The 288,358-nt window shown below is 44.0% G+C and overlaps 3 protein-coding genes across 6 annotated transcripts; 1 reads left to right on the forward strand and 2 right to left on the reverse strand.

The window, feature by feature from the left end:
- Positions 1-242: 242 nt before the first annotated feature.
- Positions 243-156,041, reverse strand: LOC141095885 (macrophage mannose receptor 1-like). Its single transcript, XM_073582260.1, has 36 exons — positions 155,934-156,041; positions 148,640-148,681; positions 146,671-146,706; positions 146,441-146,482; positions 142,426-142,458; positions 108,496-108,574; positions 100,975-101,367; positions 93,699-93,872; positions 90,650-90,811; positions 88,399-88,512; positions 86,890-87,033; positions 85,678-85,860; positions 80,827-80,984; positions 79,455-79,568; positions 77,518-77,633; positions 76,192-76,344; positions 74,683-74,872; positions 73,275-73,402; positions 73,192-73,209; positions 70,397-70,472; positions 68,493-68,634; positions 67,389-67,421; positions 62,178-62,341; positions 53,946-54,013; positions 49,154-49,254; positions 48,070-48,212; positions 41,785-41,899; positions 40,173-40,321; positions 36,683-36,782; positions 35,108-35,346; positions 32,794-32,962; positions 20,828-20,971; positions 16,680-16,796; positions 8,502-8,669; positions 2,980-3,015; positions 243-717 (listed from the first exon to the last, which is right to left on the reverse strand). Exons 1-36 carry the CDS (start codon positions 156,039-156,041, stop codon positions 488-490), a joined length of 4,581 nt encoding a protein of 1,526 aa, XP_073438361.1. The 3' UTR covers positions 243-487.
- A 10,201-nt stretch (positions 156,042-166,242) lies between these two features.
- Positions 166,243-219,364, reverse strand: STAM (signal transducing adaptor molecule). 3 transcript variants are annotated; one of them, XM_073581870.1, is made up of 14 exons: positions 219,203-219,364; positions 189,747-189,831; positions 189,080-189,155; positions 188,001-188,096; positions 186,148-186,294; positions 185,711-185,801; positions 184,351-184,537; positions 181,748-181,842; positions 180,727-180,815; positions 178,345-178,432; positions 177,055-177,109; positions 176,287-176,440; positions 176,035-176,195; positions 166,243-172,518 (listed from the first exon to the last, which is right to left on the reverse strand). In XM_073581870.1, exons 3-14 carry the CDS (start codon positions 189,128-189,130, stop codon positions 172,305-172,307), a joined length of 1,428 nt encoding a protein of 475 aa, XP_073437971.1. In that variant the 5' UTR covers positions 189,131-189,155; positions 189,747-189,831; positions 219,203-219,364; the 3' UTR covers positions 166,243-172,304. The 3 variants fall into 3 exon arrangements, with proteins under 3 accessions (XP_073437971.1, XP_073437970.1, XP_073437972.1); XM_073581869.1 differs by lacking the exon at positions 219,203-219,364 and adding an exon at positions 199,715-199,915; XM_073581871.1 differs by lacking the exon at positions 219,203-219,364 and adding an exon at positions 199,715-199,917 and having other exon boundaries at positions 172,379-172,518; positions 176,030-176,195.
- On the forward strand, positions 218,193-285,862 carry HACD1 (3-hydroxyacyl-CoA dehydratase 1). 2 transcript variants are annotated; one of them, XM_073581873.1, is made up of 7 exons: positions 218,193-218,332; positions 257,590-257,707; positions 261,394-261,412; positions 262,000-262,088; positions 272,596-272,717; positions 282,894-282,987; positions 285,434-285,862. In XM_073581873.1, exons 1-7 carry the CDS (start codon positions 218,316-218,318, stop codon positions 285,698-285,700), a joined length of 726 nt encoding a protein of 241 aa, XP_073437974.1. In that variant the 5' UTR covers positions 218,193-218,315; the 3' UTR covers positions 285,701-285,862. The 2 variants fall into 2 exon arrangements, with proteins under 2 accessions (XP_073437974.1, XP_073437973.1); XM_073581872.1 differs by lacking the exon at positions 218,193-218,332 and adding an exon at positions 230,726-230,852 and having other exon boundaries at positions 282,809-282,987; positions 285,434-285,648.
- Positions 285,863-288,358: the final 2,496 nt, after the last annotated feature.

Here is a 288,358-nt window from a genome sequence, read left to right on the forward strand (position 1 = left end):
ACTGGGGTTAGGGATATGGTTAAGGAGACGTAGAGGGTAATAAAATTGTTACATAAAATGTTTTGAAAAACATAAAAGGCAAACAAAAATATAACAATGAAATGCCTTTTTATTTTTATAATTTTAAGGTTGATGTCATCAAAGACCACAAAATGAAAAAAAAAAAAAAATTATATATATATATATATATATATATATATATATATATATATATATATATATATATATATATATATATATATATATTTAGTCCAAAATACATTTAATTTCCAAAAAAATGTCATGATGACCCAAAAGTTGGTCAACTCCTTTAAATACATTTTCAGGGGTATCTGGTGCTCATGAGTCCTGAGACTGTCGACTTCGAGTCCAAGTAAGTCTGATAGACATAAGGCTGTGGTTATCCCTGTAGATGATTGCTGCCCGTTAGATTAGAGTCTGTAGAGTATAGACATTGTTTCACAGTTACTGATGGGTTTTATCGCAGTCAAGGATTTGCATGTTCATTTTGCCCAATATTTTCCACTAAGACGTTGGCATCTTGTGTCGCAGCTGAACCGCTGCTGTCAAAGTATATTCTGTTGGTGAAACCATTTTCTGGTTGTGGCTTGATCCCTTTCCTCCTACATAGAAAGAAGACTGCGGTGCCGATGGCAGCAAGAACAAGAATCATAGGAAGAACTATGCCAATGACCTCCCCACGTGAGGACTGCACTTCTGTAAAGGAAAACAAATTACACATGGGAGAGAAACTGATAATAAATATATGTTGGAGTAGAATCAATTAACTTTAGTTTATGAACTCAGAGATAAAGGTGCAGATTCATAATTTCTTTTGAACTTTTTTTTTTACCTAGATTTGTGTATTTTTCGCCCATTTTTACTTGTACCATATTCATTTTTTCATTTGCGCCTTTTTTAAAATCACTTTTTTATGTGTTCATATTTTTGTTTTTTTTATTTTGACACTAGAAATAGGCCCGATGCTATTGCATCAGGAGTGCGGTGAAATGAACATCCGCCGGCGGGTGGCTCAGCCAATGAGCGGTGCCGCGCGGCTTTGGAGGGGGATTTGAATCATCCGCCCCGCCGGCTAAGCCAATGAGCGGTGCCACGCGGGATTTGAATCCCCTGCCAAAGCCGCGTGGTACCGCTCATTGGCTGAGCACTCCTGGCGCTCAGCCAATGAGCGTCGCGGGATTCAAATCCCCCGCTCTGCCGGCTGAGCCAATGAGCGGTACCGCGCGGGATTTGAATCCCCCGCCAAAGCCGCGCAGCCAGGGGTGACTCAGCCAATGAGCGGTGCCACGCGGGATTTGAATCCCCTGCCAAAGCCGCGTGGTACCGCTCATTGGCTGAGCACTCCTGGCGCTCAGCCAATGAGCGTCGCGGGATTCAAATCCCCCGCTCTGCCGGCTGAGCCAATGAGCGGTACCGCGCGGGATTTGAATCCCCCGCCAAATCCGCGCAGCCAGGGGTGACTCAGCCAATGAGCGGTGCCGCGCGCCTTGGCGGGGGATTTGAATCCCGCGCTCGGCGGCTATGGCGGGGGATTTGAATCCCGCATGGCACAGCTCAGCCAATGAGCAGTGCACGCGCGGCTTGGCGGGGGATATGAATACCGGCCGCCATATCGGAATACCCATAACTTGGGTGTTCCAATATGGCGGTCGGCGTACTTCCAGTCACAGTGCATTGGGGAAGCGACACAAGCGCTGGAAGTGTGTGACAGAGTTTATTGGTGATTATATATTAGATTGTGGACAGGGTTTAAGCATTCTAGATGTTGTCATCTGATTCATAATTTGGAACTTTTTGAAAAGTCATAAGAAATAATTTGCACAAATGTATTCCAGGCCTGCCTTGATTGATTTTATGTATGGCAGAAAATTTAGCCCAATTTTTGCCACATTTTCTATTGAAAAATTGCAAAAAAAAAAAAAATTCATGTTCCGTGTGCAAAAGCAACTAATGAATCATGGCTGAAGACTTTAGAAGAGGTGACAATTACCTTCCTATCTGAAAATTGGTAGTATCATTTAGTATCACTGCTGGTACTTTTACAATTAAATAACCCTTCCTCTTCCCATCAAAGTTTTTATCATCTTAATATATTGCAGTCATCGTATTATACAGCATTGCACACTTACAATTGCTCATTTTGCCTTTCTACCCAACTATTTATTCTCTTTTCCATTAAGTCTATGACATCACGTGATTAAAAACTGACTAGCTGAATCTTTCTAAGCTTTATGTAGAAACAGGAGGTAAATTTTCCCTGCACGAGTCATCAGTCACTGCAAAAGTCTCTGGCAGGAGGGGAAGAGGGAGCAGCTGGGTCAGGAGTTAAAGAGGGGAATGATAAATGAAGGGATAAGGGATTTCCTGTTTCTTCATAGCGCAAAGAAGAGAGAAGAATTTGTTGGGTAGAAAGGCAAAATGAGCAATTGTTAAGAACACAGTGCTGTATAATATGATGATAGCAATATTCTAAAAGGATGAAAATTTTGATGGGAGTTCTTTAAATATATATAACAAAGACTTAAGAAATTCTGAAGTGCACAGATATTTGATGATGTAGAAACTAAGCATTCAATTGAATTTTTAGATAAAACTAGGCATGGAAAGGAAAAATAAAATTAAAGGGCATTAAAAGAGGATTCGCTGGTTTCTGAGCCGGAAACGATGGTGATGTATGTGATATGCATACTCCCGGGCAGAAGCCGGCTAGTGGGCACTGCGCAAGTCCATACAAATGTATGGAGTGAGGGCGCGGCCGTTCCCGGCACAGACACCGGTGAATCCTGCCAGCGCAGAGTGAGTGCGGACATTTCATTTTAGACCTGATAAGCTGCTTGAAAGTTCTTCCAATGATACCAATGTCCACATTCATAGACCATCCTGGGGCGTACAGGGCATTAAGATCATAGTAGTGTATCGTGAATGTAACAAATGAGATCAATACAATGTCTACGGTACCTGGAATCTCTGAGGGCTTTTCAGTAGGCGGTGGAGCTGTAAACACAATACACAACAGGTTACACATTTTTATTTTATCTTTTCTTTACTTTTACAAATAAAAATTGTGACATTCACCAGCTTAGATTATCTCCGGTGGCTTATTTTGTGTGGATTTTCATGAGTTACCAGAGGGTACATCACTTTGTTCTGTTTTGGGGCTTAAAGTTTTATTATTATTACTTAAAGTTCATATTTCTGCACATGTAAAAATCTCAGCAGTGGGATTTTCTTTTCCATGTGACAATCCAATATGGTTTTGCTAGACTAAAGAGTCTCCTTAAAGTTGATGTGTCATCAAAAAATGATCTATTATTTAAATTAGGTTGTGCAAAAGTCCATTGTGAAAAGAGGCTAAGCAGGATCAGCTGTGCCATCGCCTATTGTGATTGGTGGATCTCGTGATATCAGATGCGTATAGAGGTGTCACTTGTAATCCTTCCTCTGATGATTATGAAGCTTCTGAAAACCCTTACTGAAAAGAAAAGTTATTATACATTCCATTTAACAGGTACATGTCATCACAAATGACTGATTGTTTAAATCAGGTTTTTATGTTAAATACACATTTTAAAAATAATGCTGATAATGTTATTTTTTCTTTGTTATTTTGTGTTTTTTTCACGTCACAATCTATATTAAAAATTAAAGGGAACCTGTCACCAGGTTTGGCCGCTATAAGATGTGGCCACTGCCTTTCAGAGCTTATCTATAGCATTCTGTAATGCTGTAGATAAGCCCCCGAAACGACCTGAAAGAAAAATAAGTTTTATTATACTCACCCGGGGGGCGGTCCAGTCCAATGGGTGTCACAGGTCTGAGTTCTCCGCCTCACTTCATCTTATGATCGTTGCCCTCCTGCTTGCTTCATCACTCCCCGACATCGCGCTCCTGCGCAGGCGTACTGATCTGCCCTGTTGAGTCCAGAGTAAAGTACTGCAGTGCGCATGCGCTGGGCCTCTCTGACCTTTCCTGGCGCCTGCGCACTGTGGTACTTTGCTCTGGACTCAATAGGGCATATTAGTACGCCTGCGCAGGAGCGCGATGTCGGGGAGCCATGAAGCATGCAGGAGGAAGGCGATCATAAGAAGATGGGAGGCACCGGACCTGGACCTGTGACACCCATCCGATCGGACTGCCCCCCAGGTGAGGATAATAAAACTTATTTTTCTTATCTTGCAGGTCAGATCAGGGGCTTGTCTACAGCATTATAGAATGCTGTAGATAAGCCCTAAAAGGCGACAGCCATATCTTATATCGGCCAAACCTGGTGACAAGTTCGCTTTAAATAGGTGAGTAAATTAATTCAAAATCTTACAGTTTATGCTCAAACTCTCCTGGTGTACCAATCCTCACAGTAATAAACGAGCCTATATGTTCCCATCTGCTGTGGCAATTCCTTGACCCTTATGGGACCTAATCAAGCCCCAGTTCACGGATGTACTCTTCACTCACAGGAAAAAGTTTCTTAGCTCCTTGCCGTCTCACATTAATGGCAATACTCTTATAGAATATGAGAAAAATTACGCCAAGAGGCAATGTGGGAAAGCAGGTACACAGGATGCAGTGACAAGTGGCGAGACTGAGTATACTTTTATAAATGAATGCCGCTAGGGCTATACTAAGCAACCAGAAAAAGTAACAGAAATTGTCCATGCAGGGACTCAATACAACCAAACACTATTAAAGGAAGTACGACTACCCCGGCAAAGGCCGGCTACCATAGGGCCGCGATATGGCCGACTACGGGTCCTTAGTGTCTATATTGTCACTTATCCATCCTGATGTCCCTCGGCGTCTCTGATGAAGATGCTTTGGCGTCGCAGTTGCTGGGCCCAGTTGCTGAGGATCTGGTGTAGTCTTCGGGTGCTCCGGCACCCAGGGGAGTAGGGGCACAACAGGCCCTGAAGGGGTCCTTTGAGGTGGCGACCCCCTGTGAAGACAGCGGGGTCACCCTTGGTAATGGGTTTTAAAGAGACTCCAGTCCCCCCAAGCAGGGGTGTGTCGCAGTTTCCAGGAGTGGTGGTTTACAGACCACGTGCACGGCCTGGGGCTATGCACAGAGTCTCACTGCCAGCGAGGAGCAGGCCCCAACTGATGACTGCAGTGGGGGAGTGGCAACTGCGGGCGGTGATGAACAGGCTGCAGCCACGGGCTGAACCGAGGCGGCAGCGTCCATGGGAGGCTGCGGTAGGCCGCAACTGCGGGCTGAAGTGGAGCGGTAGTCACTGCGAGAGGCAGCGGACAGTCCGTGACAGGCTGGAGCACAGCGGCAACGGCCGCTGATGTCCGTGGGTAGGCCGCGACTCCGGACTGGAGTGAAGCGGTAGTCTCTGGTCGGTAAGGCTAGTTTCACACTAGCGTATTTTCCATGCAGCGCACGGCGCCGCTAAGCCCCGCCACCTGCCGGCTCCCTGCCCGCCCCATCCGGTCATCGCTGCCTACTATCGCACACGGCCGCATGCGATCTGCGCACTCTATCTTTAGCATAGGGTTGCGCAGACCGTGCGCTGGCCGTGCGCTAGTAGGATTTTAGTGTGCGCTGCGCACTTTTGAAGGTGCGCCCGTGGGCGCCGAACGCACCATGTTGCATTTTGAAAAAAACAAACGAGAAAACCGAAAAAGTGTCCAATGATAAAATACTTTATTTTATTAGAATATAGTTAAAATTAATGATAGGGGAGGCCAATGCCAAAATAAAGGCACACCCTGGGGACAACAGTAATTACTTAATATCATATACACTCACTGGCCACTTTATTAGGTACACCATGCTAGTAAGGGGTTGGACCCCCTTTTGCCTTCAGAACTGCCTCAATTCTTCGTGGCAGAGATTCAACAAGGTGCTGGAAGCATTCCTCAGAGATTTTGGACCATATTGACATGATGGCATCACACAGTTGGCGCAGATTTGTCGGCTGCACATCCCTGATGCGAATCTCCCGTTCCACCACATCCCAAAGATGCTCTATTGGATTGAGATCTGGTGACTGAGGAGGCCATTTGAGTACAGTAAACTCATTGTCATGTTCAAGAAACCAATCTGAGATGATTCGAGCTTTATGACATGGCGCATTATCCTGCTGAAAGTAGCCATCAGATGTTGGGTACATTGTGGTCATAAAGGGATGGACATGGTCAGCAACAATACTCAGGTAGGCTGTGGCGTTGCAACGATGCTCAATTGGTACCAAGGGGCCCAAAGAGTGCCCAGAAAAAATTCCCCACACCATGACACCACCACCACCAGCCTGAACCGTTGATACAAGGCAGGATGGATCCATGCTTTCATGTTGTTTACGCCAAATTCTGACCCTACCATCCGAATGTCGCAGCAGAAATCGAGACTCATCAGACCAGGCAACGTTTTTCCAATCTTCTACTGTCCAATTTCGATGAGCTTGTGCAAATTGTAGCCTCAGTTTCCTGTTCTTAGCTGAGAGGAGTGGTACCCAGTGTGGTCTTCTGCTGCTGTAGCCCATCTGCCTCAAAGTTCGACGCACTGTGCGTTCAGAGATGCTCTTCTGCCTACCTTGGTTGTAACGGGTGGCAATTTGAGTCACTGTTGCCTTTCTATCAGCTCGAACCAGTCTGCCCATTCTCCTCTGACCTCTGGCATCAACATGGCATTTCCGGCCACAGAACTGCCGCTCACTGGATTTTTTTTCTTTTTCGGACCATTCTCTGTAAACCCTAGAGATGGTTGTGCGTGAAAATCCCAGTAGATCAGCAGTTTCTGAAATTCTCAGACCAGCCCTTCTGGCACCAACAATCATGCCACGTTCAAAGGCACTCAAATCACCTTTCTTCCCCATACTGATGCTCGGTTTGAACTGCAGGAGATTGTCTTGACCATGTCTACATGCCTAAATGCACTGAGTTGCCGCCATGTGATTGGCTGATTAGAAATTAAGTCTTAACACACAGTTGGACAGGTGTACCTAATAAAGTGGCCAGTGAGTGTATATCACAAAGAATATCTCACAATGTTAAATAAAATAAAAAATACTAGTGTCAATACAATATCTTTGTGTAAAACAGCCAAAATAAAACATATAAAGTGCAGTCAGAAGACTGTGCAAAAGACTAAATAAATATTATATATATATATATATATATATATATATATATATATATATATCTCCACAATAAAGTGCATAGCAGATTAAGCAATAAATAAATTGCCACACATAAAAAAAGTGCAATGTGCAACGATAATGAAGTGGATCAACACATGAAATATAAATAAAGTGATGAAATAATGAATGAAATTGCGAGCACAATGTGGATACCTTTCAGCTGCTTTAGTCCCCGGGATGTGCCAGCCCCGACACGCGTTTCGGCGTACCTTCGTCGGGTATTTTTTATTTTCTTTTATTTTAAGGTTAGTTTATTATATATTGCACTTTCCTTGAGTCATCTATTTTACATGTTGCATTTTGGCGTGCTCGGCGCACCTTCAAAAGTGTGCAGCGCACGCTAAAATCCTACTAGCGCATGGCCAGCGCACGGTCTGCACATCCTATGCTAAAGATAGGGTGCGCAGATCGCATGCGGCCGTGTGCGATAGTAGGCGGCGATGACTGGATGGGGCGGGCAGGGAGACAGCAGGGGGCGGGGCTTAGCGGCGCCGTGCGCTGCATGGAAAATACGCTAGTGTGAAACTAGCCTAAGCCTGGCGCCTCCTATTGACAGGCCATTGTAGATCTCCCCTAAGCTGCTGGCCTCCTCTCCGGTCAATGTCCATTGCTCCGGCTCTCTCAAGCTCCCACAGTCTCTTGTTCTGTCTCTGCCGTGTTGCCAACTGACTCCCCTGTGCGTTCCCTGTCCCTTTTATACTCGCCCCTCCCCTTGCTGTTCTGTCACTCTCAGCCGTCCACCTCCCTCTTTCGCTCCCCGGGTACAGTTCCCTTAGGAAGGAGAAGCTGTGCAGCCCAACAGAAAGACTTGTGCCTTAGCTAGCTGCGGGGCCCTCCTCCCCACAGCGACATAAGCCAAAATTCTATACATCTTATTCTGTGGCACTCTCTAAAGCCCTGGGGTAGCACAGCTTAAAAGCAAGTGCTACTCACCCCCACTTAAGGCACAAGTCTTTCTGTTGGGCTGCACAGCTTCTCCCCCCGCAGACTGCCTACATGTTTCTGACCTCGACTGGTTTAAAAACATAATCTTTAATTTTCTGTGTAATCTCCTAGTGGGTTAAGCACAAATTCAAATACTCCTTATTCAACCAGGTCACCATGCATTTATTCTGACATCCACATCACCTCTTGTGAATAGTGAATTCTGGACTATTGATACATAGATGTTATCTTTTATTGTAATCCTGCCTATGATGATAATGAGAATACTAGCAACTCTGCAATCAGTGTATAGTATACAACAGAAGCTGAAAAGGGGCAGGCAACGTCCGTCTATTGTGAGGATGGTTGTTCCGCTTTCGATTAAACAGTCACGTTGAATAAAAAAAGTGAATAACTTACTTTTTAACCTTTTACATATGTATCCTCTGTTGGAATAGCACCATGACTCCTCCCATGTTCCCTTAGTAGCAGACATTGTTATACAAGTTGAATGCAAAGCTTTAAGTTCTATTCCCTGATCCCAGTTCACAAAATCCAGGGGCGCATTGTCAGTCCAAAGCCATTTGTCTAAAAGCAAAAACATTTCATTATTTATTATGGCTGGCCATGATATGCAATAATATAATATACTAGCTGAAGAGCCCGGCGCTGCCCGGGCATAGTAACTAACTGTGGTTAGTTATAGCAAATTATAATTATCCTCCATCCCATAGTCCAATGCCCATATACCCATCATACATATTCTCCATCCCATAGTCCCGTGCCCATATACCCATCATACATATCCTCCATCCCATAGTCCCATGCCCATATACCCATCATACATATTCTCCATCCCATAGTACCGTGCCCATATACCCATCATACATATTCTCCATCCCATAGTCCCATGCCCATATACCCATCATACATATCCGCCATCCCATAGTCCCGTGCCCATATACCCATCATACACATCCTCCATCCCATAGTCCCGTGCCCATATACCCATCATACATATCCTCCATCCCATAGTCCCATGCCCATATACCATCACACATCCTCCATCCCATAGTCCCATGCCCATATACCCGTCATACATATCCTCCATCCCATAGTAGAGTGCCCATATACCATCACACATCCTCCATCCCATAGTCCCATGCCCATATACCCGTCATACATATCCTCCATCCCACAGTCCCGTGACCATATATATAATATATTACAATGGTAATAAAAGTCACTATAAACGTGCTAACTAGAGATGAGCCAACCTTTCAAGGTTTGGTTCGGCGAATGTCCCAATGTTCATGGTCTGAGCCAGCATTTACAGTAGAGCTATGAGAAGATCAGTGTTAAAGGGAATTTGTCACTTCATTTTTGCCTTATAAGCTTCGGCCACCGCCTTCAGGGGCTTATCTACAGCATTACATAATGCTGTAGATAAGCCTCCGATGTAACGTAAAAGAGAAGAAAAACAAGTTATATTATACTCACCCAGGGGCGGTCCGGGTCCGATGGGTGTCGAGGTCTGGTCCGGTGCCTCCCATCTTCTAGCGATGACGTCCTCTTCTTTGCTTCCCGTCGCGGCTCTGGCACAGGCGTACTTTATCTGCCCTCTTGAGGTCAGAGCAGAGTACTGCAATGCGCAGGCGCCGGACTTCCCTGACCTCTACAGCATCGTGTACATGTATTAAGCACTCAGCACTTGGTTTCTTGCATATTAACCTTTACCGTCTTGGATGCTCATTATGGCGTTTATTGCATTGTTAGTGTGATTACAACTGCAGCATTTATTTCCACGATCAATATTAGATACTTATTACTTTACAGGCTCTATATGTATTAACCTCTATAAATGGAGTGATTCTTAACCCCTTCACCCCCAAGGGTGGTTTGCACGTTCATGACCGGGCCAATTTTTACAATTCTGACCACTGTCCCTTTATGAGGTCATAACTCTGGAACGCTTCCATGGATCCCGGTGATTCTGACAGTGTTTTCTCGTGACATATTGTACTTCATGTTAGTGGTAAAATTTCATTCAAATAACTTGCGTTTATTTGTGAAAAAAACGGAAATTTGGCAAAAATGTTGAAAATTTTGCAATTTTCCAACTTTGAATTTTTATGCCCTTAAATCACAGAGATACGGCACACAAAAAACTTGATAACTAACATTTCCCACATGTTTACTTTACATCAGCACAATTTTGGAACCAAAATTGTTTTTTGTTAGGAAGTTATAAGGGTTAAAAGTTGACCAGCGATTTCTCATTTTTACAACACCATTTTATTTTTAGGACCACATCACATTTGAAGCCACTTTGAGGGGTCTATATGATAGAAAATACCCAAAAGTGACACCATTCTAAAAACTGCACCCCTTAAGGTGCTCAAAACCACATTCAAGAAGTTTATTAACCCATTAGGTGCGTCACAGGAATTTTTTTGAATATTTAAAAAGAAATGAACATCTAACTTTTTTTCACAAAAAAAATACTTCAGGTTCAATTTTTTTTATTTTACCAAGGGTAACAGGAGAAATTGGACTGCAAAAGTTATTGTGCAATTTGTCCTGAGTATGCTGACACCTGATTTGTGGGGGGAACGACTGTTTCGGCGCATGGCAGAGCTCAGAATGGAAGGAGCGCCGTTTGACTTTTTCAATGCAAAATTGGCTGGAATTCAGATCGGACGCCATGTCACGTTTGGAGAGTCCCTGATGTACCTAAACAGTGGAAACCCCCTACAAGTGACCCCATTTTGGAAACTAGACCCCACAAGGAACTTATCTAGATATGTGGTGAGAACTTTGAACCCACAAGGGCTTTACAGAAGTTTATAACGTACAGCGGTACAATTAAAAAATCATATTTTTACCACAAAAATTATCTTTTCACCCCAATTTTTATTTTCCCAAGGGTAACAGGACCCTAAAAGTTATTGTGCAATTTGTCCTGAGTATGCTGATACCCCACATGTGGGGGTAAACCACTATTTGGGCGCATGGCAGAGCTTGGAAGGGAAGCAGCGCCATTTGACGTTTTTGGCTGGAATTGAGATCGGACACCATGTCGCGATTGGAAAACCCCTGATGTACCTAAACAGTGGAAACCCCCCACAAATGACACCATTTTGGAAACTAGACCCCCTAAGGAACTTATCTAGATGTGTGGTGAGAACTTTGAACCCCCAAGGGCTTCACAGAAGTTTATAACATAAAGCCGTACAATTAAAAAATCATATTTTTTCCACAAAAATGATCTTTTCACCCTCAATTCTTATTTTTCCAAGGGTAACAGCACCCTAAAAGTTATTGTGCAATTTGTCCTGAGTACGCTGATACCCCACATGTGGGGGTAAACCACTATTTGGGCGCATGGCAGAGCTCGGAAGGGAAGCAGCGCCATTTGACGTTTTTGGCTGGAATTGAGATCGGACACCATGTCGCGATTGGAAAACCCCTGATGTACCTAAACAGTGGAAAACCCCCACAAATGACACCATTTTGTAAACTAGACCCCCCATGGAACTTATCTAGATGTGTGGTGAGCACTTTGAACCCCCCAGTGCTTCACAGAAGTTTATAACGCCCGGGCGTGAAAATAAAAAATTCGTATTTTTTCCACAAACATGATCTTTTAGTCACCATTTTTTTTATTTTCCCAAGGGTAACAGGAGAAATTGGACCCCAAAAGTTGTTGTCCAATTTGTCCTGAGTATGCTGATACCCCATATGTGGGAGAAAACTACTGTATGGGCACACGTCGGGGCTCGGAAGGGAAGTAGTGACGTTTTGGAATGCAGACTTTGATGGAATGGTCTGCGGGTATCATGTGCGTTTGGAGAGCCCCTAATGTACCTAAACAGTGGAAACACCCACAAATGACCCCATTTTGGAAACGAGAACCCCTAAGGAACTTATCTAGATGTGTGGTGAGCACTTTGAACCACCAAGGGCTTCACAGAAGTTTATAATGCCCGGGCATGAAAATAAAAAAATCGTATTTTTTCCACAAACATGATCAATTAGTCCCCAATTTTTTCATTTTCCCAAGGGTAACAGGAGAAATTGGACCCCAAAAGTTGTTGTCCAATTTGTCATGAGTACGCTGACACCCCATATGTGGGAGAAAACTACTGTATGGACACACGTCAGGGCTCGGAAGGGAAGCAGTGACGTTTTGGAATGCAGACTTTGATGGAATGGTCTGCGGGTGTCATGTGCGTTTGGAGAGCCCCTGATGTACCTAAACTATTGAAACTCCCCACAAGTGACCCCATTTTGGACACTAGACCCCCCCACGGAACTTATCTAGATGTGTGGTGAGCACTTTGAACCCCCAAGTGCTTCACAGAAGTTTATAACGCTCAGACGTGAAAATAAAAAAATCATTTTTTTCCACAAACATGATATTTTTGCCCCCAATTTTTATTTTCCTAAAGGTAACAGGAGAAATTGGACCCCAAAAATTGTTTTGCAATTTGTCCTGAGTAGGCTGATACCCTACATGTGGGGGTAAAACACTGTTTGGGCGCATGGCAGAGCTTGGAAGGGAAGGAGCACCATATGACTTTTTCAACTCAGAATTGGCTGGAATTGAGATCAGACGCAATGTTGCATTTGGAGAGCCCCTGATGTGCCCAAACAGTGGAAACCCCCAATTCTAACTCCAACCCGAACCCCAACACACCCCTAACCCTAATCTCAACCCTAACCCTAACCCAAGCCCTAACCCTAACCCTAACACTAATGGAAAAATGGAAATAAATACATTTTTTTTTATTTTATTATTTTTCCCTAACTAAGGGGGTGATAACGGGGGGTTTGATTTACTATTTATGGCGGTTTTTATGTTTGGCGGCTGTCACGCTAAAAGACGCTTTTTATTGTAAAAATAGTTTTTGCATCACCACATATTGAGAGCTATAATTTTTCCGTATTTTGACCCACCGAGTCATGTGAGGTCTTATTTTTTTGCGGGACGAGTTGACGTTTTTATCGGTACCATTTTCGGGCACGTGACATTTTTTGATCGCTTTTTATTCCGATTTTTGGGACGCAGAATGAACAAAAACCAGCGTTTCATGAATTTCTTTTGGGTGAGTGCGTTTACACCGTTCCGTGTGCAGTAAAATTGATAAAAGCGGTTTTATTCTTCGGGTCAGTACGGTTACAGCGATACCTCATTTAGGTCGTTTTTTTATGTTTTGTCGGTTTTATGCAATGAAAACTATTTTATATAAAAAATAATTATTTTTGCTTCGCTTTATTCTGCGAGCTATAACTTTTTTATTTTTTCACTGATGATGCTGTGTGGTGGCTCGTTTTTTGCGGGACAAGATGACGTTTTCAGTGGTACCATGGATATTTATATGCGTCTTTTTGATCGCGCGTTATTACACTTTTTGTTTGGCGGTATGATAATAAATCATTATTTTTTGCTTCGTTTTTTATTTTTATTTTTTAAGGGGTTCGCTAAAGGGGTTAACTAATGGGACAGTTTTATAGGGCGGGTCGTTACGGATGCGGCGATACCTAATATGTGTACTTTTATTGTTTTTTTTTTGTTTTGTTTTCAAAAAATGAATTTATTGGGGAATATTTTTTTTTTTTTTTACTAATTTATTTGGCGATTTTTTTTAAATTATTTTTACACTTTTTTTTTATTTTATTTTTACTTTATTACATAGTCCCAGGTGGGACATCACTGTCCTGTGACAGATCGCTGATCTGTCACATCACAGATCACTGTGACAGATCAGCAATCTGTCACAGGCATTGAAGAAGACTTCCTCTTGCCTGCGCTTTGCAGGCACTGAGGAAGCCAGCTTCCTGTAGGGAAAGAGCTCCCCGCAGCAGCGCTGCACATTGCGCTGCCGTGGGGAGCTCAGGGAAGCACGGAGGGAGCCCCCTCCCTGCCGATGCTTCCCTTTAACTCCCGGTACACCGCGATCATGTTTGATCGCGGTGTGCAAGGGGTTAACGTGTCGGGGACGGTCCATGACCGCCCCTGACACATTGTGCCGGGTGTCAGCTGTGATAATCAGCTGACACCCGGCCGCGATCAGCGGCGCTCACCATGTGGGCGCCGCTGATCGCGGTAGACGTACTTTCCCGTCCACGGTCATACGGGCCCGGGTACCGTGGACGGGATAGTACGTCGGATGTCAGGAAGGGGTTAATATAACCTCTGTATTTTTCATTTTCTGTTTGTATGCATTTCCATCTCCTTTTTTAATTATGTCCTTTATTAAAATAATTGTTAAATAAAAATCAATACTTTTTAGACACTATTTTGTTTTTGCAGGATCCTTTTTTTTTTCTCGGATCTTAAATATCAAAGTTGGCCCACAACTGTGCAAGCTTTTAACTTTGGCCCTCTGTGTATTTGAGTTTCACATCCCTGGCTTAAAGGGTTATTTTCATCTTGATAATGAAATTTTACTTTTTGATTAAAAATCCTCTCCTTTCTCAAGAACACACCTTCACTACAATTGGTGGCTAGTATCTTAGTCTTGGAGTGCAGCGCTTACAAGCTCTTTGTTATAGACTCTATAATGCGCTAATGTATGAGTTGTCTTTCTAGTCTAAAACCTCAATGTTCAGGTCAAATTGCCGTGTTGGCACTTTATGATAAATAAGTGGGTTTGGATTGCAGTTTGGGCACTTTGGTGTCTAAAAAGGTTCACCATCACTGATTTAGGATTTCCCTTTCGTCAGCTTTTTTTTCCCTCCTGCCAATGGCATGAACCCTAAAACTTATCAAAAACGCATGGGAACCCCTCTATTCTTGATAATCAGCCATGCTAAAGCTGACAGCTGAGGGTTGCATACCGCAGCTGTCAGTTTTGCCTGTCTGGTTATCAAAAATATAGGGGAACCCATGCGATTTATTTATTTAAGATGCAGGTGCTGGATGATACTCCCATTAGTGGCACCTGCTATCGCTGTCATCATTGACAGCAGGCGTAGGCTGATGGGAGTAGTAGTCCCATTAACCAACGCCTCTGTGGCCGGCGGTAAACTTTTTACCTCCAATCACAGCTACGGGCTCACACTCATCTGACAGCATGGGAACTTCAGATCTCTCACCGGCGGTAAAGATCATTACTGCCGATCAGAGGCAGTGTTTGCTGCGCTGTCACACTTTTTTTTTATATGAGCAAAGCTTTTTTGTCTAGTATTGAATGATGTGTCTACAAATCTATGCTTCATGGACAATAAGTATTTATGTCCTGTTACTACTATAGTGACAACATATTCTGCAGCGCTACAAAGAGATTTTCACTATACATACCAGTCCATATCTCCAGTGCTGCTCAAACACATTCACAAGGACCAACACTCACAGGTGATGGGGAAGATTTAGGAGGAAGAAATGTCATGAACTGACTTGTTAGACCGGTAGCTCCAATTACAGGACCGTCCTGGTGTCAGTGAGCTCTGCACCACCAGCCATTCTGTCACAAATCAGTAAAGGCAGATCCCATGGTGGGTATCCAGGAGTCAGATGTTATACGAGTTAGAGGGGCAAGATGTTACACACCGGGGCGAGCAGCTGAATGTTATACACCGGGGGCGAGGGGCCGGATGTTATACACCGGGGGCGAGGGGCCAGATGTTATACACCGGGGGCGAGGGGCCGCATGTTATACAGCGGGGGCGAGGGGCCGGATGTTATACAGCGGGGGCGAGGGGCCGGATGTTATACAGCGGGGGCAAGGGGCCGGATGTTATACAGCGGGGGCAAGGGGCCGGATGTTATACAGCGGGGGCAAGGGGCCGGATGTTATACAGCGGGGGCAAGGGGCCGGATGTTATACAGCGGGGGCAAGGGGCCGGATGTTATACAGCGGGGGGAAGGGGCCGGATGTTATACAGCGGGGGGCAAGGGGCCGGATGTTATACAGCGGGGGGCAAGGGGCCGGATGTTATACAGCGGGGGCAAGGGGCCGGATGTTATACAGCGGGGGCAAGGGGCCGGATGTTATACAGCGGGGGCAAGGGGCCGGATGTTATACAGCGGGGGCAAGGGGCCGGATGTTATACAGCGGGGGCAAGGGGCCGGATGTTATACAGCGGGGGCAAGGGGCCGGATGTTATACAGCGGGGGCAAGGGGCCGGATGTTATACAGCGGGGGCAAGGGGCCGGATGTTATACACCGGGGGCGAGGGGCCGGATGTTATACACCGGGGGCGAGGGTCTGGTTGTAATACACCAGGGGCAAAAGAAAAACCTGAATTCAATTAATCATTTTTTTGTGCTTAGAGTGTATTTGTATTCTTTAAAGTTGAGCGGATTCGGCAGCCTATCACAGTCTTTCTGATAGGAGCCGTTTCACTCACTTATTTAATGTGCATTAATACTTTTTTTTTTATTTTTTTAATTCAAATGTTTTACACCCTTGTCAATGGTGTCCTAGGCAGTAACCTAACTTCACCTATCCCTCATTTCCGGCCAACCTCCTGATAATTCCTTTAAAAGACTCAGATAAGACTGAAGAATAATATCATTAAGAAGAAACAACATAAGAAATAGAATGAGAGGTAAAAAATGGTTAAAGAAAACATAACGTCCTGATACCATACCTTCCACATTTCTGAAAAGCCCAATCCAAAAACCTCTGACCTGGTCATTCAGTAACTCAGTATGATGGAGGAGGAAATTTGATTCAATCTGATCTTCAATTGAAACTAAATTGGCACCTATAAAATTCAGAGGTCAAACAATTATTTAATGGCATTCTACTGGACGAATATGACATTACAAGACATAGTCCCAAATCTAATGCTTCTGTATATAGCGCCAATGTATTCTGCAGCACTTTACAGACATCATCACAACAATGTGGAGAAAACATGAACTCCCTGCAGATGTTGTCCTTGGTGGGATTTGAATCTAAGACCCCAGCGCCGCAAAGCCACATTCCTGGTTTTGTAAATAAGGCTTAACAAATTCATGACTGGCCCATTTTCCACATTTCCTGGCCAAGCGCATTTTCAGGTACAAAGTGTTTTTTATGGCTCTGCAAAAAATTTTTTCATTTGATTATTCAAATAATTTACATTCTTTTTCACAATACCTGGGGCTTAATTTTGATATCATTTTATATTCTTTATTTAGGATGTCAGGAGAAAATGTAAAGAAAAAAACGGAAATACGTGTCTATTGTACACTCTTTTGTTTGTTTTTTAATACCACATTTTAAACTATGTTACCCTTTCCGTAGAAATTTTTTATATATTGGACATTATTTTCTCAATGGGGGTGAGCACAGCACTTCAGATTGGTAGTGTCTTTTTTCTTTGTTTTAGGTTTTGTTTTATATATATACAGTATATTCATTTTCTACAAAGCGTTCCAAATTATTTTGCAAATTGGATTTAACCTCTTAACGTCCAATGACGGACGTAGTAGTCCGCCATTGCACGCCCCCCACTGTTTGGTGTGAGCTCCAACGATGAGCCCGCACCTTTTCCGGGACATGACAGCTGATCTGATCAGCTGACTAGTGCCCGGAACAGCCGCGGGTGAAATCGTGTTAAATGCGTGAAAAACATGTTAAATGCCACTGTCAAACTCTGCATGCATGCGCAGGAAGTGTGTCATTACCTCCTCCCATCGGCGCACGTGTCACATGACCGCGGGACGCCGACGGGTTGGCATGACAACCCGGGGTCAGAAGACCGCTGTTGTTGTCACTGCTGGATCGCTATGAGCGCCTCCTGGTGGTCGGCACTCATAGCAAGAGAGCATTTCTGCTACATACAGCAGGGCTGCAGCCCTGCTGTATGTAGCAGAGGCAATTGGACATCTTCAGCTTCAAGTCTCCCATGGAGACTATTGAAGCAAGTAAAAAGTAAAAAAAATGTTTTTAATATTAAAGAAATAAAAAAATATAAAAGTTCAAATCACCCCCCTTCGCCTTATTCAAACTAAAACAATACTAAAATCAAATATACACATATTTGACATTGCCGCGTTCAGAATCACCCGATCTATCAATATACGAAAATAATCTAATCAGTAAACGGCGTAGAGAAAATAATCAAAACGCCAGAATTATGTTTTTTTGGTCGCTGTAACATTGCAATAAAATAAAGACCGTATCTGCACCAAAATGCCCCACCCAGACCCAGATCCTTAAAAATAGAGACGCTACTGGTCTCGGAAAATGGCAACTTTTTTTTTTTTTTTAACAAATTTTGGAATTTTTTTTCACCACTTAGATTAAAAAACACCTACACGTTTGGTGTGTATGAACTCGTAATGACCTGGTGAATCATAATGGCAGGTCAGTTTTAGCATTTAGTGAGCCTAGTAAAAAAGCCAAACAAAAAACAAGTGTGGGATTGCAATTTTTTTGTAATTTCACTGTGTAGAAGGAGGAGTCACCGCTGTGTGCCCGGGCCGGAACCAAGGGGACTGTCACCAAGGTTCCTAGGGGGACTGTTTCCGGGGGACATAATTAAGGGATGGACCGCAGAGGGTTCTAGAAAGGTTGGGGGAGGAGCTAGTATAAAAGGGACTGAGGACGCCAGGAGAGGGCAGTTGACGGAGCAGGAGAGAAGGAGCGAGGAAGCTAGAGGGCACCAGAGAGCCAGAGCCAGAACCAAGAGAGGAGAGCAGTGACTGGCGAGACTGAAGGGAGACTCACCGCGGCCAGAAGGGAGATGGCACCGAGCCGTCCAGCAGAGAAACACCGACCGACCATCCATCCGCGCTCCTAGCGGCCGCCACCACCCGACTCCAGCCTGCGGCTGCGGCCTATCCGCTGCCGCCTGCGGCCGCCGCTCCGCTCCAGTCCGCAGCTGCGGCCTGTCCGCTGCCACCCACAGCTCGGCTCCCGACTGCGGCTGCAGCCCGTACGCCGCCACCCGTGGCCACCGCTGCCTGTCCCCATCTTGTGGCTGCGGCCTCCATTGTCCGATCCCCGGGCAACACCGTACCGCCTCCGCCGGGAGGCGCAACGCAGAGGAACTCTCCAGGGGCCTGCTGTGCCCCCACTTCGCCTGGGCGTAGGAACGCCTGAAGTCTCCGCCAGATCCTCGTCGGCTGGGCCCAGCGGCTGAAACGCCGAAGCATCGCCGAGCAGGACTCTGCCGGACGTCAGAGAGGATAAGTGACACGTTGTAGTTAACATTCTGGACCCGTAGTCGGCCATACAGTGATCGGTCTTTGCCGGGTTAGTCGTGTTTGTGTTACTAGTGTAATCTTGTTTTGATCCCTGCGAGGACAACTGCTGTTAGCTTGTTGGGTTGCTCTTATAGGCATCTATATATATATAAAAAGTTACATATTAAAGTTCATCTCGTCTCCCGTCTCGTCACTGCATCCCGCGTACCCGCGATTACTACACACTGCAATTTGAATTTTTTTTCCCATTTTCAGCTACATGACATGGTAAAACTAAAGGTGTCGTTCAAAAGTACAACTCGTCCCGCAAAAACAAGCCCTCACATGGCAATATTGACGGAAAAATAAAAAAAAGTCATGGCTCTGGTAAGAAGGGGAGCAAAAAATGAAAATGAAACCTACTGACTGAGCATTTTCTGCCCTGGTACAAAAAGAAGAACCGTGCCATCCACTCCAAATCATCTTCATGTTGACAATACACATCTCATGCTGCAAAGAAAACCTCTGATTCATTGGCTGCTATGGGCACAAAAGGAAAGAAACTCATGGTGTGGCCACCATCTTCCCTTGACCTCAACTCTATGGAGAACCTTTGGAGTATCCTCAAGCAAAAGATCTATGAGGGCGGGAGGCAGTTCACATCAAAACAGCAGCTCTGTGAGGCTATTCTGACTTCATGCAAAGAAATACAAGCAGAAACTCTCCAAAAACTCACAAGTTCAATGGATGCAAGAATTGTGAAGGTGATATAAAAAGGTTACGTGTAACTTGGCCTGTTAAGATATTTTTGATTGAAAAAAACATTTGATTTAAGTAAATTTGACCTTTACCGCTGCAAATTTAACAAATGGACCATTTTCAGCACTTTACAAGCTATAAAATGTTTGGAAACTCTGTTGTGCATAATAATTTGGAACAGTGCACTGTGAGTTTCTTTACTTTTGAAGAATATTCTGTTATTATTGGGAGGTTTGTCCAACAAAGTTCGATTTTTCCTCTAATGAATCAGAGAAAAATAGCATTGGCTTAATAATTTGGGACGAGGTGTAGTTATGAACTGAATTGGTCGGTGGCTGGAGAACTGAGGCTCCACACAACCGGCATAATCTAGTGACGCTGATGCCCCTGTTGTTTCCATCCGTTAGTTCCCTTCTCCACCACTGTATTCTCTGGTTTCTGCTGTCTCAGGATGCAAATATCGGTAAAATCGAGGCACTGGCCATAGGGACGAGTGTGAGAGGGCAGCCATGTGGTGCCGCTCGCAGGCCACTGTACCTCATGCTTTGGTTGCCTCAATCCATGGGCCAGTCAGGAGCTGCCAAAGGGATGGATGTTGCCAGAGTCAAGTCTCTCTGCTACAATGAATCAGTCTGGAGTCCAGGCTGTTTAACTCACAGAGCTTTGTCTAACTTCCCTAAAATTGTACCAACTTCCCAGATAAAAGTTGTGGCCCTTTGATTCTTCATGTTAAAGTTATGGAATATGTTGGTGACACAATAAAACTTTATGAGATAAGATGGTCTATCTGTTTTCTGGATCTCTACCATAATCATTATCTTAGTGAAATTAAATCATTCCATCCAATATTTCTATCACTTACCTTTAAAAAGACAGCGATGGGAGGCTTCAGACCAGCCATCAGTGTTAGATGACTCAAAATGATAGCAATGGTTACGGAAGGGTATCCAGCCTTGTGTGTCTGGGCATGTTCCAGGGTTTTGTGGTGGGTCGGTGGGAGCAGGAACTTCAATTTAAAAAGGTAGAAGAGAATGAAATGGACTTAAAGTGTAAGTTATATTGTCATGCCCTCAACATTAAGTGTCATGAATTCATTACTGAGTTTTTGTTCACATCATATAGGCTCCGTCGAGGGCAGGAATGTCAAACTCAAATACACAGAGGGCAAAATTAAAAACTTATTTATTAATGAAAGTCTAAAATTGAGGAAGTTTTTCCTTATCATCAAATATAATGATGAAACTTTTCATACGGAAACAAACTTAAAGTACTTGTCCCACCAACAAAGTATATTTTAATAAAAAGATCTTAGAATAAAAGTAGCACATAATCACAAATGGGGCATTCTGGAATAATATGTCATGTAAGAGCAGCAAAAAGCATATGGGCCAATAGCCTAATTTAAATATGTAAAAAAAACCTTGAATTGATAAATAATGTGGATAATAACGTATGATGCCAGCAAAAGTGCACCCCAAACACAATAGGATACCCCCACAGTGAATTTCTCCACAGTACCCTCCACAGTCACAGAATGATGACCTTGCATGACTCCCTAGCAAAGTACGGGGACCCAACATAATATGACGTGCCAACTGTGATCCCCTAACAGATCTACACACCGTATAATGGGCCCCCTCATAGTCCTCCATACAGAATAATAGGCCCCACATAGTCCTCCATACAGTATAATGAGCCCCACATAGTCCTTCATACAGAATAATCGGCCCCACATAGTCCTCCATGCAGTAGAATCGGCCCCGCATAGTCCTCCATACAGTAGAATCGGCCCTGCATAGTCCTCCACACAGTATAATGGGCCTCACATAGTCCTCTATTCAGAATAATGGGCCCCACATAGTCCTCCATCTATATATATATATAACTAACTGAAGAGCCCGGCGCTGCCCGGGCATAGTAACTAACTGTGGTTAGTTATAACAAATTATAATTATCCTCCATCCCATAGTCCCATGCCCATATACCCATCATACATATCCACGATCCCATAGTCCCATGCCCATATACCCATCATACATATTCGCCATACCATAGTCGAGTGCCCATATACCCATAAAACATCCATCATCTCATAGTCCCATGCCCATATACCCATCATACATCCACCATCCCATAGTCCCGTGCCCATATACCCATCATACATATCCGCCACCCCATAGTCCCGTATCCATATACCCGTCATACATATCCTCCATCCCATAGTCCAGTGCCCATATACCCATCACACATCCTCCATCCCAAAGTCAACCATTATGACATCATAATGAGCGGCAGGGCTTGCAACCTATGATGACATCAGCGTCGCCATGGCAACCATTATGACATCATAATGAGGGGCGGGGCTTGATACACACACTTTTTCCCCATTATGTAGATAGGGGCAAAATTGTTTGGTGAATTGGAACGCGTGGGGTTAAAATTTTGCCTAACAACATAGCCTAGGACACTCTCGGGGTCCAGACGTGTGACTGTGCCAAATTTTGTGGCTGTAGCTGCGACGGTGCGGTTGACAATCCCAGACATACACACATACATGAATACATGCATACATGCATACACACACTTGAGCTTTATATATTAGATTACCTTGTAAAGTCTTCACATCCTGGCCTATCCAGATGTGTCTGGATCCCAGAATTCCAAGCGGCGGAAGTTCACCGACCGCCATATTGGGACACCCAAGTGATGGGTGTCTCAATATGGAAACTGCTGGTGGTACCATCCTCTTGCGCGGTACCACCAGCAGAACACAGTCGCACCACACACACACACTGTATATGCCATATGCACCACACGCAGCCACACACTATATATGCCATATGCACCACACACACTGTATAAACCATACGCAGTCTCTTGCGAGGAACCACCAGCTGAAGACCGTCGAGAACACGCCGCTGCCAGGATTAGCCGAATGATTCGACCACTGCTATCGTTGTAAAGGAGGAGCGCATGCGCAGTTTTTATGTGACCGCCGCTGTCTGTCTGCACAAAGATGGCGGCGGTCTGATTTACTGCGCTTGCGCGAATTCTGTGAATCATTTGGCTGATCCCTGCGGCAGATGCACGACGTGTCTACAGGCAGAGGAAGCTGGTCACATTAAAGGGGTTTTCCCACGAACGAAAGTCCATTTTAAAATATTGTCTGTGTCTGACCATGTACGGAGCATACCACATCTCCTGGACAGGGGAGGAAGCAAAAGACAATACTGACATTACAGCAGGGGATTACAGAGGATTCATTTTGTGAGGTAAAATATTTCACTGACTGTTTTTAAACAATATTTTACCTCACAAAATGTATCCTCTGCGATCTCCTGCTGTAATGTCAGTATTATCTTTTGCTTCCTCCCCTGCCCAGGAGCTGTGGTATGTTCTGTCAGCACATGAGGTACATAGGTCAAAGAAGAGATGACATGAGAGGGGAAGACAGCAGATGGGAGAGAGAGAACACGCACAGGGTGAGAGAGACAGAGCACAGGGGGGAGACAGCTCAAATGGGACAGCACATGAGGGAGAACACAGACAGGTCAAAGAAGAGAGTACAGATGGGAGAAGCCAGCACATGGGGAAAGAGAGAATGGATAGGTGGGTGAACACATGGGGGGGAGAGATTCTCAACACTGCAAAGCCTGCCCCCATCATGACATTACCGCCCTCCCGATGCAATAACATCGGGCCTCCATCTAGTACAAAATAATGGGCTTCACATACTGTAGTCCTCCACACAGTATAATGGGCCCCACATCATCCTCCATACAGAATAATGGGCTTCACATAGTCCTCCACACAGTATAATGGGCCCCACACAGACTTCCATACAGTATAATGGACCTCAAATAGTCCTCCATGTATTCCCTGGTGTCGCAGGCCTAAAATAATCACCCTAAGGGCCAGAGTTTGACATGTGTTCTCTAAGAGTTGGATTTTCTTATTGGCACTAGCTTTTTGTCCCTCTGATCTTCCCATCTCATTGCGTTGTAATGGTGCCTTGTGGGAAGAAGGAGCTCATTACCTCACAGACTGAAATACAGAGAACATCCACCATTTTATCTCCCTTCCTGATAGCATCACTGGTAAGAAAGATTATGTGGCATTTGTTTGCAGCCATCAGATGCATAAGACGCCCCTGCAATTATAAAACTAGGTAGCAGGCTGGTTGAACACATGTTGTTTATACACTGTTCAGCCATTTTGGCTCATGTATTTCTGTTGCCTTTGTACATGTGCTAATTCCTTGTTATTTTGCTGTTTATAGATTCAACGAATACATGTACTAAAAGGGAACCTGTCACCAGAAAACATTGCTATTAACCTGCAGATACGGGCTACCTGCACGGCACCTGAACTTTGCTTAACGCTGCAGGGATAAAATGAACTTTATTTCCCCTGGCAGCGTTCCGGTTTCAGTTACGGGGACAAGGCCAGCGCTGGTTCAGTCATTGCCCTGAGTATAGAGAGCGGTGACTGTAATTGGGTCGCCCTCCCAGGACTGTGGGGTACTCGGTACCGGGCTCGATGAGCTTCAATAGGAGATGTCACGGCAGCTGTGACCCGGCCCGTGGCCCTGGGCGCCCATTGTAAAAGGGGGTTGTTTCAGTGTGCTTGTGGTGATGAAAGTTTATACGTGATTCGTGACGCCACCTGTGGTGTTCGGCAATGAAGATGTAAGCCGACGCTGCAGACAGATCCTCTGGGACAGATGGTGTGGTGCAGCAGTAATGGTATAGCCCTCCACAGGCAGGGCTGTAGTCCCAGGGCAGAGTCGGTGAGGTGATGCGTAGATGGTGTAGTGTCAGGTACAAGGGATGTAGTAGTGCTGGCAGGGTGGCGTAGGAATAAGTGGAGGACACCAGGGCATGTAGTTCCAAAGCTTTACTCACAGTCTGTTGTACAAACAGGTGCCTTCCTCCGTGCCGTGTCCTCTGGGTCAGGGTCTCAGTCAACCTCCAGGCCAGATGGAATACTCCTTTCCAACACTCCGCCAACATGTACCTTTCTGAACGTCTCCTCGCGCCTTTAGGTGAAGTACTCCTAGTACTGAGTTACACTGGAGTTCCTCCTGTCCGATGTTCTTATGAACTCTACTCGTATGGCAGACAGCTGTAGCCTGCTTCGGGGACTCCTTGCTACTAAGTCTCGGCTCACTATTATGTTGCTGTTGTGCCCCCAAGTCTTGTGTGGGAATAAAGTGGTCACTACTTCTATTCCTCCGGTGTCTGCTGCAGGACCATTATTATCCGTACAACCTCGGGGATCGGGCCCCGGCCTTGCGCTTAGAACTTCTAGGAAGGGTTTTCTTCTAACCCACGTCCTCTGTTCTCTTTTACTCCTCACGTTCTGCACTGATCTTCCTCTCTATGGAGAGTCAGGCTTCCAGTCTACGTTGCTCTCTCTCTCTTCCTTTCCCGTGCCAGCAGACCCAGGTCACTGGGATCTGCTGCAGCACTTCCATCCATCTATCCCTCTCTCCAGGGATCTTCTTCTCTCTCCAACTCTCTAACCAACCAACTGACTGACTACACTCAACTCTTCCTGCTCTTTGTAATGTCATTTAACTCCACCCAACTGCCAGCACGTTTCGTGTTCCAAGCAGGGAGCCACCAATGGGTGCTTTGCTATACTCCAAGCAGGGAGCCGCCGAAGGTGCTTTGCTACACTACTTTGTGGTGTGGGGTGCAGGTGTTGGAGTGTCGTCAGGAATCTCCACCTTACCTGGATGGTGGGATACCACACCTCAGGAGGAGGTGCAGTACCTCTGTGGCGACTGAGCCTCAGGGGCGCCACATAATCGCGTCCCCGGCCTTGCTCTGTATTGGGCCCGGCTGTCAGCTATTGCGGGGATCGGCACGGTTACAGACGTCGCTCTGTATAGCAGGGACTGAACCCGCACTGGCACTATCCCCGTGACTCAAATCGGAATGCTGCCAGGGGAATAAAATTAATTTTCTCACCACAGCGTTCAGCAAAGTGAGGGCACCGGGCAGGTTGATCACGCTATTAACCTGCAGATTAACCCCATATCAAGTCATGCCATGGGGTGAACTTCCACTGTGGACCAGTAGAGCCAAGAAATGGAATCACAAAAGTGACAGTTAAGGAAAATAAAATCTTTAGAAAACGGTTGAGGTACACGGGCAAAAAAAATGGCCTGGAAAATGGTCATAAACTTTAGTAAATTATGAGTCATTTAAAATGTGGACAATAAAGCAAAAAAACAATTTGTCAAAATTGACATATACAAGATTCACCAAAGAAAAATGGAATATACAGCTATCAGTGAAATTTAAAACATAACTTTTACTTGTTCAATAAAAGATTTGAAAAATGTGTGTCACCAAAAATCATTTAAAATTGTCGATCTGATAAAGGTACCTAATAATACAACAAAAATCAGGCCCTAAATCGACCCATTTGAGGATAATTGTCACCTAAATACAATTAGACAACAAAATAAGTAATTGGATACGGCGACTTGTGTTCATTATATTTACATGCCATAACCCAAAATGCACATACATAGTAGATATTGAAAGCCCATAATGCTGACTATACATATGTATACAAGAATGAGGTCATAATGTGGAGCCCCTGAGGCTCAGTCGCCACAGAGGTACTGCACCTTCTCCTAAGGTGTAGTGCCCCACCAACTAGGTAAGTTGGGAACTCCTTTCCACGCTCCAACACCTGCACCCACACACAGGATAGTTCAGCAATGGACCACATTGCAGCTCCATGCTTAGAGGATAGCAGAGCACCTTTCGTGGGTCCTTGCTTCGTAACACAAGATGTGCTGGGAGGTGGGTGGTGTTAGTGGGAAAGTTTAGAATTACAGTGCAGTCTGACAGGAGTTCAGATCAGTCTGGAGGCTGAGAGCAGGCTGACAGGAGGTCAGCCTGAGGGGAGTTCAAGGCGGAAGAAGACAGTCAGTCAGGCGAGGCTGAGGACTGGTCTTAGTGGAACGAGCTCCCTAGAAGAGGAATAGAAGAGGGAGTGCTGCAGCTGCCTCAGTGATCTGAGCCAGCTGGCACGGGAAAGGAACAGAAGGAGAAAGCCGTAGAACTGCAACCTAAACTTCCATAAGAGAGAGAAGGAACAGCGTGGAACAAAGGAGTAGGAGAACAGAGAGGAGTTGTGGGTTGGAAGAGGAACCCTGCCTATAGGTTCTCAGCGCAAGGCCGGGGCCCGGTCCCCGAGGTTGTATGGACACTTATGGTTCTGCAGCAGACACTGGTGGAGTAGTTGGCTGTAAATGCACTACTCCCATCCAAGACTTGGGGCACAACAGCATCTGTATAGCAAGCCGGGACTCAGGATAAAGGGAGTCCCCGAAGTAGGCTACAGCTGTCTGCCATACAAGGAGAGTTGTTAGGAACATCTGACAGGAGGAACTTCAGAGTACCACGGTACTGGAGCTCTTCACACTACAAGGTGCAATAGAGGAGTTGTTCAGGAAAGGTACATGCTGGTGGAGTGTTGGAGAGGAGAATCCTGACTTGCCCGGGAGGTTGATGGAGTCTCTGCCCCAGGGGACACGGCACGGAGGCAGTCACCAGTGTGTACCACGAACTGTGAGTAAAGCTTTGGAACTACAAGCCCTGGTGTCTTCCAGTCATTGTGCGCCAACACCGTCAGCACCGCTACATCTGGGTATCCTCCTTTACACTACCTGCGCCTATACACTGCCCTGGGGTTACAGCTTCACCTGTGGGGAGCTATACCATCTATGCTGCAACACACCATCAGCCCCAGAGGATCTGCACGCAGCATTGGCTTAACATCTTGCTTGCCATACACCACAGGTGGCATCACAAACTATTTCAGCACATAAACTATATCACAAACCACCATAGATTTGGGCGCCCAGGGCCACGGACCGGGTCACTGCTGCTGTGACACATCCCACTGACACCGGCCCGGTACCAAGTACCCCACAGCCCTGGGACGGGGGCGACCCAATAATAATGACAAGAAAAATTGGAACAATCTCACCAAAGAGTTGAAAGAAGGACGGGAATCTTCAGGGATCATATAATAACGAAGTTCCCTGGAACAGGAGGTTGGGAAGACAATACCCTGTCAATCCCTATGGGGCTAGCAATCATCTATTCCCCAAAACTCCCACCCTAACAAGGGCAGTCCACATCTAACCCTATATTGCACATGCCCTGCACTTTCCCTAAACGTGTGTCCCAACGCGTTTCGTCCAAGCGAACTCCTCAGGGGACTAGCTTGTCATAAAGTGCCATAGTGCTAAAGCTGGAGAGACAATTATAACCTTCTACTCTCAATGCTGTCCGCAGAGAGTGAAGGAAAAGAGGACATATTTATAAGATACACTTGCTGTATAATCATCAAGATGGTTGACAGATGTCACCATAATCATCTCAGATGTGGTTCCTGATTCTGATAGGAAAGCGCGCTCCCAATATCTTACCTATTCGCTGCTACTTTCAAAGTTGCGCGCCATTAACATGACGGTCTGTGAGGCGTACCATAGTGGGTGTGCGCTGCTCACCATGGTACACGTCATTTCCGGTGGCGCGCGCCCACAGCAACCTGACTTCAAGCCATGGGATGCTGAGCTGCGCGTCCATGCCGCCGATACTTCCGGGCCATGAGGCGCATGCCAGCAGGTGTGTCCCGCTCCCTGGAACGCATGTGTCATTTCCTGCGCAACCACATATCTATTCGTGGAGCGCGTCAGTAAAAGTGTCCCACTTCCGGTATGGCAAACAATCAACAGCCAAACATGTTCCGTACTCAGACTTCGCTAGCGTCATCTCTGCATATACTTTGAAATATACCCATAATTTGAGATATCGAAAATAGGCAACCAATGTCACAATCATCATCTCATATGGGATTCAAAATAATATAGTAGAAAAGAAAAAAAGGAAAATGACTTCAGAGTAATCACCATGACAGGTCAAATAAGACAACAAGCAGATATATTAAGCAAAAATGGGAGAAAATAAAGGAACCACCAAATAGTGACAGTATTCATATATGTATGCAAATCCTGTTAACAGGTGACAAAGGGATTAGGCAATATGATAATAGTTGGTGGGCAATACAAATAGCAAACACAGTCAAAAGAAGGAATTCAAATGAAACAGCTATAATTGATCTGATCATTAAGGCCTTTAGACACAACCGCATCCAGATAGAAAATACATTTGGCTTCTCGTTGTAATAGCAACTGATCCCAGTTGCCTCCCCTTTTTTGTTTGAATACCTAATCAATCGCAGTAAATTTTATTTGTTCAATTTGACCCTTATGCAGACTATGAATATGTCTAGAGATTGGGGTATCCCTTTTGTGTAGGATATCTGTTGTGAGTTCATTTTCCCCTTCACCGTCGATGTCTGATGAACTCCCTCTTCTGGTGAAGGAAGGTAGTGAGGCTGATTACCAAACACCTGATCTGGTAGATGATGACTGGGTAACAGGAAATTCTGACTGGATATAAGGCAGCCGACGCCCTTCTGAGTCGCTGGTGATTTCTCTGCTGGATTCCTGGAGACCAGTCTGATTCCTGCTTCCCAAAGATAAGTTTTTGCTCTGCTATTGAACTTATTAGTTTTGTTTTCCTTGTTTTTTGGAGTTCAGCCATCCCCGGTCGGGGGTGTGCTGAGTTCAATTTTTGTCTCTGATCAGTTTGTCTTTTTGCTCTGTCTTCAGAATTTACCTGAGTGCTGATATAGTCTTTTTGAAGTCCTAGCGACTTCAGGGCCTGTTTTTCCTATCAGACGGTTGGGACATTTTTTGGTAGGGTTTTTTATGGATTGCAGACAGCAGCTTTTCTATCCTGTCCTTTTTAGTTAGCTTGGGCCCCATCGTTTGCTCAACCTATCTTTCTATCTGTGTTAGTGTTTTCCTCTTGCTTCACCGTCATTATATGTTGGGGGCTGCCTATTGCTTTGGGGTCTGCTCTGGGGCAGTTTAGATTTCCCCTTTCTTTCTTTAGGACTATTTAGTTCTCCGGCTGTGATCGAGGGGTCTAGGGCATCGTAGGAACCCCCCACGGCTACTGTTAGTTGTTGTTGATGGGATCAGGGGTCTGCAATCCGATAGCTACCAACCTCTCCGGTTTTCTGGACTTAGCTTGTATTTTTGTTTTTTCCTCCTTCGGTGACTCATTCATAACAGATATCACCAACGTGTTCCCCAATCCTTCTCCTAAATTCTCGGATTGTTTTCCCCACATATTCAAGTCCACACGTGCAGGTGGCCTTATAAATGACACCCTTGGTACTACAGTTCATGAATTGTCCAATAGAATAACTTTTACCTGTCACATTACTCGAAAAGCTTTTGCCCGTACAGATATGTTGACAGGCCACACAATGTCCACATTTGTGACAACTGACCACATCGCTGTGTAGCCACGTTTTAATACCTGGGCTCGAGAAGTGACTACGCACGAGTCGATCATTTAAGGATCGTGCTTTTTTATAGGTTATTGTAGGAATATTACCCAAATAGGCTGAAATATCATTGTCCATTTGTAAAATGGACCAGTGTTTCTTAATGATATTTCTCACTGGAACTGCCCCATTGTCAAAAGTGGTAATAAACCTAAGAGTGTCATTTTCTGATTTTTTTGGAGTGGGGTTCAACAACTCATAACGTGCACAACCACTAGCACTTTGATAAGCCTCCTTCAAAACATTATGGGGATAACCCCTATCCAGGAATCTATCCCTCAAGTCCCTAGCTTGGGACTATACTGTCCTTTCGGAATAGCTCTTTTCAGATGTTGGGGGTGATGACTACTCCAATGCAACAGGGAGTTAGTCGACGTAGGTTTCCTGTATGTAGATGTCAACAACTCCCCTTTATCATTCTTTTTAATGAGGATATCCAGGAAGGGCAAACTCGATGCATCAATCACAGATGTAAAAAACAACCCGATGTCATTGTGATTCAATTCCGCCACAAAGTCACTGAAATCCTCAATTGGACCTTTCCATACAATAAAAATATCGTCTATATACCGTGTCCATAAATCAGGGACACGGCACATAGACAACTCATTAACAAGATCACCCTGGAAAACCACCGTCTCCTCCCACCAGCCAAGGAGGAGATTAGCATAAGCCGACACACAGGGGCTCCCCATGGCGGTCCCCCTTAGCTGGTGGTAGACTTTCTTGTTAAAGGTAAACAAATAACGTGTTAAACAGAATCGAAGAAGCTTCAATACAAAGTGGTTGTGTTCCTGATATTGACACCCTCTCATGTTCAAATAATATTTTACTGCCTCCAAACCACAAGCATGAGGGATGGAGGAGTAAAGAGCCTCAACATCTATGCTTGCCAAAAATGATTTAGGGTCAATAGTGAGACCTTCTAAACGGCGAAGGAGATCGGGTGCATCCTTAACAAAAGACTGCAAAGAGGATACAAAAGGAGACAGAATTCGACCAAGATAAATCCCAGCATTTTGACAAAGACTGCCCACACCTGAGACAATATGTCTACCTTTGAGGGGATCAAGTCCCTTGTGGATTTTCGGTAGGCAGTAAAAGGTAGCAGTCACAGGGTGGTTGGGAAGTATGAAATCGAACTCTGTCTTCGAGATAACCTTTTTTTCAAAGGCCTCTAGCAGCAATTGTCGTAGTTCTTCCCGATAGATATTCATCGTATTATTCACCAGGATCTCATAAGTGTCGCCATCTGCCAAAATAGTATCACACATTTGTTGATAATGATCCACTCCCAGGATAACAACATTGCCACCCTCATCAGAGGGTTTAATCACAATGCTGCTGTCTCGTTCCAATCTACCAATAGCCGCCATTTCTTCTTTAGAACAGTTATAATGACACTGGATCTGATTATGTGAAAGTTCAATCAGATCCTGGGTTACCAAATTTGAAAATACATCAATTGCTGACAGGTCACCAGTTGGTGGTGGCATTCTGGTGCTTCTGCCCTTCAGCTCAGTGAAAGGGCGGAGCCCCAGTGTATTGGGATTTACCTCAGAAATAGAATTCAACAATCTTACATCAGAGGTGACAATTATCCTCAAATGGGTCGATTTAGGGCCTCATTTAAAATGTGCCATCTAGTGATGGGTGAACGTGCTCGGATATCGTCTTATCCAAGCATGCTCGAGTGAACACATGTGGGTATTCCCTAACAAACAGGTAATCCCCACATGTATTCAGGCGGTCTAAAAGCTGCAAATCATGCAGCCGCAGGGACTCGAACATAATATACGACCACATCCAAATGCTTGGATCACACCCAAGCATGCTTAGATAATGCGTTATCCGAGCACGTTCAGCCATCACTAGTGCCATCTTATCAGAGTACGTGGATCCAGGGTGACATGACAGGTGACAACAGACCCTCTTAGTTCATGGAAAATATGGTTTGTTTGTCCAAATTCTGGGACATAAACCTCATCCCTTCCCTACACCACCAGGTATGCAGAAATTATTCTTGTCTAGTCTAGAAAACCAAAAATCATGATATTAACTCCTTGCTGCCCTGGACCACCAGTAAAATAGACAACGCCTGGAGGTCTATGGAAGATTAGATTAATGACAGCAATCCCTAGTATTAATGGAGCTGTTTTACAGACCACAAGGGATGGTAGAATATACTCATTCATAGTCCTAGACCACCGGAATTCTATATCTATAAACCCCTTCAAAACCCTAGTGTACCTTTGATGTGCTCTTTGTCCCCTTCATTACTCTAGAGTAGGGCATAGGCACAATAGAACTACTTATGGTTCCTATGGCATATCTAATATGAGTTCTGTATGGCTATCTGGAAAATGATCGGCTTACCGCTGGTTTGTTTGCAGATGAAAGAATAATAACTATCATCACAAGACGATGTCTTCCATTGTCCATCCGTATCCACATATACACATCCATTGTCATTACTTGGCTCCGCTGCAGCCCATTTTGTGTAGCGTACTTTCCAGTTATCAACCCATTTATATGTGTTCTGAGTCTGAAATAATTTATATTAGTTACATGGTGCAAATGTCAGTTTTTCATAATCCATCAGTTACAGGAATAAAAACAAAAACAAACGGTGACAGTAATGAAATGACTTTTCTCCAACATGGCATGCCCTGTAAGGAGAAGATTAAAGAGGAGGTGATCAAAGAACCAGGGGAGACTCAGAAGTGGTGAAGGTGGGATAGATAAGAGGAGTGCTGAGAAGAGTGTTCTGTAATCCCTTCTTGGCTCTTAAAACCCAACAAAATGTCAGCCAGTTGCATACACCAAAAGCGTAAATAATGGGAAGAGCAGCTTTGCTGCCAGCAGCAAGTGTCTACTCCAAACCTAGCTAGTAAGTGAGGGTGAGTAATAATCTCATGGTCATAGTCATATGGTGTGCTAACCTGTGGCTATAAAAATGGCCAAAGAGGAGTAAGTAAGAAGCGTCAGTCTGTACTACTGTCAGAGTAGTTTGTCCCAGAAGAAGGAGACAAGCTCACCTGCATGAGAGTACTACCATTGTTGAGACCAACGTAATTACCAAATGTCTACTTCTTTTGTTATCAAGGCATTGCCTCTTGTAAGATTCTGTGTCTACATTCCTTCCATAATTAAAATGGTGGCGAACATCTCCTGCAATGGCCATTGTATCTTATTTATTTAGAGGGGCACATCACCATTCAAACCCTCCATACAAGCTATTTCATTTTGTAAGTTTGTTGACATCAGCTTCTTCCCTCAAGTGAGACTGCAACCATCAAGCACATTGTCTTTTTGCAAGTAAAATTGTTATTGAAATATCTTCAAGTTCACACGCAATCATTCTCCCTCTTTGACTGTGAGCCACTGTATCCTACTAAATGGTTGTGTCACCATAAAGGATACATTTAGCTAATCAGAAAACGTGGAAATAAATATTTTTGTAATTTCCATTTCATGTTCCGAAATAGAACCCCTGGCGTTATGTCACTGAACTTTATCTGCCCATCTCTGTGGCCAATCAACTGGCCGCGAATGCGCAGTTACTGACATCATAAAAGAGAGTTCCCCCACCTGCCCACCCCCAGTGTACGCAACATATGCTGATGATGAAGGAAAAAAGACATTTTCAAACATGGCTTATCACGGTAATAATAGCTGACCCCCCCCCATGGATTACACAAATTGGATCTATGACAATCAGCTGATCATCTGGTTGATTTATTTATTTTTTTAAAGAGTTGTGTAAATCATGAGACAGGTGTAATGTTTCATCATCTTGCATCTCATATACTGATTATATAAGAATGAATTCTGACTTTTTTTTTTACTTTATTGCATGTAGTAATACATCAGTTCTGTACATTGTATATGGTGTAAGAGTGTATCTACAGTGGGGAAAATTAGTATTTGATAAAATGCTGATTTTGCAAGTTTGCCCACCTACAAAGAATGGAGAGGTCTGTAATTTTTATCGTAGGTACACTTCAACTTTAAGAGACAGAATCTAAAAGTAAAAACCAGAAAATCGCATTGTATGATTTTTTAAAATAATGAAATTGGATTTTATTGCATGAACTAAGTATTTGATCACCGACCAACCAGCAAGAATTCTGTCTCTCACAGACCTGTTAGTTTTTCTTTAAGAAGCCTCCTACTCTGCACTCATTACCTGTATTAATTGCACCTCCTTGAACTCGTTACCTGTGTTAAAGTTACCTTGAACTGAGCTGAAACTAAGTGTTGCCCAGCGACTGCCCTGAAACCTGAAAGATCTGGAGAAGATCTGTATGGAAGAGTGGGCCAAAATCCCTGCTGCAGTGTGTGCAAACCTGATCAAGAACTATAGGAACCGTCTGACCTCTGTAATTGCAAATAAAGGTTTTGTACCAAATATTAAGTTCTGTTTTTCTATTGTATCAAATACTTATTTCATGCAATAAAATGCAATGTAATTATTTTCATTATTTGGATTTTTTTTTAGATTCTGTCTCTCACAGTTGAAGAGCATTTTCGATAAAAATTACAGACCTCTCCATTCTTTGTAGGTGAGAAAACCTGCAAAATCAGCAGTGTATCACATACTTATTTTACCCCACTGTATACATCATTTTGTATCACTATTAAAACTTCCACATATTAGAATTTAGTAGATTCAAAACTTTATTCACACCTCATTTCCACTGTGAAGGCCGATCCAAAAAGGCTGCTTATGGTTCCGCAAGTGAAGTTTTAGAAAAGATGAGGTGAACTCGTCTGTGATGCTGACTAGTTTTGACCCTTCCTTCACGCACATCTCCTGGGCTTCATCCCAATTCCTTTTGGCTTTAGCAAACTTATAGCTGGCCTCTCCATATTTAATGTAATTACTATAATCTGGAGGAGTGTTGGGACTCACCGGAAGACTCGGGTCTGAAGAACAAACAAAAATGAATGGGTTTAAACAACAACTAGACATAAACCAACATATCCAACAAGAAAAAAGAATGCTCTAAAGTTTCTGGGAGTAAAACTAACTATAACATGCTAATAAAAATCTCTCCCTTTTATCACAAGATGCACCAATGAGTTTTACAGACAGGGTCACGGAGGCATCATGGCACATTTTGATGGGTCCAGAAGTGGACACAGACAAAAGAGAGCCCCTTGTGCAAGAATATTATATGGGCCTAATAGCGAACCATAATCACACAATAGCGAACCATAATCACACCTGATTTGGAGAAGGACCACCTTACTGCTTGGGCCATGGTGCAGTTGAATCTGTTGCACAAATTATGTCCCCCACTGGCTGGGTCCATGTGATACTTCATCAGGCCAAACCACATCTGACTCCTTATTGCCCCCATCTAAAAAGGAGGTGCTTGTGCATGCGTGTGGATCTCACCACTAAAATATCTATAGGACTCCCAAAAATATCATGTTATAGTTAACTATCCCAGTTCTAAAATTTTTATACGGTGGTGTTGGACTTCATCTTGGGGAAAGGGAGCCAAAGGTTCATAGATTCAGTATGGGTAGACCCAGTGAGTCTATCATCTTCATTAATGGAGGAGATATGCATCAATACACAGTGGTCTACATAGATGGCACACCTTCAAGGACTAAATCTGACATGAATAATACAGGATGGATATAGGCAAGAAAAACTTCCATTTTGTCATAAAAGAGAAAATAATGAGACATCGAAAAAAAGTTGCTGATGTTTTTACATCAGCTTTTTACAAAACTTTTTGGGAAAGTTACTTCATGTAGGCAAACAAGGTCAATGCATATGTAGTGGTCTCTCCTTGGGTCCCCTTATCTAACAGAGGAGAATCCCTCTGGTGGGCCCTGTCACATGTGTATTGCAACTTTTTCAATAGTCATCATGTAAGTTGCAATATTTCTCGTGTTTCGAGACTGTTTGGCCCAAAATTTCAGACAATCTCCAAAATTATACAAGACGATGACTCATGCCAATCAACCGATCATTTTAGGTGAAAATGGCAACATATGTGCTGCTTCAATAAGGAAAAGTCAAAATGGCAGTAGAAGGAAGCTAATGGCACATTGGTCTGCGGAGGAGCCGTACACATTAAAAACTTACCTTTTTTTTTTTTTTTTTTTTAATATATTAAATTTTTTAAATATATTAATTATAATAAAATGATTGCAAAGATTTACTTTAACCCTTTAAGTAATCAAAACACATTTATAAATATAAGTGGTTCTTTTCTACATATTTTGGCTTAAATGATATACATACCATCAAATTTCTGGCAGATGTATCCTTTGTTAAGATCACATTCCACATTAACCCAGGAACCAGCGAAAACTCTAGATCCCAATTGCAAAACTGCACATTGCTGAATTTTGAATATAAAAACATTAGTTTCTGATCATTTATGCACATGACAAGCAGCTGCACATAGTAGACCGTTTTTGGATATTTGCCTCTCAAGACATTTTCAGCCTTAGGTATAAATTGGAATCTATTGTGAAAACATATGGTTCATTTTATACTGATCCAATGGATTCAGAAAAGACTTGGATGGGCAATGTACTAACTACATGGTTAATAACGTCTGTGGGTGGTGAGGCTTATGTGAGCAGCAAGAGCTCTGAGCTCCTGCATGGACCCTACAAATGCGGCCTTAAGCTTACTTGAGGCGAACTTTTTTATCAATATTTCTACTGGATTACATTCCCTGAGCTGGACAGAGCATTTTATTACCAAGATCGCTTATTTTGGATGAAGAAAACTGTCGCTTTTTAATACTTCCAACACTGAGATTGAAGCTGCACTGGAGGAGGCGGAGGGATCTCCTGCATTCTTCTCCTATACTTGTGTAGGGGGGATGGACGGATATGTGAACCTGTCTGATGGAAGAAAGGCAAACGAAAACTGTGCTGTGTACAATGCTTTATTATGAATTGTAGACATATGTGGGGAAAGCAGGTAGGATTACATAGAGACAGTGTAGTACTGAGTTTTGGCCACTAGACGGAGACACAGGACAGTGAGCAAAGGACTTAACAGCAGCTGAAGCTAGGAAACGCAAAGTCATGGTGGGCGAAGTTACGGGGACTGGGAAGGGGAATTCCAAGGAAAGGGAATAAAAGGAGGGAGAATCCCAGGGTTAAAGAGAGACGGTGGCCCTGACAGGACAGCTGAAGGACAGAGGACACCTGGGGTACCGGACGGCTGGACACCAAAGAGGTAGTAAGTGTCGCAGCGGATGGACGGGCTCGACCAGGGAAAGCACTGTGGACGGTGACTTAGACAGGCGCAGCGAAAGAACCTGTAGGGCCGTCGCATCAGGAAGGAGAAGGAAGAGGTGACATGTACCCAGGCCAGTATGCAGAAACTGTCGTACTGCTGTGGATGTCGGAAAAAAAGACAACCAAAAAAAAGGACCTGATTGAACTTCCATCTGCTTCTGACTCCAGTATATTTCGCAGCCGGATGGGACCACCCCCCAGTCGGCACACGATCCTACACTTGTGCACTTGATCCGGACACTAAAGCAGAGGCTTTTGCCCGAAGAATTACCTAGAAGTGCCCCCTGAGGATTGTGGAGCCTGCAAGGGGACCTGGAGGTGAGGCACATTGAAGTTATAATCTGTCAGAGCCTGCGGTCTGAAGCGCATAGGAGTGGTGCTTCCATCAGCTGCTTGGAGGAAGTAGTTCCAGCCGTTCGCTGTGCCCGGTCGGCAGTTTGACTACAACAGCTGTTCCGGCTTGGAGATACACAGGGGGACTCACGGTGCTGTGCGGCTCCTGCATTGCCGACACTGCGGCTTCTTGCGGAGATGAGTGGCCGGGTGTTAGCATGCGGTCAGCCAGCGTGCACAGCGGAGTGAGGGGCCGAGAGACGGCAGGATATCGGTGGTGAAAGAGTGAACAGAACACGGTGACGGTGGAGACTTGGGGATCTGACACAAGGAGCCAGAGGAATCCCTAAGGAGCTGGGAAGGCGCCCTTGTTGCCGGCGCTTCAGGTACCTTGCAAAGGTGGGGGCCTGGAGTGCTGACATACGCGCGGCATAAGCAGGCAGCTCGGACATATTGCATAACAGGTCTAGGATACAGGAGGACGCTACTTCCGCAGTGTGTCATTGAGGGAAAGCAGCGCAGTTCTGGATAACCATGCAGGTCCTGTGGCTTCTATGGGCATATAACCCGGTGGTCTGCTAATCAAGAGGTTACCCTGGATTGTATACAATTTTCTTTTGGATCAGGAATCAAGCATCACATATTAAGGAGGACTAGTCAAGTCACTTCAGTTTGGGAATGAAACACAATATATTTAGGAGAAACAGATGTCATTTCAGCTTGTGAATACCAGAAGTGTCCCCTGAACAATTGGGAACGTCCACCACTATCTGAAACTACATGAGCTTGGGGCCTTCATAATAAGTGCTGCGGACTTGCTAGGCTTTGCTGGTCACCCTGTCTAGATCTATTTGGTCACTGTGTTTATTAATTCTGGAAGAGCCCTGTCGGACTGATACACAGAGTACTGGGTTAAATAAGTTTGTTTACTGGCCCTCTTTTTCCAGCAGGCTCTGTGCAGACTGGTATTCATAATAGACATTATAGATCTGTTGCATTATATGCTGATTGGGCAGGATTTACTGGTCTTTTCTTCTACTGAATTTATTCTGATTTTTCTTTCTTCTTACATAATAACAGCTTCTTCATTTTTCAGCGGCCTCTGAGTGATGGCATCAGGGGGGAAACCAACACTCAAATCCCAAAGGGATAGACAATTTATGTCACAATATCGATCTAAATCTTGAGGGGAATGTCACCAATTTGGTAAGCCCTATTATGTCTAGGTCTCCTTTAAAAAAGGATCAACCTAACGTTGATCCAGTTAAAACATCTCTTACTACACCTTATAGTAACGTGGTTAAAGGGGGGGCCATACAAAAAAAATCGCTCCGTCCATATCGCAAACAGCCCAAAATACCCAGAAGGCGTCCCATAACGAGACCCCTGGAGAAACTTCTATTACCACTGAGGATATGGACACTTCAAAATCAGTGAAAAGGTGGGGGGGCAGAAACCCAGGATAACAAAACCCTTCTTACTGCAGATGATTCTGATTGCCTATCCAGACTAGCGTTTGGGGAGTAGTCATGGGAGGGGCAAAGAATCAAGAGAGTTCACACGGATTTTCCCTCTTCATTCATGCCTCCCCCTCCTGTTGTCAACTTTGAGGAGTTTATGGGCTCTTCTAAACAAATTACGGAGGGCTTTATGGCCAATCTCTTTAAGTAATTTAACGACTCCATGAGACTAGGATTTGAGGCACAGAATAAGATTCTACAGGATACGTGCAATGCCCTGAGTAAGAGAGTTGATAAAATAGAGGAAAGGATAGCGGTAGTGGAGAAAGACTCAACTTTTCTTCCTAAACAAATCTCAGTTACAAGCGGAAATTATAACTCTAAAATCAAAATTAACAGATTTGGAGGACCGTAGCAGGCAGAATAATCTGAAAATAAGGGGGATCCTAGAGAATGTACCTCAAAGCAAGCTTTCGGGAAATGCAAGCTTCAGACATAAGCCCCAATGAAGTCACTAACAGTAGGCTAAAGTGAACCCAGCCGTATCAATTTGTCGAGATCTCAGCACCTGCACCCCTCCTCCAATCAAAATTTCTGAAATATCTTAAAGACATGTGAAAAGTTTTGTGAAAGTGCATTTATTCTTTAACACACATATTAAATATGCATTCGGTAACTTACATTCCGGTACCACCGGTGTGGGTGTCCTTTGGCCCAGTTTGTATAATACACTCCACTTTGATCTGTCCAAACGAATCTCAGGTCATTTTTATTGTGGAATCCAATCCATAAATCACCTCGAACGTCTCTTAAATTAGATATCAGAAAAGCTGTAAAATACATGTCACACGTGTGTCAACAACTTGGAAATATTACAGTTAGTCACAAAATTTATTTTTCAGTGATGCAACATCTGCGTCTCAATAATTTCTCAAAATATGTGTAAGATTCATGGAAAAAATAGTCTGTTTTTTTTCTAACGAACAGCAAAATTCATGTCTGCTCATCCCTATTTATTTCAGGTACAGATCACAGACAAGAGGCACAGTCAGCGCCACTCCAAAAAATAATACATTTATGCCCAAGTGCACCTTGAATTTAGATTAAACCAGTTGGAAAGAAATATTGTGCCCCCTTCCACATTACACCTATAGGAGCTGTTATGACCTCCCATTCTACATCCATAGACCTTAATGTGGAATTGTTCTGATCTTTGCAGCTACAGCATCTTCCACTATTCTGGGAAGGCTTTCTTCATGGTTTTGGACATTTTTTAGGCCACAAATCCACGATTGCATTTGTGAGGTCAGACACGGATGTTGTAGTAGATGACCGTTCTCACAATTTACAATCTAGTTCATCCCAAAGATGGTTGATGAGTTGAACTCAGAGTTCTGTGCAGCCGATCATGTTCTTCCACACCAAACTCCTCCAACCATGACTTTATGGATGTTGTGCACTGGGCACAATCATCGGGAACAGAAAAGGGTCTTCACCAAACTGTACTCACAATGTCCAAAATGTCTTGTATGCTGAAGCATTAAGATTTCCTTTCTCTGGAATTATGGAGCCAAGGCTGACTCCAGAAAAACATTCCAGTAGTGTTATCCCGTCCTCTACAAAACTTTACAGTCAGACAGGTAACGTTTTCCTGCCATTCACCAAAGCCAGACTCATCCATCAGACTTCAGAAAGAGAAGTGTGACCCGTCACTGCACGGAACACATTTCCACTGTTCCAGAGTCCACCACTCTATCCAACACTCGGCATTGTGCTTGGTGATGTACGGCCGCATGCAACTACTCGGCCATGAAGCTCCCGGCGGGGGCGCAGTGCTTCCGTAGAGGAGGTTTGGACTCAGCAGCTATGGAGTCAACAGAGTATCGGCAACTTTTATGCCTTCTGCTCCTCAACACTCTGCGACCCCACTGTGTAACTTTATGTGGTCTTGTAGTTCAAAAGTACTTCCACTTTTAAATAATATCAATCACAGCTAATGGTGATATATTTAGGAGGGAAAAAAAATATTATGAACTGATTTATTACATCGGTGGCTCCTATTACAATCTGCAAACTGCACAGGTAAGGGTTGTATATTATACATCTGCGTCAATGGGATGGAATAAAAAATTGAAATTCACTATTTTAGATGCGTGTCCAATGCCATTGTACATATGGTATTTGTAGTTATACAGGTGCAGTTTTGAAAAATCTCCAATAAGGTTATTTGTTTCTGTAATTATAAGACACATCCCCACTCTATCTTTAGATAAAGAAAAAAAACATGACTTACATTGTTCCAAATCATCATTTATGGAGACCAAATTTGCCCCCATGGACTGACAATCGAGCCTGGCATTATTCCAGTCAACGGCTTTACCTTCCTCGGTGCCAAGTATTCTGTAACACTGAAAACATGAAATCATTGGTGAGTTATAGTCTAAGAATTGTGTTTTTTTAGCGAATAAATCTATTCAGGCTGTCCAGCCCCTCTCCTTATTACTATTGGGGCATATGGACATCATGTATTGGAGGGGCCGCTGTATTAACCAGGTCAGGAGTGGGTCTCCCCGGATAGGACCTGACTTCTCCATGGGGTCAGTTTTATGTGGTGTCAAATTAGGCATATTTTTCAGGGACTCCATTTCCCAGCGGTTCCTGTGCACCCTGAGATTGGAGTAGAAAATTTTAACGCAAAGTTCCAATTTACACTGTGATTTGTGTTTAATAACTATGTTACTGTTAAAGGGACCATCACATTGTAATTGCAGTCCTATCGGTGGGCAGCAAATTGTAGAGCAGGAGGAGCTGAGCAAACTGAAATATAGTAATTCAGTAAAAGATTCAGTAAACCTTGTATTTTACTAATTAAATAATTGTTATTCCTAAGCTTAGGAGTCCAGGGGGCGGTACTCTTTGGAGATTGACGGCTATCTCCCTATGCATAGTGATACAAGGAAAGCTGTTTATGTCTAAGCTAAACCGCTTGCTGGATTTCCAAGCAAAGAAAATGCAGGGATTTTAATCCCTTGATGACCAGAGGTAGTTATTGCGTTTTTGTTTTTTACTCCCCTTAGTCCCAGAGCCATAACTTTTTTATTTTTTCTGTCAATATGGCCATGTGAGGGCTTGTTTTTGGCAGGACGAGTTGTACTTTTGAACGACTTCATTGTTTTTAACAACTTAAGCACATGCTAAAAAGGAAGAAAAAAATGTTTATAAAATGGAAAGAGGGAGGCATATCTAAAGAAGAATATAATGCTGTCTGCAGAACCTGCAGGGCACAAATCAGATTATCTAAAGTTGACAATGAATTGAGGCTTGCAAGAGATGTCAAAAGCAATAATAAAGGATTTTGGGGATATGTCAAAAGTAAAAGAAAAGTCAAAGATGCTATAGGATTTTTACAGGATGAAAATGATGAAATGGTAAGACAGGATGTTGAGAAGGCCGAACTTTTAAATTCCTATTTTGCATCTGTTTTCTCTCAGAAAGGAAATGTAACATCAACTGTTCTTCACTGTCCTATTAAGGGAATAGAAGAATCCAGGATATCTATAAACAGAAAGATAGTGAGGAAACACTTAGCTAACCTAAATGAATTCAAGTCTCCAGGTCCAGATGAATTACACCCCAGAGTACTGAAGGAGATAGCAGAAGAAATTTTTGAACCCCTCTCCATGATCTTTGAAAATTCTTGGAGAACAGGAGAAGTCCCAGAAGACTGGAGAAGAGCAAATGTTGTTCCTATCTTCAAAAAGGGGAAGAAGGTTGACCCAGGCAACTATAGGCTGGTGAGTCTGACGTCTATACCAGGAAAGATCTTTGAACAAATTATAAAACAACATGTATGTCAGTACCTGGATACGAATGAAGTGATTAAACAGAGTCAGCATGGGTTTGTAACTAATAAGTCATGTCAGACTAACTTAATTTCCTTCTATGACGGAATCACTGATTGGGTGGATCAAGGAAATGCTGTAGATATAGTATATCTTGACTTCAGCAAAGCATTTGACAAAGTATCTCATACAATCCTTATTGAAAAAATGACTAAGTATGGAATGGACAAGGCAACTGTTAGGTGGATTCATAACTGGCTTAGTGATCAGACCCAAAGAGTGGTCGTAAATGGCTGCACATCCAGTTGGAAGAATGTCTCAAGTGGGGTACCACAGGGCTCTGTCCTGGGCCCTGTATTGTTCAACATCTTTGTCAACGATTTAGATGAAGGAATTGAGGGTAAACTGATTAAATTTGCTGATGACACAAAGCTAGGAGGGATAGCTAATACTAGAGAAGAGAGAGAGAGGATTCAAAAAGATATAAATAAACTGGAGAAGTGGGCAGCAACTAACAGAATGGTTTTTAACAGGGAAAAATGATAAGTACTACATCTGGGCAATAAAAATGAAAAAAGCATATACAGAATGGGAGGAATAGGGCTAAGCAACAGCACATGTGAAAAAGACTTGGGTATACTAATAGATCACAGACTGAATATGAGTCAACAGTGTGATGCAGCAGCAAAAAAGGCAAATGCAATTCTAGGATGTATTAACAGAAGCATACAGTCTAGATCACGTGAAGTCATTATTTCCCTCTACTCCTCTTTGGTCAGACCTCATCTGGAATATTGTGTCCAGTTTTGGGCACCACATTTTAAAAAAGACATCAACAAACTGGAGCAAGTTCAGAAAAGGGCAACCAGAATGGTGACCGGTCTGCAAACCCTGTCTTATGAGGAAAGGTTGCAGGATTTGGGATTGTTTAGTTTGCAAAAGAGAAGACTGAGAGGAGACTTAATAGCTGTCTACAAATATCTAAAGGGCTGTCACATTGTAGAAGGATCAACTTTATTCTCATTTGCACAAGGAAAGACTAGAAGCAATGGGATGAAACTGAATGGGAGGAGACACAGATTAGATATTAGAAAAAACTTTTTGACAGTTAGAGTGATCAATGAGTGGAACAAGCTGCCACGAGAAGTGGTGAGTTCTCCTTCAATGGAAGTCTTCAAACAGAGGCTGGACAGACATCTGACTGGGATGATTTAGCGAATCCTGCTTTGAGCAGGGGGTTGGACCAGATGGCCCAGGAGGTCCCTTCCAACTCTACAATTCTATGATTCTATGATTCTGTGATTCTATATCTTGCACTGGAAAGCAGGGAAAAAAATTCCAAGTGCGGTGAAATTGCAAAAAAAAGTGCAATTCCAAAGTTGTGTGTTTTTTTTTTACCATGTTCACTAAATGCTAAAAGTGACCTGCCATTATGATTCTCCAGGTCATTACGAATTCACAGACACCAAACATGTCTAGGTTCTTTTTTATTTAAGTGGTGAAAAAAACCTCCAAAGTTGGTTAAAAAAAAAAAAAATAAAAACTTGCGCCATTTACCGAGACCCGTAGCATCTCCATTTTTTGTGATCTGGGGTCGGGTGAGGGCTTATTTTTTACACGCCGAGCTGATGTTTTTATTGATACCATTTTGGTGCAGATACGATCTTTTCATCACTCGTTTTCACTTTTTTTCTCGCTACACCGTTTAGTGATCGGGTTAATCTTTTTTTTTTCTTGATAGATCGGATGATTTTAAACGCGGTGATACCAAATGTGTATTTTTTTTAATGTTTTATTTTGAATGGGGCCAAAGGGGGGTGATTTGAACTTTCGTATTTTTGTTTTTTTTATATATATATTTTTAAAAACTTTTTTTTGTACTTTTTGCATGCTTCAATAGTATCCATGGTAGACTAGAAGCTGCAGTTGTCCAATCGGCTCTGCTACACACAGATCGCCTGTATGCAGCAGAAATGCTCACTTGCTATGAGCGCCGACCACTGGGCGACGCTCATAGCAATCTGGCTATGACAACCATAGAAGTCTGCTGGAGACCTCTGGTTGTCAAGCAAGTCCATCAGTGATCCGTGATCATGTGAAGGGGGTCACCGATGGGCGGGATTTCCGGCACGATTCCGGTAAGCGTGAGTTAAATGCCGCTGTCACAGATTGACAGTGGCATTTAGCTAGATAACAGCTGCAGGTGGATCATGATTCCACCCACAGCTGTTGCGAGCACATGTCAGCTGTATATATCAGCTGACATGTGCCTGGAAAGGTGCGAGCTCAGCGCCGGAGCCCCCACCAAACAGTGGGAGTCTGACATTGGCGTAGTATTACACCCGATGTCGGAAAGGGGCTTAAAAATAAAATGCAATTGATGTAAATTTCTTTTTTGAAATCATATCTTATTGTGCTCTATACCATGCCCCCTGAAGTACAGTCTCAACATTAAGGGCTCGCTCACACGAGCGTATACATAAGACTAGTGCTATCCAATGTATTATGGGACAGCACTCAGAGCAATGTTATTCTATATGGCAGTGCTGATCAGCATTAATTTCTCATGCCGACTGACAAAAAAAACCCAGCATGCTGCGGTTTGCAGTGCAAATCCAATGGCACACACCCATTGAAGTCTAAGGGTGTGTGGAAAACATTGGAGTGCACTCAGAAGACATTTGAGTGCAGTCTGACTTCTGAAGACGAACACAATGGAGAAGATGCAGAAATTTTGTTTTACATAATCTCCTCACCTGTGATTCTCTCATCTTAGAGAATCGGATCACAATAAGCTGACGCTTGGCTCAAATACGTATGATCAGTTTGATCAGAGTGTCATTAACATAATCAGCCCTATTCTCTTGCGTGAGATAACCTACAATCGTGTGACCCCGTTCTAAATGTTACAGGTTTTCATATTATTAAAGCATTGCATGGTGGTATTGTTTGTGCACTAAATAGCAGTATTTTCACACTGATTGGCAATATTACATGGGCTTCATTTCATATTACTACTTGGAAACTAGAGGTATTTGCTAAAGATGGGATTATTAGAGCATTGAATTGACTACACTGTATGGGAGTAATATTTGTGTGGTGTTGTATTGCCGTATTTATGATTAAAGGGAACCTGTCCGCAGGATTGTGCACAGTAACCTACAGACAGTGTCAGGTCGGTGCCGTTATACTCATTACAATGATACCTGGTGATGGAATCCGTCTTGTGGTTGTTGTTTAAGCTTTATTTTCAGTTTTTAGTTAATGATATGCTCTTGCTCTGGAACGGCGTATGGGGGGTCTTCATGTGGTGCTCTGATTAGGTATTTATAATGCAGACTGCTGACAGTCACTGATCCCTCACTGACTGCCCCCTATTTTACGTAATGAATATTGTATACGGTATATCTTGGGGGAAAAAACATGAAGACCTCAACAGCCCGCCCCGGAGCACGAGCATATAATTAACTCAAAAATTAAAATAAAGATTAGACAACAACCACAAGACAAAGTCATCACCAGGTATCATTTTAATCAGTATAAAGGCACCGACCTGACACTGTCTGTAGGTTACTGTGCACAATCCTGATGACAGGTTCCTTCAACATTTGCAATGTTATTAATGTATGGCAATATTTAGGTGAAAAAACTTGACAATGGGTATTGGCGAATCATACGTTAAATTACATCATCCCTATAACGCCTATAATAAATAGGCTAAATAGCAGTGTGGATTAAATTGGCCACAGCAGCCTTTTATTATAACAAAACAAATGTAATGCATTAAACCTATTAACATTGGAAGATGGCCCTCAAAGCCCCTGACCTGCAATGGGCAGTACTTATATGTGTGTATGTATATATATATATATATATATATATATATATATATATATATATATATATATGTGTATGTATATGGTTAACAATTGACTTTACTTTTACCTCTAGCCGTTTTATCACCAGCTCAGAGGCATCTAGTGAACAACTTCGCTTTCCCAACCATAGCCCTTCCACCATTAACATGGGAGTTCCACTACCCGCCACCACTTAATTTAGTCCACTTGTGGGGTCCAGAACTTTGTGTCCCCCCACAATTCCACCACCAACCAAAACTTTGAGGACCTTCCCCCTTCAGCCATCTGCAAAAATGTTTTGAATCCCTCAAACATTTATGTCACTCCACAATTTCAAACCAAACTCAATGTCCCACTGAATGACTAGACATCCCATATCCAGTCCTAGTGCTTTAAGATGCAGCTCGTCCATGTTACTTGCTCAAAAAAAGCAAGCTAAATATCGTGTAAAGATTCCTGAGCTCTCTTGATTCTGCAGCTGTTGCTGGTTTTGTGCTGCGTCGTTCCATTGCAGAGCTATTCACATTTGTTTCTTTTGGAGCACAATATGTGAAATCTCTGCTTGTAGCTTAACTGGTAAATTAATCACGGTCTTCTTTGTGGGCATGCGCCTTCACCCTGACACTGCCAGTAACAGTTCTCCAGCCTCTAAAATGGAGAGGTAAAGATGAACACCCTCTGAGTGTAGAAACGACCAGTTGCACTGCAAGCAGAGATTTCACATAGTACATTCCTTACTAATAAAAAAAATATCTCCAACAGGAAGGGGGTTAAATCTCTTTATTCCTATGTATAGCACGGTAAATTAATGATGTTATGTACATTAATACATGATCATATATATCATTACTTTACAGTAATACTTATCTTGAAAATTACCTTTTTTCCAAATGAAAGCCAATCTTTTGGACATCCGCCATCTGGTGTGGGAACAGTTGGTGCAAATGTTGTATTGATGGAACTATTAGATCGTTCACAGATAAATTTGTGACTATAACCACAATTTATGTCGTTCCAAAACCCTGTTGGATAATTAAATAAATAATACTGTACGTTACCCAAGGTCATTACAGGTGTTCACACGTGCATTAAATATAGTACTGTATTCTAACACACATGACACATGATGCACGCTGTCTATTGATACAACTGCGTGTGACTTCCACAGGTAATCTCTACCTATTCACTCAAATTTATAATCACCATCCACTCAGACTGGAAAATCACATCTCAACACAATTCACAAACCCTAAATACACAATAGACAGCAACAACTTATCACTACTGAGTAGTCAGAGGGTCAATTCATCAAGACTCCCGTTTTGCATGCCAGTCATAATTGAGTGTGTGCTGAGTAAGATGCGCCAAATTCATTAAAAAGGGTGACCCACTTAATGATGCATCTTTTAGCTACCGTTGCACTTTGCTGTAGGCATTGCAGAGCTATCATCATGCTTCACAGTAGGCATGATCATGGCCGGTTTTAGACAAAGTGGTGCCCCAAATGCTACCATATTGAAACATCATACATAGACATTTAGGTTGCATTTACACAAGCGGATTTCAGTCCGTTAAAAGGGCGTGATAAACTATATTCAAGTTATTAGACATTCGTTTACCGGCCTCTTTACACAGGCTGATGAAAAAAGATGGAGGTGGAGCTACCAATAATAGAAATATTGATCAAATATTGAAACAAAGTATGGTACAAGTTATACTAAATCTTTTGTAATAAATCTATATATTATTCTGCTCAGCTTCTCCTTCTGTATACCATCCCCAAGCCCGTTTCTTGCATCTACAATCACTTAGATTTAAAGACTGCATGTACATTTAAGATGTATGAACAATACTAAGTTAATGTATTTATTTTCCCATTATTACGAGTCAGAATTTGAGCTGTAGGAAAATTCAAACCACAATTTTATATTTGGAATATATATGTCACAGACTTAGGACTTACCTGGAGGTTTATCCATCACGGCACAGAACTCATCATCATTTGCAAAGTCAGGTTGATGTCTACCCCAGGCAACAAAGTCAATTGGAGAACCATCCACCCACCTAGTGATAAACGAGAGCGGCTGTAGTTAACTGCCAAGTAAGCAATCTAGTTTGCTTCTTGAAGAGCCTTATTCTGCTATCATAGGGCCAAAATGCAGGTCTATCTTAGGTACCTATAGGCTTAATTATATAAACTGGCATAGAGCCCGTGTGTATTAAGAAAGTCTACTTTACAAGCAATGTGCCAAAACTAACTTAAAGTTACAAGAAGGGAAGGGCGGGGAGAAAATGGAAAGGTAAGGTGGGGTAAGGGAAGGGAAAAGGGAAGTGGAAATGTAAGGGCAAAGAGAAGTAAGATTAAATGAAGTCCTAAATACTTTTTAGCAAGTCTAAGGGATAGCGTTTTTCCTTATGGAGCGTAAGGAGACTTTTTGGCCATGCAATGCTCCTCTGCGAAATTAAATATGCAAATTGCATCCTCATAGAGAAAGAGGACTGGAACTCTAGGCCATCCTTTAGGGATCCTAAAAGTCAATACTTACCCTTTAAAGTGGCGCTCAAAGAAACGTAATTAAATAAATAAAATAAAATACATTTAAATATTAAATAAAATGTCTAAATACTTTTAATTAGCAAAAAGGGGATATCAGTGTGCAACCCGTACTAGATGTTAGAGGACAGGCAGTTGGATGGGTTAAGTGAAGAACATCAACTTGAGACATGTCAGAGCAGCATCCTGTCAGGCATCCTGAAAGCACATTCCTCTGTTCAGTCAACCTGATAGGACCTGGAGGAGCAAAAGCAACTAAATGAGAAGAAAAACACATTTCTTTAGCTGACAGATTGAACATTTATCTCAACCAGCTGGAATATTCCAGCAGATGATGGCTGAATTATTCAGCCATCATCTGCATTTTAACGACCGCGGGTGGATTGGAGCTCCACCTGCAGCTGTTAACTGATTAAATGTCGCTGTAAATCTCTGACCTCGGCATTTAACATGCATCGTCAGGGGACTCTTCATTCCATGTACCATCGGCGCACTCGTGATATGTGTGCTGAAGAGCCCTGTGCCTGTCATTACGATCCTCTTGTGCAAGCCGGAGTTTAGCTGGCGTTCATAGGAGACTGTGATTTTCACTATACATAGCAGTGTATAATAATAATAATCTTTATTTTTATAAAATAAAGTGTATAGTCCAAATGGACTAATAAATACAATAAAGTGAAAAAAATAAAAAAAATGCAAAAAATAAAAAAATGCAAAAGTTCAAATCACTCCTTTTTGCCCAATGAAAAATAAAATGATTAAAAAAAAAAAAAAAAATTGGGGGGTTTCAGAAAAGTTTGATTTATCAGAATATAAAGTAAATTTATCCAATCAGTAAACGTCTAAAAAAATCAAAATACCAGAATTACATTTTTTTTTGGCTGCCGCAACATTGCAGTGCAATATGAGGTAATTGAAATGGTATTGGTAAAAACGTCATCTCAGGGGGCACAGAGAAATAATCCCTCACACAGCCCCATATCCCAAAAATGCAAAATGTTATAGGTCTCGGAAAATGGCGACAAAAGCAAATTTTTTTTAATTTTTTTTAAATTTGCAAATTTTTTTACCACTTAAATAAAAAATATACATGCTTGTACTGTGTGTGTGTATTTGTACTGACGCATAAAATCATACTGCCAGGTCAGTCTTACAGTATAGTGAACATGGTATATAAAAAGCACTTTTTTTTTCCTGCTTTCCAGTGCATCACATGATAAAATGAATGATGTCATTCAAAACTACAATTCATCCCGCTAAAAACAAACCCTGATATGGATATGTGGGTGGAAAAATAAAAAGTTACAGCTCTTGGAAGAAGGGGAGGAAAAAATGAAAATGAAAACACGGAAAATAGCCGCACGGTCCAAAGTCAAAATAGGGAGAAGAAATTGTCATTGGGGATCCTCTCTCTCTCGCTCATATATGTATGTGTGTAATATATATATATATATATACACCGGGTGAGTCATAAAGGACGGACATTTTTAAACTAATCATAAAATCGTTAAATATTTATTAAATATAAATGTATTCACAGATTTGGTTACGTATACTAATAGCATTTGACAAATTCAAGTGTGGAAAACAACATCTGCCATGTGGTGGCCATTATCAGTGATGCATTTCCAAAGGCGTTCTTGGAAGTTGGCATCAACACGTTCCAACACAACTCTGTCGATTTGGGCAACTTCCACTCGAATAGCTTCCTTCAGTTCTTGTAATGATCGAGGCTTAAGCTTGTATACACGTGATTTGAGGTGACCCCATAAGTAATAATCGCACATGGACAGGTCTGGGGACCTAGGAGGCCAATTAATATCGCCAAACCTGGAAATGATGCGACCAGGGAAGAGAGGGCGAAGAACGTTCATTGTTGCTCCGGCTGTGTGGGCCATTGCCCCATCTTGTTGAAACCACACACTAGAGATGGGGATATGTTGCCGTCGTAACTCAGGAACAAAGAAGTTATTTATCATGGCGATATAACGTTGTGAGTTCACGGTAACAGTATTGCCATCATCGCCTTCGAAAAAGTACGGACCGATCACGCCATATTTGCCCATAGCGCACCACACCGTTACCTTAGGGCTGTGCAGCGGTCGTTCATGTAATTCTTTCGGATTTTCATAGGCCCAATAACGGCAGTTCTGCTGATTAACCATGCCATTGACATGGAAATGAGCTTCATCACTCATGAATAAAATAAGGTTGTCGTTTTGCTCAATAATTGCTTCCATCTCATGTGCGAACTTCAGTCGCGCTGCGTAATCCCCGCGCTCCAACTGTTGCACAATGGCCAATTTATAGGGGTGGAAATGCAGGTCTAAATGCAAAATACGCCTTACTGTACGATTACTGAGGGCAAGTTCTAAAGAATGTTTCCGAGCAGATCGACTCGGACTGCGCAGCATGGCTTGCCTGACGCGTTCCACATTTTCAGGGGTACGTGCCGTTCGTGGAGCCCCCGGTGGTCGTTTGTTCATTAGTGTACCTCGTGTACGGAGTGCTTCAACCCAACGTAGGATAGTGTTACGAGCGGGAACAGCTTGATTTCTGTGAATATTGAAATGACGCCGAAACTCACGCTGAATGGCTGTGATACACTCATTATTCTTGACAAAACTGTCGTACGCAAAAACGCGATGTTCTATCGTCCACGGCACCATAGCTTAAAGTGAAACTAAAATAAAAACAATGCTTTCACCTCACAAACATAACCCCGCCTCCCGCACATCTCTACCTCCACCTGGTGGTGAGTTATAGCCACTTCAAATACATCCGTCCTTTATATTTAACGATCTTATGATTAGTTTAAAAACGTCCGTCCTTTATGACTCACCCGGTATATATAACTATATATATTATATATATATATATATATATATATATATATATATATATATACACACATACACACATACTGTGTGTATTATATATGTATATATATATATATATATATATATATATATATATATATATATATATATATATATATATACACACACATATATACATACACATATATACACACACACACATACACACACATATTCAACAGCATATGTGCAATTACAACTCAGATAAAAATCCGAGAACAAGTAGTGTATAGAACAATAAACAAAATGTCATTAATACATTTATAAAATTAAAAACAGATGCCTCGTGTCAGACAAAGAGACACACCAAAAATTAGGTTGTATATTCAATTTCATTTGACAGAATGGTCAATTTAGTCACATGCATGGTAACTGCATGCCCCAAGAAGAAGAATAGGTGAAACGCGCGTTGGGGTGGGAGACGCAGCTGCCATTTGGACTTACGTGGCCTGCAAACCAGGTAAAACAAATGCACTTGCATTTAATACAATGAGTTTCTTATGCATACTATATGTCAATTTTGAGCATGTAATGTTTTATGGCACGGTTGTGGAGCATGCTTTAACTATTCACCTTATATTTTTATTGTGCAAAATTTCAGCAATATCTTAATGTATATGCACAGACACTTTATGGCAACCTTGTTATTTTGATTCTCATCTATATGAATATATAGATATATTTATATCAGTACTTGAACATAATACTATAGCCTCCTTCAACACCGTATACAACCTTGTGATTAAATGCATCGTTAATTGTATATAGCAAAAGGCACTTTGCCCAGCACCTTTATTACTGCTTTTGACACAAAACCATGAAACTAATTCCTTCTGATAGTTTCCACTGAGACCATACAGTTACCGTGCATGTGACTAACTTGACCATTCTGTCAAATAAAATTGAGTATACAACTTACATTGTGTTCCTAATTTTTGCTGCATCTTTGTCTGACACGAGGCATCTGTTTTAATTAATTTTATAAATGTATTAATAAAATTTTGTTTATTGTTCTATTCAGTCCTTGTTCTCAGAAATTTATTTGAGTTCTGATTGCACATTATGATACGGTGTGTAACCTTCTGTTGAAAGGTTTTCTTATGGACTAACATGTATACGTGTGTGTGTGTGTGTGTGTGTGTGTGTGTGTGTGCGTGTGTGTGTGTGTGAGAAAGGAATGTGAATAATACAGTGAGGTCCCTAGTTTATGTTCCCCTCATATTAGACAGATATTACAGTCATACATCAATGAACGTTCGAAATTCCAAACTAAAATCATTATTGCATTGTAATTGAATACATATTTATTATAAAGCACCTACTTAAATACTTTATCCAGTCCTAATCGTAGCCCAATATAATAACTTCCAAGGCCATTATCCTTCGATGTCTGAAATGCAAATAGATAGCATCAAAGTAAGACATTTTTACTGAATTTGCGTGGAGTAAATTACAAAAAAATCGGCACTCTGTAGAATACAGAATTTTGTAAAGCTCAAGTAGAATTCAGTTCCACTCGAATAAATTCACCCAATACAAGTTTCAAACATATTCTGTATTCTAACTGGATGTTTTTCGCTGCGGGGAGAAAATTAAGCACTATTCTCCTTGTAGCCAATTGGGCACCTGCAGTGGCTGTAAGCAGTCAGCGCATATTACACAGTGAGCGTTGTGTAATCACCTGCTGATCTATGAGTGGCACCTGCTTGGCAATGAGCAGTTGCAGTCAAGGAAGGCGCTAAGTCACTGGGGCATTTAGGCAGGCATTTTCCCGAATCACAGCCAGCATGGGGGCGTGGTCAGGCTGTGTGTTGTGGCAGTCCTAGGTGTTTTCCTGGCAGTGGAATTTTGCCACCTCTTTGCGGAGTGTGACTGTATGGGGAGTGGGGAAATGTGTGAGTCGACAGTGTGTGGAGAGCGGTAATGTGTGAAGAGACAGTATGGAGAGGTGAGAATTGTGTGAAGAGACAATATAGGGAGAGGGGAAATGTGTGAGTAAATAGTATGAGGAGGTATGAAAAGTGTGAGGGTACAGTATCTGGAGGGGCTGGAACTGTATGAGGAGATAGTATGGGGAGAGAGGGGGAATGGTGTGAAGAGACACTATGGGAAAGGGAGAGGTAAATATGTAAGGAGACTGTATGGGGAGAGGCAAATGTGTGTGGAGACAGCATGTGGAAAGAAGAGGAAAATATGTGAGGAGACAGTATGGGGACCGGGTGGAGAAATGTATGAAGATACAGTATGATGAGGGGGTGGAGAAATGTGTGAAGGGTCAGTAGGGGGGAACGTGAGAAGACTATGAGAGAAAATGTTTGGTGCAGAAATATGTAAGAGGATAGCACAGGTGGGGGAAGTGTGACTGGGCACAGTATATACGTTATAAAGACTGGGTAGTTTGGGGGATTAGTACAAAGAGTGGACAGCTTGTGGTAGAAATTTATAAGGGGACATTATTGGATGAAATAGTGTGAGGAGATAGTATAGAGGAGAAAAGTATGAGGATCACAGTATAGAGACAAGGTAGTATGAGGGAGAATTATAGAGAAGGGGCACCATGGAGGGACAGTGTGATAGCACAGTATTTAGGGGACAGTATGCAGAGTTAGAGAGCAGTGTGAAAAGGGAGCAAAGTACAGAGAGACTGAGCAGTTTAGGGGGGACACTGTGTGGGGAAGAGCATGAAGAGGGGGCCCAAAATGGAGAGGAGAGGACAGTGTGGAGGGAGCAGTTATTCAGGGGCACAGCATACGGCAGATATTTGTATTCAGGATCATTATAATGTCACTGTGGGCCCTGTGGCATTCAAACAGGAGAAGATGGAGGTCTGTGGAGATGAGCTGTGGATATGAAAAGTCATCATGGCACCTCAACAAGATGTAGAAGAAAAGAAAGTGAATGACTCCTATTAAAGAAGAAGTCATCTATTATAAGGTACATGGGTGTATATGTTTATTCTTGATACTGACTATGCGTCATCATTACTGTGGTTCCTGTATGGTCCACACAGTCTAATCATAGCTGGTAACAACATCTCCCAGCATCTCCTTACCATTGTTAAGGAGATACTGGGAATTCAAGGTTCATGCAATACAATCTATCACTGTTCTTAGTTCTTAGTCAATGCCTGATGAAGAGACCTGAGTAGTCTGAAAGCTTACAATGTGTTACCATCTTTTCAGTTAGCCATTAAAAGGTATCAACCACTGAGGACTCTCAATTTTGAATATTCTTCTATCTACTGGCTAACACGGTACAAAGATATACTGTACACAGGGGCGTAACTACCAGGGTAGCAGCCAAAGCGGTTGCTTTGGGGCCCGGCCCATATAGGGGCCCGGATATCCAGCTCCCAACCACGCTGGCAGCCCGGTCCGCGCTATGGCCCCCCTACATTTTATTCAGGCATCTGCTCTGCAGCTTTATTTTCAATGAATACCCAGCGCCTGCCGGGCCCCCCTCCCCGCCCCATGGTCCAGCCAGCTTTGCAATCCCCCCCTGCACAATGGTCCAGCCACAGCACAGCCCTCACCTGACGTCACACACTGCTCTGTTCCACTTCCTCATTCGGTCAGTGTGTGCCACGTGGGACTGGGAGAGGGATGGCCAGGTAACAAGAAATTTTTTTTTTTTTTTTTTTTTTTTTTTTTTTTTGAGAGCGGCGATCCAGGGGGCCTGGGGCAGACTCTGAGATGGGGCCAGAATGCTGGACATGGGGCAGAATGCTGGGCATGATGGGGCAGATTGCTGATCATGATGGGGCAGAATGCTGGGTACGATGGGGCAGATTGCTGGGCACGATGGGGCAGATTGCTGGGCACAATGGGGCAGATTGCTGGGCACAATGCTGGACACGAAAGGGGCAGAATGTGACGGTGAGACACAGGAGGGGACTGAATGGACATGGGGCAGAATGTGACGGTGAGACACAGGAGGGGGCAGAATGTGAGGCACGGGGCAGAATGTGACAGTGAGACACAGGAAGGGGCACAATGAGATACAGGGCATGATTGGAGACACAGGGGGCAGGATCAAAGACATGGGGGCATGACTGGGGGCAGGATTGGAGACAGATGGGGCAGGGTTGGAGACAGATCGTGCAGGATCATGGGGCAGGATGGATACGGTGGAGACAGATGGGGCAGGATGGGGAGATCATGTGGGGCAGAATGGATACTTATGAGGGCAGGATGGGAGAACGGGCTGAAGCCAGGAATGAGACACACGGGGGTCAGGATGGGGGATATTATTACCACAGGGTCTAATTAAGGGATATTATTACTGCAGTGATATATTTATTTTATTTTTTGAGTATACTGTTTTAAATGGGGGGGGTGGTCCTGTTACTGTGTAGAGTGACACTATGTCACCTTTTTTTCTTCATGTGATGTAATGTAGAAGTTGGGAAAAATAAGTAATGTGTTATTTCCTGCAGAGATGAGCCCTGGCTGGAAGACGTGATGGTGATCTGTGCTGGATGAAAGATGGAAAACAAAGATTAAGGACTTCACCTAGAGACGTCACTGGTGAGTTAGTGTGTTACCTGTACACTGACACTATACACTGTATAGAGGCCCTGTGTATAATGTCACTGGTGATCACTGTATTACCTGTGCACTGACACTATATACAGAGCTCCTGTGTATAATGGCATTGATCACTGTATTACCTGTACACAGACACTACATACTAAGTACAGATCTCCTGTGTATACAGTAATGGCACTTATGGCGATAGTATCGTGTTTTTTTTATTACTGATCAGTATTGTAGTATTCAGTCACTGTGGTGGTAATATGTGGTCTGGTCATGGTGCGGTGGTATTTGTTCCTTGTATGTGATATTATTCGGTCACTGTGGTGGTAATATGTGGTCTGGCGGTATTTGTTCCTTGTGTGTGGTATTATAGGTCACTATGTGGTCTGGACATGGTGTGGCGGTATTTTTCCCTTGTATGTGATATTATTGGTCATTTTAAAAATTGAAAAATAAAAAAAACCTAAATTGCATCACATATTTTAACAAATATTTAATAGGTTACAGTAGAGTAGGGCTCGGCCAAAAGAGTCTACCGTGTTATGGTGGCGGCTTAAAAAATCTTTTGGCCAAAACAAAAGCTGCCGGCTATATGTGTGATCTGGTGATGGGAACTGTTAATGTGTGATTGGTGAGAAGTGGAGTTTTTTCAAGAGAGAGCGGTGGGGCTTTGGACAGTTCGAGGGGTGGAGGCGAGGCTGGGGTGGAGCCTGGGCGGAGTCTCAAGGGAGACCTGAAAATTTTACCAGTATGGGGCCCCGAAATTCCTAGTGGCAGCCCTGAGTTCAATTAAGTACATTACTGCAGCACTCCAGCGGGTGCTGTGGCCAACGCTGTCTTGGAGGACCGCCGGCCCGGTGCGTGTAGGGAATCCGGGGCCCCGGCGGAAAAAATGTACACTATGATTTCGCAGCCTACGCTGCATTTCTGTGCCTGCTGTGCGGAGCGAAGCACATATTGGGCCCGCCTCCCTGCCTGCAGCCATTGTATTGCTTCAGTTCAGTCCCGCCCCTTCCCTGAGCCCTCGCGTCTTGAAGGGGGGGTGTCTTGAAGGGGGGGTGTCTTGAAGGGGGCCCCGTTTAAAAGTTTGCTATGGGGCCCAATCAGTTCTAGTTACGCCCCTGACAGTACATCTTCCATGTTCTTAGTTTGGTGTTTTACTCCTCTACTGATAGTGGTTCTAATGATGCATTCTTGTACTGACGATGGTTCTGGTGATATATTTCTGTACTCTTGATAGTTCTGGTGATGTATTCAAATATTTACATTATGTATACCACTTTTCACATGTAAAGCACCATGGAATAAATGGCACTTTAATAATAATAACTTATTGTCTCTGATCTTGTGCACACATAACAATCCACAACTTGTCAGGTAATGTGATACATGGCTACGTTAATAAAGTAATGTGCATCTGACAAGATAAAGGCTAAGGTTTCTCATTGTGAAGAATAACATGCCAATCCTGACACGCCAGTATGAGGATAATCTCACCTAGCCAAATCAGATCTCATACTTTGTACTGATGAGGGGTAATACCCTGAAACACCGTGTCTACAAACTGAGATTCTGATTTGCCTTTTTATCCTAAGCCATTTTTCAAAGCTTGTTAAAGGGTCGATAAAGACTTGTAGGATGATTGCTACTTCCAATAGGTGGCACTAGAGTTCAAGTCCTCTTCCTCTATGAAAGGACAATTTGCATATCTGACAAGTTAAGACTTACTATACAGTCATATGTTAAAGTTTGGGCACCCCTATTAATGTTAACCTTTTTTCTTTATAACAATTTTGGTTTTTGCAACAGCTATTTCAGTTTCATATATCTAATAACTGATGGACTCAGTTATATTTCTGGATTCAAATGAGGTTTATTGTACTAACAGAAAATGTGCAATCTGCATTTAAACAAAATTTGACCGGTGCAAAAGTATGGGCACCTCAACATAAAAGTGACATTAATATTTCGTAGATCCTCCTTTTGCAAAAATAACAGCCTCTAGTCGCTTCCTGTAGCTATTAATGAGTTCCTGGATGAAGGTATTTGTGACCATTCCTGTTTACAAAACAATTCCAGTTCAGTTAAGTTTGATGGTCGCCGAGCATGGACAGCCCGCTTCAAATCATCCCACAGATTTTCAATGATATTCAGGTCTGGGGACTGGGATGGCCATTCCAGAACATTGTAAATGTTCCTCTGCATGAATGCCTGAGTAGATTTGGAGCGGTGTTTTGGATCATTGTCTTGCTGAAATATCCATCCCCTGCGTAACTTCAACTTCGTCACTGATTCTTGCACATCAATGTCAAGAATCTGCTGATACTGAGTTGAATCCATGCGACCCTCAACTTTAACAAGTTTCCCGGTGCCGGCATTGGCCATACAGCCCCAAAGCATGATGGAGCCTCCACCAAATTTTACTGTGGGTAGCAAGTGTTTTTCTTGGAATGCTGTGTTTATTAGGCTCCATGCATAACGCCTTTTTGTATGACCAAACAACTCAATCTTTGTTTCATCAGTCCACAGGACCTTCTTCCAAAATGTAACTGGCTTGTCCAAATGTGCTTTTGCATACCTCAGGCGACTCTGTTTGTGGCGTGCTTGCAGAAACGGCTTCTTTCGCATCACTCTCCCATACAGCTTCTCCTTGTGCAAAGTGTGCTGTATTGTTGCCCGATGCACAGTGACACCATCTGCAGCAAGATGATGCTGCCGGTCTTTGGAGGTGGTCTGTGGATTGTCCTTGACTTTTCTCACCATTCTTCTTCTCTGCCTTTCTGATATTTTTCTTGGCCTGCCACTTCTGGGCTTAACAAGAACTGTGGACCCGTTGAAGCGCTCGAGCAGCGCGAAACGGCCGTTGTCAGCCTTCCTTGCACTCCTTATGTCACTCCCCCGACTTGACATGTTCATGATATGTCAATAAATCAGTGAAACTTTAATCTCGATGAGTGCGACCATTTCTCTTTGCATGGATTCCCAGGATTGACTGTTTCCAGGTCTGGCACCCGAGATTCCCAGCTGCTGGGCTTCTGCATGCCGCACATCATTTGAAGTTACACGGTAACAGCGGTGCCGTCCGCTTTTTATCTTGAGTTTTGTGATTTAACAAGAACTGTACCTGTGTTCTTCCATTTCCTTACTATGCTCCTCACAGTGGAAACTGACAGGTTAAATCTCTGAGACAACTTTTTGTATCCTTCCCCTGAAAAGCTATGTTGAATAATCTTTGTTTTCAGATCATTTGAGAGTTGTTTTGAGGAGCCCATGATGCCACTCTTCATAGGAGAATCAAATAGGAGAACTACTTGCCAGTGGCCACCTTAAATACCTTTTCTCATGATTTGATACACCTGGCTAAGAAGTTCAAAGCTCAATGAGGTTACAAAACCAATTTAGCGCTTCAGGAAGTCAGTAAAAAGTAGTTAGGAGTGTTCAAATCAAGAAAATGATAAGGGTGCCCATACTTTTGCACCGGTCAAATTTTGTTTAAATGCAGATTGCACATTTTCTGTTAGCACAATAAACCTCATTTGAATCCAGAATCCAGTTATTAGATATATGAAACTGAAATAGCTGTTGCAAAAACCAAAATTGTTATAAAGAAAAAAGGTTAACATTAATAGGGGTGCCCAAACTTTAACATATGACTGTATTTGTATTTATGTTAACAGCATTAAAGGAGTTATCCAAGTTTGTGTTGAAAGTCTGCAGTCACCCTATATCACTGGAGACTTCTGAATTCTCATAGTGTGTGCACTCCATGCAGGAGGTCACATGATGGCAAGTTTGTGATTTGCATAGACGCAGTCACGTGCAGACTAGACGTGTGCTGCGTCGCTCAGCTAACTTGTATTGAGCGAGGCCACAATGTCTACTAAGAATGTGGACAGAAGTATGCAAATAACATATTTGCAGTCACCTACTCTCTCTGTCAGGACTAGAGAATCTTGCTAGCGCGCAGTGCACACGCTGTGAGGATTCAGAAGACTGCAGACTTTGATCACAAACTTAGACAACCCCTTTAATGTAATTATGAACTTAGGCACTGTAGTCTGGTTAATCCTAACAGCTTGTTACATACTCACTGTCAGGATGTGGCTCTGCTTGCTGGTTTTAGCAGTCATCACATGACTACTCACATGTTATCCTCATACTTATGGTAAGCTTCTCTTCCTGCTTCTCCCAACAAAGCAGGGGCTGTAGTTTCTCACTGAGCATTGAGAGAATCCGGTAAAGCTGCTAGTCTGCATGTGACTGGACGTATACAAATCGCATCTGAGTGGTCACATGATAACTACTTAAACCGATTAAACTGTGTATACGAGGAGGCACCAAACTTAATTTTTCCTAGAAAGCAGGAAAACTGGATTCGCCTTTGCGCTGACTGCTCACTGCCTCAGCATTACCTAGTTGACTTTATCTAGATTTGACTTGATTTGAAACATCCAGTTAGAGTGCCAGATATATTTAAAATGGTATTTTCATTCAGATTAGCTCTATGGGAGCAGGTAAGTACAATATTTTTTCAATTGACAGTTTATTCTCAAACTCTGTTTCCAGTGTGCCTGTAGTCACCACTAGGGGGAAATCTTTCTACAAAAATGTACAGCTCAATAATAAATCAGTATGCAGTGAAGGTAAGCGCCCCCTTAAAGTGGCAGAATTATACTCTCTTTTAGCTCAGAACCTTTGTAGGGCAACAAGGGGGTCGGTGTTTCATCGCCTGAGGTTAAGCAGACTTTTCCTGGGGTGATCTGTTCAATGTACTATGGCACCATGAGAGTCAGAAAAACAAAAACTGCAGCAAAATCTCCCATTCCCCATTTTGTTTTTTTGCTGTTCCTCTATTATAAGCATTCCCAGAGGGAATTTCTGTCTATAGGCAGCTGGGTGTTGAGGAAGGTGTTATTTTACCTAATATCATACAATGCAAAAAAAATTATTATTCTACAAAAAAAATATGTTAAGGAGTGTTTTCAGCTTTATTATAAAATTTTAGTATTCAGAACTTACGTATTTTAAAATGAATTTCCACTCAGAGTCACTGTTAATAGTGACAAGGTGGGAAAAATTGCTTTTACAAAATTCCTGTGCTTTCTCCATCGGCATTTCATTCTTGCTAACATAGTATTGGTGGTCATTATAGATCAGCCAACCGTCGCTGGTAAAATTATATTCTGAAATATAGAAGATATAATAAATCAGGTAGTAGTAATTAGAGATTGATGACATTTTTGAAAATTGAATTCACCAGCTATATTCATTTTTTCCCCAAAAATTTGATTTGCCGCAAATTGCAAGTACTAAACTGGAAGCAAGTGTGTAACACTCTGAGAACTGTATACAATCCCTTTTAAGCTCTTTAATGCAAACACAGCAATAGTGATGTCAAAGTGATCCCAACATCTATGGTGATAGGTAAACAGGTGGTAACTGTTTTTCATGTCTGTGCTGTCACACACTATGTATAATGTATATTCAGTTTTTTTAAGTTTTCTCTCCTTATCTCTCTGACTAAGCTCTGAGCTGTAATGTCCTGTCACTATCCAAATTCACAATTAAATGGCTGCTGCATTTCCTGCTTAAACTTTTATAAAGGCTATAATAATGTCTTCCCTGATGAGCTGCTCTATATCATGTAATGTAATAGTTGCAAAGCATTATAAATGGAAATCTGCAAGCCAGCCTCTGAAATCATGTCAGCCTTCATTGGCTCATGTAATCTTCTACTTTTGTGTAAAATGCCGGTGGTCTTTGTTTTGGTGATTCACATAAAATCTATTCACATTCACAGAGTACAACAAATTTCCTAAACTGCAGCACAAATTAGATTCATATCAAATCAATTTGCTCATCTCTAATAGTGAGTAGTGATGAGCGGAAGCTTGGGTTCTGCAGGTTTGGCCGAACTTGAGTTAAAAGTTTGGTTCAAACTTGACCCCAGACTTCACCCTCAACTCGAACCCAATAAAAGTGAATGGGGACCTGAACGTTAGTACTGTAAAATGGTTGTAGTAATGGCTAGAGGGCTGCAAATGGAGGTAAAATAGGGGTAAGAGCAGGACAATTGCCTGCAAACAAATATGTATAGGAATATGACTTAAATCCCTTAAGTTAGTCAGTAAATATTGAGTTAAATTAGTTTACTCAACAGGCTGGATAGAATCAATAGAGCCTGTGAGCCCAGATAATATACAGTCCAATATCAATGTACATCAATGTAGACAATTCTTATCAATATCATGTGTAAATATCCGTCCATTCATTGAAACCCACCCAGAGTTAAATCACATCAGGAAGAAAAGCAGACATAAGTCAGCTGGTGTTATTATTCTGGCAAGAGGCCTATATCCATAAAGGTTCTCAGCCTATTAATAAATATAGGCTGGTTGTTAAAAAGGGGAGACCCTCAAAAAATGTGGGGTCCCCCTTATTTTTAAAAACCAGCGAATACGAAGCAGACAGCTGGGGGCTGGTGCCATTATTCTGGGAAGGGAAAAATATCAATAAAGGTTCCCGGCCTATTAAAATCTGATCACAGCTGTCTGTTAAGCTTTTACTGGTTAGTAAAAAAGGGGACCCAAAAATTTTTAAATGGGGTTCCCCCTATTTTTAATACCAAGCAAAGGCTTAAGAGACAGCTGCGGGCTGATATTAATAGACTGGGAAGTTGCCATGGATATTGGACCCCTCCCAGACTAATTACAACAGCCCTCAGATTAGATGCGCCAATTCTGGCACTTAGCCTTGGCCCTTACTGCTTGCCCTCGTGCACTGGTAAGCAGGATAATAGTTTATGGGTTTGACCTGCAGTAACCTTACTGTAAGCCACCTGAATTCATAGCAGCTGGTTTTCACGCTAAACAGCCTCAGTGCCGGACTGATGAATGACTGCGCTTTTGGCACTCGGCAACTTGAGCTACTATGAGACCTGGTGGCTGTGATCTCAGGTAACTTTAAAGGATAAATGAGTTCACAGCCACCTGGTCTCTTGGCAGCTGTGAAGCCAGGAAACCTCATGGGAACCTTTGAGGGACACTTTAAGGTTACTGGAGTATCCAGCTGCTGGAACACCTGGAGGCTGTGTACTAAGGTTACACTGAGTGTGTATTTTACTGTACTTGTTAATAAATAAATGAAAAAAATGATGTTTTTTTAATAACCAGCTGAGGGAAAGCAGCCAGCTGGAGGCTGGTGTTATTATTCTGAGAAGGGGCCAATATTGATAAAGGTCCTTAGCTTATTAATATCCACTCACAGCTGTGTGAGGTTAACCTCAGTAACCTTAAAGTGTCCTTCAAAGCTTCAGGTTTCCAAGCCTCAGCTAACGGGAGACCCTAACTTTAGGGTTACCTTCAGGTAACCCAAGGTTACCTGAGTTCAAAGCCACATAGTCTCCTGGTATGATCGAATGCCGGACTGTTGACTGTCGGATTGCAGAGTGCCAAACTCGCAGTCATTTATCAGTCCAGCACTGGCACTGAGCAGAGAACCAGCTGTTATGAACTCAGGTGAACTTTCAGTAAGTCTACCGCAGTTCACAACCCGGCTCAAATGGAGCTTACCGTGAGAACCGCCACCTGTGACCTGCAGTAACCTTAATTACATCACCGCTCATCACTGCAGCCGAGTTCTCACGAACCTCTCAGTGTGCTCCGGCTGTCGTGTTGAGTGTTCACATTACTGATGTCACTGCTCAGCACTGCATTTGGATGTAGTAGAGTTGGGTATCGTCATTGGACATCATCACTATGTATTAACGGCAGAGAACCGAGGATTACTTTGATTTTTTATTTTTACGTTAATAAATGAGTAATTGAGGGTAATTGTCAGGGAGCGATTTAGACAATTAAAGGAATTTTCTCTTTGTGTGTCTACTACTTTTGACTAAGGGGTTAGCAATGGGGGTGTCTGATAGACACCTCTCCATTATTAACCTCTGGGCTTGATGATAGCAGACGATACACAGCTGACATCAACCTCAAACTATTACTCTGCTGGCGGGCAGAGCCAAGGCCAAGTGTCAGAATTGGCACATCTAAGGGATGCACCATTTCTGGGGCATCTGAGGGCTGCTATTTTTAGGCTGGGAGGGGACCAATATACATCACCCCTTACCAGCCTATTAATATCAGCCTGCAGCTGCAACCACAGGCTTTTTAACACTAGGTGGGTACTTTAGGCTGTCCCTGCATGTTGTGAGCTTGTGAAGGTGGAGACACTGGAGAAGACTGACAACCTCTATGAAGACTTCTTGCGTGAATGTGTTGCAATAACCAGTTTTGTATGTGATTTTATGTGTAATAAAAAAAATTAAGTACATAAAAAATATTGTGCTCAGCAGCAGTTAGTTGGGTTGTGACAGGGTTCAAAGATGCCAGCCCAGGTTGGAGGAGTTACTGGGGCATTTGTACAGGAACCTAATTCCTGCTAGTTAGTTAGTTAGTTATGGTTGAGCCATTGAAGTAGTAAAAAGCATCATATAGCTACAGGCCACATGTGAAAAGTGTGCTGTGATTGAGAATTGTAAGGTTAAATTGCAGAACGGTGCTACAGAAGCCAAGTTGCCATCAAACTGCTGGAGTACAGAGATAGAAGCCCCAGTGACCCAAAAATTACCCGTGTGACTAGCATACAAGAAAGATACTTCACTTTCTGGGAGTACCTGCAGTGACATAAAAAGAGCTGACAGAGGCGTGATTCCCATAGGCAGCTAATAACAGTGGGATACTGACAACATGTCAAACCAGTTCTGGCCAGTAAGGAGCTCGGGGTACTGCACCGTAGTGTGGGATATTGGCAGTGGTAGAAGAAAGACTGTTACTCTGCAACTATACTGAGCATCATCGTAATGCCATTTGTAGAGAAACTAATATATGAACCTCTTCCTTATGCAGAAGAAATGGTTAAAGAAATGTATACCATATATCAAATATTGTGAAACGCTTCTAAGAATTCAAGTGAAACTGTTTTTAACTTTTTAAAATGGTTGTTGGCCTCCCTGATTTGTCAGATGAACTTAATGTTCTCATTCCATCATACCACTGGTGGCCCGAAAAAGAGATTAAAAACAAGTCCCCACAAAGCACACACACACTCAGGGGAAAAGTAGCAGGATGTATAGGGACACGGAATCAATCACCGACCAGTCTTGTCCCTTACAAGGTGAAACTGAAGAGTCCTGGAGAGACACTGAGCAGTGGAGAAGTCCAGAGAAATGAGCAGTGAGAGGAGTATAAACTGTTTTTTTTCCTACATCTTGCGTTTAATATTCTCTGGTATTTCTCTAGACCCCAGAACATATTAAGGGACATTCAATTCAAAGAGAATAAATGGTCTATAAATCAAATTTCCCTGTAAAATTTGTATGATTTGGATAATTGGGATTTGGTCAGATTGGCTCATCTCTTTTGAGAACAAATTTGATGATGTTCGAAATGTCTAGATGACAACCCGTTTCTCTGTGCTATTCACTATATCACAACAAACATGGTGGAGGAGTCGGCTTCTCTGGCTTAATGACTGTCCCTTTAACCATATTTCAGCTCTGCCCTCATTTGAAGTACACTCCATTTGCATTTACGGTATTCCTTCGAACTTCCATGTAGCTGTCATCTACTGACCACAATTCCCTGCCACCACCTTTATCAACCACTTCACTACTGGAATAATATATACCTCTCAACCAATTTTCCCAAAATCATCATGCGTGACATAAGTATCTCCATGGACATATGTCACTCAGATGCTTCCAAGGTCCTGTCTAGTTTGCTCAAAATATCTTCCTATGCTCCACCTACCATACTGTGCTAATTTTGCACCACAGGCACCAAAACCCGGATGTAATTGCCACCTCACCACTAGCTTTATTTATGTGCACTGGTTCACTAATTTATAGCGGATTTTTCAGCTGATCCATGCTGCCTGAACCTGCACCCATAGACCGATGGGTCTCTCCCTATGTGTGTGCATGTGGAGCTACTTTTCAGTCAAGGGGATCTGTGCGGAGAGAAGCCGCTGTGGACCTGCCTTGGACTAGTCATCCGGCACACATAGTCCCAAGGAGGCTTTTCAAAGTATGTTTTCTCTGAAAATCTGCAGCTTTTTCTGAGTAAGACACGCACGACTACAACAACCCACCGGGTGATTAATTGATGCTGGCTCGGGCAGCACAAAGCAGATGACAGAATCCTTTTAAACAGAATGAAAAATAAAATTTCTTACTTAGAGGTTTTGGTTCTTCCTTTAATTCTTTTCCTAGAAACAAAAAGTAAGAGGTAATTGCTCAAGTATAGTATATAGGAAGTTACGGCTTTAGGTTTAGGAGTATTTAACGCTTTTTTTTAATGAACTGTATGAGATGCCGTAAAGCAGAGATAGCGAGTGCACCCTTACCCCATGGGGAAATTAGACTATAGGGGTCTACTTTTCTATATTTTAACTTTTGATTACCAAAGTCAAATATGGGATATTTATATGAAGGTTTTGAAATGAAGTTGTTCATTTTAATTTTCTAGGCGGAAGGGCAGTGGAGCAACGGTTAGCGGGAGATGAGAGAGACAACAAGGCTAGGTTGCTGATCAAGTACTGTCATTTGGCCACTTGGGCCCACATGAGGATGCGGTTACCATTAAAATCTGTTGCAGAGCAGAGAGCCATTGGCTTCCTGCTTCACCATTCACTCTGGCAAGGTGCACTTTGCAAACTCTGAAAGTATGCACTATGATGGCGCTATGTCATCACTTCATGATGCCGTCTGAACTGGATGGAAAAGGAAGACGAGGCAACTAACGTCTGGGAGTAAAGTTGAGTGGGAAAAGGTACAGGAGATTTTACAGGTTCTCCTTCACTCCGCTTAGAGACTCCCATTTAGAAATATATTAACAGCGTAAAGGTAGACTAGACAGCCTGAATAACACCAAATGCATCCAACAGCTCATGCTGGATGATAAATTTGGTACATCTTCAGCCGCTTTTGTCTAACTTTACACCTCCTTTTGGTTGGCTTACTTTTATGTCAAGATTTTGCTTCAAACATGGGGAACATTGATGCATCTGTAGCCATGCCCCTTTCAGCTAAGCCAGGCTCCTTGCCCTGAACAAATCCATGTCTCCTAGCCTAGAAAGGCATGAAAAGTATCTACAATACTTTATACATTTGAGCGATTTCTGGCTCAATTATGGTGCATTTTCAACTGTAAATCTGCCCGACTGTGAGTGCTTCTGACAGAAACGTAAATAAAATTGGGTGACAGAAACAACGCATTTCTGGTGGATGCACTAGGAATTTTGTCTAGAGATAGAGCTTTAACTTTAATTTCTATGTACCTTTCTGTAGCTTACAAATCCATTGGAATTGAAGATCACAGTGCACGTTATGCCAAGAAAACCAAAATGAATTCATTGCTACACATTTGTCCTGCTCATCGGAATTGTCTGGTTTGCTATATTCCCAATTTTCATAATTCAGCTTATTAAAAAAAAGAAAAATGAAAATAGTTACCTGATGTATATTGTACATACATTTATATACAGTGACTTGTGCAAGTATTAACCTCCCTTGTCATTTCTTGTGTTTTTCTACCTCAGAACCTGGAATTTCAGGGGTTTAAGGGTTTGCATCAGTTCATGTAAGGAACATGCCTATAACTGTGAACATTCGGTTTTATTGTGAAGCAAACAACAAATAGGCCAAAATAACTGAAAAATTCAGTGTTCATAACTTTTCACAACCACTAAAGTCAGTACTTTGTAGAGCCTCCTTTTGAGGCAGTTACAGCTGCAAGTCACTTTAGATAAATCTCTATGAGGTTTCCACATTTTGCAACTGGGATTTTTGCCCATTCTTCAGGTTTAGATGGTTTCCTCTGGTGAACAGCAATCTTCAAGTCTGACCACAGATTCTCACCTGGACTAAGGTCTGAGCTTTGATTAGGCCACTCCAAAATTTTTACACATTTCCTCTTAAATCACTCGACTGTTGCTTTAGCAATGTGCTTTGGGTCATTGTCTTGTTGGAAGGTGAACCTCCATGCCCGTCTTAAATCACTGACAACTGAAACAGGTTTTGCTGAAGAATAGCCCTGTATCTCTCACTATCCAACTTCCACTTGACTAGGACCATTTTCGCTGTCCCTGCTGCCAAAAAACATCCACACAGCATGATGCTGCCACCATGTTTCACTGAGGGGATGATGTTCTTGGGGTGATGAGCTGTGTTGGTTTAGAGCCAGAAATAGCATTTATCTTGGTGGACAAACAGGTAAATTTTGGCCTCACCTGACCACAGCACCATCACCTGCTCTACTGTACCTCTGGTCACAGCTGTATGCTCACTCTATCATTTGACAGTGTGGGAGCAATGGCTCTCTGACCAGCAGTAACTATCATACTGCCAATCAGAGGCAGTGTTTGCCGAGCTGTCATGCACATGACAGCTTGGCAAACACAGGACGTTTGGGCCCCCCATTCAAGTGAATGGGGTCCGGGTTCAGGTTACGAAATTTTTTGTAACTGTTCGGCTGAACCCGCCGGACTTGAACATCCAGGGGTTCGCCCATCGCTAGTTATGACTTATTTAAATCTCATGCCCAATTTACTTCTTATTTTTACACTGCAGAAACTGACTTGCTGGACACTTTTGAAATCCGTAGTGCTGTAAGCTTGCATTTTATTTGAAGATTTCTCCCTTAAACTAGATTTAGATGTGAAAAAATTGCAGATAAAATTGTATCTGTGTTTTAGTGCGTCTCAGTATTTAATCCGAACATGCCTTAATCAATTACGCTTTATCAAAGCTAAGTATCAAGACATTTCTAAAACAAAGCAATTGTACCTAAAAAGCATGGCATACCAAAAAGAGTGAAAAAAACATAACTGAAAAATGCAATAGAAATGCATGTAAAAATATGCTCAAAAATATAATAAAATGCAAGTAACTGTAATTAGCTGTTTGCTACAGGAACTCTGCAACATCAAAAGGCACAAAATACTAATTGTAGGAACTTAGCCTTACATTACTTATACTCCTTATTATTCGAGGGGAGGACACATCATTGGTGCAACCTGTGCAGGGATGCCCAATTCTACATCCAAAGTAGATGGCATTGTGAACTATAATGTGCAAAGGGCCCATATACTGTTCCAGCACAGGGGCCCGTTTCTGTATGTGTCCATCCATGTTATGATAAAAAGGATATTTACTTTCACTGAACACACATGTGAATACTTACAGGAGATCCATCAGACCATGTGAATCCTTCATCCAGATTACTGTGCATTAGACCAATCCAGACACCAATATAGAAGCTGACCTTTTTGACACTGAAAAAATGAATATATTAACCCAGGGCATTAATTGTAAGATAAAAAAAATACATTGTACCCCTATACTAATATAGTTCTTGAGCCCCAAGACTGGACTAAATTTCACAATATCTCCTAAGAGTAAAAATGCAAGATGTATAGAGTTTCTGCATGGCACTTACTTACTGTATGTCTGCATGCATATCTGCATGAAAGCATAAGGACGGAAATCTTCATGAATTAAATGCCAATTACGGTAATTAATTTAATTTCTATGTCAACATTTATCTTGTCTAGGTATGTGTAGAACTGCTTATCTTCTGGGTAGAAAAAAAAATCTCCCCCTGCCTTACAAAGTGACAATCAAAAGGCAAGCTAAAGGAGAACGTTTCTCCTTTTAGAAAGTGCCAAGATGGCATAAAGAGACTTATAGGCCATGCAATAGGCAAGGAATTTAAGTATGCAGATATCTTCTTCAGAAATGTAGAGAACTAAAACTCAAGATCCATATTTAACCAATATTGACCCTTTCACAAGCCTTGACAGATAACGTAGGATAAAAGCCAAACCAAGTACTTCAGTTGCAGACACATGTGCCATACTTTTTGCCTCTAAGGTTACTTTCACATTTCAGTTTTTTTTAATCTGGCGCCCTGCGGCGAAAATTCTTAAAACCGGATCCGGCGATGTGTCTCGCCGGATCCGTTTTTTTCCCCATTGACTAACATTGGTGCCGCATTGTGCCACATGGACATGCAGTGCGTCCGGCTTTTGCCGGATCCGGCAAAAAGTGACGGTGCGGCGTCTGGAAAAACCGTTACATGTAACTTTTTTTTGTCTGCGACGCAAAACTGGATGATGCCGGATCCGCCGTCATCCGACTTTTTGTATAATGGAAGCCTATGGGCACCGGATCCAGCGTCATACGGTTTTTAACGGATCCAGCGGCCGGATCCGGTTTTTCTATCTGAGCATGCTCTACAAGAATCAACTCATCCAAAAAGTGTTTGGGGCATTTTTAAAAACCGGCTCCGGCAAAAAAACAGATCTGGTGCATGCGTTTTTCACATTTCATGCCGGATCCGGCGATGGGGCACGGTGCCGCAGGGTGCCGGGGATTCAAAAAAACTGAAATGTTTAAGTAGCCTAAGCAGTGCATAGCAGGAGTTCTGATTTGGCTGTGTGAGAGGCCTCCGAGAGTGTGTCTAAAGGGGAATGTTTCTACTTGTAGAAAGTGCCAAGCCAGCATAAGGAGACTTATAGGCTATTCAATGCTCCTCTTGAAATGTACGATGCACAATGCAAAATAATATTGTGGTACCGTGTTAGCCAGAAAAATAGATGTTAAAACTTATGTCCCCCCAAAAAATTGAGAAAAGTGTTCAAGGAGTGATACCTTTATTGGCTAACCAGAGAAATTATATTTGCAAGCTTTCAAGGCTCAAAAGCCCCTGATGAAGGGGCCTTCTGAGCCTTGAAAGCTTGCGAATATAATTTCTCTGGTTAGCCAATAAAGGTATTACTCCTTGAATACTTTTCTCAATTTTTTGGGGGGACATAAGTATTTACATCTCTTGGAATGTAAATATGCAAATAGCCCCTTCAGAAAGTAAGATCTCAGGGGCCTTTCACCCAGCCAAATCAGATCTCCTGCATTGAGCTGAGGAGGGGCAAACACTTCAAAACACATGTCTGCAAATACAGTAGATTGTTTTGTTTAGCTGGGTGAGATGCCTCCGACAGAAGGTTTGAGGGTGAAATTTTCTCCTTGTAGAGAGTGCAAAGCTGGTGTAAGGAGACTTTTAGTGCACGTAATGCTTCTCTGGGAATTTACAAATGCAAATAGCTTCTTCAAAGAGAAAGAGGACTAGAACTCTAGATCCACCTTTTGAGATACGCAATTGGAAAAGTCAATATTGAACATTTAACCAGCTTTATCACATGGCTTAGGATAAAATCCAACCATATATTCCATTTCCAGACACATTTCGGGGTGTTTGCCCCTCATCAGTGCAAAGCAGGAGATCTGATGAATGGCTGAGTGAGAGGCACCTGACAGGAGGTCTAAGGTGGGGGATGTTTTTCTTTGTAGAGAGTGCCAAACCAGCGTAAGACGACCTATAGGCCATGCAATGCTTCTCTGGGAATTTTTAATATGGAAATAGCCTCTTCAGAGCGGTAGAGTATTAGAATTCTACTCCCTCCTGTTAGAGGTAGCAATCCTAAAAGTTAATATTGACCCTTTAACAAGCCTTGCACTAAAATTCTTGGTCGTCTTGCTCTCTGAAGAAGCTATTTGCAAATTGGAAGGAAAAAATAGTCACTGATTTGTAAGTGGGTGATAATATGAAGAAAAGTTGCTGGTCCCCTAGTATCATTGGAAGCTGTGCAACTGGAGAGATCGCTGCCCCTGATGATATCTCAGTTTCAAAATAATATCCTTGTGTTGTTTTTTAATCCCATTGTTTCAAATTGTAATTAATACTTAGGCGAAAAAATTACAGTTAAAATAATGATCCGTCCTCTGGTGGAGAGTTTGAGTTTTCATTCTATGAAATACCCTCAGCCTGAATTTGAGGAATTACTCCAACCACCACGTCATCCATCATTAATAGAAGTAACGACTTTCAGATGAGAATTCTATAATAATAATGATAATAATAATAAATAAGATCATCTACCGTAGATCCTTGGCTTTGCTTAATCTTCTCTAGGTTCTAACCAATTGAAAATGCCTCCACTATGGCCACCTCTATTGAAATTCTTAAAAATAATAACAATATGTAAATTAAGATTGTTGCTTACTTCAGCATTGATGTAACTTTCACCTTCTCCTCTTTGCTGGTGATACTGAGTAAATCACCTCCTATAGTTCTGCAAAAGTCTCTTGCTTCAGTCCACGTCTTCATACCATAAACTTCTCCAGAGTAATACTGTTGGAACAACAGATAAAACTTTTACAAAGAATTTTTTAAGGAATTCTAAATTGCCTAAAAATGACTTATCTTGATAATTTTCTTGTTAGCAAAGCTCCATTTAACTCCCACAGAGCTATATATCCCCTGATTTCCTGCTGTTCCTGGGCAGAGCAAAAAAACACAAGAAAGCTCATGTCCACCACTAGTGGTAGCAAAGTGCTTGAGATGCAAATGGGGGTTTCTTGTCTGAGTCTTGTTGCCGCATAACTACAGGTTTGCAAATTGCATGCATATCATCCCATAATTGTCCACCCATACGGGGAATACAGGCCAGTTGTCACAGTATTCTCATTGTCAAATTATCCAATTTAGGGTTGTTTTTGTGTAGGGAAGAGTACCAGAGCAGGGGTACCTTTTACACGCTGGTTCCGTAACTGCCGGGGCCCTCACCCATGTTGCAAGGTCGGAAGTGCTGGACGTCTCGGGTCATGTGACTGGGAAAGACGAGGCGGGACTATATAGCGTTGAGCACGGGAAAAAGATAAGCGCTTGTGCGGGAAAGCTTAGAGGCAGGACGGGCACCGTGACCGCTGAGAAGGCAGAGCTTCTCGTTCTATAGACCCGCTGCAGGGAGGTTAATCGCTGATAGGCGATCAAGTGACAGGCTCCCATTTCTCTCCTCGCCTGTAGGTGACTCAGGTCCCACACCACAGACTGTGCCGTTGGTAGAACGCTGCGAGGAACTCCTGGCTAGGCCAGGGCCTATTGTAACACTAGGATTTGCACACACCGCGGAGAGAGAGCTCGTTCCGGCAGTGCCTCACGTTGGACTCACTACCGTGCCAGACACCGTTAAGTACGGAAGATATACCAGCTTCCCAGAGACTTCGTCGAGATGTCACGTGCCGCTGTTGTCGGTGCCATCGTTGGACCCCTGGCTGCCGCAGACTTCATCTGAACCTCACGTGCCGCTGTTGCCGGAGTTAACATTGGAGCCCTGAGATCGCTGCACACCAGAAGACTACAGTTTGATAAGTTTTCCCTTTCCGTTCTGAACTATTATTCGTCCCTTCCCTTCCCTGTTCCAAACTCCCTTTCCTGTACTTTGTCCTATCATACCCCGCCGTGTCCTATTACTCCCTGCGAGGAGTGCATTTGGAGTTAATAAAATCCTGTTAACTCTTGATCTGTCTCCTGTCCGTGGCGACATCCTGCCTTCCTGCGATTTCTACATTTGCCTGCCCAAGGTCACTCAGGGAGTCCCCAATCGCATTGTGTACAGACATATTTTTCACCTTTATACATCCATGATCTGTTGTCGTCCAATTAGCAGGACACGTTGGTTCTGCTGTTGTTTTAGGGATCGGAGGAGGCGTCACTCCTTGTGCCAACTTCTTGCACACATACTTCACTTTCTCTTCACAGTTTATAACATCCCACAATCCGGCTTTGTTTCCAGTTCTCATAGCTACACAGCCCTGTCTTCTGTCTTCAAAGAGTAATTGAAAATGATCGGAAAAAATGAAATTTTATATCATTACATGGCAATTCATTACAAGGGAAACAACTTTTTTTTTTCCTTTTTTACAAAGTAGCTGCATGAAGACCTGTTTTTTTCAGGATGAATAAACTGTGGCGTGTAAAACTTTGGGCACCCCTGGTCAAATTACTGTTATAATGAACAGTTATGCAACTTACTATTGTTTCTGGTTCCACATATTGTTTATCCTTTCATATCTATTATGTTTTTTTCTGTGCTTATTTGACTTGAATTTGTATATACTTTATTTGTTCCTTTCTCAAGTGATTTGAAGATTTTGTACATATATCTATTTTTGCTCATGTGCGGTTATACTGATGAAGGTCACTTGACCGGAACATCACTTTTTTGATTGCCTGCATTTTAAATAAATGTAATCTAAATATTCTCTGACTTACTGTGAGTGCAAAGTTTTTTTCACTACTAAGAAATGGCAGTTACCAGGAACAATATCGCCAAGCAAAATTTCAGTAACAGTTTCTCGTAGGATTGCTAAAGAGGTAAATAAGATCCCTCGCTTTATTTCAGAAAGATTTAGCAGGCTCTGGAGTTGTGGTACATTATTATACTGCTTAGAGACATCTGCACAAATATGGCCTTCATAGAAGAGTCATTAGAAGAAAACCTCTCCTGCGTCCTCACCATATAATTCAGAGTCAGAAGTGTGCAAAAGAACAGCAAAACAAGCCTGATGCATTTTGGAAACAAGTCCTGTGGACCCATGAGGGTACAATAGAACTCTTTAGCTGCAATGATCAAAGGTATGTGTGGAGAAAAAAGGGCACAGAATTGCAGGAAAAGACCATTCTTGATAACCAGCTTTGCTAACACTGACAGATGAGGGTTGCAGCTCCCAGCTGTCAGTTTTGCCTTTCTGGTTATCAAGAATTCAGGGGAACCAACGCTGTTTTTTTTTTAAATTACTTATTTAGCGCACAGGCATCAGCCACCTCCTGCTCTCGCTGTTATTAGTGGCAGCAGGTGTAGGTTGATGGGAGCAGTAGTCCTATCTACCTACAGTCACAGCTGCGGTCCTACGCTGTCATTTGACAATGTGTGAACTGTGGCTGTCTGACCGGTGGCAAAGATCTTATTGTCGATCAGAAGCAGTGTTTGCAGCGCAACAAACACCCGGTGTTCGGGGGCCAAACCCGAACAGTAATACGGACTTCCTGGTGATCTTATGGTCGAGTTCGCCGATCTTTACTGCACAGTACTAGCAGAACCTAAATGAGCATTAACCATAGAAGAGTAGAGAATGAACTCACCCGGCATGTCCGCATTCCAGTGTGTGTACAATACGTTTTGTCCATTGGCCCATTTAAAAGTGTTCCTGTCCTCCGTATCAGAGAGTCCGGTCCAAAAATATTTCTCTAGTCTAAACCCAATCAGACTTGTTAAATAGACCTGCTCAAACCTGCAGGGAGAAGGCGACATTACTTTTTTGTTACTGCATGAAAAGGTCATTGTAGTGCAAAGAGGCAATGAATGTAATCTCCAGTGCAAATGAATTAATTTAGTCAATTAAAATGGTTTTCCCAAAAGCACAAGGTATCCCCTATCCAGCGGGTGGATCCATAGCTATCCCAAGAAAGGGCTCTGGAGAACCCCCAAGAATGGAGCAGATGTGCGCATGGTCAGTTACTATTGGCAAACCCATAGACAATGAGAAGCCACCTCCACTCCATTCACGAACCTGTCCTATATCAAACACAGGACTAGAATAAAGACTACGTTCTGGACCTAATAAGACGCCAATAGTAACTTACTAAATAAAGATCATTACAAAACATTATTGATTCATAAAACCCTTAAAATGGTTGCAAAACTTTGGGGTCAATTTTTTTTTTTACATGCTAATTTTTGGAGTTAAATCTTTTGCACCATTTGCCTTCAGGAGTCCCTGTGTTGCTCTATCTACTGCTGGCTGCCCAATGAGTAAACTGGGAATCTATTAGTGAACTTGTTTCGATGGTCTGATAAGAGAGTTTCTAACTTTTTTTCAGCATAATTTTCTTAAGTCTTTCTCGGCTTATTTACAACCACAGACCACATCAAAGTTGAAGGTGCTGAGAAACGAAGAGCCTGTAAAAGCCAAAATTTTTAATAAAACCCAATTGCGAAAATGATTTTTAGCCCCCAAAACATTTATTTAAGTAAAAAAATAAGACAACCCTTTTAAATTACCATTTGGAGCAATTGTCAGACTGAACCATGACTTTAACAATTTATTTTAAATTAGCTGAAAGTGAAGTCCTCTGCCCACCCAAGAACGTTGCCTATCAGAGATCTGCGCATAGACAACGCTTACTAGGCTACGGTATATTCACTGTCAATGATATTGGTCGTTCTGTGTCAATTTTCCGATTTTGGGTGCAATAACTTTTCTTAAAAGTGAACTTCATCACTTTGTCATTCATCACCAACTTCACAGTAAATATTATTTTCCTTAGGGCATAATGAAAGCCACAATTAACCTCTTCTTAACCACATGACATATATAAATGAGTAAAATAAATAAATAAATGTCGCATAATGAGTCAATGACATAAAATATATATTTTTCGTAATACGTAGAAATAATATTCACCTGTCGTCCACAGTCAGCAGGAAGGCTCCATGATTATTACATGTGCTGTTGGCTTCTGTAAATGAACCAGGCGATTCCCCTATCAGGTAGCAGTAGTAGCCGTGTCTCTTCCAGCCCTGAGTACACAGAAAATGGGGATAAAACTTTTTAATTATGATTGATGATTTTTTTTAGTTCATCCGCTTAAATAGAGAGTAACCCATACAGAAAGCACATGGATGGAGTCCAACGTCATAGCGCAGCTGCCATATATCGCGCTACACACAGCACTATAGTACTGGTTCATTCTACTACTTTTTTTAAAAATTGGAGATATACTGAGGCACAATATCATAGAAATGGCTTATTTAAAATCCTAATTTTCTAATTTAAATACATAGAGGCTGATTTATTATTACTTTTGCACCTTTTCTGTCCAGTTTTTCTTTTTTTCTTTACTTTTTGCGCCTGATTTTTGCTTACACCATATTAATCTTTTCATTTGTGTCTATTATAAAGTCATTGTTTTATGTGCACGTCTGTTAGTGTTTTATTTCGCCCTTGATTTCCAACTTTTTGAAAACTCTCAACATTTTTGCACAAATATACTCCATTTCCCACAAACTCCTACCTCCAACCTCCATCCTTTAAAGGGAATCTGTCACCCCATTTTAGCCCTATAAGCTGCTGCCATCGCCATCGGGGGCTTATCTACAGCATTCTGTAATGCTGTAGATAAGCCCCTGATGTAACCTGAAAGATAAGAAAAAAGAGTTAGATTATACTCACCCTGGTGTTCGGTCCGGTCCGATGGGTGTCGCCGTCTGGTCCCGCGCCTCCCATCTTCATACGATGATGTCCTCCTCCTTGCTTCTCCCTCGGCTCCTGCGCAGGTGTACTTTATCTACCCTGTTGAGGGCAGAGTAAAGTACTGCAGTGCGCAGGTGCGGGACCTCTCTGACCTTTCCCTACGCCAGCGGACTGCAGTACTTTACTCTGCCCTCAACAGGGTAGATAAAGTACACCTGCGCAGGAGCCGAGGGAGAAGCAAGGAGGAGGACGTCATCGCTAGAAGATGGGAGGCACCGGACCGCGACACCCATCGCACCCGACCCTGCCCCCCGGTGAGTATAATCTAACGTGTTTTTCTTATCTTTCGGGCTTAATCGGGGGCTTATTTACAGCATTACATAATGCTGTAGATAAGCCCCTGATGGTGGTGGCCCCAGCTTATAGGGCTAAAATGGGGTGACAGATTCCCTTTAAGTTGTCACCTGATGCTTCAGTTGACTGTTGGTGATAGACTTTCTCTGGAGACCAGCCGATGAGTGTGGAGCTCTCTGGTGTCAGCGTGTAGCAGCTGTTTGAGGTCCTGGTTCCGAATCCTCTGCTGTGTGGAGCTTGCAGCAGAACCTTGAATGCTAAGTTTCTTTTTCCCCTGTCTTTGCCTGTCTCGTGCTTGTCACTACCCCCTGTGTTTACTAGCTAGGGTATAGTGAGGTGACAGCTAGAGATGAGGCACGTGGTGGCAGCAGGGGGAAGGACCCGTATACAGCAACAGGGGAGCTTAGGGATAGGCACAGGCTGTGTGAGGAGGTTCCCCATTCCTCATTCCCTATTGTTAGGGCCTACCTCCCCTCTTTTGCCATCACCTTTGTTGGTGTTTGTTGCACTGTCCATTGGTCCAACCATAGTGGGTCGTGACAGTTCTTATGTAAGCCAGACATTTTTGGAAGATTTTGCAGAAACATGTTTTTTTTTTCCCCCTCAAAAGTCGCAAAACAAAAGTGAGCCAAAAAAATGACCTTTTTTTAACGTTGCACAAAGTTCATGAACCGCTTGAGCCATTTTGAAGAAACTGGTGCGAAAATATGGCAAATAAAGCAAGACCCAAAAAATAAAAGTGACTTTAAAAAAAAAAAACGTAAATGATGAATCAAGGTCATAATGTAATTTACCTCATTGCATCCAGGGTGATCATCTGTAACTTGCCCCTTATCTTTTGGCAGTGGTTTTCTTTTGCAAATATAAGGATTCTTGTGATCACACACCTTGTCTGCCCATTTTCCATCCTGTATAGGAATTGATTACAAAAATGTTAACACCACCATCAATTTATTTTTTTTATAAATATCCTTTAAGAATATTTCCAATGAGCACTCACCTGCTTCCACTCACTAATCTCTTATACAGTTAATTGATAAAATCCCAACTTCCTGTAGTCACCACTAGATGGCACATATGAGATTAAAGGGGGTCTGTTGCCCCCTAAATGATTTTAAGCTATTACTATAGGCATACAGGTAGTAGAATGGTTTAACTATTCTTACCTGTATTTCTCATAACTGTGGTGTAGATCTTGAGAAATGCAGTTATAATGTTTCATGTTAATGATTTCTTCCAGGCTACGGGGTGTGCGGTGCCTGGAAGAAATCCCTGCCTTCTGACTTCATTGTGATTGCACCCTCCTCCCATGCATGTCACACTGACCATGCAGTTGCGGCGCTGTAACCCCGCGCATGCGCCGTCCACTTGTGTGGTTATGTGAACCTTATCCGCCCTTCACAGGGCAGAGTTTTTATCGATCTTCTGCACATGTACCGGCGAGTCTCTGCTACTGCACAGTGACTCACCAGTGATCGATGAAGACTCTGCCCATAGAAGGGCGGATAAGTTTCACATAACTGCACGAGTGGACAGCACATGCGCGGTGTTACAGTGCCGCAACTGCACGTCACAGGTCAGTGTGATTTAAATGGGAGGAGGTGCCATTATAATGCAGTCATTAAAATATTTTTTTGCATTAAATATATATATTTAAAAAAAAAAAAAAAACATGGCAATGTTTTCTTTTACTTATACCATGATCTATACAGAAAAAAAATTGAAATTTTGCAATTTTCACACTGGTCACTGGGAATTTTTTTAACACTCACACTTTCTGTCTTTTCAGGGAAAGTTTCCATCAGGGTTATCATCATAACTGGCAAAATTGCAATGAGAGGTAACACATCTTTAAACAGATGATAACACAGGATCTAGCACTCACAAACACCATTGCACACGCTCATTAGATGCATGTTATGATCATTGTGTCTACTGTTCATGTGCATTTCCAGAAAGAACAAGAAATTAAAGTTTAAAAATGCCCCAGTGGTCAGTGTAAAAACTGCAAGATTACTAATTTTTGTAATACAAATTGTGATATAGAACATAAATAAAATTTTAAAAAAATTAATAAACTTAAAAAAACATAGACCATTAAAATCTATTTAAACAGTAGGTCATTTTTTGATGACACTTAATGATCTACGGATTCACATATCATACCTTAGTGGATAGCACCACACAGTCCTCCTTTTCGTCATTGAGGTGAGATGGTTCTCCGCTCTGCCATGTTGTAAATGTCACTGGAGATCCATCACTCCACTCAAAAAATAGCTGCGTCTTCAAGTCATTCAACCCCAGCCAAACATATTCCGCATTTCCTAAAAAGGAATTCAATGAACATAAGTTCTGTATACACTGCTCAATATTAAAATTGCAATTCGAAGATGGAAAAGTCATGAAATGATGGAAATCACAGGATGGATAGATGCGTAAATGATCTGCAAATGATGCTAAAATGGAAACAATATTTTTATAACATCGTGATTTGGTATCAAGTATGAGAACCAGAAGACCCCTGGAAGCATCTCTGAATCCCAAGTGGCTCCTGGGATCAATGTGGTCAGAGTATTATGCCACCTTTACAGACAACAAAACATACAAAACCGAAGATAAAATGGATTTTACCGAAAAAAAATACTAAGAAACATTCTTTCCAGGATAATGACTTGTACATAAGGCAAAATAAATAAGAGAGACAAAAATGCTCCTCCATACCTTGGGCTATATTCACACCTAGGGTTTTTGCTGCATTTTATTACATTTGCATTGCTTTCAATGGCGAATAAAACATTCACCAGGAAATGTAATTTTAACATTTTAATACCTTATATGGCCATGCGGTGTGTGTGAGACATCATCAGACACATCCTATTTAATTCATGAAGGAGGGACTCCAAAAGCTTATTTTTCGAGGCCATCTGGCAGCCCTCACTATTTGTAGAGGGACATCAGGTGGCCCTCACTATTTTTAGAGGCCTCACTATTGTCAGGGGGCCATCAGGTGACCCTCATTATTGTCAGAGGGCTATCAGGCAGTCCTTTCTATTGTTAGCGGGCCAGCGGTCAGCCCTCACTCAACAGTTTTAGAGGTCCAGCAGCCATCACTAAGCATTTTTGGAAGGTCAACAGATGTATAATAAAAAAAATATAATTTATCCATCTATGGTGGACAAATTTTCATCTTAGTATTAACATTGTAAAGTTTGAAAGTGGGATGGCCAGCAGGCGACCCCCACAATTTTTAGAGGGCGAGTATGCGTCTTGTGGACTAACGAGACCAAGATAGAGCTTTTTGGTAGATCACATCATTCTACTGTTTACTGTAAATGGATTGAGACCTAAAAATAAAAGAACACAGTAGTTACAGTCAAATATGGTGGAGGTTCAAAGATATTTTGGAGTTGTTTTTATGCCTCTGGCACTGGGTGACTTAACTGCATGCAAAGCATCATGAAATGTGAAGATTCCCAAAGGATTTTGGGTCGCAGTGTAGTGCCCAGTGTCTGAAGGCTGGGTTTTCATCCTAGGTCATGGGTTTTCCAGCAGGGCAATGAATGCACCCAGAAATGGATGGAAACAAAGTACTTGAGAGTTCAGAAGTGGTAATTCCAGCTCCACTAGCGTAAAGTCTCCCACTACTCCCTGTTACATACAGATGCTACAGAGAGACTGCGAATGGACACATTAAATCGGTTAATTTTGCCTGCTTTGATAAATTTCTGAGTACAGATCAGTGTAAAAAACAGTAATCTGTCAAAGAGTGTTTAAAAAAAAAGGAATCAAGTTATGGACTGTGGAAGAGATGCACAGTATGTGACCATGATGAACACTTATTTCCAGCAGATGATACCCAGTACCTATCCCTATACTAAATGCAGTTAACAGCTGTATTAATAGGGAATAGAATAGATGTTACCTTGATTTTTTTTTTTAAGGTTGCAGCAGTAAGTACTATAATTTATAAGACAATAATCCCTGACTGGATGACTATAATACGCTATCCCTACTGTGACAGCTCACCCTACATGAATTGCAGATAAGAGTGGTATTATTGCAGAATATATAATGGATTTGAATTGACCTTGAAAAGATATTTTCTTGTACGTGGCAGCAACAAATTCTGGAGGAACTCAAGTAACCCTGCCTGCTTTGATTAATTTCTAAGTACAGGTCATTGTAAAAAACACAAATCTGTCAATGAGTGTATGGAAAAAAGCAATCAAGTTATGAACTGTGGAAGAGATGTATGTGACCAGGAAGAACACTCATGTCCGGCAGATGATACCTAGCACCTATTCCTACACTAAGCGCAGCTAACAGCGGTATTAATAAGAAATAGAATAAATGTTGCCATGATATTTTTTTTGTTAGGTTGCAGCAGCAAGGACTATAATGCAATAATCCGTGAATAAATACCTGTAATACGCTATCCCTACTGCAATAGCTCACCTTACATGAATTACAGATTAGAGAACAGAATCTATTTGAATTAGCCCATAAGAATAGCTATTAGTTTAATGTAGCAGCATCAAGGCTTGTTATTTCATCAACCCTACTGCATCTACTCAGCCTGAAATGGAGGAGACCAGAATCTTCTGTCTTACTGTACAAAGTCTCCTGTCCCGCTATGAAATCCTTAATGCACTGTGAGAACTCCCTGTGACTACCACCTGACAGCCCAAAAGAAGGCACTGGATCTTATACTGATAGAACCCACTGCCTCTTTTGGTTTCCAAAAATGTTCCCTCAACTAGAAGGTGGAGTCTCAGAAAATCATTCTTTCCTATTACTAAGGAGTGGGTCGCCTAAACTGGTAAAGTGCATGCACTAAGTGCAAGGGATGCTAAAAATTAAAAGGAAGCACTCCAATACCCCTTTGAATAGATGTAGTGGAGGGTCTCAAAAAACATTTTTCTCCCATTATTAAAAAGTGGGTATCCTAGACTGGCAATGCCATGCACTAAGCGCATGGGCTTAAAAACATTTACCCTGGGGGGTTATACATATATATCAAAGAATTTTCGAGGTAGGCCTCTTAAAAATCTTAATGCGGTCATCATAAAAACCCTTAAAAAATTTATAGCGAGAGTAGCATGACCTGCTGATATGGTGGAGGGTGGAGGAGGAAGGGGAGGAGAACGACACAAAAAAGATGAAATTCTGCATCCTATGCCCATGTTTTTGAGTTTATGTTCAGCTGCTGTAATCCAATGGAGTTGCGAAGTCTGGGCCAGAACTTTTATAGTGTTCCCCTGCCTCTGCTGCATCTGGTGTGTGTTTCCCTCGTCTCTATTCCTTCATTGTCCAAGGAAGTGTGACCTCTGCTGCCAGCATTGTCATATGGGAATTCTTTGTTAATAATTCTTTAACTTGGGTCTTCTGGTACTGCAATGTTTTATTAGACATCTCTGTCACGAGAAGGAGAGATCGAAAGTTCTCCTTGTAGCATGGAAAGTTCTCCTTGTAGCCTGGGTATAGAAGGGTGACCAACCAGTAATTAGTGTTGCTCAATATGCATACAAGGCAAGGATCACAGGAAAGGCAGGGAAACAAACTCCGCAATGTGTGCCAGACTGTCAACAGCCAAGACTTCCCTGTCCCCACCAAGAGGACGACTGTCCACCGTCTCCTCCTAGTTCTCGTCCTCCCTCTTCTCTTTGCCTTCAGGCCATCCACGCTGAACAGACGGGATGAAGGTGGTGTGGGTAGTACTATCTTTAGTGCAGGCAACCACCTCCTGTTCCTCCTCATCCTCATTATTACCCAATATGCATTGAGAAGATGAGATAAGGCTGTACTGTGTAGCATAACCCTGTATAGTTTCTTGCTCTCTCTTAACTTGTTCTGCCTGCAAAGTCTCCTCTATAATTGTGAGCAGTGAGCATTTCAGTAGATAGAAAAGCAGGATGGTTATGCCGATTAAGGTGTCATCACCACTCACCATCTTGGTCGAGTCCCCAAAGTTTTGGAGATCAGATCTTATGTGCGGAGGCTTACCAGAATACCGATGGGCATGTTGTAGCTGGTATTCAACTGTCCTCTCCTGCGCACAAAGCCTTGGCAACATATGTAACGCTGAGTTCCAACGCGTGGTGACATCGCACACCAGTCAGTGAACTGGAAGTTGCAAACGCCGCTGCAGCTCTGCCATGGCGGCAGCAGTAGATGTCTTGTGGAAATGGGCACAAATGTAGGGTACTTTCACAAGTAACTCAGACAGATCTGGGTAGGTTTTGAGAAACCGCTGAACCACTAAGTTGAGCATGTGGTTAAGGCATGGTAAATGTCAAACTTCAGAGCTGCCACCAGGTTACGGCCACCAGGTTACGGCCATTGTCACACATGACCATGCCTGGTTTTAGGGGGGGGACCCACACAAATGAAAAAAAATGACATTTTTGTAAATACTTTTTATTATTTTTAGTAGATTTATAGGAACAATAAAATCTGACTTTTTCTTCACCTCTAGTATACAGGGAACATAGAAATACATTTCTAATTACAATGTATCTCTATGAACCACTCTAATCTGCTTTTGTGGTCACAGCCTGCAATACAGGTAAGATTACCAAATTCTACATCGTTACGGCACGTGGCTAATAGCTAACGCTCCTGCTTGCAAACATGGCAATGTGAGCTAGAGTCCTGGGGAGAACTAATCACAAGAGAAGAAGTGAATATTATAACTTATTTTTTCAGTGCAGAGAGATGCAGCCATGGGGAGATGATGACAGAGAGAGGTTGTGAGTGTTAAAAGTCGGGACAAAGCCCTGATGTGGCGGAACTGAGCAAGAATGAGATACTTGTCATGTGCAACCTCTCAAGCTGGCAAAAGAGAGCTATCCTATGAGTGTGCATATTGCACACTGTCAAGATTCAGCATTCAACAGTCAGTGACAGTAGAGGGACTGCAGAAATATATCAGTAGACTGCAAAACCCTGTAAAGATGAAGCTTTATTCTAGTGGACATCCCCTTTAATGTTATTTGATGCAAACCAGTAGATACATACCAAATTGAAACTGGGAGGTAATGGCACTTGCTTCTTCAATATTGTGCACGCTGACAAGATCACTCTCTTCTTTCCTGCAAGATGACACGGCATCCTTCCAAATCTTAGCGTCACTATACAGGTAATAGCAGTGTCCGTTATAAGGAGTCCATGACGAAGGACAAGAGACGGCGTCACTAGACCCTGCAACAAGATACAAGAACTTCACGACCATGGTATGTAAAGAGACATTAAACGCATTGTCCACTTTTGCGGTCAACTTTCTTTTTATTTACATGTTTTTTTTTCACTTAAAAATTAATTTTGCACCATCTAAAAATGTGGCACCGTTTGCTTTCTATAGCCTTTTTGATGCAGTGTCCACTGCTGGCTGCAGAATGAGATAACTGAGAATCTATCAGGGAGCTTGCTCTCAGGGCCTGTCATGGAGTTTGTGTATTTTATCTGATTTTTGCTGGGTTCCTCCCAACTGATTTAAGACCTCACACCTCATCAAAGTTGAATTTGCAGGAAAACAAAAGGTCTGTAAAAGCCCACTGATGCCATATTGTTTTTAAGCTCAATTCGAAAAAAAAATTAAAAAAAAAAGATTTTTATCCTGAAAAACATATTGTAATTAGGAAAAAAAAAGTCCTCAAAGTTAATGTAAAATAAGTAAATATTATACAGGGACCAACATGGAAATATTTGAAGTACATAGCAAAACTTCAAAAAGGTTCCATGCTGACAGAAAAACTCTGACAAATTATTTATTAAGTAAAAGCTCATTTACACAATCCAATAGACGGCATTCTTAATCATTGACCTTTGTAAACATGCCGCCAATCAACCGATGAATGTAAAAAAAAATTTACCTGCTATCACCACTAGGAGGAGCACTCGCCATAAAGATTTACAATGCTATTACTGAGATATGGAAGAATCTTTAAGCAGTGAGCTCCCTCTAGTGGTGACTACAGTAACATAAAAAAATTGTATGGAAACAGGAGACGCCCCATGTTATTTGCATGTTTTTTCACTCCACTAACCTTATCTCTAAGTTTTATGATGTTATATGCCCTTTATTGTAAGGAACAAAGTTAGTCTGGAAAGAGATTGTTCTTCAATGGCCTTACTAAAGGAAATCCCCAAAAACGTATTTCCCAAGATCAATACTTCCTTGCTCACCAGTGAAATCAATAACTTCTTATAACAAATATAACCGTTTCCTACCTGTAGAGGGGGTTTCAGTAGGTTTGCTGCTCCCTTTTTTACATATATAGCCCAGTTTTTTCTCGCACGCCTTGCTTTCCCACTTTGTGTATTTTCCAGGATTTAGTGCTGCACAATTTGTGTCAGGTTCTTCTGATGGATTTCCTAACATGGAAGATAAATTTGGGTTAGTTGTAAGTCTTGATTTTCCTTGTACATACAATAATAGTAGATCGGAGGGATTCATATGAAAAAAAAAATCATATTATGTAGCAAAGCAAGGTAGGACTGGGTTAAGTCCTAGCACTGACGGATTTGATTAGACGCACCCACGTAGCTTTTTACTAGAACGAGGTCCTGTTCACGAGGTGGGTCAGTCTGAAAGATGAAGCAGAGTTGTGTCTGCTGGAGCTGGTGAGTGACCAGCCAAGATGTGAGCTGCAGCTAAGAAAGAGGAATGCTGGGATCTCTCTCTCTCTGAATGCAAACTTCATGGGTCAGTTAGAAAAGCTGAGCAGTCTGTGTGTTAAAGCTCTAGAGTAATGTGTGGAAGCTTCAGCCTGTTTAGTGTGATCTATGAGTTCTGTTTCGTGCTGAAAGCTGGTGGAGATGAGGCTACAGGGAATACCGAGAGTGGTGGGATTGCTACAGGAGAAAGAACTGTAATCTGTTCAGGTGATCCTGCACTGACATATATGTGCCTGATGAATGAACTGTTTATTTCCTGTGATAACTTTGTGCCCAGAAGATGCTGTTTTTGGTTTTGAATCCCTTGAAAATTTGCAATAAAACTGCATTGCCTGTGTGAACGCTACCTAATGTTTGAGTGAATCCCTATATATTGCCTATGCTGTGAAGATACGAGATGCGCCGCATCTGAAACAACGGATACTGGGAGCCTGTGCTAGCATTACTTCTGCGGTGTTGCTATCAGTGTGTCAAGAGTGGGAGAAGAGGGTTGCATTGATAATCCAACAGAATGGGCAGCACTTTGAACACATTTTATAAGTGGTCATAAACTTGTAAATAACTCATGAAAGAATAAAGTTACGTTAAAACCAAACACACCATTGTTTTTCTTGTGAAATTCTCAATAAGTTTGATGTGTCACATGACCCTCTTCCCATTTAAAAAATAAAGTTGGATCCAAAATGGCCGCCATGGTCACCACCCATCTTGAAAAGTTTCCCCCCTCCCATATACTAATGTGCCACAAACAGGAAGTTGCTATCACCAACCATTCCCATTTTATTTAGGAGTATCCATATAAATGGTCCACCCTGTAGATTGTGCCTCCTGATGAATGGAGCGGTCACTTTTCTTCTATCCACATTAAAGCCTGAAGCGATTAAAGGAAGTTGAAAAACACTGAAATAAGTGGCTTCGACATTGCTCTGCATTCCGCTCATTCTTTTTGGTGTCTATTTTTGGCACTTTTTCAGGAAGAATCCACCAGAAAACAATGTGTGCTCATACCCTAAAACCATTTTTGTTTAAATTTCCACCAAAAAAATCAACCTCAATATTCACCTGGAAGCCAGTTGAGATATCTAAATGGATGTCCACCTTCCCATCTCCAGCCAGATGTAACTTCCAGACTATTGAGTCCAATCCATAAGGCTGTGGTGAGACCATTTATTGACCCTGCAAGATTATAGACAAACAATAAAATGGTTTACATACAGTTTAGCCCCCCGAAACTACAGCAAATAAAATATCTTATCCAAAACAAATTTTGATCCCTTAAGAACCAACATATTTTGCACCTTCAGGTTTTTAATATTTCATCGTCTTATTCCAAGAGCCACAACATTTTTACTTTTCATGCTTGGATGGTATATAATTTATTGATTAGATTTTATAAAAAAAAATTTTTTTTTGGGGGGGGGGGGGGAGATGCAAAAATTAACAGCAATTTTATCATTTTGAGCTGAGTATTTTAATTTCAGGAACATCATACTATTAAAGATATTATTATTATTAATATTATTATTCTGTGGGTCAGCCCAATTTAGGTGATACCAAAATGATCCAGTTTTTTATATTTTTAATCTTTTTGCAGACGGAGCTGCGTGAGGGCTTGTTTTTGATGAACGAGTTGATGTTTTTATTGGTATTTTTTTTAAGCTACGTGCAACTTTCTTGATAAACTTTTCTTCCATATTTTGTGAAATAGGATGACATAAAACAAGTCATTGTTGTTGTTTTTTGCGGCGGTCATTGCACGGGAGCAGCAAAGCAGTAGCGCTACTTACCGAGTCACCATGTTGCCCATTATGTTACATTGAGCCTGTAAGTGTGAGGCAGGCATTTTATTAGACCCTATTAAAGCTCGCATGACTTTTCCATGGGGGCATTGTTAGACCCCCAAGTGTCATATCAAGCCATGATTGCAAAACAGAGGGGCCGATGGGGTGACGGAGGAAGCCTTCTCCCTCTGTCAAACTACTTAAATGACGCTGTCACTATCAAGAGAAGCAATTTCAACTCCTGGGATGGAATCTACCTTTGGTCCTGCAAGTTGCCGCAGGAATAGGGCTATGAGTGCTGATGTTCACAGACACACTAACAGCACCTGTACGATCAGCACAACAAGAATGCACATCAGGGTGCGGGGACTGTCACCCAACCATGATGTACAATTACGTCATGGGTCATTATGGAATTAAAGCCTTTATCTTAATAAAAATGTAGATTGTGCAAACTTAGAATACTTAAAGGAAACTTTTTTTTTGTCCAGAAATGCAATTTACCTGCAGATAAAGCTGTAATCTGCAGGTAAATACAGCTGATATCCTATTTAGGCTGGGGTCACACTTGTGAGAACCTCGCACGAGTCTCGCATCTCAATACCCGGCACTGCTGCCGGCACTTGGACCAGAGCACTCAGCCGCATAGAAAAACATGCAGCCACACACTCCGGTCCCGAGTGCCGGGTATTGAGATGCGAGACTCGTGCGAGGTTCTCACAAGTATGACCCCAGCCTTAGCCGGATTACTGGAATGGCGAATGCAGGTAGAAAATGAAAAAATCTCCCTGCTGCCGCTCACTTCCAGTCATTGGGGCATTGTAAGGAGCGTTTACAGTCGCTAATCACTTCACAGTGAGCGTGGCTGTAATCAGTTGCCGGCACATTGATAGACAGTCTGCTCTGCAACATGTGTGTGCCGGATATGTGTGCAGAGGCGGCTGTCAATCAATATGCCAGGGAATGAGTACATCCGCGCTCACTCTGTAGTGATCGTTGACTTTAGCCACTGCCTGCACCACCCCGATTAAACTTCATTTTCTCCCTTTAGCCTCTGCTCCAGTAAGCAGGTACTTTGGACTCTAATTACCTGCGGATTACAGCTTGCAGATAAATGGCGTTTCTGGAAAGGACAAGTTCCCTGTAAGTATTCCAAGATGGCACACACTATATTTTTAGTAAGGCTGGGGTCACACTTGCGAGTGCAATGCGAGAAACTCTCGCGAGTCTGTCGCCTCAATACCCGGCACTGCCGCCGGTGGTTCGGACCGGAGTGTTCAGCTGCATAGAAAGACATGCAGCCACACACTCCGGTCCCGAGTGCCGGCGGCACGAGTTTCTCGCATTGCACTCGCAAGTGTGACCCCGGCCTACGAGAAAGGCTTTGATCCTGACTTAATTGTACATCATAGTCGGGTTCTAGACTCAGCACCCTCACACGTCTTTTAGTCCTACTGCAGGGAGAATAAAATTTCATTTCCGCCCTCCGGTAAGATGTCTACACAGGACTTAAACAGTATTAGGATTCTTACCTGAGATGTACGATTGCTCGTGCAGCTCGGTTATGCTCAGCAGTTCTGCATCTTGTTGCTGGCAGCTTCTCCTGGCTTGGTACCAAGTGAGGGCGGAATCGGAGTTAATCTGATAGTTGGCGCCAGTAATGGAATCTGTCTTCCACCCGTCGTCAGACAAAGCTAAGGGAAAAAAACGTGTGATATCAAGAATTTGTTTGTCTTCAATCTATTATATATCACTCCACAGGTTGTCTGGTCCATGCAAATCACAAGGGTCTTGTAATTGGGGTCTTGTATTTGAGACCCCTGCCTTAGACCCTATTATGGCGGAGACACTACATGGTTATCTGAGGGGGGTTTTTTGTGCTCTATATGCTGCCATGTCGGGGGATGTTGTTTTGCACTACATGTCCTGCCTGCCACAAGCAGGACATTTTTCACTTTCATGTTTCCCTTCTCTTCTTCCAACACAAATAACTTTTTGATTTTTCTGTTGATATAACCATATGAAGGCTGGCTTTTTGATGGACAAGATGTAGTTTTGATTGACGCCATTCATTATGCCGTACAATGTAGTAAAAATCAGGAAAAAAAAGAGAGATGAAATTGTAAAAAAACGAAAATTAAATTCTGCCATTGTTTTTCAGGTTTTGATTTTACACTATTGACCCCTGGATGAAGCATTTCCGTGCAAAACGCGCGTCGGGTGTGGTGGGCTCCCGGGTATCTCAGGTAACTATATCAGAACAATGTCCGGGTTATAAATTTTATTGTGTCTAACATTATGCATATGAACTTTCATGTTATAAAGGGGTAATGTTGATAGCATGACCATATTGGCACGAGATATTGTAGTTTTTCTGCTTGTACTATGCTGGTATCACTGGATACACTTATATATTAGATGCATTTGTATCTGCATAGTGCTGTATGATGGATTCAATATTGAAGAGGCACTATAACTATAGTGCTAGTATTATGGACTACATTTGATGTAATTTAATTAGCACCCGATGTTTTGTGCCTGTGTTATAATAATATGGAACTATCTATGGTATTACCCGGATTACCCACCTACTGATACTGTACCTGTGGAATCTTTCCATTTTTTAAGTAATGTTTTAATGAGTTGTTCATAAAAACTATTTTTTTTTTATAATTTTGGTGGTATCTTAGGCTATAGCGCAGCGACGGCCTGCGCACGGCCGCCACTAAGCCCCTCCCCATCCGGTCATCGCCGCCTACTAGCGCACATGGGCGCTTGCGATCTGCGCACCCTATCTTTAGCATAGGGTGCGCAGATCGTGCGCTGGCTGTGTGCTAGCAGGATTTTGCCGTGCACTGCGCACTTTTGAAGGTGTGCCGTGCATGCCGAAATGCAACATGCTGCGTTCGGCGCACACGGGCGCACCTTCAAAAGTGCGCAGCGCACACCAAAATCCTGCTAGCGCACGGCCAGTGCACGATCTGCGCACCCTATGCTAAAGATAGACCGGATGGGGCGGGCAGGGAGCCGGGAGGTGGCGCGGCTTAGCGGCGGCCGTGCGCAGGCCGTCGCTGCACTATAAAGCGCAAATGTGAAACCGGCCTTAGTCTGCTTTCTTTGGGGTTATATGCGGTATATTGGCTTTGTGAGCCGCGGTTGCTGGGATATAAATTTGGTATTTGTGCAGGAGAGGTGAGTGTTACCTGCTCCCTGCTATGACCTGTGACTTATCACATTCACTCCATAGACTGCAATAAAGACTCCACCGCTCCACCCCGCCTGTCACCTCCTGCCCCAAATGTGATGTGGTTCTATGCATGTAGAGCAGGGGGAGCGCAAACAACTTTTTTTCCATTAGCCCCAAGTGAGCTATTCAGATTACAAACATAGAACAAATATCCGTATGAAAAAGATTACCACGCGCACTGGTCTCTTCTGTATGTGGGATGACACTCGCCTATTGAAGTCTATGGGTGTGCAAAAAAAATGTAAAAAAGTTGGATCGCATATGAATCATCCGTATGGCATCAGATTTTTACAAAGGCATTTCAGTTACTAACATAGGAAACTGCATTTGATCTTGTAAATTATGTTCACTTCTGATATATAAAAATGGATGTCATACGGCTGACAATACAGATGCTAAAAATACGGTAGCCTGTTATTCTGGATGAAAATCATATGATTTTTTTTTATACACTCATGTAAACTTAAAATAAAGATTTTTTTTATTTATTTTTTTTTACTTCCATTAACATTTTGTTGACAATTCAGTGCATTTTGAGATACTCACATGGGATCTCATCAGGGGGCAGAGTCTGTGGTCACTGCCATAGCTGCATTGCTTTCCTTACCTTTAAAAGAAGCATCATCAGTGGCCTCTGTGATCGGTGTACTGTAGTAAGTTCTTTTGTTGATTCTGTTTTATTTTATATAACTGTGTATGCTGTATTGTTTTGATGCCTTTGTAAAATATTTTTGTACATTTTTTATAAACACTGCTTATCGTTCTGGATTAAATATAAAATGTAATAGTTATGTTCCTTTTGTTCTGTAAACCACACCCCGAAGCCATAAACTACTAGAACCAGGCATCCAGTCAGCCTGTATAAAAACAACTGGTGTTGGCAGTGAGTAGTTCTTGGGTTATCGTGGTGCTAGCCGTGCCCGATATGGGGTATATACACATGACTCAAGCGTGGGAATCGGAGGTGTATGTACCATACGCTCACTGTTAGCTTCCCAATAACCAGCCTTAGTGGAAACAGCTGCATCCTCCTCCATTGATCGTTGGTCAATTGTGTAATTGCCCGGATGATAAGGGGCAGTAGAGGGATTCGTGACACAAATATAACAGCGTGGGTTGTTCAGTTATGACCCCTCCCCCCGGCCATGATCTTTGACAATTAGTGGCAGCAGAGACTTTGCGTGCTCTCTCTGGTGCCTTCTCTTGATACTGGGGAAGATTTTATTTTTGCACTTGAAATTCAAGATAGTAAACATATTATGAATTATGATCCCTGCCCGGAGCATTAATAAGAAGTAGCTGCGCGACCAAGGTAAATCACCAGTAACACTTACATTTAGATGGACAATATCCAAACAGCTGATCCGTGTCATAATCTGGCGTTGTCGCGCACCAGGGTCTTCCTTCACTTTTTCCATCTGTTGTGCAATCTACATAAACTTTGTTGTTGTACTTGAACGGGAACTTGCAGGGTTGACCATTAGCATTTCCTTTTAAAGTGTATTTTTCTGTGGAGAAACATAATGCATCATTATCCTCATGTCAGAATCAGTATGTAATGTGTTAGGCTACATTCACATCTGCATCCGAGTCGTCATCGCCGATTTTGCAATATTTCAATGGAAAAATAGCGCAAAACAAAGGACGCCTTTATAGAACCCAGTGGCTATTTTAAGACCTATGTTCCTCAATGGGATCATGACTTTAGAGATTTTCTACACTGTCTTCATGCTGTATGTCTGGTGCCGTGTTTGATTCTGACAGTACCTTACAAGATCAGCAGTTTTAGGGTAATTTGTTGTAATTTATTTAAATAGGGGGTACATACCTTCACATACATTATTCAGTGCCATACTAAATTATATCTTTTGCTAATGCTATGCTCTAGGCATTAAGGGGTGCCCTGAGCTAGATGTTGATGAAGGCCATTTCGCAGGGAACATATATGAGAGATCAGAGAAGCAATAGAAGATGTGAAAATATTTTTTATTTTGTTTCTCTCCCACTTTGACGGGAACCTGTCAGCAGGTTTTTGCTATTTAATCTGGGGACAGCATGATGTAGAGGCTGAGACACTGATCTCAGTGATGTGTCTCTCATTAGGCTGTGTGCTATTTCAATACATTGAGTATTTTATCAGCAGGAGATTATCACTGCCCGGACTACAGCTCATGTGCTTCCTTGTCTGACTCCTCCCCCACCGCCAATTAGCAGTTTACTGTAAATAGACAATGTACTGTACATAGAGAGCGTGGCGTGAGTAGGGTCAGCTCTGCTACATCTATAAACTCTGATTGTATCACAACCGCTGCAACCCAGTAAACTAAGTAACACATTGTTGGAATCAGAGTCTCTTTTCCTACATTATGCTGCTCTTAGATCAGGTAGCAAGAACCTGGTGACAGATCAACTTTAAAGGCGGTGTGGTGTACAATAATTCTTTAATACCTTTTGAGCCTTCATATACTGGACCAAGTGATTTTTGTCTTTCATCATTGCATTTTGAAAGCTTGAGGAGATTTTTTTTTTTGCTGGTCGAATTCTGTTTTTCAATTACATCATTTTGACATACATATAACTTATTATTTTTTGCTATGCTTACTTTTTTTGGTGGAGAAAATACAAAACAAAATTCAATTTTATAGAAAACCTGTCAGCTTTCCAAAAGGCCTCTAAACTGTCACTATGCAAGTTTTGCAACCTTGTTCTGCATTTTACCAAGCCCCTTTCTGAGACAGTCACAGTATCATGAGTTCCCCTATGAAAATAAGTCCCCACTTTACATTTAATAATGTCCTGAGTCTCCTCTCTGTACAGCTCCCCTATACACAGTATACTGACCACTTAGTAGCCCCCAAACTGCTTAATGACTCCAACACTGTATGATGGCGCCCTAGATAGCTTCTATATAGCATAATTCACCAGATAGTTCTTAATATGGTATAATGCACTCCCCATAGGCCTCCAAATAGTATAATGAAGTTCTCATAGGCCTCTATAGTATAATGCATTTCCCATGGGCACACTCTTCTTAGTATAATGCACCCCCATAAGCAGACTCTATAGTGTAATGCAGCCCCCATAGGCAGACTCTGTAGTATAATGCACTCCCCATAGGCAGACAGTATAGGATAATGCACCACCCCATAGGTAGACTTTATAGTATAATGCACTCCCCATAGGCCTCCAAATAGTATAATGAAGTTCTCATAGGTCTCTATAGTATAATGCATTTCCCATGGGCACACTCTACTTAGTATAATGCACTCTCCATAGGCAGACTCTATACTGTATAATGCACCCCCATAGGCAGACTCTATAGTGTAATGCAGCCCCCATAGGCAGTCTCTGTAGTATAATGCACTCCCTATAGGCAGACAGTATAGGATAATGCACCCCCCCATAGGTAGACTTTATAGTATAATGCACTCTACATAGGCAGACAGTATAGTATTCTGCACTCCTCATAAGCAGACTCTATAGTATAATGCACTCCCCATAGATAAGCTCTATAGTATAATGCGGCCCCTTATAGGCTGACTCTATATTGTATACTGCACTCCCCATAGACAGACTCTATAGTGTAATGCACCCCCATAAAAACAATACATACAATACTCACCTCTCCTCCTCGTTCCTCGCTCTCCTGCTCTGAGCGCCCGCACATCTCCGGACAGTGGGTACCGAGCAGCGACATCACGACCCCTGTCAGTGTCTGCATAAGAGATGTCAGACGCTGACAGGGGCATGATGGGAGAGGGAACGTAAGGCTTCCACTCTCATCAATACAGTCAGCTGTATCGGCATCTAGCCAATAGTTGAACTTGCGATGATGGGCGGGGGGGCACTGCTAGCACTCCTCTCCTGCTCAGGGGTCCCATGTGCATTCCGATACAGTTACAGTAGTGTAGCTCCGGGTGGACCCCCTCAGAGTACAGGGCCCGGGGTGACTGCCCCCTCGGCCCCCCTGGTAGCTACGCTACTGATATACACAAGTCGTCGCATTGTCTCCTATGTGATTTATAGTCTCCATCTCCACTGTCTCCTTTGTGATATATGCACCATCCCCACTCTCTCCTACATGATGTATGCACCAGCCCCACTCTCTCCTAAGTGATGCATGCTCCAGGTCCACTGTCTCTTATGTTTATTTTTGCACTTTCCCCAGTGTGTCTTCTATGTAGTGTATATCCACCAGTCCCGGTGTCTCCTATGTGATATATGCATCAGCAAAACTGTCAATTATATAATGTACACACCAGTCCCTTTTTCTCCTATGTGATAGATATATATATATATATATATATATATATATATATATATATATATATATATATACACACTCACTGGCCACTTTATTAGGTACACCATGCTAGTAACGGGTTGGACCCCCTTTTGCCTTCAGAACTGCCTCAATTCTTCGTGGCAGAGATTCAACAAGGTGCTGGAAGCATTCCTCAGAGATTTTGGACCATATTGACATGATGGCATCACACAGTTGGCGCAGATTTGTCGGCTGCACATCCCTGATGCGAATCTCCCGTTCCACCACATCCCAAAGATGCTCTATTGGATTGAGATCTGGTGACTGAGGAGGCCATTTGAGTACAGTGAACTCATTGTCATGTTCAAGAAACCAATCTGAGATGATTCGAGCTTTATGACATGGCGCATTATCCTGCTGAAAGTAGCCATCAGATGCCTGTTCTTAGCTGAGAGGAGTGGTACCCAGTGTGGTCTTCTGCTGCTGTAGCCCATCTGCCTCAAAGTTCGACGCACTGTGCGTTCAGAGATGCTCTTCTGCCTACCTTGGTTGTAACGGGTGGCAATTTGAGTCACTGTTGCCTTTCTATCAGCTCGAACCAGTCTGCCCATTCTCCTCTGACCTCTGGCATCAACAAGGCATTTCCGGCCACAGAACTGCCACTCACTGGATTTTTTTTCTTTTTCGGACCATTCTCTGTAAACCCTAGAGATGGTTGTGCGTGAAAATCCCAGTAGATCAGCAGTTTCTGAAATTCTCAGACCAGCCCTTCTGGCACCAACAATCATGCCACGTTCAAAGGCACTCAAATCACCTTTCTTCCCCATACTGATGCTCGGTTTGAACTGCAGGAGATTGTCTTGACCATGTCTACATGCCTAAATGCACTGAGTTGCCGCCATGTGATTGGCTGATTAGAAATTAAGTCTTAACACACAGTTGGACAGGTGTACCTAATAAAGTGGCCAGTGAGTGTATATATACAGTCATATGTAAAAGTTTGGGCACCCCTATTAATGTTAACCTTTTTTCTTTATAACAATTTTGGTTTTTGCAACAGCTATTTCAGTTTCATATATCTAATAACTGATGGACGCAGTTATATTTCTGGATTCAAATGAGGTTTATTGTAGTAACAGAAAATGGGCAATCTGCATTTTAATAAAATTTGACCGGTGCAAAAGTATGGGCACCTCAACATAAAAGTGACATTAATATTTCGTAGATCCTCCTTTTGCAAAAATAACAGCCTCTAGTCGCTTCCTGTAGCTATTAATGAGTTCCTGGATGAAGGTATTTGTGACCATTCCTGTTTACAAAACAATTCCAGTTCAGGTAAGTTTGATGGTCGCCGAGCATGGACAGCCCGCTTCAAATCATCCCACAGATGTTCAATGATATTCAGGTCTGGGGACTGGGATGGCCATTCCAGAACATTGTAATTGTTCCTCTGCATGAATGCCTGAGTAGATTTGGAGCAGTGTTTTGGATCATTGTCTTGCTGAATTATCCATCCCCTGCGTAACTTCAACTTCGTCACTGATTCTTGCACATTATTGTCAAGAATCTGCTGATACTGAGTTGAATCCATGCGACTCTCAACTTTAACAAGATTCCCGGTGCCGGCATTGGCCACACAGCCCCAAAGCATGATGGAACCTCCACCAAATTTTACTGTGGGTAGCAAGTGTTTTTCTTGGAATGCTGTGTTTTTTAGCCTCCATGCATAACGCCTTTTTGTATGACCAAACAACTCAATCTTTGTTTCATCAGTCCACAGGACCTTCTTCCAAAATGTAACTGGCTTGTCCAAATGTGCTTTTGCATACCTCAGGCGACTGTTTGTGGCGTGTTTGCAGAAACGGCTTCTTTCGCATCTCTCCCATACAGCTTCTTCTTGTGCAAAGTGCGCTGTATTGTTGACCGATGCACAGTGACACCATCTGCAGCAAGATGATGCTGCAGGTCTTTGGAGGTGGTCTGTGGATTGTCCTTGACTGTTCTCACCATTCTTCTTCTCTGCCTTTCTGATATTTTTCTTGGCCTGCCACTTCTGGCTTAACAAGAACTGTACCTGTGTTCTTCCATTTCCTTACTATGTTCCTCACAGTGGAAACTGACAGGTTAAATCTCTGAGACAACTTTTTGTATCCTTCCCCTGAAAAGCTATGTTGAATAATCTTTGTTTTCAGATCATTTGAGAGTTGTTTTGAGGAGCCCATGATGCCACTCTTCATAGGAGAATCAAATAGGAGAACTACTTGCAAGTGACCACCTTAAATACCTTTTCTCATGATTTGATACACCTGGCTATGAAGTTCAAAGCTCAATGATGTTACAAAACCAATTTAGTGCTTCAGGAAGTCAGTAAAAAGTAGTTAGGAGTGTTCAAGTCAAGAAAATGATAAGGGCGCCCATACTTTTGCACCGGTCAAATTTTGTGTAAATGCAGATTGCACATTTTCTGTTAGTACAATAAACCTCATTTGAATCCAGAAATATAACTGAGTCCATCAGTTATTAGATATGTGAAACTGAAATAGCTGTTGCAAAAACCAAAATTCTTATAAAGAAAAAAGGTTAACATTAATAGGGGTGCCCAAACTTTTACATATGACTGTATATATATATATATATATATATATATATATATATATATATATATATATATATATATATATATATATATATATATATATATATATATATATATATATATATTTGTAACGTTCCACACTGTCTGTGGACGGGGGTAACTCACTTTGCAGGACTTGGAGGTAAACACTGGCACACGCAGGGTTAAATCGAGTCCATTCGGTTTATTTTCTCCATAAACCATTGAAGCATGAACAAAAGGAAAACAGTCCTTAGCTGGGCTTGGTTCCCTCAGGTCCTGTGCACACACAGGCCAGGGCAATGTCCAGAGCAGAGCTCTATCTGCAGCCGCAGACACAGGAAGGCTTCTCCCTCCTTAGAACACAGACCACTGCTGTAGTGTCCCACCTGGACACATGGAAGCCTGTCCACACTCTGACAGACTCCCTCACACTCTGACACATGTGCTAAACACATCAGTTACATAGCCCTGTAACCACACCCATAGGTGAGGTATGGATCACATGAGCTGGTCACATGGTCAGGACCTCACCACAGGTCCTGAACATACCTTCAGGCAAAATGGGGTACAGTCCGCAACCCCACCCAAAGGTGAGGCAATTTGGGTAGCCAGACCCTTCCATCTCTCATAGCTACCCGCAACCAGGACCCAGTGCACTAAATGACATCTTTAGTGCTCATGTACACTATAGACAAAATACTCCGGGTTGCATCGCAGGGAGCATCCATCCATGTGACATATACCTCCCATTAACCACGCGACCACCCGTCACACCACAATGTATATATATGCCAATATATATATGCCTATGTCATGTATACAGCAGTCTCAGTGTATCCTATTGGTGTATATACTGCATACCTCTCACTGCTTGACTTCTATTAATGTAATGTGAACAGTGATGAATTTCCTACTGTAAGGAGACACGCAGTGTTATAATCATCTGTGTTTATAACTACTTACTGTTGTGATCAATTCATTGCAAAACTTATCGCAAAGAATCAACTGCACTCTAGACCGACGCAAACTTAGAAAAGCAGCTGCGAGTAGCAATTTCAACTATATTACCTAACATTGCAGCGGCTAAGATAAGCAGCTCTAGCCATCAAATTAGGGGTGAGTTAAAAATTGTTTGACAGAATATAACAGGATAATTTTCAAGCTAATATAGTATGCCCCCCGAATGATGGTATAAATATTGAAATGGCCCTTGGCAGAAAAAATGTTCCCCACCCCAGGATTAGAGGGTTGAACCTTTCTAGATTTCAGCCTCAAGGCACCATTTTACTCAGGTTGATGACCCTGTAAAGGGGACCTGTCGTCAGGTGAAATGTCGGCAATTTTTGCTTTTATTTTATTACTGTTACTCCCTTGAGTATGCAGTTTTTTGTATTTTTTATGAATCTGCCATGCTGTTCCTGAAATGTGGATCTTTTAATTTTTTTCAAATTTTATGGTATTTACTAAGAGGGTATGGCTCAGAGGGTAATCATGCAGAGGAGCCTAAAGACACGCCTCAAAGGATCCTGTAGGATCGTGTAGCCACTACATCTTGAAAAGACCGTAAAAATAGCACTAGATATAGAAGCCTTCATCTCTGTTATTGTATGGTGGATTAACAAAAAACAAATATGCAGGGGAACAGCGAGATTAAAGTAACAGCAAAAATTGGCCAATTTTGAGCTGGTGACAAGTCCTAGATAAATCACAGGGATAACATCCTCCTTACCTTCATAAGGTTTATCGCATAAATCATCATCGGTTGAATATATTTTCCATCGGCTCCAGTCTCCTGTTGCTAAAGAGAGGACGAGCTTTTTCTCATCTCTGTAGGTCACATATCGATCCTTTTTGAGCACTCCAAAGAAAGTTTTATTTTTACATTCCCATTTTTGGAGGTAATTGTCGCCATCACATGTCTGCAGTGTCACCGCTGACCATTCCGCTATGGATGATGCAGACAAGCATTGTGATGTCCCGACATTTATAAGTTGCTCTTTAGAAATCCACTGAAATTTCTGTGTATTGGAATTCTCATTACATTTGGCCACGACGAGCACAGAATTCTCTGCTTGTAGACATTGATGGTAGAAATTATTGTAGATCAAAAAAGTTTTGTCACCTGAAAAATAAAAATTTTTATGAATACCTTTACCGGCAAAATTTCGGTAAAATTGGATGAAGTCTCATTAATATTTTCCAAACTAGATTCTAATAGACATAATAATAATTAGCCTTTTACTGGTTCAGATCTCAATTAAGACCTAGACATTGCGTTAGACTGTATTGCGTGACGGTCCTTCGACTTTTTTACGAAGAGGCATGGTAAGGAAAATATCTCATCATAACTACTAGGCTACATGTAAAATTTGGAAATTCTACAACTAGAATATATTCAATGGCTACAATATATTAAGCTTATAATCAATTTATTGTACGGATTGAAAATTTAGATGTGCTTACATAAAATTATCTTTGTGGTGCGTTGAGGAACAATTGTTTAGTGCTGTACATGAACTGATCCAAAAAAAAAAAAGGAAATACCAAAAAAAATTCTAAAATTATACCAAGGTATGCTAAGAACAAGGAAAATCCTAAACACCCTAAATAAATCAAACAATAAACCAATATTTGTTAAAAATCGTGATTTTAACAATGTAAAAAGAGACTTCAAAAAATATAAAACTAAGTCATAATTTAAAATGTGGATGGCCAAGGAGAGCGAGACGTAAATAAAAAAATAAAGACTATAATTAGTAATAATAAAAAAAAGCATAAACCACACCAGCATTATGAAGAAATGTATATGATATAAAACCAATTTAATACACTATAAGGAATTATACAAAAATTAGATGAATAATACATGATTAATTAATATATTTAATAAAAAAATTATTTAAAAATACACTAAAAAAGGTGAATCAAATATGTAATTAATATCAAAATTACAAATCCGATGTGCAAAGCTGTCATTCAATATGACCACAGATCTGTACTAAGGTTTACTCTAGCTACACTTAGCGGACTTTATTTCTTCATTTGTCTTTGTTTTTTGTTTTTTTTTGCAGTCATTCCAATTAGTGTTTAATATCAGTGCAGGTCGGCATTACACACTCAGATTCATCAAAGATTTTATGCCACAAAATTTGTGTAAAAAGTTTTGAAAAGTCTAAAAAAAAAAAAGTTACGCAATCGATATAATTTGATATCAGTTATATATCTGAATCACCTTTTCCATTTGTATTTAAATATTATTTTATATTAAATAAATGTTCACATTTTTGGATAATTCTTTATGGTGCATTAAATCGGTTTTATTTCGAACAGATTTAATCAGGTGCACATAATACTGGTTTGTTTTATGCATTTTTTTTTTATTATTAATAATTATTGTATTTATTTCCCTGCGATCAGGTGTCGCCAAAGCGTCGCTCCCTTATGTCATCTACATTTTGTAATCATGCCTTTGTGCTGTGTTATTTTTAGTCTTGCTTTGTATTAAAAATCATGATCATTGAGTAACATTGGTTTAGTGTTTTGTTTTTTTTTCCACTGGGGTATTTAGGATTTTCTTGCTGCACATGACTCTAATTAAATATAAACCAACATCGAAATGAACTATAATAACCATCAAGAGCTACAGTAACTCATATTGGTAGGATGTGTAGTGGGTGGCCATTAGTACATGTGGGTGAAGGAACATGTCAAGTTTTACTGTAAGAAGAATTGCATCATTCTAATTCTTCCTAAGTAAACTTAGTGACCCATCACAATAATAGACTAAGTTTAGGCTAAGCCTTCTATATCTGATCGGTGTCGATCTATAACTTGTACAACCGCTCAGTGCAGTTTATTCCCCATCAAGTACATTGTACAAAGATACAGTCCCAGGTACAGCCAAAGCCATATGTATTTTGCTGGGACTGGTTAAAGACCTTGTCGAGGACTTGATTTTTTTTTTTTTCACATTTTGCCTTTCACTTACGGTAATATTGGAAAATCAAAATATTTGGCACCTAATAAATTAACTTAATAAACCTATAATGAAGGAAGTATAATATAAAGTAATAATCTTTATAAAGTAATGATAAATATGGAAAAGAGCACATGATGCACAGGGGGAGGCGATCCAAAATGTACCCCTAGTTAATTATGAATCAAATAACCTCATAGTGCCAGGAGTTTACAAAATGCAAAGTGCGGGTTGTTCGAATATTAAAGAAACATAACAGACATGATGTGATATACATGTATTATGAAATTGCAGTAAACCCGACTTGCTAATATCTCGATATTGCTAACATCTCCACAACGGAGAGGCTACATTTAAATAAAAAGACTATTTTTTGTGCTCTGCAGCCTCTCTTACATCGTGTGACCAATTCAATATGAAAAATTTGGTGACAGGTACAAGCCTTATACATTTGTTAAAATAAAGACCATAGGAGGAAAAGGCAGGTCCACATCATAAAGAACATATGAGTCATAAATGCTTTCATGAGTCACTTGTTTCATTGGGGAAAACTTTCTGACATATTACCTTTTCTCCAAGGACAAGCTACAAATGTCAGTAAGACATAAAAAAAGAGATCACCATGGAAAACCATGAGGTTGGGTCTCCATCAATTCTAATAATGCAACAAAACCTGCCACTATTACAGTAGGGAAGGAGTTGTAAGAATGTTCAAGGAACATTTTTATAGTGTTCTTATAGGAGAGGGATTCAGGAATTAATGCTCTAGAAATGACGAAAATTTGCCCATCCTAAAGGCCAAATGGGCATAAAAGCACCAAAATGAGTCACGCACTTTGTAATACTCAAAAGTCTTCCATAAATGTTAGATCACAGAATGATATAGCACCAACATATTTAGCAGATCAGTTCAGAGATAAGCTACTCTCACATCGGTGTCTATCTCCAATAGGACTCACAATCTTATTTCAATTTCTCAAAAACATAGACGTTGGAATTTTGGAATTGAACATATTTATTAACTTGAAATTCTCAAATTTTTTTTTTTTTTTTTAGAGATTCTTGCAGTTGACACCAGATTGAGGTGTGCCAAAGAAATATTACCGGTAAGTCATGCAGTCTGTGCTGTCATGCTACTGCGGTTCTATTTATCTCTGAAGTATTACAGCTTGCTTGCCACAAAGATGCACCTGTCACCTTGTGAGTCCTCATGGATGTTCGTCGTAATTTCCTAAAAGCCATCCATAAACAAGTCATTTGCCTGGTGTGTGGAGTTTACGTATCCACCTCGGGATGGTCCAAGGCCCACTGGGGTGAATAAAGTGCCAAATATGTTCTGTGTCAAACAAATATTGAACACAATTGACTTGAAACTAAGTATTAAATTATAACAATCCTTTTGCACAGCCTGGTTCCAGATTCTCTAAGGCTAGAGTAAGGTAACTGGGGATTAGCCTAAATCTCTTCCGGCCATTGCTTTAAGCAATGGTTGGAGGGCCTTGGTTCTCCAGTCTCAAAAGAGGGTTGTCCAATTCTCGTTCTGGTGATCTCAAAATTCTCAAACTTGTCTCATGGGTGTTCAACAGGTCCTGCAACTACAGTACCTTAGCACTGATAATAGGTTCTCCTGACAGTACATGTGGTCTAGTCTGCACTGTCGGAAATTTCATAACGCTATTTCCCTATAATACTTTCTACCTAAGAACTCGGTACCACAGCTCTGAGGCAGATACTTAAAGAGGTTGCCCACTACTTTATGACTGATGACCTATCCTTAGGATAATACTTATTGCTGAGCTGCTCTATCTTCTGATAGTGGACACGGCTGGGCACTGCACATCCTCCTTCTATTCAAATCAATAGGAGGCGGATGTGCAGCATCTTGCTGCCAGGAACAGACGGGGACTGAAATTCAGCCCTAGCATTTGAAATCACACAGGCCCATGTTGTCCCCAACCCCAAGAACCAGATGGGATTTATTACTAATATTACCCTGCATGGAGGAAAGGAAGATTTACTACAAGATCAATATTTCTAATGATACCCATGGCCTGCTGGGTAAGTGACGGCGTTAGCGACTTTGTGCTCCGTCACAACTCTTAACAGTATGTGTGTCTTAAGAACACCAATTCTGTTAACAACATAGCAGTCAAGGCGGCCCATGACCAGACAGGCCCTTCTGGCATTTGCCAGAATTGCCAGATGGCCAGTCCGGCCCTGCTTGCCGCAGACACTTTCAGAAGATGGAGCAGCTTCGCAATTGAGCAGTTCAGGTCAGTCATCATTGATGAAGTAGTGAACAACCTCTTTAATAACAGAGCGTGCGCTGCCTTTGCAACATCATCAGACTCTGCCAGGAACTTTATAGAAAATCATTACATCACTGTTTCAGATAAAACTGTAAGTTGCAAGACATCTCATTTTCAGTAGTGTATCATAGACGTGCATTCCTTTTTTTTAAATGAGAAATTTTCAAGTGGATCCTTTATCTCTTCACACACCATGCTGCACATTAATAGCAATGACTGGAAGTACTCCCATAGGATCATGTGGGTCATAATTATAATTCTGGGCAGGCCGATCATATTTAAGATTTGATATGTCGGACCTTGGTATGTATGGTGTCCAAATTGTACAATACATTGACCAACACCATACTCTGCCTACACACCATGACTTAGGATGCCTAGGTAAGTTCCACCATACACCGCTGACATAATATCCAGATAGAGTGACCAATAAAACAAATCCACTTATATAACCTCATTGTTGTGAAAAACAATTTCTAAATAAAAAAAATTGCGATTTGGGAGGTCATAAACCATGTGGTGAGGCCTAAAGCCAAGTGTGCCATGGATGCCAACAGTGCCACCTCCATATGAAAATATACGTAGAGCATATCTTACCTACGAGACAAGAAGCCCATGTAAGGCATAGAAGTATAAGTAATATGGAGCCAGTCATTCTTAATATCCTCCTTTTTCCTTCCAGTTCTTCATAGATGGGTGAGGAGGTAACTGCACCAAGAAAGTCTTTCTAAAGTTCAGAGTGAGAAGTGTGACAAGCAAAAATGTGGTCTCTATATAATACAGGAATATCCTGTCACATGGGACATTAAAGCCAATAGCACCTCCCAATCCTAACTAAATTTGTGTTCCATCATACAATTTTATGAAGAAGCCACAATTCTGCCTATGTGGGACTCACCTCGTGGTCAGTTTACTGTATGGTTACTTGGAAGTCGTTTCATAATCTCTTGTCTGATTCACCGTCATCCTTTCATTCACAGTGTGACGAAAAAGGTTTGTTTTACATAGAAATTTATTCTGAAATCCAAGTTTGTTAGAAGGTTATAACTAGCAAAGCAGTTTTCCGACTAGATCAGATTTAACTGAGTCACTTCCTTTTAGAAAATTTGATATTACAAAAATTAAGGACTGAGGAAACCTAAAGTGTCTAGAAGATACTCATTGTGGGCCGCTATGGGTCATCATTGGTGGCAATACCACCAGGTTAATTCGGTGGTCTTATTACTATACAAATGCCATTTTCATGCTGCTTCAATTGCCATGCCATTTGCTATAAGGTTATTTTATCTGTGCTGTATCATGATGAGCACTGTACTTTTGATAGTTATTGTTGCAACCTTTGTAATGCCTTATCGATGGTTGTTACTGCCATTTCTTAAAATTGGGGCTGCAACTAAGGTGTAACAGATGTGCTAATGATTTTCAACAATATTGCCACCAGGAAATGGTCTATATCCACTTACAAAATTTAGAACCACCTCTTTCCTACAGGCCAAAATTAACATCAGTCCATAACAAGTGGGGCCATCACATCAGCATGTTTGCGAATTGTTTAGGGCGGTCCAAATCCATCCACAAATCCTCACACTGCACTAACTCCAGACATGATATTGAGAACGGTTTCAATACTAATTCTAATTAAACCCCAAAATGTATTGGTTAGTGATGAGCGAGCACTAAAATGATCGGGTACTCTTTACTCAAGTTGAGGAAATCGTAATGCTCGGGTGCTCGATCCGAGCAATGAGTATAATGGAAATCAATGGAAACTCAAGCATTTTTCTAGTGGCCAACCAAGAGGTCTGGAAGGAGTCTAAAAATTGGGATATGTTCACACACACTGTTTTTGCTGTGTTTTAGCACGTTTGCATTGCTTTTAATGGTGAAATAAACGTTCAACAGGAAATGTAAGTTCATCATTTTAATTCCTTATCGTGCCATGTGGTGTGTGAGACATCATCAGACACATGGAAAGTCACAATTTTCTTTATCAGGGCCGTCAGGCAGCCCTTTCTATTTGTAGAGGGCCATCAGGTGGCCCTTTCTATTGTTAATGGACCAGCAGGTGGCCCTTTCTATTGTTAGTGGGCCTGTAGGTGTCTTGTAGACAGATGAGACCAATATAGAGTTTTTTGGTAAAGCACATCATTTCCATGTTACAGGTTATTTGTCCGGTGAATAGGGAATGAAAGACTAAATCGTTTTTACACCATACAGGACCAATAATCAATAATAATTTTATTCAGAATAGTAGTGGCAGCAGATAAGTATTTTTTAAGTTAAACAACGTTTTTATGATTTTTAATTTAAAAGTGCTTTATTTTTTACTTATCTTTATTAAACTAAAATTAAGCAATTAACAACAGCATCTAAGAGGTTTAACTGCTGCTCCTGCCACTAATACAGCCCCACTCCCTCCACCAATACAGCCCCACTCCCGCCACCAATGCAGCCCCACTCCCGCCACCAATGCAGCCCCACTCCCGCCACCAATGCAGCCCCACTCCCGCCACCAATGCAGCCCCACTCCCGCCACCAATGCAGCCCCACTCCCGCCACCAATGCAGCCCCACTCCCGCCACCAATGCAGCCCCACTCCCGCCACCAATGCAGCCCCACTCCCGCCACCAATGCAGCCCCACTCCCGCCACCAATGCAGCCCCACTCCCGCCACCAATGCAGCCCCACTCCTGCCACCAATTTATCCCCGCTCCTGCCACCAATACAGCCCCGCCACCAATACAGTCCCGCTCCCGCCACCAACACAGCCCCGCTCCCACCACCAACACAGCCCCGCTCCCACCACCAATACAGCCCCGCTGCCGCCACCAATACAGCCCCGCTCCCGCCACCAATGCAGCCCTGCTCCTGACTCTTTCTGTGCCAGTGCTACCTGATATTCTCTATTTTCCTGAACATGGAGCAGATATAAATTACATGGTTGCAAGGATAACATCCTCCTTACCTTCATAAGGTTTATCGCATAAATCATCATAAATCATCATCGGTTGAATATATTTTCCATTGGCTCCAGTCTCCTGTTGCTAAAAGGAGGACAAGCTTTTTCTCATCTCTGTAGAAAGTTTTATTTTTACATTCCCATTTTTGGAGGTAATTGTCGCCATCACATGTCTGCAGTGTCACCGCTGACCATTCCGCTATGGATGACGCAAACAAGCATTGTGATGTCCTGACATTTATAAGTTGCTCTTTAGAAATCCATTAAAATTTCTGTGTATTGGAATTCTCATTACATTTGGCCATGACGACCACAGAATTCTCTGCTTGTAGACATTGATGGTAGAAATTATTGTAGATCAAAAAAGTTTTGTCACCTGAAAAATAAAAAATGTTATGAATACCCTTTTCTGGCAAAATTTTGGTAAAATTGGATGAAGTCTCATTAATATTTTCCAAACTAGATGCTAATATACATAATAATAATTAGCCTTTTACAGGTTCAGATCTCAATTAAGACCTAGACATTACTTTAGACTGCATTGAGTCACGGTCCTTCGACTTTTTTGCGAAGAGGAATGGTAAGGAAAATATCTCATCATAACTACAAGGCTACATGTAAAATCTGGAAATTCTACAACTAGAATATATTCAATGGCTACAATATATTAAGCTTATAATCAATTTACATTTAATGTTTATTTATAATTCTCTGCTTGTAGACATTGATGGTAGAAATTATTGTACATCAAAAATGTGTTCTCACCTGAAAAATAAAATGATTATAATCAAAAATCTTTTCCAGCAAAATTTAGCTAAAATTGGATGAGATGCTATACTTGACATTTATATTTTCCATACTGGGTGCTAAGAAACAAAAATAATCTCCCTGCATGGTATCAGATCAATGTCATTAAAGACCTTTAATATGTCTCTGTTCTGTACTAACAGAGTGCAGCTTGCAGGATCCTCTGGGGCGTGACTTTAGGCAGCTTTGATTCATTACTATGTGAACCATGCCCATTTCTTAGAGACCATAAAAATTAGCAGAAGGAACTGTGGAGGCTGAAGACCAACAGTGCTGATTGGCTGCTGCATTCATGTGACATACCGTTTAGGGGGGAGTTCATTAATGTGGGGAACTATAGCATTTAATAAGTAGTGGAGAACTCCTTTAAATCAAAGTTTAATGTGATGACAAGAGAGTGTTTTTCAAAAAGGGATGAGGGGGTTTTCTCACACCGTTCCAACATACTCACCCGGCCTCCGCTCCCACGCCGCAGCCCCTCGCTGCCCGACAGCCACGGTGGTCACCTCTGACAGGCGTGCGGCCGACGGCGTCTCTGCATGCAATGCGCATGCGCCATAGGACGCGGCCGCGCCTCCCTTCTGCTTCTTGTGCTCCAGCTATGCCCTGACCCGGAAGCACCCCCTGACCAATGGCATATCAGGTCGCTTCCCCCTGAGGGAGGCGCCTGATCATTGTGTTTCCTAGCACACTGGGCCCCGCTTCTTCGTGTGCTCTCTGCAGTCTCACAGTCCCGTTCTCGTGTGCTCTCTGCAGCAGCCTCGCAGTCCTGCTATCCGTGTCCCGTCCTACTCCAGTCCTGCCTCTGGTGTTCCTGTTGCATCCTGCTCCAGTCCCTCCGCCCTACTACTGTCCTGCCTCCGGTGTTCCTGCTCCATCCTGCTCCAGTCCTTCCGTCCTACTCCAGTCCTGCCTCGGGTGTTCCAGTTCCATCCTGCTCCAGTCCTTCCATCCTCCTCTTATCCTATCTCCTGTGTTCCTGCTCCAGCCATCCCTCCATGTTCCAGTCTACTGTCTTACTCCAGTCCTGTCTCCTGTGTTCCAGCTCTGTCCTGTCATCTACACTTCAGTCCCACACTCCTACTCCAGGCCATCCTGAGCCGCCCCTCTCGGTACCGGCTACCGTGGTACTCGAACCCCTGGGCCTGCTCCTAACAGTCCCTGTATAGGGGTCGGTTCCACCTGGCAGCTCGCCCAGGGTCCCTCAGTGCCACGGCCCAGAGGGTCCATTCCTGGAGATTCCGGCTCCAGACCAGCCACGCTAACAGGTTTATCCAGAACAGAGAGCATACATTTTTCAAAAAGTAATGATGGGGTTATCCAAGAATTTCATGTTAATGGCCTTGGTAAGGAAGTTTTAAAAACAAACTATCTTGTGTCACAGTTAAAGCACTAGGTCGAGTGTGCTGCTGGTGAGTTACCAACTAAAATGTGAGCTATAGCTTAGAGATCGACATGCCAGGGTCTCTCTCTGAACGAAGACTGCATGGATAAGCTAGGAAAGCTGAACAGTTTGTGTGTAAGCTGCAGTCTGTTCAGAGAGAACTGTGTCTCGAGATAAATACTTCTGTTTGGACCTGGAAGGTGCTGGAGCGCAGACTGATGTGGCTACCGAGACTGGTAGAATCATGTCTCTTCTGGGTATTAAGTTTGCACCAGGAGAAAGGACTGTAATCTGTTTAGGTGATCCTGCACTGACATATGTATCTGATGAATGAACTGTTTATTTGCTCTGATGACTTTGGACCCAGAAGACGCTGTTTTTGGTTTTGAATCCCTTTGCGTTTTATGAAATCAGTAAAACTTTACCTGGCTGGATCAAACCTAATGTCAACGCTACCTAATGCCTACCTGAGAGGGTGAATCCTTACAATAGGAACTGTATATATGCGGTGTATATATATATTATATATATAATATGTATACACACATTTAGCACAGGCATATATTATTAGATTTCATTAGCAAAACAATTATATATATTTAATCATCACTAAAAAAAAAAAAGAAGTTGAGGCTAAGAGTGTGCCACTGCAAATTTGTTTTTTCTTCTGGTCTAAGGTTATTTAATCTGTTTAAATGCAAGACAGTAGTAATACATCTGGCCCATTATTTAGTAACAAGAAATAAAATAAAAATAAAACGTTGCAATGTTTTAATGGTCCAGTCTTAGGTTGACACATTCCTTCACTTCTGCTTTTCTAGCACCTACAACACACTCACTCTTTGAGATAAATAATTGAGAAGAAAGAAATTTGGTTTCATATCCTCAACATTTGGTAGAGTCATGATTTTGCAACAAAAGGGGCTGGAAGGTGCAATAAACTGAAATTTACGCTAATATTGTAAATAAAAGTTGAGTAGTGCAACAAGATCGTGACCTGAAAATACTTCTGATGGTCTTTGTGGCAATAATGCTGTATAGCAAACCACTGTCTCAGACAATCTCAGTGCACCGATCACCAGACAGAGGCCTTCTGTATGTAACAGTAACTGCAATTAGTCTCTTGTTACTAAAGCAATGGCCCAATTACATAATGGGTAAAGCAATGTGAACCACGTCTTTGGACTTCTGAGAGGATAATTGTGCTGAACTCCGGGTGCACGTAATATTGCTTTTAGCAGTCCTTGCACTGCTGACCAATTGGTCACTGCTCCTGAATTGGATTTGCACTGGCTACCTAATAGGATGGGTCCCATTATGTGCAGATAATATATTGCTGTCCCACATATTACCCCCCCCCTCGAAGAAGCTAACACGAAACGCGCGTTGGGGAGGTTGTCCTCCCAGCACCCAGCTTGTACAGATGAGTATTCATTAATCTGTTTGTTTCACATGTGGCATACATGTGATATCTCTCTTAGATATAATCTCTTGCCTCACTATATATTTGTATTAGGAATGTTATTCTTAATCAAAGTTACTATTGGTCTTACTAGTGCCTGGATATGTGAGGTTTCTTTACCACTCTCTCTGGTTTTTCTTTGTTTTATACGTTATTTTTATAACTGATTTGTTATAATAAAATTATACTTTTTGAATATACAGCTGTATTACTTCCTTTCTTATTTTGTTTTTCTGCAATTTTTGGAAGTGCTTTTAATATAGGCTGGTCCCTTTTGTTTGGAAAGACTGTATAATGGTCCCCACATTGTATAATGGCCCCAACAGTAGCCTTCAAACTGTATTATGGCCTCATCATTGGCTCCCAAGCTGTATAATGACCACCACACTTTGAGGACCCCCCACAGTTGTCCTTAAAATGTATGAGAAGCCCACCAACAGTATGAGAGCCCCATCACACTGTATGATGGCCACCACGGTAGTACCAAAAGTGTATAATGGCCCCAACATTATCTCCCACACTGTGTAATGTTCCCTGCATTAGCCCCCAAACTTTATAATGACCCCCGGCTCCTACATTAGCTCCCACACTGTATAATGGCTCCCAACTAGGCCCCCAAACTGTATTGTTTATGAGGCCCCCACAGTCACACCCCAAGATTTTAATTCAAATAAAAGAATACTCAACTAATCGACAACCAACGCACTGATATCATAGCACCGACACACGTACAAGACGCCAGAGTCCCGACGCAGCATGATGTTACCGCGCTGGAACTCTGACATCCTGTGCGTGCGCCGGCGACTCGGCCACTCCATCACCCTGCCATTCTGTAGACCACAGGCATAAAGTGACCTGTGGTCTAAAATGACAGAGAGCGGTAGTTCATGTCTCCCTGCTCTACCACAGAGGTTAGCTATATCGGCGTGCTTCAAAGACCGATAGAGTTAAGAGTAGTTGTAGATCTGGGTGGGCCCCTCTGAGCCAGAGGTGACACCCTCCCACCCCTCGATCCCTTGATAGTTACGGTACTGGTTAGCACATATCTCTGAACTTCACATCACTTCTAACTAGTAAACCAGCTCTATAATGGAAAAGTCCTGAAAGTTTATTGCAAAACAACCCTAGATCCTAAATGTTGCAATCGCTTTACTTTCTCTAGAATAAATATTAGGAAGAACAATATTGACCTCAGAAAAGCGACAGTTAAACAGAGAAAAGACAGAGTTACCAGGTTAGGTCAAGAATTCAGTTATTTATGGGGTGCAGAGATAGAAAGTAGCACATTATCTTCGGGATGGGTCCTATTAACCTTTGTGCTACAAAGAAAATATTACAAATGGTACAAAAAAAAAAGTAGCCTCCTCCAAGATGGTGCCGCCGGCGCCTGCGAAATACCATATATCGGTGGCGCCATTTTCATTCTATAATATTCGTTATGTAAACTAGGGGGCAGGTCAATGAGGCAGCAGTGGCCTGTCAGAAGCCATACACATGAATACTTAATCGGAGCACCACATACAGACCCCCACAGGCCACCCTGGAGCATGAGCATATCATTAACTGAAAACTGAAAAGAAAGATTACACAATAACCACAAGACAGATTTCATCACCAGACATCATTGTAATCAGTATAACGGCGCCGACCTGACACTGTCTGTAGGTTACTGTGCACAATCCTGCTGACAGGTTCCCTTTAACTGTTTACAATAACAATAATTTTGACCAGGGGTGCCCAATCTTTTGCATGCCACTGTATGTGTGAACAGGACTGCAGTTGCTAAATGTACTTATTTTACTTGCTTCTATAATAATAATAGTTTTTATTTCTATAGGTCAAACATATTCCGCAGCTCTTTACATTACAGAAGGGACATGTACAGACAATAAACAGATAATTCAACAGATACCAAGAGGAGTTATGACCCTGCTCGCAAGCTTAAAATCTATATAGCGCCATTAATTCCACAGCGCTTTACAGACATCACCATCACTGTCCCCATTGGGACTCACAATCTAAATTCCCTATCAGTATTTCTTAAAAATGTGGAAGGAAACCGGATTACAATTATAGTCACAGTTATCGTCACAGCTTTATGGTTAGATTTTAAGTATATATGTGTGAATCGATTGGATGTGAGTGAAAATTAATGACAAATTTTTGAAAATTCAGGACACCCAATAAACTATAATAGTTTGAGTTTGCAATCTACTTGGCACAAATCACCAAAAAATGCAAAAGATTGCATCGCTCAGAGAAGGCTCAGAAGACATTGCACATGGCCGGGTGAGCTTCCTGATAATGCCTTCCAGCTATCACATTACATGCTATAGCATAGCCAATTAGGATGAATTATCATAGCCTGTATAAAAGCCAAAGGAGGGAATTTAGCGGAGAAGCAATTTTGGGGTGAGTCTGGATAGTGAGAGGATATCACAACTTAGCCACCGAGAAAAGGAAAGAAAACCATAAAGCGCTGAAGAAACTGTACAGTTAGTGTGTGTTGTAAAATGTCACAGTCACGCATGGCTGGACACAGCGCCTCCAGCAGGGCGGATTTAGATGACACGCGTGACCCTGGATACACCGCATCCAGTTGGGCGAATTTAAATAATAAAACGTGCAGCTGGATAGACCGCCTCCAACAGGCGAATTTCAGAAATACACGCAAGTCTGGAAACCCCGCCTCCAGTAAGGCGAATTTAAACAATAAAAGGGAAAACCAGGGTAACAATAACAATGGTGGCCCTGCGATAGGGAACGGGGGACGTGGAGACCTCCTGCACTCCCCTGAGTCAGTGTCTCTACACTCCTAACGTTCCCTAGGACGGTTCCGCACCGGGCGCCACTCAGGATACCTTTAAACCCTAGCTCGCCCTCCACCTACCCCTTTCTAGTGTAGTGGACGGTGCGGAAACTAATCCCACCACTGCACTAAACACACATAAGGAAAAGAGACAAAACAGGGGAACACAACTTAGCTTTGCTCTGTTGCTTACGCTCCCAGCAACAGAGCCCACCACCTGTGTGCATCTTTACCTCCGACCGGATCCAACACCATAGTGCAGCCTTGGAGCAAACAGAGTCCACCACCTGAATGCAGCTGTCCAGAAACAGAGTCCAGCATATGAGTCCAGCTTTCCAACAACCAAGTCCAGCATCATGAGTGCAGCTCTACACCATAGCTGCCACTCCACCAAGCCATGCAAGAACTCCTTGCTGACACCATAGCTGCAACTCCACCAAGCCATGCCAGTCCTCCTCGCAGACACCATAGCTGCCACTCCAGGACTCTCACTGAGCTGCCTGGACTCGCCTTCAGCTCCATCCTTCACCCAGGCTTGCTTATAACTGAGGACTATCACCAACAGTGATTACCACACCTGTGACTCTTTTATAGCAGAGCCAGCAATCACACCTGTTTTATAATTACGTGCACAAAACTAAAGAAACAGAGTGCAATGACGCTCACCACCACCGGGGGGCAAATTTAGAACAAAAGACACCACGGTGCAATAATCCTAATGGCCACCAGGGGGCAAAAACCAACCCTGAGAAAACAGCTCACAGAAAAAAAAAAAGGTTACTTGAGCGTTTTCTCTGTCATATCCAACCTGGATCATGACAAATATAGCAATGAAGAACAGTTACTATCTACTGTATTTACCCGAAACATATATGTTAAGGACCCTGACATTACTAAGGCTGTGACCGCAAAAAAAAGAGATTCAAAGAGGGCAATTGGGGCTTTGCAGTACTTGTGATTCGCCCAGACACCCAATGCAACACAGTGGACACAATCCACAGTCAGATCCTCAAAGAAACCCCAGCCAATGGTGGAATATTTAAGAGGTAAGAAATGTCATGAATGCACTTGTTACAGTGATGGCTTCTATTACAGGGAATGACTGGTATAGTTTATCTAATATGGGCAGAAGATGTGTGCAATAATAAATTAACCTTCTTTCTGAAGATATCCGTCTGTATTAAGCTATACCCAGATGTTTTGAGCTGGATAGCCAAAAAATCAGTTTGTTGTTAATGAGACCTGTAAGTGAAGTGAGCCTTATATTGAAGTCAGTGCGGTTCAACACAGTCATAAAATCATTAAGTTCGATTTTGGTGCCCAGCCAAATTATAAGTGGGTCATCGATGTATCTGTACTAGCACTGCACATGGAAAGTGACCTAGGGGCCACCATGGAAAATCTCCTTCTCCCATAGGCTGAGTAAGAGACTTGCAAATGATGGTGCCAGGCCGTGCCCATGGCAGTGCCTTGCTTCTGTAAACATAATCTATCTTTAAATGTAAAATAATTATGTGTCCTCCTACCTTCTTTTCGATACACCCACCTACCTGCCTTCATCAGCGTATCATTCTGTTTTTTCATAAGAATTAAATTCATTTGTCACCAACTGACGCTTTTATATGATAATCAATCAACACTTAACATGGCAGTGATTTAGAGTTTGTTAATCTTAAAATCTTTCAATAATAGAAAATTATACTTACATTTTTTCTTTATTCTGCTGCTGTGATGTTGAAGCAGCAAACAATTGCTCTGAGGAGCCTATTTTTTAGAATGGAGACAAAAGGACGGGAAGGTTAGTGAGTTTGGAAGACGAACTGAAAAGGGAAATTCTTTTCTCTCTCAATGGGACATATAGATAGACATTAACATATATTGATTTCTTCCATTAAAAATATACAATATAGTATAAAGATATAAACAAAATATATCTGCCCCTGATATAATGAGCCTCACTGTTGTAACGGTACTCATCTTCCATACCCCGATCCTCTACAGAAAAATGGGGTCCTGATTCCGGTGTGTGGCTGCAGTCGTGTTTCTGTTGCGGACACCTCCCAGTGCAGCTCTGCCACATTTTGTGCTGCACCGGTCTCATTTGACCCCATAATAAGGAAATCACACCAGCCATTAAAAGCAAAGTCCTTTTTACTAACAGTCACACTGATATACAGAGGGTAGCAGGAGTGGAACTCGCCATGTTCTTCTGTGCAGTACAGAGGCACATTCCCTTTGGTTGGTGAAATAGAAATACTGTAGGCTTACAGGTTAAGTTGAAGAACTCCATCCTTTCCCAGGACAGTGCCACCTAAGGCAGTGCTCTCCATTGTGACCACTATACTTCAGCTACACTTCTTGAGAATCAAATAAGGAGCTTACACACTGATCCTCAATCCTCATCCCCAATTATGGGCCAGTCCTACAGTTAACCCTGTCACACATGACTAGCAGGAACTGCGGCCTCCAGGAGGAAAACGCATACAATACATTACATTTTCATATATTTAAAATAACAGAGGTTTCCAGAGAAGTACAGAATCATCCTCTCCACCCCCCCACAGAGCATCAAAATTTCACATACAATAATGGGAAACTTTTTCTTACTTTGGTGGGCGGCTCACTTTTTTTCTATCACTTTTGCTGTTGAAGAAATGGAAAAAATTTTCAGAAATAAATACCATGTAAAATAATAATCAGGAATAAATCCTAGTTCAATAGGGACACAGACAATAAACATAATGTGTGACCTGTCTCCTATATCTCACCACATGATATAGATAGATGTTATTACTTATTAATAGATCATTGTATAAATATCACATTTACATGCACTTGCAAGGGGACTGATCTTCTGCCTGTGTAACTATCATTTTATAATTTTGCATCTAGAAGACAGTAAATAGGACATAAAGGAACGTCCATTTGTGGAAAGTGTTAAAATACCTACATGTTTTTCACATTGTTCTTGCTCGATCTCCGGAAGAACTTTGGCATCCACCATTTATTTTTGGGCCTTAAAAAAATCCAAAGAAAACAAATTGAGACACGGACAGTTCACATTATCATTGTGATCAGTCTATGAGGATATATACAACGATATTGTCCTGTGTAACGTCCTGCACTTAGGTCACAATGTGACGTCATCAATGTAAAGCCCAAGGTCTCGTTAGAGTAGATGCAGCCACGATCGCTCTAATTACTTACGGGATTGATGCTGTGTCGGCCCACACTGTCTTTGTTTCATATCTATAATAAAAATAAAGTTTTCATTAGAAAGGGAGAAAATATCAGAAAATGTAATTTGTAAAGTCAGGGGCACAGTTATAGAGAGTTAATAGATAAAAAATCAAATAACCAACAATGGACTCCATAAACTTCCCTTCTCTGCCATCTATGCAAGAACCTTTACATCGGCATGTGAAAACCTCAGAACTAACGACTGGAGGGTTTCTGATCTCACTGCTCTTATGTATTCGGACTCGAACATCAGTTATCATTATGTACAGTGTATTGCAGCCATGTTGTATCCAGGGATGTCAAACTCAAGTACACAGAGGGCCAAAATTAAAAACTTGGACAAAGTTGAGGTCCAACCTTGATATTTATAACATTAATTGTGACAGAAAAAAAAGTGAGGAAAGGAGGAAAAATGTGTTGGGGGAATCTGGCTAAGGTAGGGAGGACCCTAATACTGCAGGAGAAGTTAGGGTTGTGGGCATGGTAGATAGCAGTATAAAAGGGAATGTAGAGGGTGTGGTGACTCTCACAGAGAAGGAAATTTAGGAAATAAGAGAAAATCAGAAGTTCATAAACATCATTGAAAGAATAATATTCACAGAGTCAAGATGGTAGAAAGTGAACAGAAAGGGTAAGATCTCAATATATGTAGCAAAAGGATAACAATGTACACAAAAACAAAATGGAGAATACATGGCCCAATAAAGCAATACAGTACAGCTCCGGCAGGTGGCGGTATTAAGCCTAAGAACGCTGTATGTTAATGTGGCGCCCCCAGGAGTATGGTCGCCACACTGGCATTGCCTTCCTCCAGGGAGGGTGATGTCAGGCTTGGAAACAATGAAGGGTCTCTCTGGCAGTTAACCATGTCATGCAGCACAGTTCCCACTCCGGGCCAGCAGGGGGAGCTCTGAACCAGAATTGGGGAAGGAGTGCTCTCTGAGGGCCATGAAGGGAAATTAGTAGTTAGTGTGAGGAGGGAAAAGAGTGTAGACGTGTGGAGAGAAGCTGGAGGTTGAGCTGAGGATAGAGAGCTCCCTCCCAGTGATAGCGCATGATCTGGAGCCTGGTCTCCACGGTTGTAAGGATACTGAAGGTCCTGCAACAGAAACCAGAGGAATAGGAAGCTGTAAATGCTCTATTCCCAACTAAGACTCGGAGGCACATCAGCGAAGGGTGAGCCAAGAGAGATAGAAGGCTACAGCTGTCTGCCATACGAGGTAGATCCAAAAGGGAAGAAGAAGGAGGAACTTCAATGTAACACTGTACTGCATGTACCTCAAGAAAGCGCTAGAGAGGAGACTACACAACCCATCTGACAAAGAAATTCCTAAGTTGCTTCCAGGCTAATCAGCTCCTGTGCCATCTGTAATCTGGACCCTGGACTGCACTTTACAAGTAAAGGTAAAGAAACTACATTCCGCTGTGTCCTTGCCTTCTTCCTGCAACTTCTTCAGCACTGCTACATCTCTGTGCCAGACACTGCACCCTCTTCCCCAACACCTATCTACACTGCCTTGGGACCAACCGCCCTGCCTGTGGAGGGCTACAACATCTTTGCTGCACTACACCATCTGTCCCAGAGGATCTGTCCGCAGCGTCGGCTTAACACCTTCATTGCCGAACACCACAGATGGTGTCACGAATCACTCAAACTTTATTTCACCACTCAAACCCCCTTTTACATGGGCGCCCAGGGCCCCGGACCGGGTCACCGCTGCTGTGACATTCCCCTCTGAAGGACCGGCCCAGTAACCAGTACCCCACAGCCCTGGGAGGGCGACCCATTTTGGCGTCACGAACAGGATTACGGAGCCCGGTATCCCCGGGTCCTGTGTGCCAGAGACTGTGTTGTGTATTGTGAACTGTTGGCGCCATTGCCGCCATTATCCCGCTGCTTGGCGCGTGCGGGAAACCAAAGAGGCGGGCCATCGTGGGCAGAGCCTGCCAAAGAGAGCAAGGACATGAAGTGCCACGCAGGAAGAGAGGACAGTGCGTGAGAAGGGGGAGGAGCTGAGGCCTACAGCCGGTAAGCCGCTCAACCCCGGGGCCTGGCAACTGTTAACTAGGGGGAAGGAGAATGCCTGAGGCAAGTGCCGATGCAGCGGCGGATGCCCCCGCCAGACCCTCAGCGCCGCAAGATGCAGTGCCCAACGCGGCTGTGACTCCAATAGCACCCACCGCAGCGGTCCCCATAATGCCGCTGTCTATGCCTTACATACCGGGAGCAGCATGGCTACCACAGTATTCAGGGGAGTCGCATACCCTGAGTGAATTTAAAGAGAGACTGTGCAGTTTGTTTGAGGTGTATCCTCTATCTGAAAGCCAGAAGGTGAACATCCTGATTGGGCAGCTAACAGGTGCAGCACAGAGAGAAGTAAAGGCCTGTCAGGACACTGACAAAGAGACTGTTAAAAAGATTTTGGCCAAGCTAAGAAGCAGCTTTGACACCCGCACTGCAGCTGAAATCAAGATGAGGTTCTTTGGATGTAAACAGAAAGCGCAGGACAGTATACAGGACTATGCTCTTAACCTGCAGGAGGCGCTGCGAGCCGTCAAGCAGATTGACCCAGACAGTGTGAAAGATGGAGACGGACTGTTAAAGGAGCAATTCATTGAGGGACTCCTATCCAGTACCCACAGAGCACAGCTGCGCATCATAGCCCTACAGAACCCTGATCTAGACTTTGCTGATTTCAAGGACAGGGCTATCCGGGTGCTGCAGGAACCAACTGTCAGCCGTCCAGCGCCCCCTAGGCGCCAAGCGATCACCTACCACCAGGAAGCAACATCTTTCCCTTCCATCCCTGTGGAGGCTGATGCACACACTCTGGATAAAGATCCAACAGAAGAGCTGCGTCTTCAGGTCCAGGAGTTGATCAAAGGGATGGCAGCACTTACTCAAACCGTGCAGTCCCTGCAGGTGTCCTCCAAGGAGAAGATCCAGCTTGCTTCCAGTCCAGAGGATGTCCCGTGGCTCCGGAAGAGGAGAACCCCGCCTCTCCGAGGAAGGAACAACGATCGCTATGACCAGGACGGACGTCCCATCTGTCGTCACTGCCGCAAGGCCGGTCACCTTGCAAGATTCTGTTATTTAAACGAGCAACCCCTGGGGCAGAGGGCCAACCCCCAGGAGTAGGACCACAAGGCTCAAGGAACTGGCGAGCCAAGTATGTTGGAGGGAGACCGATCCTTCCAGTGGAGATTGACGGTGTTGATTCTGCCGCACTAGGGTGTGGCCCGTCTTAATTGTCTGTGGCCAAATTGGATCTTTGGTAGAGATTTTACGTGCACGGAGAAAAGAATACACAAGACAAGGTGTATCATGTCAATATGATTCTTCTCTGTCTTTAATCCAAAAATGAACAGCTTTTATACAGAGTTTGTGTTATTACATCATGGGTACATTTCTAAGTTAGTATTTACCGTTCCCATGCCGCTACATATCACTATGTACGTTTCTGAGTTACTGTTTACTGTTCTCATATGCTACATAATCACCGTGTACATAAGTATTGTTCTTTAGCACGATCAACCCGATCCACCCAGTATTGCGGTATTATATGAAGCCTAGGTGGGTCATGCACAGAAATAATTCAGCAGAAAGCCAGAAGTATCTTAAAGCAACATGATCCTAATATTCTACAAAGCCACTATATAGTGGTACAGTTTTGATTCTTGTATATATTCATGTGCCATATATTCTCCCCTTAACACGGCATCCCCATGAACGCTTTGCTGGACACTGGCTCCCAGGTGACCACTATGCCCTATATCCTCTACAAGCGGTATTGGGCTGACTCTGAACTTACCCGTGGCCCAACTGATGAACTGACAGTAGTTGCCAGTAATGGTCAGTCTTTACCGCAAGTGGGATGTAAAGAGATTACTGTTAAAGTGGGTAGAGTGGAGTTAAAATCTCAAGGTCTGATAGTTGTGGATATTGATCGACGAGAATGTAATCCCATGATGACTCTGGGTACAAATGTAATTGAAAATTGTCTTTCTGAGGTTATTGTCTTGTTGCAACAGGTGGCTGAGACTGCTGGTTCCAGTGAACAACGAGAAGGAGATCAAGGCCCTGATGCAAAGACAACAGGTAGAACTCTCTGGCGGAGAAATTGGCAGTGTCAGAGTGAGTGATGCTTTCCCCATTGCAATATCCCCCAGATATGAAATGTTGATTTGGTGTCGGGCAGCCATGGGCCTCAGAGAAAAAGATTACCAGGCATTGGTAGAGCCAGTATACTCTGATAGCAGGCCCACTGTCATGACAGCCAGAGGGGTAGTTGATGTACGTAAAGGGAGAGTACCTGTACGCCTTTTGAATTGGGAGGAGGAGGCCACAATACCTCGGTATGCCACAGTTGCTAAGCTGCTCACTGTCAGTAATAATGCAATGCAGGCAGCAGAGCCCTTGGTCTCATCCGACCAGGTGGAGGACAATGGCTCTGTAAAGCAGCGGGAGGAGTAGTGTCAGCAACTGCAGGTGGGAACTGACTCCACCCCTTCATACCAAAAGAATGGGGTTTACAGAGTGACCCAGGAGTATGAGTGGGTATTCAGTAAACACCCTCTAGATTTTGGGAAGGCAAAAGGGGTTCAACATCATATCCCCACTGGAAATCATCCACCCATAAAAGAAAGGTACCGGCCTATACCCCCAACACAATACCAATGTGCCAAAGGTATGTTGAGAGAGATGAAGGAAGCAGGGGTTATCAGAGACAGTTGTAGCCCCTGGGCAGCTCCAATAGTTTTTGTAAAGAAAAAGGATGGTACCATGAGAATGTGCGTTGATTACAGGAAAATTAACAGCATTACACATAAGGATGCCTACCCATTACCCAGAATTGAGGAGTCATTAGCTGCACTTAAAACTGCTAACTATTTTTCCACCTTAGATCTCACTAGTGGGTATTGGCAGGTTCCCGTGGCAGAGGCAGATAAGGAGAAAACAGCATTTACCACCCCAATGGGTCTCTGTGAGTTCAACTATATGCCATTCGGGCTCTGCACCGCCCTGGAACATTTCAACGGCTGATGGAGTGCTGCCTGGGACACAAGAACTTCGAGATGGTTCTGTTGTACCTTGATGATGTCATTGTTTTCTCCAAGACTTATGAAGACCATCTGAAGCACCTGGCTGGCTGAGGTGTTTGAAGCCTTGTCCAACTTTGGCCTGAAGGTGAAGCCTTCCAAATGCCACCTCCTGAAGCCCAAGGTTCAGTACCTCGGTCATGTAGTGAGCGCAGAAGGTGTGGCACCAGATCCTGACAAAGTCACGGTCATCCGGGACTGGCCGAAGCCCAGCAACCTCCATGAGGTACACCAATTCCTCGAGTTAGTAGGTTACTACCAAAGCTTCATCAAGGGCTTCCCAGAATAGCCACTCCTATGCAAAATCCTCTGGTGGGGCAGTCCAAGAAAGCCAACAGAAAAGTTCCACATTTGAATGGACTGAGGAGTTGGAGAGGTCCTTCACCCGACTGAAGATGGCTCTCACAGGAGATGAAGTTCTGGCCTACCCAGATTATGACCAATCCTTTGTGTTGTATACTGATGCCAGCAATGTGGGACTGGTAGCAGTACTGTCACAGGTACAGAATGGCAAAGAAAGAGTGATCTCCTACACCAGCAGGAAGCTTTGTCCCACTGAAAGGAACCCTGACAACTAGAGTTCCTTCAAGCTGGAGTTCCTCGCCATAGTCTGGGCTGTGATTGAACGATTCAAGCATTACCTAGCTTCAGCCAAGTTTACCATCTTCATGGATAACAACCCTTTGACTCACTTGGAAACCGCAAGCTAGGTGCACTGGAGCAGCGATGGATGGCTCGGCTGTCTAACTATGAATTTACCATCAAGTACCGAGCAGGGCACGAGAATGCCAATGTTGATGTGCTGTCCAGGATGCCTAATCTGCCAGATGCAGGAGAAGACCCCGAGGCACTCGAAGAAGTAGAGTTACCTCCCTTCCACCGGCCAAATGCGTCCCAACATGCCCAGGGAGTGAGAAACAAATGGTCTATCCTAAAAGAGTCTACCCTAAATCCATTGCCTCACCATGACTGCGCTGAAACCCAGGATAGCGACCCCGCAGTCCGCCTGGTGAAAGAGCTACTGTGACAAGCTGACTCACGCCCGGATTCAGATGCTCCTGAAGAAACCCAGCAGTTATTGAAGGAAAGAGGCAGACTGTTCATCTATGAAGGAAAGCTGTGTCGGAGGAGTATCAGTGCCCGCACTCATGAGTTGGTCTGGCAGGTGGTAGTCCCAAAGAGAGAGGCATCAATGGTCCTGGAAGCATACCACAATTGAGCTGGACACTTCGGATGTAAGAAGTTGGAGGCCTTGCTCCAAGAGAGATTCTACTGGGCTGGTATGAGGAAAGCCATTGAAAATTGGTGCCGAGAGTGTGGACAATGCAACCTGCGCAGAAAGGACCGTAACAGCCAGCGAGCTCCTTTGCAGCCAATAATAACCAAGCAACCACTTTAGTTGCTTGCCCTGGACCATGTGAAGCTGGTCCCAAGCCGTTCCGGCTACATTTATGCTCTTACCATCGTTGACCACTACTCGAGATTCCTGGTAGTAGTGCCTGTCAAGGATCAAACAGCCAGAACAGCAGCCAGAGCATTCCAACAGCACTTTTGTAGACCACACGGATATCCAGAGCGAGTGCTTACAGATCAAGGTCCAGCTTTTGAAGCGAAAGTGTTCCAGGAATTCTGTAACTTGTACTGTTGTAAGAAGATCAGGACAACACCGTACCATCCACAGACCAATGGCATGTGTGAAAAGATGAACCAGGTGGTGATCGACCTACTGAAGACCTTGCCCTTGGAAGAATCTGTGGCCAGAAAAGTTGCCAGATCTGGTAGACCTCTACAATCACATTCCTGTGAATTCCACCAACTACACTCCAGCCTACCTCATGAGAGCGAGGCCTGGTAAGCTGCCTATTGATTTGGATATGGGAGTCCTGACACCTGAAGTAACATCACCAGATGCTGACTGGGATACAGAGAGGCAGCAACAGTACAGAAGAGTACAAGAGTGTGTGGAAAAGAGTCTAGCTCAGGCAAGACAAAAACAAGAGAGGAACTACAATCAGCATGCACCTGCAGTTCCCTTGTCACCAGAGAACAAGTCCTAAAGAGGAAAAGAAGGATGCATAAGTTGGATGACCAATGGGAAGCTGAACCCTACACCATTCTACCCTCAAACTCTGACAATACCAAGGTGTGCCTTATTAGTAAAGATGGAGGAGAAACTTCAGCAGCAATATCAAGGGATCATTTGAAATTATGCCCTAACCAGCTAAAAGGAAAGAATGGAAGAAGAAAATAACATCCAACCCATAGAAGAAGAAAAGGTCAGCACTATACTTGGAGAATTCCCTGCAAATTGGACTAAAGTAAATGATGCCATAGTGGTGCCAGTATTGACATTTCCCCAACTGGATAAAAAAACTGGTCGGAACTGAGAAAATAAGTTAATGTGTATGCACAATGAAAGTGCATATTAACACATGACCATTAACCAGAGAAAATAAAAAAGCAAAAAACACAAATAAAGAGTAAAAAATAATCATTTATTATTTTTTACTTTTTATTTGTGTTTTTTGCTTTTTTGTTTTCTCTGGTTAATGGTCATGTGTTAATATGCACTTACATTGTGCATGCACATTAATTTATTTTCTCAGTTCAGACCAGTTTTTTATCCATTTCATTGTGCATTCAGTGCATATAAGGGTGTGACCGCCCTCTTTCTGAGCTGGGAAAACCATCCAGTCTGGCCTATGCTTTTACTAGTGGGTCAGTCCCTCGATCCTTGTTCACATTCACATCACTTGGCAAGTGAAAAGGTTTTAAATGCTAGAGTAGGACTGTCCCACAAGGGTTGCCGTGACGTGGCGGGATGGCTTGTACATTATTTTGATCAAAATTATGTTTACTAAATACCCTTATTATTACTACCTTTATGCATTATTTGCAGTTTATTTTTTACTTTTTACTTTTTTTTATTTGTGTTTTTTGCTTTTTTGATTTCCCCAACTGGTAGTACAAGAAGAAGTGACTCAAGAAAATCCTGAAAATCAGGAAAATCAGGCAGCAGATGCCACACCAGCAGTGGAGCCAGAGAACCCTTGCCCTGCCAGTGGTGAATCTGTCATGCCCACAGTGAGTAGAAGTGGTCCTAGGAAATCTAGTATCCCTGTGCTACGCAGAACCACCAGTAGTGTATCCAGTACATCACACACTACACCAGTAGTTAGCATCAGGCAACCAGTAAGATCCTCAACCACGCCAGTGTTACGTAGATCTACTCGTACTACTCAAGGTATACCACCCATTAGATTCCGCATATGAATAAGTTAAAGCAATGTAAGTGTTAACATGTATATACGTAAATGTTCAAATTTTGTGCCTACAGATATTCTGTAAGAAATTTCCTTTTTAAGTTTTCCCGTTTGTGTTATGGACATTTTGACCACTGGACTAGGTGTGGTCACTAACTTTGTACATGGTTCACTATTTGCCCAGGAATGGACCATGGACGTTGATGCATGGACTTATCATCACAGTACTATTTTTGGAGCCTTTGGTTTTTGTAATTTTTCATTTTTTTTAAACCTTGTACAATTATATTTGTTTATATGTTGTGTATGTTTTTCATCAGCCCAGGAGTGCTGAATTGCACTAGGGGGAATGTGGCGCCCCAAGGAGTATGGTCGCCACACTGGCATTGCCTTCCTCCAGGGAGGGTGATGTCAGGCTTGGAAACATGGATTTTTGTGAGTACTCACCGTAAAATCCTTTTCTCCGAGACGCTCATTGGGGGACACAGAGACTGTGGGTGTGTGCTTCTGCCGTCTGGAGGCTGACACTAAGTATACAAAAAAAGAGTTAGCTCCTCCTCCGCCGCATACACCCTCGCCCCCAGACCGGGCGTAACTCAGTTTAGTGTATAAGCAGTAGGAGAACGCGCCTTAAACTCAGGCAAGAAATTATATGTCTGAAAAAGGGGCCACCCTAAACCTCGCACAAGGATTTGTATAACTCAAAATAAGTAAAAGCCAACTGGCTGATAGGGTGGGTGCTGTGTCCCCCAATGAGCGTCTCGGAGAAAAGGATTTTACGGTGAGTACTCACAATAATCCATGTTTCTCCTTCGTCTCATTGGGGGACACAGAGACTGTGGGACGTTCTAAAGCAGTCCTCTGGGCGGGATCTTAGCTCACCCAATCCATGCTATTTTGCGCCCCTGATTAGAGGTGCGCAACTGCTGCCTGGAGAATCTTTCTTCCCAGGCTTGCATCCGAGGATGCCTGGGTATGTACGTTATAATGTTTTACAAACGTATGCAAACTGGACCAGGTAGCTGCTTTGCACACCTGCTCCGCTGAAGCCTGGTGTCGCAGTGCCCATGAGGCACCCACTGCTCGTGCCGAGTGAGCCTTGATCCCTGCCGGAACCGGCGTGCCACTGATTTGATAAGATTCTTGGACTGTCAGGCGAACCCATCTGGCCAACGTCGCTCTGGACGCAGCGAGCCCCTTCCGCCGCCCTTCTGGGACCACGAATAGAGAGTCTGTCTGGCGAAATGGCGCTGTCCTCGTCACATACCTCCTAAGAGCTCTTACCAGATCCAGGGTGTGCAAAGCCTTTTCTACCCTGTGCACCGGTGCCGGGCAAAACGAGGGTAAGACAATGTCTTCGTTGATATGGAATGCAGACACAACCTTCGGCAAGAAGGGAGGAGCTGGCCTTAAAACTACCTTATCTTTATAAAAGGTCAGGAACGGCGGTTTACAAGATAAGGCCGCCAATTCCGAAATCCGCCTAATAGACGTTATAGCTACCAGAAAAACGACCTTTCTGGACAGATAAGGTAAGGAGACCTCTTGCAATGGTTCAAAAGGAGCCTCCTGAAGGGCCCTGAGCACCAAGTTCAGGTCCCATGATTCCGTCGGCGCCTTATAGGGGGGTACTAAATGTGCGACCCCCTGCATAAACATCCTAACCTGCCAGACGGAAGCGACTTTTCGTTGGAAAAGCACCGACAGGGCCGAGATTTGCGTTCTGAGCGAACTCGGAGCCAACCCTGCGTCCAGCCCTGCCTGCAGAAAAGCCAGTACGTTGGGGATCGAAAAAACTAGAGGAGCCACTTCACGATCCCTACACCAACGGAAAAAAACTTCCCAAGTTCGATGATATACTCTCGCCGAGGAAGGCTTTCGGGCACTCACCATCGTGGCCGCCACATCGCGCCTGAATCCTGCCTGTGTTAACAGCCAAGATTCAATGGCCACGCCGTCAAACACAGGGCCCCTAAGTTCGGATGGCAGATCGGCCCCTGGGACAGTAAGTCCGGCCGATCTGGGAGACGCCAGGGTACGTCCGCCACTAGTTGAACCAGATCCGCATACCAGGCCCGCCGGGGCCAGTCTGGGGCCAGCAGAATTGCTGGAACCCTCTCTCTCCTTATTTTCCTGATGACTCTTGGAAGCAGCGGCAGCGGGGGGAACAAGTACGGGAGACGAAACTGGCTCCATGGGAGCACCAGAGCGTCTGCTGCGATTGCCTGCGGATCGAGGGATCGAGCAACAAACCTTTGTACTTTGGCGTTCTCTCTGGATGCCATAAGGTCCACGTCTGGTGTCCCCCACCGTTGGCAGATCTGCTGAAAGATCTCGGGGTGCAGGGACCATTCCCCTGCCGCGACCCCCTGTCGGCTGAGAAAATCTGCCGCCCAGTTTTCGACTCCCGGAATGTGCACCGCTGAAATTACCACGCGGTTCTTCTCTGCCCAACGCAGTACCAGCCCGACCTCGCAAATGGCTGCCTGGCTGCGCGTGCCCCCTTGATGGTTGACATATGCTACTGCTGTAGCGTTGTCCGACTGAATGCGCACCGGCCGGTGTCTCAGGAAACACTGAAAATGTTGCAGGGCCAAATCGTATTGCCCGTATCTCCAGAATGTTGATCGGGAGAATTATCTCCTGAATGGACCACCGCCCCTGGGCTGTGTGACTCTGGAAAACTGCTCCCCAACCCTGCAGGCTTGCATCGGTCGTCACCACCAACCACTGCTCCGGGGGAAAAGGTTTCCCCTGGACCAGAGACGAGTCGCGAGTCCACCACCGGAGTGAACGTCGGACCAGCGGGGACAACTTGCACCAATGACTGAGAGACAGCAGCCTTCGGTCCCATGCTGACAAGAGCGCATGCTGAAGCGGACGGAGATGGAACTGGGCAAACGGGATTGCCTCCATCGCCGCCACCATTCTGCCCAACACACTCATGCCGTACCGGATGGATCTGGTGCCCGGCTGTAGAAGGTTCCGTACCCCTTGCTTGATTTTTCGCGCCTTGTCCTGAGGGAGGATCACCAGCCCCCGGGAGGTGTTGAAAACCATGCCCAGGAATACGATTCTTTGGGCTGGAACCAAGGACGACTTGTTCCGATTGATCAACCAGCCTAGGCGGGCCAGGGTATCCAGAGTGATACTGACATTGTCCTGGCACTCCTGAAACGACGGCCCCTTTACCAAAAGGTCGTCTAGGTAAGGTAGCACCGATATGCCCCGTGCATGCAGGATGGCCATAACCACCGCCATTATCTTTGTAAAGACTCTGGGGGCAGTGGCTAAACCGAAGGGCAGAGCCACAAATTGGAAATGTCGTCCTCCGATCGCAAATCGCAGGAACCTCTGGTGTGGAGGAAATATCGGAATGTGTAGATATGCATCCTGCACATCGATCGAGGCCAGGAATTCCCCTGGATCCATGGCTGCAATGACCGAGCGGAGGGACTCCATCCGGAATCGCCTGACCCTGATGAATTTGTTGAGGATCTTTAGATCCAGTACTGGCCTCACAGTCCCGTCCTTTTTGGGGACCGAAAACAGGTTGGAGTAAAACCCCTGCGTCTCTTCGCCCTGTGGCACTGGAGCGATGACCCCTTTGCGCTGTAGCGTCATTATAGCCTGTAACAAACTTTCCGCTTGCGAATCTGTCTTGGAAAGTCGGGAACGGAAGAATCGCTGTGGCGGGCGTCCGACAAACTCTATCTTGTACCCGGACGATATTAGTTCTGCCACCCAAGTGTCGCACGCCACTGCGACCCAAACGTGGCTGAACCCTAGTAGGCGTCCGCCCACTGTGTCGTCCGTAGGTACGGAGCGCCTCCAGTCATTTAGCTGGAGGCTTTTGGGATCTGGCCCCCCTCGCCTTGGGCAAACGGCCTCGGCCTCTACCCAGCGGATTGGCCCTGTAAGAGGTTTGCTTTTCCCTACTCTGGCCATCGTTTGCGGAGGAGTATGCCCTGGCCGAAGTCCCCCCCCAGGGGCTACGAAAGGGCCGAAAACGCCTCTGCGTTTGCCTGAATGCCGGGCAACTTCTCTGCTGCGGGAGGAAATTACTTCTCCCCCCTGTGGCTTCTGAGATAAGCTTATCAAGCTTCTCACCGAACAGCCGATTGCCCTGAAAAGGCAATGAGGTTAAGGATTTTTTAGAGATAGAATACGCTTTCCACAACCTCAGCCATAATGCACGCCTAATGGCGATCGCATTTGCTGCTGCCACAGCCGAACACTCGGCCGCGTCCAGTGAGGCGCTGACAAGATAATCACTCGCTCCTGATATCTGATTTGCCACCTCCAAGACCTCCGCGGGCAGATCCCTGTCTTGGAGGGCCTTATACAGAGCGTCCCCCCATGAAACCATGGCTTTAGCCACCCAAGTTGCCGCAAAGGAGGGGGCCAGAGCCGACCCTGCTGCCTCATATACCGAGCGGGCAAGCCCGTCCATGAGGCGATCAGTTGGGTCCTTTATAGAAGAAACACTGGGTATCGACAATAGCGATCTTGATGCTAAACGTGATACCGGTGGGTCCACTACTGGCGACTCTACCCATCCCTTATGGAGCTCAGGAGGAAATGGATACTTTGCTTGCAGCGCTTTTTGCATTGTAAAACGCTTATCCGGGTGTTCTCTATGTTTCTGGACTAGATCCTCAAACTCCGGATGCGTGGCAAACCTTCTATGTGGTCGCCTGGATTTCTTGAAAGAGACCTTGTGACCTGAGGCTGTGGGCACAACGTCCTCGATCTCTAATGTCTGGTTGACTGCCTCAATGAGACTGTCCACCGAGTCCTGGTACCCCAGGCTTTCTAGATTCCAGGCCTCCTCCTCCTCGCCCTCATCCTGATCACTCCCTGAGCTCAGCGACGGGGAAAGAGATGCCCTAATACCTGCCGCCGAAGTTCCGGAGGGCCCGGCCGACGGGGAACGAGCCCTTTTGACATGAGCTTGCCTTGTACTGGAGCGGCCTCTAACGGTTGGAGGGTCCTGAGACGAGGAGGAGCTATCTTCCGCTGGCAGACCACCATCCTTGTCCCTGCCCGGGCCTCGAAGGGATTCAATTGCCCTTGTAAGGGACAGCATAGAATTCGATAAAGACACCGCCCATTCCGGGGGGTCCTGACCCCTGGGTTCTGAAACAGTGGGGGGCTCCTGGGCGCGCTCCGACTCGCAGGCTTCACAAAATTTACCCGCCTGTGCCTTTGGCAGCCTGACCCCACAAGAAACGCAAACAGCGTATAGGAAAGAGTGAGCTTTCCCTTTGGCAGACATATTTGCACAAGCTGAAAGGCAGGGTAGAAGGAGGAGGAGGGTAACCCCTTCCCTGACTACCAGTGCGGCTCTCCAAACGGAGTTGCACTCACCCACCGGCAGCGTCCCACTCCTGCTTGAAGTACCCCGGGAAAACTCTGCATGCGCGGATGCGAGGTGGTAGGGCGGGAGTCTCCGCTCCGGGACTTGTGCGCCCGCCTCTCTCCACCCCCTGGCCTGAGCCACACCAAAAGCCAGTGGGCGGGCCTTCCGGCTGCCACCGGAAGTCGGCGGGCGGGGCCTCGCGCGATACTCACGGGCCTCCAGCGGGGGCCGCGGCCTCCGGCCGCACTCCGGAACACACGGGCGTGCGGCGTCCGGGTGTAGCGCCACTCTGGGCAAACGGCCTCCTACCGTTACTCACCGGGGGAGAGAGGCAACGGGCGAGCGAGAGAGGCGAATCTCCCTATTATTAAAGGTGAGCAGGGCCTTCCGCCGTGGGGCTCCATCCCCGGCAGGGAGGGGGAGGTTTCTGGAACCGGCTTCTTCCCCCTGTACTCGGCCGCGTCCAGTGTCTGGATTCCTCGGCTCACCTGCGCCTCCAACTCAACCCCTGGACTCGCTACCTAGGGGCGGAAGGGGCCTCAATAAAATGAGTTGTAGGAGAGGAACAACGTGGAGGCTGACCCCTGGGTTCTGCTCACACGTGCTCGCCTGTTGAAGTTGTGGGGAAACCGCATCCTCTTATCAGGATGCGTTGCCGCCTCTTTACAAAATAAAAAAAGAAAAATGGTTGTCTGGGAAAAAGTCCCAGATGTGTCCCTCGGTGCGGGAGAGGACACGTGGAGGGTTAGTCACACGTGGTCGCCCGTTGATGATTTGGGGAGATCGGACCCTCTCTATAGGATCCGTCGCCCCTGTCTTATCTTCATAGAAAAAGAGAAAAAAGAAGAAAAAAAAAAAAAAAAAAAAAAAAATCTAGTCTGGAGCTCCAGACTGCGTGTGCCTCCATCAGACACTAAGCAAAAAACTGAGTTACGCCCGGTCTGGGGGCGAGGGTGTATGCGGCAGAGGAGGAGCTAACTTTTTTTTGTATACTTAGTGTCAGCCTCCAGACGGCAGAAGCACACACCCACAGTCTCTGTGTCCCCCAATGAGACGAAGGAGAAAAAATGAAGGATCTCTCTGGCAGTTAACCATGTCATGTAACACAGTTCCCACTCCGGGCCAGCAGGGGGAGCTCTGAACCAGAATAGGGGGAGGAGTGCTCTCTGAGGGCCAGGAAGGGAAATTAGTAGTTAGTGTGAGGAGGAAGAGTGTAGACGTGTGGAGAGAAGCTGGAGGTTGAGCTGAGGATAGAGAGCTCCCTCCCAGTGATAGTGCATTATCTGGAGTCTGGTCTCCACGGTTGTAAGGATACTGAAGGTCCTGCAACAGAAACCAGAGGAATAGGAAGCTGTAAATGCTCTATTCCCAACTAAGACTCGGAGGCACAACAGCGAAGGGTGAGCCAAGAGAGATAGAAGGCTACAGCTGTCTGCTATACGAGGTAGATCCAAAAGGGAAGAAGGAGGAACTTCAGTGTAACACTGTACTGCATGTACCTCAAGCCAGCTCTAGGACGGAGACTACACAACCCATCTGACAGAGAGATTCCTAAGTTGCTTCCAGGCTAATCATCTCCTGTGCCATCTGTAATCTGGACCCTGGACTGCACTTACAAGTAAAGGTAAAGAAACTACATTCCGCTGTGTCCTTGCCTTCTTCCTGCAACTTCTTCAGCACTGCTACATCTCTGTGCCAGACACTGCACCCTCTTCCCCAACATCTATCTACACTGCCCTGGGACCAACCGCCCTGCCTGTGGAGGGCTACAACATCTTTGCTACACTACACGATCTGTCCCAGAGGTTCTATCCGCAGCGTCGGCTTAACACCTTCATTGCCGAACACCACAGGTGGCGTCACGAATCACTCAAACTTTATTTCACCACTCAAACCCCCTTTTACATGGGCACCCAGGGCCACGGACCGGGTCACCGCTGCTGTGACATTCCCCTCTGAAGGACCGGCCCGGTACCGAGTACCCCACAGCCCTGAGAGGGCGACCCATTAGCTAGTAAATAGCGATACATCCTAGCGCACTGATGACATCACGCCGCAGGTACTAGGAGAGCGGGTGTACGACGCAGCACTACAGAAGCCTTTTACCTCTCTGGCCATAGAGGCTGCACAAGTACAAAGCTAAAGTCAGTCATCGTGAGCTTCAGAGGATTAAATGGGGACATTCAGGCTCTGAATAGAAATAAATGGCATCATTAAAGGGGTAATAAATGTCAAATTGACACAAAAATCAGTTCCTCTTATTGTCCACTTACCATTTACCATTCTTTATTAATGCCCTTCTTTGCCCTTTGGGTGCTATATGAGCAATAAACTGGAAAAGGGTCATCCAGAAAGGACCAAAGGGGCCAATGGCACACAGGAGTCACCGATTTCTGTGACCATATTCCAGGTATTGCTCCTTTTGTGACCGTACGTTCATTATCTCATTTCTCCACAACTGAGATTCATTGACCCCATTACAGAGGAAGAATTACAGCCATGTATATGTACAGCCATGTTGTATCTCCTCCCCGGGGCTCCACCTTGTTACACATACAGTAACAGATTATATGCATTACCTCTCTAATAAATGACCATTGTGGTAGTCGATCCTGTTACACGTTAGTGAGCTTTAGAGGGGGTTCGCTTCTGACAGCCACTGACATCCCCCCCCCCTGTGAGACACAATTGTGGGGTGACGATCGGTTATTACGGCAGCCGGGAACCTTCTGGAGGCCTCCATGTCTGCCATGTGAAATCTACTTTAAGGCTATGTGCCCGCGTAGTGATTCTGAAGCAGAATAAACCTGAGCAGAATCGCACACCCTGCTCCCGGGACAGCGCATGCGTTTTTTTACGCGCTTTTGTAAGCGTTGGTCAAGCGTTTTTGCATACGTTTTCCTAAGCGTTTTTGCCCATATAATTGATGGTATGCGGAATCGCGTGCGATTCCGCAAAATTAATGAACATGCTGCGTTTTTAATCGCTAAGCGTTTCCGCAGCGGTTAAAAACGCACCATTGGCACAACATGTGCGTTTTTCATTAAAAATCAGTTGGATGCTTTTCTTAAGCGTTTCTGCAGCAGAATCGCTTGTCTAAAAAGCGCTGCAGAAACACTTAAAAAACGCTACGTGGGCACACAGCCTAAAACTCAGCCTGAACCTTCTTCAGTCTGTGCCCCGTTCTAACAAGTCAGTTACAATCCGTAATATGTGTATATCTCATTATCTCTTTACTTACGCTCTGATGTAGTCTCCACTCCCATCTTCCATGCCTATCTCGAACACGGGGGTCTCCTCACTCACTTCCTCACTAAATAACATAACCCATTAGAAGAGAGGGTTAGATTGCGTACACACATAGCAATCATGGTGCATTTTTGTGCAAAAGTTTTTGCTGTGCTTTTGGAAAAATTTGGCAACTAGTACATAATTCAGTGTCTCCTCAGTGCCCATTTGCCACTCATTATTCCCCTTTAGTGCTCTTCTGTGCCACTTGGGTGCTACAGGAGCAATAAATTGAAAATTTTCATCCAGTTTGCACTGAACAGAATTATACTAAAAAGCAGGTGGGTGGCACTTGCATAGGGCGGCGGGTTACAAGGGGCAGCATTTGCATTGCATAGGGTGGTGAGTTATATAGGGCGGCACTTGCATAGGGCGGCGGGTTACAAGGGGCAGCATTTGCATTGCATCGGGTGGTGAGTTATATAGGGCGGCACTTGCATAGGGCGGCGGGTTACAAGGGGCAGCATTTGCATTGCATAGGGTGGTGAGTTATATAGGGCGGCACTTGCATAGGGCGGCGGGTTACAAGGGGCAGCATTTGCATTGCATAGGGTGGTGAGTTATATAGGGCGGCACTTGCATAGGGCGGCGCGGCGGGTTACAAGGGGCAGCATTTGCATTGCATAGGGTGGTGAGTTATATAGGGCGGCACTCGCATAGGGCGGCGGGTTACAAGGGGCAGCATTTGCATTGCATAGGGTGGTGAGTTACATAGGGCGGCACTTGCATAGGGCGGCGGGTTATAAGGGGCAGCATTTGCATCAAAACTGTGTATTTTTTTTCAAAAATCTCCTTCTCTCCTCTAGACACTTGAAGAAAATCTGCATCTTTCTGAAGGAGGCGGGGGAGCGCCACATTCATTTGTATCTTAAAGACGCAAATACAAATGAACTTCTGAGCTCGCTGGCACTTCTGAAGTCAATGGAGCTCCTAACCCAACATGCGTGCTCACACTACTGACATGATGGCAGAGCGAAGAGGTCACCTCATCACACTCCATACACAGTGTGGTGTCATTTCTTGCGCAGGGAGCACAGGGAAGGGCAATTATTTATTCAGGGGCACAGCCTACGGCTTAGGCTAGTTTTACACTAGCATTATAGGGCGCAGCGCACGGCCGCCACTAAGCCCCGCCCCTGGCCGTGCCCCCTCCGGTCAGTTCCTCCTCTGATCGCATGACGCTGCATGCGATCAGCATACCCTATATTTAGGATTGGGTACGCTGGTCGTGCGCTGGTCTGGTTTTGCTGGCGCTGCGCCCAGTGCTCAAAAACGCACTGTATTGCATTTTTGTGCGCTGGGCGCAGCGCCAGCAAAATCAGACCAGCGCATGACCAGCATACCAAATCCTAAATATAGGGTATGCTGATCGCATGCAGCGTCATGCGATCAGAGGAGGAACTGACCGGAGGGGGCACGGCCAGGGGCGTGGCTTAGCGGCGGCCGTGCGCTGCGCCCTGTAACGCTAGTGTGAAACGAGCCTTAATTGGGGACAAAATGGGTGGCTATTTTTATTCAGGCGGCATTATAATGACCGTGTCGGGATGTGCTGCAGAAGACTGGAGAAAAGGAAAATCTGCAGAGATGAGCAGTGGCTGAGAAAAGTCATGGAGTCAGGTACTTAGATCTAAGGAGCATTTACATTGATCAGTTGCAGCCTTTAAACGAGCGCTGATCTGCTATATGAAGCCGACCGGCAGTCACTTAATAGCCATCACAGGATGCGACTTCACTCTCACGTCCACAGAACGATCGTTACCATGATCATCCTGTGCACATAGAAAACAATTGTTCTCAGCAGCACGTGTGCACAGGACAATGTGTCGCTGAGAAAAATGGTATTTAAAGGAAATCTTTCACTCCCAAAATGCCAATTAATCTGAATACACATTTATAAAAGACTGAACATATGAACAGCAAGTCGTAATAACATTGCATGAGGTCATTTGTTTAGTGCCTTTTCAGGAGGGTTCCAGAGCACATCTGTGTGCACATCTCCTTAGTCTGACTAATCAGTAGGGGGCGTGATCACTTAAAGTGCCTAGGGCAGCATGAACGCCAAATACGGCCCTGCTAAAGGGGTAAATGGCTACTTCGGAGACACTGACTTTAGTGGCCACTTTCCTTTGATTGTCACTTTTACGTTCTTCTATAGTACCCGTCCATAACAAACAACTGCGAAGAGAAGGAGGGGGAACAATGAAGGCATAATGGGTCCCTGTGTGTTACAACACAGAAGGACATTATGTTAGGGCTGGCGGAACGCACCAAATTATAAAATAATAGTAGGTGCGTTCGCAGCCCGGGGTCCACCGTGCAGAGGTGGTACACTGCTGCTAAGTAATGGCGGACGAATTAAGTGGTGTGAAAACAGTCACACGTGGGTTACATCACCCAATGTGAACAGGGGCGAACTCTGTTAATGCACAGAGCCGTACAACTGCTGAACGTAGATGCCGGAGCCTGTTTAGCTCACAGAGCCTGGCCAAAGAGCACACAGCAAGCAGCCACAGAACTCTACCCCAAGGACACGGGGTTAGAGTCCTTCTAGGCCCACTGAGCGCGCGGCGTCGCTGCCGCGACCGCCGCTATAGACGCTGGCTACGGAGCACGTGCACTGAGGCGTGCCGAGTCCCTGGTGAGGACTGATGCTTGACTCAACCTCTGACCTACCTACACCTAAGCCTGGGCGCTAGCAGGCTAGGCTGCACAACATATGCGTACCAAGGGTAGGGATTTCATAATGAGTCAGTCACCAGAGACATTCATACGTGCATACATCACTCACTCCTTATAGACTGAAAATACAGGCTATCCTAGCGCATGGCCGAGTGGCCATGCGAACCTTTTATAGCCGCGAGCGTCCGGGACCTTCCTGGCTTCTCAGATGGGCCAATGCAAACACGAGCAGGACCTTAGCACGTGACCTTCGATCTCCAATGGGAGATCACTCCACGGGCATGCTCAGTGGCCTGACATGGGGACTTAGTCCTTGGAGAATCTTGCTGCTGAGCAGCATGTATTGCCATAGCTGTGCCAGAGGTAGCAGCAAGCAAACCCACGGAGCTGGTCTGGGCAGAGCGCCGGGACCGACGAGTTTGCTGAGCAACCTCCTCTGCGGCTGGAGAGGAATGGGAGACTGCTGGAAGTAAGGCTCGGGATTCTCGCTGTGCAGCGACAGAAATCCGACGCCTAACACATTATATAAGCATTGACACTTCTGAATAGAAAAAAGAGATAGAAACGTTTCTAAAGTTAGTTTCTTCCACAATTATAATATAGATACAGCATGTAGGCATTCTCCAAGATAAGAGGTTTTCCAGGACTTCCCCAGTCACGGTCTATAGTGTAAATGCGGCCGTGATAGTTCTGATAACTTACGCTTCAGGTACAGTTTGCATTTAATATGGTCTTGCTTTTAACACATTTAGGAGGCCGTAATGGCACAGCAAATCTAAAAAACGTAGAGTAGGACTGCCCCATATGAGAATGCCTTGGCGTGGCGGCTCAAATAATTGATCAATATTTTGCTAAATGTCTCATCTTGAAATACAGTTAGAAATCAGTATGTGCATATGCACTTTATGTATTGCGTTCTGACCATAAGCAGCGCTGGCTTCTCCCCCTCTTTTTATTTACTATAAAACTCAGCCTGAACCTTCTTCAGTCTGTGCCCCGTTCTAACAAGTCAGTTACAATCTGTAATATGTGTATATCTCATTATCTCTTTACTTACGCTCTGATGTAGTCTCCACTCCCATCTTCCATGCCTATCTCGAACACGGGGGTCTCCTCACTCACTTCCTCACTAAATAACATAACCCATTAGAAGAGAGGGTTAGATTGCGTACACACATAGCAATCATGGTGCATTTTTGTGCAAAAGTTTTTGCTGTGCTTTTGGAAAAAATTTGGCAACTAGTACATAATTCAGTGCCTCCTCAGTGCCCATTTGCCACTCATTATTCCCCTTTAGTGCTCTTCTGTGCCACTTGGGTGCTACAGGAGCAATGAATTGAAAATTTGCATCCAGTTTGCACTGAACAGAATGATACTAAAAAGCAGGGGGGTGGCACTTGCATAGGGCGGCGGGTTACAAGGGGCAGCATTTTCATTGCATAGGGTGGTGAGTTGTATAGGGCGCAGTTGCATAGGGCGGCGGGTTACAAGGGCCAGCATTTGCATTGCATAGGGTGGTGAGTTATATAGGGCGGCACTTGCATAGGGCGGCGGATTACAAGGGGCAGCATTTGCATTGCATAGGGTGGTGAGTTACATAGGGCGGCACTTGCATAGGGCGGCGGGTTACAAGGGGCAGCATTTGCATTGCATAGGGTGGTGAGTTATATAGGGCGGCACTTGCATAGGGCGGCGGATTACAAGGGGCAGCATTTGCATTGCATAGGGTGGTGAGTTACATAGGGCGGCACTTGCATAGGGCGGCGGGTTACAAGGAGCAGCATTTGCATTGCATAGGGTGGTGAGTTATATAGGGCGGCACTTGCATAGGGCGGCGGGTTACAAGGGGCAGCATTTGCATTGCATAGGGTGGTGAGTTATATAGGGCGGCACTTGCATAGGGCGGCGGGTCACAAGGGGCAGCATTTGCATTGCATAGGGTGGTGAGTTATATAGGGCGGCACTTGCATAGGGCGGCGGATTACAAGGGGCAGCATTTGCATTGCATAGGGTGGTGAGTTACATAGGGCGGCACTTGCATAGGGCGGCGGGTTACAAGGGGCAGTATTTGCATTGCATAGGGTGGTGAGTTACATAGGGCGGCACTTGCATAGGGCGGCGGGTTACAAGGGGCAGCATTTGCATTGCATAGGGTGGTGAGTTATATAGGGCGGCACTTGCATAGGGCGGCGGATTACAAGGGGCAGCATTTGCATTGCATAGGGTGGTGAGTTACATAGGGCGGCACTTGCATAGGGCGGCGGGTTACAAGGGGCAGTATTTGCATTGCATAGGGTGGTGAGTTACATAGGGCGGCACTTGCATAGGGCGGCGGGTTACAAGGGGCAGCATTTGCATTGCATAGGGTGGTGAGTTATATAGGGCGGCACTTGCATAGGGCGGCGGATTACAAGGGGCAGCATTTGCATTGCATAGGGTGGTGAGTTACATAGGGCGGCACTTGCATAGGGCGGCGGGTTACAAGGGGCAGCATTTGCATTGCATAGGGTGGTGAGTTATATAGGGCGGCACTTGCATAGGGCGGTGGATTACAAGGGGCAGCATTTGCATTGCATAGGGTGGTGAGTTACATAGGGCGGCACTTGCATAGGGCGGCGGGTTACAAGGGGCAGCATTTGCATTGCATAGGGTGGTGAGTTACATAGGGCGGCACTTGCATAGGGCGGCGGGTTACAAGGGGCAGCATTTGCATTGCATAGGGTGGTGAGTTATATAGGGCGGAACTTGCATAGGGCGGCGGATTACAAGGGGCAGCATTTGCATTGCATAGGGTGGTGAGTTACATAGGGCGGCACTTGCATAGGGCGGCGGGTTACAAGGGGCAGCATTTGCATTGCATAGGGTGGTGAGTTATATAGGGCGGCACTTGCATAGGGCGGCGGATTACAAGGGGCAGCATTTGCATTGCATAGGGTGGTGAGTTACATAGGGCGGCACTTGCATAGGGCGGCGGGTTACAAGGGGCAGCATTTGCATTGCATAGGGTGGTGAGTTATATAGGGCGGCACTTGCATAGGGCGGCGGATTACAAGGGGCAGCATTTGCATTGCATAGGGTGATGAGTTACATAGGGCGGCACTTGCATAGGGCGGCGGGTTACAAGGGGCAGTATTTGCATCAAAACTGTATTTTTTTAAAAAAATCTCCTTCTCTCCTCTAGACACTTGAAGAAAATCTGCATCTTTCTGAAGGAGGCGGGGGAGCGCCACATTCATCTGTATCTTAAAGACGCAAATACAAATGAACTTCTGAGCTCGCTGGCACTTCTGAAGTCAATGGAGCTCCTAACCCAACATGCGTGCTCACACTACTGACATGATGGCAGAGCGAAGAGGTCACCTCATCACACTCCATACACAGTGTGGTGTCATTTCTCGCGCAGGGAGCACAGGGAAGGGCAACTATTTTTTCAGGGGCACAGCTTAGGGCTTAATTGGGGTGCAAAATGGGTGGCTACTTTTATTGAGGCGGCATTATAATGACACTGTTGTTATTAAGGGCACCGTGTCGGGATGTGCTGCAGAAGACTGGAGAAAAAGAAAATCTGCAGAGATGAGCAGTGGCTGAGAAAAGTCATGGAGTCAGGTACTTAGATCTAAGGAGCATTTACATTGATCAGTTGCAGCCTTTAAGCGAGCGCTGATCTGCTATATGAAGCCGACCGGCAGTCACTTAATAGCCATCACAGGATGCGACTTCACTCTCATGTCCACAGAACGATCGTTACCATGATCATCCTGTACACATAGGAAACCATTATTTTCAGCAGCACGTGTGCACAGGACAATGTGTCACTGAGAAAAATGATATTTAAAGAAAATCTTTCACTCCCAAAATGCCAATTAATCTGCAGACACATTTATAAAACACTGAACATATGAACAGCAAGTCGTTATAACATTGTATGAGGTCATTTACTTTAGCATTTATTTAATGATTTTTCAGGCAGGTTACAGAGCACATCTGTGTGCACATCCCCTTAGTCTGACTAATCAGTAGGGGGCGTGATCACTTAAAGTGCCTAGGACAGCATGAGCGCCAAATACGGCCCTGCTAAAGGCGTAAATGGCTACTTAGGAGACACTGACTTTAGTGGCCACTTTCCTTTGACTGTCACTTTTACGGCCTTCTATAGTACCCGTCCATAACAGACAAGTGCAAGAGGAGGAGGGGGAACAATGAAGGCATAATGGGTCCCTGTGTGTTACAACACAGAAGGACATTATATAAGCAATGACACTTCTGAATAGAAAAAAAGTGATAGAAATGTTTCTAAAGTTAGTTTCTTCCACAAGTATGAGAATATATATATATATATATATATATATATATATATATATATATATATATATATATATATATATATATATATATATATATATATATATATATATATATATATACACACAGTATGTAGGCCGTTCTCCAAGATAAGATGTTTTCCAGGACTTGAGGACTTCCCTGTCACGGTCTATAGGGTCCATTAGTGTAAATGCGGCCGTGATAGTTCTGATAACTTACCTCGCCCAGGCTATTTTTATTTGGCGCTGTGTCCTATAAAAAAAGAAAAAATTAGCTTTAGTTAGAAAAAGTGATACTCAAGTAACAGAAAATATCATCTAATTAGCGTCTTTTTAATGAATGCAATTACAGATAGTTCCATTCAGGGACATGTATGGAGTTGTAAGGAAATACACAATCGGCACCGGACTTTCCTGTATGTGGATGGAATAAAAGTGAAGTTTTACGGCATCTGATGCCGTCGTTTGGGTTTTCTTTAAAAGCAGACATTATACAAGTGCACAGAGGCTGGGGTGACATATCTATAGGGGGCAGAGGTAGCAGTTGCATTGGGACCTGGTGTCTTTAGGAAACCAATAGCTCTTCTGCTACATCTAAACTCATTAGCATTGTAAATGGTTTATGGTAGTTGAGGGTCCCTGTTAAGTATTTTATATTGGGACGTGAGATATTCAGTTTACACCTCTGATTGCATCTATGTCTCATAGTGGAAAATAATGGAGGACATCAAACAGTGAAAGTCGTGCACCATGACTGCACCAATTACTTACGGCAGTGACTCCTCACTCGGCCATGCAATTTTTATATGGCATCCAAAGCGCCTGAAATAAAAAACATACAGCTCTGGTTAGAAGAATTGCTGCTTAGGAAGCCTATGGATAAAGTCATCTGCCTGTATACAGCTGCTATAGATGTATCCTTCAGTAACGTTTTCCAAGAGACTCGGGGATGTTCTGGGAGTGATGGCGACAACGTTATAACCTCACTATATCTCTACTTACAATCTGATGTCCTCATTGCTGCTGCTGCTGCCTTCAGATCTTCTCTCCATCACATCCTCCTCTTCTCCCTCCTCTTCCTCACTATTGGATATATAACAGACTCTATTTAGTAACTTTAATAAACTCCCATTGTTATAAATCACTCAGTTTATACGAGAAAGTTTTCTATCCATCATCACTGTTATCCTCCAGTTGCCAACCAGTGGCAGAATGAAGGCTGCTGTTTATGGTGGATTGTGTATGGAGGACATACACTCACTGGCCACTTTATTAGGTACACCATGCTAGTAAGGGGTTGGACCCCCTTTTGCCTTCAGAACTGCCTCAGTTCTTCGTGGCAGAGATTCAACAAGGTGCTGGAAGCATTCCTCAGAGATTTTGGACCATATTGACATGATGGCATCACACAGTTGGCGCAGATTTGTCGGCTGCACATCCCTGATGCGAATCTCCCGTTCCACCACATCCCAAAGATGCTCTATTGGATTGAGATCTGGTGACTGAGGAGGCCATTTGAGTACAGTAAACTCATTGTCATGTTCAAGAAACCAATCTGAGATGATTCGAGGTTTATGACATGGCGCATTATCCTGCTGAAAGTAGCCATCAGATGTTGGGTACATTGTGGTCATAAAGGGATGGACATGGTCAGCAACAATACTCAGGTAGGCTGTGGCATTGCAACGATGCTCAATTGGTACCAAGGGGCCCAAAGAGTGCCCAGAAAAAATTCCCCACACCATGACACCACCACCACCAGCCTGAACCGTTGATACAAGGCAGGATGGATCCATGCTTTCATGTTGTTTACGCCAAATTCTGACCCTACCATCCCAATGTCGCAGCAGAAATCGAGACTCATCAGACCAGGCAACGTTTTTCCAATCTTCTACTGTCCAATTTCGATGAGCTTGTGCAAATTGTAGCCTCAGTTTCCTGTTCTTAGCTGAGAGGAGTGGTACCCAGTGTGGTCTTCTGCTGCTGTAGCCCATCTGCCTCAAAGTTCGACGCACTGTGCGTTCAGAGATGCTCTTCTGCCTACCTTGGTTGTAACGGGTGGCAATTTGAGTCACTGTTGCCTTTCTATCAGCTCGAACCAGTCTGCCCATTCTCCTCTGACCTCTGGCATCAACATGGCATTTCCGGCCACAGAACTGCCGCTCACTGGATTTTTTTTCTTTTTCGGAACATTCTCTGTAAACCCTAGAGATGGTTGTGCGTGAAAATCCCAGTAGATCAGCAGTTTCTGAAATTCTCAGACCAGCCCTTCTGGCACCAACAATCATGCCACGTTCAAAGGCACTCAAATCACCTTTCTTCCCCATACTGATGCTCGGTTTGAACTGCAGGAGATTGTCTTGACCATGTCTACATGCCTAAATGCACTGAGTTGCCGCCATGTGATTGGCTGATTAGAAATTAAGTCTTAACACACAGTTGGACAGGTGTACCTAATAAAGTGGCCAGTGAGTGTATATGGTGTCATAAAACTTCCAGGCATGGTCCATGAAAATCGCTCTAAGAAAAATTGTCAGTGTTACTCACAGCAACCAATTAGATCATTGCTCTCATTTTAAAGGAAACGGAGATGCTAAAATCTGGATTCTGATTGGCCACACTGATACTTTGTCTTAGACTTATTATACATGAATACCCCTGTGTCGGCTGATGGTGGCACAGTGATAATGAGGGTATGGGCGCAGTCAGACGTCTATGAAATAAGGACGACTATTGTATCAGAATGCTCAGACTGGCCGGCAGCTCTCCTTACCTGAGCATGACAGCATGTATTTCTATGTAGCTGGCACACTTGGGTTAGGATAGCCACCGGCCAGTCCGAGCATTGAGATGCGTGTTATACGGCTGTCTGTCTACGCCCTATGTGAAATCCTCCTGAATTTCCTACTCTTTTTACATCGTTCGCCCTTATAGATGCATTGATTATGGCAATAGAATATATGGGGGAACCTCTGACAAATGTTACCCTGTTTATTACACCAACTTACGGAATGGTCTCCAGAGTAGGGGCGCGGGAAGCTTTTCCAAATTTATTGGGTCTGCAATAGAACATACAGCTGTGGTTAGAATCATTTACACCTTGGCTCATCATTTGCAACTTTTTTTTAAGTCACTTTCCTTTTTTTTTTTATCTTGTGGTATTGGTTTCTGTTTTGGCACCAAATTCATCAAAATGGTGCTCGCGGTTCATGAATCTGTCGCAAAGTCAAAAATGGGCTTTTTTTTTCCCTCTCTTGAACTTATTTTGCGACTTTTGGTCCCATATTTAGGTGTACTCAAAAATGCACCAGAAGGAGGAGGAGACTAGAGTGAAATTGTGCAAAATTTTTAGAAAATTCCAATTGTTCAATCAGGCGAAAACATCTGGAATTGCTAAAACTACAGCCACAAAGCCAAAACAAAGGTGAGCACATGTGAAAAAGACTTAAAAAAAAAGGCACAAATAGAAAATGAATTGGGTGAAAACAACAAAAAAGTGCAAAACACAAAACTAGACATAAAGCAGGATCAAAGGTGGTGATGAATTGGGGTCATTATACAGCATATATAACCTGTCCCTCAGATAACGGCATGGACATCACCTCCAAGATCTCTATAGCTCTGCGTTCACAAAGATTGTAATGTACATTATGATGATCCTTTATTCTATGGCACACATGTCAAACTCTGGCCCACGGGCCAAATCTGGTCCTCTGGGTGATTATATTTGGTCTGTGACACCGAGGACTATCTGGAACCATTATACTGTATGCAGGACCTTATAGGGTCCATTATGTGTATGGAGGACTATGTGGGGCCGATTATACTGTATGGAGGACTATGTGGGGCCCATTAAACTGTATAGAGGACTATGTGGGGCCCAGTATACTGTATGGAGGACTGTCTGGAGCCATTATAGTGTATGGAGGACTATGTGGGGTCCATTATACTGTATGGAGGAATATGTGGAGCCCATTATACTGGATGGAGGACCGTAATTTACTCATGACCTCACTGTTATCCTATGAAGAAAAAGGATGAGTAGCAGTAAGAAGAAATCAACGGGGCCTAAATTCTTTATTATTGAAAGCAATTTTATCCTTCACATGGAAACATTGTAAATTCCCATGAAAGAGAGTAGTAATGTCATGATGCCATCACTATGGAGTCCTCCCTTTACTCTACACATACTACTCCTATATGAATGTGGAAAGAAGATGTAATAAGATACATACTTGAATATTGGCTTCCACAGCTTTATAAACCATATCCATCTCCTAAAGAAAAAAACAAGAAAAAAGAATGAATAATATTACTCATACACATTCACCAAATTGGTAGGACGATAAATGATACTAAGGAGCCTTAATATAAACAATGCAGACTGATAGCGATCATCTCTGTGGTGGATTATTACAGGGAGAGTCTAGGATTATCAATAATCCCAATTATATGATATACTTACAGAAATTCCTCCTCCTCCCTCTCCGCTTTTGTCAACCTATAGAACAGTAAGGAAGACAATTAGCAATGATTGTATCTGCTCCGCAGCTGATAACAGAAGATCAACGCTCACTAAAATGTACAACTGGTGTAGTGTACGGCCCCTTCACATGTACGTGTGTCCGGTACACGTGGCATCCATCTTCTCATGTACTGGAGACACATATCCACACGTACCCAGTATCACTTATGGGACTGTTCACATGTCCGTATTTTACTGTCAGCACTGATGACAAGAGGCAATACAGGTCTATGGGTCCATGTAACACATGTTCAGCACACGAATGGCGTCAGTGTACAATCTGTGTGTGGTGTTTAACATTGCCAAGTATAGGAGAAGAAATAAACGGATGTCACGCAGATAGCACACTGTTGACACACTAATGGTACTGTGGCGCCCCTGAGGGTTCAGTCGCCACAGTGGTACTGCACCTCATCCAGAGGTGTGGTATTCCGCTCTTAGGTAAAGAGGGAGCACCACCCAGAACTCACACACTTACACTCAACACTAGACCTGTCTAGGCCAGGGAGGGAGTAGGTAGAGGGTGTGGGTGGAGAAAACAGCAGGGGGAGAGCTGAAGGAATTGACAGTGAGAGAGTGAGACAGTTGGAGATGGGTACTTGAGCAGTGAGGAGCTCGTCGCTGGACCAGCAGACAGTAGAAAGAAAGGAAAGACAGAGAAACAGAAAGATAAGCTTCAGTGGAGGAGAAAAAGAAGGGGTCCTAGGGGCACGGGTAGTGAGAAATCCACCCGTGGGGCCCGTATCCACCCCAACTGTAGTTGGGTGGAGGGACCGGGTAGCAGTAGGGGACCGGCCCCAGATTAGTCAAGAAACTAAGGACTCAGCTAGCTAACCAGAGGTTGAAGTATCTGCATGTGCTGCAGCCACTTCCAACACATTAGCCGAAAAGGCAGCCGGATAGGATTAAGGGGACCTGGAACACATCACCTGATAACATCTGGGACTGCTGGCTTGGGACACTGTGTGTGAAGGCGCAGGGCAGGAGAGGAGAGAGCCAGCGCAGTGAGACAGCCAGGAAAGGAACATCTGAAGGGGGTTCTGACACGGTGTACCCCAAATTATCTGAGAGCTGGCTGGGCCAGTACACTGATGTCACACTGATGGAACACCGACGGCACACTAAAGACACAGATGGCACACTGATGACATTCTGATTGGTACACTGATGGCACACTGACTCAATGATGACAAACTGATGGCTCACTGAGGGCTCAATGAGGGCCTACTGATGACACCAGTACTTGTATTCTACGGACATGTGAAGGGGACCCAAGATGAATTTCCCCCCTATGAATTAATTTCCAAAAATGTGAACACTATAAATCTGCCACATCTGAATTGGCATGAGGCCAAGTTCACACTATCAGTATTTGGTCAGTATTTTACCTCAGTATTTGTAAGCCAAAATCAGGAGCATAACAATCAGAGGAAAAGTATAATAGAAATTCACCACTTCTGTATTTTTCACTCACTCCCGATTTTGTCTTACCAATCCTGATGTAAAATACTGACCAAACACTGACCGTGTGAACGTGGCCTTAGGCTAATGCTCGGCATCAGTACAGAGTCACCTGCCATTCTCCTTACTCACATGGAGCTTCAGGGTGTGTGCACACGCTGTGGATTCTGCTGCGGTTTGCCATCTCCTCCATTGTGGAGATGAAAAACCGCAGGGCAGAACCGCAGAGCAATCGCAGGTAAAACCGCAGGTCTTTTGACCTGCAGATTTACCTGCGGATTTTGCCAAATCTGCACCAAATTCCGCAGCGTGTGCACGTACCCTCAATGTTTCCTTGTGGAAAGCAGAATTGCAGGAGATTTTGGGTGACATGGAAGGTGACTCTCTGCTATCGAGAGGCCTCAGTCTATCAGAGAAATTTGCAGATGTAGGATAAGTAAGAATTTACCTCATTCTCCACATTTTTAATACGCTCACAATCACTAAAATCCTAAAATGATAGAGAAAAAAAGAATCACGGCAGAGATTGTATTTCATTCTTATTTTGATATTTGTGAATAATTGATGGGGGGGAGGGGGGAAGGGTCGGGTACTGACACCTCGGCTCATTAACTAAATAAAGATTCACTTTCTAAAGGGAATAATAATCTATAAGGACGGGGAAGAGACGTCCTGACATTACAGGGTTAATACCTATAGAGAGAGGAGAAACTAACAGAACATAATGAAGGACATATAATGAGGCCAATACAAAGTTATCTCACACTCCACTGCCGACTGCTTCCCCCTAGGAAGTCAACAAATATATCGTGGCACTACTGCGTTGGTGCACAAAAGAAGGTTCCCACACCAATATTGATAATATAATACATTTTTGGCACTCAACTTGTTGCAAAGTGAAGGTTTTTATTTGCAGTCTCAATAAATAGACGCTTCGGCTTCTACAAACAAGCCTTCATCAGTAACCAGACTGCTCTCTTGGAAAGATTTGCAATGTATTCAGTATCAGGGCACCACTATAATAATGGTGTAAATAGTCTGATCCATGTTAATGATAATTCTTGTATGTGTCAGTGAGGATTTGTAACTGGAATAAACCGGTAATAATGCCGTAAGGAATCCTATACGAGGGGTTTAGTGTCAGGCTAAGAGTCGCCTGTGGGTTCCTGCTCCATAGAATGACTTTTACCACGCTGTGTGATGTGACGTTGGTGGGTGGCGGCGTGGTGTACCTTGAGGAACGCGGTATCCACCGCTTGTAACCAGCCCTGGTTACAAGCGGTGGATACCGCGTTCCTCAAGGTACACCACACCGCCACCCACCAACGTCACATCACACAGCGTGGTAAAAGTCATTCTATGGAGCAGGAACCCACAGGCGACTCTTAGCCTGACACTAAACCCCTCGTATAGGATTCCTTACGGCATTATTACCGGTTTATTCCAGTTACAAATCCTCACTGACACATACAAGAATTATCATTAACATGGATCAGACTATTTACACCATTATTATAGTGGTGCCCTGATACTGAATACATTGCAAATCTTTCCAAGAGAGCAGTCAGTTACTGATGAAGGCTTGTTTGTAGAAGCCGAAACGTCTATTTATTGAGACTGCAAATAAAAACCTTCACTTTGCAACAAGTTGAGTGCCAAAAATTTATTATATTCCCCCTAGGAAGTGTCCCCTCGGCAGTCACTGTGATGTCACCGTGTGATGTCATCACTTGCTATGGATTACTAATCACCAGTAACCGTCGGAAGTGACAAACAACTGCAACCAATCCCGTATCCGGGAAATAGTGATTTATGGGATTGTGCAGGATTAGAAAAACAAATGCTTTCTTCCAAAAAAAGCGCCGCACCTGTCCACGGCTTGTGTGTCATTGTATAGAGCTGAACTGTAATACCGGACACAACCAACAGACAAGTGTGGCGCTGTTTATCGAAGAAACGAGACATGATTTTTCAAATCTTGTACAACCCTCTTAGATTTCTTTACCTTAAGCTGAAACCTTGTATCACAGATATCAATGTAATTACCTAAATATCCAGCAAATATTCACATCACAAAGGAAGAGGACAGGAGCTCTAGTGCCACCCACTGGAGGTAGCAATGCTGAAAGTCAATATCGATCCTAGGCTGTGTGCCCACGTTAGCATTTTTAAACGCTCAGGAAACTGATCTCCTTCCCAGAAAACGCACGTTTTCTGGGAACATTGGAAAAGGCTAAAAACGCTCAGCTATGCGGAAATTAATGAGCATGCTGCGTTGTCATCCGCTCAATGCCGACTTTTATTCCCCATTGACTTGCATTGGGGTCGGGTTTCGGACGAAACTCCGACTTTTTTTGCCCTAGTCGAACCAGTTTCATCTGAAACAAATTTTGTTTCATGAAACCCGATCCGACCAAAGTCGCTCAACTCTAGGCCCGTGGCACATGACTCAGGATAGGAAGCAATACCAGAAGCTCCATTTACAGACAAGTGTTTAGGGCTTTTTGCTTCTTAGTGCAAACCTACCACCAATAGGGGGCACTAGAGCTCCTGTCCTCTTCCTCTGAATGGGCAACTTGCATCTTATAATTCCCATTGGCCTATAAATCTCCTTACACCAACTGGGCACCCTTCCACAAGGAACAACATGACCCCCTACACTTTCTAAACCTTAAGTAACTGGTAAAAAAAAAAATAAACATGTATGGCATTTACAATATACTCTTAATTAAGCCTAAGCTATACATTGCGCTGTATTGTAGCCACGTACGGATGATGCATACAAAGACAGAAGGCCGGGAGGATAGATGACACATTTTGCTCATTAGCGAAATAAAAGTTTAGGTATTATGAGGGTGAGTGCACACGTTGCGGAATCTGCTGCGGAATTTTCCCAGCGGATTTGTCTAAATCCGCAGGACAAAAGACCTGCGGTTTATCTGCGGATTTGCCTGCGGTTTGACATCTGTCATGGAGCAGGTGCCAAACCGCTGCGGAATCCTTACAAAGAAGTGACATGTTGCGGATTTAAAACCGCAGCAATTCCGCACCATGGTTTTCATTTTGCATTGCCTTACATGGTACTGTACACCGCAGCAGAATCCGCAACGTGTGCACACACCCTTAGAGAATGAGGGGAATGAGGAGCGAGAGTCACAGACACAAGGGATAGGATAGGACATAAATCAGGAGATAATAAAAGCATACTCACACTCCACTAACTGTAACCCTCAGGGAGAGTTCCGCTCGGCAGTTCCTTTTATATCACCAGCACAACATTCCGTGACCTCATAACCGACAATCACCTACAGCCAAGGCTCTATACATGGAATGGGCTTCTAACCTCTTATGGAAACAACTGGCTTTGGCCTTAAAGGGGTCCTCCGAGACATGAAATAAAATAAATAATGCACATAAAAAAAATTAACATTTTTGTAAATATCTTTATATAGCCAAAAGGGATGCTTTATCTAGTGAACTCTGTCAGAATGCTGAAAAAAAAATTGTCAGGATGCCGAATTCAGACTGTTTCAAATCAGCAAGGAAAAAAAACAAGCAAAGTGTGCACGAGATCTCAGAAATGTCAATCACTTTGCTACGACAGTAAAATTCTCAGCTGTTCACGGCAAAAACGTGCAGCGTGCACAGTCCCTTACACTGTAATAGCGTGTATGTAATAGTGTGTGTCTATATAGTGTGTATCGACAAAATCAAACACTGTGAGCTGCTTATACAGCTGCTATACAGTGGCTTGCAAAAGTATTCACTCCCTTTGGCTTTGTACCTACTTTGGTATATTACAATTTGTGTTTAAATATTTTTTGTAAGCTCATTTGCATGTGAGGCATCAGCACTAAATAGTCTAAGTTGGTGATTTGAAATGAGAAAAATATAGGCATAAATGAAATGTAAGGATCAAATATTCTAAAATTGTCATGTGTATATGTGTTCACCCCTTCTGTGATGAAGACCCTAAAAATTTCTGGTGAAAGCAATTACCTTCAAAATTCACATGCTTAGTGCATGAAGTCCACCTGTGTGCAATCTAGGGGCTCTTTCACATGTCCATGTCTCCGGTACGTGTGGTGACAGTTTTCACACGTACCGGAGACACTAACACACGTAGACCCATTCACATGAATGGATCTGTGCACATAGAAACTTGATTCCAGTGCAACCAGTTGCTCTATGCTCATCCACCTGGGCCTCAGACACCGGCCTCGCCCTGGCCTCACATCAAGGATAATAGAAAAAAAAAATGGAGTCCGGCTCAAAAGGACTGGATTTTCCTTTTATTTTTCAAAAGAAAATATAGTGCATACAAAAGAAAAATTTACGTGGTCAACATGACCCAGTCAACGCGTTTCGACTGCACTAAGCAGTCTTACTCATCATGACTCATGACTGCTTAGTGTCGACCATATAAATTTTTCTTTTGTATACACTATATTTTCTTTTCAAAAAGAAAAGGAAAATCCAGTCCTGTTGAGCCGGACTCCAATATTTTCTATTATCTGTGCACATGTCAGTGTGTTTCCACGGACTGCATGTCCATGGGCAAAACACACTGACGTGCCCGTTTTTTACCATCAGCACAGGCCGCAAAACGTCCCGCACACATGCATTCTGATGACACACAGGGATATCATCCGTGTGACATGCATCGGCACCAGGGAAGAAGCGTTACAGTAAGCGCTGTTCCCCGGCACCGGGTGCTGAACACAGCTCTCATCATTCTCCCCTGCTCTGCCGGCGATTAGTGCGAGCAGGGGAGAATGATGAGACTTGTATTCAATTAAGAACAATGACAGCAGGGTGCGGCTTTTGGGACTATTACTCCCATCAGCCTACACCTGCTGCCGCTAATAAGGCCGGGATCACACATGCGAGGAATACGGCTGAGTCTCGCATGTTAATACCCCGAGTGTGCGGCCGCATAGCAATACATGGAGCTGCACGCTCCACTCCTGAGTGCCGGCGGCAGTGCCGGGTTTTAACATGCTAGATTCGGCCACATTCCTTGCATGTGTGATCCCGGCCTAACAGTGACAGTTGGAGCGGCTGATGAGAGTATTCCTCCCCCGCTGCCTGCACAATAAATAAATGAATGAAAAACCCAGCATAGGTTCCCCTTTATTTTCTATAACCAGCCAGACAAAACTTACAGCTGGGGGCTGCAACAATCAGCTGTCAGCTTCAGCAACAGTAAGGCTGGCTATCAAGAATAGAAGGATCCCCATGCTGTATTTTTTAATTATTCAAATAAATAATTTATAAAAAACAGCATGGGGTCCCACCATTTTTGATAACCAGCCTTGCTAAAGCAGACAGCTGGGGGCTCGTATTCTCAGGCTGGTAAGGGATATTGATTTAGGCCCCTCAGTCTAAAAACAGCAGCGCGCAGCTGTCCAGAAAATCTGGCGCTTTGCCATGCTTTTTCCTATTTGCCCTGTAACGGTGGCAAGAGGGGTTCATATTTGTGGGATTGATGTCACCATTGTATTGTCAGGTGACAGCGAGCCCACAGCTTAAGCCCCCGTCACACCTAGCAATTTTGCTAGCGAGATCGCTGCTGAGTCACAAGTTTTGTGACGCAACAGCGATCTCACAAGCGAGATCGCTGTGTGTGACAGCGATCAGCGACCGGCCCCCCTGCCAGGTATCGCTGATCGCTGTGGAAACCTCTGGACTTTTTTGGGTCGTTGGTCTCCCGCTGGTGAGCACGCATCGCTGCTTGTGACAGGCGGGAGACCAGCGATCAGCGAGCAGGAGCTCGTAACCAAGGTAAACATCGGGTTTCTAAGTGCCGCGCAGCACTTAGAAACCCGATGTGTACCTTAGTTACCAGCGCGCTGGTAACTAAGGTACACAGCGACACGCTTGTCGTCGCTGGTGCTGATCGCTGGTGAAGCTGTCTGTTAGGCAGCTCACCAGCGATCATGTAGTGACACACCAGCGATCCTGACAAGTTGATATCGTTGTCGGGATCGCTGGTGAGTCGCTATGTGTGACGGGGCCCTTAGTCATGGAGAGGCGTCTATAAAACACCTATCCATTTCTAATCCTATAGTTATATGGTAAATGCAGACACAGCCAGAATAAAGTCTTTTATTAGAAATAAAACAAAACAGTTTTCCATTTTTATTTCAAAATAACAAACTCACCTAACGCCTAATTCTATTGAATAAAAAAAAAGTCTTTATTTACCATGTAACTATGGAACCCAAAGCGTCCACATGTTACAGCATAGTGGATGGGATCTCTAGAAATCCCATCTCCACTATGCATGCAGGGACGCCTCCAGCGTCCCTGCGTAACCGGACATGTGTCGCGTTTTTCCAGACCGCAGCATGTCTATTTACATTGCGGAGATGCTCTGTCTCTGCAGCGTAAATTTCCCATACACTATCATTAGATGCCGTAAAACCGCGTTGTCTTCTTAGTCACACGCGTAAGTGCCGCATGTCCGGTTACGCAGGGAAGCCGGAGGCGTCCCTGCACGCATAGTGGAGATGGGATTTTTAAAAATCCCATCCACTATGCTGTAACATAGACGCTCACGTCGAGACGCTTTGGGTTTGACACTGCAACCCGCAGCGTTTACTGACTGTGGGAACATACCCATAGAGACTTATTCAAAGCAAATTGCAGCTGTAATTGCTGCAAAAGCTGGCCCTACAAAGTATTGATTTAAGGGGGTGAATAGTTATGCACACTGAATTTTACACTTATTTTGTCCTATTTGCTTTTTGCGTCACAATAAAAAGAAAAAACAAGTGTTCATAGTGGTCGGCATGTTCTTTACATGAACTGATGCAAACTCTCAAAAAAAAAAACACGTGAAATTCCAGGTTGTGAGACAGTAAAACACGAAAAATGCCGGGGGTTGTGGTTAATACGTTTGCAAGCCACTGTATGCAATATTACACTTCACTACCGCAATATACACCAATAATATTTCTAACAATATTCAATACATGCTTTTCTCAAATTATGACTGGTTGGCATTACATAATATATATGCACACACACATATACATATTATTTATATATTCACCATTCTTTCCTTTGGCCAGGATTGCGATAATATTATATTCATGCTGTATTTGTTTCATTGTTTATTCACCATTTTTTAACAATAGCTGGATTAGGAGATATTTTATGTATTGCTTTGCAGTAAAATGTATTTTCACATCACTTTGAGAGCAGGCGATTATTTATCTCTATTTACAATTTTCCACATTTGGATATTAGCGGTTTTGTCAGTGTTCACTAATTTCACCCCAATAATATTTTTCTTAATTTGCGTCGTTTTGCCTACATAGAATGCATTTTTTACCATTTGGTAAGGTTTTGAGCGAGGAGCAGATACAGAGATAGATTTTTTTGTTTTATTTTATAGCATTCACCATTCAGTATTACACATATAAGCTTTATTCCATACCTCCCAACTTTTGAAGAGCAGAAAGTGGGACAGAATCTGGCACGCAAAAATTTTTGACCACGCCAATAGCCACACCCATTCCCCATTTCTTTCAACCCTGGCAGGAGATGTCAAAGAGGCGGTGGCAGCGAGAGAAACTCTGCAGACGCCCGAGACTGCAGGGCGTAGACCCAAATCTGGGACTTTCCCGTTATCTAGGGCGGACGGGACTAGAGATGAGCGAATCGTTTCACTAGTGCGGTTCAGCATCCAGACCAGTGTTACCGGGGGCTTGAACAGGAGGCCGTGAATTTCTTACTTTCCAACGTTGTTGACGCAGCTTTTGATTAGCCAGGGCTGACGCGATATCATCTGTGTCCTTCTCATCTCTGGTTGGGACCTGTGGATTTTTTTTTTGTTCATTCATTCATAGTCGTAACAGCCAGAATGTTCACATTTTTACGTAGCTTCACTGTCTGAGATAAAAAAAAAATCTGAATTACTCTGTAGTTGTAAAGCTTGTTGCCGCCCCATGAGTAAAGTTGTTGAACTGTTACCAGTCTTCGCCTGCCGTCATTCCAAATTAAGAAACCACTTTGTCACGAATGGCCATTTATCCACACTCTTAAAAAGGGGCATATTACTACATTATCTTTAATAAAAGGGGTAACACCACCTTCCACCACCGAACGGAAACAAGCCTTGTTACAATCCCTTTTTTACAAGCCTTTTTCATGATGTGACTTTAGACTTACGACCTTGGTCAACGGACGTAGAATAAGACAAGGAGAATGACGTCAGCCGCATGATATAAAAATTGTTATAAAATTCTGTTGGTCCACAAGCATCGATAAGGGTGGTATCACATTAGCGTTTCAGGGCGCAGCGACGGCCTGCCCCTGCCGCCAAGCCCCGCCCCCCTGCCGCGCCTCCTCAGGTAGCTCCGCCTACCGGCGCATGATGCTGCATGCGTCCCCTATCTTTATCACTGGGGACGCAGGCCGTGCGCAGTATGCGTTTGGCGGCGCAGCGATCAGCTCCAAACGCAACTTGTTGCAATTTGGTTGCGCTCGGCGCACCGTCAAAAGGATGCATGCGCCACCAAACGCATACTGCGCACGGCCTGCGTCCCCAGTGTTAAAGATAGGGGACGCAGGATGCATGCAGCGTCATGCGCCGGTAGGCGGAGCTGCTGGAGGAGGTGCAGCAGGGGGCGGAGCTTAGCAGCGGCCGTGTGCAGGCCGTTGCTGCGCCCTGAAACGCTAATGTGAAACCACCCTAATAAGTACTACACCTATAGGAGTTGCAGTATGAGCATATTTGTATACTGGTAAAAAAACATTTAGTAATAAAATTAAAAAGAAGTTATTATGTATAATAAAAAAAAAGGACAACAGTATTTTAGGAGTGATACCTTTATTGGTTAACCAGAAAAATGATATTTGCAGCTTTCAGAGCACAGAGGGTCCTTCATCAGGCAGAACTCTTAAATGACTTAATGAGACCAAAACATAACATTTAAGAGATGTTACAGCAGGACAGTTGTAGATGGGGTGATGCCTCCTAAAGATAAGCCAAAGTTAGAAAATTAATTTTTTTTGTTACAGATGGAGAAGTAGTGGGAGTGATGGCTTAGGAGGACTTTAGTGATCCAGAGTCAGTCTAGAGGAGGTGCGAACTGCGTCCCTATGGTGAGTCATAAGACCAGGTGCTAGATTGCGCCCTATTGTTAACATTATGAGCAGCTTGAATTCCCAGATTTTTCTCTGCAGTCGTTAAAATGACCTTACAGTATTACGACTTTTAAAGCTGTCATACTGTGTCCAGATACAGAGAAATATTTACACAGAGGCATGCCCAGCTCATTAGATATAGAATACCAGTGTAGTCTAAATCTCGATTGCAGTTTTTGCTTAGTTTCTCCAATATAGATACCTTAAAGGAACCTTATACACTTTATGATGAAGACCATATTAGAGAATGTGCATGAAAAGAAATCCAAGACCTGGCAGAATTTTGGATGGGAGGTGTGTATCACCAAGGTGGCAAGCTTCAGGGATATGAAACCTGGTAAGCAGGCTCCAGCTGTAATAGGTGCTGAGAGGGATAATATGACCAGTATGGGCTCAGATTATTAGGAAGTAATAGAAGGAATGGTCAGGACTAGTCGTTCCCTCCAGAGGCGTAGCTAAGGGTTTAGCTCAGGGGAGGTGAAATATCTGAGTGTGCCCCTAAACAGGTAACCCCAGTTACAACTACAGTGGCACACCCTAATTGTGGGCATAGGGGAACCTCCGCAGATGACCATGGTATTACTGAAAATACATAGTAACATAGTAACATAGTTATTAAGGTTGAAGGGAGACTTTAAGTCCATCTAGTTCAACCCATATCCTATCCTAACTTGCCCTAACATGTTGATCCAGAGGAAGGCAAAAAAAACCCATGTGGCAACAGTAAGCTTCACATTGGGGAAAAAAATTCCTTCCCGACTTCACATACGGCAATCAGACTAGCTCCCTGGATCAACGCAATATTAAGGAGACTAGTGTATATACCCTGTAATATTATACTTTTCAAGAAAGGCATCCAGTCCCTTCTTAAATTTTAGTAGTGAATCACTCATTACAACATCATATGGCAGAGAGTTCCATAGTCTCACTGCTCTTAAAGTAAAGAATCCGCGTCTGTGAGTATGCTTAAACCTTCTTTCCTCCAGACGTAGAGGATGCCCCCTTGTCCCCGTCACAGGTCTAAGAGTAAAAAGATCATTAGAAAGGTCTTGGTATTGTCCCCGCATATATTTATACATTGTAATAAGATCACCCCTAAGCCTTCGATTCTCCAAACTAAATAACACCAAGTGTAATAACCTGTCTTGGTATTGCAGACCCCCTAGTTCCCTAATAACCTTGGTCGCTCTTCTCTGCACCCGCTCCAGTTCAGCTATGTCTTTCTTATACACCGGAGACCAGAACTGTACACAGTATTCTAAGTGTGGTCGCACTAGTGACTTATATAGAGGTAAAATTATGTTCTCCTCATGAGCATCTATGCCTCTTTTAATGCATCCCATTATTTTATTTGCCTTTGCAGCAGCTGCTTGACTCTGGCCACTAAATGTGAGTTTGTCGTCCACCCATACACCCAGGTCTTTTTCAGTGACTGTTTTGCCCAGTGTTTTACAATTAAGCACATAATTATACAACTTGTTCGTTCTACCCAAGTGCATGACCTTACATTTATCCCCATTAAAGCTCATTTGCCATTTATCAGCCCAAGCTTCTAGTTTACATAAATCCTCCTGTAATATAAAATTGTCCTCCTCTGTATTAATTACCCTGCAGAGTTTAGTGTCATCTGCAAATATTGAAATTCTACTCTCTATGCCCCCTACAAGGTCATTAATAAATATGTTAAAAAGAAGCGGGCCCAAAACTGACCCCTGTGGTACCCCACTGCTAACCGTGACCCAGTCCGAGTGTGCTCCATTAATAACCACCCTTTGTTTCCTATCCCTGAGCCAGCTCTTAACCCACCTACACATATTTTCCCCTATCCCCATTGTTCTCATTTTATGTATCAACCTTTTGTGTGGCACCGTATCAAAAGCTTTTGAAAAGTCCATGTACACCACGTCCACTGCATACCCTTGGTCCAGTCCGGAACTTACCTCTTCATAAAAGCTTATCAGATTAGTCTGACAGGAACGGTCCCTTGTAAACCCTTGTTGATATTGGGTCATGAGGTTATTCTTCTTCAGATACTCCAGTATAGTATCTCTTAGAAAACCCTCCAGGATTTTACCCACAGTTGAGGTTAAACTTACTGGCCTATAATTTCCAAGTTCAGTTTTTGTCCCCTTTTTGAATATTGGCACCACATTTGCTATACGCCAGTCCTGTGGTACAGACCCTGTTATTATGGAATCTTTAAAGATTAAAAATAGTGGTCTATCTATGACTGTGCTTAATTCCTGCAGTACTCGGGGGTGTATCCCATCCGGGCCCGGGGATTTGTCAATTTTAGTGATTTGTAGACGCCGCCGTACTTCCTGCTGGGTTAAGCAGGTGGCATTTAATGGAGAATTTTTATCCCTGATCATGTTATCCGTCATGGGATTTTCTTGTGTAAATACTGTTGAAAAAAAGTCATTTAGCATATTGGCTTTTTCCTCATCCTCATCCACCATTTCACCCAGACTATTTTTAAGGGGACCAACACTATCATTTTTTAGCTTCTTACTATTTATGTAGTTAAAGAATATTTTGGGATTATTTTTACTTTCTCTGGCAATGAGTCTCTCTGTCTCAATCTTTGCTGTCTTGATTTGCTTTTTACAGAGTTTATTTAATCTTCTGTATTTAGTTAATGCCTCATCACTACCTACTTGCTTTAATTCTCTAAATGCTTTATTTTTATCTCTTATTGCGCCCCTTACAGCTCTATTTAGCCATAGCGGTTTCCTCCTATTTCTCGCATATTTATTCCCATACGGTATATATTGTGCACAGGTCCTATTCAGGATGCTAATAAACGTCTCCCATTTTCTTTGTGTATTTTTATGTCTCAGGATATCGTCCCAGTTAATTGCACCAAGATCATCTCTCATCCGTTGGAAATTTGCCTTCCTGAAGTTTAGTGTCCTTGTAACCCCTCTACTACACATCTTATTAAAGGATACATGAAAACTTATTAATTTGTGATCACTATTACCCAAGTGACCCTCAACCCTTACATTTGATATGCGGTCTGGCCTGTTGGTTAATATTAGGTCTAGCAGTGCCCCCCTCTTGTTGGGTCCTGAACCAGTTGTGAAAGGTAATTGTCTCTCATCGTTGTCAGAAACCTATCACCTTTGCTGGAACTGCAGGTTTCGGTTCCCCAATGTATTTCAGGGTAGTTGAAGTCCCCCATAATAATGACTTCTCCTTGAGTCGCTGCTTCATCTATTTGCTTGATGAGGATATTCTCTTTTGCTTCCATTATTTTTGGAGATTTATAACAAACCCCTATCAGTAATTTATTATTTTTCCCCCCTCCCCTTACCTCTACCCACAGGGACTCTACATTTTCATTAGATTCATATATATTATCACGCAGGATGGGTTTTAAGGATGATTTTACATATAAACGCACTCCTCCCCCTCGCTTATTTGTACGGTCATCTCTGAACAGACTATAGCCCTGTAAATTAACCGCCCAGTCATGGCTCTCGTCCAGCCATGTCTTAGATATCCCCACCATGTCATAATTATGTTCCAACAACATTAACTCCAATTCCTCCATTTTGTTGGCGAGGCTTCTGGCATTAGTATACATGCACTTTATGTATCTCTCTGTACCTCTATTCTTAAATTATTAACTGTTCTAACCCCACCCCCCATGCCACCCCCATCCCCAATTTCATTATTTGTGCCCAGGTCTCTATCTGCACTGTCTTCCCCTCCTATAAAAGGAATACCCTCCCCCCCGTCCCTAGTTTAAACACTCCTCCAACCTTCTAGCCATTTTCTCCCCCAGCACAGCTGCACCCTCCCCATTGAGGTGCAGCCCGTCCCTAGCGTAGAACCTGTAGCCAACTGAGAAGTCGGCCCAGTTCTGCAGGAACCCAAACCCCTCCTTCCTACACCAATTCCTGAGCCACTTATTAACCTCCCTAATCTCCCGCTGCCTCTCTGGCGTGGCACGTGGTACAGGAAGTATTTCCGAAAATACCACCTTGGAGGTCCCTGCTTTAAGCTTACAGCCTAATTCCCTGAAATCATCTTTAAGGACCTTCCACCTACCTCTAACTTTGTCATTTGTGCCAATGTGCACCATGACCACTGGATCCTCTCCAGCCCCTCCCAGTAATCTGTCATCCCGATCCGTGATGTGTCGGACTCGAGCGCCAGGTAGGCAGCACACCATTCGATAATACCTGTCTTTGTGACAGATTGCCCTATCTGTTCCCCTAATAATGGAGTCTCCCACTACCAGAACCTGTCTGGCCTGCCCTGCTCTCCTATTTCCCCCCTTACTGGAGCAGACACTCCTCCGGCTTTCAGAGGACATGCCTTGCTGCAGCAGTACTACTCCTGCACTAACACTCCCCTCATCTGCCAACTTAGCAAACTTATTGGGGTGTGCCAGATCAGGACTAGCCTCCCTGGTGCTCTTCCCTCTACCCCGCCTTCTAACTGTCACCCAGCTAGCTGCTTCATTGTCCTGCAGCTCCAACCTAGCATCCCCCCTCATCTATCCCATTGAGCGTCTGCTCAGTGAGCAGAAGACTCCTTTCCATATTGTCTATGGATCTCAGTGTTACCAGCTGCACATTTAGATCCAGTATCTGGGCTTCCAAATGCACAACGTGCTCACATCTCGCACAGCAGTATGCACCCTCGACCGGCTGTTCAAGGGTTTCATACATGCAGCAAGACGTGCACTGGATGGCATTGGCAATAGTGGAGCACATCCTAGTGGGGATTGCACCAGACAATAAGATAAGCAAAAATAAATAAGAAAAAAAAAAAAAAAAAAGTATTAATATAATAACAGCAATTCAGTAAGACCTCCCTTGGAAACTCCCTGAATCTAAAGTCACTGAATCTCAAGTCACACACTTACCACAGTTCGCACTTACACTCAGGTCACGCTCAGCTCGTTCACACTCGCTCAGGAAGAAGATTTAAAAGAGTTTTTTTTTTTTTCCCCTTTTACCAGCACACCACCCTGCTGCTCAATGCACTTCCAATCTCTATAAGAAAAAAAAAACACTGTTATTAACGCCATATGGTGCTAGATACCACAACTGCAGAACATATAGGAGATTACAGTACAGTTATAAATAGTGACTTACAGGTGATGTTCTTCTTGATGGAAACATTCACTTTTCCCTTCTTTTCCATTTGGCCCAGAGTGACATGACATAACTTCTCCAGCCAGGACTCAGCTGCAGATATTATAACAAAGACACATATGATTTCTCACTTTTCCAGCACCGTTCCCATCTATTTCCTGCCTGTACAACCTCCTCATCCTACTGGTACTGCCAACTTTGACAATCACAAAACTCTGAGTGCCCCTATAACAATAATGCTTCTTAACTGCCCAATTAACATTTAATATTGTCCCGAGTACCCAAAATGTACAGCTCCCCTATACACAGTACGATGGGCCCACAGCTGCCCTATACACAGTACGATGGGCCCACAGCTGCCCTATGCACAGTATGATGGGTCCACAGCTCCTCTATGCACAGTATGAACAACCTACAGCTGCCCTATACATAGCAGGGTGGGTCCACAGCTCTCCTATGCACAGTATGAGGGGCCCACTGCTCCTTAAAACACGATATAATGGCTCCCACAGTAGCACCCACACTATATAATGGCCTCCACACTGTCAAATGGCTCCCACAGTAGCCCCAATACTATATATTGGCCCTCACACTTGAAATTAGCCTCTACAGTAGTCTCCACACTATATGATGGCCCCTAAACTGTAGAATGGCGCTCATATTAACTCTGACACTGTATAATGGCCCCGCAGTAGTCCCCACACTTTATATTGGCTCCCACACTGTATGAAGGCCTCTCACAGTAGTCCCCATATTAGCCCCCAAGCTGTACAATTGCCCTCTCATTAGCTCCCAAACTGTATAACGGCCCCAACAGTAGTCCTCACACCAGGGCTGCCACTAGGAATTTCGGGGCCCCATGCTGGCAACATTTTTTGGGGCCCCCTTGAGACTCCATCCCAGCCCCGCCTCCACCCCTTGAATTGTCCACTGTCCTCTCTTGGAAAACTGCACTTCTGTACCACGTCCTCACCAATCACACATTAACAGTTCCCATCACCAGATTACATACATTGCCAGCAGCTTATGTTTTGGACAAAATATTTTTTAATCTGCCACCATGACAAGTTAGACTCTTTTGGCCGAGCCGTACTTTACTCTATCCTATTAATCGTTTGTTAAATTATCCAATACAATTTAGATATATTTGTATTTATTTTTCAATGTTTAAAATGACCAATAATATCACATGCAAGGAACAAATACCACCACACCATGACCAGATTACCACCACAGTGACCGAATAATACCAGATACAAAAAACAAATACCACCACACCATGACCAGATCACATATTACCACCACAGTGACCGAATACCACATACAAAGAATACGGCCACACAATGACCAGCCCAGATATTACCACCACTTAGTGACCGAATACTTCAATACTGATCATTAATTAAAGAGACACAATACTAATATCACCATAAGTGCCATTATACACAGGAGATCTGTATTTAGTATGCAGTGTCCATGTAAGGTAATACAGTGATCACTGGTGACATTATACACAGCAGCTCTGTATACAGCATTTAGTGTATAGTGTCAGTGTACAGATAATAGTGGTCACCGGTGACCTTATGCACAGGACCTCTGTATATAGTGCCAGTGTACAGGTAATACAGTGATCACTGGTGACATTGTACATAGGAGCTCTGTATATAGTGTCAGTGTACAGGTAATATAGTGATCACTGGTGACATTATACACAGGAGCTCTGTACAGTGTCAGGGTAAAGGTAATCGTGATCACTGGTGACATTGTACACAGGAGCTCTGTATACAGCATTTAGTCCAGCATTTAGTAGTATAGTATAGTGTCAGTGTACAGGTAATACAGTGATCACCAGTGACATTATACACAGGACCTCTGTATATAGTGTCAGTGTACAGCTAATACAGTGATCACTGGTGACATTATACACAGCAGCTTTGTATACAGCATTTAATGTACAGTGTCCGTGTACAGGTAATACAGTGCTCACCAGTGACATTATGCACAGGAGCCCTGTATAGTCTGTGTACAGGTAATATAGTGATCACTGGTGACATTGTACACAGGAGCTCTGTATACAATGTCAGGGTAAATGTAATACAGTGATCACTGGTGACATTATACACAGGACCGCTGTATATAGTACACAGTGTATAGTGTCAGTGTACAGGTAAAACACTGACTCATCAGTGACATCTCTAGGTGAAGTCCTTCATCTTCACTTTTCATCTTCATCCAGCACAGATCGCCATCACTTGTTCCAGCCAGGGCGTGCCTCTGAAGGAAATAACAGTTAGGCTGAGGTCACACTTGCGAGAAACTAGCACAAGTCTCTCGTCTCAATACCCGGTACTGCTGCCGGCACTCTGACCAGAGCGCTCAGCTGCATAGAAATAAATTCAGCCGCACACTCCGGTCCAGAGTGCCGGCGGCAGTGTTGGGTATTGAGACAAGAGACTTGTGCGAGCTTCTCGCAAGTGTGACCCCGGCCTTATCAAGAGCACAACTTGCAGAGCACATTACTTCATTTTTCCCAACTTCTACACTACACCAGATGAAGAAAAAAAAGGCAACAGTGTCGCTCTGCACAGTAACAGGACCGCCCGATTGAAAACAGTATCCTCAAAAAATAAAATACATGACTGCAGTAATAAAATCCTTTAATTAGCCCCTAGGCTAATATCCCCCATCCTCGCCCCCTTGTCTCATTACTTTCTCCATCCATATGTTCTATCATCCTGCCGTCATGAGTATCCATTCTCCCCATGTGATGTCCCATCCTGCCCCACAATCTCCTCATCCTGCCCCATCTGTTCCCATGATCCTGCCTCATCTGTGGCATTTTATTCATCCTGTCCCATGAACTTGCCCCATCTGTCTCCATCATACCCTATCTGTCTCCATCCTGTCCCATAATCCTGCACAATGTCTCCATCCTGCCCCATATTCCTGCACCATGAGTCTCCATCCTGCCCCATCTGTTGTCCGATATGTGAGCGGTGTGTGTATCCAATATGTGAGTGATGTGTGTGTGTGTATCCGATATGTGAGGCGTGTGTGTGTATCCGATGTGAGCGGTATGTGTGTATATCCGATGTGAGCAGTGTGCGCGCTGTATGTATCCGATATGTGAGCGGTGTGTGTATCCGATATGTGAGCGGTGTGTGTATCCGATGTGAGCGGTGTGTGTGTATCCGATGTGAGCGGTATGTGTGTATATCCGATGTGAGCAGTGTGTGCGCTGTATGTATCCGATATGTGAGCGGTGTGTCTGTATCCGATGTGAGCGGTATGTGTGTATATCCGATGTGAGCAGTGTGTGTGCTGTATGTATCCGATATGTGAGCGGTGTGTGTGCTGCATGTGTCCGATATGTGAGCGGTGTGTGTGTGTTGTATGTATCCGATATGTGAGCAGTGTGTGTGTGCTGCATGTGTCTGACATGTGAGCAGTGTGTGTGCGCTGTATAGAATAGGACCTGAATAGCAGCAGATGGGGAAGAATGAGCAACACTAAAAGTGAATCTATACAGAAAATTTCACGAGTTAGACCCCGCTTGATTACCAATGACACGTTAACAAGAAACAAAGCAGCTAAAAGTTTTATTGCAGAGAGACTAAGTTGACAATGTGACCCTCAGAGTTTGTGCACCCCTGCTTGGGACTCACCAGTACCTGGAGAGTCCGGATTTCTTCTGCTCCTCGGTTTTTACAGGTAAATAAAATGAAGATCATGAATGGTTTTACAACTTTTTAACATGTAAAATAAAGTAGACCCTCAGTCACAATCTTTTAGATATTCCGGTTTATTTTAGAACATAAAAAAAAAGACATTTTCAGAAAGCAATTTGCAACATATGAGAGATGGGAATAAATGTAGTTTTTGTTCTTAAAATTAGGGCAAATTCATAATAAAATCTAAACCGATGAGCGAGACGTTATTTATCGGTATCCTGCAATATCTGGTAACCAGATATTGTTCTGACCCGTTACCAATTATTATTAAAGATTCCAAAACCTCCATCTGTAACCAATGAACCAAGCGCAACTAGTGAGTCACTAGGAGATTAGGATCAGATCGGCCTATCAGTACTACTGCTGGAGCGGACTTTGTGATCAGCCTCGTACCTCAGCGAGGTGACCCACTCTCACGACAATCAAGAAAAACATGAAAAACAAAAAAATGTACATGAAGTCATTTCTGCTATGGAAAAACCTTAAAACAAATTATATTATTAAAGAACAAACATATCCAACATTTGAAACGCTTATAAAATAAATCATTACACTCCATACAAAAATTAATTTCCATATTCCTCACATTTTACACAGCATCTCAGAGTACACAGTAACCAAATGAAACGTGTGAATCTGCCCCGCTGTGTCGGTTGGTAAATTACATCACCTTTTTGAAATTTTACCTAAAACAGCGCCACTCTTGTCCATAGGAGAGTTCTGGTATTGCAGTTCAGCCCCAAATCAACTGAAAACAATGGGATATAGGGATTTTTGTGTACTCACCGAAAAAATCCTTTTATCCGAGCCATTCATTGGGTCTGTGTCCCCCAATGAGGCGTAGGAGAAAACAGTTCAGCAGTTTCAGTGGGGAAAGAAAAAAAAAAAAAGTATTTTCCCTGTAGTCTAATAGAGCGTTACATATTTTTACATAGCTTACTATTAGGCTTTATTCACACATCAGTATTTATAGGCCAAAACCAAGAGAGTCTCCAAAACACAGAACAGCGGTCAATCAATTATACTTTTCCTGATTGTTCCACTCCTGGTTTTGGCTTACAAACACTGACGTGTGAATGAGGCCTTATGCCGGAGGCAGCAGGACTTATAGAGAACGATGCACTTTAACAGATATAGCCCAGGTCAGTACGATTATAGCAATACTAGAATTCTAGAATTTTTTTTTCTAGTGGTAAAAAAAAAAAAAAAAAAAAAAAAAATTCAGAAGAATTTTGTGAAAAAAAATATAATAAATAAATAAAAAATTGGGGATTGGGTTTGTGAGATCCATAGCTTTTATTTTTCGGTCAATTAAGCTGGTGTAAGGGTATATTTTATTTTAGAGTTTTTTAGTAATAACATTTGATGCTTTCTTCCCTTTTGATTGCATTTTTAAGGTTTTCATTTTTTTTTCATTCTTATGGTATTTAACAACATATGGGCTTAATTAATCTGAGGTTTAAATGTGATTCTTGACTGTTAAACTGGTGCCTAACTTTTTTTTTTTTCAGTTCGCTTGTTCTATATAGTCCTCTAGAGATAATTTCCTGTTGATAAAACTATGATTTTATCAAAACTGCAGCAAGTAGCCCGTAAGTGACGTCACTGGAATCGAGGTCTCTGTCTTTACATAGCATAAAAACTGCTGAAAGATTCCCTATAAGGAGAGCATCTGACCACAAAATCATCAGAAAGAGCAAATTCAATTATTTTCTGGAGGACTGCATTGCCATCAAAAATCACTCTATTCTAGTTGTCATTTCTTGATTATTTTTTTTTTTATCAGATGAGCTTCAGCTGATAGGGATGATTTTTAGAGGAATTTTGAAATCTGTCTAGGGAAGTCTGAAAACTGGGAAGAAGAGTAATACTATTACAAAGCCATGTATATCTAACTAGTAGAGAAGCTGAACAAGTGATTTATTTCCCTGCAGTGCCTCCGCAGGAAAAATGAAATATTACATGGTTTCCATTAAAATCAATGAGCTTCACAAATGTGATGGGTCCTCCAAAGCGAGCAAGTCTTGATGCTTCTGGTTAGGACCCTAAACAACAAGTGTGATCCATTGTTCTATAGTTTTTTTTTCTAAGCCAGGGTGTTAAGAAATGTGTTTTCTGGTTTTAGAAAGTGTAAAAAAAACCAAACAAACAACATTAAAAAAGTTGTATAGACGACATTATGACCAGCATATATGCCACTTCTATGCGAAGCAGAGATGTGCAGAGAAGAGGTTGGGGGTTAGTGTCCTGTAAAATCCTCTCATCTGAGCTATGTACAACAATAGCCATAGATTTAGGCCGAAGTCACACTACAGCGAGATACGGCCGAGTCTCGCAGGTTAAAACCAAGCTCTGGCACCGGCACTCCGGAGCGGAGCGTGCAGCTCCATGTATTGCTGTGCGGCTACACGCTCCGCTCCGGAGTGCCGGCGCCAGAGCTTGGTTTTAACCTGCGAGACTCGGCCGTATCTCGCTATGTGTGATCTCGGCCTTACACTTATTCTCTGTGCTTGCAAAAGCAGAACAGTCCCGGTCCCAGCCACAAAAACAGAACAATTAGATTTTAGTCCACCATTAAGTACATAGAATCCCTTCCTTCAATATAAAAAGTAACAAAAAAATCCAGTAAAACCACTAAACACGGTATAATCTACATCAGGTTATTATACAGAGATAGCGGCGACAGTGTAACTAATACCGACGTCATATTGCTACAGATCACTAGAGATGACATTACTACGGTCGCCCGGGGCTGAAGAATAGAGATTTCCTTCTCATTATCTGAGACTGATTGTTGTGGCCCCCATCATTAAGGCCTAGTAGTTGTGTTTTGTTCCCTGCAGCACCTCCACAGGTAAAATTAAGTATTACACAATTAAGTAGGAACTAAATGCCATTGAAATCAATTGTCTGCACACAAAAAACTGGTTCTAAATCAAGCAACTGCGCCCATCCCATATCGAAACTTCATGTGTTCACTAGCTCAAGTTTAGATCAGTCTCCCTCATTGTATGGCGGTGTGTCAACAGACAAGTGAAATGTCTAAGATCTAACCTTGGGAATCAGAGAATGTATCCATTATGTTGGCGCCATTTTTGCACCTATCGAAGACCTATGGGAGGTTAGGTTTTGTTGTTGCTAAACAGACTTTTGGGCATAGGACACATATTTGGCCTCCTGTCAGTCTCGAAAATGGTGGAGGACAGATTAGCGCCTCGAAATACGGGGCATTCAAGGTTCCTATCCTCAGGCTGATCCCACCTTAGAGCGAGTTGAATGAAGCACTCTTAGTGCGAACATGACCAATAATATGTAGACGGCACCACTTTGTAGACGTCAACCCCCAAAAGTGTGTCCCCCAGGATCACAACCTATATGAGTAGATGGGCCAATTTTTCCAGATAATGAAAAAAGTACCAATGTGTCCATTACAGCAAGATGTATGGGAGATTGGGCTTTGCAGTGTACACACTTTGGGGCACAGCCCTGTTCATCTATGTTGGACACATGCTTGGCCCCCACAGTTTCAGAAGTGCTAAAGGACAATCTGGCTTCCCGAGAAAGAGCCACTAGGGTTCAGATTCTGAGATTGACGTCACCTTAGAAAGTAGATTAGCGCCTCATTAATGTGAGCATCATCAACACTGTGCAGGAGGCTCAACGTTATCGAGGACCACCCCCAAGGTATGGTGTCTAACCCCCAAGGAGTGCCCTTCAAGGCTCAGACCCTGTCAGATCAGTTGGTCCAATATTTCCAAAAGGAAAAACCGTGCCCAGTTAAGTACCAATATGTCCATTACAAGGTGGAGAGCAATGACCCCTATCCTTCAGCTCTGGACACCCCCATTACATGGCAGAAGATCAAGCCATTTAGGACACTGGTGTAATAAGGTTATCACGCACAGACATTTCTAATGACTTGAGACGATAGCAGAACAAAATCACAAAACAAAAACGGATGTTGGCAAAAACTGAATTCAGGAAAATTTACCCGAGTAAAGAAATAACTTATTTACTAAATTAATAAACATTTCTATACAGTGTATTATATTTATGTACAGGTGTAGTTATGAAAAACAGATTCACGGAAAATTCACGGGAGTTTCAGTCATTTGAGAATAAAAGTTGTTGTTATCTTTTTTTTTAATGATCCCTTTAATTGTTTTAAAAAGAGGTAAACGAAATAACACAAATCATGACCTATTATACAGAACGGAAAAAAAATTATATTTACCCTAATCCTTCTTTGGTGTAAAATGTCTTGTCGTATTACTCACAAAAGATTATAGGTCCCGATTCATCAAAGCGTTTTCTGGTCTACAACACTGTGAAAAGTCGTAAAACTTTTGTCTTTCAATGAGTTTTCACGCTAGTTTCAGCCTGACCTACCAAAGTGAGATGAGCTGGCGGTGAGACGGGGCGAATCCCACCTGATAAGTTCATCAAAATTTGTAGCTTAAGTTACGCCAGAAATGTTACTCCCGTCACTATGAAAAGCCTGTCATAATGAACTCGTGCCCATAGTGATTTACTGTCAAAACTTCGATATTTCAAGATACCCTACCTGTGGTCATAACGATACACTAAATGTCCTTGATTAGAAAAAGGGATCGTATCTTGTCCTTTGTCTGGCATCACAGGTTAGCCCTGTTCACTTAAATGGGACCAAGCACATTAAGACACTTGATGATGTTACTGGCGTTACTGGGGGGGGGGTAAAAAAAAAAAAAAAAAAAATGAATCAGTTTGATTAATCTAAGACAACCTGAATGGGGCTGTTCAATATTAGTATTCTGTTGAATGGTATAAATAAACAATGTTCCAAACTCTTCTCTTCATTCCACCACTAGATGTAATCCTCAACAGTCTTTCTACAGCCTGTGATCGCTGCAGCAAAGGTAAACATATACATGACTGCTGCAGTCAATCACTGGCCTTACAGGCGTGTTATGTCTGTGTGTACTGCACGAGAATTTTAAGTCTAGTGATTGGGTGCAGAGAGCACCTAAACGTAATGCAGGTGATCGCTGCAGCATAGGAAACAAAGGCCAGCTAGGACAATGAACCCTGGAGGAGTAGAATTAGAAATGAGAATGCAGGATTTTTATTTTCTGATTTATATACCATTCCCTGCTTTTATGAAAAAAAACAACCCTTGGAAGGTATTTTCCTGCTGCTCTGTAGGCCCCCAATAACGTCTGCCGGGGCTGATATTCATGTGTCCCTGCGTGTGTTGAGGCTGTCAAACAGCCATGAGACATGCAGCGACTCAAACATATTTTACGAAGCCGCCGAAGACACTTGTTTAGCACCTGAGCATGCTCAGATAACACCTTAACGAGGATGTTCACTCATCACTAATTAGGACCCGTTGGAGAATGACAATAACAACGTTTTTGGTGTGTCAATACCCTTTAAAAACTAAGAGCTAATGTTTCCTTGATGCTCAGCCAAATCAATGTCCCTTAGAGCAGGGTTTCCCAACTCCAGTCGTCAAGGCCCACCAACAGATCATGTTTTCAGGATTTCTTTAGTATTGCTCAGGTGATAATTGCTTCACCTGTGCAATACAAAGGGAATAATAAAAACATGATCTGTTGGTGGGCCTTGAGTTGGGGAATCCTGCCTTAGAGGACACCAAGCGTGGACCTTCACTGTAATACTAGACCCCCCTCGCTCACAATGACTCAATGAGGCCAAAGATAAAAGATGTTGAAAATCAATTATGTAATAGGTCAATTAGAAGTCGAAATTCTCACGCAGCGGACAAAAGAAAGAGGACATCTGTTCTACAGGTGATCCTATAGAGAATCATGTACAATACGAGAGATATCACAACCGAGTGCAAGTACGTGGTCACCAGGAATAAAACACCAGGACGTCACTAATTACCCATCATGAATTGGCGGCGTAACGAGAACTTCTGAAATGTCCACGATTCTCTCTTTACAGTGTATTATACAAGGGTTTCAATGGGACGAAGATCTGTGGAACCTAAACCTCGGCTTAATAAATCGGCTAATTGTGAAATTAAAAAAGGCAAGGTCTAATAATGGGGGGGTGACGGTACAGGTGTTACATAGGTGCTACAGCTAAGAGTCCGGGCTACTAGGGCTTATAGAAGAGCCTTCTGGGAGTAGTTCTGTGGTTGATCTTGGCTGGCTGAGGATGGAGAGAGAGTAGTAGAGGGTAGTGTATAGTTTGGGACATGGGACATGTTCGTACCAGTCTGATAAATAGGGAGGTCAATGGCAGCGGTAGGATTTGGCGTGTATCCTTGCGTTGGCCCAACATACGCGTTTCCTGCGGCAATTCTGGCAACTGTGGACCTGAAAGACAAGGGCGAAGGAGAGAAATATATTAGATAGGGATTACAACCCTCGCAAAGAAAAAATGATCGCAAAACTTTCCACTAGTCAAAGCTTCAAGTTTGCATTTCAATATCTTGCAGTCACTGATTGAAAATTCTTGAGAACTTCTTGCAGCCACAATCATGGCGCACGTTATACATCTGTAATATAGCTGCTGACGGTGGGTTATATGGATCATAGGGATCCGCGACGCTGTTAGTGTTGGTCAGTGGACTCGCAATCAAACTAAGCATAACAGTCCAGAGCTGAGCTTTATAGCAGAGCGAGCTTTTTAGCAGAGCTGGGGAACGTCAGGTGTCTCACATGTAGAAATGTAGCAGAGCTAAGCTTTGTAGCAGAGCCCAGCAGCACAGCAGAGCTAGGGATGTTACAATGTATACTCACAAATGTGAGGTAAATGCATCTGCAATAAATCCATCTCCCGATTATATGTTACTCATTATGAAGTGCCGGCATTGTGGGGTGTTTTTTTTGTTTTTTTTCTGTAGTGTATTATACAAGCCTTATTAAGGCTCCTTTGGTGACAGCTTAAGTAGTGTCATGGTGCACATGCTTTTCTATTTTTCAGGTGCAAAGGAGAAAACTACTGGAAAACAGTCAGAAAAACACATCACTCTCAGAGAACAAAAAAAAAGGAAAAACACTGACCGCCAAAATGACACAGAATAAAACACACAAAGATCAGTGCTTTGGGATGCCAAGAATAAGGCAATGCCGAGCCCAGAATTTGAAATAGGCAGAGGAGCACATCTTCCACTTCTGCTCTATTTGTTGTCAATGAGGCTAGTGGAAAAAACAGAGCACAGCGCTCCATTCTTCCCAGCAGTCCTATAGACAATGAATGAAGCAGAGGTCAAGCTTGTGAGTTTGTATGTTCTCCCCGTGTTTGTGCAGGTTTCCTCCGGGTACTCCGGTTTCCTCCCACACTCCAAAGACATACCGATAGAGAAAGTAGATTGTGAGTCCCAATGGGGACAGTGATGATAAAGTCTAAAGTACTGTAAAAAATAATGGTGCTATATAAGTGACTAAAAAAAATTAAAATACATAACATATAAACACACCTCATGCAATATCAAAAAATGGAACCAGAACCTTTCCACCAATGCTATATAAAATAAATTCTACTGTACAAAAAACATTTTAAAAGGGGTTGTCCAATACTTTACTTAAAAATGGGCCCTAAAATTAAACTAGATGGGCATTTCCTGAAGGAAATACATGGTGCTTGAACAGAGCTGCCATCTTTACAGCAGTGTATCAGGTGTCGACTGTAAGAAAGTAAAGTTAGAATATGAATGCATTACACATCCCCGTTCTAGTGATTTGGGGGGTGTTTTTAAGTAATTTTTATACACAGTCAGCCTTTGGGGGATGCTCTGATCCTAATGCACACACTTAAAATTAAATCTATGACGAAAAAGTCACTCAGACCCCGCTTTTCGGGGTATTTTTTCATCGCAGTCGAATGTTAATGTGTGCAGTAGCATTTAGCTAAGGATTCCTCAGATTTTCCCGCAAAAATCGCATGCGTTTTTTGCGGGAAAATTAGAGGAACCCTTAGCTGATGCTACTGCACACATGAAAATTGCACTGCGATGCCAAAATACCCCGTAAACCGGGGTCAGAGTGACCTTTTCTTCACAGATCACCTCTGACAACCTGCCCCAGGCTCCTCCAGCCTCTGACAACCTGCCCCAGGCTCCACCAGCCTCTGACAACCTGCCCCAGGCTCCACCAGCCTCTGACAACCTGCCCCAGGCTCCGACAGCCTCTGACAACCTGCCCCAGGCTCCGACAGCCTCTGACAACCTGCCCCAGGCTCCGACAGCCTCTGACAACCTGCCCCAGGCTCCGACAGCCTCTGACAACCTGCCCCAGGCACTTCCAGCCTCTGAAAACCTGCCCCAGGCTCCGACAGCCTCTAACAACCTGCCCCCAGCCTCCGACAGCCTCTCACAACCTGCCCCAGGCTCCGACAGCCTCTGACAACCTGCCCCAGGCTCCGACAGCCTCTGACAACCTGCCCCCAGCCTCAGACAACCTGCCCCCAGCCTCCGACAGCCTCTGACAACCTGCCCCAGGCTCCGACAGCCTCTGACAACCTGCCCCAGGCTCCGACAATCTCTGACAACCTGCCCCCAGCCTCTGACAACCTGCCCCAGGCTCCAACAGCCTCTGACAACCTGCCCCAGGCTCCGACAGCCTCTGACAACCTGCCCCAGGCTCCGACAGCCTCTGACAACCTGCCCCAGGCTCCGACAGCCTCTGACAACCTGCCCCAGGCTCCGACAGCCTCTGACAACCTGCCCCAGGCTCTTCCAGCCTCTGACAACCTGCCCCCAGGCTCCGACAGCCTCTGACAACCTGCCCCCAGGCTCCGACAGCCTCTGACAACCTGCCCCAGGCTCCGACAGCCTCTGACAACCTGCCCCAGGCTCCGACAGCCTCTGACAACCTGCCCCAGGCTCCGACAGCCTCTGACAACCTGCCCCAGGCTCCGACAGCCTCTGACAACCTGCCCCAGGCTCCGACAGCCTCCGACAACCTGCCCCCAGCCTCCGACAACCTGCCCCCAGCCTCCGACAACCTGCCCCCAGCCTCCGACAACCTGCCCCCAGCCTCCGACAACCTGCCCCCAGCCTCCGACAACCTGCCCCCAGCCTCCGACAACCTGCCTCCAGCCTCCGACAACCTGCCCCCAGCCTCCGACAACCTGCCCCCAGCCTCCGACAACTTGGTAGCCACTTTGGCTATTGGCTATTAGCTAATACGGGTCATGTGAGGAAGCTGCATTTGCATAGCTGCCATCTTTGTAAGGTCACTGCACCTGCGCTGTGGCTTCAATCCCTGTCAGTTGGGGGTCATGGAATGGTCGTCCTTAATTCCTAGGGGAAAATTTTTGCTTAAAATGCGATTTTTTTAGAAAAAACTACAATTCGGATCGACTCCAAAAATACATAGCACACCTATCCCCACCGAGGGCTTCGAAACGCCGCTGAACGGGGTCTCTGTGCCAAGCGGTTCGGGCCGCATTAATTGCAGAAAACGCGGAGAAGAAGTAGAATAAAGTTTAAGAAATCGGATTACAATAAGTTGCTTGAACCTAGGAGGTTCAAGCACCATAAAAAATTTTTTTTTAAAAATGCGCACTCATCTGTGAACGCTGCAAGCAATTAGTTTGCTTAGATTGTCGGCAGTAGTCACACGACCCCTCCTGCCAAAGCGAAGAGATCGACAGCAATGCTGAGGAGCAGTAACATAGGGATAAAGTCTATTGTAAAGGGAACCCGGCGCTGATGTTTATAGCAACTCAACAGTAAGCTGCTGCCGGGGATAACTACCCTCATTTTCTTCTGCACTAGTTGTATGTGACATAGGGAGAGACTAAATACAAGCTCCAGTGACACCGAGATATGGGAGAACATTATCGCTTAAATGCTGTGTAAAAGTACAAAAATATATTCACGTTACTTATAGGAAGCTTGTGGTGACTGGCTGGGAAGTTCGGAGGCAGTAGGAAGCACTGCGGCTACCGGAAGCTGTTCTGGAGGGACTGGGTAGGTCTGTATGGGGCCCATCTGCGTGTTCCCACTGACAAGGTAAGTGGCGTTCGGATGTTGTCCTTGATACGTCTATAAAAAGAAGCAATGAAAATAAAAATCAATAGAAAAGTTTCTTCCTGCAGAAGAACACAGGGCAGCGTCCAGACGGAAATTACAGCACCTGCTGTGCAGGGCCCCCTGCTGGAGGCATGTAGTACTGCTGGTTCTGCATCTTGGCGTACATGGAATACATCGGGTCTTCGTTCATTAACTTTGTGTATAATGACAGCGCTTCCATCACCTTGACGTTGAGTTCTGAAAGTTCAGAGTGTTTCCTGCAAAACAGCAGAGATGGTCACGATGCGGAGTTACATTTTCTGCAGGAATGTTACAGTATTATATGAAACAAGACCAAATCGTAGGTCAAAAAGCGGCTACCAATCACAACGTTGTTCCACCTTCAACAATTCTGGGAAGGATTTCTACAAGATATTGGATGCGTCTGTGGGAATTTTAGCACCTTCGTCCAGGGGAACATTTGCGAGGTCAGGCACTGATGTTGGGGAGAGGCCGGGATCACAATCTACCATCTAGATCATCCCAAAAGTGTTGGATGGGTTCAGGTTTGGGCTCTGTGTGGCCGGTTATGTTCCTCCACACCAAACTATCCCAATCAGATGCCAGACAGAGAGCATAGGCCATCAATACAAGATCGGCGAGGGTCTCACACTCCCACTGATCAGTTGTGTTTTGCTCAGCAGACCCATTCAAGGTGTTTATTTCTGGATACCGCTGGAGCAAAAAACATCTGATCGGAGGGGGTGCTGGGGTTGGATACCCACTGATCTGGTATTGACTACCTATCCTGTGAGTCATCAATACTGTGTGCCTGGACAACCCCTTTTAGCCTCCATTATGTCAAGATAACCAGTGCAGAGATTAAACCTACCTGTCAATATCTTCCAACTTTTCATCAATCATTGGCCCCATCTGGTGACACGCAGCTACGAACAAAAAGCGTTAGATGCAGTAAATGAAATTTATAACACCCTATAGGCACAATACATGATAACAAATAATCTGGAACATTTTTTCTTAGAGCTATCCCTCAGTTATTCCTCATGGAAATAAATTAATATTAGTTGTGAGTGTAACACTGAGCACTCTAAAAAGGGGTCCTCAAATCAAAGAGAATGGTAAATGTCCATTATCGGGGGAATGCCAGGATTTTCTAAACACAGGAGTCAGAAGGGGAGACAAGTTCTCTGCATGTAAGTTTTCTAATAAAATGCTTTGTGTTTGCACAGAACGGACATGACAAATGAGACACGCGGGTGTTGCAGTAAATTAAGTTGGGAAATCTGAATGAAAACGATAAACGCGTCAATAGCGCTGACAAACGGCTACGATTATGTCCGGACCAGGGAGTCAGACAAACCAATCCATCACTAGTCAGCTGACAGCACATCGCTGGTCAAGGCTACACTTTTCAATATTAACTAGCCATACACTGAACTGTGTGACGCCGCCCGTTTACAGCCGAGGGGAATATTCACTGTAAGTTCCTACACACCTACTGCATTTCATTTTCAGACTTTACTTAAAAGGATATGAACACTTTGGAGGACATTTATTCTTTAACCCAAATGTAATGACTGAAGCTGAACATAACCTATACAAACGGGTTTGATTTAAAAACGTTGAACAGTTTGGCCCTTTTGCTTCCCTGCACGTTGCTGGCTGCAGAACAATTTAACTAACAATTTGTATATGAGCCCAAAAGAGGGAGATTGTAACACTTCTATATATCTTTTTCTGACCGCAGACCACACTGAAGTGGAGCTTAACTTTGATGTGGTTAAACATCAGCTGAGCGGCACCCAGAAATAGACAAATAAAAGACAAAAAACTTTGTCAGAAAGAGCTCACCGACAAGATTCCCAGTTATCTCATTCTGGAGCCAGTGATGTGCAGGAAAACACAGAGTCTGTATAAGCCAAACGGTACAACAAAACCCAAATGCAAAAATTATTTTAGCCCCAAAAGGAAAAAAAAAAGTCCTTGAATTATTATTTTTTTTTGTGCAGATCTCACACAATTTACAGTACAATATTAGTGGATGCGACTTTCAAAACTCCTAATGACTGGTAGCAGAAAATAACAGTGCGGGATCTAAAGTAAGCGAACATGGCCGATCATCATTTTAGAAAGGGAGAACCTTGGTCTTGTCCATGCTCACCTTCAAGGTGGATAAGATCAGATGGATCGGGTAAACCATCGGTGGGATCTGCGCTCTGCAACATCTGTAGTAACTGATCCATTTTTTCCTACAGAGACAAGAAAACGGAAGAATTTATGGATTTGAAAGTTTAAAAAATGAACCCACTTACGTATAGCCCAAAGTAAAATGGTCACTGCGGGTTCAGATAATTTAGTCGCGCAAAAAGTAACAAAAAAAAAAATCCAAAGCGCCCTCCACTGGTTATCTCCTTTCTGACTAACTCAAGGTCCACTGACTACAATGAGAAATCCAACAGTCCAGACACCCGGCTGGATGCCAGTAGTGGAGGGTTTCGGACTATGGCCGGCTCCTGTTGTGCTAGTAGCCACAGCCTCTCCAGTGCCAATTATGACTCCTCTAATTACCTATGTGGGGAGAATTTATCAATCTATTTTTTGCCAGAAAACCAGAGTAGAAAACCTGTACATTTTACATAACATGAAGTTGAGAAACATTTTTTGGCTTTTATGCTGGATCCAATAATTTTTTAGAAAAGTGAGCAAAGAAAGGACTTGGCCTCAAAAATGGCGTCAATTATAGCAAAAATGTACTTGGGTCCATGGTGCACTTGCAGCTGAGACATACGCCAAATTCATTTAGAGGAGAACTTGAGGGAATCTGTCGGCAGGATTTCACATCCCAAACTATATATATGTGCACGTATCACTTTAAAAGTACAGCAACAATACCTTTACATGGCCGGTTCATTCATCAGTTACTGATAAATCTGTATCTTCATTGATATTCAAATGAAGGTAAAGGACTATTAGTAGATCTGAAGCCTCTGTCACCCCAGCTCTATTCCCCACCCGTTGCCATGTCCTTCTGTCTGACCGACAGCTTCTATGCTGTGTGACTTTAAGCAAAGGAGCAGTCAGTACAGCAGGAGGACGCAGCGCTGGGTGGGGAATAGAGCTCGAGCCTGCAGAACAAAACGCCAGTCATGATGAATTCCCTCCGTTCTATGTACTAGCCATTAATTCTCTGCTATAACAGGATCGGTCCCGGCCAGCATATGGCTCAGCGATATTCAGCGGAAGGCCGTCAACCCTGTCTACTCTTCTATATATGTGTGCTCACAGCGATGCATGGCAGCCTGCAGAGAAGCCACGCTAACATCTGCTGGATGAGAGAAACCTCACAATCCAATCCCCCCTCCTCCCACTACACTTTACTGCAGGAGGAAGCTGCATCCTTCCCGCTGGTGGGAGGCCCCCTCGCGAGTGGCCATCCTTCCCGCTGGTGGGAAGTCCCCCCCCCCGCGAATGGTCATCCTTCCCGCTGGTGGGAAGTCCCCCCCCCCGCGAATGGTCATCCTTCCCGCTGGTGGGAGGCCCCCCCCCGCGAATGGCCATCCTTCCCGCTGGTGGGAGGCCCCCCCCCGCGAATGGCCATCCCTCCCGCTGGTGGGAGGCCCCCCCCCCGCGAATGGCCATCCCTCCCGCTGGTGGGAGGCCCCCCCCGCGAATGGCCATCCCTCCCGCTGGTGGGAGGCCCCCCCCCGCGAATGGCCATCCCCCCCGCTGGTGGGAGGCCCCCCCCCCCCCCGCGAATGGCCATCCTTCCCGCTGGTGGGAGGCCTCCCCCCCGCGAGTGGCCATCCTTCCCGCTGGTGGGAGGCACTGCAGACATGCCAGTGCAGGATGGTAAAGAGGAGCACAGAAGAATTGTACCACTGGAGGGGAATTTCCTGATTTAACAGTGAATCCGCCGGTAATCATCAGCAACATCCATAAGAAACCCCACTGACTTCCAAAGTAAACTCAACAGGGGAAATTCACAGCATACATTGACAAAATCCACAGGTCGATTTCTACTGCAGCGTTCTCCCAGATCACCTGGATTCCATGTATACAAGGTCATCCACTTTCTACTAGTATCCCGCTAAGGATTTTTTCCAACTAATTTACCTGTAAAATCCACAGTGTATCCACTAACATACCCTTAGGACAAGGTTCCTGTGGCACTCCAGCTGTGGCAAAACCACAACTCTCAACACGCTCTTAACAGCTGATCAGCGGGGGTCGGCAAGTGTCAGACCGGACTGCTATTGATGACTTATTCGGCAGAGAGGACATTGTCCTATGCCAGAACAATCCCTTTAACAGTCTCACAGGCATATATGGTTGTTGTGTTTGGGTCAAGTGATTAGCAGCCGGTCCGGACATTACAGTCTGTGCTCCGACAGGGAAAGTCAAATGTGTAAAGCTGGCCTCAGAGTTTATCGAAAAGTACAACTGACAAAGCGGAGTTGGTACCCCTCAGCAGAAACTAAGTGCCCCGTCCATCCCACATCTCTTTTTACCATGTATCACCCCGCCGCCATGCATGACGGGTTACCTCATCGATGTACACCGGCTCTGGCTCTGGTTCTATTGTCTCCACTTGGACTTCATCACTGAATTGGACCGTCTTCTTCTCAGTCTTCACTGGAGATAAAGACAGGAATTTACCATACCATATAATGTACTGAGAAATAGGGGAAAAAATCCAAGTTTGGAAGTTTGGTGGAATTGTACAAAGATGGCAATCGTGCGGACTATCAGCAGGTTGCATTGCAACCCATCGGCTCCCTGCGATCGTGTTGAGGGAGGGAGAAAAGGCACCTTAAAAATGCGTGGAACCCAGACTGTATGCCCAAAATGCTGCTGTCAGAGATTGACAGCAGCATTTAAGTGTTGAAACAGGAGCAGTAATCAGAGCAAGCCCCTTTTGCTGCTGTTAGAGGCAGTCGCGGGCTGTATAAGGTCCTGATTCTGAGCCATAGACCTGACATGTAACGTATCTGTCAAAGGAACCGGTTAACGCATGTTAAAATGTATTTATTCCATGTCTTTATTACGACAGCTTTTACCTGTATAAAAAAAAAAATGCAACTTTTTGGAGACTTTTATGAAGTATTAATAATTTGTCGAACTTCATTCACTTTTTAAATTTTGGGGAAGACAATAAAAGAATGGAGTATCAAATGGCATTAAAAAAAAAATGATATATTTGGTGGAGGCATTTACAGCAAGAAAAGATTGCAAAGCAAGACTGTCCAAAAAAAAGAAAAAAAAAAAAAAATCAAATTTGGATATGATCATTTAAAAATTTTTTTTTTTACAAAACTACTTGGAGACTGCACTTATTTTTCAGATTTGGTAAGTGATAAAAAAGAAAAAAAAAAAAGATCTAAATTTTCCTGTAAATTTATAACGTATCATTTGTGGGTTTTTTTTTCCAAAAAAACCTGATAATGCCGATGTACTTGCTGTGAAACTCAGTAAAAATGGCTGTATAATCACTTTTGAAAACTTTTCTCTCCTGATAAAACTCCTTGCCGAAATGAGCCATGTACAGGCACTTTATGCTTACTTACTCATTTCTGGCTCTGCTGTCAGGTCGGCGGTGACAAAATTTGAGGGAAACAATCCAATTCCTTCGCTCGTCTCTCCTTTCCACCAGTTTGGGTCACTGAAATAAAGGTATAGGTGTTACATGCTCTCCTGCGAGGCGGGGGCAATGATGGATCCTTAGGCCGAGCTCACACATCAGACATTCACGGCCTGAGCACGGTCAGGACCGCCCGCTAGCCTCCACATGTATGATGCCGTTAGCTCAGGTTAGGAAAGACCCCTGGATGGTCCGGACAACGCAATGACCACGAATGTCAGACATTTGAATATGGCAGATCGGAGGGCAGTGGATCTCAGCCGTCCCGCGTAGCGGGGGGCACGCACATCTCCTCCGTCCGTCATAGCGAGAGGGCACATGGATCTCAGCTCTCTAGCAAAGCGGGGGGGTTAGTGTCAAGCAGATCTCAGATGACTGGCTTAGCCAGGGACACATGGATCCCAAATGTCTGGCATAGCAGGGGATACGCAAATCCCAGCTGTCTGGCAACTACATATGTAGCTATCTGTAGCTATCTGCATTGTAAACTTGCAGCTACTGTCCATCACTGACGTCAGGGTCCGGCATATTCATGAGCTGCGGCTCCCCCGTTCTCCAGCCACTGTGCATTGGGAAAAAGCGGTCAAGCAGTGGCTGGAGAACGGGGGAGCCGCAGCTCATGAATATGCCGGACCCTGACGTCACAGTGATGTCCGCTCCCTGGACTCCTGCTCAAGCTATTGTATAGGATCACGCAAACATGTCCATCCATAAACAGCGCCACTCCCATCTATGGGTCGTGTCTGTAATTGAAGCTTAGTCTCCGTGACATTAATGAACCCGAGTTGCAATACCACATACAACCTGTAGAAAGGCGTGGTGCTGTTTTTGGGTGAAAGCAGCCATGTTTTCTAATCCTGGACAGCCTCATTGAAGCTTGTGCCTCACAATTCCTAGTCAATCATATGAACTGTACTTATAATGATGTACAGCAGGGCCAGACTATTCCTAAAGGGGTACGCTCTACTAAGATGAGAAGTGTTTTGAGAAGGCTCTGTCCTTGGCCCCCTACTTTTTTCCATCTATACTCTTGGCCTAGGACAACTCAAAGTCCCATGGCTTCCAGAAACACCTGTACACGGACGACACTCATATCTACCTCTCTGGCCCAGATGTCACCTCTCTGCTGTCCAGAATCCCAGAGTGTCTATGAGCCATATCCTCCTTTTTCACCTCTCACTTTCTAAAACTAAATGTAGACAAAATTGAACTCATTATCTTCCCTCCATCTCACAAATCTTCCCTACCCGATCTATCTATTATGGTAAACGGCATCACGTTCTCTCCCGTACCTGAAATCTTCTGCCTCTGAGTAACTCTCGACTCTGCCCTGTCCTTCAAACCACACGTCCAAACTCTTGCCGCCTCCAACTCAAAAATATTTCCAGAATCCGTACCTTCCTCAGACCTCAATCTACTAAGAAACTCTTGCACATGCCCTCATCATCTCCCACCTTGACTACTGCAACACTCTCCTCTGTAGCCTCCCTGCTAACTCTCTTGCACCGCTCCAGTCTGTCCTCAACTCTGCTGCCCAACTAATCCACCTCTCTCCTCTCTGCAAATCCCTCCACTGGCTCCCAATTCAAACTACTAACACTGACCTACAAAGCCATCCACAACCTTTCCCCTCCCTATATCTCTGAACTAATCTCCCGATATCTTCCCTCACGTAATCTCCGATCCTCCCAAGACCTCCTACTCTCCTCCACACTTATTCATTCCTCACACAACCTCCTCCAAGATTTCTCCAGAATATCCCCTATCCTCTGGAATGCCATGCCTCAACACGTCCGATTATCCACCACCATAGGATCCTTCAAACGGAACCTGAAAACCCATCTTTTCAGGAAAGCTTACAGCATGAAATGACCCCGCTGCCTCCTCACCACCGCCCGAGCCGCTGCCTCATCACCGCCAGAGCTGCTGCACCCCCGACCTTCTGTCTCTTCCCCACTATCCCGAAGAATGTAAGTCCACAAGGACAGGGTCCTCTCCCCTCTGTACCAGTCCGTCATTGTAAATTTGTTTGCTGTTAACGATATCTATAACTTTGTATGTAACCCCCCTTCCCATGTACAGCACCATGGAATTACTGGCGCTATATAAATATATAATAATAATAATAATGTGATTTCTACTTAAGGGGTATTCTCATCCCATCACTGAGACATGCCAGCTCTGCTCCCAGTGTCTGTTATAGTCTGCAGTGCTAATGTCACACAGATAGCGCTGCAACCAATCTGTGAGCTCAGTGACTCATGCCATCATCTTGGGAAGATTTGCTGAACTCATCCATCAGTTGCAGACAGAAAAATAGACATTGGTAGAGCAATGGTTGAGACTCCGCACTGGACCTGGGAAAGGTGAGTAATTTTATTTATTTATTTTTTTTTATTTTTTAACAAATTGCAGCCGTGGGTAGGACTTTTCCAAAACCCCTTTAATGACCAGCAGGATAATCTATTTACCTTTGCAACCCTAGATCTAGTGAATGGTCCCCTTTAGGGACTGAGGCCTCGTCCTCACCTGTCATCCAGCACAGTGACTATTTCACCCGCTTTAAACGTCAGCTCATTATCCTCAGCGGCTTCAAAGTCGTAGATGGCCTGCACCTTCCGGCCTTCAGGCTTGTGACCAGACAAGAAGATTGTGCTCGGGTACAGACCGGACACCGCCCCGGGTTGTTTCTGTTCTTTCAGGGATAATTCGATTGCTGCAATGTAACGGAAGTATAGTCAGAGCTCTCCATGTCTCTGCACATACCATAAGCGAGTCAGAAGTGGTAATATCCTACATTACAAGATTGTAAAAAATTTTGTTTTGAGAAACATAACTTAATTTTTCTTTTAGTGATCTCCTGGTTGATGGGGGGGTTTAACAGGACCCTTTCAGGATCTAACCACTTAGATGCCGTTGGCAAAGATTGAGCTGGAGCAGAGAGGACATATCGGAGATGACGGACCGGCTCTACGCACATGTTGGGTGCAAGTCACATTCGAGAGGACGTTAAGGAAGTGATCACATATACGAGAGGACGTTAAGGAAGTGATCACATATATATAGGGCCTTCTGGTTTTTGGTTATTTTGCACTCCAGTATGATGCCGGTTGATTTACATAGGATCGTTTCAGAAATCTGGCACATTCGTTCTAGCATCCAACAGGTCCAGGAGCAAGGACAAAAAAAAGGCAGAAGTATTTTTCTGTTTTCCAGATTATAGATGACAGACTGGTACACAACTTTTTTTTTTATTTCTGCTAGCTCTGTCCAGCTCAAAAAAAAAAAAAAAAAAAAAAAAAAAAAAAAAAAAAAAAAAAAAAAAAAAAGGGACCCAGCATACAGTATATATAGAATACTACATTTTCTCAGTATGTTCGGGTGAAATGTTCCCTGCACCAGCCATGAGTTTCTGAAGGTGGGTCAGCAACTTAAAGGGCTTGTTGAGATGAGACAATACGCTTAAGCCTCCCTTAAGCCTCCGTGCAATATTCCTTGCATATATGGTGGATATCTGTTGCGCATGTATGACACAGAGGCCGCCCAATACACGGCCCTGTTTAGCCACATAAATGCCCATTATTAATTGTTTGCATAATTCAGATCACCCCCCTTTCTTTCCAACATTCAGAACTTTTTTTTTTTTTTTTTAGAAGCAGCCTAAAAAAGTGAATCAGGTCCTTAGAAGAACATCTAGGTATCTGTTTACATCTGCATTCTGCTTTTTGTCATAAAATAATAATACTGTATGTAGAAATCCACTTTGAAAAGGGAAAATATCCCTCACCTATACATTGATTACCAGTCCATAGAAAGGTAAATCCATAAAACGACGCCATGTGCTGCTAATACGCAGCAACGTAGGAGCAGAATTACAGGCATAACTTGCCTTTAGCGAGATCTTCCTCCTCTTTCTTGGTGGCCACGGTTCCGGGGTCTTTAGTTACCAGCGCAGGGCTCGCCTTAGCCTGTTCTGCCGCCTATAAAATAAACATGCAAGTCACATATGTAGGAAAGAATATGGCTGACTGCTGAGACCCCCACATTTCAGTGGTGACGCAAGCACACCACCGCTCCATCCATTGCCTATACGGATTTTCCAGCAGATTTAACCCTCTGCAATGCAAAAGATGAAATCTACATATTTTTGTGCGAATTTACAGACTAGTTCCAGATGGTGTGAACAGAACCTCGAACTGGGCATTATTTTTCAGCAGTAGCCCTCTCCAAATCAGGAGTCCGTTGTATATTTTCGTTGTGAGGTGTCATCAGAACAAGTGTTTATACAGGAAAAAAAACGCGGCATCAACCTAACGTCACATTTACCTGTGACCCGATGGCCGGGAAGGTCACTCCTTGTTCCTTCAGATTCTTAATCATTGCGGAAATGAGACTAAGTTGCGGGTCGTTCTTGAATTCGTCCGCCCACTCTACCATCAGCGCTTTTAACTTTTCACAAACTTTTGGGTGTCCCTGTAATAATAATAATAATAATAATAATAATAATAATAATAATAATAATAATAAAAAGAGCTTAGTCTCACAATACAAAGAGCAAAAATCCTTTTCCTTATTTTACTCCCAACATGTCCATGAATACGGCCGGGCAAAAGTCTGTACTCCTAAGTCTCAGCCCAACATTTCCTTCCTCTGAGATTTAATGAATGGATATTAAAAGGGAAGTTATCATCAAAAAATTGCATTCACTTTTATATCTGATTATTTTATCTGTTTTTATTTATATGTCGATCCACAGAAAATCTTGAAATATTCCAGTGTTCAGAGGCCACTAAAGCAAACTAAATAAGCAAATAATTCCTTGTCGTCAGCTTTGATGAGTAGAATTGGACAAAATCAGCGACATATTTATATCATTTGTTGTGTCTGCGGGCTCCGGTGTTGAGCCCGCATCTTTCCCCACACATGACAGCTGAAGGTCAGTTTTAGCATTTAGTGAACATGGTAAATAAAAACCCCAAAAACTATTGTGGAATTGCACTTTTTTTTGCAATTTCACCGCACTTGGAATTTATTTTCCCTGTTTTTCAATATATGGTAAAATCAATGGAGGCATTCAAAAGTACAACTCATCCCACAAAAAAAAAAAAAAAAAAAAAAAGGCTCTTGGAAACCAGAAAATGGACAAAATGACCCTGGTCCAGTGGCCACATTGGTGGTTTGTGTCCACCAGACCGCAAATTTCATTCTGCATGCCAACATGTAGCACCTCTTCTGAGCAGCAGCCTCAGTGCAATGCATGTATCACGATCCATTTTTGGATCTGTGTCAGATTCTGGATTCTCTTATATAAACTTTTTTCCTTTCAGGCCACCGGGGGTTAATATTAGTTTTTGCCACCGGTGGCCGCTGATGTTACTACTTGTTTGGTTAGTCTGATTCTGCTGATGGTGACCACTCCCACCTTCCTATATAAGGTCACCTGAGGCATCAGCTGGTGTCGGTGATACACAACCGTGGCAAGACAAGAGCTGGCTGAGAGCAGTGGTGCTTCTGCTGATCCGGTGCCTTACTCTGCTGCTCGGTGCATTGCAGCAGAGAAAGCTATGTGTTGTTTGTCTTACCTTAGGTGTTATATTAGTGCAGCAGTGGGACCAGTGTCCGCACTTACCAAATCCCTAGTGAGGGATAGGTGTAGGGTAAGTGAGGGACAAGGTATCCTGCTCGGCAACAGGTTGAAAGACCCTGTATAAGGATGTCAGGTTAGTCTAGGACTCAACCGCAGCAGAGTGCAGGAGGTGTCCCTTCCCCGTTCCCTATAGCAGGGCCCACCGTTTTAATTGTGTCCCCTTGTTTGTCTTGCTATTTTGGTGACCGACCGGTCGTTGGGTCGCACCACGCAGGGTCAGTCACATATCCTGACATTATCAATCGTGACAGCATGCCTGAACTCAAGCTGAGTGGCCTATTCATCCAGAAGAAGATTTAGGAGGAAGAATTGTCATGGACGGACTTGTAATCCCGGTGGCTCCTATTACAGGACCACGCTGATATCACGAAGCTTTGCGTCACCAACCATCCCGTCATGTTAGTAAAGACGGACGGCACATTAAGCCGTGCCTCTCAATTCTTTTCTCCATGTAGTGTATACCCCATGTGATTAAAGGAGCAAATTACAATCCCGCAGTGTCCAGGCCACTGAGGACAGCGACTGGACTCACCTTATTTAATACACTGCTGACCTCGCTTGCAAAGTCTCGGGAACAAACTTCTAAGTGAAATATCTTCCCGCAGTTGGACACACAAGCTCCGAGCAGCTGAAATACAAGAGGAAATAATAATTATTTATTAACAATGATGATTCATGAAACACAGATGCATCCAAATATCATTGTTGACACATTTCTTTATAAGGGGTTTTTCCACTGCGGGCAATCCCCATCCCGCTAGCAGGTTTCATAACTAGCTGATTATAGGGGAGCCTGGAGAAGGTGACCCAGTCTTCTAAGCAGGATCAATACAGGGTTTTAAGATCCTTGAGTCGATTTTGAGTCATACATTAATATTACAAGAGATGAGCAAAAAGATTTGAAGCACAGAGTTGTAAGCGGCAGAGGTGACCTGGATGCCAAGCACAGAACTGCTGGCTCAGAAGTGAACACCAACATGTTCCGGTTCCCACAGCGGATCGATCTGGGCGCCAGAGCAGGATAGATCAAATGTTTGCTCATCTCTATACATTAATAATATACATTACACACAGTGGAGAAAAAAACCAAGTCGATTCCCTAGAAATCAATAACTGTGACATGGCCAGGATCTGAGCTTCCACTGGAATGGCGCACCCTCACTGGGGCACCGTCTGTCCCGGGGCGTCCGCACTGGGGCACCGTCTGTCCCGGGGCGTCCGCACTGGGGCACCGTCTGTCCCGGGGCGTCCGCATGGTTCTAGGGCACCCAATACTGGGGCATTGATGGGATTAGCACGCCCACACAGGGGTACTGCCATGCATTTTCAGAGGTGCCATACATAAGGAGGCGAGGTTGTTGGTGCATCTGCAGTCTGGTTCAGGAGGTCATCCAAAGCTTTATCTGCCACAGTATACCTACATCACCCCTTTTGTAATGAACTTGGATGAGTGATCACATTTCATGAGCGATGTTCGCAGGTTACTGATCCTCGTTCTGCTGTACGCACACATTGCCGTCCAGATTCCCCTTATATTCTGCATTTCCCTTCTTTTATGATGCACTTTGCTAATGGTGTTAGATTGCAGCAGCCGGCAGTGAGAACACTTACTGTAAGTGCTTGCATCGCAACGTGGGGGTCTTTATGGTTCACTCGCTTCATAATGGAACGGAGACAGTCTTTGGGCCTGAAAGAAGAATTAGTTCACTTGTTACATTTTCTTTTCAAATCCATTTGTTCTTACAGAAAGCTTGTCGTCATCGTCATCTGCATTTCCTCCCACTTCTCTGTACAAAATACTTTATGGATCAACTGCAGTAAAAAAAAAATATAGATCCTGTCGACGGCTTATGGTCACAGACGCGCGCCCCCGCATCTGTCTGAACTCGCACATACACCATAGACTTCTAAGGGAGTGTTTGGTCTCAAAATCCATTAAAAAAAAACGTAATCTATGCGTTAATGAGCCTCCTATCACCTGTAACCCCTTAATGACCACATTTCAGCAGCCATAACTATTTTTCTTACAGACTTGGCTGTATCGGGCTTTGTATTATGCCATCTGCTCCCATGAGATGTATCTGCTGCAGACTAAAAGTCTACTTGAACCATCAACGCTGCGGACATCAACTTTTGGAAGCATATTATCCTAAGTCATATTGAAAGACTCGTTAAAGGGTTAATTGTGACTTGTAGGATCGCCGCTTCCAACAGGTGGCGCTATAGAGTCCTTCTCTCTGAAGAGGCAATTTGCATATTAGAAAAGAAAAGCACTTACCCCGTACGTGACTGCCCAACTTTATCACATAGGTCGAGGATGAGCCCCCAGTCCTCCGCTGTGTTCAACTCACTTGTTGCTTTTTCTATCGTGAAAAAAAAACCAAAGGAATGGCATTATCCCTCCTCATTTTTCAAATTGCCATTAAAAAAAAAAAAAAAATACAAAATTACCGCCTCATCAGGACCATGCCTATAATGCCTGGGCATGCTCCTGAGGAGGCGGCGGATGTTCTCCTGAAGGATCTCTTCCAAGACCTGGATTAAAGCATCAGTCACCTCCGGAACAGTCTGTGGTGCAACGTTGCGTTGGTGGTTGGAAAGAGACATTATGTCCCAGATGTGCGCGACTTGATTCAGGTCTAGGGAACGGGAAAGCCAGTCTATAACATCAATGCCTTCATCATGCAGGAACTGCAGACAACCTTCAGACATGAGTCCTAGCACTGTTATGGATCAGAGGGAACCCAGCATCCACTGCACCAGCATATGGTCTCACAAGGGGTCTGAGGATCTCATCTCGATACCTAATGGCAGTCAGGCTACCTCTGGCGAGCACATGGAGGGCTGTCCGGTCCTCCAAAGAAATGCCACCCCACACCATTACTGACTCACTGTCAAACCGGTCATGCTGAAGGATGTTGCAGGCAGATCGCTCACCACGGCGTCTCCAGACTCCACATGTGCTCAGTGTAAACCTGCTCTCATCCGTGAAGAACACAGGAAGACAAATGTTGAATCTGGCATTTGACAGAGAACACTACGATTGGCAACCTCCCTGCACGGTGTTGGCTGTAAGAACACCACCCTACATGTGGATGTCGAGCCCTCATACCATCCCTCATAGAGTCTGTCTCTGACAGTTTGAGCAGACACATGGATGTTAGTGGCCTGCTGGAGGCCATTTTGCAGGGCTCTGGCAGTGCTCCTACTGTTCCTCCTAGCACAAAGGAGGAGGTAGCGCTCCTGCTGCTGTGTTGGTGCCTTCCTACGGCTCCCTTCACATCTCCTGGTGTACTGGCCTGTCTCCTGGTTGTGCTGACAGAGACAGCTACACATCTTGACACAGCTCACATTGATGTGCCATCCTGGATGAGCTGCACTACCTGAGCAACTTCTGTGGGTTGTAGACACCACCTCATGATACTGTACAGTACCTCAAAGAGTGAGAGCTACGACAAAATGAAAAAATAAACAAAACAGCCAAAAACAATGAGAACAGAGAAATGGTCTGTGGTCACCCCCAGCAGAACCACTCCGTTATAGGGGTCGTCTTGCTAATTGACTATCATTTCTACCTATTGTCTGTTCCATTTGCACAACAGCAGAAAAACAATGATTCATAATCAGTGTTGCTTCATAACTAGACAGGTTCATTTCACAGAACTATGATTGACTTGGAGTTACATTGTGCTATTTGAGCTTTCCCTTTATTTTTTGAGCAGTGTAAATATATCATTTATTTTAAATTTCAGTGTATGTGTATATACATACATACATATACACACACACACACACACACAAAAATACAGCTCTGGCAAAAATTGAGAGACCATTTTCAAATGTTCAGTTTGTCTGATTTTCCTCTTTATAGGTATATTTTTGAGTAAAATGTAATTTGTTCTATTAGTCTATAAACTTCTGACAAAATGTCTCCGAGTTTCCAAGCAATAAGTTTTGTATTTTTTTTCTGACAAAGAAAAATGGTCAAAATTTATAAAAAAACAAAAAAAACAGTACTTTCAGACCTCAAATAATGCAAAGAAAATGAGTTAATAATCAACAATTCTAATGTTTTAACTCCGGAAGAGTTCAGAAATCAATATTTTGTGAAATTACCATGATTTTTAATCACAGCTTTCATGCGTCTCGGCTGCTTTCCACCAGTCTTTCACACGGCTTCTGGTGCAAAATTGTAAGTAGTTCTTCTTTGTTTGATGGCTTGTGACTATCCATCATCCTCTTGATTACATTCCAGAGATTTTCAGTGGGGTTCAGGTCTGGAGAATGGGCTGCCCATGTTTATGATGTCATAATGGTTGACTATGGGATAAAGATATGTATGATGGGTATATGGGCACGGGACTATGGGATGGAGGATATGTATGATGGGTATATGGGCACGGGACTATGAAATGGCGAATATGTATGATGGGTATATGGGCATGGGACTATGAAATGGCGAATATGTATGATGGGTATATGGGCATGGGACTATGGGATGGAAGATGTATGATGGGTATATGGGCACGGGACTATGGGGTAAAGATATGTATGATGGGTATATGGGCATGGGACTATGGGATGGAAGATGTGTGATGGGTATATGGGCATGGGACTATGGGATGGAGGATATGTATGATGGGTATATGGGCACGGGACTATGGGATGGAGGATATGTATGATGGGTATATGGGCACGGGACTATGGGATGGAGGATATATATGATGGGTATATGGTCACGGGCCTATGGGATGGTGGATATGTATGATGGGTATATGGGCACGGGACTATGGGATGGAGGATAATTATAATTTGTTATAACTAACCACAGTTAGTTACTATGGGGCAGCGCCGGGGCTCTTCAGCTAGTATATATATATATATATTTTTTTTTAATTATTTTTTTTCCTGCGCATTGTGACAATCACTAAGCATCTTAGATCTGCTTTTGAAATGATAAATGTCTTGTGCGAACCACCGAATGCACACGACCTCAGAGGAAATAACTGCGACACTGCTGATTAACATTCCTTGTCCACAATCAGATTCCCAGGCTTCCCTATGGCGCTCAGTAGCTGCATCGCTTTACCAGTCATCAGGAGACAAGGTTAACTTACACACCAATATATGCAATATCAAGCAGTAAACCACATATTCCTACAAGAAATGTTAAAGCATACCTATCTTTTCTGGTAGCTCTTCGGGATAGCTGTGCTGTGTGTACAGGAAGAATTAGAAAACCTGGCCATTATATATCTTGTATCTGGCATTTTTCACTCATTTTCAGTTGTCTCTGAGCTGGTGGATGCAGACTAAACATGACGATGCCTCCCCATACACAGCACACACAGACATGAAGGATTCCTGCTCTCCTTGCCTACATGATCAGAAGCAGCTCCTCTCTCTCTGTGTCTCCAACCACCTCTTCACTCCCTGTGATCCCTCCTCCGCCTCCATAGACTTCAATAGACAGCAGTATTCTACCATCTTGCAGTGCTGGCAGCATGAGTTATTGTGAATAAGAAGGGTTTTTAAATGTTGTTGTGGAGTCAATGTTTAGTTCAGAAGACAGAGAAAAGAGGCTCATAAGTGGAGAAAGGCACGAGTTTCTTTGAAAAGATACATTACAACTAGTGAAGAGAGAACATGCTTGGATAAGGTGTTATCTGAGCATGCTCATGTGCAAACCGAGTATCTTCAGCATGCTCGAAAAATATGTTTGAGTCCCCGAGGAATGATCTACTTTAAATACCAGTAAGGCTGTCAGGGTGTGCTGGGAGCTGCAGGTGGCTTTGCATGGAACCATGCGGGGCAATGGCCGAGCGCTCTGTACAGCTTTCCTGTTCTCATTCATTAGTGGCTCCTTTGGAATCCAGAATCACCAATTCTTTGGCCTCGCTTACTGTGCAGCGGGGAGGAAGGACAGCTATTTCCTTTAAGAGTTTGAAATTCCATAATGAGGAGTGACCTCCCGATACTGGAGGCCACGGAGTGCAGAAAGCATGTGACATGTGGAAATGCCGTCTGGGCCTGCTGTATAGGCTGGAGCTAAGCATTTACTGTGCATTACGTGCCGGAGCCGCTCCTGGGTCATTGAGCCATTTACCCCTTCAGATAAATAATATTTACATGAGATCTTACGTGTACATTAATCATCCGAGGACGGTCGACCAGTGATAAATCACGCAGACACCATGATGCAAAGGGAAGAGCGAGTGAAAAAAAATTTAAAAAAAAAAAAAATCAGCAAGTGTTCACGGCCCGAAAGTCTATCACCAAACCTACAGAAAACCAGTGCAGAAGGCGACGAAACATCCGCGGAGCGTCTACACGGCCTGCAACATCATCAGCGCCGCTCGCAATGTGGAAATAACCAGCGGCCAAAAAAAAAAAAAAACTGTAAAAGTCTTGATTATTATTATTTTTTTTTTTTTTTTAATGAAGAACAAAGAAATTGTGCAAATAAAAATATGATATCCTGCGCCCCTGTAGTTCTTCCTGTGGACACAGCTGTAACGCGCCAGGGATCCTACGGCTGCAGCCGTCACATCCCAGGTTACTGACATCGCTGCTCTTATTGCCGGGCGGCGATGCTAGTGGTCCAGCATGTGACCATTGATTGATGGCAGCGGTCACATACCAAGGGAGAAGTGACTGCTGGGGAAAGAAGAAAGGGGGGGGGGGGGGGGGAGGTTTATTTTAAAAATATTTTTTATTTAAGTGTATGAAAGTGGCGCAAGTGTAAAAGTCATATGCAAATTAGATAGGAAGTGCATTGGGGGGCGTGTCCAGTTGGGGAAAGCAGACACGCCCCAATGCACTTCCCACCTAATTTGCATACGTTTCTACAGTACATGGCTCAAGACACATCTGATCTCAAAAAAAAAAAAAATAGCCATTTTTCTAGAAGGAGAAGCTCCTTTACTTCCACAATGCTGACAGGTTCCCTTTAATAGATATAGCCGAGTCATCAACTGTCCTAATGAAGCAAGGCCAGACGTTATCTATAAAGCCAGCAGTACCTGTGTCCCTATGATAACACTGCCTGTGCTCAAGCTCTGCAATTAGACAAGTATGTATTTTTCTTGTCTTTTTACGACTCAGGCTACACAGCAACAGTGGCCACAGCCAGAGAGCGCTTTATCTGCTGCTACATAACCAGGTGGATGGGGGGGGGGGTCACGCTGCGTCCCACAGGGTAATACGACCACGATAAATTAGTCATAAAATGTGTGAACCAGTTGGGATTATTTTTGGTCATGGTATCTTGGGGATCACAACAAGATCCCATTAGTGATGAGCCAACGTGCTCAGATAAAGGTGTTATCTGAGCATGCTCAGGTGCTCGAAAAATATGTTTGAGTCCCCATGGCTGCATCTCTCATGGCTGTTTTACAGCTGCAACACATGCAGAGACTGTCTAACAAACAGGAAATCCCTGCATGTGTTGCGGCTTTCTAACAGTCGCTGAGACATGCAGCTAACAGGACTCGAACATACTTTTTGAGCACCCGAGCATGCTCAGATAACACCTTTTCCCAGCATACTTGCTCATCACTGGACCCCATTTATCTGCAATATTTGACCTTTGTAGTGGCAAACGTTACGGTGTAGCTGTAGTCTAAGGGCTCATTCACTTGACAGGTTTTTACGAGTAGCACTTGTACCTAGAATAGTAAGCGAGAGGCTGTCTGCACATCAGGGATTCTTTATGGACCAAATGGTGAATGCAAAAATCGAAGACGTGTCCGATATTGATGCGAATATCAAATCCAACTTGGCATAGGAGGTCTATGGGTCCTTAAAAAAAAAAAAAAAAAAAAAATCAGATGCCATCTTTGTGTCCATTTTTTCACTGACTCATGGGAGGTGGAGAAAGGTTTCTTTTTTCTCATCAGTGGAAAAAAAAAAAAATGAAATTCAGTGAAAAATCTCACGTGGAAAAAAAAAAAAAAAAAAAAAAAAAAAAAAAAAAAAAATCGGTAAGTTTTTCTCATACATAAAATAAAAAAAAAAAAAAAAAAAGAAAGAAAACTGTGTGAATAAGGCCTATCAGGGTAACAGGGTATTGCCATCACAGGCAATCACGGCTGATATAAAAAATAAGCGCATCTTCTCTTTAATTAACTAAATGGTCACACAAGTGTTGTCTTAAGGTACGTATCACCACCTCCTACATTTCCTATACATATACGGTATATCCCATCAGATGCGGCTGGATCGGCCCTTCAAGCATGTGTCAGATCAGAATTCATAACCTTGCAGAGGATAAACAAGGGAGTCATTTTCCTCTGGACTGAAGAAACTCAATTTCCAGGCTCCGTCACTAAATACCTTCCTTACGTACAGGAATTGACTAAAGTGAGTGTCAATCCTTCGCAATGGATATAATTGTGGTAATCCGCTGTAATGGCCGAGGCTCTGGACATCTGGTGATGACCCCGCAGCACAATCTGCTCCTGACATCTGAGCTCTCATCTCACAGGTAACGGAGGAGACGCTGCACCTAAGGGACTGGGGTCTATAAAGAAACCTCAGACTTGGATACATGACAAAGCTTAAAACTGGGACCACCCATCATTGATGCCTGAGATTTTACATCATGATGTGCAATGTGCAGCAACATCGTGCGCCAAGTAAGCACCAAAGGATCCCAAGACGCCGGGTCAAGGACGTCTGCCACATAAGTGAATATCGGCTGCCAGAGAGGACCGAACCGGATGCTCATCTCTACTGCCATCAGCTAGACACGGGAGCGTCACTGACATAGTGCCAGCAGTTGCGCACCCCCCACTGTACCTCTTCATGTACAGGTGTTCTCCAGCCTGACTTCAGGACTGCCACCATCCTGGAGAACGTGAGTCCTAATGACGCCCATCAGGCAGTAGTGATGTAACCCAAGTAGGATGTCAGGAGCACATCTAGTGCTATATGGACAGGAGACCTCTTCCTCTCGTTTGGATGCCGTACTATTAATCCCGGCCAAACAGCAAGAAATAAGTCTCTGTTTGTGCCACCCAAACATGTGTCAATGCCCAGGTCTGTCCGGAGAGAGGAGCTCCAGTAATGCAACGGATCCTCACCAACTATAGCACTTCTGACGTATTTGTGGACGAACATTGTGTCTGGTGGAGACATTGATCAGGGAAAAGACGACTAGTGCTGCCATGTACAGGGGCTGCCCGGCACAAACTGGCAGAGAGATCTGCAATGGTATTTACTCCAACCTTTCTAATCTGAGGATGTGGATGAATTTATTTTCTCAGTTCAGACTCCAGTTTTTTATCCATTTCATTGTGCATTCTGTGCATATATGGGTGTGACCGCCCTCTTTCTGAGCTGGGAAAACCATCCTGTCTGGCCTATGCTTTTACTAGTGGTTCAGCCGCTCGATCCTTGTTCACATTCACGTCACTTGGCAGGTGAAAAGGTTTTAAATACAAGAGTTAGGACTGTCCCACAAGGGTTGCCGTGACGTGGCGGGATGGCTTGTACATTATTTTGATCAAAATTATGTTTACTAAATACCCTTATTATTATTACCTTTATGCATTATTTGCAGTTTATTTTTTACTTTTTATTTGTGTTGCTTTTTGTTTTCTCATGTACAGGGGCTGCCCGGCACAAACTGGCAGAGAGATCTGCAATGGTATTTACTCCAACCTTTATAATCTGAGGATGTGGATGACCCCAGTCACATTTACTGCCAGTGCTACTTGTGTGCGTGGCACAGGATACCGTGTAATGTGAAGTCCAGCTGTAATGATAGATTCGATGGAGCTCCCCTGAGGGAGAAAGAGGAAGGACAGATGGACGGGCCGGAGCTCCCCTGAGGGAGAAAGAGGAGGGACAGATGGACGGGCCGGAGCTCCCCTGAGGGAGAAAGAGGAGGGACAGATGGACGGGCCGGAGCTCCCCTGAGGGAGAAAGAGGAGGGACAGATGGACGGGCCGGAGCTCCCCTGAGGGAGAAAGAGGAGGGACAGATGGACGGGCCGGAGCTCCCCTGAGGGAGAAAGAGGAGGGACAGATGGACGGGCCGGAGCTCCCCTGAGGGAGAAAGAGGAGGGACACATGGACGGGCCGGAGCGCCCCTGAGGGAGAAAGAGGAGGGACACATGGACGGGCCGGAGCTCTCCTAAGGGAGAAAGAGGAGGGACACATGGACGGGCAGGAGCTCTCCTAAGGGAGAAAGAGGAGGGACAGATGGACGGGCCGGAGCTCCCCTGAGGGAGAAAGAGGAGGGACAGATGGACGGGCCGGAGCTCCCCTGAGGGAGAAAGAGGAGGGACAGATGGACGGGCCGGAGCTCCCCTGAGGGAGAAAGAGGAGGGACAGATGGACGGGCCGGAGCTCCCCTGAGGGAGAAAGAGGAGGGACACATGGACGGGCCGGAGCTCCCCTGAGGGAGAAAGAGGAGGGACACATGGACGGGCCGGAGCGCCCCTGAGGGAGAAAGAGGAGGGACACATGGACGGGCCGGAGCTCTCCTAAGGGAGAAAGAGGAGGGACAGATGGACGGGCAGGAGCTCTCCTAAGGGAGAAAGAGGAGGGACAGATGGACGGGGCGGAGCTCCCCTGAGGGAGAAAGAGGAGGGACAGATGGACGGGCCGGAGCGCCCCTGAGGGAGAAAGAGGAGGGACACATGGACGGGCCGGAGCTCTCCTAAGGGAGAAAGAGGAGGGACAGATGGACGGGCCGGAGCTCTCCTAAGGGAGAAAGAGGAGGGACACATGGACGGGCCGGAGCTCTCCTAAGGGAGAAAGAGGAGGGACAGATGGACGGGCCGGAGCTCTCCTAAGGGAGAAAGAGGAGGGACAGATGGACGGGCCGGAGCTCCCCTGAGGGAGAAAGAGGAAGGACAGATGGACGGGCCGGAGCTCCCCTGAGGGAGAAAGAGGAGGGACAGATGGACGGGCCGGAGCTCCCCTGAGGGAGAAAGAGGAGGGACAGATGGACGGGCCGGAGCTCCCCTGAGGGAGAAAGAGGAGGGACAGATGGACGGGCCGGAGCTCCCCTGAGGGAGAAAGAGGAGGGACAGATGGACGGGCCGGAGCTCCCCTGAGGGAGAAAGAGGAGGGACAGATGGACGGGCCGGAGCTCCCCTGAGGGAGAAAGAGGAGGGACAGATGGACGGGCCGGAGCTCCCCTGAGGGAGAAAGAGGAGGGACAGATGGACGGGCCGGAGCTCCCCTGAGGGAGAAAGAGGAGGGACAGATGGACGGGCCGGAGCTCCCCTGAGGGAGAAAGAGGAGGGACAGATGGACGGGCCGGAGCTCCCCTGAGGGAGAAAGAGGAGGGACAGATGGACGGGCCGGAGCTCCCCTGAGGGAGAAAGAGGAGGGACAGATGGACGGGCCGGAGCTCCCCTGAGGGAGAAAGAGGAGGGACAGATGGACGGGCCGGAGCTCCCCTGAGGGAGAAAGAGGAGGGACAGATGGACGGGCCGGAGCTCCCCTGAGGGAGAAAGAGGAGGGACAGATGGACGGGCCGGAGCTCCCCTGAGGGAGAAAGAGGAGGGACAGATGGACGGGCCGGAGCTCCCCTGAGGGAGAAAGAGGAGGGACACATGGACGGGCCGGAGCGCCCCTGAGGGAGAAAGAGGAGGGACACATGGACGGGCCGGAGCGCCCCTGAGGGAGAAAGAGGAGGGACACATGGACGGGCCGGAGCTCTCCTAAGGGAGAAAGAGGAGGGACAGATGGACGGGCAGGAGCTCTCCTAAGGGAGAAAGAGGAGGGACAGATGGACGGGGCGGAGCTCCCCTGAGGGAGAAAGAGGAGGGACAGATGGACGGGCCGGAGCTCCCCTGAGGGAGAAAGAGGAGGGACACATGGACGGGCCGGAGCTCCCCTGAGGGAGAAAGAGGAGGGACAGATGGACGGGCCGGAGCTCCCCTGAGGGAGAAAGAGGAGGGACAGATGGACGGGCCGGAGCTCCCCTGAGGGAGAAAGAGGAGGGACAGGCAGGGTCATGCTCCCCTGGGCACAAGACAGACAGCGTGACGCTCCCCTTGTGGGGGGAATAGCCAGAGCTCCTGTAGCGGGCAGTCCTTCTAGGGGGAGGGGGGATGGAGCTCCTCGAGGGGAGGGCTGAATTTCTCCTATGGGGGAGGGGACTATAATGGAGGCAAAGGGAGAAAGCGAGGGGGAGGGGCCAGAGCCTGATGTTCCTCTGGGGGAGGGGAGAGAAGAAGCTGAGGCTGGAGTCACACAATGGCTGGGCGGCAGGATGTTGTTATCTTACCTACATCAGGATCGAAGGGGTTGGATGTGAAGAGAGGCATGGCGGCCGCCCCGGGAGCAGCAGCTTCCACACTACACGCGGTCTCCGGCGGCTCCTGCTGTGGCTCCGTCCTCCTCTAGCGCTGCATCAGGAGAGGCCACACAACGAGAGATGCTGAGTCCCGAAGAGCTGAAGGACCTGTGGTGACGTCACTGTCATGTGATGAGTCACATGATTAGGAGGAGCCAGGCGCCGGACAAAATGCGCATGCGCGGCTTTTTGGGTAGTTCACACTGACTGCACAGCAGAGCTGGGAGTGTTTTGTGCTGTGTCCTGTGCGCGCAAACCTGTCCTCTCCCGGGACGTGTATATATCACCTCCGCCTCTCCCCGGACACGTATACAGTACAGACCAAAAGTTTGGACACACCTTCTCATTCAAGGAGTTTTCTTTATTTCCATGACTATGAAAATTGTAGATTCACTCTGGAGGCATCAAAACTATGAATTAACACATGTGGAATTATATAATTAACAAAAAAGTGTGAAACAACTGAAAATATGTCTTATATTCTAGGTTCTTCAAAGTAGCCACCTTTTGCTTTGATTACTGCTTTGCACACTCTTGGCATTCTCTTGATGAGCTTCAAGAGGTAGTCACCGGAAATGGTTTTCACTTCACAGGTGTGCCCTGTCAGGTTTAATAAGTGGGATTTTTTGCCTTATAAATGGGGTTGGGGCCATCAGTTGTGTTGTGCAGAAGTCTGGTGGATACACAGCTGATAGTCCTACTGAATAGACTGTTAGAATTTGTATTATTGAAGGAAAAAGCAGCTAAGAAAAACGAGTGGCCATCATTACTTTAAGAAATGAAGGTCAGTCAGTCTGAAAAATTGGGAAAACTTTGAAAGTGTCTCCAAGTGCAGTGGCAAAAACCATCAAGCGCTACAAAGAAACTGGCTCACATGAGGACCGCCCCAGGAAAGGAAGACCAAGAATCACCTCTGCTGCGGAGGATAAGTTCATCGGAGTCACCAGCCTCAGAAATTGCAGATTAACAGCAGCTCAGATTAGAGACCAGGTCAATGCCACACAGAGTTCTAGCAGCAGACACATCTCTACAACAACTGTTAAGAGGAGACTTTGTGCAGCAGGCCTTCATGGTAAAATAGCTGCTAGGAAACCACTGCTAAGGACAGGCAACAAGCAGAAGAGACTTGTTTGGGCTGAAGAACACAAGTAATGGACATTAGACCAGTGGAAATCTGTGCTTTGGTATGAGGAGTCCAAATTTGAGATCTTTGGTTCCAACCACCATGTCTTTATGCGACGCAGAAAAGGTGAACGGATGGACTCTACATGCCTGGTTCCCACCGTGAATCATGGAGGAGGAGGTGGTGAGATGGTGTGGGGGTACTTTGTTGGTGACACTGTTCGGGATTTGTTCAAAATTGAAGGCATACTGAACCAGCATGGCTACCACAGCATCTTGCAGCGGCATGCTATTCCATCCGGTTTGCATGTAGTTGGACCATCATTTATTTTTCAACAGGACAATGGCCTCAAACACACCTCCAGGCTGTGTAAGGGCCATTTGACCAAGAAGGAGAGTGATGGGGTGTTACGCAAGACAACCTGGCCTCCACAGTCACCAGACCTGAACCCAATCGAGATCGTTTGGGGTGAGCTGGACCGCAGAGTGAAGGCAAAAGGGCCAACAAGTGCTAAGCATCTCTGGGAACTCCTTCAAGACTGTTGGAAGACCATTTCAGGTGACTACCTCTTGAAACTCATCAAGAGAATGCCAAGAGTGTGCAAAGCAGTAATCAAAGCAAAAGGTGGCTACTTTGAAGAACCTAGAATATAAGACATATTTTCAGTTGTTTCACACTTTTTTGTTAATTATGATTCCACATGTGTTAATTCATAGTTTTGATGCCTTCAGATTGAAACTACAATTTTCATAGCCATGAAAATAAAGAAAACTCTTTGAATGAGGTGTGTCCAAACTTTTGGTCTGTACTGTATATCGCCTTCACCTCTCCCGGGATGTGTATATATCCCCTCTGCCTCTCCCGGGACGTGTATATATCCCCTCCGCCTCTCCCGGGACATGTACATATCCCCTCCGCCTCTCCCGGGACATGTATATATCGCCTCCATCTCTCCCGGGACGTGTATATATGCCCTCCACCTCTCCCGGGATGTGTATATGTCTCCTCCACCCCTCCCGGGACGTGTATGTATCCTCTCCCGGGATGTGTATATATCCCCTCCCGGGACGTGTATATGACGCGCCCCGGGGTACTCGGAGTCGGGCCCGTCGACTTCAATGGGGGACGGTGTCACGGCGGCTGGGACCCGATCCGTGGCCCCAGGCGGTCAAAGGCAATTATTTACGTGGTATTTAAGGAGATGGGAATAAAGTTTATGGTTGAATACGTGACACCACCTGTGGTAATCTGGTCAGAGGTGACCAGCGCTTCAGTGTCGCTTCTCTGGGATGGATGTTGGGCGCAGCTATGATGTTGTAGCCCTCCACAGGTAGGGCTGTAGTCCCAGGGCAGAATAGATTAAGTTGTTGGAAGAGTTGGTAGATGTGGTATGGAGTAAAGGAGTGGCGCAGGAATAAAAAGGAGGACACAATCGCATGTAGTTCAATGGGCTTTACTCACAGTCTGTCTGCAGTACAGATGCCCGCTTCAGTGCTGAGTCCTCCTGGTCAGGGGTCCAGTAAACTCCCAGGTAGATGAGTACACCGCTCCAACACTCCCTTTCAGTATGTGCCTTCCTAGGCTGTCTCACTGTACTGGTTTCCTCTCTTTCCTCCCTTTCCAGCACCTTCACAGTCAGTGTCCCAGGCTAGCTGCCGCAGGTCCTGTCAGAATTCGTCACTCAGGCGGTTCCTTGATCCTATATGGCTGCCTTTCTGGGAAGATACCTGTGGGATTCGCTGTGGCCCATACAGCAACCACAACTGTCAGCTTGCATGTTAAGTTCGTTGTTTACTTCGCTAGGCTAGGGGCTGAGACCCTTCTGCCACCTGATTTCTTCTTCCACCTGATAGGAATTTCTAGAGTCCCACGCTGATTACTTTCTTTCCTCCCGGGAGCTTTCCCTCCCAGCCAATCTATCCGGCAGCTCCTCCTGACAGGAGTTGCTCCAAGCGCATCCTTACACCTGCTCTTCCCCTGAGGGAACTCTCCTCAACTCCTATCAAATCTCCCACTCTTTCTCCAAGCTCCGCCCACTCGCTGTTCCCTTTGGCTGCTCTACATCACTCCACTTTCTAAGCTCCTCCCCTTTTCCTACCATCCCCACTAGCTCCCCACACCCTTTCCTAGCCAGTCTGGGATGAGGCCATCCTCCCGTAGGGTACGCCCAGGTGCCCTGACTAGCTAGTGTGTGTGCATTGAGTGCAGTGTTAGGAGTGTGGTGAGGTGCCCCCATCTTACCTGGTCATGAGATACCACACCTCTGGATGAGATGCAGTACCTCTGTGGCGACAGGACCCGCAGGGGCGCCACATATATATTCCCTCCACCTCTCCCGGGACGTGTACATATTCCCTCCACCTCTCCCAGGACGTGTACATATCTCCTCCACCTCTCCTGGGACGTGTATATATCCCCTCCATCTCTCCCGGGACGTGTACATATTCCCTCCACTTCTCCCGGGACGTGTACATATCCTCTCCACCTCTCCCGGGACGTCTATATATCCCCTCCACCTCTCCCGGGACGTGTATATATCCCTTCTACCTCTCCAGGGACGTGTATATATCCCCTCCACCTCTCCCGGAACGTGTACATGTCACCTCCACCTCTCCTGGGACGTGTATATATCTCCTCCATCTCTCCTGGGTAGAGTTGAGCGAAACGGGTCGAAAAATTTCAAAAGTCGCCGACTTTTGGCAAAGTCGGGTTTCATGAAATGAAACCCGACCCTAGGATGAGGTCGGCCACGAGGTCGGCGACTTACGCGCCAAAGTCGCGTTTCAAAAGTTTGTTTTGCGCTCTTTCAGCCAATCAGGATCCACAGACACTGTGGGCAACGTGATGACATAGGCACGGGTCACCACCATCTTTCAGAAGGGCATGCAAGTGATTGGCTTGCTTTGGTGGGCGTCACAGGGGGTATAAAAGGGCGTGCACGCCGACCGCCATCTTCTGCCGATCTCAGTATAGGGAGAGGTTGCTGCTGATTCTGTAGGGAGAGCGTTAGGCAGGGAAGAAGACAAAAAAACTGCTTCTGCTGCTAGCGATTTGGCCTGCACAACACACCAGTCACTGTGTGTGTAGTGCAAGGGAAGGCTATATAGTGGTGTATCAGTGGTGTTGGTTGTTGGGCTGCCTTCTAAGGCTTCCTGACATTCCTGCATTGCTGTTTACCCACTGCTCCGCAAACTGCTTTTTTAAAAGCAATCCCAATTTTTTTTTTTGTCCTGCTGAGAAGAAAAAAAAACTGCTTCTGCTGCTAGCGATTTGGCCTGCACAACACACCAGTCACTATGTGTGCAGTGCAAGGGGAGGCTATATTGTGGTGTATCAGTGGTGTTGGTTGTTGGGCTGCCTTTTAAGGCTTCCTGACAGGATGGCATTGCTGTTTACCCACTGCTCTGCAAACTTCTTTTTTAAAAGCAATCCAATCTCCCTTATCCTCTAGTCACTTTTGTCACAGCTGTGCCATCGAGCCTGTGACATAGCGCTCAGATATCAGTGGGCCTCACACAATCCAAAAGTGTCCAGTGTCCACAAGTGTCTGCAGAAATTCAAAATCTCCCTTATCCTCTAGTCACTTTGGTCACAGCTGTGCCATCGAGCCTGTCACATAGCGCTCAGATATTCATTGGGCCTCACACAATCCAAAAGTGTCCAGTGTCCACAAGTGTCTGCAGAAATTCAAAATCTCCCCTGTCCTATAGACACCTTGTACCTTGTTTTACATTACTATATAGTTTGTTGGATTTTGTCTACATTTCTACCAAAAATGAGGAAGGCTGGTGGAAGAGGCCGTGGAATTGGGCGGGGGTTGGCAGCTGGTAATGATGGTGTTGGTGGTGGATCTGATGGTAGTGGCAAGAGCAAAATAGGACCGAATGCAGGAGGTGTTGAGCCTGCGTCATCGTCTGGCTACATAAGGCCTCGAACGCTTAGTTTTCTAGGAGTTGGCAAACCGCTTTTAAAGCCAGAGCATCAGGAAAAAGTTTTGTCTTACATTGCTGACTCAGCCTCCAGCTCTATCGCCTCCTCTTCTTCAGTTGTAAAAAGTAAAAGCACTGAGTCGTCATTGGAGGCTCATGTTCATGAACCACACCTTTCCTTGTGTCCTTCACCCCAACCAAGATTGAAGGATGACGCAGGCCATACTACTGATTACTCCATGGAGCTGTTTTCACATACCATGCCTGGATTATCAAGTCAAATGGTGAATTACCCAGGCCAAGATGAATCTGACATGGAGTGCACTGATGCACAGCCGCTGATGGATGATTCTGCTGGTACATTCACTCAGAGCACTACATTGTCCTCGCAGTGTACAGAGCCAGATTCTGACCCTGATGAGACTCAGGTGCCCCTTCCCGCACACTATACCACCATACACGGTGACACAGAGGAAGGTGCACATGACATAGAAGAGGAGGTGATGGATGACCCAGTTGTTGACCCAGATTGGCATCCATTGGGGGAAGAGGGTGCTGCTTCCAATAGCTCAGATGAGGAGCATCCACAGCAGACATCGACATCGCAACAGCTGTTATCTGGCAGGCCCGGAGCACTCCAAAGACAGGTTCCAAACATCAAAAGAGTTGCTGGACAGCTTGTCCAGAGGGTCAAAAGATCACAGCGTGCTAGGCCGCAAAATGTCTGCCAAAGTAGGAAGAGTGCAGTGTGGCACTTTTTTGACCAAAATCCTCATGATCAGGCCAAGGTTATCTGTAAGAAGTGCACAAAGACCTTTAGCCGAGGGAAAAATCTGAAAAATTTGAATACCAGTTGCATGCTTAGACATTTAACCAGCATGCACTTGCAAGCGTGGACACAACACCAAACCTCAAGTGCCACATGTGCAACTGATCACAACGAAGGTAGTCAGCAACGCTACATTGTTTCCCCCACTGTAAGCCCACCGGTTAGCACAGCAGCAAATGTTGAGGTGTCGTTGCAAGGCCACAGCAGTCAGGGAATCCCACTGTTATATCAACGAAAGACTGATTCTAGGCCATCAGAAAGAACACCAACTCCATCACCATCATCAACCCTCTCTCAGTCCGCCCTGTCCACCGCTACTTCCACCATATGCAGCTCTCAAGTCCAGCTCACCCTCCCAGACACTATGAGTAGGTCAAGAAAGTACTCAGTCTCTCATCCGCGTACACTGGGTTTGAACGCCCACATTGCCAAACTAATCTCGTTTGAGATGATGCCCTTTCGGTTGGTGGAAAGCACAGCTTTCCGCGAACTCATGGCCTATGCAGTACCACGCTATGACCTACCCAGTCGCCACTTCTTCTCTCGCAAAGCCATCCCAGCCCTCCACCATCATGTGAAAGACCGCATTGTCCATGCACTCAAGCAGTCAGTGAGCGGAAAGGTGCACCTCACAACTGATGCATGGTCCAGTCGGCATGGCCAGGGCCGTTACGTGTCCATCACTGCGCACTGGGTTAATGTGGTGGATGCAGGGTCCACAGGGGACAGCGGTGGTGGGACAGTGCTGCCTAGCCCACGGTATAGGAAACAGTTGGCTGTAGGCGTTCGACCCTCCTCCTCCTCCTCCTCCTCCTCCTCCTCCTCCTCCAGAAGCGAAAGCTCGTCCACAGAGCGCAGTCGTACGAGCACTCCATCTGCAGCTGCCACTGTTGCACACGATGTGTCCCCCTATCGAGCAGCTAGTGGAAAGCGTCAGCAGGCTGTGTTGCAGATGATGTGTTTGGGCGACAGACACACCGCCGAGGTGCTGGCCGAGTACTTGAAGCGACAAACTGAGTCATGGCTGGGCAGTGTACATCTTGAGGCAGGCAAGGTAGTTAGTGATAACGGCCGTAATTTTGTGGCAGCCATAGCCCTTTCAAAACTCAGCCACATACCTTGCTTGGCTCACACCTTGAACCTGGTGGTGCAGTGCTTCCTCAAAAATTATCCGGAGTTAACAGCCCTGCTCCAGAAGGTGCGAAGACTGTGCGCGCACATCCGCCGGTCGCCTGTACACTCCGTTCGTATGCAGAAGCTGCAGCGATTGCTCCACCTTCCCAACCACCGCCTCATTATCGACATTGCAACAAGGTGGAACTCCACCCTGCACATGGTGGAGCGGCTGTGCGAGCAGAGGCAGGCCATAATGCATTTGTGGGAGGATACACGGCCAGGCACTTTGAGAGCAGACATGGAGTTGACAGGTGTGCAGTGGTCGAAGCTGAAAGACCTCTGTAAAGTCCTTCAGTGTTTTGAGGAATGCACACGGCTGGTAAGCGCAGACGACGCCATCCTAAGCATGAGCATCCCACTTATGCGTCTGCTCATGCAATCTTTGACGCACCTTAAGGAGCAGGCGTCTGCAGCCAATGTTGATGAGGAGGAAGAGGAGGAGGGAATCCTTGATGACATTCAGCCATTGTCTGCTCAGGGACCTCTCCTGGACGAGGTGGAGGAAGAAGAGGAGGAGGAGGATGATTACTTAGGGGAGGAGCATGCATCTCGTGGGGCAAGTGAAAATGTTGGCGTGGCAAGGTCTGGTACAGGGTTTGTGCGTGACTGGAGGGATGTGGATTTGCCAGAAAGTGCTCCTCCAACTAGCACTCGCAGTGCATCATTGACACCGGGAACATTGGCCCACATGTCAGATTATGCCTTGCAGATCCTAAAAAGGGACCCACGCATTGCCAAAATGATGAACGATGACGACTACTGGTTGGCCAGCATCCTGGATCCACGCTATAAAGGCAAATTACAAAACATCATGCCACAGGAGAACCTTGACCTAATATTGGCTAATAAACAAGCAACTCTGGTAAATCGGTTGCTTGAGGCATTCCCAGCACACAGCAGCGGTGATGGTTCTCACACGAGCCGTACGGGCCGGGGGCAGCTTGGCAGAGGTGTTCGTGGTGCACACAGCAGTAGTGGCGTTGGAGACAGGGGTTTCATGACAATGTTGTGGACTCATTTTTCAAGTACCGCTCACACAACTGGTAATACTGCATCGATGGAAAGTGACAGGAGACAGCAGTTGTCAACTATGGTTACAAACTACTTTTCCTCCCATATCGATGTTCTCCCACACAGGTCATTCCCCTTTGACTATTGGGCCGCTAAACTGGACACCTGGTCTGAATTGGCACAATATGCCTTACAGGAGCTCGCTTGCCCAGCTGGAAGTGTGCTATCGGAAAGAGTCTTCAGTGCAGCTGGATCAACAGAAAAAAGGACCCGTCTGTCAACCCAAAATGTGGATGATCTAACCTTCATTAAAATGAACCACGCATGGGTTTCCAAGAATTTTGTCCCACCTTCCCCTGATGACACATAGGGTGACAGAAAAATGGCTTGCTTTGGTCCACCTCTTCCTGGGACTTGACCTATTTCACCTTTTGCATCAGCTGAATGTCCAACATCAACATATGCCACTTTCTAAAACTCCCTAACTGTGCTGCCTCCCCCCCCCCCATGGCCGGGGTCACCACCTAGCGCACGACGCCGTGCGAGTGCCGTTGCCCTGGACAGGTGGGTAGGCCGACTCTTGGGCGCGGGCACTGGCACAGGGTCCCTCATAGTGCAATCAAGTGTCTCTGACGGTGGTGGTGCACACCCGCCGTCAGACACACCGCCGTACTATGAGGGGCCCAGTGCCAGTACCGACACCCACGAGTGGGCCCCCCTTGCTTGGGCAGGGCCCCAGCATTTGCAATCTTTACCTCTCCCTGCTCCTCCGCTGTGTAGTCTGGGCCATCAAATCCATACTGTGCCTGACACCGTCTGAGCCTGCCTCCTGATGTATAGACATATATTTTGAATGTGTACGCTATCCATACATGTTATCTGGGGATACGGTACCCTTTCTAACCTTTGTGCAATCACGTGCAATCCATACTGGGCCTAACACCGTCTGAGCCTGCCTCCTGATGTATAGACATATTTTGAATGTGTACGCTATCCATACATGTTATCCGGGGATACGGTACCCTTTCTAACCTTTGTGCAATCACGTGCAATCCATACTGGGCCTAACACCGTCTGAGCCTGCCTCCTGATGTATAGACATATATTTTGAATGTGTACGCTATCCATACATGTTATCTGGGGATACGGTACCCTTTCTCACCTATGTGCAATCACGTGTAATCCATACTGGGCGTGAGAACGGCTGGCGAGCTGTTAAGCAAGCTACAGCACCTGTGGTTTTGCACACGTAAGTTTTTCATTTTTTCAGGAATGACGGTTAGGCCTAATTCCAGAACTGCGGTTGACCTGCACTTACTGGGAAATCATTGTTCGCGGGTAATAATTGTAGTCAGTGATCCCCATCACTAACGTTGTTCAGCGGGTTATCTGCACCTGTAAGCGACAAACGCTGGCCTTTTCAGTGTAGCGCACATGCAGCCACGGACATGTAGGGCATGACACACCAGTTATTGGCCAATCTCATGTGCCAGAGCCTCACGTGTCACTCTAGTAAGCCGGACTCGGACCGCGGGGCATGACGGAGTCTCGTTCGTTAACGGAATTAAGCTTGCAATGTGTGCATCTGTTCTGTAGCTGGCATGGTTGAGGTTTCCCAGGTGGAGTCTAATTTAACTGTAGGCTCCACTCCTGGTGGTACCCTTCTGGACATTCCTTTAAGGTTCAGCTTTGCAACCATACTGCCCACGTAAAACAAACACTTTGCCTTCATGAACGCTGTTTGGAGGGTCATGACTCGTGGGAATAACGCCGCCCAATCAGTTAACCTGCTAGAGAGATCGTTCGTTGCTCCCAAGCATGACATCACACTCCCTAGGAAGAAGGTAATGCCACTGTGGCGACCGTACTCCTGGGGGCGACACAAGTGCACTGATGCCCAGCCACTGCTCGATGAATCTGCTGGTACATTGACCCAGACCACTACATTCCCCTCGCACGCTACACGACCTGAATCTGACCCTGATGAAACTCAGGTTACCCTTCCCATATACAGTTCCATCTTACACGGTGACAAAGAGGAAGCTGCAGATGAAAGTGCAGGTTCGGCCCACCCGCCATCAGACACCACCGTACTATCAGGGGCCCTGTGCCAGTGCCGTCGCCAACGAGTGGGCCCCCCCTGCTTGCTCAGGATCACAGCACTTGCAAAGTTGAAATACTGTGCAGTGAGATGGAAGATGGGGACGACGAGGAATCCAGACAAGTACAGGGATTCCCTAGCGAGGAGACTTATTTGATTGTTTTCAATGTTGGGACAGCAATTTTTGGGGAGCACTATACTCTGGAGAATGATAGATGGCGCCCACCATACACTGGAACATTCCAAAGGTGGACATCAGACACTGGAGCAGCATTTACAGGGCCCATTATACACTAGAGCATTAGAAATGGGGCCCATTATGTTTGGAGCATTATTTGGGCCCATAAGACAGTGGAGCTTCATCCATGGGGACCAACATATACTGTAGCATTATGTGGAGCTCATCATATACTGTTTCAAACATTATATGGGACCAATGATTCTGTATGGTGAAATAGATGGGCCTCGTCATGAGATGTAAAAAGTGAGGTATTTTTCATAGTACTATACCGCTATTTCTCTGCCGTATCGGAGCATGATGAGTTGTGGTATGTGTTAAAGGGGCGCTCTTTCGCCCAGGGCACATGAAAACCTGCAGCCAGCCCTCCCCCCCACAACTTTAGCCAAATAACCCCCATTTTTCAGTGCGTAACTTGTATTATGAAGTTAATTAAGGTTGACAAGCTTAAGTAAGAAGAATTGATGCTTTTGGCATTCAAATGGGCACTGTTGGTGTGTTTCCTGTCCTCCTCTCACTGCCGACTTTTATTCCCCATTGAGTTTCGTGTTTCGGGACGAACCCGACTTTTCCCTATAATCGGACGATCTTGCTCGACCCGACTTTTGGAAAAGTCGGGTTTCACGAAACGAAACGCGACCCTAAAAAACCCAAAAGTCGCTCAACTCTACTCCTGGGACGTGTATATATCCCCTCCACCTCTCCCGGGACGTGTATATATCCCCTCCACCTCTCCCGGGACGTGTATATATCCCCTCCACCTCTCCTGGGACGTGTACATATCTCCTCTTCCTCTCCTGGAACGTGTACATATCACCTCCACCTCTCCTGGGACGTGTATATCTCTCCTCCACCTCTCCTGGGACATGTACATCTCTCCTCCACCTCTCCTGGGACATGTACATATCTCCTCCACCTCTCCCGGGACGTGTAAATATCTCCTCCACCTCTCCTGGGACGTGTACATATCTCCTCCACCTCTCCCGGGACGTGTACATATCTCCTCTACCTCTCCTGGGACATGTATATATCCCTCCACCTCTCCCGTGACGTGTATATATCTCCTCCACCCCTCCTGGGACATGTACATATCTCCTCCACCCCTCCTGGGACATGTACATATCTCCTCCACCCCTCCTGGGACATGTACATATCTCCTCCACCCCTCCTGGGACATGTACATATCTCCTCCACCCCTCCTGGGACATGTACATGTTGCGCGCCTGAGGCTCAGTCGCCACAGAGGTACTGCACCTCCTCCTGAGGTGTGGTGCCCCACCATCCAGGTAAGGTGGAGACACCTGACCACACTCCAACACCTGCACCCCACACCACAAAGTAGTGTAGCAAAGCACCTACGGCAGCTCCCTGCTTGGAGTATAGCAAAGCACCCCTTGGTGGCTCCCTGCTTGGAACACGAAACGTGCTGGGAGGTGGGTGGAGTTAGTTTACATTACAAAGAGCGGGAAGAGTTTAGAGTAAATAGTTCAGTTGGTTAGAGATTTGGAGGGAAGAAGATTCCCGGAGAGAGGGATAGATGGATGGAAGTGCTGCAGCAGATCCCAGTGACCTGGGTCTGCTGGCACGGGAAAGGAAGAGAGGGAGAGCAACATAGACTGAAAGCCTGACTCTCCATAGAGAGGAAGATTAGTACGGAACGTGAGGAGTAAAAGAGAACAGAGGACGTGGGTTAGAAGAGAACCCTTCCTAGAAGTTCTAAGCGCAAGGCCGGTGCCTGGTCCTCGAGATTATATGGATACTAATGGTCCTGCAGCAGACACTGGAGGAATAGAAGTAGTGACCACTTTATTCCCACACAAGACTTGGGGGCACAACAGCAACTGGATAGCGAGCTGGGACTTAGTAGCAAGGAGTCACCGAAGCAGGCTACAGCTGTCTGCCGTACAAGTAGAGTTCATAGGAACATCGGACAGGAGGAACTCCAGTGTAACTCAGTACTAGGAGTACTTCATTTAAAGGCGCTATAAGAGGAGACGCTCAGAAAGGCATATGTTGGTGGAGTGCTGGAAAGGAGTATTCCATCTGGCCTGGAGGTTGACCGAGTCCCTGACCCGGAGGACACAGCATGGAGGCAGGCACCTGTTTGTACAACAGACTGTGAGTAAAGCTTTGGAACTACATGCCCTGGTGTCCTCCACTCATTCCTGCGAGAACCTGCCCAGCACTGCCACATCCCTTGTGCCAGACACTACACCATCTACGTGTCACTTCTCCTACTCTGCTCCGGGACTACAGCCCTGCCTGTGGAGGGCTATAATATCATTGCTGCACCACACCATCAGTCCCAGAGGATCTGTTTGCAGCGTCGGCTTACATCTCTATTGCCGAACACCACAGGTGGCGTCACAAACTATTCATTTAATCAACTACATTCCACCATTCAATTCCCCTTTTTACATTTGGCGCCCAGGGCCAGGACCGGGTCACCGCTGCTGTGACACCTTCCCCTCTGAGTTGCCGGCCCGGTACCAAGTATTCCACAGCCCTGGGAGGGTGACCCAACTTGGCGTCACGCACAGGATGAGACCTGATGCCATCGGGTTCTGTGTGCCTAAGACTTAAATCTTTGAAATGTGCAGAAGACCCAATTTAATAGACTGTGAAATGAATGCTAGAAATGGCCGCTGGTGCGGTGAAGAAGGGCGTGACAATATGGGTGGTCCTAAGAAAAGAGCGCGGACTGTCCTGGGCCTCCCCTGTCTGAACTTCTATGCGACAGCAACATGGCCTACCCCCCCCGAGGGGTTCGTATACTGGCTTGGTATGGAGGAGTAGGAAGACGACGACGCCCTCAGAAGGAGGGGCGAGAGCCAGTGGCGGGAAGAGAGCAGAGGCAGGAAGAAGAACGCCAGAATGCCATATTGGAAGGAGAAGGGAGGAGGCATGCGGAGCGCGAGGAGGTCGAGCTGAATCTCCTCGGCGCAATGGCTGAAGGCTCCGACCCCACTTCCGAGATGACCCACCGACAGCTGGAGGAGGAGATTACCCGGCTAACACACCATCTGAGGCAGGAGGCATTATGGAGGATGAACTGGCAGCATGCCCCGGAGGGGCCTACACCTGCGGTACCCCAGTCACAGGTACCCGCAGTCGCTATACCGGGTCCTCTCCAGGCAGACCCTGTGGAGCCTGCGGCTGCTGCCGTACCATCGGCAGCATCTATAGTCCCCTCTCTGCCGTCACCACCGGAGGAGTTGTCTGAGACCCTGGGAGCTGAAGCAGGGGGAAGAGGAGCTCCCGCCTGGACCTGACGCGGCCGCGCAGGTCCCAATGGAGGCCCCCGTGGACCTGGAGCCGCTATCCGTTCCACTGCCGCCTCTGATATCTATTTGGGCAGTCACAACCACCACCGCTGCCACCAAACCCACACCAGAGCCGAGACGCCACCAGCAACTGTTGAAGTCACCACCCCTGCTGTACCTCAGGCAGCATCTTCAACCACTGCAATCGTATCTGGAGGACACCCAGAGCATCTCCCCTGGAAGAAGCCCAAGAAACCAGCTTTCAGAAACCCAGGAGGGGATCACTAGCCATACCCTTGATTTAAACTAACTTTTGTTGCCCAGGAGGGTATTAGCAAGTTTTCAGCTTTTCTATTTTTTTTCTATTTTTGATTATGATGTTTATTTGTTGATCCTGTTGTTGCCTAGTTTCATTGGCAGCGTTCTTCTATTACTTGAACTGTGGAGATCATGGACGCTGAGTGATCCAGAACTGTAATTGTAAATAGTTTGCACCTCTTTAGGTGCTTTCTCTTGGTTTTACAAAGGAACCTTTCCCTTGGAACAAGGACTACCTCGTTATAAGGACATATCCAGACTTGATGGCCGGGCCAATGTCTACTATTTGCACTTATGAATAATGCTTAGTATTTTTGAACAAGAAAAGTGATAATGTGTAGTAACAGTATTAATGACAGATTTTATAGGGTTCGATTGAGAAAGATATAGAGAATGTTTTACAATACGTGAATAAAGATGTGAGAATTGAATAAAAGTATGTAGTTGACGAACCAGGTGCTGACGGTTGTCACTCATTAAGAAAGTAGAAAGTATGACAGATAACAAAGGAAAGAAATGTGATGTTAGAAAATGTGTTACCCAAGCTGATAGTGAATTTGCTTCTATAGCATGTAAAAATTAGGTAGCATAACTTTAAATATAGAAAGACAGTTAAATTGTTTGTAACGTTCAAGAAACAGTGCCTCCCACATTGGGAAGTTTAGCATAAAACATGTTTATTATGCAATATAAAAATTTGTATGTTCCTGTATTGTCAACATTGATTCCTTTCAGCCCGTGGATGTGCTGTGTTTAACGGGGGGTATGTGGCGCCCCTGAGGCTCAGTCGCCACAGAGGTACTGCACCTCCTCCTGAGGTGTGGTGCCCCACCATCCAGGTAAGGTGGAGACACCTGACCACACTCCAACACCTGCACCTCACACCACAAAGTAGTGTAGCAAAGCACCTTCGGCGGCTCCCTGCTTGGAGTATAGCAAAGCACCCATTGGTGGCTCCCTGCTTGGAACACGAAACGTGCTGGGAGGTGGGTGGAGTTAGTTTACATTACAAAGAGCGGGAAGAGTTTAGAGTAAAGAGGTCAGTTGGTTAGAGAGTTGGAGGGAAGATCCCCGAAGAGAGGGATAGATGGATGGAAGTGCTGCAGCAGATCCCAGTGACCTGGGTCTGCTGGCACGGGAAAGGAAGAGAGGGAGAGCAACATAGACTGAAAGCCTGACTCTCCATAGAGAGGAAGATTAGTACGGAACGTAAGGAGTAAAAGAGAACAGAGGACGTGGGTTAGAAGAGAACCCTTCCTAGAAGTTGTAAGCGCAAGGCCGGGTGCCCGGTCCCCGAGGTTATATGGATACTAATGGTCCCGCAGCAGACACCGGAGGAATAGAACTAGTGACCACTTTATTCCCACACAAGACTTGGGGGCACAACAGCAACTGGATAGTGAGCCGGGACTTAGTAGCAAGGAGTCCCCGAAGCAGGCTACAGCTGTCTGCCGTACAAGTAGAGTTCATAGGAACATCGGACAGGAGGAACTCCAGTGTAACTCAGTACTAGGAGTACTTCATTTAAAGGCGCTATAAGAGGAGACGTTCAGAAAGGCACATGTTGGCGGAGTGCTGGAAAGAAGTATTCCATCTGGCCTGGAGGTTGACTGAGTCCCTGACCCGGAGGACACGGCACGGAGGCAGGCACCTGTTTGTACAACAGACTGTGAGTAAAGCTTTGGAACTACATGCCCTGGTGTCCTCCACTCATTCCTGCGAGAACCTGCCCAGCACTGCCACATCCCTTGCGCCAGACACTACACCATCTACGTGTCACTTCTCCTACTCTGCCCCGGGACTACAGCCCTGCCTGTGGAGGGCTATAACATCATTGCTGCACCATACCATCTGTCCCAGAGGATCTGTCTGCAGCGTCGGCTTACATCTCTATTGCCGAACACCACAGGTGGTGTCACAAACTATTCATTTAATCAACTACATTCCACCATTCAATTCCCTTTTTACATTGGGCGCCCAGGGCCACGGACCGGGTCACCGTTGCTGTGACACCTTCCCCTCTGAGTTGCCGGCCCGGTACCAAGTATTCCACAGCCCTGGGAGGGTGACCCATACATATCTCCTCCACCCCTCCTGGGACATGTATACTGTATATCATCTCCTCTTCTCCCCGGATGTGTATATAGCCCCTCCACCTCTCCTGGGACGTGTATATGTCCCCCCACCTCTCCTGGGACATTTTTTTTTTCTAAGAGCCAGAACTTTTTTTTTTTATTACCATATAAAATACAGTAAAAAAAACAAAAAAAACAATTTAAGTTGCAATGAAATTAGGAAAGGCCCAACAATTCTGCTGATTTTTAGGTTTAGTATAATTACAGCGTTCCCTTTGAAGTGTGGACGAGCGGCGCTTTGTTCTGTGAGTCAGGCTGGTTGTGGTGACGCTGATAAAAAAAAAAAAAAAAAGGTATAAAACTTTCTACTTGTTTTACCAGCTAATAATTATAAAATAAAAACTTGAGAAAAAAAGTTTGCCTTTCTCTGCAACTCACTTTCCATTTTTCTGGGGTTGATATTTGCAGGTTGAGCTGTAGTTTTTATTGATATCATTTTCAGCTCCTTTTTCATTTTATTTATTCCGTCTTTTTGATTTATTTTTACATCCTGGCTTTCCTCGTACCAGATAAGTATCTGTATATGTTATCAGTTACCAAATATGTTACTTTTGTATTTTGTTAAGAACTTGCTATTTGCACTACCGAAAAATCTAAACTTTTGTGTTTTTGTTTTTTTTTTTTTTTAATTTGGAGGATGCATTTTAATTTTTACATTTTTTTTAATATCTTTTAACATTTTGAGTTATTCCATTTAGGGGACATATAGAGGGTGGTGGTGTAACATTGCAGCCAATGAATGGAGGATTAGTGCACATGCCAAAGGGGCCTTTCAGAGTCCAGCTCTCAGGATGGATGGGGCTTCGAAGTTTTAGGACAGGTGATACCTTTCAGTGTTGGAAATAGCCTTTTCAGATTTGACTCATCCGAGGTTGCAGATGACACCGTAGAAAGGCGAGCAGCTTGTGAAGGAGCAGCTGAGGCCGGGCTGTAATGAGCGTGCATTGTTCTGCGGCTGAGTCACAGACATCATGTGCTCCCGTCACACGCTTTCTTTTGATCACCGGAGTAAATGTCAGTCACTCTGATTTGCACATGACAAATATGGCTGAATACGTCACTGCAGAAAAAAATCCTCAAAAGCACAAAGAAAAACTGATACAGTGGCACAGTGTTAACACAACAACCTCTCTCTGCATGACATTAACATTACACCAAGAAGGAAAAGTTGTGGGATGATGGAAATCACAGGAGAGCTAGACGTGCTGCTCACAGTAGCATGAGCAACATGCGCCCTTGTGTTATTGCGTTGATGGGACACTGCAAAAATGGCGTAAGCAATGGTTCCACAACCAAATCAATGTGACATTGAGCTGTTGGTGTACTAGGAGTGAAGACTATTGGGGTCCGGCCAGCACATTGTGCCGCGTTACACCATAGTCCCAATGTGACATTCCGTTGTGAAGGCTTCTCTTTATGGCGTTGGACCTGTCGTCCAAGACAAGAACAGAACTCATTGCTGAAGAGGAAAGACCTCCGTTTCATCCTCCGGTCTCCGTCTGTAGATCACGAGGCAATGCTACAAGTTTACATGTACAGCAGATACCGGACTTTTTTTTTATCAGCTTATATGTATGATGTATCCTACAATAAATAACTCCATGTATATACCTATACTATCCCACCCTATTACTATCTCATTATGCAGCCATACAGTATTGATTATATACTTTAATACATGGGGGGCACAGTGGGGTTCAATACATTATTCTATCATTGATAACTATTTTACTGCGGGGAGTTATTATCTACAGTGGGGATTTCTGAGTTCGCCCTACCGCGCGCAGGTCCTCTGATGACGGTGGCAGCGCATGCGCAGATTGATGAAATTGATTGCCGATGATGATACTGTGCATGCGCCACCTTCGGCGCCATTTTGCTGTAGTAAAGAAAAAAATTGCTCCAGCCACAAGACGTCGGCGCCGGCACTTGCGCAGCTGCTTCTATTGGAACGCGATAGATGCCACTGCACATGCGCCGCCTTCGGCACCATTTTGTTGTAGTTAAAATTGTTTTTGCTGCAGCAACAAGAAGCCAGCGGAGGCGCTTGCTCAGTAGCATCTACCGGAACACATTAGATGCTACTGTGCAGGCGCAGCCGGCGTCGCAATTTTAATGAAGTGATTTTTTTTTTTTTATTAAACAAGAAAATATAATAGGCACTAACTGATACTTGATAGTGTGTAGGCGCCGCCATTTTGGTGGTCACTTTTTTTTCAAATACACACATTAGAATATTCAATATGTAAATTAGAGGGCAGGTCAGTGAGGGATCAGTGACCTGTCAGAAGCCATACTGGTGAATACCTAATCAGAGCACCACATGAAGACCCCCCCCACAGACCACCCCGGGGCACGAGCATATCATTAACTAAAAACTGAAAATAAAGATTAAAAAAGAAGCACAAGATGGATTTCATCACCAGGTATCATTGTAAACAGTATGATGGCGCTGACCTGACACTGTCTGTAGGTTACTGAGCACAATCCTGCTGACAGGTTCCCTTCAAAGAATTAGAGTCATCATTAATGAAATAGAAAAATGAATTAAGTGACCTGGAGATGTGTGGAAAAAACGATCCTGCTCCAATTTGAAGATGTGATGTATTTCTATTCAGTAAAGTTCTTGCATTCAATGGTTGTAGGTGATGATCAATAGTTCACAATAGATGTCCAGGAGCGCGTGCTCAGCTCCTCTCTGTGTATAATGTCCCCAGGCAAGGGAGGTTTAATGAGTAGATGTAGTTCTTATCCCATTAAGGCCGGGGTCACACTTGCGAGAAAATCGCATGAGTCTCGTGTCTCAACATTCCGGCCCCGTGTGCCGGCGGCAGTGCCGGGCATTGAGAAGCGAGACTCGTACGGGTTTCTCGCAAGTGTGAACCCGGCCTAAGTCAGAGATGCAGATTGTGCCTTTAGCTGCTGCGGCTTTGTTTTATCAATTAGAACCTTCTTTGTAGGGGAAGAGCTGGTGTTTTTATTTTTTACTATTTTTTTTTATTTAAAAAGATGAATTAGCTTATTTTGATCTATGATATTCTATTTTTTACTAATTTTAGAACTGTAAACATTTTTATTGTAGGATAAGCAAAGCAAGAAAATCCAGCTTCCCGCTTCATAAAATTCCAAAAGCATTCAGAGAATTTTTGTATTAAAAAAATTGCTACATGATGTTACAAAAATAGCAATGTGCTCCAAAAGCACACGCCTGCTCTTCTCAAACATTTTTATTACTGCAATCATGATGACCAATGGAAGAAAGGTTAATAAGTTTGCATTAGGTTTCACTCTCTTACCTTCATTGTCTACTTTATTTTCAGGCTCCCCGTGTACAGTTTGCAGCCTGATCCAAGTTTCACATTACTCTCTTGTGGGAGTGTCTCTCCCTGTAATACAGGCTGGATGTGAAGTCAGTGTGTATCCAGGGTGCTGCTGTCATTAGCTCTTATACCAGCACAGCTTCTCTCCTGCACTAATTATCTCTTCATGTCCTTTCCTCCTTATCGGCAGCCTGTTTTCTCTGCCCTCCCTAAGACTTTAGAAGCTTTTTTTCTGCCTTCAGACTGTAGAGATCTGTATACACTGATCTCTGTAACACTAAGACTAGGGAGAGGGAGAACATAGAGAGCGATCAGTAGCAAGAGCTCTGACGGACTTGCAACATTTTTGTAAATCACTCCATTAAGTAAAGGACTTATCCTGCAGCAGCAAAGTGGTTGAATATTTTAATGAAGGTTATTTAGAAAGTTTCCCTAACTTTGCATTTAGGAAGCAAATTAATATATTTAAAAAAATGATGCAAAGGTGTACATAGCCTATTAGGCAAAAACTGGCTGAGTCTTTAAAGGGAATCCGTCAACCGATTTACGCTGTCCAATCTTAAGAAGTGATAAGATTCCTTGCATTCTATCGTGGGGTCACTTACTTTTGTAGGTGCAGTAGTTTTATAAAATCATTTATTTGTGTCAACAGAAGCTAAAATTCGGAGTTCTTTCAAGAGAATACATGTGCTGCGGAGTCAATGTTCGGCCCACGGATTGGGACATGAGTCCTATGCGGATCTTCAGTGTTATATGCCAGTACTTTCTAGGCTCAAGCCTGCGCTGACCGTTACGTTCATGCACTAACATCATGAGCCACTAGAGGACAGCATAGGGAAGACTTCAGTAGTGATAGATCCACAGATTGGTGCTGGAGAACTCCGGTCACATCCTCTAAGACACCTAGAACATTGTAAGTAACACTATATATAAATCACACACAAGCTCTGGGCCTGGCCTAATATCTTACAGTACAGTCGCTCAGCTTCTGATTGCTCTTAAAAGAGTTGCCTCGTATTCTTAAAGGGGTTGTCCACTACAGCTTCCACAATATCCACTTCAAGAACTGGCTGCCTAATGTAGTCCCCATCCCTTACAGGAACCACTAATAATAACACTGGTCAACAGCATTTTTGGTGCCAAAGATATTTCATCGAATTTAGGGTATTTTTGGGGTGCTGATTCTGAATATGTCATCAGTTTTGCCAGATTGGCTCAAGTTTTTGAGATTTTTGGTATCTTATTTATAGCACTTGTTGGTAAATGCGACGCATCATCTCATTAATTTCTTTGGATTAGTACTTGAACTGAGCAGTTCTCAATATAGTTTTGTGTTAATTAGTGTTCTAAAAGTTTGTTCATAGCTTGATTTTTGCACTAACTTTATGTTGTTGTCTGTTTTCCAGTGAAAAGCATGAACTCATCAAGAAGAAGTTGTCTTAACGATCCAGACTCATTCTGTTACATTTGTGGTGAATATACACTGCCAAAACATAGAAGAAACATAACACACTTCGTAAAAAAAGTGTATTTTGCCTATTTTGGGGTTATGCTTGGGGACCAAGACAAGTTTTGGGCACCACACATAGTGTGCAAAGCATGTATCGAATTATTACGAAAATGGAGCAAAGGACAAAGAAAAAGCTTCAAATTTGGTGTTCCAATGGTGTGGAGAGAGCCAAAAAATCATCATGATGACTGTTATTTATGGTAAACACAGGTACAGGCACATCTTCACAATGAGGGACAGGCCTTCTTGCAGATTCCATGTTACTCCCATTTTCGTTTCTTATGCTTATTGAATCCTTGCACTTGCACTGCACAGAAATAACAGTCATCATGATGATTTTTTGGCTCTCTCCACACCATTGGAACACCAAATTTGAAGCTTTTTCTTTGTCCTTTGCTCCATTTTCGTAATAATTCGATACATGCTTTGCACACTATGTGTGGTGCCCAAAACTTGTCTTGGTCCCCAAGCATAACCCCAAAATAGGCAAAATACACTTTTTTTACGAAGTGTGTTATGTTTCTTCTATGTTTTGGCAGTGTATATTCACCACAAATGTAACAGAATGAGTCTGGATCGTTAAGACAACTTCTTCATGATGAGTTCATGCTTTTCACTGGAAAACAGACAACAACATAAAGTTAGTGCAAAAATCAAGCTATGAACAAACTTTTAGAACACTAATTAACACAAAACTATATTGAGAACTGCTCAGTTCAAGTACTAATCCAAAGAAATTAATGAGATGATGCGTCGCATTTACCAACAAGTGCTATAAATAAGATACCAAAAATCTCAAAAACTTGAGCCAATCTGGCAAAACTGATGACATATTCAGAATCAGCACCCCAAAAATACCCCAAATTCATTAAAATATTTTGGACACCAGAAAAAAAAATTTTTTTCGTTGACCTGTGTAATCTTTATTTTTATATAGCGCTAACATATTCCGCAGCGCTTTACAGTTTGCACACATTATCATCACTGTCCCCAATGGGGCTCACAATTTAAATTCCCTATCAGTATGTCTTTGGATTGTGGGAGGAAACCCACACAAACACAGGGAGAACATACAAACTCCTTGCAGATGTTGTCCTTGGTGGAATTCTAACCACTGAGCCACCGTGCTGCCCATGATCCTCCTTTTCCCCCTCTCCTCCTCTTCCCTCCTTCTCCCTAACCCCTTCCCCAACCTCCTGCCGCCTGTCTATTTTTTTCTATCCCTTTTTCACACCACATCCATGCGTGCGTCCTACAACCGTCGAGCTCTGGTCGGTAACGTACATCACTGACCGGCCTCTGATTGTTTTGTTTTTTGTTTTTTTTGTGTGAAAAAAGAATTTTAAAAAATAATTTAGATTAGTTGATAGGACTAAATTAGGAACTGTAAAAATATACTGTAGTAATCTGCTTCTACCACAGTATTTTTTTGGCGAATTTAGTCAGGGTTAGTGTCAGAACGGATAAAAAGAATCATATCCATGCGTCCTACAGCTATCAAGCACTAATCAGCGACAGATCACTGATCGGCCTCCAGTTGTTGCTTTTTTTTGGTGTGAAAAAAAGAATGAAAAAAAAATGGGTGAGTTGATAGGACTAGATTAGGGGCAGTAAAAATATACTGCAGTAATCTTCAACTACTACATTATTTTTTTATTGAATTTAGTTAGGTTTAGCTTCAGAGAGCTGCGATCTCTGATTAATTTTTTTTTAACTAACGTCTGTTTAGTAAGTTTATTTTTTGTTACCAAATTTATGTATTCTTTTAATTTTATTTTTTTCTTTTTCTTATATTTTTTTCTCTTCTAAATAAAAAAAAGTTTACACCAAACACACAAACATTAGAATAAAATTTGGTACTCACACAAACATACATAAAAAAAATCCCGTTCGATCCCAATCACGGTATTCATCGGAGGAGGCATACACCTTCCTTGCCACCAACACTAAGGGTATGTGCACACGCTGCGGAATCTGCAGCAGAACCACAAGCAATGCACAGTATAATGTTAATTAATTGGTTTTGAAAACCGCAGTGCACATGCTGCGGATATTTCCTCGCAGATTTGCTGCGGTTTTAAATCCGCAGCATGTCAATTCTTTGTGCGGATTCCGCAGCGGTTTGACACCTATTCCATTGTCCAGGTGTCAAACCGCAGAGGAAAACCGCTGGCAAATCTGCAGGAAAACCACAGGTCACTTTACCTGCGGTTTTACCTGCAAATCCGCGTGGAAAAATCCGCAGTGGAAAAATCCGCAGTGGAATCCGCCATGTGTGTACTCACCCTGATAGAGAGACCTTCCTTTATTCTTCCTCCTCCTCGTTCTCTTCCTCAATTGATACTGAACCACCATGCAGACGCCCCAGGACAGAAAATGAACCAGTACCCATTACTGATCCCTTATGGACCTCACCTCACAAAGATTATGAGTCACTGATTCCTGATTTTGTATCACAATCAGGAATCAAGTTTGACACCACTGGCCTCACAGAAATAGACTCTTTCAATGTTTTTGTCTCTGAGGATTTTGTAAACCTCATGGTAGCCCAAACAAATTGGTACGCCCGGCAATTCACATGACGGGCCCCCATTCATGTGAAAGGAGTCCAGGTTCAGTTCCGAGTACTGTTCTGATACCCGAACATCCAGGTGGTCCGCCCATCTCTAGTGTTGACGTTTTGCATAACACTCCAGTGTTCCGCTTGGCTATGACCCATAAATGATTTGAGGCAATTCACAAATTTTTGCATTACAGTGAAAATGTACAATGTCCTCCCCGGTGTGACCCCAACTTTGACAGACTTTTCAAAGTTTGGCCAGTTATTGATCACTTCAGCAACAAATTTGCTCAGGTGTACATGCCCCAAAGGGAGATCTGCCTGGATGAGTCGCTAATACATTTCAAAGGGAGGCTCAAATTCTGGCAATACCTGCTAAGAGGGCCAAAAGAAAAGGAAAAACAATCCAGCTCACCGTACTGCCCTGCCAGCAGAATCCAAATCCTTGCGCACGGACTTGACCAGGCAGTCAATCAACAGTGAAAAAGAAGGAAGGAAAATTCCAGCGCGAGAACTGGAAAATTAAAAATCCATTTTATTGTGCCAATGCATATTAAAATTCCAGCAGGTACAGCATACTAGTCGGATGACTGCAGAACAACGCGTTTCGACGCCTCAGGTCTTAATCATGTTCTAACATTAAATGTAACCAGCTTCCTTTTATTGGTTTCTCCCACCTGCAAAAATCAGAAACACATGTGTGGACTGCTCCAAAGCAGCTCCCAATATGGTAATGGTGGGAGAGCCAAACAAAGAGGAAAAGAAAAAAAACAGTCAATGTAGACAATACAAAATAAATAACATATATAATTTAAAAGGGAGATATATATATACTCCTAATGTAAGATGAAAAAGATGAATATATAACAAAAAAGAAAAAAAAAAAAAAAATTTTTCAATTGCGATAACATATTTCAAGATACATATCACATATTCATATCACATACATAATATATTAAAATTAGATCGATAAGTTACATTACAGCCTCTGAATAAAAATATGGGACGAATATATTCAATAATGTAATATGAGATCTTGTCGGCTATTCATACCATCCGGATATCTAGTGCCCAGGGTGAAAATCCAGAAGGACTCCCTGTTCAATAGTTTCCTTCTGTGATCTCCACCCCGAATCGGTCTGTGTACCTGTTCTATTCCCATAAAATGAAAGCCGCTAACATCCCCTTTGTGAACTGTGGCAAAATGCTTTGATACTGCAGAAACCGCAACAGCATTGTGATTAGACACATCTGAGAGATGCCTCCTAATTCTAACCTTCAAGGGTCCCGTGGTGCAATCAGTGTATTGAATATTACAAATATTGCATGTTATTAAATATACAATATAAGAAGAATTACAATTTATTAAATTTTTAATGGTAAATGTTTTTTTATTTACCATAGAAAAAAATGTTTTTCCTTTTTGTACAAAATTACAAGTTTTACACCTAGCTGCACCGCATTTGTAAAAACCCTTTAATGTGATCCAGGAGGATCCCTCTGTCTGGCCGCTATCACTTATAAAAAGACTAGGGGAAAGAATAGTACTAAGTGTAGGTGCCCGTTTAGCAACACACCTAATATTACTCTGAATCACCTGTTTTAAAATAGGTGGGAGAATCCAATAAAAGGAAGCTGGTTACATTTAATGTCAGAACATGATTAAGACCTGAGGCGTCGAAACGCGTTGTTCTGCAGTCATCCGACTAGTATGCTGTACCTGCTGGAATTTTAATATGCATTGGCACAATAAAATGGATTTTTAATTTTCCATTTCTCGCGCTGGAACTTTCCTTCCTTCTTTTTCACTGCTAAGAGGGCCAGGTACAGAACTAAGCTCTACAAACTGGGTGAAAGTACCTCAGGGTACACCCAACAGTTTAGAGTTTATGATGGAAATGACACCTAGATTGAACCCCCTGAATGTCCCCCTGTCTTGGGAGTGAGTGGGAAAATTGTGTGGGGTTTGGTTTACCCACTGCTGGATCAATGTTATCAGCTCTATGTAGATAACTTTAATACCAGCATCCCACTCTTCAAGTCCCTCTGTGTGCTAGCTACCAAAGTATGCAGTACAGTCCACAAAAATCAGAGAGGCCTCCCTAAGACACTGATTGGGCTGCTACTCAGAAAGGGTGAGAGCAGAGCCCAATGTAGCGACAACATGCTGGTGGTTGAGTCAACATGGGTTTACGAGGAACCATTCCTGTCAGACTAATCTGATAAGCTTCTATGAAGAGGTAAGTTCCGGCCTGGACCAAGTGAATGCAATGGACCTAGGGTATATGGAGTTTCCAAAAGCTTTTGATACGGCGCCACACAAAAGGTTGATACATAAAATTAGAACAATGGGGATAGGGGAAAATATGTGTAAGTGGGATAAGAGCTGGCTCAGGGATAGGAAGCAAAGGGTGGTTATTAATGGAGCACATTCAGACTGGGTCACGGTTAGCAGTGGGGTACCACAGGGGTCAGTTTTGGGCCCGCTTCTTTTTAACATATTTATTAATGACCTTGTAGGGGGCATAGAGAGTAGAATTTCAATATTTGCAGATGACACTAAACTCTGCAGGGTAATCAATACAGAGGAGGACAATTTTATATTACAGGAGGATTTATGAAAACTAGAAGCTTGGGCTGATAAATGGGCTTTAATGGGGATAAATGTAAGGTCATGCACTTGGGTAGAACAAGCAAGATGTATAATTATGTGCTTAATTGTAAAACACTGGGCAAAACCTTCACTGAAAAAGACCTGGGTGTATGGGTGGATAACAAACTCACATTTAGTGGCCAGTGTCAGGCAGCTGCTGCAAAGGCAAATAAAATAATGGGATGCATTAAAAGATGCTCATGAGGAGAACATAATTTTACCTCTATATAAGTCACTAGTGCGACCACACTTAGAATACTGTGTACAGTTCTGGTCTCCGGTGTATAAGAAAGACATAGCTGAACTGGAGCGGGTGCAGAGAAGAGCAACCAAGGTTATTAGGGAACTAGGGGGTCTGCAATACCAAGACAGGTTATTACACTTGGGGTTATTTAGTTTGGAGAATCGAAGGCTTAGGGGTGATCTTATTACAATGTATAAATATATGTGGCGACAGTACAAAGACCTTTCTAATGATCTTTTTACTCTTAGACCTGTGATGGGGACAAGGGGGCATCCTCTACGTCTGGAGGAAAGAAGGTTTAAGCATACTCACAGACGCGGATTCTTTACTGTAAGAGCAGTGAGACTATGGAACTCTCTGCCATATGATGTTGTAATGAGTGATTCCCTACTAAAAGTTAAGAAGGGACTGGATGCCTTTCTTGAAAAGTATAATATTACAGGGTATATACACTAGTTTCCTTAATATTGCGTTGATCCAGGGAGCTAGTCTGATTGCCGTATGTGGAGTTGGGAGGGAATTTTTTTGCCCAATGTGAAGCTTACTGTTTGCCACATGGGTTTTTTTTGCCTTCCTCTGGATCAACATGTTAGGGCAAGTTAGGATAGGATATGGGTTGAAGTAGATGGACTTATAGTCTTCCTTCAACCCTAATAATTATGTTTCTATGTTACTATGAGTACAAGGACAAGAGGGATGTCCTTTTCTTGACCACTACACATGGTGATGGCAGCACTGTTTGAGGTACATCTGCACGGGTCACCAAACCAGACTATGTACTGGGGTACAACATGAAGATGGGGGAGTTAACCTCTGATCAAGTGCCCCAGCCGTATGCCAACCTGATGCACTCTACGCAATTCACGTATGTTAACCTGATGTACGCTACACAACTCATGCATGCGAACTTTGTGCACTATACACTACTCATGTATGCCACTAAATGATAAAATTCACATACCAGGAAACTCTAGATCAGTTTCAATATACAGTCACTTGTGGGGGGTTTACCAGAGGCGTATCTAGGCTTTCTGGCACCCGGGTCAAGAATTCGGTTCGGCGCCCCCTATCCCCCCCCCCGCCCGTCCGCCCAAGTACATATGCGACTTGCACACTTAGCCATGTACCTGCGAGCTGCTCCTCCTAATGCTCTCAATGTTCAGTAAAAAACTGAGAGAAGCAGGAAGAGAAGCTCGTTGTCACAGGACCATAACTATGAAAATCGCATATGAGTGAAGTGTCCATGTGATGACTACTGGAACCTGCAGAGCTGAATCCTGACATTGCAGCTTCTGAATTCTCACAAGGAATGCACTGCACACTTAGGGTTCTCCCTTGCCGATGTACAGTCATGTCAGCACAAGTATGTGGTTTATATACTTCTGGCCACATTCCGACTAGACGTGCCCGGCCTCGCTCTGTTCATTTTCATTGAGTGAGGCCACACATGTCTAGTCAGCATGTGACCGCATGTATGTAAATTACCGGCACAAGAGAATCCTGACAGCGTTCAGTGAGCACTGTGAGAATTCAGAAGTCTGCAGTCACATAGAATGTCTGCAGACTCAGCACAAACCTGGAGAACCCCTATAATGTTCCTAACAAATAAAAACATGAGAATTACTCAGTATCACAAATAACATTTACACCCAAGTACTTTATAGATGACGTCGTCTCTGCAGTCAGTCACCTTTTCTTCTAGACCCCATGATGAGTTTTCTCATCCACATCTCGTCTCTGTAGACGTCCATCTTCTCCGGTCTTCTGCAGCAAATCTCCACACGATCCCCTTAAAGATAGAAGTGTCATTATAATGCCCCTAAATAAAAATATCTGCAATATACTGTGGCCTCACACTATTCCCCTCTAGCATCCCACCTGTTCACCATACTGTCTCCTCATATATTTACCCCCTCACTCTCTATACTGTCTGCTCACACATATCCCTGACTCCCCATACTGTGTCCATCCACATACATTAACCCATTCGCTCCCCATACTGTCTGCACCAATCCCCCATACTGTTTCCTCATACATACTCTTTATTTTGTGTCCTCAAATCTCCCCACACATTAAATCCCCCCATCCCCAATCCCCCACACACATTAAGTACCCCCATCCCCATTCCAAATCCCCCCACACATTAAATAACCCCCCATCCCCACTCCAAATCCACCCACACATTAACCCAATCCCCACTCATTAACCCCATCAGCACTCCAAATCCCCCCACCCCCACTCCAAATACCCCCACACATTAACCCCAACCCCACTCATTAACGCCCCCATACATTAACCCCCATCCCCATTCATTAACCCCCGCACACATTAACCCAATCCCCACTCATTAACCCCCATCACATTAAATAACCCCCATCTCCACTCCAAATCCCCCCACACATTAAATAACCATCTCCACTCCAAATACCCCCACACATTAACCCCCATCCCCATTCATTAACCCCCGCACACATTAACCCAATCCCCACTCATTAACCCCCATCACATTAAATAACCCCCATCTCCACTCCAAATCCCCCCACACATTAACCCCATGGCATCCCCACTCATTAACCCCCACACACATTAACCCCCATCCCCACTCATTACCCCCATCCCCACTCTAAATACCCCCACACATTAACCGCCATCCCCTCTACAAATCCCCCCCTTCTCCACTCATTAACTCCCCCTCATCTCCCATCTTCGGTGGTTCTTCAGCTCCACAGAGGAGCACACTTACCACCAGCGTTTGCTTTGGGCGCCGAGGAGTGACGTCAGCAGCGTGATCACATGACCTGATCACGATGCTGACGTCGCTCTGGCCCGGCGGTCAGAGCTTCAATTGTACTGGCGTCTGTATAGACGCCAGTACAATTGTTCCCTGGGAGCCGGCACGCGCTCCTTCTCTGCGCCGGCTGTCAGCTTGACAGCTGACACAGAGAACCGCCGACTCTCAGGCCGGGGGGGCGGCAGAACGCAGCCGCCAAGGAGGACACTGCGGACCGCTGCATTAGGCGGCCCAACTGCGCCCCCCTGCTGGCTGCGCCCGGGGCAACTGCCCCGGCTGCCCCCCCTAGATACGCCCCTGGGGTTTACACTGATTAGGCATATCAGAGGCTCTCCAAACGCGACATGACGCCCGCAAAACATTCCATCAAAGTCTGCATTCCAAAATGTCAGTTCTTCCCTTCTGAACCCTGCTGTGCACCAAAACAGTAGTTTACTCCCACAAATGGGATATCAGCGTACTCATGAGAAATTGCGCAACAAATTTTCAGGTCCATTTTCTCCTGTTACCCTTGTGGAAATAAAAAAAATGTAGCGCTAAAAAATATTTTTGTGGAAAAAATGTGATTTTTTTTTTATTTTCACAGCTCAACGCTATAATTTTTGGTGAAGGACCTATTGGCTCAAGGTTCTCACCACACATGTAGATAAGTTCCTTGAGGGATCTATTTTCCAAAATATCATCACTTGTGGGGGATTATTGTTTAGAAACATCAGGGGCTTTCCAAATGCAACGTGGCATCCGCACTTGATTCCAGCCAATTTTGCATTGAAAAAGTCATACTGTGCTCCTTCCATCCCAATCTCAAACAGTGGCTTTCCCCCACATATGGGGTATCGGCGTACACAAGAGAAATTGCACAGCAAATTTTCGGGTCCAATTTTTCCTGATACCCCTATGAAAGTAAAAATATTTGGGACTAATATAAAATTTTTGTCAAAAAAATGAAATGTTCATTTTTTCCTTCCACATTGCTTCAGTTCCTGTGAAGCACCCGAAGGGTTAATAAACTTCTTGAATGTGCTTTAGAGCACCTTGAGAGGTGCCGTTTTTAGAATGGTGTCACTTTGGTGTATTTTCTGTCATAAAAAGACCCCTCAAAGTCACTTCAAATGTGAGGTGGTCCCTAAAAAAAAATGGCTTTGTAACTTTTGTCAGAAAAATTAGAAATCGCTGGTCAACTTTTAACCCTTCTATCTTCGTAACAGAAAAAAAATTATGTTTAAAAAATTGTGCTGATGTAAAGAAGTTTGTGGGAAATGTTATTTATTAACTGTTTTGAGCGACATAACTTTATGGTTTAAGGGAATAAAAATTGAAATTTTCAAAAAATTTTTGACAAATTTCATTTTTTTTTCACAAATAAACGCAAGTCCTATCGAACAAATTTTACCTCTATCATTAAGTACAATATGTCACAAATATACAGTCTCAGAATCAGTGGGATCATCCGATGAAGCGTTCCAGAGTTATTAGCTCATAAAGTGACGGTGGTCAGAATTGTAAAAATTCGACCTGATCGGGAAGATGCAAACAGTCTTGGGGGTGAAGGGGTTAATGTTATCGCTGATCGATATATACGTTTTCAATTTCATTGTCTGCTAGGAACAGTAAGACAAAGCTATTGAATTGCTCCTCCCTTGCGCTCTATTATTGGAGGGTCCATGTGCCACTGAATGTGAGATTTGTCAGCCCCAGCTGTCAGCCGCGCTGCACACTGCAGCCTAACCCTCAGCCTGTGCTTGTGAAGCCATGGCATCAAATGAGGACGAGGGGTCTGTAGAAGAGAAGGAAAACGCCAAGAAAAAGCCCATCGGAGCTGTGGCAACAGTATGGCTCACCTTTTACAACATTGCCATGACTGCGGGGTACGTACCAGCCCCTTACATTCCCCCCTTATTCTTGCCTTAGAAGATTTAGAATCATGTGGACACTTTGTTACGAGTTCTATGAAGTTTCTCTAGTAAATATTTAGAATATTATCTAATTTGTCACATTTTTAGAACTGTATCCTCTGCAGCTTGTAGGGAAGGGCAACTAAGTGTTTTATGGATATGAAATCATTTTTGTAATAGTTAGATCAAATCATGCATTAATAAAAAGTTTGTTTTTGACTTGTAAAGCTTTATTGACAAAGTGTATTTTTTTTTTGGGGGGGGGAATTTGAAGGAAAAGAAAGCAATGGTGAACGGATAGCAGTGTGTTCGCTGCTCGTCCTAAGTTGCATTTCCTAATACGGTTCATGACAGCAGCTGCGTCAACGTACTGCCGGTCTGTGAGGATAAGTATAGCCTGAGAAGCCAGTAGGCGGGGAAAGTGCTTCCCTCGGCACATTTTACTGTAATAGAAGCATGTACCCCCTCAACTTAACATAGTTGTACGTTCACGGTGTATTAATTCTAAAATAAGAGGCGGCTTTACGTTCTGCTCGCAGGCAGAGAGGTCCATCGCTTTTGCATTTATCGGAAGCGTTAATGATAATGTGTAGATCTTATTTACGGTACAGTCATTGGAAGAATCTGTTAGAGATTTTCATGGTAAGCACATGGGCATTAAAACAGGTAGAATGTAAATTTTTCAATTTGGCATCTAATAATCCAGGAAATCTGAGATCGGGCTGACCCACCGGATGATCCTCCAATGGGTCCAGACATAATAATGGTTCAGCAGACAACAATTCCATTTGGAGCAGACTAGTCAGACTCATGTCCGTATCACTAGGGCAGGTGTTAGCAACCTGCGCCACTTCAGCCACTAAAGAGGTTTTCCTGTTTTGAAAAATCCCTCTTCCCTGGTTGCCATTTGTTTAAAGCACCACTCGGTCAATGACCCTTGTATTATACTTACCCGTCGCCTTCTTCACTTTTATCAGCGCCACTTCAGTCTCTCGATGCAAACTTGTGCCCGCAGCTTCTGACTTACCAGAAGTAACAACCACAAGCTCTCAATGTAATGGCGCAGTCAGACGGCCATAAAAACACGGACGATGATCACATTGAATGCTCGGACTGGCCGGCGGTTCTCCTCACCCGAACGAGACGCCATGTATTTCTATACAGCTGTTCCGCTCGGGTCAGGAGAGCCGCCGTCCAGTCCATTATACAGTCATCTGACTGCACCCTAAGTCTATAAAAGCCGGAACAAGGCTCTCATAGACTTCCACTGAAAAGTGAGCTCACTGATTGGCTGCAGTGCTGTGGACGTGTGGTCAGCGCTGCAGACAATAACAGGAGCAGAGGCGGAGTCTCAGTGTTGGACCTGGGGAAGGTGAGTAAAAATTAATCTGTTTGTTGTCAATACAAACAGCAGCTGGGGGACAGAGGTTATCCAAAGCTAGATAACCCTTAACTGCAAACCCCAGCATGTCCTGAGAGTCTTCAGCTAATTTCACAACAGCTGGAGTGCCGCAGGATACTGACCCCTAAAAAAGGGCCCATTTTTTTAGGCCATATTCACATATTCGTGCCCTCGGACCACGATGCATGGAGCAGCCGGGCGTCTCCTGATGCAACTTGTCTCATTTATGTCTGAGACTATTGAGTTCGGGTCCAGAGACCCATGACCAGTTTGTGAATACATAATTTTTTTTTATGACCACTTAAAAAAAAGTAAATTTTCTCTTCCTAGACTTGATGTTATGTTCTATGTATGTAATAATTCAACTAAAAGTGATGTGCACCTGTTTAGTATTTAGACCATTAAAATCATTTCATCTGTTGGGTCAGAAGAACCTCAGGTCAATACTGGTCATACCCAGGAAATTGTATCCTATGTTATCTGGTGCTGTTCTCTGTTATCCATGGTTAGGATATAGTAGTTTTATTTTTAATATATTCTCATGGAAGTTGAGGCGTGCGATGGGTGGCTATTATTGATCTGTGTGGCCATGGTCTCACTTTTTATTTAGATCTCGTAGACCTAAATCTTGGTTGTTTTGTGGGAAGTATGAGCAAAGGTTTAAAGTTTTCCCACAAAGTGCACGTATCACCACTGAAGGGTCCATACTAGTACCCCAATCAATCACTAAAATGGGAGTTCTCCTCACTGCAGTCATGAGGAAGTGAGGAGGACCCCAATGTCAGTAGGAGTTTGAAAGGAGAAACTTAATTCCAAAAATGTGGACCCTCTTTATTCTTAGTGATCATTTCGGGGGCAGTTTTGAACTTTTTGGCAACATTTTTTTAAAAATATGACAGTCATTTATGGTTTTAAATTGGTTTTAGAGTTTTGACCATTGGATTTAAAGGGAACAACTTCAAGAATTGTCTTGTTATGTGTTGTTAAGTAGAAGGCATCTGTGCGTACCTGCACCATTAATTGGTGTTATTGAGTCATTCATAGGGATCTAGGAGCCCCAAGGAGAGCTTTACCCCTTCAACTTGATTCAGATTTATTCCAAATTTCCCTGAATGCTCACGGACATTGTAGTTTCATCAATATCAGCCTTGATTTGAGATACGGGAACCTGACATCCCGTCATAGCATTTCATTTTTTGTATTCAGCTTTTATCACATGGGGCATCTCCTTTGCGGCAGCAACTTTGGAAGAAACCTATATATGGGTCGCCCTCCCAGGGCTGTGGGGTTCTCGGTACCGGGCCGGTAACTCAGAGGGGAAGGTGTCACAGCAGCGGTGACCCGGTCCGCGACCCTGGGCGCCCAATATAAAAAGGGGATTGAATGGTGGAATGCAGTTGATTTGATGAATATTTCGTGACGCCACCTGTGGTGTTCGGCAAGGGAGTTGTTAAGCCGACGCTGCAGATCCGCTGGGACTGATGGTATGGTGCAGCAAAGATGTTAAAGCTCCCCACAGGTGAAGCTGTAGTCCCAGGGCAGTGTAGATGTGCGTTGCGGGAAGGGTGCAGTGGTAGGCACAGGGATGTAGCGGTGTCGGGGAAGTAGCAGAAAGGAGGCAAGGACACCACAGGGTGCAGTTTCTATACCTTTACTTGGCAAATGCAGTCCAGGGTCCTGATTACAGATGGCACAGGAGCAGGCTAGCCTGGAAGCAATTCAGGGCTCTCTCCCTCAGCAGATAGGTTGTGCAGTCTCCTTCCTAGCGCTCACTTGAGGTGCATCCAGTACTGAGTTACACTGGAGTTCCTCCTTATTATCGTCTCTCAGAATTCCTCGTATGACAGACAGCTGTAGCCGCAATTTTCTCTTGGCTCACACCGTGCTGTTGTGCCTCCGAGTCTTAGGTGGGAGTCGAGTATTTACAACTTCCTACTCCTCTGGTGTCTGCTGCAGGACCATTAGTATCCATACAACCATGGAGACCAGGCTCCAGATCATGCGCTGTCGCTGGAGATGAGCCTTTCCTCTCTGCTTGATCTCCCAGCTCCTTCTCCACGTCTGCACACTTCACCCTCCTCACACTAACTAACTGTTCCCTTCCTGGCCCTCAGAGAGCACTCCTCCCCCAATCCTGGTTCAGAGCTCCCTCTGCATGTATAGATAAACTGCTGGAGAGACCCTTCCTTGCTTCTAAGCCTGACATCACCCTCCCAGGAGGAAGGCAATGCCATTGTGGCGACCATACCCCTGGGGGCGCCACATATACACCGGCCATTAGAATTAATGGGAGATCACCAGTACATCAGAAGTAGAGATGCTCTTAGGAAGTGACTCTATTTTGAATGGCAGAATGGGGTCTTAATAAAGAGACTCCCTTGAGTTACATCCATATGCCTTAACAGAGCCTTTAGGAAGAAGTGGTCGACATCTGAAGACCTCATTCACATGGTCATTTCCAGGATGTATCACAAGGACCTCCTTTTAGATGTATAGATTAAAGGGGAAAATTTGGTTTCTCGAGGAAGTATTATAAAGAGTGTGTACGGATCTAAACGACAGACCCAAAAGGGTTTTATGTACTACCAGACAGGGACAAGAGGTAATACTGTATACATGAGCCCTTAAAGTGACGGACCTATTTATAAGTGGGGCTGCAACTGGCGTCAGGCTATTTTGTTAACTTTTCCATGCTACCCAAAATTTCTTCTGATATATTGATCATTCCGGAATTGTAATTACTAACCCAAATGGATGTTGATATATGTTTTACCTTATTATTGTATGCAATCATGGTATCTATCACTACAAGATGGCACTGCTATAAAAGAAAGGACCTGGAGGAGATGATAAAAGGGAGCTGGCATTAGGGAGAGAGCTTGTGTGTGGCTATGGTCCCTCTATAACTCAGGGAAAAAGACAGCTAGATCTGAGACAAGAGGAGTCTAAGATTAGAAGATATAAGAGCTACAGAGAGACATGATAGTGGTTAAATGATTGTAGCATGCCAAGCAAGCCTATTCAAGGAAGACAGGCTGCAATGTGCAAGAAAGATTTGTGAATTATATTAGTTGGGGTGGAGAGGACTTTAGGTTTCTGACATCTTGGCAAGTATTTTTCTCTGGTCATGCTCTTCCTGTGTAGAGTGTGTAGTAAGACCGCATGAGGTGCCGGAAGAACCTGCTAAGGGCAGAAGGCCTGAGCTTGTCCATCAATGACTGGCTGATAGCTGGAGCAAGTCATGGTGTGCCTAAATGGAAGATTGCATGGTGGATTCATGAGGTTGAGGTGGAAACCTGGAGTGCTAAAGTCGTACCCCGTAGCAAGGTCAGAGTGAGGCGTAGAATTGGAGTCGCTGTTTGGGAGAAAGCACATTGCAGACTTAAAGGATTTCCTCCCTCAGAGAGGGAATAGTGAGAGGTTGAGTTCCAGTCCTGTAAAACTGCGGTTATTTACTGGTGAAAGCTACAAGAGATTTGCCCATCAGATTGTTGAAGAAATGCCAAGTGATTGAAGAGCATTTACCCAACTGAGGGTATCTGTGTAATTTCAGAAGTGGACCAAGATACTCATGGTAATATAATGGTAATCACTGATTTATAAGGCCTGTTTCACACATCAGTTTTTTCTGTCAGTTAAAATCCGCTAAAATAGCGGACAACGGATCCATTCCTGTACTGACTACGTTTGCCACCGGACCGTCGTTTTAACGGATCCGGAGAAGGAAGAATTTTAAAGGAACCGCTGCCCGGGGAGGAGAGAGAGAGAGAAAGAGATAGAGAGAGAGAGAGAGATTTTTTTCAGTCACCAGAACTGAGTTTAGGGTTAAATTTCCGACACAGGCATTTCTCCCGGGCATGCGCAATAGAAAATGCGGATCCGGCCAGGGAAAAAAACCTTTCATTGTCCGTCCTGTCCACTCAGCGGACGGCAAAATCTTGGCGGATCCTTAAAAAAATGGATCGAACGGATGACCATCCGTCAAGATCCGCCGTCAATACAAGTCAATGGGGAAAAAACGGATCCACCAAGAAAAATGGCGGATCCGTTTTTTTGCAAAACGGCGGATTTTGACTCATGGGGAAAACGGATGTGTGAAACAGGCCTAGGGGATCTTGGGAATGTAACCAAAGGGCTGCAGTTAAGAATCAAGAGTTGGATTTTCCTACCAGATGCAATAGTTATTCCCCAAAGGTCCATATAGGACATTATTTGGAGCTGTCTTTGGACCCAGTTACGTGAAGCCAAGCAAGATGGAAAGAGCGCCATCGGCCAAATGAGCTTTCAACTGAACGTGTGAACGTGACCTTTTGCTAACACGCCAATGCAAAATGATGGGAAGACAATGATCATAATTACGATCATTCTGTCCTCATACCGCATCATGTTGTCGGCAGCGCGTCTCCTGGACAATGTGCTGCCAAAAATGTTTTTTTTTCTGCCAGCATAAATGATCTGATTACCGATCGTTTGGTTGTTCTTCAGGTAATGGCTGGCATGTTTCCGTGGACAGATAATTAAGAATGAGTGTTCTTATGAATGCTCAATGGCCAATAATAGGCTCATACATCCCTGGTATTAATAGGTGTGTAATTCTAGCACATTTGTGTCAATATCAACTCTATGAGAATGACACGACTTGTGTGCGCTAGAACGGAGCAATCAAGGAATTTAAATGTGGCGCGGGTTAAAAATATCTAATAGCTGCACCATTCATTTAGATGAAATTTTTGTATAAGAGAGTTCACAGCAATTATTTATTTTTTTGAGGAGCTGATCTCCCTGTGGCCGTTGATTCGCAGATTTCTCTGATGCTTCCTTGCTTACATGACTCCATCATCTTGCACTGCCTACAAGAGAGATTCCTGTCTCAGCCTCAAATGCCTCAACTTCACCTTCAAGGACCTCAAACTCAAAATAAACCCTTGGCTAGTCCATCTTGGCTGTTTACTTTGCAGAACGTCTCTACTATGCTGTAAGGTTGGCATGGGATTTAATATTACTGAATACTGCGCACATTGTATTGGGTCGTTATTATATTCTTTCCTATTCTTTTTTTTAAAAAATGACCAAGTATGGGATAGACAAGGCTACAGTTAGGTGGATTCATAACTGGCTCAGTGATCAAGAAAAAGAATGGGAGGAATAGTACTAAGCAACAGCACGTGTGAAAAAGACTAGGGTACACGAATAGATCACAGACTGCACATGAGTCAACAGTATGATGCAGCAGCAAAAAAGGCAAACACAGTTCTAGGCTGTATTAAAAGGAGCATATAGTCTAGATGACGTGAAGTAATTATCCCCCTCTACCCCTCCTTGGTCAGGCCTCATCTGGAATACTGTGTCCAGTTTCTCGCACCACATTTTAAAAAAGACGTTGAAAAACTGGAGCAAGTTGGGAGAAGAGCGACCAGGATGTTGAGCGAACTGCAAAGTATATCCTTCGAGAAACTGTTAAAGGATCTGGGAATGTTTAGTTTGCAAAAACGAAGGCTAAGAAGAGACTTAATAGCTGTCTACAAATATCTGAAGGTCTTAGTATAGAGGGATCTTCATTATTCTCATTTGCACATGGAAACACGAGAAGCAATGAAATTGAAACTGAAAGGGAGAAAATACAGATTAGATATTAGAAAAAACTTTTCAACACTGAGGGTGATCAATGAGTGGAACAAGCTGCCACAAGAGGTGGTGAGTTCTCCTTCAATGGAAGACTTCAAACAGAGGCTGGACACGGACAGACATCTGTTGGAAATCATAGGATGTTATAGTTGGAAGAGACCTCCAGGGTCATCGTGTCCAACCCCATGCTAAATTCAGGATTTACTAAACCATCTCAGACAGGTTCCCTGGCAGCCTTCTGCAATTTATTCAAAAAAAAGTTACCCTCCCCGGGTCCAGTGTTGAGTCTCTTCCACTGCTCCCAATGACTGTTATGGAATGCATCGCTGATATCAGGTCCACAGCACTGCAGTCAATAAGTGAGACCAGGGAACTTGGGTACAGCTGCAAAGCTCTACAGTTGCTAAGCCCTCCCAACTGGTAGCAGCACAGGAGACTCAATACTGGACCTGAGGAGGGTGAGTAAAGATTGTTTGCTTTTTTTTTTTTTAAACCAACTGCAGCTATTGAACAGAGGTTTTCCAGAACTGGAAAATACCTTAAAAAAGATTAGATTTATATACAGGACAAAGTTGAGGTCATATCTCAGGAACAAAGAGTCACAGTAAAGAAAAAAGAAACAACAAGACCAGATTCAGGAGAACAGCGGCAATTACACCAAGTAAAAAAAATTACATCTTTATGGAAAGTGACAAGTCCACTTTAACAAGTGACTTGTTGCACGACCTTTCTCTGCCCATATAAAAGGACTTTACCTTTATCAACAAATCAGATTATTTTGTTAAACCAGCAGAAAAAAATTCTAAACATCAGTTAAAGGGAATCTGTCAGTAGGTTATTTATATGTAATCTGACAGCAGCATATTGTAGGAGATGAGACCCTGATTCCAGTGATATGTCACTTACTGGGCTGCTTACTATAATTTTGATACAATCACAGTTTTCTCTGCTGCTGATCTAGCAGAGCTCGAAATGCTGAGCTGTGTATAACCCCGCCCACACCACTGATTGGCTGCTTTCTGTGTACAATGTGCATGGGCAGGAAGCTGCCACTCAGTGATGGGGGCGGGGTGACACATAATAGTGAACTATGAGACTGAGGACACCTTGTCCGGTAGTGATAATCTCCTGCTGATAAAACACTGATTATATTGAAACAGTAACACACAGCCTAGTAAGTGAAACATCACTAGAATCAGGGTCTCAGGTTCTACATCAAACTGTTCTCGGATAAAATGTTAAAACCCTGCTGACAGATTCCCATTAATAAAGAAAACAAAGATTGGGATAGGTTCACACCTCATATTGACAATATATTTTGCAAGACTATTTAAATTGTTCTGCCAGCCATATGACCTAGATATACCTGTGTTCCTATACATCTAAAACTGAAACCTGGTTCCGGTCATTGCATGGCAGCATGGTTGACCGTGCTCCAAGTAACTTCTCCATAACGTCATACAATCTCAGTGAAAGCTCAAGACAAACATTACAACCATGCCTTTATATCCTGAAGAACACTGTGACCAGCCTCTTGGACTGCAGCCTGGACCCTCTGTCCCTCATCAACTTAGATTTTTTTTTTCTTTGTTGTCAACACACCTAATTCAAGCTTTATATGATACAGCCTGGAAAGGATGATGTCCTAGCGATGTGCCATCAACACGCTTACTCAATGAAAGGCACTTATGACATAATTACTTAAAACGCATCAGACTTTTGGAATTTGACATTTATCCTATCTGAAATTTTTAGCTCAACTTGCGGAAATCTTAGAAAAACTTCTATGTGTTTACTATCCAACATTTAGTAGGTGGTCAACTTCGAGTTTGTGTCCAATGATCTTATGGCTTTATCCCTTCTAGTCCTCAGTTCAAGTAGACATTATGTAGTAAGGGGTGATCCAGTAATGGACATTTAAAAAAAAAAAAAAAGATTGCTCCTAAAAGTTTAGTATTCTGAATTGATAACCGTTTGCTGATGTGTAAACTGGATGTGACCTTAAAATGGCCCCAAAAAAGTACTGTTACACACCAGGCACAGGTATCATGGGCGCTGTCTTCTTCATCTTGGGTTGCTGCCCTCTGTTGTGCTCCACGTTGACTTTTGTAGATTGCCCAACGTGGCTCAATGACGTCATCTTCATGATCCTACTTAACGACCAGAAGGACAAAAATCCGTGTCTTAGGATCAAGATTCAAGACTTTAGTTTGGTGTTCTCCATTTTCTGCGCTTTAACTTGCTTCATTCACTGCTGACTTCCACTTCATCCGTCCTGCTTTTCCCAAGATTCCTGAGTGTGCCACATCCTCACTACCCATGTGCCATCCTGCCAGTTGCACCATAGTTTAGAGGATCCTTGTGCCCACCTGAACCTGGGCCTTAGTGGGTCCACTTCAGAAGGTGAGCCTCACAAGTAGCCATGTGTGAGCCTCTTGCTTTCCTGCACCTCCGAGGGCAAATCGATAAAAGCTGCATTAACATTGTCACTCAAACTTACATTTCATATTATTTCTAGAGTTGAGCGACTTTTGTTTTTTTAGGGTCGAGTTTCGTTTCGTGAAACCCGACTTTTCCAAAAGTCGGGTCGAGCAAGATCGGCCGATTATAGGGAAAAGTCGGGGTCGTCCCGAAACACGAAACCCAATGTAAGTCAATGGGGAATAAAAGTCGGCAGTGAGAGGAGGACAGGAAACACACCTACAGTGCCCATTTGAATGCCAAAAGCATCAATTCTTCTTACTTAAGCTTGTCAACCTTAATTAACTTCATAATACAAGTTACGCACTGAAAAATGGGGGTTATTTGGCTAAAGTTGTGGGGGGGTAGGGCTGGCTCCAGGTTTTCATGTGCCCTGGGCGAAAGAGCGCCCCTTTAACACATAATACCACAACTCATGATGCTCCAATACGGCAGAGAAATAGCGGTATAGTACAATGAAAAATACTTCACTTTTTACATCTCATGACGAGGCCCATCTATTTCTCCATACAGAATCATTGGTCCCATATAATGTTTGAAACAGTATATGATGAGCTCCACATAATGCTACAGTATATGTTGGTCCCCATGGATGAAGCTCCACTGTCTTATGGGCCCAAATAATGCTCCAAACATAATGGGCCCCATTTCTAATGCTCTAGTGTATAATGGGCCCTGTAAATGCTGCTCCAGTGTCTGATGTCCACCTTTGGAATGTTCCAGTGTATGGTGGTCCCCATCTATCATTCTCCAGAGTATAGTGCTCCCCAAAAATTGCTGTCCCAACATTGAAAACAATCAAATAAGTCTCCTCGCTAGGGAATCCCTGTACTAGTCTGGACTCCTCGTCGTCCCCATCTTCCATCTCACTGCACAGTATTTCAACCTTGCAAGTGCTGTGATCCTGAGCAAGCAGGGGGGCCCACTCGTTGGCGACGGCACTGGCACAGGGCCCCTGATAGTACGGTGGTGTGTCTGATGGCGGGTGGGCCGAACCTGCACTTTCATCTGCAGCTTCCTCTTTGTCACCGTGTAAGATGGAACTGTATATGGGAAGGGTAACCTGAGTTTCATCAGGGTCAGATTCAGGCCGGGTAGCGTGTGAGGGGAATGTAGTGGTCTGGGTCAATGTACCAGCAGATTCATCGAGCAGTGGCTGGGCATCAGTGCACTTGTGTCGCCCCCAGGAGTACGGTCGCCACAGTGGCATTACCTTCCTCCTAGGGAGTGTGATGTCATGCTTGGGAGCAACGAAGGATCTCTCTAGCAGGTTAACTGATTGGGCGGCGTTATTCCCACGAGTTATGACCCTCCAAACAGCGTTCATGAAGGCAAAGTGTTTGTTTTACGTGGGCAGTATGGTTGCAAAGCTGAACCTTAAAGGAATGTCCAGAAGGGCACCACCAGGAGTGGAGCCTACGGTTAAATTCGACTCCACCTGGGAAACCTCAACCATGCCAGCTACAGAACAGATGCACACATTGCAAGCTTAATTCCGTTAACGAACGAGACTCCGTCATGCCCCGCGGTCCGAGTCCGGCTTACTAAAGGGACACGTGAGGCTCTGGCACATGAGATTGGCCAATAACTGGTGTGTCATGCCCTTACATGTCCGTGGCTGCATGTGCGCTACACTGAAAAGGCCAGCGTTTGTCGCTTACAGGTGCAGATAACCAGCTGAACAACGTTAGTGATGGGGATCACTGACTACAATTATTACCCGCGAACGATGATTTCCCAGTAAGTGTAGGTCAACCGCAGTTCCGGAATTAGGCCTGACCGTCATTCCTGAAAAAATGAAAAACTTACGTGTGCAAACCACAGGTGCTGTAGCTTGCTTAACAACTCGCCAGCCGTTCTCACGCCCAGTATGGATTACACGTGATTGCACAAAGGTGAGAAAGGGTACCGTATCCCAGGATAACATGTATGGATAGCGTACACATTCAAAATATATGTCAATACATCAGGAGGCAGGCTCAGACGGTGTTAGGCCCAGTATGGCTTGCACGTGATTGCAGAAAGGTGAGAAAGGGTACCGTATCCCAGGATAACATGTATGGATAGCGTACACATTCAAAATATATGTCTATACATCAGGAGGCAGGCTCAGATGGTGTTAGGCCCAGTATGGCTTGCACGTGATTGCACAAAGGTGAGAAAGGGTACCGTATCCCCGGATAACATGTATGGATAGCGTACACATTCAAAATATATGTCTATACATCAGGAGGCAGGCTCAGACGGTGTCAGGCACAGTATGGATTTGACGGCCCAGACTACACAGCGGAGGAGCAGGGAGAGGTAAAGATTGCAAATGCTGGGGCCCTGCCCAAGCAAGGGGGGCCCACTCGTGGGCGTCGGTACTGGCACTGGGCCCCTCATAGTACGGCGGTGTGTCTGACGGCGGGTGTGCACCACCACCGTCAGAGACACTTGATTGCATTATGAGGGACCCTGTGCCAGTGCCCGCGCCCAAGAGTCGGCCTACCCACCTGTCCAGGGCAACGGCACTCGCACGGTGTCGTGCGCTAGGTGGTGACCCCGGCCATGGGGGGGGGGAGGCAGCACAGTTAGGGAGTTTTAGAAAGTGACATATGTTGATGTTGGACATTCAGCTGATGCAAAAGGCGAAATAGGTCAAGTCCCAGGAAGAGGTGGACCAAAGCAAGCCATTTTTCTGTCACCCTATGTGTCATCAGGGGAAGGTGGGACAAAATCCTTGGAAACCCATGCATGGTTCATTTTAATGAAGGTTAGATCATCCACATTTTGGGTTGACAGACGGGTCCTTTTTTCTGTCAGGATTGATCCAGCTGCACTGAAGACTCTTTCCGATAGCACACTTGCAGCTGGGCAAGCGAGCTCCTGTAAGGCATATTGTGCCAATTCAGGCCAGGTGTCCAGTTTAGCGGCCCAATAGTCAAAGGGGAATGACCTGTGTGGGAGAACATCGATATGGGAGGAAAAGTAGTTTGTAACCATAGTTGACAACTGCTGTCTCCTGTCACTTTCCATCGATGCAGTATTACCAGTTGTGCTAGCGGTCCGTGAAAAATCAGTCCACAACATTGTCATGAAACCCCTGTCTCCAACGCCACTTCTGCTGTGTGCACCATGAACACCTCTGCCAAGCTGCCCCCGGCCCGTACGGCTCGTGTGAGAACCATCACCGCTGCTGTGTGCTGGGAATGCCTCAAGCAACCGATTTACCAGAGTTGCTTGTTTATTAGCCAATATTAGGTCAAGGTTCTCCTGTGGCATGATGTTTTGTAATTTGCCTTTATAGCGTGGATCCAGGATGCTGGCCAACCAGTAGTCGTCATCGTTCATCATTTTGGCAATGCGGGGGTCCCTTTTTAGGATCTGCAAGGCATAATCTGACATGTGGGCCAATGTTCCCGGTGTCAATGATGCACTGCGAGTGCTGGGTGGAGGAGCACTTTCTGGCAAATCCACATCATTCCAGTCACGCACAAACCCTGTACCAGACCTTGCCAAGCCAACATTTACACTTGCCCCACGAGATGCATCCTCCTCCCCTAAGTAATCATCCCCATCATCATCCTCCTCCTCCTCTTCTTCCTCCACCTCGTCCAGGAGAGGTCCCTGAGCAGACAATGGCTGAATGTCATCAAGGATTCCCTCCTCCTCTTCCTCCTCATCAACATTGGCTGCAGACGCCTGCTCCTTAAGGTGCGTCAAAGTTTGCATGAGCAGACGCATAGGTGGGATGCTCATGCTTAGGATGGCGTCGTCTGCGCTTACCAGCCGTGTGCATTCCTCAAAACACTGAAGGACTTTACAGAGGTCTTTCAGCTTCGACCACTGCACACCTGTCAACTCCATGTCTGCTCTCAAAGTGCCTGGCCGTGTATCCTCCCACAAATGCATTATGGCCTGCCTCTGCTCGCACAGCCGCTCCACCATGTGCAGGGTGGAGTTCCACCATGTTGCAATGTCGATAATGAGGCGGTGGTTGGGAAGGTGGAGCAATCGCTGCAGCTTCTGCATACGAACGGAGTGTACAGGCGACCGGCGGATGTGCGCGCATAGTCTTCGCACCTTCTGGAGCAGGGCTGTTAACTCCGGATAATTTTTGAGGAACACTGCACCACCAGGTTCAAGGTGTGAGCCAAGCAAGGTATGTGGCTGAGTTTTGAAAGGGCTATGGCTGCCACAAAATTACGGCCGTTATCACTAACTACCTTGCCTACCTCAAGATGTACACTGCCCAGCCATGACTCAGTTTGTCACTTCAAGTACTCGGCCAGCACCTCGGCGGTGTGTCTGTCGCCCAAACACATCATCTGCAACACAGCCTGCTGACGCTTTCCACTAGCTGCTCGATAGGGGGACACCTCGTGTGCAACAGTGGCAGCTGCAGATGGAGTGCTCGTACGACTGCGCTCTGTGGACGAGCTTTCGCTTCTGGAGGAGGAGGAGGGTCGAACGCCTACAGCCAACTGTTTCCTATACCGTGGGCTAGGCAGCACTGTCCCACCACCGCTGTCCCCTGTGGACCCTGCATCCACCACATTAACCCAGTGCGCAGTGATGGACACGTAACGGCCCTGGCCATGCCGACTGGACCATGCATCAGTTGTGAGGTGCACCTTTCCACTCACTGACTGCTTGAGTGCATGGACAATGCGGTCTTTTACATGATGGTGGAGGGCTGGGATGGCTTTGCGAGAGAAGAAGTGGCGACTGGGTAGGTCATAGCGTGGTAATGCATAGGCCATGAGTTCGCGGAAAGCTGCGCTTTCCACCAACCGATAGGGCATCATCTCAAACGAGATTAGTTTGGCAATGTGGGCGTTCAAACCCAGTGTACGCGGATGAGAGACTGAGTACTTTCTTGACCTACTCATAGTGTCTGGGAGGGTGAGCTGGACTTGAGAGCTGCATATGGTGGAAGTAGCGGTGGACAGGGCGGACTGAGAGAGGGTTGATGATGGTGATGGAGTTGGTGTTCTTTCTGATGGCCTAGATTCAGTCTTTCGTTGATATAACAGTGGGATTCCCTGACTGCTGTGGCCTTGCAACGACACCTCAACATTTGCTGCTGTGCTAACCGGTGGGCTTACAGTGGGGGAAACAATGTAGCGTTGTTGACTACCTTCTTTGTGATCAGTTGCACATGTGGCACTTGAGGTTTGGTGTTGTGTCCACGCTTGCAAGTGCATGCTGGTTAAATGTCTAAGCATGCAACTGGTATTCAAATTTTTCAGATTTTTCCCTCGGCTAAAGGTCTTTGCGCACTTCTTACAGATAACCTTGGCCTGATCATGAGGATTTTGTTCAAAAAAGTGCCACACTGCACTCTTCCTACTTTGGCAGACATTTTGCGGCCAAGCACGCTGTGATCTTTTGACCGTCTGGACAAGCTGTCCAGCAACTCTTTTGATTTTTGGAACCTGTCTTTGGAGTGCTCCGGGCCTGCCAGATAACAGCTGTTGCGATGTCGATGTCTGCTGTGGATGCTCCTCCTCATCTGAGCTATTGGAAGCAGCACCCTCTTCCCCCAATGGATGCCAATCTGGGTCAACAACTGGGTCATCCATCACCTCCTCTTCAATGTCATGTGCACCTTCCTCTGTGTCACCGTGTATGGTGGTATAGTGTGCGGGAAGGGGCACCTGAGTCTCATCAGGGTCAGAATCTGGCTCTGACACACTGCGAGGACAATGTAGTGCTCTGAGTGAATGTACCAGCAGAATCATCCATCAGCGGCTGTGCATCAGTGCACTCCATGTCAGATTCATCTTGGCCTGGGTAATTCACCATTTCACTTGATAATCCAGGCATGGTATGTGAAAACAGCTCCATGGAGTAATCAGTAGTATGGCCTGCGTCATCCTTCAATCTTGGTTGGGGTGAAGGACACAAGGAAAGGTGTGGTTCATGAACATGAGCCTCCAATGACGACTCAGTGCTTTTATTTTTTACAACTTCAGAAGAGGAGGCGATAGAGCTGGAGGCTGAGTCAGCAATGTAAGACAAAACTTTTTCCTGAAGCTCTGGCTTTAAAAGCGGTTTGCCAACTCCTAGAAAACTAAGCCTTCGAGGCCTTGTGGAGCCAGACGATGACGCAGGCTCCTGCATTCGGTCCTATTTTGCTCTTGCCACTACCATCAGATCCACTACCAACACCATCATTACCAGCTGCCAACCCCCGCCCAATTCCACGGCCTCTTCCACCAGCCTTCCTCATTTTTGGTAGAAATGTAGACAAAATCCAACAAACTATATAGTAATGTAAAACAAGGTACAAGGTGTCTATAGGACAGGGGAGATTTTGAATTTCTGCAGACACTTGTGGACACTGGACACTTTTGGATTGTGTGAGGCCCACTGAATATCAGAGCGCTATGTCACAGGCTCGATGGCACAGGTGTGAAAAAAGTGACTACAGGATAAGGGAGATTTTGAATTTCTGCAGACACTAGTGGACACTGGACACTTTTGGATTGTGTGAGGCCCACTGAATATCAGAGCGCTATGTCACAGGCTCGATGGCACAGGTGTGAAAAAAGTGACTACAGGATAAGGGAGATTTTGAATTTCTGCAGACACTTGTGGACACTGGACACTTGGATTGTGTGAGGCCCACTGAATATCACAGTGCTATGTCACAGGCTCGATGGCACAGGTGTGAAAAAAGTGACTACAGGATAAGGGAGATTTTGAATTTCTGGGAGATTTTGAATTTCTGCAGACACTAGTGGACACTGGACACTTTTGGATTGTGTGAGGCCCACTGAATATCAGAGCGCTATGTCACAGGCTCGATGGCACAGGTGTGAAAAAAGTGACTACAGGATAAGGGAGATTTTGAATTTCTGCAGACACTAGTGGACGAACACTGGACACTTTTGGACTGTGTGAGGCCCACTGAATATCAGAGCGCTATGTCACAGGCTCGATGTCACAGGTGCGAAAAAAGTGACTACAGGATAAGGGAGATTTTGAATTTCTGCACACACTAGTGGACACTGGACACTTTTGGATTGTGTGAGGCCCACTGAATATTAGAGCGCTATGTCACAGGCTCGATGGCACAGGTGTGAAAAAAGTGACTACAGGATAAGGGAGATTTTGAATTTCTGCAGACACTAGTGGACACTGGACACTTTTGGATTGTGTGAGGCCCACTGAATATCAGAGCGCTATGTCACAGGCTCGATGGCACAGGTGTGAAAAAAGTGACTACAGGATAAGAGAGATTTTGAATTTCTGCAGACACTAGTGGACACTGGACACTTTTGGATTGTGTGAACCCACTGACGCTGTATGGTGTGAAAAAATGCACGCTCAGTACCTCAGCAGGACAAAAAAAAAAATTGGGATTGCTTTTAAAAAAGCAGTTTGCAGAGCAGTGGGGAAACAGCAATGCAGCTGTCAGGAAGCCTTAGAAGGCAGCCTAACAACCAACACCGCTGATCCACCACAATATAGCCTCCCCTTGCACTGCACACACAGTGACTGGTGTGTTGTACAGGCAAAATCGCTAGCAGCAGAAGCAGTTTTTTTTTCTTCTTCCCTGCCTAGCGCTCTCCCTACAGAATCAGCAACCTCTCCCGATGCTAAGATCAGCAGAAGTAAGTTGGCGGCCGGCGTGCATGCCCTTTTTTGATAACCCCTGTGACGCCCACCAAAGCAAGCCAATCACTTGCATGCCCTTCTGAAAGATGGTGGTGACCCCTGTCTATGTCATCACGTTGCCCACAGTGTCCGTGGATCCTGATTGGCTGAAAAAGAGCGCAAAACAAACTTTTGAAACGCGACTTTGGCGCGTAAGTCGCCGACCTCGTGGCCGACCTCATCCTAGGGTCGGGTTTCGTTTCATGAAACCCGACTTTGCCAAAAGTCGGCGACTTTTGAAATTTTTCGACCCGTTTCGCTCAACTCTAATTATTTCTCAAATTACTTGCTCCAAATTCAGCATCGAAGGAAGCTTCAGAATCATTGGATTATTTGGATGTTTTGCACTTATTGTGCTTTCTTGTCCATGAGTTACAAACTATCGTGAAAAGTAACTAATATACTGTAAATTGTTGGTGTAAATCCAGCAGTCTATACACAAGACAATACACAATCTGCCCACAAATGGGCAAGATGGGATAACCTACCGAAGGGAAAACCGGAGTAAGAGAGCTTTTTTCTTGGGGAAGGACTAGAAGAATGAACAGCAGAGCAGTTGGCATTCTCCTCAGGGGGTGCTGTTGTGAGTTCATTCTCTGGTTCACCAGTTGCGAGTTCTCCTTCCAGACTCCCTCTGGTGGTAACAGGAGGTAGAGAGGCTGATTTGTTCAGTGGAAATCTGCCATCTGAGAATGAGGATGACGATTGGATCTCAGGAGTCTTAGATTGGATTTAAGACAGCCGACACCCTATTCAGTTGCTGGTGATTCCTTCTGGCTTGTCAGCTCTTGGTTTTCAGCTCTGTTCCAGTCATCTAAAGCTAAGTTTTTCTGCTAATGTACACACTTGATTTTGTTGGTTTATTCAGTTTTTTTGGTGTGGTCAGCCAGCCCCTGCTGGGGGCTGTGCTGAATTTCCACTCTTATTTATCAGTATTTTGCAAATTGGCTTTTTGTCCCTTACTAGTTCGGTCTCTTTTTGCTCTGTCTCAGAATATTTCAGAGTGCTGATATAGTGGTAGAAGTCTAGTGACTTCAGGGTTAATTTTGCTATCAGAAGTGTTGGACATGATTTTTGTAGGGTTTTTTGCAGGTTGCAGACAGTGTCTCTCCTTTCCTTTCCTGTCTAGTTAGCTTGGGCCACATCATTTGCTCAGCCTATTTTCCTGCCTGTGTTTGTGCCTTCATCTTGTTTCACCGTCAATACATGTGTGGGGGCTATCTATTCCTTTGGGGTCTGCTCTAGGGCAGTTAGTTTTCCCTTTTCTTGCTTTAGGCTTATTTAACCCTCCGGCCGTGACGAGGCATATAGGAACATCGTAGGCACGCTCCACGGCTGCTGCTAGTTGTGTGGTAAGGTCAGGGATCTGCAATCTGCATAGTTACCAACCTCTCTGGTTTTCTGTGACTTAGCTTGTTTTGCCTTTTTCTCCTCGGTGACCCATTCATAACAGGGTGCAGTTTGTACAGGACTAGGAGCAGCAGAAAAAAAAATTAGTGCCTCCCAAAGGAAAGGAGAAGTGACAAAAATACAACAAGGCCAGTGAGAGAGTAGAGATGGTCTACTAGTCTGCACTGACAAGCAAAAGGGTAATAATGTTTTGAACTTTTGACTTTCAGGCGCCATATCTCACCATCTACCACTGATGGACTCAGACAGATAATACCCCCCTGTGCAAGAACAATATATGAACCCTTTGCAGACCAATAGCTTATCATAATGTACAATTCCACATGTTTTGGAGGCAGATGTGGTCCCTCTTACATCTCCAAGTTGTCCCAATGACATGTCCACTACTGCCATCCACTACAGCTTCGAATGTGAGACTACCTTCACTACCATGCAGGGACATGACAAGAACTGTCATAACTAATCATAAGCTAAATAGTTGCAAGTCAAATTTATGTATGAGATAGCCAAGTAGCCAAGTTGGTTGTCTATAAAATGATGGTAGTCTCAAATTCGAAGCAGCAGTAGATGGTGAGATATGGAACCTGAAAGTCAAAAGTTCAAAACATTGTTACCCTTTTGCTCGTCAGTGTACATTCGGTATTTTTGAAGATACACGTAAGAAGGGATCTAGTTCAGTAGCTTCAAAATGGCCGGATTCCTGTGTTTTCCTCCAGGTGTAAGGGTCAAACAGAATCAGAGAAGAACATCGAAGCCAGCCAAGCTAGGCAAATGCAGAGAGACATTGCAATATTGAAAGGGCACCTGGTGTACCAACAACATGATTAATTGTAAAGTCACTTTCATAGAGAATATATTCCCAGAACTCAAATTAAAATCCAATCTTTTACTTTAACAGGGACACATCATTACAGTAATAGAAAGTTTTATGTTATGATATTACTTTAATATCCATGCCATGACCGGGAACATGAATTTTGACTATGTTTTGACTTGTTCCCATTAAATAAATGATTGTATTTCAGTTTGAGGGCCGGGAACATACTCTTTCTAAAAGTGCATCAGCCTGGGGTACAGCAATGTAAACCCATGTGCCAAGGAAGCATGCATGATCTGAGGGCAATAGTAAGGTTGGACATGGTTCTGTTGTGGTATATTGTCCTAGATCATAGATAAAGATAGTGGCAGCTTAAGGACTGTCCATCGTTTAAGTTTGAAAACTGTACTTCATGTTTACTAATTACTACTCATTTGTTGGACTGTATTTTAAGACTTGGACTCATAGTGAACTTGTCATTTGTATAGCGTCTTGGAAGTGAAAGAGAAGGACGAGTTAACCTCAGCTTGCATAGCGTCAGTCCTCACATTACAACTTGGCACAGCGCGGTAGAGTAGGATATCAGCATGATGACTGAAGGAGCTGCATCTTCCTCCATTTCATCCCATGGTACCGGTAGGAGACTTTCTCAACCACCCACTCAGGTTTAATGAGATTTGAAGACAAAACTAGCCCCCAATATGCTAAAAAGTGAAGCAGTAAGGACAGTGTTGTTTCTTCAAGAAAGGCACAAGAAGACATTCAATAACTTTTCACATGTCTTGGATAATACCGTTTGTAGATCTGCTTGGAAAACAGTTCTTTGTCCATCACCAAAAAGAAAGTGAAATGTAGCCCCAATTCGTTAATGGTCTCCAAGATTTAATCGTGACACTGAAACGTAAAGAAGAGCAGTGGACCATGACTTTCCGGGAAGTTGATGTTGTGCCTACAAGCCAGTTTATCCTAAGGGTAAGCAGTCAGCCTCTGCGGAGCGCACTGCGAGAAAAGTTGGAATAGGAATCTGGTCTCATGGTATACCGGGTGCTGATGGAAGCAGAAATTAAAGAAAAAGATTTAGGACAGTCGCTGCAACTCAATGGGTAGAAGTGGTGTCGGAAAAAGACACATGAAAATTAAATCCTTGAAGGAAATGGTAAAAAGAAAAACCTAAGCACTGCAAAAAGACAAAGTACTGCTCCAGAAACCGGGCCTGGACAGATGCCAGTTTGCCATCAGCTAAGTGAAGGAGGCTAGTGAAGTAAGACATAACACTCAGCCCCTCTGTGACACGACTGCTAACCAATAAGGCTTAGGGCCCCATTACACGCTTCAATGTCCCAGCGATCCCACCAAGGATCGGACGTGGATGGTATCGCTGGGACATAGTTACTGATCGCTGGTGAGCTGTCACATAGACAGACTCACCAGCGATCAGGACCAGCGAGCAAGCTGGTATCCAAGGTAAACAGCGGGTAACTGAGAGCCGCACGGCTCTTAGATACCCGCTGTTTACCCTGGATACCAGCTCCCAACGTCGCTGATCGTTGGTCTCTCACTGTCACACGCAGCGATGTGTGCTGCCCAGTGGGAGACCAACGACAGAATTATGGCCCAGACCATTAGGCAACGATTAACGATCAGCCAACTGATCGTTGATCGTTGTTACATGTCACAAGCAACGATGTCGTTTCGACATCGCTGCAACGTCACCAAACTGGTGACGTTGCAACGATATTGTTCACAATATCGCTGTGTGTAACGGGCCTTTAATCTGGAGACTGCTGGAGAAACTTTTGACCCATGCTCTCTGATAGACACAAAAGACTTAGCTGAGGAATTTCCTATAGTTATGGCCAAGTTTATTTGAGTTAAGTTATTCTCTTTGGTAGACACTGGGTCTTAAATCACAACTGTCCCTAACAGTGTTTAAAGCACAATTCTCATCTGTGCAGTGTGATGGAAGAGCATCTTGGGGTACACTCTACTACTACGAATAGCCTACCAATGCCTATCCCTGGAAATTTCAATTTGGGGCTGAGACCAATGTAAGGTGTGACTGACGGTGGTGGAGGATGTAGTGGACTCCAATGTTCTTGATCGGAACTAGATGACCAGTTGGTTTAGACTAAAATACTGAATATGTGTCTCCAGCAGTAAACATGGATGGCCTTGCAGAAGACACTGAAGCAGTGCCAAATTCAGAAGGTGTTACTGGTTCTACCTGGGCAAGCTGACTGTGTAAAGGAGACACACTATGCACTGCTGGAAAGACATGCATCCTTAATATCCTTACCAATTGGTACTAGTCAAGAATTAATAGGGGCCACAAGGAAGGGCAATCTGTAGCTCAAGCCCTACGTGCCATGCAGGCCAGACAAGTTCTATTGACTATGGTGAATGTCACTCAGACCGTGATCCTTACATAGTATGAATACCATTAATTATTCGAAGATGTGAGTACAACTGATATTAGAGTATATGAGAATAGCCGCACTCTCCGTCAAGTTTTCCTGTCATAATACGGAAGTGGATTGCCAGGCCTTTCTTCCGCGCAGTAATGTGACTCCCGTAAAGGAGTCACATTGAAATACAACACAAAGTAGACAAAAATATTGACTACTGCCAGGTACAACCAGTCCGGGACACATTTGAGATGGATGGGGACGAACTGAAAGGGAAAAGACTTGAACCTACTTGCATTAATGATCACCCAAGACGCAGTAACATCAGAAGACAACAGGAGAATAGCTACAGTATGGTCAAATCAACAGTGAAGTCGCTAGACATTTCACTGGCGATGAAGACATGGCTCGTACGTAGTTTGGTCTTTACTCTAGTAACATATGGATGCAAAACCTTGAAGATAAAGAAAGAAGATTCAATGCCTTCGAAATGTGGTGTTGGAGAAGTATATTATTAATACCATGGATGGCAAGAAGAACCTACAATTCTATTTTAGAACAAATCAAGGCAGACGTCACTCGAAGCAAAGATCACCAAGCTTCAACTTGCCTACTTTGGACACATCATGCAATCACTGGAGAAGGACATCATGGTCAGACGAATAGAAGAAGCAAGGCGAAGAGGAAGACCAGTAACCTGATGGCTTGATACTATTAAGATAACAGTGGAGAAGACCCAGGTGGACCTATCTAGGCTAATACAAGATTGATTTTCCTATAGAGTAGAGTGTTCATCCTTCAAGTCGCCATGCCTCGAGATCGAGCTGAAGGCCATTAAATTAAAAATTTAAATAAAGAATAGCTCAGCCCACAAAGATAAGCAATTACAGAGGGACATTGCAACTCTGAAAGGGCACCTGGCGTACATGAAACAGTATTATTAGTAAGCCTATTGTCTTGGATTGTACCCAATGACTGTGTGAACACTTCCAGTCTAAGAAGTTATAACTATTTAAATAGGTAATCCATTATTTTATACCACATTATTAATGGGCTCAAGGTGGTGAAAAAAAACAAAACAATACTCACTCCAGTGTTTTTTTACACCATCAAGGGCCCATTAACAATCTGTTACTAAGTAGTGGACAACCCCTTTGAAATCAGAGACTGTACTACATGTTGATTAGTTGCCATTGATTTGGAGGACTGTATAAAAAGAAGAGCGCTCATACTGAACTCTTACTGTTTCTTAAAAATTGAGTATCATCAGTGTGTCCAAAGCTTGCAGGGCCCTAGTCCTCACACTACGAAAGCAGAGAGTTTTACTAGAGTATTACTAGAGTATTTGTAGGGGGTTGAGTTCTGAATACAATGCAAAAATAGGGTGGAATTCCAATGTGTGATAATTTTTTTAGTCAGTTTTGCTTGTAGCTGCACTGTGATTATTTGTGCCAAATTTATCAAAGGGCCACACAGCGGTTGGTAAATCTGTCACATCTTTATCTATATAACATTTCTTTCTAGCTTTTTCCACTTTTTATGCCACCTTTATACTGGAGTCACCTTTCACTTTTGGTGCAACTTTTTTAAAAGTTGGAAATGTATAAATGTGAATATAAAAATAACATATACTGTGACTTCAAAATATAAAGAAAAAAAAAATACAATGCGCCCCTGAATATAAAAAATACACTGTGCCTCCTGAAAATTAAGAAAAAAATACGGTATAAAAAAATACCTTATATTCAGGACTACCCTGAAAATAAAAAAAAAATACTGTGCCCCCGAATGTAAAGAAAAAATACACTGTGGCCCCTGTGGCACAGTGACATGATTGTATCACCAGTGTGATCTAGGAGAAGATGTGATGGCACCAGACAGAACACTGAATATCACTTTTTTCCAGTCCCTCTGCTGCATTCAATTGTACCCACAGAGGCAATATAATAATAAATCAGCGGTACTCGGGCTCCCGACACCATTTTGAACCAGAGTGTTGCAGCGCCCCTTGGGGCAGTGGCCTCCTGGTTGGGAAACCATGATAAATGTTCAGAATTATTATATGTTATATAATAATATGATATCATAAATTTGGTTTCGCATAGAGCAGTAATTTACATTTACACCCCGTATAGTATCATCATGTGCGGAGCCCATTGACGGCACCCTGCTCTGCAGCACGTATCCGTTATCAGGTGACGTGATAAATGTTGGTATATCTGACAAATACAGGCTTCCAGTTGTCTCTGAAATCATAGATTTGTGTTTTCTTGTATAATATTGCAATACGTTTTATGGAATCTAAAAAATAACTTATGTTTACATACAGTCATAAAATCTTCCACTGGCTGTAGAATTAAAGGGAATCTCCACCGTTTCGAGGTCAAAGTTCCATTTTTCTAAGCCCCCTCTAGGGTGTCTGCAGGCAACATAATTTCTATTATGTAACCCTTTGTCTATGCAGGAGATTTAGAGCTATTTATGTGGGGGGGAAAGAGCTCTAATCTCAATCTATTGAGACATCTGTTCTGGTGCCTACCCATCCTGTCTCTGCTTCTGTCAGCAGATGGAGCAGCACACTTGTTGCAGGCTATGTAAGGCAACAACTCTTGTTCACTGTTCTCTGGGACTCGTAGTTCCGTCTGTGATGGGAGATGAAGAGTTAACTTTTGATGGTGTTTGCTTTCTCCTGTTTGACCTGGGCCAGGCTGAAAACTATTTAAGCTCCTGAAAGTCTGCTGCCACTGCCAGTTATAATTTGACTAGCTTCAGTGAATATCCTGATTTGCGATCCAGTTGACATTTCTGACTTTTGACCTTGGGTTGTTGCTTTTGACTACTCTCCTGCCTTAAAATTTTGGTCCTGAACTATCCTCATGGCTCTGACCCGGCTCCTGGACCTATCTGTTTGCATCCTGCACCACCGAACATCTGTTGACTCCGTGGCCTGAGCCTTGGGGTCCCTGTTCTGTCCGGATCCCTGCACTTAAAGGGTGAAGACCAGAACAACCACTGGAATATGGAATGTGGAGTAGCTAGCGTCAAGCCTGCATGCCCTTTCAATGTAGCTCTTAATTAGGATGCTGCGTCTATCAGATGAGCAGGACAGGACGTTATATTGCCAGTTATTATTTTGCCTCCTCTGGATAAATTAAATTGCTAAATATTTTCAGCCTAAAACAAATAATCATATACGCTTTTGATGTTAATATAACAAGTAGTCATTAATAAAATAATAAAAATAAAAAAAACTCATACTAACCTCCCTGACTGGTAGTTTTGGGTCATTCATGGTGTGTTTCTAGTGTGTGCTTAAACATTCTAATATCTGATTGGTATGGAAGGTCACAGGTAATCTTCTAACCTGTACAATTTGACAACTTGGAACTTTTTCAATGGTCGGCCGCCTGTATAAGGAATAATTGAGTTTGAATTACAGCACCATTATTTGTACTTGATCACGACCATATACATCCATTCTTTTGGAGCAGGTCCTCTCTGGAAAAACACAAAACAGTTGGTCAAAAATGCTTAAAAGATTCTACCTATTCATTTGTATTGTAAAATCAGTTTGCTGGTCACAAAGTTCAACTTTTTGATTGTTTTTCTTCAGGTTTTCATTTTTTTTTTTAAACTGTTGTGAGAAAAGAAACTAAGAATCGTTCGTATCCTTATGGAAAATGCTCCACACTAGGCACTGTCTAATGAAAAGGCTATAAAAAAAAGTCCTGAAAATATACTCTGCGTCCACTAGGTTTTTACTAGGCTTTTTGAGAGGAAACAAAACAGAACCATCAGCATTTTTGAGTAAAATAAAAACGGTTTCCACTTAACTTTCGGTTCAGTTTCTGCAACAAAAACTCCTCAACATGCACCGAACGACTTTTTTTTTTCAGATGTACTCTACCACAGAAACATTCTGAAAAACCTATCAAAAAAACGTTCAAAAGACTGAACGCATGCATTTCTGCGTAAAAGCGACTTGCTGTGCACATGTTAAGGCTTTTGAACATGCTTTAACCCCTTCGGGTTTATAAAAACCGCTAAGTGGTTAAAAGAAGTGACCCGACCATTCTTCTGGCGTTTTCAGCTCGGGAAACACTCTCCAAGTTCAAACGACGCCCAGAAGATGACCGGATTTTTTTTTGGATTGTTTTGCCATTGATCTTTCTTAAAAAAAAACCATAGCAGTTTCTTTATTATTCAATTCAGTGAAAAAAAAACAACAACCGTAAAACAACATTACGGCTGTGTGCGCACAACATCTTTTAAACTCAGGCGAACCATCGAGTTTTTCAAGAAGAAGACGCTTCAGAAAACTCTGGAGTTTTTCTTATTAATGTGTCTTTTGTGTTGTTTTTTTCTGTCATTTCCTGAGTGTTTTTTGGATGGTTTTGTTTTCCAGTCATTTTTTTTTTCACTCCATTGAATATTGAAGAAATCAGTTGCATTTTCTTTTAAGGCAAAACACTGGCAAAACGCTCCAGAACACGTCCAGGCGTCTTTTGAGCTCTTTCATTGACTTGTATTGTAAAGTACAGAGTGTCTTCCGAGTGGAAAATGCCAGAAAAACGGTAATGACTGTACTATAGCCAAAAATGTCACTTATCTGGTGCATTACGGTACCTTGACTCCAGATGACCAAGAGAGACATCAGACGTTATGGCTCTGAATAAATAGAATTTCATTCTAGGTGAAGTCATAAACTGTTGTACTTATTACAGAGGGAGAGGAGAGAGGATCCTTGTGTCGTTGCTCCTCCTCGCAGTCTCGACACAAGGACACGAACACGGGATCAGTTTTGACCATGGTGTTCCTCTACAACTTGATACGATGCCGTTCTTTAGAATCATGTAACACCACGTGGAAACAGAAGTCTGAATATTTCAAAAACGTAATTTTGTGAAACTTGAATGTTTGCAGGTGGCTGGTCCTTGCCATCGCTATGTGTCGCTTCTACATTGAAAAAGGAACACACAAGGGGCTGTACAAGACTATTCAGAAGACACTTAAATTTTTCCAGACATTTGCTTTACTTGAGGTAAATCGCTTGCTATTGCTTGGTGTGTTGAATGTAGATGTCCACACGGGGTAGAATTGCTGCAGATTTTACTTTCAAATTTGCAAAGGTAAAATCCGCAGGGGATAACAGTACATCCACTCTTCCGTCAAGGTTTTCTACAAGATTTTGAAAGTGATGTGGGAATTACGGTACATTCACAATCCGTGTACTATTTTGTCCCATAATTGTTGGATAGTTATGTGATAGGGATATTGTGAAGTCACTCGATTTTTCCACACCAAACCCGTCCAACCGTGCCTTTATGGGCCTTGGAAGCATATGGCTGTGTGAAAGGTCATTTTGTGATATAATGTTACTTTTACCATTCACTACAAATAAGGGGCGAAACCCTGAAAATCACGTACTATGCATTTCCCAGGGGTTCACCACATGCAGATTCATTCATCACATGTCCAGATAGGGAAAGGATGTTCATCACTTCAGAGAACGAATTTCCGCTGCTCTAGTGTCCAGTGGTGGGCTGCTAACACTAGGCATGGTGCACCTTAAATGATAGGGGCCAATTGGAAACATGGGACTACCAGTGTTTATTTATGGAGACTGCATGGACCTGTGCTTGATGTTATGCAACTGCATGCATTGTGTGTGTCTGACACCTGAACTCAATAATCAGATTTTGTGTCCGCATTCAATTTATGGAGAACAATATCTGGCCTCACTACTTACCGTAATCATTGAATTCAGGATTCTGATTCAGTCCCATTGCATCCAGTGTATAACATCAGTCACCATTGCTTCCCAGTGTATAACAACCAACCCCTCACCCCGGTGTATAAACATCTGCCCCCTCGCCCCCCCCAGTGTATAACACTCAGCCCCTCACCCCCCCCCGGTGTGTAACATCCAATCCCTTGCTCCCCAGTGTATAACATTAAAATCCCTCACCGCTGGTATATAATACCTGACCCCTCGCTCCCCGGTGTAAACATCTGGCCCCTCGCTCCCCGGTGTATGTATCCGGCCCCTCGCTCCCCGATGTATAACATCCAATCCCTCACCACCGGTGTATAACATGTGACTCCTTGCTCCCTGGTGTATACCATCCAATCCCTCATCGCCGGTGTATACATCCGGCCCCTCACTCGCCGGTGTATAACATCCAATCCCTAACCGCCGGTGTATAAGATCTGACTCCTCGCTCCCCGGTGTATAACATTCAATCCTTCATCGTGGGTGTTTACATCCTGCCCCTCGCTCCCTGGTGTATAACATCCAATCCCTCATCGCCGGTGTATAACATCTGGTCCATCGCTCCTCAGTGTACAACATCCAATCCCTCACCACTGGTGTATAACATCTGGTCCATCACTCCCCAGTGTATAATATCCAATCCCTCACCGTCGGTGTATAACATCTGGTCCATCGCTCCCCAGTATATAACATCCAATTCCTCGCCGCCAGTGTATAACATCCTGTCCCTCGTTTCCCAGTGTATAACATCCGACCCCTCGCTCCCCGCTGTATAACATCCGGCCCTTTGCTCCCCGGTGTATATGGGTCACCCTCCCAGGGCTGTGGGGTACTCGGTACCGGACCGGTCTCTCAAAGGGGAATGTCACAGCAGCGGTCACCCGGTCCGTGGCCCTGGGCGCCCATGTAAAAGGGGTTAAGTGATGGAATAAAGTTTATGAGTGAATGATTTGTGACGCCACCTGTGGTGCTCGTCAAATAGGGGGTTAAGCCGACGCTGCCGGCAGATCCTCTGGGACAGATGGTGTAAGGCAGCAAGGTGTATTGGCTCCCCACAGGTAGAGCTGTAATCCCAGGGCAGTGAGGATAGGTGTTGAGGAAGAGGGTGCAGTGTCTGGCACAGGGATGAAGCAGTGCTGACGGGGTTGCAGGAAGAAGGCAAGGACACAACAGGGTGCAGTTTCTTTATCTTTACTTTGCTTGGCAAATGCAGTCCAGGGTCCAGATTACAGATGGCACAGGAGTTGGCTAGCCTGGAAGCAACTTAGGAATCTCTCTATGCAGATGGGTTGTGTAGTCTCCTTCCTAGCGCTTATTTTTAGGTACTTCCAGTACTGTGTTACACTGAAGTTCCACTTGCTTATTCTCTTTAGAACTTCCTCATATGGCAGACAGCTGTATCCTTCCTCTTCTGGCTCACACGTCGCTGTTGTGCCTCCGAGTCTTATGTGGGAATAGAGCATTTACAGCTTCCTATTCCTCCGGTTTCTGTTGCAGGACCATCAGTGTCCGTACAGCCTTGGAGACCGGGCTCCAGATCATGCGCTATAGCTGGGAGTGAGCCTGAACTCTCTGCTCAATCTCCCAGCTCTTCTCCTCCACGTCCACAAACGTTACCCTCCTCACACGAACTCCCTCTCATTTTCCCTCCTGGCCCCCAGAGAGTAGCTCCTCCCCCAGTTTTGGTTCAGAGCTCCCTCTGCTGACCTGGAATGGAAACTGTGTTATGTGTTGTGGTTAACTGCCAGAGAGATCCTTTATTGCTTCCAAGCATGACATCACACTCCCTAGGAGGAAGGCAATGCCACTGTGGCGACCATACTCCTGGGGGCGCTACATATACATCTGGCCCCTCGCTCCCCGGTGTATATATCCAGCCCCTCGCTCCCCGGTGTATAACATCCAATCCCTCACCACCGGTGTATAACATGTGACTAATTGCTCCCTGGTGTATACCATCCAATCCCTCATCGCCGGTGTATACATCCGGCCCCTCACTCGCCGGTGTATAACATCCAATCCCTAACCACCGGTGTATAAGATCTGACTCCTCGCTCCCCGGTCTATAACATCCAATCCTTCATCGCGAGTGTATACATCCGGCCCCTCGCTCCCTGGTGTATAACATCCAATCCCTCACCGCCGGTGTATAACATCCAATCCCTCGCCACCAGTGTATACATTCGGCCCCTTGCTCCCTGGTGTATAACACTTGGAGCTTCATGGCCGAGCAGCTGCATGCAGCCTTATATCATCAAGCACAATGCCAAGTGCTGAATAGAGTGGTGTAAAACAGCCGCCATTGGACTCTGAAGTGGTTGAAACGTGTCCTGTGTAGTGATGGATCACGCTTATCTATCAGGAGTCTGATGGACGAGTCTGTGTTTGGCGAACGCCAGGAGAATGTTACCTACTTGACTGTATTGTACTGTTTGATGGAGGAGGGATAAGGCTATCGGATTGTTTTTCTAGGGTTGACTTCGGCTCCTTAGTTCCAGAGAAGAAAAGTCTTAATCCTTCATCAAACAAGACATTGTGGACAATTGTAGCTTCCAACTTTGTGAGTTCCAACTCAGTTCGGGGAAAGAACTTTTCTATTCCCCATGACCACAAAGTCTATAAAGTCATGGTTGATGGAGTTCCGTGGTGAAGAATATGACCAGCCTCGCAGAGCTCGGACCTCAACCCTATCCATCACTTTTGGGATGAATTAGAAAGGAAATAGTGGAAAAGTGCATGGGTGAATGCAGCCGGCAAATTCATCATAATTTACACTACTAAAGTGACCATCCAAACCCTGACTGGAACATGTTTCTTGCCTTGGCGTATGGCACCACATTGAGCACATCTTACTCTCGCTTACTGTTCAGGGCCCTAGTGTCTTCATGTATGTGTATTTTTATTAAATTATGACTATTTTCAGATCTGACGTGTATCATTATTCTCTATTTCAGTTGGTTCACTGCGCACTTGGTGAGTATACTCTTTTCTATTAAGCATTGTGCTCCAAAAAATATACTTAGGCGATTCTTACACATTAGGTTTTGATCACACATCTGTATTTTCTCTCATCCAAGAAAATCAGTCCAATTATGTTAATCGCACGCTAATCTGAGAGTTTGATCAGAGTGTAATCAATGTGTGATACAATTCTCTCGGATGAGGAGAAGATGGAGAAAAAATCAGTGTTTACATTCGTACCCGGTCACAGCTCATCGCTGGGGTCCGACACCTGATATTGATGGCCTACTTTGAGCCTACGTCATCAATATCATATTGGTGGACAAACCCTTTAAATTATTAAATGGTGTTTCCCACATTATAGATGGATATAGTTGGACAGTACTTGTTATTTTGCAATATACTGCATATTAATTTTTTTTTTTTTAGCCATTCATGAGATAACCCTTTAATGGAGAGATTGAGGCTTGTAGTTATACTACGTGAGCCTCTATGACACTTTCTATATATGAATGGGGGAGTTTTTCTATAATGGAACTTCCGCAGAATATTTCTTTAACATGATTACATAACTTGTGTCCTTTTTTTTTTTTTTAAAGGAATAGTGCGTACTTCGGTGCTAGTAACTGGGGTCCAAGTCAGTTCCAGAATCTTCATGGTCTGGTTAATTACCAACAGCATTAAACAGGTGGGTGTGAAATCTCATACTGTGCGTTCACACATTGCTGTCACCTTGCATCTTATTTTTTTTTTTAAGATAAACCGACAATTTTTTTTTTTTACACAATTTTGAAAAAAAAAAAAAAAACGCAGCAAAAAAGTTTCATTTTTGAATTTTGGTGCGCGTACCGTCTTGAGGCCTGGACGAGTAAACCTTTTTGCTCTTTTGCTGTTTTCTATTATTGGAGGATATTTAAGTTCTCTTTCTGTGCTATTTCAGTGCGTACCGTCTGCCAAATTATAGTTTTACACTATGTCAACTCATCCCTCAAAAAATAAGCCCTCATACAGCTCCGCCGACAGAAAAATAAGAGATTGTGGATTTCAGAATATGGAGAACTAAAAACAAATGTGTTTTATTGTTTTTGTTTTTTCCTAGAAACAAATTTTATTGGACAAAGGTTGATAATGTAAAAAAAAACTATATAAATTTGATATTACTCGACTCGTACTGATCCGTAGAATGAAGTAAGCGCATCAATTATCTGGAACGATGCAAAAAAAAAAAAAGAAAAAAGTTGCAGAATTTTTTTTTTTTTTTTATTCTACAAAACATTAAAAAAAAATTTTTCAACACATATCTACCTTTACATATGGCTACATCAACTTAAAAATTAATGTGGCAGGCTCACTTTAAGGGGGCAGTCAGACGGACGTGTAACATGACCAACGATCGCATCACAATGCACGGACTGGCTGGTGGCTCTTGTGACCTGAGCGTCATGTATTTCTATACAGCTGTCACACTCGGGTCAGGAGAGCCACTGGCCAGTCCGTGCAGTGTCGGCCATGTTATAAGTCCGTATGACTGCACCCTTAAATGCATCCCACCCAAAATAGATCTAAATATAAACTAACCAAGATATGGCATAAAATTAGAAAAAAGTGTCCAAATATAACATCCAGCACAAGTCACAGTGATATATTTGGCGCCTGTTCAGACCGTCTAGTCTAAAACTACATTGTCTACATGGTAGACAGGATTAGAATTAGTAAATGTATTTTAGTATTCATATGCATATCTCATGGTGGATCAAGGAAGGACTTAAAGGGAACTTTTCACTTTTTTTTTTTAAATTCAAACATATGACCTCCTCTAATTTGTGATGTTCCACTGATTCTGGAACAGTTTTTCTTTTTCTTCTGTGTGCCTTCATTCCAAACTTATGCCCACAGGTAATAATGGTGCAAATTTTCTGTTGAAACAACTGGGCGTGTACCCTGTGGGTGCGGCCATGTTTTGATTGGCCAGTTGTCAGAGGAGAAAAAGCAAATGCCCACAGAGAAGTTCTATGGTACACGCCCAGTTAGTTAAAGGGAAAATTTATGTCTTTATTACTCATAACTCTGGAATGGAGGGGCAGAGAAGGAAAAGTAAAACTTTGCTATAATCAGTGGAGCAGCAGCACTTGGAGGGGGATATGGCATTTCTTTAAAGAAATCTAATGAAAAGTCCTCTTTAAATACCTTGCAAATCAAGAATCAAATGAAAATGATTGTATGATAAATGCTGACATATGCTCATATTAATGTAAGGCCATGTGCGCACATGGAGTATTTGGTGAGTTTTTTACCCCAGTATCAATCACTGACAGTTCGCTACACAAAACAAAAAACATTTACAAGTGTCTCAGAAAATGGTGATACAAACCCCCAAATTTATTTTTTTTTTACAATATTTTTAAGTATTAAAATATAAAATAACCCTCTTAAGATAGGTATCGATGTAATCGTACTGCCTCTGACATGCATGCCGCCAGGTCATTATGTACCACACTATGAACACCATAAAACCAAACCCTCACATCCCCTGCATGTTTTTTTTTTTTTCAACCTCTTCACCTTAATCTATTTTTTTCTCTTTTTTTTCACCACTTCACCTTACTTTAAATAGAAAGAAAGAAAAAAAAACAAAAGTGCAGAACTTAAAAAAAAAACATTCTGGCCATGAAGGGGTTAATTTACCCTGATATTAACATAAATCGAAGATACAGTGTGCTCCGATTTCTGCTGATCTGTAATTTTCAGCTATTTGGCCTGAACATGGTGGTTTCTAAATAAACCCGTCCATGATCGATCCTTGGGTTGGGTTGCACCGGAGGCTGGCTTTGGGCTCAGGTTACTTTTTCTTTTTTTTCTTTTTTTGAAGCTCATGGTTCTTAGAGCTTCTCCTGGCGGGAACGCAGATCTGTGTCGACGAGGCTGCTGGAGACGAATCTCCTGGGCTCGCTTCCAGGCATCTCGGACTAACCTACTTTTAAATTATATAAATGCATATAAAATATTAACTTTTGATTTTTTTTTTTCCCCCTTCATAAGGCGACTTTTCATTTTCTTTTTCCATAAGAACCCTAACTTTTTTATTTCTCTGTATGTGGGCTTGTTTTTTTGCAGGACAAATGGTAGTTCTGAATGATATGATTCGTTTTAACGTCTAATGTATATATAAAAAAAAAAAAGCAGTGAAATTGTTTTTTTTTTTTTTGGGGGGGGGGGGAGGATTTGTTCATTTTTGCTATACAAAGAACCTGGCAATGTAATTCTTCAGGTCAGAGATTGCAAATTTGTATATTTTTACTTTATGGAGTTTATTATACCAGGTAAATAATTTTATAATATGATTGGACTTTCTCACATATTTATTTAAGAAATAATAATAATTTAATGAAATTTTTTTTTTAAACATATTTTGGAATTTTTTTTTTTTTTACTTTACACTTTTTAAATTAGTCCCCATAGTGGACTTGAGACTGGAATTGTTTAATTGCTTGTACTGTGTACTACAATAGTATAGGATTGAAATTCTATACTGCAGCAAAAATAACAGGGACTAATTGGAGCTCGAATAGATGCTCTGACAGGGTCACGTGCCTTAAGTGCCAATGTCAGAGAGATTGACAGTGGAATTTTGGGGGAACAGCAGCAACAAAATCTAGCTCCGGTTGCTGCTCTTGGAGGTGGATGCCAGCTGTATGGCACAGCCGCCACCCATCTTGAGCTCCTGAGCCCACTTCAATAAACGCACACTATATTTGTGAAGTACATGTGTGTCACAAGTGGGGAGCCTGTGCCATCAGCAGCAGATGCTGGATGCAATATATGATCATGGCTTCCTGTACCACCTTTATGCTGATGATACTCAGATCTACCTCTCTGGCCCAGACGTCACCTCTCTGCTGTCCCAAATCCCGGAGTGTCTATCAACCATATCCTCCTTCTCTTCTCACTTCCTCAAGCTCAATGTGTACAAATCTGAACTCATTATCTTTCCTCTATCTCACAGATCTTCCTGACCTATCTATCACAATAAATGACATCACGCTTTCCCCTGAACCGGAAATCCGCTGCCTCAGAGTAACCCTTGACTCTGTCTTGTCCTTCAAACCGCATCCAAGCTCTTGCCACCTCCTGTCGCCTCCAGCTCAAACATATTTCCAGAATCCGTCCTTTCCTCAACCCTCACTCTACTAAAATGCTTGTGCATGCCCTCATCATCTCCCACTTCGACTACTGCAACATCCTTTTATGAGGCCTCACTGCTAACACCCTCGCACCTCTCCAGTCCGTCTTTAATGTTGCTGCCCAACTAGTTAATCTCTCTCCTCGCTACTCCTCCGCTTCCCCCATTTGCAAATCCCTACACTGGCTCCCAATTTCCCAACGTATCCGGTTCAAACTACTAACACTGACCTACAAAGCCGTCCATAACCTTTCTCCTCTGTGCATCTCCAAACTAATCTCCTGATATCTTCCCTCATGTAATCTCTGGTCCTCCCAAGAACTCCTTCTCTCCTCCACACTTACAGTATTTATTCATAACTCAATCGCCTCTAAGACTTCTCCCGAATAACCCCCATCCTCTGGAATTCTGTGCCCCAACATGTCCAATTATTCACCACATTCAGATCCTTCAGACGGAACCTGAAAACCCACCTCTTCAAGAAATTGTACTACCTGCAACGACCACGCTGCCACCTCAACACCACCAGAGTCACCCCCCAACCTACTGTCTCCTTCCCCATCATTCTGTAGAATGTAAGTCCTAAAGTGCCGGGTCCTCTTCCCTCTGTACCAGTCTACCATTGTTAGTTTGTCTACTGTAAGTGATATTTGTATTTAGATGTAACCTCTTCTCATGCACAGCACCATGGAATCAATGGTGCGAAATAATAATGTACATTTAACCCCTTAGATGCAGATGTAAATAGCAACTTTAGCATCTCAACATTTTGACAAACAGATGGGGGTCACTGTTTTAGCCCAATACTACTCGTCTCTGTGATCACCGGATCTCGATGTTTAACCAGCTTCTAGTAACATATTGTGGGGAAAAATATAATAAATAAAGTTTAACGAAAAAGAAGAAAAGACGCAATCCCAACAATCTAATATGCAAAGCTCAAAGTGTGTGTGTGTGTGTGTGTATGTATGTGTGTATGTATGAATGTGTGTATGTCCGGGATTGGCATCCGCACCGTCGCAGCTACAGCCACAAAATTTGGCACCGTCACACGTCTGGACCCCGAGAGCGTCCTAAGCTATGTTGTGAGGTGAAATTTTAACCCCGCGTGTTCCAATTCACCAAACAATTTTGCCCCTATCTACATTATGGGGAAAATGTGTGTGCGTATCAAGCCCCACCCCTCATTATGTCACAATGGTTGAATATGGGATGGAGGATGTGTGATGCGTATATAGGCACGGGACTATGGGATGGAGGATGTGTGATGGGTATATGGGCACTGGACTATGGGATGGAGGATGTATGATGGGTATATTGGCATGGGACTATGGGATGGAGGATATGTATGATGGGTATATGGGCATGGGCCTATGGGATCGTGGATATGTATGATGGGTATATGGGCATGGGACTATGGGATGGAGGATAATTATAATTTGCTATAACTAAACACAGTTAGTTACTATGCCCGGGCAGCATCGGGCTCTTCAGCTAGTTATTAATATTTTATTTTATTCAAATAAAAATTGTAAAGTAAAAATATATTTTGGCACAGCCTCTGACTGGAGTAACATTTCTTGCCACAGATAAGATGAGCAAATTCATTAAGTGGCGAGAACATCTTAATGAATTTGGTGCATCTTATTCCTTCTCTTATTAAGACTGGTGCAAGAAACGCCCCCTTACTGAATCAGGGCTTACATGTTATTTATATGTCACAGCAGAGGGCATTAAAAAAAGGTTAAAAATGACGACATTGCCGTTTGGCACCCCTGAGGGTTCAGTCGCTACAGAGGTACTGCACCTCCTCCTGAGGTGTAGTATCCCACTCCCCAGGTAAGATGGTAACACCTGACCAGACTCCAGCACCTGCACCCAGCACAGACACCTTAGAACAGCAGAGCACCCTTTATGGCAACTGCTTTGGTTCATGAAGGGTGCTGGGTGGTGGGTGGAGCTTAGATGACACTAAGAGGGGAAAGCTGACAGGAAGTTAGGGCAGTTCCCCACAGGAGGAAGCGGAGAGAGGACCTCTCTGCAGGGAGTTCCCCTCTGGGGGAAGGAGGGAAAGGACGCAGATGCAGCAGCCTCCTGTAAGCTGGAGCTGCTAGCAAGGAAAGAGAAAGAAAGAAGGATCAGTTGTTCAGAAGGAAGATAGATTAGAACAGAACGTGAGGAGGAGACTGGGGACTAGGGCTAGAGCGGAGCCCTTCTCTAAGTTTAATGCGCCAAGGCCGGGCGCCGGTATCCGAGGCCATGTACGATACTAATGATCCTACAGCAGAAATCGGTGGAATCGAAGTTGTGACCACTTTATTCCCACCTAAGACTCGAAGACACAGCAGCAACGTGTGTGAGCCGGGACATGATGGTATGGAGTCCCCGAAATAGGCTACAGCTGCCTGTCATGCGAGTGGAGTTCTAAGGAACAGCAGAGAAAGAGGAACTTGAGTGTAATTCATAACTACAAGTACTTCAGATTAGCGCTAGTAAGGAGACGTTCAGAAAAGGCACATTTGGAAGGGAGTGCTGGAATGGTTAATCCATCTACCTGGGAGTTGGCTGAGCCACTGACCTGGAAGACATAGCACTGAAGCAGACATCTGTCTATGCCAGAGACGTGAGTAAATTATCAGAACTGCAATCAGCTGTGTCATTGCCTTCTTCCTGCGCCAACCTACTCAGCACTGCTACACCTCTGTGCCCAGCACTACACCATCTACCTCAACATCTACTACCGCTGCCCTGTGGCTACAGCTCTGCCTGTAGAGAGCTATTACATCTTTGCTGCACCCCACCATCTGTCCCAGAGGATCTGCACTGCAGCACTGGTCACTATCTGATCAGAAACCACAGGTGGCGTCACAAACTACCTACATATAAACTCTATTCCATTCCACCTAATTTACATTGGACGCCCTGGGCCGCGGACCGGGTCACCGCCACCGCAACACTTCCCCTTTAAGACACCGGCCCCGGGGGTGATCCAGCCGCGTTCTACAACCACTGTCTAAAAAAAATATTTTATGTTAATGGATAGGTTAAATGTACATTACGGTAATGCCGATAAAAACTACAACTTATCCCGCAAATAACAAGCCCTCATTGCCTCTTATGGAAAAACTAAAATAAAAACAGTCATAGCAACTGGAAATCGTCAATGCAAAAAATGAAATATGACCCCAAATTTAAAGACCAGTTCCAAAAAAAATTGGAAAAGAAAATGTTCACCATTATCACTAGGAATGGGCCAGGTGATAGCTTTGGAACGGAAGGGCACAGAGGAAACAGAAAAACTGTTCTAGAACCATGGAGCAGTGGCAATTGGAGGAAGCATTCATTTTATATTAGGCAGTGAACGGTCTAATGAGGAACAATGTCTATTTAAAGTGGTTGTCTGCTACTCGAACGATGCTTTTAAAATACTATATTTCCTCATGTAAACTAAAAACATCTACATTCACCTCTGATGTTGGCACCGTTTCGTTGTTAAGTCACATGAACCTTTGAGCCAATAAGCAGCCGCTAACGGGCCATCTCCATTCTTATTTCCTTTGGATGAAACTGACATCCTGAAGAAGTGAGAGCTTCTTTCTCATTTCCTCCAGATGCTTGTTAGTAGCCGCTGATTGGCTGCTGGGCTCACACGGCAAGGTCATGTGCGAACCGGCACCAACGTTGCCGGAACAGCACTGGAGGTGAGAACAGGGTGTTAATTTTTTTCATGGCAAAATAGCAAAAAAAAGCAGTCCTCAAACAGCACATGATGCTGCAATATTAATTTTGTACCATTAGATGGCAGCATTGTCACACAAATGCCAGATTAGACTTCAGCTCAGGTCTGAACTCTGACAAATCTATCTATCTATCTACATCTATCTATCTATCTAGGGTTGAACTGGGGTATCTGGGGCCCACAGGGGGAATTGACTCTAGGGGCCCACCCTACTGCTATATGCAAATATCTGTAAGCTGTTATCCCCATTATAGTGGAGCATCGACTATAAAAGAGAGGCGTCTCCTGCACATCTACTGTGCACATACTATAACTGGGATGTACAATTACGGTAGTTTGCACTAAAGAGCTTCTTTGGTTAAATCAGGTTACGATAACAGCACACACAAGGAGAAATACTGTAACAACGTAAGCCGACCACATTGTAACTAATTAATACTTACAAAGGAGAAATACCTGCACACATTGACCAGACAACATATTACAGTACAACCACATAGTGACCAAATATTACGATGCTGATCATGAATGAAAACCACAATACTAACAACACTGATATTACTACCAGATATTACTACCAGATTATACACAGGAACTCTGCATATAGTAAAGAGTATAGTGTCAGCGTACAGGTAATACAGTGACTCCCTAGTGACATTACACACATGTGCTCTGTGTATAGCTTATTATATGCAGGTAATACAGGAAATACCAGAGATATTATGCACAGTGACTCTGTATATAGTATACAGGTAATACAGTGATCACCAGTGACATTATACACAGGAGCTCTGTGTATAGTATACAGGTAATACAGTGATCACCAGTGACATTATACACAGGAGCTCTGTGTATAGTATACAGGTAATACAGTGATCACCAGTGACATTATACACAGGAGCTCCGTATATAGTGTCAGTGTACAGGTAATACAGTGATCACCAGTGACATTATACACAGAAGCTCTGTTTATAGTGTCAGTGTACAGGTAATACAGTGATCACCAGTGACATTATACACAGGAGCTCTGTATATAGTGTCAGTGTACAGGTAATACAGTGATCACCAGTGACATTATACACAGGAGCTCTGCATATAGTGTCAGTGTACAGGTAATACAGTGATCACCAGTGACATTATACACAGGAGCTCTGTATATAGTGTATAGTGTTCAGGTAATACAGTGGTCACCAGTGATATTATACACAGGAGCTCTGTATATTGTGTATAGTGTACAGTGATCACCAGTGGCATTATGCATAGGAGCTCTGTATATAGTGTACAGATAATGCAGTGATCACCAGTAATCACAACAGCTCTGCATATAGTTTAAAGTGTTCATGTACATGTGATATAGTGACTCATAAGTGATGTCTCTAGGTGAAATCCACCATCTTCGCTTTTCTTCTTCATTTGGCACTGTCCGCTATAGCTTCTTCCTGCCAGAACTTATCTCTACAGAGAACAACACAGTCATTTATAGCTGATCTCTTGTAGAGTACATTCCCTATTTTTTCCCTGACTTCTACACTATGCGAGATGAAAAAAAAGTGACAGTCTCCTAAAATGTAAATTATATTGCAGCAGCAATTATGTCCCCTAATTGCCCCTTACCGTAACTATGTCCCCCACTTGCCACCATAAACTAATCATGTATGTTCCTCATTTGGGCCCCTGTACAGTAATTAAGTGCCTCATCCTGGCCCCCTTTTATTTAATAATGTGCCCCATCTTGGGCCCTTATGTCCCTTGGCCTGGCTGCCTCCCTTACGTCCCTTGGCCTGGCTGGCCCCCCCTTATGTCCCTTTGGCCTGGCTGCCCCCCCCCATTTTGTCCCTTGGCCTGGTTTCCCCCCCCCATTTTGTCCCTTGGCCTGGCTGGCCCCCATGTCTCTTGGCTTGGCCTCAGCATCATGTCATATCCACAGACAACAAAAAAAGATTGCTCTCACCTGTCTGCTCCAGCACTCCAGCACTGCACACTGTTCTGTGCTTGCAGATATGGCACACTAGTGGTAAAATGGCCTCTGACCTAGTAGAGGTTGGTGGCTGATTTGAGTGGGCTCGTCGCATTGTCATGTGTAGCCTGCAACGTCACTGTCATGCGCCGCCTGTGATGGGTGCACAAAAGTCAGCCGCTGGCTTCTCCATCTATTGCGGGGGGGCAATACAAGTCAACTGAATGTGTGTCCTCAGGCGCACATTCAGTTGAAACCAGTGAGCCCCCTCTACTTCCTGCTCAGGGGCCGACTAAGGACCCAAGGCCCACCGTGGAATGCACAGGTATCCTGCTGGGCCAGACCGATCTTGCCCATATCTGTCTGGCTGGCTGTCTAATAATATCTATATGTCTTTTCTATCTCATATTTTTGCACATTATTCTTATTAAATGGTGATAATAGTGAAGCAGTGCCGATTCAGTGGGTGGAATAATGTGCAGCGGTTGTGGCAGTAATGGAAAGAGTGGCAATGGTGTATTTTTGGTTGCATTAGTATTAGTGCATTTTTTTTAATTTACATATTTTTTAATAATAATATTAAATTACAGATTTTACCATAAACTTATTTTTTATAGAACTTAAAAAAAACATAAAAAGTACAAAAAATTACAAAATATAAAAATATGTTTTTTGGTGAAAGAAGCATTTTTGTAGAATTTTTTATTAAGTGTTTTTTGGGAAGTATTGGTGGTACTAAGAAGACCAGTTAAGTATGCAGTCTTATTGGCAAAGCTCCATAGGAAAAAAGTCCTGATTAAAGTGTAGAACAGGCAAGGATCGGAGCGATTTCTCAGAAACAGTTTTTTAACATTTACTTTATTTTTTTCAACCCATCTGAGCTCTCTTGAATTTTTCTTCCCTCTGGATAGCCCCTTTAATCAACATTAATCCCAGACTATACGCACCTTAATATGATGCATCTGTGACTTACATGTGACTGATATTTTACTATCAGGGCAGCACGGTGGCTCAGTGGTTAGCACTGCAGCCTTGCAGCACTGGGGTCCTGAGTTCAAATCCCACCAAGGACAACATCTATAAGGAGTTTGTATGTTCTCCGTGGGTTTCCTCCGGGTTCTACGGTTTCCTCCCACACTTTAAAAACATACTGATAGGGAATCTAGATTGTGAGCCCCAATGGGGACAGCGATGATAATGTGTGCAAACTGTACAGCGCTGTGGAATATGTTAGCGCTATATGAAAAATAAAGATTATTATTATATCTTGTGTAGTTAATGCTGTTAATATTTTTTCATGCTTTTTTTTTTCTTTTTAGATCCAGAATGAGGAGAGCGTCCTTCTCTTCCTGGTGGTGTGGACTGTGACCGAGATCACTCGATATTCCTACTACACGTTTAATCTTCTCCATCATTTGCCGTACTTCATTAAATGGGCCAGGTGGGCAGCACGCGTGGTGCCGACATCTTCGGCATGGCTTGGTTCTGTGTGCTCACAGATGGCCTTGGGCTCGGATGGTTCTGTTCGCAGACTCTTAAAGTCATCTTTTGAGAACGGGACAGATTGAAGGAATCACACCTTCGTCTACTGACATATTGTCACATTATTCTTCACTGCACCAGATTGCACTTCTCTCTATTTATAAATCAATTATGCCGTGTTCCCTCTAATGCTTTTTTTTCTCATGTTTTTTTTTTTTTGGGGGGGGGGGGGGTTAGATTTTGTATAAGACTTTTTCGGCTTGTAAAGAACATTATGATTTTCCTGTTATTTTTCTTATTTATTTCATTTCCAGTAGAGAAGTCTACGGGAAAAAAAATGAAAAAAAAATGACATAGAAAAAAAGGAAAAAAACAAAAGACTTTTAGGCATCATTCAGACTTCTATTTTTCACATGTGTGTTCTATCCTTGTTTTTATTGGATAGAGAATGGTGCTGTTCTTATGTCAGTGTTTTCCTTTTTTTTTTTGCGGACCGTGAGACATGTCCATTTTTTTTTATTCAAGTGACGTATTACAAGTTTATGGGTTCGTGAAAATCACGGACAGAGCACGAATGGCGTCAGTGAATGGTCTCTGTACATGACTAACATTCTGTCTAGAGGAAGCTTTGCAGTTTCTTAGGCTAGTTTCACACTAGCGTTTATTCAATGCAGCGCACAGCCGGCTCCCTGCCCGCCCCATTCGGTCATCGCCGCCTACTATCGCACATGGACGCTTGCGATCTGCGCACCCTATCTTTAGCATAGGGTGCGCAGATCGTGCGCTGGCCATGCGCTAGTATGATTTTGGCGTGTGCTGCCCACTTTTGAAGGTGCGCCGTGCGCGTCGAAATGCAACATGCTGCGTTCGGCGCGCACGGGCGCACCTTCAAAAGTGCGCAGCGCACACCAAAATCCTACTAGCGCACGGACAGCGCACGATCTGCGCACCCTATGCTAAAGATAGGGTGCACAGATTGCAAGCGTCCATGTGCGATAGTAGGCGGCGATGACCGGATGGGGCGGGCAGGGAGTCGGCAGGGGGCGGGGCTTAGCGGCGCCGTGCGCTGCGTCGAATAAACGCTAGTGTGAAACTAGCCTTAGTCACAGAAAATAGCAATGTATAATAGCATTAAAAAGGAACTGTCACCAGGGCAAAAGAAGCCATTTCTTGCTTTTATTTACTTCCCACTGCTCCCCTGAATATGCTGCTTTTCTCTTTTGTTTTTTTTTTTTGTTTTTAATCCACCATGTGGCTCCAGAGATACGTCCCTTTTTATGTAGTGCTAATGATTATGGTCTTTATAAGAGGGTGTAGATCACAGGATCCTCAGGGGCGTGTCTTTAGGAAACTTTGTATTATTATTCTGTGAGCCACACCCCCTTGATAAAAAAAAGCAACATAAAAATAAGCACTAAATTAAAGGGCCCATATCGCCGGAACATTGTGGATGATTATAAAAAAACAAAATGGAATATTCAGAAGAACAGTGGGAATAAACTAAAAGCAAACACTGGCCACTTATAACAGGTCCACTTTAAAGATATATTACCATGCTAGACAACATGTGCCCCACGGACCCCAGTTTAGCAGTCTTCCATCTCTTATCGTACCTTGTCTGGGGAACCTCAGCTGCACATGTGCACAGTCACCTCCATCTCTGTTGGGATTATAGAGAAGCTGAACTGGGATCAAATGTCCTCTGCTTTGGTGATCGGAATTTAAAATGGTAAAATTGGAGAAATATAGAGAATAGAATGGACCCAGGGATCAGTTGGGTGTTAGGCTTTAGCAGGATCCTGGACCACCTGTCGGCATTTTTCTGGAATAGTGTGGGATCGTAATAAATATCCAATTTATTGTAATCAAATTTAAAGATGATTGTTGCATGTAAATGAGCTGAAAAAAAATCATAAATAATCATCAACATTGCAATTATTCTGATAAAATCTGTCACATTGTAGTATCGGAGGTTAGAGCAGTTGCAATGCATAAATATGGCCATGCTCCCTTTCTCTTCCTTGGCTCTTGAACCCTCCTGGCAAAGCGCCTCCAGGAGGTCGGGAGATCTACCCTCTTTTCCATGACAATCTGAGAGTGCTGGCCTGTATATTTATACTAAGGATTTCTTAGAATTGTAGCATAGGAGACTTTTCGTTCCATAGGCACGAGATCGCGGGTGTGACCGCAACCAATGCAGGAATGGGACTGAAAAGCTGCCCTCGCAAAAATGTTCCTGCTATTGTAGGTTATGGCATATATGTAAAATTTACAAAGTACACACTTACCAAATAATCCTATAGTCTCTAGCAATGAGCAAATTTCCCAAAATTTGTTTTTTTGGGGGGGCGTATTCGCTCTATTCAGCCAACAGATTCAATGCGGCACAAATAAAATTTAATTGAAAACGCTCAAAAAGATCCCAAGGCATAAAAAAACAAAGGGCCATGAAAAGGAGTTAAAAAATACTAAAATATTATACTCACCTGGTGCGATGTCATAGCGCTGCCTAATGTCTCTGGCAAGCTGCCGGCCTGACTAGCGGAGCAGGGAACCGGTGACTGCCTGAGGACGTAGATACTTCAGAGAACCGGTCCACCTCATATTTGCAAGAATTTCCAGATGGGCAGTCCGGTCCTTCTGAAAATCCTATAGCAGCACCCCTTCTGACATTTTTTGATATGTGTGTTATCAGTCACTGCATATAACAGGGGGGAATTACAAGTCATAAAGATAGAAAGCAATGGCCCAGGCAAGTTTTATAAATCAGGACCCAAGAGCTTAAAAATATTGACCCTGGCTAGATTAATCCCCCTTTAAGTAAATAATTAGGGAACCTTTATAACTGAGTGCAAACACCGGTGATGCCTCCGATTCAGGAAAGAGATTCCGTCTTCCTCTCATAACAAAATGCAAGCTGAGAAATGCTGACCTATATTCTAAATCTGTCTTATCATTCACTGTGAGGTACAGCGCAGTCCACCAGGGGGGCCGGAGACATGTCGGCATAATGGCTCTGCAGGAAAAGTGAAATGTTTTCATCTTCGTTCTGTTACGATTGGAACTGACATGATTATAGATTTTATGTGAAAATTGCCATCAGGTACTTTCCTCAAAACTCTGCAGATTCTTGTCTCTTGTTCCCTTGAGTTCTTTTTAAAGGGTATGTCCACCCTGAACACATTTTCCCTTCACTCTAAAATACCGTAGATCTAAAAAATTTAAAACTCAATTTTCTAATACTGATTCTTTCCAATATATTTACCTTTTCATAAATTTCTTGAAGAAACTCCTATATGTCATTATACAAATTGGATACATTCTAACACATGGAAATATAGCATAAATACTACTCCTGAGAGGCACATATAGCATAACTAATTCCTGACAGGCACATAGAGCATAAATAACTCCTGTTAGACACAAGTAGTATACATAATCAATGACATACACAAAATAACTACTAACAGACACATATAGAACGAATAACTCTTCACAGAAAGATATAGCAGAAGTAACTCCTTATAGACACATATAGAATAAATAACTCTTTACAGATACATAGAAGCATAAACAACTCCTGATAGACAAAGCATAATTTTCTCCTGAGAGACACATATGGCGTTAAAGGGGTGGTCAGATAATACATATTTATTTTCTTCATAAATGTCTCTCTATTTATTTTAATAATATAATAATTTTTCTAATATGGTTTAATTAAAAAGTCACTACCCTCCCTCTCTAATAGACATGGGCAAACCCAAACTGTAAAGTTCAGGGGCCATACCTAACACCTACTGTTCGAGCATGAACCCTGAACCCAGACTTCTCTAGGAAGTATGTGTTACTGTTCGGGTTCGCCACTCCGATCATCCAGTGCATGACAGTGGGAGAAACAACGGCGGCTATGATTGGTGGTAGGGTTATTATCACCGGTAAGAGCGCTCTAGCTCCCATACTGTCAGATGACAGCATGAGCCAGCAGCTGTGACCAGTGGTAAAACATTTACCTCCGGTCACAGGCATTGGCTGATGGGAGAATGCTACTCCCATCAGTCTATGCCTGCTGTTGCTAATTACAGCGAGAGCAGGCGCCGGCTGATGGGAGTATTCATCAGCCGTTGCCTGCTCTATAAATAAATTAAATTAAAAAAACGACTTGGGGTCGCTTCTATTTTTAAAACCAGCATGGCAAAACTGACAGCTGTGGGCTGCAACCATCAGCTGCCAGTTTTATCATGGTTGGTTATCAAAAACAGAGAAGTCCCCAGATCTTTTTTTTTTTAATTATTTAAATAAATAATGAAAAAAGGCATGGGGTTCCCCATATTTTTGACAACCAGCCATGTTAAAGCAGACAGCTAGAGACTGGTATTCTCAAGCTGGTAAATATAGGAGCCTGCAGCCGCCCCAGAAAAGGCGCATATATTAAACGCGCCAATTCTGGCGCTTTGCTTGTCCCTTCCCACTTGCCCTGTTGTGGTGGCAGGTGGGGTTAATCTTTGTGGGCAAATGGGAAGTGCCCTCTAAAAATAGCATGGGTACCCCTCTATTCTTGATAACCATCCATGATAAAGCTGACAGCTTAGTGTTGCAGCACAGAGCTGTCAGTTTTGCTTGTCTGGTTATCAAAAATAGAGAGGAAGCCACACCAGGATTTTTATTTTATTTATTTACTTATGGTGCAGGCACAGGCTGATGAACAGGCCCATCAGCCAGCACCTGTTCTCACTGTTGTCAGTGACAGCAGGCATAGGCTGATGGGATTAGTAGTCCCATCAGCTGTCATCTGTGACCGGAGGTAAACTTTTTACCTCCGATCACAGCTGCAGGCTCACGCTGTCATCTGACAGCATGTGAGTCACCGCGCTCTGACAGGAAGTAATGATCTTACCCTCAATCAGAGGCAGTGTTTGCTGCTCTTTCATGCAGATGTCAGCGTGCCAAACAAAGGATGTCCGGGCCCCTCATTCATCTGAATAGGGTTCGGGTTTGGGTATTCATCTCAATGGGGTTTAGGTGCGGGTCCAAACTTTTTTGAACTGTTTGGCAGAAGCTGCAAGACTCGAATATCCATGGGTTCGCCCTTTAATACTCTCTAATCTAGTTGCTTTATTTTATTGGTTTTACCTATTTTTTGCTTTTTCAATTTCAGCATATGCTGCATATGCTCAGTGATGTTGTTTTCAGGTGCTAGGCTGGTCTCTGCTCATCGCATTCTTTCCTTACAGTGTGATCTGACAGTGCGCTTTCTTACTGGCTCGTCACTCATTAGAGTCGGTGAGGGAGCGCACTGTCAATGTGCTTTGAGAAGAATACTGCACAGTAAGAAGGAAGCTCATATTGAGCATCCATCGGAATTGACAATCTGTGCATTCTCAGTAAAGCAGTGACTAGCCCAGCCCCTGAAATGAATGTCACTGATGATGCTTCATCTCTGGGAGGGAACACAGGCTGCGGAAGTGACTGCAGCCTCTGCCCCATGATGACAGCTAGTTTCAGTATCTTAGCATGCACTGGGAATTCTCAAACAGATTAGATTAAAGACGGAAAAGTAGGGACTTTTTAATTAAACCATTTTAGAAAAATGATTATATTAAAATAAATAGAGAGACCATTAGGATGAAAATCATTGTTAGTTTCGGACCATTCTTTTAATAGCTCTTGACAGGCACACATAGTGCTAATAACTCCTTATTGAATATCACAAAATCATAAGGGTTTTTTTCAAAGTTGTTCATCTTGCGCCACATTTCTTGGGTTATTTTGAGTTAAAAGGATTGGGTAAAGAAGGATACATTGTAGAGTCAGCAATAGAGTTGAGCGATACCGTCCGATACTTCAAAGTATCGTATCGGATGGTATCGGCCGATCTTTAAAAAAAGTATCGGTATCGCCGATTCCGATACCGGAAGTCCCATTCAAGTCTATGGGACTTCCGGTATCGGAATAAGAAAAACCCTTTCCTGCCCTTGTACAGCCTCTCTGGGGTCTGTACGGGCCTTTCGGGGGGCTGTGCCGGCCTGCCAGGGGGTCTGTGCAGGCTCCGGTGGTCTGTGCCGGCCTGCCGGTGGTCTGTGCAGGCTCCGGGGGGCTGTGCCGGCCTGCCGGGGGGCTGTGCCGGCCTGCCGGGGGGCTGTGCCGGCTCCGGGGGGCTGTGCCGGCCTGCCGGGGGGCTGTGCAGGCTCCGGGGGTCTGTGCAGGCATCGTCCGATGGGACTACAAGTCCCATCGGGCGATGCCTGCTACCATGACAGTGATTGACACATTAGCCAATGATGGGACAGTAGTAGTCCCATCATCCGGCTAATGTGTTAAATGTAAAAAAAAAAAAAAAAAAAAAAAAAAAAAATTACATGCTACATACATACAACATGCATACTACATACATGCTACATTCATACTACATACTACATACATGCTACATACATACTACATATATACTACATGCATGCTACATACATACTGCATGCTACATACATACCACATACATACTACATACATACTACATATATACTACATGCATGCTACATACATACTACATGCTACATACATACCACATACATACTACATATATACTACATGCATGCTACATACATACTACATGCTACATACATACCACATATATACTACATACATACTACATATATACTGCATGCTACATACATACTACATATATACTACATGCATGCTACATACATACTACATGCTACATACATACTACATATATACTACATACATACTACATACATGCTACATACATACTACATGCATGCTACATACATACTACATATATACTACATACATACTACATACATACTGCATGCTACATACATACTACATACATACTACATATATACTACATGCATGCTACATACATACTACATGCTACATACATACCACATATATACTACATACATACTACATACATACTGCATGCTACATACATACTACATACATACTACATATATACTACATGCATGCTACATACATACTACATGCTACATACATACCACATACATACTACATATATACTACATGCATGCTACATACATACTACATGCTACATACATACCACATATATACTACATACATACTACATATATACTGCATGCTACATACATACTACATATATACTACATGCATGCTACATACATACTACATGCTACATACATACCACATACATACTACATACATACTACATACATACTACATGCTACATACATACTACATATATACTACATGCATGCTACATACATACTACATATATACTACATGCATGCTACATACATACTACATGCTACATGCATGCTACATACATACTACATACATACTACATGCTACATACATACCACATATATACTACATACATACAATACATTCATACAATACATACATAGACATACAGTACATATAACATAGAGTAACATACTTACCAATACTTGTCACATTGTTCCCCGAAGCCATTGTCGTCTTACGGAATAAATATTAACATAACAAACCACAAAAATACTCACCCACGATCCGAAGCAGTCCACGAGTGTGTCCCACGACGATCTTGGGTAGAGAACTGCAGCATCAGATGATGCTGCCGTTCTCTACGGGCTGCAGGAATCCAATGACGGAAGGTAGGTATCCTTCCGCACTGTATTCCTCCGCCACTTAAAAAAAAAAGTCCCTAGTCTCACTTTATGCCATTGCTGTGTGGGAATTTCCCACACAGCAATGGCATAAAGTGAGACTAGGGACTTTTTTTTTTAAGTGGCGGAGGAATACAGTGCGGAAGGATACCTACCTTCCGTCATTGGATTCCTGCAGCCCGTAGAGAACGGCAGCATCATCTGATGCTGCAGTTCTCTACCCAAGATCGTCGTGGGACACACTCGTGGACTGCTTCGGATCGTGGGTGAGTATTTTTGTGGTTTGTTATGTTAATATTTATTCCGTAGACGACAATGGCTTCGGGGAACAATGTGACAAGTATTGGTAAGTATGTTACTCTATGTTATATGTACTGTATGTCTATGTATGTATTGTATGAATGTATTGTATGTATGTAGTATATATGTGGTATGTATGTAGCATGTAGTATGTATGTAGTATGTATGTAGCATGCATGTAGCATGTAGTATGTATGTAGCATGCATGTAGTATATATGTAGTATGTATGTAGCATGCATGTAGTATATATGTAGTATGTATGTAGCATGTAGTATGTATGTAGCATGCATGTAGTATATATGTAGTATGTATGTAGCATGCAGTATATATGTAGTATGTATGTAGTATATATGTGGTATGTATGTAGCATGTAGTATGTATGTAGCATGCATGTAGTATATATGTAGTATGTATGTGGTATGTATGTAGCATGCAGTATGTATGTAGCATGCATGTAGTATGTATGTAGTATGTATGTAGTATGTATGTAGCATGCAGTATGTATGTAGTATGTATGTAGTATATATGTAGTATGTATGTAGCATGCATGTAGTATGTATGTAGCATGTATGTAGTATGTATGTAGTATATATGTAGTATGTATGTAGCATGTAGTATGTATGTAGCATGCATGTAGTATGTATGTAGTATTTTTTTTTTTTTTTTAACATTTAACACATTAGCCGGATGATGGGACTACTACTGTCCCATCATTGGCTAATGTGTCAATCACTGTCATGGTAGCAGGCATCGCCCGATGGGACTTGTAGTCCCATCGGACGATGCTTGCACAGACCCCCGGACATCAGCACAGCCCCCCGGCAGGCCGGCACAGCCCCCCGGCAGGCCGGTACAGACCCCCACAGGGTGCACAGACCACCGGCAGGCCGGCACAGCCCCCCGGCAGGCCGGTACAGGCCCCGGGCAGTCCACACAGCCCCCCGGCAGGCCGGCACAGCCCCCCGGCAGGCCGGCAGAGACCCCCGGAAGGCCCGAAATGACGGCGCATCATGATGCGCACACACCGCGCATCATGATGACGTCAGGCCGTCAATCAACTGAACTTCCGATTCCGATGCCGAATTCCGATATTGAAAAAATATCGGAAGTCGGTATCGGAATTCCGATACAGCAAGTATCGGCCGATACCCGATACTTGCGGTATCGGAATGCTCAACACTAGTCAGCAATGATCTTACTACAACCTTGCAGGAGCATTTGCCCTTCTATTGCCCTGCGCCCCTGCTCTTGTCAGGAGCGATTACCATATCATTGCCTATATGTCCTACTTCCCTGCCTTAACCCCTGGTGTCTTCGGGGTCTCATAGCACCCGAATTCCCCACTCTTTTCTGACCTGCAGAGAAAGGTAGAAGAACCAGTGATAAAGTTGACCCCAAACATTAGCCTCAGGGTGATGGAATGGAATGAAACTGAAAGGGAGAAGATACAAATTAGATCTTAGAAAAAAACTTTTTGACAGTGAGGGTGATCAATGAGTGGAACAGGCTGCCACGAGAGGTGGTGAGTTCTCACTCAATGGAAGTCTTCAAACAAAGGCTGGACAGACATCTGTCTGGGATGACTTAGTGAATCCTGCATAGAGCAGGGGGTTGGACACGACGACCTTGGAGATCCCTTCCAACTCTAACATTCTAGGATTCTACGTACATTATTGGTAAAAAATGACTGTACAAGCATGCCAGGAAATCTAGAAGCAGGCCAGGCACCGTATTTATGGACCCTTTCCTCCATCCAAATACTGACAAGCTGCAGCGGTTTTCTCCGACGCGGACTTCTCTAGGAAGCTGCAAAGCGAAAACTTCAAATGTTGCCATCATAGTACATGTGTTGTACATCGGAGACTAATGATGATGCGTGATCGCTCTTCCGTCACAAACCCACCACGACTATAATAGGAGACCATGGAACAAATGGAATCTAAAGCAAAATCAATGAACAGCTTTGACTGAAGTGTATTGTATAAATGGAAGTGGAAAAGAATGGCTTCCTGTGCATTACTCTGCATGTGTCCTGCGCGCGCTCTCATGACTATTATGTGGGATGTAGTCAGCTCTAATGCTCTTCTCTGCTTCATTTTCCCACTGCAGGTATAATTTATTTATTGTATTGTATCCTCTCGGCGTAGCTGGTGAACTCTTAACAATTTATGCTGCTTTACCGTATGTGCGGAAGACGGCCATGTACTCGCTGCGGCTTCCAAACAAGTACAACGTGTCGTTCGACTACTACTACTTTCTCATCGCCGTCATGTGTTTTTACGTACCACGTAAGTCACTCCAAAATCTGACCTGTCTTAAAAAAAGTGAGAATTCTAAGTATAATTAAATTAAGCGTAGTCAGCTATTGCTTTATGTTGTCAGCCATTTGGACACGCTTCATTTTCATTGACATTGCCCACTGCCAGCTAAATGCACAGGGGAAAAACCAGCTGCGACCCCTGAGATCAGCTTGTCCCTGGGACTGTGAATTATCTCTGGTTCACTGTTCTATGTCGGAAATGAAAGCCAGATGATCAGACGTCCTGGATTATCAGATGCCACATTAACCCCTTCATGACGCAGCCTTCCATTTTGACATTTTCGTTTTTTTTGTTTTCCTTTCGTTATTCCGAGAGCCGTGACTTTTTTTTTTTTTCTTCCATCGACGGCCATATAAATACTTGTTTTCTGCAGGTCGACTTGTAGTCTTGAAGGACACTATTCACTTTAACATAAAATGCACTAAGAAAAAGTTCCAACGGTGATAAAATACGTCATTCCACCATTTTTCTAATTCGGCATTCACTGTGCGGTAAAATTCACCTGGAAATATGATTCTCCATGTCAGCACGATTACGGCGATGTCAAATTTATAAGTTTTTTATATATATTTTACGAGATGAAAAAACTTCAGAATCTTTTAAAAAAAAAGTTTTGTTTGTGTCGCCATTTTCAGAGACCCGTAACTTTTTTATTTTCCTTTTTTCACGCTGAGCTGATGTTTTTGTTGAAACGACTGTGGGGTGCATAGGACTTTATTTTTACTTTTTAGAATTTTTTTTTCATTGCGGTGACCGAAAAATGGCAATTTTGGTGTTTCAATAGTTTTTTAACGTGTCTAACATACAGACTAACTTTATGCTTCAATAGATCAGACTTTATCGGACACAACAATATGAAATATGTTTTTCTTTTCAATTTTTTATTGCTTTATTTTTGAATGGGAAAAGGAGGCTGATTTGAACTTTGTTTTTAATTTGTAATTTGTTTTTTAATTTCTACTTATTTTTTAGTGCCCTTAACCAGTGATCGAAATGATCACTTATACTATACACTGCAATACTGTGGTACTGCAGTATATACTGTAATTGCAGTTCTTCCCAGCTTCACAGAGGACTGAGATGGCAGTGACATGACTTCATTCCTGACAGTGTCAGTTCATGTCAGTGGTTGACAGCAGCATCTAAATAGTTAACAGCAGCCGTCAGAGCTAATTCCAGTCACTGCTGTTATAGACAAATGCTAGCTATGTGTCATGTTGGCATCTGTTAACTTCATACATCCCTTAGGAACCTTTAACAAAAAAATGTATGTTGCAGGTCATCCTTAAGGACTTAAAGGTTATATCTGCCTTAAGAACCAGTTTTGTATTGTTTTAAAATGATCCACTATTTCCAATAGTCTTCGTTAGTCCAGGTTTAAGGTTTATATGGGCACATTTCACGGTCCGTATACGGACTTCAATGCTAGGAGTGACCACGGGTGTCTCGACCTGAACTTACAGCCTCATACATGTCTATGAGGCTGTAAATTCGGTTCGGGAGACCTGAGGTCAGGCCGGTCCCATGAAATTTGCCTGTCTGAAATCGTCTTTAAAAATTGTATTTTTTAAAACTGCCTGAAAGAAAATCTGTGTTTTTGGTAACCAATCACAGCGCAGCTTTCATGTTTCCAGAGCTTTTAATAAAATGAAAGCTGACCTCTGATTGGTTGCTATGAGCGACAATGACAGGTTTTCTTTTAGACCATTTTGATAAGTGAGGCCTATAGCGCCTATACAAAACAATTTATCCCCATGGTAACAGACTATAAGCAAACCTTAGATAATCTCTTTTCTACAGATATTCTACTTTCCGTCTCTCATTTAAAGGAGTTGCTCAGGCCTAAGGTATTGATGTCCTATCCTAAGTACAGGGTCCGATATCCAGCATCAATTATCTGTCATCAGGGTCCATGGCAGCATGAAAGATAAGGAGCCAGAACACCTCGGCTCTATAGGAGGAGTAGTGGCAGTTCAATAGGCCCTGATTGTTGTGGGTACTGGGCCTTGGACCCCTACCTATCTAATATATATGACTTTTTGTTAGCATAGACCATCAATATCAAAGTCATAGACAACCCATTTAATTGTATATACTTGCTGAATATATATAATTTGGATATAGTAGCAAACAGATTGAAGGAAATATCATTGCAGGATGCGACTACACAGGGTTTGCTTGTAGTCTGTTACCATGGAGACACGTAGGTTTGCATAGGAGCTGTACACACAAGAAGGCAAGACATTTCTAGTGAAAATCTTTTGTAAAGTTGCCTCCTTTGTCATTTTAGATGTACTGGGACGTTCGTTCCCTAAAAACTGGTTGTGAAGGTTAGCAAAACCTCACAATTTTTTTTTTTCACAATTTTGCATACAAATAAAATGACTATTTTTTTTAACATTTTTCATTCCAGTGTTTCCCCAGCTGTATTTTCACATGCTTCGTCAAAGAAGAAAAGTTCTGCACGGAGAAGTCTTTGTTGAAAAGGACGATTGATCCCCAAGAGCACAATCTACAGGACTCTCCTCTTTCGACCAGTCGTTGCTTTCCAGAGTCAACATGCGGCGAAGGGCCCTGTTGGTTTAAAATCCTGGATAACCTCGTACGACTCCAGTCTTCCGACCTCATATTCTGTCCTGTATTCTTCTTTTTTATTGGTTCATATCGAGACCGACACTGACTCATGCTGCAATGAGTAGACAAGGTGCATTGTGATCTTTTTATAGAGAGAAAACACAAAAAAAGTGAAGCAACAAAGATTTGAAACAAATCTTTATTTTTGTACTGTATATCTGTATTGACCACATCTCAGCAAATATAAAAAGTGATGTTTCTCCCTTTATTCACCTTAGCCAGGAATTTTCTACAGTTGTGTCTTATAAGTTCTACCATGCACTCACGGCATGTCATATATATCCAACCAGAGGTGCAAAATCTGTAACAGGGCCCCTCATGTACCATGCGCCGCCATTTATTTTACCCCTTGACTTACGTGGCCCATCTGGTACCAAAGCCCAGGTGCGACTGTTACCTTTGTACTCTCTATTATGATATCCCTATAACCACTATTGTAGTTCATAAAAGTCACAAATTCATGTAAACCCCAAGCAAAAGTGGGCTTTTCAGTATAGTCTTGGTCTTTCGTGTGATGGTTCTGGAGGCAGTACTTAAAGGAGTTTCACAAAATTCCCTGTTTTCTGGCTTCAGCTTGTTTTTCAAAACAAACTGTGCTTTACTCACTGTCCCTGGGTCCAGCACTGAGTTTCCAGCACTGTTCCGGGACAGTGGCATAACTGGAGTCCGATGGGCCCTGGTGCAAAATTTTAACTTGGGCATCCGGCAGCATGTATGGCCCCTTGTAGGTTCTCACCCCCTCCATGTACAGTCATGGCCAAAAGTATTGACACCCCTGCAATTCTGTCAGATAATATTCAGTTTCTTCCTGAAAATGATTGCAAACACAAATTCTTTGGTATTATTATCTTCATTTAATTTGTCTTAAATGAAAAAACACAAAAGAGAATGAAGCAAAAAGCAAAACATTGATCATTTCACACAAAACTCCAAAAATGGGCCGGACAAAAGTATTGGCACCCTCAGCCTAATACTTGGTTGCACAACCTTTAGCCAAAATAACTGCGACCAACCGCTTCCGGTAACCATCAATGAGTTTCTTACAATGCTCTGCTGGAATTTTAGACCATTCTTCTTTGGCAAACTACTCCAGGTCCCTGATATTTGAAGGGTGCCTTCTCCAAACTGCCATTTTTAGATCTCTCCACAGGTGTTCTATGGGATTCAGGTCTGGACTCATTGCTGGCCACCTTAGATGTCTCCAGTGCTTTCTCTCAAACCATTTTCTAGTGCTTTTTGAAGTGTGTTTTGGGTCATTGTCCTGCTGGAAGACCCATGACCTCTGAGGGAGACCCAGCTTTCTCACACTGGGCCCTACATTATGCTGCAAAATTTGTTGGTAGTCTTCAGACTTCATAATGCCATGCACACAGTCAAGCAGTCCAGTGCCAGAGGCAGCAAAGCAACCCCAAAACATCAGGAAACCTCCACCATGTTTGACTGTAGGGACCGTGTACTTTTCTTTGAATGCCTCTTTTTTCTCCTGTAAACTCTATGTTGATGCTTTTGCCCTAAAAGCTCTACTTTTGTCTCATCTGACCAGAGAACATTCTTCCAAAATGTTTTAGGCTTTTCAAGGTAAGTTTTGGCAAACTCCAGCCTGGCTTTTTTATGTCTCGGGGTAAGAAGTGGAGTCTTCCTGGGTCTCCTACCATACAGTCCCTTTTCATTCAGACGCCGACGGATTGTACGGGTTGACACTGTTGTACCCTCGGACTGCAGGGCAGCTTGAACTTGTTTGGATGTTAGTCGAGGTTCTTTATCCAACATCCGCACAATCTTGCATTGAAATCTCTTGTCAATTTTTCTTTTCCGGCCACATCTAGGGAGGTTAGCCACAGTGCCATGGGCTTTAAACTTCTTGATGACACTGCGCACGGTAGACACAGGAACATTCAGGTCTTTGGAGATGGACTTGTAGCCTTGAAATTGCTCATGCTTCCTCACAATTTGGTTTCTCAAGTCCTCAGACAGTTCTTTGGTCTTCTTTCTTTTCTCCATGCTCAATGTGGTACACACAAGGACACAGGACAGAGGTTGAGTCAACTTTAATCCATGTTAACTGGCTGCAAGTGTGATTTAGTTATTGCCAACACCTGTTAGGTGCCACAGGTAAGTTACAGGTGCTGTTAATTACATCAATTAGAGAAGCATCACATGATTTTTCAAACAGTGCCAAAACTTTTGTCCACCTTCTTTGTTATGTTTGGTGTGGAATTATATCCAATTTGGCTTTAGGACAATTCTTTTTGTGTTTTTTCATTTAAGACAAATTAAATGAAGATAATAATACCAAAGAATTTGTGTTAATACTCAGTTTCTTCCTGAAAATGATTGCAATCTGACAGAATTGCAGGGGTGTCAATACTTTTGGCCATGACTGTAATTATGTCCCCCATCCTGGCCCTATCCTATAATAATGTCCCTCATCCTGAACCCCTTCCTGGTATAATGTCCTCTATTCTGGGCCCTTCTAGTAATAGTGTCCCCCATCCTGTGACCTTTTCAGTAATGTTGTCCCCATTCTAGGTCCATTCCAGTAATACTGTCCTCCATCCTGGCGCCTTCCTATACCAATATCCCCCATTCTAAGCCCATTCCTGTAATAACGTCCCCATCCTGTGTTACTTCCTGGTATAATGTCCCCCATCCTGAGCCCCTTCCAGTAATACATGTCCCCCATCCTGGGCCCCTTCCTATAACA

Source organism: Dendrobates tinctorius, unplaced genomic scaffold (assembly GCF_039654945.1).
Source record: "Dendrobates tinctorius isolate UK_male_01 unplaced genomic scaffold, ASM3965494v1 ptg000070l, whole genome shotgun sequence".
In the NCBI taxonomy this organism is placed as follows: Eukaryota; Metazoa; Chordata; class Amphibia; order Anura; family Dendrobatidae; genus Dendrobates; species Dendrobates tinctorius.

Bases quoted from the DNA above. Each gene is read 5' to 3' on its own strand.
- HACD1 (XM_073581873.1), top strand. The intron at 262,089-272,595 runs GTGGGTGTGAAA...TTTTCTTTTTAG, and splicing joins TTACCAACAGCATTAAACAG to ATCCAGAATGAGGAGAGCGT. The intron at 272,718-282,893 runs GTGGGCAGCACG...TATGTGCGGAAG, and splicing joins TACTTCATTAAATGGGCCAG to ACGGCCATGTACTCGCTGCG.
- LOC141095885 (XM_073582260.1), bottom strand. From the start codon at position 156,041: ATGAATGAACAAAAAAAAAATCCACAGGTCCCAACCAGAGATGAGAAG. The intron at 142,459-146,440 runs GTATGTATCTTA...CTTTTTTTATAG, and splicing joins CTGTGGAAGCCAATATTCAA to GACACAGCGCCAAATAAAAA. The intron at 48,213-49,153 runs GTAAGTCCTAAG...ATTATCCAACAG, and splicing joins CGTGATGGATAAACCTCCAG to GGTTTTGGAACGACATAAAT.
- STAM (XM_073581869.1), bottom strand. From the start codon at position 199,754: ATGCCTCTCTTCACATCCAACCCCTTCGATCCTGATGTAG. The intron at 176,441-177,054 runs GTAGGTTTAATC...GCTGTTTTGCAG, and splicing joins AAGTTGGAAGATATTGACAG to GAAACACTCTGAACTTTCAG. The intron at 176,196-176,286 runs GTGCTGTAATTT...TTCTTTTTATAG, and splicing joins CAGGGGGCCCTGCACAGCAG to ACGTATCAAGGACAACATCC.